General features: G+C 47.5%; 1 protein-coding gene and 1 long non-coding RNA gene across 3 annotated transcripts; both read right to left on the reverse strand.

Annotated features, from left to right (window-relative positions):
• Nucleotides 1–86,208: 86,208 nt before the first annotated feature.
• On the reverse strand, nt 86,209–91,404 carry LOC138275086 (uncharacterized). The gene is made up of 3 exons (XR_011200406.1): nt 91,227–91,404; nt 88,880–88,972; nt 86,209–86,347 (listed from the first exon to the last, which is right to left on the reverse strand). It is a non-coding gene; the product is annotated as an uncharacterized lncRNA (long non-coding RNA).
• Nucleotides 91,405–113,998: 22,594 nt separating this feature from the next.
• LOC138283046 (C-type lectin domain family 2 member L-like) lies at nt 113,999–232,154 on the reverse strand. Of its 2 annotated transcripts, XM_069221182.1 has the most exons (5): nt 231,799–232,151; nt 189,409–189,495; nt 148,987–149,177; nt 128,537–128,640; nt 113,999–117,672 (listed from the first exon to the last, which is right to left on the reverse strand). In XM_069221182.1, the coding sequence occupies exons 1-5, from the start codon at nt 231,956–231,958 to the stop codon at nt 117,561–117,563; spliced, it is 654 nt and encodes a 217-aa protein (XP_069077283.1). In that variant the 5' UTR covers nt 231,959–232,151; the 3' UTR covers nt 113,999–117,560. The 2 variants fall into 2 exon arrangements, with proteins under 2 accessions (XP_069077283.1, XP_069077285.1); XM_069221184.1 differs by lacking the exon at nt 128,537–128,640 and having other exon boundaries at nt 231,799–232,154.
• Nucleotides 232,155–288,358: the final 56,204 nt, after the last annotated feature.

Genomic DNA, 288,358 nt, shown 5'->3' on the forward strand with positions numbered 1-288,358 from the left:
CCTATGTTTGCCTGAGCTACTTTTGTGTGTTGAGGTGTATGCATGCTTGTCTGATGGTGTGCTTGGGATGGGCTGGGGTACAGGGGATTGGGTCTGGGTGGAGGAAGTTGGAGGGGAGAGGCTAGACACAGGGACAATGGCTGCCATCAGTGCTGAGGCCAGAGATTGCAGGGTTCGATGATGGGCAGCCTGACCAGAATGAATGCCCTCCAGGAATGCATTAGTGTGTTGCAACTCCCTTTCTGCACCCTGGATGGCATTCACAATGGTAGACTGCCCAACAGTGAGTGACCTGAGGAGGTCAATGTCCTCCTCACTGAGGGCAGCAGGGGTGACTGGGTCAGGGCCTGAGGTGCCTGGGGCGAAGGTGATGCCCACCCTCCTGGGTGAGCGGGCACAGGGCAAATGTTGAGGGGCTGCTGGGAGGGCGGTGCTGGTAGGGGAGGTGGCGGCTGTACCTGTAGAAGTGGGGGGCACAGATGGTGCCGCCACCACAAGTGATCTCCCATCGGCGGACGAGTCCGTGTCGCTGGTTGGTGATCCGGTGACCGACGTGTAGCTCCCCTCGCCCTCCGTCCCACTGGAGCATTGTGAGTCCGTGGTCTCACCCTCCAGGGCCATGTGGGATTCAGCTCCCTCATGCTCCGGTGCCATTGTACCTCTGCCTGATGATGCTGATGCACAAAAGAACAGGGAGAGGAGAAAAAGGGGGTGGGACGACAGAAGAAAGACAGGTTGAGTGCATGGCTTACCGCTACCGTTGGCGGACAATACAGACACAGCAGCCCCCTGCACTACGGCGAGCTCTTGGCCTCTGCAGATGCAATTCCTGGGATATGGCCTACATGGCTATGGTGGACATCTGCACACATGGATGCCACAGGGGCATGTATACCTGTACTTGGCACTCTACTGCGGTGGGGTGGAGTGGCACATGGCCTGCATTACGGAGGGGCCTAGCCTATTGAAGTCGCCCTGGCCTAGGGAAACCCACAGCCCTCCTCCCACACCCAGACCCCTCAACTGCATGCAAAGTCCCCAGAATGAGGGTGTACTCACCCCCTTGTGTCTGCTGTGATGCCCTCAAGCGCCCATCCAACTCAGGGTAGGCCACGCCAGGATCTGGAACATCAGGGGGGGTCATGGGGAGACGGGCACCCCTCCCACGTTGGGAGGCCATCCCCAGCTGAGCCTCCGCCGTCTTCTTGCTCCAGCGGCGAATGTCCTCCCATCTTTTCCGGCAATGGGTGCCCCGTCTCTGGTGGACCCCCAGGGTCCGTACGTCCTTGGCGATGGCACGCCAAATGTCCTTCTTCTGGTGGGCGCTGACCTACATGACATGCACAGGGGAAGAAGAGAAGTCATTACTGTAGGAGGCTGGACTGGCTTGTAGTGAGTACCAAGGGGTACTTACACCTTGCACAAGGCCCAGGTATCCCTTATTAGTGTATAAGGTGTCTAGCAGCTTATGCTGATAGATAATGGTAGCTTATCAGAGCAGCTTAGGCTGAACTAGGAGACGAGTGAAGCTCCTACAGTACCACTAGTGTCACTTGCACAATATCATAAGAAAACACAATACACAGATATACTAAAAATAAAGGTACTTTATTTTTATGACAATATGCCAAAGTATCTCAGTGAGTACCCTCAGTATGAGGATAGCAAATATACACAAGATATATGTACACAATACCAAAAATATGCAGTATAGTCTTAGAAAACAGTGCAAACAATGTATAGTTACAATATGATGCAATGGGGACACATAGGGATAGGGGCAACACAAACCATATACTGCAAAAGTGGAATGTGAACCACGAATGGACCCCAAACCTATGTGACCTTGTAGAGGGTCGCTGGTACTGTCAGAAAACAGTGAGGGTTATTAAAATAGCCCACCCCAAGACCCTGAAAAGTGAGTGCAAAGTGCACTAAAGTTCCCCAAAGGACATGGAAGTCGTGATAGGGGAATTCAGCAGGAAAGACACAAACCAGCAATGCAACAACAATGGATTTCCAGTCGAGGGTACCTGTGGAAAAAGGGGACCAAGTCCAAAAGTCACAAGCAAGTCGGAGATGGGCAGATGCCCAGGAAATGCCAGCTGTGGGTGCAAAGAAGCTGCTACTACGCAGTAGAAGCTGAGGATTCTGCAAGAAGGACAAGGGCTAGAAACTTCCCCTTTGGAGGATGGATCCCGCACGCCGTGGAGAGTTGTGTAGAAGTATTTTCCTGAAGAAAGACCGCCAACAAGCCTTGCTAGCTGCAAATCGTGTGGTTAGGGTTTTTGGATGCTGCTGTGGCCCAGGAGGGACCAGGATGTCGCCAATTGCGTCTGGGGACAGAGGGACATCGAGCAAGACAAAGAGCCCTCTCAGAAGCAGGCAGCTCCCACAGAAGTGCCAGAACAGGCACTACGAAGAGGAGTGAAACAGTGCTCACCCGAAGTTGCACAAAGGAGTCCCACGTCGTCGGAGGACAACTTAGAAAGTCGTGCAAAGCAGGTTAGAGTGCCGTGGAACCAGGCTTGGCTGTGCACAAAGGATTTCCGCCAGAAGTGCACAGAGGCCGGAGTAGCTGCAAAAGTCGTGGTTCCCAGAAATGCAGTCTGGCGTGGGGAGGCAAGGACTTACCTCCACCAAACTTGGACTGAAGAGTCACTGGACTGTGGGAGTCACTTGGACACAGTTGCTGGATTCAAGGGACCTCGCTTGTCATGCTGAGAGGAGACCCAGGGGACCGGTGATGCAGTTCTTTGGTGCCTGCGGTAGCAGGGGGAAGATTCCGTCGACCCACTGGAGATTTCTTCGGAGCTTCTAGTGCAGAGAGGAGGCAGACTATCCCCACAGCATGCACCACCAGGAAAACAGTCGAGAAGGCGGCAGGATCAGCGTTACAGAGTTGCAGTAGTCGTCTTCGCTACTTTGTTGCAGTTTTTCAGGCTTCCAGCGCGGTCAGCAGTCGATTCCTTGGCAGAAGGTGAAGAGAGAGATGCAGAGGAACTCTGATGAGCTCTTGCATTCGTTATCTAAAGGAAATCCCCAAAGCAGAGACCCTAAATAGCCATAAAAGAGGGTTTGCTACTTAGGAGAGAGGATAGGCTAGCAACACCTGAAGGAGCCTATCAGAAGGAGTCTCTGACATCACCTGCTGGCCCTGGCCACTCAGAGCAGTCCAGTGTGCCAGCAGCACCTTTGTTTCCATGATGGCAGAGGTCTGGAGCACACTGGAGGAGCTCTGGGCACTTCCCAGGGGAGGTGCAGGTCAGGGGAGTGGTCACTCCCCTTTCCTTTGTCCAGTTTCGCGCCAGAGCAGGGCTGAGGGGTCCCTGAACCGGTGTAGACTGGCTTATGCAGAAATGGGCACCATCTGTGCCCATGAAAGCATTTCCAGAGGCTGGGGGAGGCTACTCCTCCCCTGCCTTAACACATTTTTCCAAAGGGAGAGGGTGTAACACCCTCTCTCTGAGGAAGTCCTTTGTTCTGCCATCCTGGGCCAAGCCTGGCTGGACCCCAGGAGGGCAGAAACCTGTCTGAGGGGTTGGCAGCAGCAGCAGCTGCAGTGAAACCCCTGAAAAGGCAGTTTGGCAGTACCAGGGTCTGTGCTACAGACCCGTGGGATCATGGGATTGTGCCAACTATGCCAGGATGGCATAGAGGGGGCAATTCGATGATCATAGACATGTTACATGGCCATATTCGGAGTTACCATTGTGAAGCTACACATAGGTAGTGACCTATGTGTAGTGCACGCGTGTAATGGTGTCCCCGCACTCACAAAGTCTGGGGAATTTGCCCTGAACAATGTGGGGGCACCTTGGCTAGTGCCAGAGTGCCCACACACTAAGTAACTTTGCACCTAACCTTTACCAGGTAAAGGTTAGACATATAGGTGACTTATAAGTTACTTAAGTGCAGTGGTAAATGGCTGTGAAATAACGTGGACGTTATTTCACTCAGGCTGCAGTGGCAGGCCTGTGTAAGAATTGTCAGAGCTCCCTATGGGTGGCAAAAGAAATGCTGCAGCCCATAGGGATCTCCTGGAACCCCAATACCCTGGGTACCTCAGTACCATATACTAGGGAATTATAAGGGTGTTCCAGTATGCCAATGTGAATTGGTGAAATTGGTCACTAGCCTGTTAGTGACAATTTGGAAAGAAATGAGAGAGCATAACCACTGAGGTTCTGGACAGCAGAGCCTCAGTGAGACAGTTAGTCATAACACAGGTAACACTTTCAGGCACACTTATGAGCACTGGGGCCCTGGCTGGCAGGGTCCCAGTGACACATACAACTAAAACAACATATATACAGTGAAAAATGGGGGTAACATGCCAGGCAAGATGGTACTTTCCTACAATTACCAACTGCACCGTCGAAGTGAGTGGGTCACATCCCTGCCCTTGCCATGTGGCACATGCATTCACAGTCCTTCATGTTCACTGAACTCTGCCCCATTCCCTCTTACAACCAGACCTCTCCACACAGGCATAGCCCATACAACGTGCTCCCTGTGTACTTACCTGTTGGTCTGGAGGACCGTAGAGTAGCGTGTACTGGGGGAGGACCCCGTCCACGAGCTTCTCCAACTGCTGAGCAGTGAAGGCAGGGGCCCTTTCCCCAGACGCAGCAGCCATTGTCTCTTCCAGACAGAGGTCACAGCAGCACTTGCAGTGTAGGTCCTCTCCTGTCGAAGATCAGGTATCGAGTGATTGAACAAATAGAAAATGGTGGTCACGTTCGCGACGGTCACGTCCACGGCAGTGAGTAGCATCACCGCCGGCATACATCGTCATTGGCTCCTGGGACCCATATGGTCCCATGTTAACCAATGCAGCATTGCACCGCAGTCTACGACTGCCTACCGCGACGGTGTACAACGCCAGCACAGTTACCTCACATCCCATTGTCCCAGTTTAGAGGTCAGGCAGCCGCCATTTCAGGGGCCCACATGGCTTCATTTACTACTGCGTCACACATACCTAGGCCTACACTTGACACACATACAGGAAGATTTTGTCTTTGGTGTCGTGTTCTGTATATCTGTGGGTACATACCTGGGATTTTGTTGACTCTGTGGTCGCTGTTGTCCTTCCGAGGCACCGTCAGCTGGGACATTTGAGAAGATGGCGGAATCCTCCGGTGTACTGACCGCTGGTGGACCTGTTGACAATGGAGGAGCAACATTTACTCATCACCTACAGGTTTGACCGTGCCACTATCCAGGAACTATGTACCCAGTTGGAGCCAGACCTGATGTCACCAATCCGCCATCCCACAGGAATCCCCCCTGACGTGCAGGTGCTGTCAGTGCTCCATTTCCTTGCAAGTGGATCTTTTCAGACAACAGTGGCCATGGCATCAGGGATGTCCCAGCCTATGTTTTCAAACGTGTTGTCCAGAGTGTATTCTGCCCTGCTGAAACATGTAAGGAGCAACATCGTTTTCCCTCAGGTGGAGGATTTGGCTACAGTGAAAGGTGACTTCTATGCCCTTGGACATATCCCCAACGTCATAGGTGCTATTAATGGGACCCATGTAGCTCTGGTCCCCCCCCCACAGGAGTGAACAGGTGTACAGGAACAGGAAGAGTTATCATTCCATGAATGTACAGATGGTATGTTTGGCAGACCAGTACATCTCGCAGGTAAATGCTATGTTCCCTGGCTCTGTGCATGACGCCTACATCCTGTGCAATAGCAGCATCCCTTATGTGATGGGTCAACTCCAGAGGCACCGTGTGTGGCTATTAGGGGACTCTGGTTACCCCAACCTGTCATGGCTATTGACCCCAGTGAGGAATCCCAGGACCAGGGCAGAGGAAAGCTACAATGAGGGCCATGGGCGGACTAGGAGGGTGATCGAACGCACCTTCGGCCTCCTGAAGGCCAGGTTCAGGTGCCTTCATATGACAGGTGGTTCCCTATTCTACTCACCGAAGAAGGTGTGCCAGATCATCATCGCCTGCTCGATGCTTCACAATCTTGCTTTGCGACGCCAGGTGCCTTTTCTGCAGGAGGATGGTCCAGATGGCGGTGTTGTGGCAGCTGTGGAGCCTGTGGAGCCAGTGGACAGTGAATAGGAGGACGCTGAGGAACAAGACATAGACAACAGGGAGTCAGTCATACAGCAATATTTCCAGTGACACACAGGTGAGAACAGTTTCCTTTTTACCATTACATTCACTTTCACACTTCTACCTCTATCCTGTCTGTCATTTCATAGCAGTATTTGGTCACTGAGTTGTACCTTTCCATTACGGTTTCACAGGTGTGGTTAGCAACGTGTGTCATCTGCTTGCATCCTTGAAGGACTTGTGATGTGTGACATAGGTATGTTGGCTTTACAATTGGAAACGCATGTTGACACTGTCATTGATAATACATATTTACCAAATCACAGACTGACTCCAGATTGTTTTGTGGTTCAAGGGTGTTTATTTAAGTGCTAAAAAATGGAAGGGGGTAGTAATATGGTGATGGGGGACGGTGGAGGAATGTCCATGGCAGAGTCCAGTCCATTAGTCACACAGGTGCAATGCCCATATGGGCATAGGAATTGGAGCTGGGGCAGTTTCAGTATGGACAGGGTAACAAAGTGGGACAGTGGGAGGACAATCAGGGTGGTCTCATTTCCTGGCGGGGGTCTTGCCATCTTGCTCTATCCTGTTCCTGGATCTCAGGGACCGCTTGCGTGGTGGTTGTCCGTCTGCAGGGGGTGGGGAGCTGGTGTGGTGGTCCTGTGGCGGGGCGTCCTGTCCACTAGCGCCGGCGGAGGTGGTGGGCAGTTCATCGTCCATGCTAGTGTCAGGGGCCCCTTGGAGTGCCACGGTGTCCCTCATGGGCTTTTGTATGTCCTTCAGCACCCCTACGATGGTGCCCAGGGCGGAGCTGATGGTTCTGAGCTCTTCCCTGGACCCCAAATACTGCTCCTCCTGCAGGTGCTGGGTCTCCTGAATCTTGGCCAGGACCGTCACCATCGTCTCCTGGGAGTGGTGGTATGCTCCCATGATGGAGGAGAGGGCCTCGTGGAGAGTGGGTTCCCTTGGCCTGTCCGCCCCCTGTCGCACAGCAGCCCTGCTAGTTCCCCTGTGTTCCTGTGCCTCCGTCCCCTGGACCGTGTGCCCACTACCACTGCCCCCAGGTCCCTGTTGTTGTTGGGGTGGTGGGTTATCCTGGGTTCTCTGTAGTGGTGGACACACCGCTGATTGACGTGTCCTGGTTACGGAGGTACGGGCCCGCTGGGTGGGTGCTTTTCTGGTGTTACCAGAGGGTGGAAGGTCAGTGTTGGGCTGTGCCTGTGCAAGGGGAACCGACTGTCCCAAGGCCCACGATGGTCCGGGCTGGTCATCAGGATCCAGTAGGGCAGAGCTGCTGTCGTCACTGTGGGCCGCTTCTGTGGGTGAAGTGGAGTTGTCTGGACCCTCCGGTGTGGTGACGTTCCATAGTGGTCCTGCAGGGATATAAGAGCATGATTATTGCATGTGTGTGTGTAATGGTGTGCAATGGGTGGGTGCTTGTGTACCTCAGTGAAAGCATTCCTGTGTGTGGGTTTGTGTGATGTTGGTTAGGGGGTTGTTATGGGTATGTGCAGTGAGCATGCTTTGGTGAGGGGTGACCATGCTTTGTTTTTGCATGCAGGGCTTGATGTTGGGATGGGTGGTTTGTGTTATAAGTACATTAGTGAGGAGTTGGAGTGATAGGGGAGGGGGTGAGGGTGGGGGTGTGTGATAGCATACAGGTAGGGTGGGGGATCTGATAGTTAAGATTAGACTTACCAGTGTCCATTCCTCCACCGACTCCTTCGTGGCCCTCAGGATGCATGATGGTCAAGACTTGCTCCTCCCATGTTGTTAGTTGTGGGGGTCCGCCACCAGTCCGCTGTACCGCGATGTTGTACCTGGAGACCACTGAACGCACCTTCCCTCGTAGGTCATTCCACCTCTTCCTGATGTCCTCCCGATTTCTTGGATGCTGTCCCACGGCGTTGACCCTGTCCACGATTCTTTGCCATAGCTCCATCTTCCTGGCTATGGATGTGTGCTGCACCTGTGAGCCAAATAGCTGTGGCTCTACCCATAGGATTTCCTCCACCATGACCCTGAGCTCCTCCTCGGAAAACCGGGGGTGTCTTTGGCGTGACATGGGGTGGTGTGGGTGATGTGTGGGGTGGTGTAAGTGTTGATGTGTGTGGTGATGTGTAGTGGTGTGTGGTGTTTTGTGCGTGTAATGTTGTATGGGTGATGGTGTTGTGTGCCTCTATGTGGTGGGGTTCTCAGTTGCTGTGCTCTCTGTCTATCTGGCCTTCATCCGTGAATTGTGGTAGTAGGTGTTTGTGGGTGATATGGGTGTGTGTTTTATATTGTGTTTGGTGTGTGTGAGTGGTGTTTGTATGTGTCTCAGGTGTGTGTATTTTGAATTGTCCAATGTGGCTGTGTTTTGGAGCTGTGTGTGTATTTTGAGCGCGGCGGTGTGTACCACCAATGGAATACCGCGGTTGAAAGACCACCGCGTGGATTCGTGTGTCGTGATAGCATGGGCGTGTTTATGTTGGCGTGACGGTGGAGGTTTTGTTTTCGCCAGTTTATCACTGACCTTTGGTGTGGCGGTGTTGTGTGGGTGTCTGAATTTCGGCGGATTCCGAGATGTGGGTCATAATAGCTGTGGCGGAATTCCACGGCTGCGGCGGTGTTTTGGCGGTCTTCTGTGCGGCGGTAAGCGCCTTTTACCGCCAATGTTGTAATGACCCCCTATAAGTCTAAATGGGTCACTGCTTGTTGTGTAAGTGCCATTACCACTAAGGTGGTGATAGAGTTCTTAACTGATGTTTTTGCATGTGAAGGCATTCTGAAAGTGATAATCACTGATAATGGAGTGCAATTTACTTCACTGGAAATTAAGAATTTCCTCAACAATTTGGCCATCTCTCATCTTCCTACGGCTTTATATTCACCTCAAGCCAATGGGTTGGTTGAGAAAATGAACCAATTGGTAGTGGCCAGTGCTCAAACTGCCATAGATAATAACGTTCCTTTAAAAACTGTTCTCTGGGAGAAATTACGAGCTCACAGGAATACCCCCAATGCTGTTACTGGTATGTCCCCTTTTAGGCTATTGAAGGGTAGATTGTCGGGTTCTAAACTTAATCCCTTGTGGTTATTAGCTGATAAGGGTTTTGGGAGTCACCTGCAGACAAGGGTTCTGTCCAATGCAAAATTATTGATAATCGGGCGAAGTATAAGGAGGCATTTGATAAGAGACATGGTGCCCATCAAAGGTTATGGCATGAAGGTGACATGGTGTACATTAAAAAACCTTTTTGGTCAAAAAAAGGAACATCTACGTTTATGGGTCCGAAGAAAATTGTACAAGTAAAAAGAAATGTTGTTTTTCTTGAAGGAGGTGATGTATGGAGCATGTCGCGTCTAGCTAAGTGTATGAATGATAAACCAGTAACGGATGAACCACTTAAAGATGGAAATCTTCATGGATCTAATTTAGATTCTAATCAGAAGTTTAAAAAGAGTGTAAGGAATAGAACAACTCCAAAATACCTAGAAGACTTTGGGGGTGATTCTGACCCCGGCGGTCATGGACCGCCGGGGCCAGGGTCGGCGGGAGCACCGCCAACAGGCTGGCGGTGCTCCGCAGGACATTCTGACCGCGGCGATATGGCCGCGGTCAGAACAGGAAAACCGGCGGTCTCCCGCCGGTTTTCCGCTGTCCTGCAGAATCCTCCATGGCGGCGCAGCTTGCTGCGCCGCCATGGGGATTCTGACACCCCATACCGCCATCCTGTTCCTGGCGGTTTGCCCGCCAGGAACAGGATGGCGGTATGGGGTGTTGTGGGGCCCCTGGGGGCCCCTGCAGTGCCCATGCTAATGGCATGGGCACTGCAGGAGCCCCCGTAAGAGGGCCCCACAAAGAATTTCAGTGTCTGCTGAGCAGACACTGAAATTCGCGATGGGTGCAACTGCACCCGTCGCACATCCTCCACTCCGCCGGCTCCATTCGGAGCCGGCATCCTCATGGAGGGGTGTTTCCCACTGGGCTGGCGGGCGGCCTTTTGGCGGTCGCCCGCCAGCCCAGTGGGAAACCCAGAATCACCGCGGCGGTCTCCTGACCGCGGAGCGGTGTTCTGGAGGGGGGAACTCTGGCGGGCGGCCTCCGCCGCCCGTCAGAGTTAGAATGACCCCCTTTATACGTTAAGGATGTTATCACATGATTACACATTACATGGTTATATGTTCATTGCATATTAATTACTCATTCTTTTGTCATTTCATTGTTTTTGCTTGCATTCTTATGAACTGTAGCTGCAATTTTGTTGATGTACCTTTTATTTTTATGTTTTTGGGTTTACAATGTTATCAAGTAATGTTTAAGTTAAATTTGTTATTATTTCTATAGGAGGGAGATGTGTTGTGGACTCTGCTGGTCTCTGACATCATTGGAGCCAGTGATGTCAGAGAACGGAATCAGAGGACTCTGGGTTCTGAAGGAGTTGGGAGGAAGGTGGCAGGAAACAGTGACGAAGAGTTGGCACTGTCGTGGATGCTGAATAATAAAGGATCTTATCATACAATACTTGACTTCATGGATAATGGATTTCTAACATTCTCCTTTGGTCAGAAGATGTCGCACAGCGTGCTGGAGGAAGCAGAGTTGTTTCCACACAGAAAGACCGCAACCAAGCCTTGCTAGCTGCAAGAGTCACGGTTGAGGATTTTGGGTGCTGCTAGGGCCCAGGACGGGCCAGGAGGTCGCCCCATGGAGGAGGAGACAGAGGGGGCGCTCAGCAACTCAGAGAGCCCACGCAGAAGCAGGCAGCACCTGCAGAAGTACCTGAACAGGCACTTAGAAGATCTGAGGACAGCGGTCGACTCAGAGTCACAAAGGAGGGTCCCATGACGTCGGGGTCCAACTCAGTGAGTTGGGCAATGCAGGACAGAGTGCTGGGGACCTGGGCTAGGCTGTGCATGAAGGATGTCTTGCAAAAGTGCACAGAAGCCTGAGCAGCTGCAGTTCGCACAGTACACAGGATTACTATCTGGCGTGGGGAGGCAAGGACTTACCTCCACCAAATTTGGACAGAAGGGCTACTGGACTGTCAAAGACACTTGGACGCAGCTCCTGTGTTCCAGGGACCACGCTCCTCAGGATGATAGGGGACCCAGAGGACCGGTGATGCAGAAGTTTGGTGCCTGCGTTAGCAGGGGGAAGATTCCGTTGACCCACAGGAGATTTCTTTTTGGCTTCCAGTGCAGGGTGAAGGAAGACAGCCCTCAGAGCATGCACCACCAGGAAACAGTCGAGAAAGCCGGCAGGATGAGGCGCTACAATGTTGCTGGGAGTCTTCTTGCTACTTTGTTGCAGTTTTGCAGGTGTCCTGGAGCAGTCAAAGGTGGATCCTTGGCAGAAGTCGAAGAGGAAAGTGCAGAGGAACTCTGGTGAGCTCTTGCATTTGTTATCTGGTGAGGTGCCCACAGGAGAAATCCTAAATAGCCCACAGAGGAGGACTGGCTACTGAAAAAGGTAAGCACCTATCAGGAGGGGTCTCTGATGTCACCTGCTGGCACTGGCCACTCAGAGCTGTCCATTATGCCCCAACACCTCTGAATCCAAGATGGCAGAGGTCTGGGAAACACTGGAGGAGCTCTGGGCACCTCCCCTGGGAGGTGCAGGTCAGGGGAGTGGTAACTCACCTTTCCTTTGTCCAGTTTCGCGCCAGAGCAGGGCTGGGGGATCCCTGAACCAGTGTAGACTGGCTTATGCAGAGATGGGCACCATCTGTGCCCATCAAAGCATTTCCAGAGGCTGGGGGAGGCTACTCCTCCCCAGCCCTTCACACCAATTTCCAAAGGGAGAGGGTGTAACACCCACTCTCAGAGGAAATCCTTTGTTCTGCCTCCCTGGGACCAGGCTGCCCAGGCCCCAGGGGGGCAGAAACATGTCTGAGGGGCTGGCAGCAGCGGTAGCTGCAGTGGAGACCCCGGAAAGTTAGTTTGGCAGTACCAAGGCTATGTGCTGGAGTCCCGGGGATGCATGGAATTGTCACCCCAATACCAGAATGGTATTGGGGTGACAATTCCATGATACTAGACATGTTACATGGCCATGTTCGGAGGTACCATTGTGAGGCTACATATAGGTATTGACATATATGTAATGCACGTGTGTAATGGTGTCCCCGCACTCACAAAGTCCAGGTAGTTTGCCCTGAACAATGTGCGGGCACCTTGGCTAGTGCCAGGGTGCCCACACACTAAGTAACTTTGCACCTAACCTTCACCAAGTGAGGGTTAGAAGTATAGGTGACTTATAAGTTACTTATGTGCAGTGTAAAATGACTGTGAAATAAAGTGGACGTTATTTCACTCAGGAGGCAGTGGCAGTCCTGTGTAAGAATTGTCTGAGCTCCCTATGGGTGGCAAAATAAATGCTGCAGCCCATAGGGATCTCCTGGAACCCCAATACCCTGGGTACCTAGGTACCTTATACAAGGGAATTATAAGGGTGTTCCAGTGTGCCAATGAGAATTGGTAAAATTAGTCACTAGCCTGCAGTGACAATTTTAAAAGCAGAGAGAGCATAAACACTGAGGTTCTGGTTAGCAGAGCCTCAGTGATACACACAGGGAACACATATAGGCACCACACAGGGAACACATATAGGCCACAAACTTATGAGCACTGGGGTCCTGGCTAGCAGGATTCCAGTGACACAAATCAAACACACTGACAACATAGGGTTTTCACTATGAGCACTGGGCCCTGGCTAGCAGGATCCCAGTGAGACAGTAAAAACATCCTGACATATACTCACAAACAGGCCAAAAGTGGGGGTAACATGGCTAGAAAGAGGCTACCTTCCTACACTGGTGTGGCTAAAAATCCTATACACATCCCTCTCCTGCCCTCTCCTAATCTAATCAAGGGGGCACTTAATTGTCTGGGTTTGCAGGATGTGAGGATGTTGCTGGGTTGCTCCAAATGTCCTTCCTTGCCTTTGAAGACCAGTTTGGCAGCCTTCCCCCTTCCTGCTTCTCCATCTGCTGAGGGGACATCTCTTCCCCAGGCACATCTGTTTGTGTTGAGCCAGGCCACTTCACACCTCATCAAGGCAGCCTGGCCAGGCTGCCAGAGATTGGCCAATCACAGCAAAGCAGCAAGCAGCAAAAACGCTGCAGGGCTAAAGTTGGCAACTTTTCAGGTAAAGTCTGGGATTTATTATAACAATTAATTTGATACCAAACTTCAGGTATCCGTTACTTAAGGGGATTTTAAAAATTAAAATAAAGTCTCCCCATTCTAGCTTATGGAGGCCATTCACTACAATGAGGGAAAAAAAAATTTGGCTGTTGTACCTCACCAGGGCCTATAAAACTATTTTCATTAGGTCCCTTCTTATAGTTACATGGCATCCAGCCCTAGGGGCACATAGGGCACACCTTAGGGGTGACCTATATGTAAAAATAAGATAGTTTAAGACTTTGGAACTACTTTTAATTCCAAAGTCGAATTTGCATGTAACTTTACTTTAAAAGCAGCCAGCATGGCAGGCCTGCCTTTAAAATGACACTGGGCACCTCAGCAGTGCACCTATGGGGGCACTACCTATGCTGGGGTCCCTAAACCTCCATGCCCTATCATATACTAGGGACTTGTAGGTAGATTAATTTTGCCTGTTGTATTTGGACTAATTTGCATATCTACTTTACTCAGAGCACTGGCCCTGGGACTGGTAAGCACTACCCAGGGCACAGCCAAGAGTCAGTAACCACCAGTACCTGTCTACAAAGTTTGGGGGTGACCAAGGCAAAAAGGAGGACTTTCCTACATGATGGAGGCGTAAACTTCCCTGCTTGTATACAAAGAAATGTGTCCAGTTTGTCAGTGTGTCTGTGCACATTCACAGGCAGCCATCATGGAATGGTGTAAAATTTGTATGAAGATGGCCGCACATTGATGGTGTAGAAGGCACCTGAGAGGGGTGAGTTCTGTAGGGGGTAGCAACCTCTAGGTGAGGGGTATGAAAGAGGTAATTAAGAGAGGGAAGTGGGAGAGGCAGTGGAACAGAGAGAAGGGAAGAAGGGCACGAACAGTCCCTCGTAAGCACTGCAGAGGTCTGCCTTTGTCAATGCTCGTTGGGTTCAGTATTGACTTTGTCAATGCTTGCAGAATAGAGGCACAAACATTGGTAAAACCAGGGACAGTGCCTCTACACAGCTGTTCCCCTTCCAAATGTTTCCTAGGGTAGGAGTAGGTCTCTGTAAAGTGTTCCACTGATTGTCAGAGCTGTGTCTGTAATAAATCAACAGCACTAAAACTTGGTGAACCTGAAATCTCCCTTTAGCCTTGGCTCGAATCTGTGTACATACCTGAGTGACCTCGAAAGAGAATAAAGTATGTGACAAAACCAGTAAGTACTTACATTTACCAACAGTCCACACTCACCTGAGCCCTGCCAATTGAATACTTTATCTTAGATGCAGGTCCTGTTGCAGAAGAGACACCTGGGTGCAAGTTACAGGTCCATTCATCAGGAGAGTAGCCTTAAGGCCATTAACTGATGTTGTGTTGCGCTAGTGGTCATGTGGATTACACAAGGCTCATGGTATGTGTAGAATCGGAAAATCTCCTTCAGTTTGATTTCTTGTTTGAATACATTCTTGGGCTGATTCTCCTCTGCACGTGCTGCTGGAACAGTCAATACTGAGAGCTTGCCTCTAGGGGGAGGGGGGGTATGGCCTCCCGTTATACTAAGATCCTCCCAAAATAATGAGCGTATGCCTCTGAGTGGGGTGTGGCCTACTGTTATACTGGGATCCACCCAAGATACTGAGAACGTGGCTTCGAATGGGGTATGGCCTTCTTTATACTTGGATCCTCCCAAGATACTCAGCATGTGCCTCTGAGTGGGTAGTGGCCTCCTGTTATACTGGGATCCAACCAAGATATCTAGAGCATGGCTCTGAGTGCGGTGTGGCCTACTGTTATACTGGGATCAACCCAATATACTGAGTACATACATCTGGGATGTGACCTCGTTTTATACTGGGTTTCACCCAAGATACTGAGCACGTGCCTCTGAGTGGTATGCATGTTTCTTTGATACGAGCCCTCGCTCGGCAATAGGAAACACAACAAAAACAGCAGAACATTTGACTCTCCTCCACACACACTTCTGGAACAATCAATACTGAGCACGTGCACCTGAGTGGGGTGTGGCCTCCTTTTATACTGGGATCCACCCACGATACTCAGCGAGTGCCTCTGAGTGAGATATGGCTTTCTTTTATACTGAGATGTGTCCAAGATACTGAGAGCATACCTCTGAACGGGGTGTGGCCTTTTATACTGGGATCCACCCAATGTGGCCACTTCTCATGGAACTCTGGGATTTGAAGGTCCATTTTTATATGGTGGTAAGTAAACCAGCTACTTGAGATGCTAGCTTTATTAGGATACCTTACGCAAACTAGCATCTGGGGAATCTCCGGTAGCTTAAGCAGAGTTCTTTTCATGCTGTCTGTGAAATGATTTACAATGTACTTCAGTGGGCATTGATTTATGGTAATTCTCCTGTGGATATTATTTCTAGACCATTTTCCTGACAGATTTGTGGATCCTCAGACCCTGCGGGGCCTCCTAATCACGGCTTAAAATTGTGCCTCCCACCTTAGTTACAGCCTCCTGCTGCCCTGCCCAGGACACCCAGCCACCCCCAGACCTACTACTATTGTTTGCTGACATACAAATCAAATGCATTTTTCTGTAAGGGGAAGATAATTGTGATCACATTACACAAAACTCTCTTCCACATGCAATGGAAGAAAATAAGGTCTATAAACCTGTGACATAATTACAGTGAATACTAGTGTTTTGAAAGTCCTCTTCAGGAAAGTGGACTGTGATGGGACCCTGGTTCACGCAGCTGGTGTGGTTATCCCAGCCACAACAAGGTCACATGAGCACCACTTCTACTGCCCAGGTTCTTTCTCAGGCTTGTACCCACATAAAAGGCAGGAATCTGACAAATATTTACAATCTGCCTGTTCCTTTGGTTTTCCTTCATGCCAATTTTTGGCGTTTTTGTTGCTCAATTTAGCCTCATATGCAAATTAAAAAGGCAGATTTCCCAATTTGCAAGATTCTTTTACACAGCAATTTCCGGTAGATATGTAAAAGATACCAGCTGCCCGTAGTGCCATCCTCACCTACCTTCATCAGGATTCATCCCTCCTTTCCATGAAATCAGGTGTTCCCTCCCCCTCTGACATTTCTTGGCTATGTGCTACCCCTACTCTTCCCTTATATTTAAAGATGTAGTTTATCCTGCCCTCCCACCCCACCTCTGAGTGTCACCAGTGTTGGGGACATTGACTCATCCGTCGCAGCAGGCACCAGCCAGGGTACGTCATATACGTTTATGTTCCATCTAGGCCATGTTAGGCGAACCACATCACATACATCAGTGCATGAAATACTCCATTGAGGTGTCTGGCCCAGCCAGCTAATGCATCATGGGAGTTGTAGTACACTCCATCAGCATGCTGTACTGATTGCTGATGGTCATATCGAACAACTACGCACATCTTCTACAAGTGATACACACTTGTATCAACGTCACAACATTGTAGTGCCCAAAGAAATTATAATTTGAAATACTTTATATTTATATAGTGTTCTGTACATATATGTCCCACAGATCACAGCCCAGATGTCTCTGCACCTGCTGCTGCTGGGAGTGACGTCCTTTAGGAGGCATCAACACCCCAAAAGGAAGGAAAGTCAGAATCTCACCACTGCCCACATTTGCAGACAGCGGTGGTCACCATTCCATCACAAGTGAGCCCACCATAGCCGAGTCCAGGCCTATGAGCAAGAGCAGTGAGCCTATGCCATGAATGGCAGAAACACCAAGCTTCTATGGTGTGCTTGAGCGAAGCACACTCAGGGCACAGTGCCTACAAAACTAAAAAATAGGTGGGGTCATTAGTGGGCTTAACGCCTGACCAAGGCTGTGGAGAATGGGCAGGAATGCTGGCAAAGCCTGAACACAGTGTGAGAAAAGGCCTATTTTTGACATGGTTAGCCCCAACATTTTGCCTGATGTTTGATGTAGCATAGAAGTTGTAGTGCCCAGGAACCCTTATAACCAGGTTCCCTGGGCCAGAGCTCTTTCCCTGAAACTGTTGTGATGCATTGGCACAATTGGATGCACCCTTAATTAACACAATAAGTCCCTAGAATGTGCGCACCCATGTACTCAGGGCCTGGGGTATTATGGGTAGGCCCATGAGGGCAGTAGCACTGATTGTGCCACCCTCTAGGGCCATGCATCCAGATGCAACAAGCACTGCCATTGCAGGCTGTGTGCCCTGATGCAAACCTAAAACACAAACTCAACATGACACTGCCTGTGTGCCCTGTCCACCGTACATTGCATTTACTATGGGTAAGACACCCCTGAGGCAGGCCTTACAGCCCTAAGGCAGGGTCCTCCATACTATATGTGAGAGCATAGTTGCATGAGCAATATGCCCCGACTGTTTCCTTGCCAATCCTGGGACATAGTGAGTGAACAGAGCAGTCATTTTAATACATGTGCTGGACACTGGTCAACACAAGTTTCCCAGCTACATGATCACCACCCTGAACCCCAGGTTGTTTGGTATCAAACAACCCAGAATGTTAAATCCAAACTGGTACCAATACCGGATTTATCCCTAAATTTACCCAGGGGTCACCCTGCAAAAGCTAACTCCCCTGGCCCAGTTGCTGACTGGTTCTATCCAGCCTGCCACCTCTAGACAGCCAATATATAAAGCTTGGGGGAGGCCCCTGTCTCTCTGGTTTGTAGAACAATGCCCTTCCTGGGTGGAGGAGCTAACACCCCCTCCCTCAGGAATGTGCACTGCCTGGCGGTGAGCTTCAAAGGGCTTACTACCCTTGAAACTCATCCCCTAGGCCTGCTGCTAGCAGCAGATGGCCTCCCCTATTGCAAAACCCCACTTTTGGTGGGACAAAGGTGGGAAACCACACAAAGGATAGGAGGAGTGGCCCCACCTGGTATGCACTACCCCTAATGTGTTGCCTGCAAGATGGACACTCCATTTAATTTTCCTTCATCTTAGATGGAAGGAAAATAGCCAATTAGGTTTAGAGAAGTGACCCTTCCCATAGGAAGTGGTCATTATAATGAGTGGAGCAACCCAACCGTAAGGGTCTCACTGGACACTACCAGGTTCCCCCTATAATGCCCACTACATTCAGTATTATCCCTAGACCAAGAAATCAGATTCAAAGGACACAAAAAAGACCAGCAGAAAAAAAAACAAGGCATGAAAACTATGGACCTGCTGCATCAAGAAAAGGCGCCAAACCCAGCCTGCTGAAATCACCCTTGTGGAGAAGCTCGACACTGGACTGGCCTCAAGAAACCCAGAGGACCTCCAGGCTTCACCAATCACCCAAGAACTCTCTCCAGAGTGGAGATACCACTCTACAACAATCTAATGACCAACAACCCAGTATGGGTCACTTCACTGACCAGCCGATATCTCCCAAACTGAAAGTTGCAGCCAGACTTGACGACACATCAACAACCAGGAGGACACACCTCACAAGTGGGCTAAGTTTGGTGGCATTGCACTCTCTAGTGTCTTAATTAATTAATCATCTTAATACCCTGGATACTGGTCAGCTGATGTCGGACACCAGGAAAACCAGCTTACCCAGAGCTGAAAAAGGACCAAGAGAAAGCCCTAGTTTGCGGATTTTTGGAACACCCTAGACCTCCGACCAGAGTGCTCCTGTTGTCCTGTAAGCAACCTTCAAAAAGACATACCTCCTGATCCAAAGGGCATCTTTGTGCACAGCCTCTGGCTCGCTGATTTGCTCTGCACCAGGCTGCCCTGCACCCTGCAACAAAGAACCAGCTGCTCCCCAAGGGTCCCTGACCCCTTGCGACCTCAACACTTCAAGGGGATCTCAAGGAACCATCTTTAAATTGACCAAAGGAGACCTTTTCCAAATGGTCCCGCTCAGTGGCCCTGCAACAGCTCCAAGAGAAATTCCACTGTTGCTCCCGCCAGAACTGGGAACCACCAGAACATCTCCAGCTGGCACAGCATGGCCTCCAACGACCTTGACCAGCCTGCAAAAGTGGAACTTGGTAAAGTAACTGTGTGATTTTAAATGCATTTTTAAAGGTGACTTCTTATTGATTCCTATGGTGAGTAATTACACACAGAAAGACTGCGTTTATTGAAACTTCAAAAATCCAAATCTTCAAAATTACTTAACCAATTTTGATAATCGTGGTCTTAAAAAGTATATAAAAATCTGAAGTATTTTTGTAAATTGGTCTTGAGGTATTCCTTAGAGAGTGTGAGTTGAATGATTGATACTTTGAGTACCTCAAGTGCTTTGCTCTTCTCCAAGATTGGTCTAACTGTTCGACCAAGCTACCTCGAAAATTAAAGCATTAGGTGTTCTAGTTTTTACCTCTGAAAACCAATGTGTGGGCGCAGCTTATGCACCATAGGAAGAACATTGTTAGAATCAATGCATTCACCACGCCTATCAACACCTGGCAAATGCTACATCAAGCGTAGCAAGACATACAGTGAACATCCAGATATCTCCCACTGCTGAAGGGATGTGGTACAGGTCACAATTGCACTAGAAAGCATTTGGGCCTACAAGCTGTGTCTGCCTGTAGGAGTCTGGCTCTCTATGTAGTGTACAAAGCTAGGCACACTGTGCAGAGGGTCCAGTCAACCACACGTTGGTTTCCTGAGGTAAAAATTAGACCGCCTAATGCTCAAATGTTTAAGGTAGCTGGTCAAGCAGTTAGGCTAATGCAGGAGATTCCCAGTGGTACGCAAGGTAAGGGTAGTAAAGGGGTTACCATGGCTGTAGTATGGATTGTCCTACCCTATATGACCCAAGTAAAAGAGATACTGAACTGCTGCATGAGTAGCCTTCTGCTTGAGTGAGGCTCTGCCCTCACCAAGTGCAAACAGAGTCCCCGTTACAGCCTATAGACACCCCTAAGTCAGGCCTACTGTAGCCCAGGAGGCAGGGTGCACTGTTCTATGAGTAAGGACATATGTAAAGGAGCACATATGGCCACTGTAGGAGGCTGGACTGGCTTGTAGTGGGTACCAAGAGGTACTTACACCTTGCACCAGGCCCAGGTATCCCTTATTAGTGTAGAGGGGTGTCTAGCAGCTTAGGCTGATAGAAAAGGTAGCTTAGCAGAGCAGCTTAGGCTGAACTAGGAGAGAGTGAAGCTCCTACAGTACCACTAGTGTCACTTGCACAATATCATAAGAAAACACAATACACAGATATACTAAAAATAAAGGTACTTTATTTTTATGACAATATGCCAAAGTATCTCAGTGAGTAGCCTCAGTATGAGGATAGCAAATATACACAAGATATATGTACACAATACCAAAATATGCAGTAATAGCAATAGAAAACAGTGCAAACAATGTATAGTCACAATAGAATGCAATGGGGGCACATAGGGATAGGGGCAACACAAACCATATACTATAGAAGTGGAATGCGAACCACGAATGGACCCCAAACCTATGTGACCTTGTAGAGGGTCGCTGGGACTGTAAGGAAACAGTGAGGGTTGGAAAAATAGCCCACTCCAAGACCCTGAAAAGTGGGTGCAAAGTGCACCTAGGTTCCCCAAAGAGCACGGAAGTAGTGATAGGGGAATTCTGCAAGGAAGACCAACAACAGCAATGCAACAACAATGGATTTCCTGATGAGAGTACCTGTGGAACAAGGGGACCAAGTCCAAGAGTCACGATCAAGTCGGGAGTGGGCAGATGCCCAGGAAATGCCAGCTGTGGGTGCAAAGAAGCTGCCACCAGATAGTAGAAGCTGTGGATTTTGCAAGAACGACAAGGGCTAGAAACTTCCCCTTTGGAGGATGGATGTCCCACGTCATGAAGAGTCGCGCAGAGGTGTTTCCATGCAGAAAGACCGCAAACAAGCCTTGCTAGCTGCAGGGGCCCCGGTTTGGGTTTTTGGATGCTGCTGAGGCCCAGGAGAGATCAGGATATCGCCAATTGCGTGAGGAGACAGAGGGGGCATCCAGCAAGACAAATAGCCCACTCAGAAGCATGCAGCACCCGCAGAAGTGCCAGAACAGGCACTACGAAGTGGAGTGAACCGGAGCTCACCCGAAGTCACAAATGAGGGTCCCACGATGCCGGAGGACAACTCAGGAGGTCGTGCACTGCAGGTTAGAGTGCCGGGGACCCAGGCTTGGCTGTGCACAAAGAAAATCCTGGAAGAGTGCACAGGAGCCGGAGTAGCTGCAAAACACGTGGTTCCCAGCAATGCAGTCTAGCATGGGCAAGCAAGAACTTACCTCCACTAAACTTGGACTGAAGAGTCACTGGACTGTGGGAGTCACTTGGACAGAGTTGCTGAGTTCAAGGGACCTCACTCATCGTGCTTAGAGGAGACTCAGAGGACCTGTGATGCAGTTCTTTGGTGCCTGCGGTTGCAGGGGGAAGATTCCGTCGACCCACGGAAAATTTCTTCAGAACTTCTAGTGCAGAGAGGAGGCAGACAACCCCCACAGCATGCACCACCAGGAAAACAGTCGAGAAGGCGGCAGGATCAGCGTTACAAGGTCGCAGTAGTCGTCTTTGCTACTTTGTTGCAGTTTTGCAGCCTTCCAGCGCGGTCAGCAGTCGATTCCTTGGCAGAAGGTGAAGAGAGAGATGCAGATGAACTCTGATGAGCTCTTGCATTCGTTATCTAAGGAATTCCCCAAAACAGAGACCCTAAATAGCCAGAAAAGGAGGTTTGGCTACTTAGGAGAGAGGATAGGCTAGCAACACCTGAACGAGCCTATCAGAAGGAGTCTCTGACGTCACCTGCTGGCACTGGTCACTCAGAGCAGTCCAGTGTGCCAGCAGCACCTCTGTTTCCAAGATGGCAGAGGTCTGGAGCACACTGGAGGAGCTCTGGGCACCTCCCAGGGGAGGTGCAGGTCAGGGGAGTGGTCACTCCCCTTTCCTTTGTCCAGTTTCGCGCCAGAGCAGGGCTGGGGGATCCCTGAACCAGTGTAGACTGGCTTATGCAGAGATGGGCACCATCTGTGCCCATCAAAGCATTTCCAGAGGCTGGGGGAGGCTACTCCTCCCCAGCACTAACACCTTTTTCCAAAGGGAGAGGGTGTAACACCCTCTCTCTGAGGAAGTCCTTTGTTCTGCCTTCCTGGGCCAAGCCTGGCTGGACCCCAGGAGGGCAGAAACCTGTCTGAGGGGTTGGCAGCAGCTACAGTGAAACCCCGGAAAAGGTTGTTTGGCAGTACCCGGGTCTGAGCTAGAGACTCGGGGATCAAGGAATTGTCTCCCCAATGCCAGAAAGGCATTGGGGTGATCTGGCATTGGGGTGACAATTCCATGATCTTAGACATGCTACATGGCCATGTTCGGAGTTACCATTGTGACGCCATACATATGTTGTGACATATGTATAGTGCACACGTATAATGGTGTCCCCGCACTCACAAAGTCCGGGGAATTTGCCCTGAGCAATGTGGGAGCACCTTGGCTAGTGCCAGGGTGCCCACACACTAAGTAACTTAGCACCCAACCTTTACCAAGTAAAGGTTAGAAATATAGGTGACTTATAAGTTACTTAAGTGCAGTGGTAAATGGCTGTGAAATAACGTGGACGTTATTTCACTCAGGCTGCACTGGCAGGCCTGTGTAAGAATTGTCAGATCTCCCTATGGGTGGCACAAGAAATGCTGCAGCCCATAGGGATCTCCTGGTACCCCAATACCCTGGATACCTCAGTACCATATACTAGGGAATTATAAGGGCGTTCCAGTATGCCAATGTAAATTGGTGAAATTGGTCACTAGCCTGTTAGTGACAATTTGGAAAGAAAATGAGAGAGCCTAACCACTGAGGTTCTGGATAGCAGAGCCTCAGTGAGACAGTTAGTCATAACACAGGTAACACATACAGGGCACACTTATGAGCACTGGGGCCCTGTCTGGCAGGGTCCCAGTGACACATACAACTAAAACAACATATATACAGTGAAATATGGGGGTAACATGCCAGGCAAGATGGTACTTTCCTACACAACCCCCCCCCCCCAAACGAAGGACAATAAGACTAGCCATGCCCTGATGAGTCTTCATTGTCTAAGTGGAAATATTTGGACAGTCCATCTGCATTGGAGAGGGTACTCCCAGGTCTTTCTTCCACTGTATAGTCCATTCCCTGTAGGGATATGGACCACCTCAACAATTTAGGGTTTTCACCTTTCATTTGTTTTAGCCAAAGTAGAGGTTTGTGGTCTGTCTGAACAATGAAGTGAGTGCCAAACAGGTATGGCCTCAACTTCTTCAGTGCCCAGACCACAGCAAAGGCCTCCCTCTCTATGGCAGACCAACGCTTTTCTCTAGGGGTCAACCTCCTGCTGATAAAAGCAACAGGTTGATCCTGGCCCTCAGAATTAAGTTGTGATAAGACTGCCCCTACCCCTAATTCAGATGCATCTGTTTGGACAATGAATTTTTTGGAGTAACAGGGGCTTTTCAGGACAGGTGCAGAGCACATGGCCTGCTTCAGCTCCTCAAAAGCTTTCTGACAGTTTGCTGTCCATAATACATTCTTAGGCATTTTCTTAGATGTGAGGTCATTAAGAGGGGCTGCTATGGAGCCATAGTACTTTATGAACCTCCTGTAGTACCCAGTTAGGCCTAAAAAGGCTCTCACCTGAGTCTGAGTTGTAGGGGGAATCCAATCTATAATAGTTTGGATTTTCCCCTGAAGTGGTGCAATCTGTTCTCCACCTACCAGATGTCCCAGATAAACCACTTTCCCCTGCCCTATCTGGCACTTTGAAGCCTTGATAGTGAGGCCTGCCTTTTGCAGGGCCTCCAAAACTTTCCATAGGTGGACCAGGGGATCATCCCAGCTGGAGCTAAAGACAGCTATATCATCTAGATATGCTGCACTAAAAGCTTCCAGCCCTTGCAGGACTGTATTCACCAACCTTTAAAAAGTGGCAGGTGCATTTTTCAATCCAAAAGGCATTACAGTGAATTGGTAGTGCCATCCAATGGTTGAAAATGCAGTTTTTGCTTTTGCATCCTCTGATAACTTGATCTGCCAATACCCTGCAGTCAAATCAAAAGTGCTTAGATACTTGACAGATGCCAGTGTATCTATTAGCTCATCTGCCCTGGGTATAAGGTGAACATCAGTTTTGGTTACCTGGTTGTGAACTCTGTAGTCAACACAAAATCTCATTTCCCTTTTACTATCTTTGAAATGAGGTTTTGGTACAAGTACCACAGGAGAGGCCCATGGACTTTCAGAGTGCTCAGCCACTCCCAGTTCAAGCATTTTCTGCACCTCTTGTTTTATGCAGTCTCTGACATGGTCAGGCTGCCCATAGATCTTACTTTTGACAGGCAAGCTGTCTCCAGTATCTATAGTGTGCTCACACCAAGAAGTGGTGCCTGGCACAGTAGAGAAGAGTTCAGAAAACTGACCCAGGAGATTTATGCAGTGGTCTTTCTGCTCAGCAGTAAGATAATCTGCCAAAACTACACCTTCCACTAGAGCATCTTGTTCTGTGGAAGAGAAGAGATCAGGGAGAGGGTCACTCTCTTCTTCCTGTCCTTCATCTGTTGCTATGAGCAGGGTGAGATCAGCCCTGTCATAGTAGGGTTTCAGGCGATTGACATGGAGCACCCTAAGGGGACTCCTGGCAGTGCCTAAGTCAACCAAGTAGGTGACTTTTCCCTTTTTCTCAACAATAATGTGGGGTCCACTCCATTTGTCTTGGAGTGCTCTTGGGGCCACAGGCTCCAAGACCCACACTTTCTGCCCTGGTTGGTACTGAATCAGGACAGCCTTCTGGTCATGCCATTGCTTTTGGAGCTCTTGGATGGCCTGAAGGTTTTTACTGGCCTTTTTCATGTACTCAGCCATCCTAGATCTTAGGCCAAGTACATAGTCCACTATGTCTTGCTTTGGAGCTTTTAAAGGTTGTTCCCAACCCTCCTTCACAAGTGTTAGAGGACCTCTCACAGGGTGTCCAAATAGGAGTTCAAAGGGGCTGAAGCCCACTCCTTTTTGGGGTACCTCCCTGTAAGCAAAAAGGAGGCAAGGTAACAGGACATCCCATCTCCTGCGGAGTTTTTCAGGGAGCCCCATTATCATTCCTTTGAGAGTTTTATTAAACCTCTCAACCAGTCCATTTGTTTGTGGATGATAGGGTGTGGTGAACTTGTATGTAACACCACATTCCTTCCACATGACCTTTAAGTAAGCAGACATTAAATTGCTTCCCCTGTCTGATACCACCTCTATTGGGACGCCCACCCTGGAAAAGATTCCCAGGAGGGCCTTTGCCACTGCAGGAGCTGTAGTGGTCCTTAGAGGAATTGCTTCAGGATATCTGGTGGCATGGTCCACTACCACCAAGATAAACCTATAGCCTGAAGCAGTAGGAGGGTCAAGGGGGCCAACTACGTCAACCCCTACCATTTCAAAGGGAACCCCAACCACAGGTAGTGGAATAAGGGGTGCCTTTGGAGTGCCACCTGTCTTGCCACTGGCTTGACAGGTTTCACAGGACTTACAAAATTTCTTTGTGTCCTCTGACATTCTAGGCCAATGAAACAAGGGGACAAGCCTGTCCCAAGCTTTCATTTGCCCCAAATGTCCAGCTAAGGGAATGTCGTGGGCTAGAGTTAGGAGGAACTTTCTGTATTGCTGATGAATCACCAATCTCCTGGCAGCTCCAGGTTTTGGATCCCTTGCCTCAGTGTACAAGAGGTTGTCCTCCCAGTAAACTCTGTGAGAGTCATTAACATCCCCATTTGCTTGTTTGACAGCTTGCTGCCTTAGACCCTCTAGTGTGGGACAGGTATGCTGTGCCACACTCAGCTCCTCCCTGGCAGCCCCCCCTTCACCCAAAAGCTCAGCAGTGTCTGCTTCCAGCTCCTCTGGTGTAGGTTCTGCACAGGGTAGAAATTCTTCTTCCTCAGAAGTTGAATCCACTGTAGAGGGAGGGATAGTAGATAGTGTTTTACCTTTACTAACCCTAGCTTTAGGGAGCACTTGGTCCATTCTTCCAGGATCCAAGTCACCCTGTCCTTTTTGCTTTTTGACCTGAGCCCTGGTCAAAGCAAAAATATGCCCTGGAATGCCCAGCATTGCTGCATGAGCCTCCAACTCCACTTCTGCCCAAGCTGATGTCTCTAAATCGTTCCCTAGTAGACAGTCTACAGGTAAATCTGAGGCAACCACAACTTTCTTTGGACCAGTAACCCCCCCCCCAGTTGAGATTCACAACAGCCATGGGGTGGCTAAGAGTGTTGTTATGAGCATCAGTCACTTGGTACTGGTGACTAAGTAGGTGTTGTTCAGGGTGGACCAGTTTCTCTATTACCATTGTAACACTGGCACCTGTGTCCCTGTAGGCCTGAACCTCAACACCATTTATTAGGGGTAGTTGCTTGTACTTATCCATATTTAGGGGACAAGCAACCAAGGTGGCCAAATCAATGGCCCCCTCAGAGACTAACACAGCCTCTGTGGTCTCCCTAACAAGACCAACCCCACCTAAATTACCAAAAGTGAGCCCAGATACTCCCTTGGATTGGCTATTAGTAGTTTTGCTCCCACCATCACTGCTATTACTAGGGGAACTAGGTGTAGCAGCAGGGGTTGTAGTGGTAGGAGGCTTGGTGCTTTTCTTTGGGCAACTGGGATCAGTTGTCCAATGGCCTTTTTTTTTTACATAAATAGCACCATGGTTTCTTTTCCTTGTTTTGATTTGAAGAGGATTTGGGCCCACCACCCCCCCAGAGTGTTTTTGTGGGCCTGATGAATACTCATTTTTAGATTTGTCCCCAACCTTGTCAGAAGACTTACCATCCTTCTTCTTGCCACCCTTGTCACCCCCTGTATGAACTTTTCTGTTCACCCTTGTTCTGACCCATTTGTCTGCCTTCTTTCCCAAGTCTTGGGGAGAGGTCAGATCAGAGTCTACCAGGTACTGGTGTAACAAATCAGACACACAATTATTAAGAATATGCTCTCTCAGGATTAAGTTATACAGGCTTTCATAGTCAGAAACTTTACTGCCATGTAACCACCCCTCCAAGGCCTTCACTGAATGGTCAACAAAGTCTACCCAGTCTTGTGAAGACTCCTTTTTGGTTTCTCTGAACTTGATCCTGTACTGTTCAGTGGTTAAGCCATACCCATCAAAGAGTGCATTCTTAAGAACTGTAAAATTATTGGCATCACTTTCCTTAACAGTAAGGAGCCTATCCCTTCCCTTTCCACTGAAAGATAGCCATAGGTTAGCAGCCCACTGTCTTTGAGGGACCTCCTGTACAACACAGGCCCTCTCAAGTGCAGCAAACCACTTGTCAATGTCATCCCCCTCCTTGTGAGGGGGAACTATCTTGTGCAGATTCCTAGAATCATGCTCTTTTGCAGGATGACTATTTGGAATACTGCTGCTGCCACCATGGGGTCCTAACCCCAACCTCTGTCTTTCTTTTTCTAAATCAAAGGCTTGCCTATCTAAATCCAGATGTTGCTTCTTGAGCTTCAGCCTGGATTCTTCCACTCTCAATCTATTGAGTTCCCTTTCTAACACTCTGTCATCAGGGTGGGTGGGTTGGGCATGCCTTGACACAGAAGAATGGTGAGAATGAACAGAGGGAGACCTGTCCCTAACAGATGCACTCTAACAACCTGGCTAACAGAAGTAACACTCCTACTGTGATGAGAACTCACATTAGTACCAGCATTGCTAGGTGGCCTGCTAATGGGAAGGTTGGGAAGGTTCCCTTCTAAATCCTTTGCTAGGGGTGCCCCAGGATCAGATTGGAAACCATCAGCTAATCTCTCAACAGAAGTGCCAACTAAGGTCTTATCTTGTTCAATGAGCATATTAACCAACAGTTCTCTAGAGGGATTCTTCCCTACCCCTAAACCTCTTTCAACACAGAGACTCCTTGTTGCCTTCCAGCTAAGGTGGTCATATGCAGTCTTGGACAGATCCAGAGTTTGACCTGTACCAGACATTATAGAAAGTGTTTAAGGGACAGAAAAAGAAAGAAAACGTTTTTAGAACTTTTTAAAGAACAGAAAAAAAAACTTTTAAAACTTTTAAAGAACTTTTTGAAAGTTTAGAAGTACTTTTCAGCACTTAGCAAAGAAGTGAGAGAAGAAAAGCAAAATTTTTTGGTTAGGTGTACATACACTGAACTTGTTTTGTATATTTTTCTCTTATGAAAAGTACAAAATGACAAAGTGGTAAGTAGTTGCAAAGTACTTATCCCACCGCTGCAAAACCAATGTAGGAGGCTGGACTGGCTTGTAGAGGGTACTAAGAGGTACTTACACCTTGCACCAGGCCCAGGTATCCCTTATTAGTGTAGAGGGGTGTCTAGCAGCTTAGGCTGATAGAAAAGGTAGCTTAGCAGAGCAGCTTAGGCTGAACTAGGAGACGAGTGAAGCTCCTACAGTACCACTTAGTGTCATATGCACAATATCATAAGAAAACACCATACACAGTTATACTAAAAATAAAGGTACTTTATTTTTATGACAATATGCCAAAGTATCTCAGAGTGTACCCTCAGTGAGAGGATAGGAAATATACACAAGATATATATACACAATAGCAAAAATATGCAGTATAGTCTCAGAAAACAGTGCAACAATGTATTGTATAGTTACAATAGGATGCAATGGGGAAAAATAGGGATAGGGGCAACACAAACCATATACTCCAAAAGTGGAATGCGAACCACAAATGGACCCCAAACCTATGTGACCTTGTAGAGGGTCGCTGGGACTATTAGAAAATAGTGAGAGTTAGAAAAATAACCCTCCCCAAGACCCTGAAAAGTGGGTGCAAAGTGCACCTAAGTTCCCCAAAGAGCACAGAAGTAGTGATAGGGGAATTCTGCAAGGAAGACCAACACCAGTAATGCAACAACGATGGATTTCCTGACGAGAGTACCTGTGGAACAAGCGGACCAAGTCCAAGAGTCACGATCAAGTCGGTAGTGGGCAGATGCCCAGGAAATGCCAGCTGTGGGTGCAAAGAAGCTGCCACCAGATAGTAGAAGCTATGGATTCTGCAAGAACGACAAGGGCTAGAAACTTCCCCTTTGGAGGATGGATGTTGCACGTTGTGAGGAGTCGTGCAGAGGTGTTTCCGTGCAGAAAGACCACAAACAAGCCTTGCTAGCTGCAAGGGTCGCGGTTAGGGTTTTTGGATGCTGCTGAAGCCCAGGAGGGACCAAGATGTTGCCAATTGCGTGAGGAGACAGAGGGGTCGTCCAGCAAGAAAAAGAGCCCACTCAGAAGCAAGCAGCACCCGCAGAAGTGCTAGAACAGGCACTACGAAGTGGAGTGAACCGGAGCTCACCGGAAGTCACAAAGGAGGGTCCCACGACGTCGGAGGACAACTTAGGAGGTCGTGCACTGCAGGTTAGAGTGCCGGGGACCCAGGCTTGGCTGTGTACAAAGGAAATCCTGGAAGAGTGCACAGGAGCTGGAGAAGCTGCAAAACACACGGTTCCCAACAATGCAGTCTAGCGTGGGGAGGCAAGGACTTACCTCCACCAAACTTGGACTGAAGAGTCACTGGACTGTGGGAGTCACTTGGACAGAGTTGCTGAGTTCAAGGGACCTCGCTCGTTGTGCTGAGAGGAGACCCAGAGGACCGGTGATGCAGTTCTTTGGTGCCTGCGGTTGCAGGGGGAAGATTCCGTCGACCCACGGGAGATTTCTTCGGAGCTTCTAGTGCAGAGAGGAGGCAGACTACCCCCACATCATGCACCACCAGGAAAACAGTCAAAAAGGTGGCAGGATCAGCGTTACAAGGTCGCAGTAGTCATCTTTGCTACTTTGTTGCAGTTTTGCAGGCTTCCAGCGCGGTCAGCAGTCGATTCCTTGGCAGAAGGTGAAGAGAGAGATGCAGAGGAACTCTGATGAGCTCTTGCCTTCGTTATCTAAAGAATTCCCCAAAGCAGAGACCCTAAATAGCCAGAAAAGGAGGTTTGGCTACTTAGGAGAGAGGATAGGCTAGCAACACCTGAAGGAGCCTATCAGAAGGAGTCTCTGACGTCACCTGCTGGCACTGGCCACTCAGAGCAGTCCAGTGTGCCAGCAGCACCTCTGTTTCCAAGATGGCAGAGGTCTGGAGCACACTGGCTGAGCTCTGGGCACCTCCCAGGGGAGGTGCAGGTCAGGGGAGTGGTCACTCCCCTTTCCTTTGTCCAGTTTTGCGCCAGAGCAGGGCTGGGGGATCCCTGAACCAGTGTAGACTGGCTTATGCAGAGATGCGCACCATCTGTGCCCATCAAAGCATTTCCAGAGGCTGGGGGAGGCTACTCCTCCCCAGCCCTAACACCTTTTTCCAAAGGGAGAGGATGTAACACCCTCTCTCTGAGGAAGTACTTTGTTCTGCCTTCCTGGGCCAAGCCTGGCTGGACCCCAGGAGGGCAGAAACCTGTCTGAGGTGTTGGCAGCAGCAGCAGGTGCAGTGAAACCCAGGGAAAGGTTGTTTGGCAATACCCGGGTCTGAGCTAGAGACTCGGGGGATCATGGAATTGTCTCCCCAATGCCAGAATGGCATTGGGGTGACAATTCCATGATCTTAGACATGTTACATGGCCATTTTCGGAGTTACCATTGTGACGCTACACATAGGTAGTGACTTATGTATAGTGCACGCGTGTAATGGTGTCCCCGCACTCACAAAGTCAGGGGAATTTGCCCTGAACAATGTGGGAGCACCTTGGCTAGTGCCAGGGTGCCCACACACTAAGTAACTTAGCTCCCAACCTTTACCAGGTAAAGGTTAGACATAAAGGTGACTTATAAGTTACTTAAGTGCAGTGGTAAATGGCTGTGAAATAACGTGGACGTTATTTCACTCAGGCTGCACTGGCAGGCCTGTGTAAGAATTGTCAGATCTCCCTATGGGTGGCACAAGAAATGCTGCAGCCCATAGGGATCTCATGGAACCCCAATACCCTGGGTACCTTAGTACCATATACTAGGGAATTATAAGGTTGTTCCAGTATGCCAATGTAAATTGGTGAAATTGGTCACTAGCCTGTTAGTGACAATTTGGAAAGAAAATGAGAGAGCATAACCATTGAGGTTCTGGATAGCAGAGCCTCAGTGAGACAGTTATTCAAAACACAGGTAACACATACAGGGCACAGTTATGAGCACTGGGGCCCTGGCTGGCAGGGTCCCAGTGACACATACAACTAAAACAACATATATACAGTGAAATATGGGGGTAACATGCCAGGCAAAATGCAGTGCTGACACAAGTAACCGGCGGTTCGTAGGATAACATGGGCTGGCATCTGACCTCTGCTCAGATGTCCAGCTCCATGATGGCCTGGCCGATTCCCCTCATATTTGGTATTAAGCACCCGGATTTTTAGCCCTGATTATGATGCCCATATTCAGGCTTAGCTATCATGTGCCCAGGTGGCACCCTTAGAGGGTGCCCAGCTAGTTCTGAGCCTCTTCCAACACAGAACAGAGAGTCTGACCTCCTGCTGGTAGTCCTAGCACCTCCGCAGGATAAAAGACCAAGTGCCTGTGTAGGAAGATCACACCACCTCCCTCCCAGGATGGCTAGTGAGATTACTATCAAGGCAGTGAGCCTCAAAGGCTTCACCTGCCATTGATGTGTAAATACCTGTCCCCTAGCAGAGGACAACGCTGTTCCTGCCTTGTCCTGCAAGGCAAGTGGGAAAATTTGCTCTGCAGAGGGTGTACACTTCCCAAAGGCTAGCCACACACTTAGGATGGGCTTGAGGTCTGCACAGTCGAGGGAAGTTTCTGCCATATTGGCAAACCTTAGGAATAGTGGGTTCTGGGTAGAAACGTGACATATTCCCACAGGAAGTTGTCTTTTCAGGTTTGGACTAGCCACAGGGACCATTGGCCACTGTCCCTCACACCCTTAAGGCCCCTTAATTCTAGGATTTAAGGGGCATCCCTGACACCAACACCAACAACAGGACCTGGGCTCCGACCCCAGCATGAAGAGAGGACACAGAGATGACCTGAGAAGACCAGTCCTGGAATAGAGTGCCCGACGTGTGCCATGGTGAAGATTTGTTGGTCCCAGAGAGAGGGATCCCAGTGGACACCGAGAAGCCAAGAAAGACTCCCCTGACTGGTGGTACCAGTCCTCTGTAACCTGCAAGAGTAAATCAACGTGCAGAGGTCTTCTCACAAACAGGAAGGGGTCCCAAGGGGACACCCAACATTTTCTGAAAGCAGGCACGGACCATTACCTACTATTAAAAAATGAAAATAAAACTTTTCATTTTTGTTTTTGTAATGCATCCCATTTTCTTTTAAGGAAAATGTGCTGTGTTTAAAAGAAAATGCTTTACTTAAAAAGCAGTCACAGTCATGGTCTGATCCCAGCAGGCCACCAACCTGTGAGTGCAGACCATTTTCAATGAGTCATAAATTGTGACCGGCCTCATGAATATCAGTGAGGCAGGTCCCTTGCGACCCATTTTGGTAACTGCAAATAGTGTCTGAGACACTGTTGTACATCACATTTTTCAACTTCCTAATTGCAAGACGCAATTACATTCAAATAGGAACTTGCAAATTCCAGGGATAGTACATGTGGCCTCACTGGAAAAAGACTCTAAGCTGCTACACACAATCTTTTTGATGCCCCGGGTAGGCATAATGGCAGCTAATCTCCTCAACTTGGTTGTAAGAGACAAATGATGAGAAGATTACTGTAAGCACTTTTATCCTGACAAAGCACTTTAAGGTAATGTTTGTATTGGCCCCATTGTTTTCTTTAGCCCCATCAGATTTGAATCCTGCCCTTTAATACTTGTATAAGTGAGGCAGCTATTATTGTATTTATTTTTGTTCTAATGAGCTTGGGGTCCTACCAATTTTATGCATCAGTGTTTTATTATTTGCATCATTGCAACATTTTATATTGTAAAGATTTTTAATAATCATACAAAAAAGGTATTCCATTACAATTATACCATCTGATCTATTTGTGAAAACATGGGGTGATAGGAGTTGTTTCCTCCTGATAGAGCTCTAGTGTCATATGAAGATCAAAAAATTTAATTGGAGCATTGCATTGAAGATATCCTAGAATTGAATTGATGCAAAATCCAAGGCACAATTTAGGTTGCTGTAAGTAAGTTCAGTATCTTGGGTTGATTTCACCAGGGTCTCGTCAGGTTAGCTTGGGACAAGTGAGCAGGTTCTTGTCATCAAAGACCTAGCAAGCTCTGACCCCACTAAGCTTGAGTTGTTTTGATAAAATTGAAGGGTTCAAATATAGAGTAAATTTAAACAAGGAGCAATTCCAATCAAGCACAAATTATAACTATGCCTTTCAGTCTAACGGAGGGTATAAAATGGTAGCTCACTAATATACACAAGAGGTGTAAGTGAGCACATTGAATCTAGCCTGTGGTTGTCACCCTTAGTCATGGCCTGCACAAGTAATGGTGATATGCAGCCTTGCGTTGATTTGAGGAGTCTCATTAAGGAAAACTGGGTTGTTCTCACTCTTTACTCAGAATTAGTGATCTGTTAGAGGAACTAGAATGTGCCGAATGGTTCTCAAAGATTGATTTGGCATCCGCTTGCCATCAGGTGGTGTTGGAAGAATCCTTCAGGTATTAAACTGCATCCAATTTCCCTTTTGTTATATTCCAATTCTGCCAAATGATGTTTGGATTGGCATCTGCTTCCTCAGTTATTTCAGCGTATTATGCACCAGTTGTTAGGGAATGTTCAAGGAGTTCTTGTTTTTCGGAACAAGATGTTGATCTTTGCCAAACGTTTAGAAGAACATGATAAGGTGCTCAAGTCTGAAAAGGGAGTGGTTGTAAAAAAAGAGAAGTGTGTGTTTGGGGAAAAAAAACATTGAGTTTCTAGGGCACAGTATCTATGGGAAAGGCATTTTTCTAAGGCCTGGTTTGATTAGCTGTAGTGGAATGTGGTAGGCGCAAGAATAAAGAGGAATAGTGTTCATTTATTGGGTGCATAATTTTACTCCAGGTTCATTCCTGAATACGCTATAAAAATGTATAGGTGGGTAACTGGCAGGAAACATTTGATGTGGTCAAGTCAAAATGACCAATGCAAGGGCGTTGTGTGCTTACTACCTGGGCATACCATGTACCATTACAGTAAATGTTAGTAAATATAGGTTCGGTGATATATTGACTCAAACCACTGCATGTGTGTAAGCTACTGTAAGCTTTGTATCTAGATTGCCTTGTGACCCTCAGTTAAAAAAAAAATATTATAGGGAAAGAGCTGCTGGCCTGCTACTTGGCAAGTGAAAAGTTCAGATCTTATGATAGGAAGTTTATTCTTCAGACTGATCACAAACCACTTATTTACATTTTGACTGGTGTCAATGTTAGGTACACTACCCCTTGCATTGTCTTGTGCAATACTAAGTTATTACAGTATGATTTGGAAGTAAAACACATTCCAGGAAAAGAAAATTTCACTGCAGACCTACTGTCCAGATTACCTGTATGTGACCAGGTAGAAATAGAAAACTGTTTTGTGGCACTGGTGAATGCTTCAGATATTAAAGTGTGTTCTACGGTTGATTGTAGAAAGGCATGTGAGGTGAGGATACGCAGTTGGTCAAGTCAAGGAGTTCATTGTGAGCAGAAGGCCCAAGGAAAATAGTGCATCTTTTGGAGTTCAGCCTTTCTGCAAGATTGCAGAGGAGCTTGTTACTGGGCAAGTGAAAAGTTCAGATCTTATGTATGGGATAGGAAGTTTATTCTTCATACTGATCACTAATCACTTATTTGCATTCTGACTGGTGTCAAGGTTAGGTACACTACCCCTTGCATTGTCTGGTGCAATACTCAGTTATTACAGTATGATTTGAAGTGAAAAAAAATCCAGGGAAAGAAAAAGTCACTGCAGACCTACTGTCCAGATTACCTGTATGTGATCCGGTAGAAGTAGATCCCAAAGGTGATAATGAAAACTGTTTTGTGGCACTGGTGAATGTTTCAGATATTAAAGTGTGTTCTGAGGTTGATTGTGGAAAGGCATCTGACATGAGGATACGGTGTTGGGGCAGGTCAAGTGAACAGAAGGCCCAAGGAAAATAGTGCGTCTTCTGGAGTTCAGCCTTTCTGCAAGATTGCAGAGGAGCTTTCAATAAAAGATAACGTTGGGAACAGGGATGACAAAGGCATTCCTCCTAACACTATTCTTTCACTGTTGGTAAATTGCATGCATGAGTGACATCTAGGGTCAACCATTTTGAAAAGGAGAGGTAGAGCCATTACTGGTGGCCTACTATGGCAAAAGATTTAGAAATTATGGTGAAGGAGTGCGCTGTGTGCAGTAAAGCGGAGAAAGAGCTCCAACGGGAGGCACCACCTTTGCACCCTATAAGGCTCCCTGACAGGCCACGGGTGAAAGTAGGGATAGACATTGTGTGGACCTTTCATTTTCTTCTTCTTCCCCAGCATTATACATATGTGCAGATGGATTATCACAGCAAATGGCATGAGGTACATTTTTTTTCCAAAACCCACTGCAGGCAATGAGGTGATATATCTGAGAGACATGTTTATGAAAGGAGGTGTTCAGAGCAAATTATCTCCAACAATGGGGTTCAGTTTGTAAACTCTGATATGGAAAATTCCTAAAGGATTCTGGTGGAAAGGATGAACAGGGTAGTTTCTGCCACAACCACATCTCCCCCACCTCAGAAACCTGCACTGGCCACCCGTCTCAGAGGATCACCTTCAAGCTCCTCACCCACGCACACAAGGCCCACCACAACACAGGCCCAGCCTACCTCAACGACAGACCCGCCTTCCATGCCCACACCCGCCATCTTTGTTCTGCCAGACTCGCCCTCGCCTTCCTCCCCCGCATCCGCCGCACCACCGCCGGAGGAAGATCCTTCTCTCATCTTGCCGCCAAAACCTGGAACTCCCTACCGCTCCATCTTCACTAGACCCAGGACCTCCTGACATTCAGGAAATGCCTCAAAACATGGCTCTTCAACCAGTAGCTTTCCCCTTCCCCCAGCGCCTTGAGACCTTAACGGGTGAGTAGTGATCTTTATAAATCCACTGATTGATTGATTGATTTTTGAGTGCATCAAATGGGCAAAGAACAATTGTTATAACACTGAGGAAGCCATGATGTTGATGCTGTAGTTCTATCATACTACACTCCATTCCCTCACCAAGGTTCTCTCTTTGAGTTAATAAGGGGACGTCAACTCACGTTGGTACTTGTTTCTGACTGGTTATCTAGAACTGTGTGTATCAAAGTTGTTAGGAATGTGGATCATGGAGCTATGCTTAGGAGGGTGGAAAGTGCACAGAAGAAACTAAGGGAAAGATCTGATCTGGGAAAATGTACAAGTAAAAAAGTCCAATTTTGTAAAGGAAGGGATGCCAGTTACGGAAAACTTTGTAAAAAGTGTGCAGTGATGCTGTGCGGGCTGAGGGTGGACATTGGTGGAATGTAGGGAAGTTCTGAAGGTGAGAACCTGAAGGTACTCAGTGAGAATCCAGTCCAGTCATCAAGCCCTGTTCCAGAGAATTTGAATCCCTCATCAGTTTTAAATTTGGGCAACATAGATTCAGCTAACAAGATGCTACGTAGGTCAGCTAGTCAAACGTTTGTACCATGGAAATTGAAATAATGTGAAGTCCTCTGAGTGATACTAAAGATGACATGTATTTTTAACTTTGTGACATGATGGGTTATTTTCTCATTTTGTAATTTTATTTTTTATATATATAGTTTTGTTTTCTTTTATTATTATTATTTCATATCATTCTAGATGCAGTGTAGTTCATTGTGTTTGTAGATAAAAAATGAGATGTAATGTTATGCTCTGTGTATTCAATATCCTGCGCTAGTAGAATGTTGATGAGGGAATTCCTGTGCTGAATCCCATGTAGGGAACTTTCCACTGACTGTTACAGCCGGATCCGTTCAGGAGGAGCAAAAGCGGTGGCCTTGTGTGTTGTAACGCGCCGCTAATGAACACACATTAAGCCCATACTTACCCGTGTTCCTCTTCACCTTGCCATGGCACAGTGTTTGCTGATTATCATGAAGTAGAAAGATCTGTCCATCAAATATCAATAAAATAGACTTGAAAGATTTTGCAGCATCTATTGTCTTGTAGCTGGGTTCTCTCTATATGTGTCCATTAACACATACATACAAAGTGACTGTGGTACTTGAACTAGTAAAGGCTCACAGAACATGAAAGTGGTCTCGGTGATGTGTGCCGGGCAGTTGTGAGAGGAAGGTCGGGACTGTCATCCACTCCAGAAACCTGTGGTTGACAATATGGCTATAGGTTTGACTCCTGGAAGGACCACTCAGTCTTTCATCCTTGCGAAGTCAACACAATGACTAGCATTGGGATAGGTAACCATAAACACCTGTTCATTGGTGCCTACATACCTCAAGAGGTGAACGTACACTTCACAAAACATGTGTTATGTTGATAATGATTATTTGACATTTTCTGCCTTTAGGACACTGTTTCTCACAGGACACTCCAGGGCCTTCTCGCACAGAGTCCTGCCCCATGGACCGGATCTACAGTAGAAACAAGTGTTATTTCTTCTAGATGAAGTATGAAAAGGAAGGGGGCTGGAAGAACAGCCAGAGCTTTTGCTCCTTGTTCAAGGGGTCCCTCACTCTCTTTAACACCCGGGGGGACCTGGTAAGGGCATGAAACAAACAAGTAAAACATTTAGGACCAGCAGTCAGCTGTGCATGGGTTTCTTGGCAGTTTATGCAGAGCTGTTTTGTTAATCGCCTCCTCATCTCTGCTCCCCACCCTCTCCCTACCCTGTTAATGGGGGTCACAGCCAATTTGAAGAAGGTAAAATCACTCAAGCTGGCACAATTAAGAACTGAGAATGATGAAAAGACCTCTGCAAACACCGAGAACAAAGGTAGAATAGTGCGAGCCAGGAAGAGTCGGACAAGGATGTCATAGGAAACTGGGTTATTGGTTGAGAGACGTGAGAATCCCTCTCAAGCAACAACCACAATCTTTGTTGGGGTGAACCACAGAAGTCAGCAATTAGCCCATGCCTAACCTTCTGGTAGCTTGTGGCAACCTTCTGGTAGCTTGGCACATATGTTTACTATTTATGAAGGAAACAAACAGTAACACAGTGAAAATATAACATACGAAAAATAGCACACCAATGTAGAAAAATAGAGTACATTTTAATAAATAAAATAACACCAACATGAATTAAATCCTCTCAGTAAAAGTGGAGTTATGAATTTTTAAAGTTTGAGGTGAAAAACAGTACCAAAAAGAACAAAGCATCAAGCAAAGTTGGTGGTCATGCAAAGTCCAAAGTTACGGCAGATCACAATGGAGCACAGTACAGCTATACAGAGTGGATTGGGCCTGGTCAAAGCATACTTTTGGACTAAGATGAATTTTCAAAGAAAGGTTCCAGAGAGGGTAAAGTTCAGCTGGGAAAAGGCAGTTGTTAGTGTGCGAGGAAGAGGGGTCCTAGTCCGGGAATTACTGGATGAACTTGTGGTGAAGATTTCTAAGTTCCAACTTTGTCACTGTTTTGGAAGTCGAAAATCTCCAGTGGAACAAAGCTGCAGGATGTAGTCAAGGTGGCCTCCATGAGGCTGGATACCTTCTCTGGGAGGACCCAGTGAACAGGATGTTCTGCTGCGGACAAGAGCTTAGCAGGAACTACCAAGAAGTCAGGCAGACTGGTGATGCACCTCAAGCAGCTCTGTGAGCAGGTACAGTGGCATAACAAAACAGGAGCCCCCCCCTGCAAAGACCATGGAAGGGGCCCTTTTCTGGACTCACTTAGGCCAGGTGCTGTGCTGAGGGGGGCCTCTAGAGCTCGAGTCACCCGCACTGTGTGGGCTAGGGGGACCTTTGTTACACCACTGAGCCAGTAGCTCCCAATCTCCTGTTAGTTCTCAGGCCACTATTGAGGTTTTAGGATTAGGTTGGTTTAGCACCCTTAGCATCACTTCCAAAGGTCCAGGACAGGTTGGAGACCACTTGGGGGGGGTCAGCATTCCATGTGGAAGTTCGAGGTTGTTAGAGCTTTTCGCCTCCCAGTAGCTCTGAACAGGAGGCCAGTCAACTAGCTCTTGGAGTCACTCTGGTAAACCTCGGTTCAAGCAGCAAAGCAAGTCTAACATTTTAAATACCCTACTGCTGTATGTATTGTTGATGCTGCAATAACACCAAAAGGAAATGACCACCACTATAAGAGCAGGAGGCCCTTTACTCATGAGACTTGCATCATTGATTTAGGAGGATTCCTCCTACTTTATCACCACCGGACAGAAATAGTGAATCACCAGAAGGTAGAACAGTCTAGATTGACTGTGAGAAGGTAGCCTCTTTCAAGCATTGTCACCCCCACTTTTGGCCTGTTTGTGAGTATATGTCAGGGTGTTTTTACTGTCTCACTGGTATCCTGCTAACCAGGGCCCCAGCGCTCATAGTGAAAACCCTATTTGTCAGTGTGCTTTCCCTGTCTCACTGGGACCCTGCTAGCCAGGACCCCAGTGCTCATATTTGGGGCCTGAATACCCGTGAAGTGCCTAACTGTGTCACTGAGGCTCTGCTAACCAGAACCTCAGTGCTTATGTTCTCTCTGCTTTTAAAATTGTAACTATAGGCTAGTGACCATTTTTACCAATTCTAATTGGCACACTGGAACACCCTCATAATTCCCTAGTATATGGTACCTAGGTAGCATTTCTTTTGCCACCCACAGGGAGCTCAGACAAACCTTTACACAGGACTGCCACTGCAGCGTGAGTGAAATAACGCACACGTTATTTCACCGCCATTTTCACTGCACTTAAGTAACTTATAAGTCACCTATATTGCTAACCTTCACTTGCTGAAGGTTAGGTGCAAAGTTACTGAGTGTGAGGGAACCCTTGCAGTAGCAAATGTGCCCCCACATAGTTCAGGGCCATTTCCCCGGACTTTGTGAGTGCGGGGACACCATTACACACGTCCACTACAAGTAGGTCAATACCTATGTGTGGCTTCACAATGGTAACTCCGAATATGGCCATGTAACATGTCTAAGATCATGGAATTGTCCCCCCATGCCAAATATGGTATTGGGGTGCCAATCCCATGCATCCCCGGGGCTCCACTATGGACCCTGGGTACTGCCAAACCAGCTCTCTGGGGATTTCTCTGCAGCTTCCGCTGCAGCCAACCCACAGACAGTGTTCTGCCCTCCCTGGGTCTGGGTAGCCCAGTCCCAGGAAGGCAGATCAAAGAATTTCCTCTGAGAGAGGGCATTACAGCCTCTCCCTTTGAAAATAGGTGTTAAGGGATGGGGAGGAGTAGCCTCCCCCAGCCTCTGGAAATGCTTTGAAGGGCACAGATGGTGTCCTCCTTGCACAAGCCAGTCTACACCGGTTCTGGGAACCCCCAGTCCCTGCTCTGGCATGAAACTGGACAAAGGAAAAAGGAGTGACCACTCCCCTGTCCACCACCACCCCAGGGGTGATGCCCAGAGCTCCTCCAGTGTGTCCCAGACCTCTGCCATCTTGAATCTAGAGGTGTGAAGGCACTCTGGAGGCCTCTGAGTGGCCAATGCCAGCAGGTGATGTTGGAGACCCCTCCTGATAGGTTCTTACCTGACTAGGTGGCCAGTCCTCCTCTGAGGGCTATTTAGGGCCTCTCCTGTGGGCTTTTCCTCAGATAACGACTTGCAAGAATTCACCAGAGTTCCTCTGCACCTCTCTCTTCGACTTCTGCAAAGGATCAACCGCTGACTGCTGCAGGACGCCTGCAAAACTGCAACAAAGTAGCAAGAAGACCGTAGGAAAGTACCATCTTGCCTGGCATGTTACCCCCATTTTTACTTATATGTATGTTTGTTTTTGCCTGTGTAACTGGGATCCTGCTAGCCAGGACCCCAGTGCTCATAGTTTGTGGCCTGAATGTGTATACCTGTGTAGTGCATAACCATGTCAATGAGGCTCTGCTAACCAGAACCTCAGTTCTCATGCTCTCTCTGCCTTTAAAATTGTCACTATAGGTTAGTAGGCATTTTTACAAATTCTAATTGGCACACTGGAACACCCTTGTAATTCCCTAGTATATTTTACCTAGGTACCCAGGGTATTCGGGTTCCAGGAGATCCCTATGGGCAGCAGCATTTCTTTTGCCACCCATAGGGAGCTCTGACAATTCTTACACAGGACTGCCACTGCAACCTGAGTGAAATAACATCCATGTTATTTCACAGCCATTTTACACTGCACTTAAGTAACTTATAAGTCACCTATATGTCTAACCCTCACCTAGTGAAGGTTAGGTGCAAAGTTACTAAGTGTGAGGGCACTCTGGCACTAGCCAAGGTGCCCTCACCTAGTTCAGGGCAATTTCCCCAGACTTTGTGAGTGCAGGGACACCATTACATGGGTGCACTACATATAGGTCAATACCTATATGTAGCTTCACAATGGTAACTCCGAATATGGCCATGTAACATGTCTAGGATCATGGAATTGTCCCCCCATGCCAAATATGGTATTGGGGTGCCAATCCCATGCATCCCCGGGGCTCCAGCATGGACCCCGGGTACTGCCAAACTAGCTGTCTGGGGTTTTCACTGCAGCTACCGCTGCTGCCAACCCACAGACAGGCTTCTGCCCTCCTAGGGTCTGGGCAGCCCAGTCCCAGGAAGTCAGAACAAAGGATTTGCTCTGGGAGAGGGTGTTACACCCTCTCCCTTTGGAAATAGGTGTTAAGGGCCTGAGAGGAGTAGCCTCTCCTGGCCTCTGGGAATGATTTGAAGTGCACAGATGGTGCCCTCCCTGCCTAAACCAGTCTACACCGGTTCAGGGATCCCCCAGCCCCTGTTCTGCCGTGAAAGTGGACAAAGGAAAGGGGAGTGAGCAGTCCCCTGTCCATCACCACCCAAGGGGTGGTGCCCAGAGCTCCACTAGTGTGTCCCAGACCTCTGCCATCTTGAATGCAGTGGTGTGAGGGCACAATGGATAGCTCTGAGTGGCCAGTGCCAGCAGGTGACGTCAGAGACCCATCTTGATTGGTGCTTACCTGGCTAGGTGGCCAATCCTCCTCTGAGGGCTATTTAGGGTCTCTCCTGTGGGTTTCTCGTCAGAAAATGATTGTAAGAGCTCACCAGAGTTCCTCTGCATCTCCCTCTTCGACTTCTGCCAAGGATCGACCGCTGACTGCACCAGGACACCTGCAAAACCGCAACAAAGTAGCAAGAAGACTACCAGCAACATTGTAGCGACTAATCCTGATGGCTTTCTCGACTGTTTCCTGGTGGTGCATGCTCTGAAGGCTGTCTGCCTTCACCTTGCACTGGAAGCCAAGAAGAAATCTCCTGTGGGTCGACGGAATCTTCTCCCTGCTAACGCAGGCACCAAATGTCTGCATCACTGGTCCTCTGGTTCCCCTCTCATCTTGACAAGCGTCGTCCCTGGAGCACAGGAGCTGGATCCAAGTGACCCCGACAGTCCAGTGGTCCATCTGTCCAAATTTGGTGGAGGTAAGTCCTTGCCGTCTCACGCCAGACAGTAATCCTGTGTACTGCGTGAACTGCAGCTGCTAGGGCTTCTGTGCACTTTTGCAAGGAATCCTTCATGCACAGCACAGCCCAGGTCCCCAGCACTCCTTCCTGCATTGCTCAACTCACTGAGTTGACCACCAGCGTCGTGGGACCCTCCTTTGTAGTGTTGAGATGACCACCATGCTCAGTTTTTTTGAACCCCTATTCAAGTGCTTGTGCAGGTGCTGCCTGCTTCTGCATTGGCTCCATGTGCTGTTGAGCACTCCCTCTGTCTCCTCCTCCAAGCGGCGACCACCTGGTCCTCCCTGGGCCCAGGCAGCACCCATTTTCTTGAACCACAAACTTTGCAGCTAGCAAGGCTTGTTTGTGGTCTTTCTGCATGGAAAAAACTCTGCATCCTTCAGCATGCCGTTGGACATCTTCTGTGCAAAGGAAAAGTTCTTGGCATCTTTCGTTCTTGCAAAATCTTTGGTTTCTTCTACCCAGAGGCAGCCATTTTGCACCTTCATCCGGGGTTTAGTGGGCTCCTGCCCCCTCGGACACTTTCACAACTCCTGGACTTGGTCCCCTTCCTTTGCTGGTCCTCAGGTCCAGGAACCCGTCTTCAGTGCTTTGCAGTCTGTTGTGGTCTTTGCAAAATCCTCTAGCACAAGTTTAGTGTGTTTCTGGGGAAACAGTAGTGCTTTACTCCTACTTTCCAGGGTCTTGGGGTGGGGTATCTTGGACACCCTTAGTGTTTTCTTACACTCCCAGTGACCCTCTACACACTACACTAGCCTAGGGGTCCATTTGTGGTTCACATTCCACTTTCTTAGTATATGGTTTGTGTTGCCCCTAGGCCTATTGCAACATGTTGAATTCTAGTGTTTGCACTACTTTATAACTGTTTTACTTACCTGATTTTGGTTTGTGTGTATATTTTGTGTATTTTACTTACCTCCTGATGGAGTATAGCCACTGAGATATTTTTGGAACATTGTCACAGAAATAAAGTACCTTTATTTTTAGTAACTCTGAGTATTGTGTTTCTTATGATATAGTGCTACATGATATAATTGGTATAGTAGGAGCTTTGCATATCTCTTAGTTCAGCCTAAACTGCTCTGCTATAGCTACCAACATCAGCCTAAGCTGCTAGAACACTACTAATCTACTAAGAAGGGATAACTGGACCTGGCAGAAGGTGTATTGTATTGTATTGTAATCGTATTTCTTTAGCGCTTACTACCCCTGATGAGGCGTCAAAGTGATTTTCGGTGAGTAGCACGCTACTCTGGAACCCAACAAGAATTAGTGATGGATTAGTATCAGGAAATAATTAGTACAGTTTTAGTATTATTATGAGTTAATTTGAGCCTCGGATATGAGAGTTTGTTAGTCAGATTGACCGGAGTAATGGAGGGGTGGAGGAGGAAAGAAATCCAGAAGTGTTAATTGGCAGTATATCCTTAATTTACTCAACACAAAGGCTTGGCATGGATAAAGGGGGATGGAGGAGGGAAGAGTATGTGGAAGGGTTAGGGAGAGCATAGTAAAAGGGTGAGATAAATGCGGGAGAATTTAGTAGGGTTGTGTGGGAGGTCACAGTAGTAGAGTGGGGTTTGGTGAGTTAGATGTGGAAGCGGAGGGAAGAGCTTAGGCAGAGTTATTTAGGAGATGAAAGTAGTAGAAAGGATTTGGGATGAGTCAGAGTGAGAATGGAGGATAGTTTGATAGAGACATGACATATGATGATGGGTAGATAAGTGTGATAAGATGAGAGCAGGAATTCATAGATATCTAGTATAACAACCCACCCAGGAGCCATGCAATGACCCACGAACATGCCAAGCACAGAAACAACATATACACATACATAAATATATATATATACATACACACACATGAATACACACACATATGCTCATACAATACATAATTAGAACCATGGGTAAAATATACTTAGTCAAACAGGTTTAAAGAGTGTGTGTGTATTTTATTGTTATGACATAGTAGTGATACATATTTTCAAAAGAAACTATACATAACTAGAAATATACACATAATCTGAAAAAAATATTTATCAACATAGGCATATGCAGTTCATAGTTGTTTGAATATGGTGGTTATGAAGGAAAGAGCCAACTCTTGAGTTGTTTTCTGAAGACAAGAAAGTTATCTGTGGCTCTCATAGTTTGGGGTAATGAATTCCATAGTTTGGCTGCTTGAACGGAGAAGGAAGTACCACCTATAGTCTTTTTCTTGTATGGTGGTATTCTAAGGCGGGGTGCCAATCTTGAGCGGAGGTTTCTTTGTTGGATGTATTTGGTAATTTTGTTTCTGATAAAAAGCAGTCCTGTTCCATGTATAGCTTTGTGGGTGATACAAAGCAGCTTGAAAGTGCATCTTCTGGCAACGGGTAAGCAGTGTAGTGCTCTCAAGACAGGGGAGATGTGGGCTTGCAGCTTTACATGTAATAGTAGCCTGGCTGCGGAGTTCTGGATACCAGGAGGTACCCACAATAAGCCATGCCAGCCTCCTACACTGAGATTGTCTAGACCTGGGCAGGCCACGAAAGAGAGAAGAATAAAGCTTTAAAGGGGAGATGCACTGGCCCTAATGGAAGGAGTTCCAAAAACATGTAAATATGAACATAAATGTACAATAAAGAAAAGGGAGGTCATGTAGAGAGCAAGGGATGCAGTGAGAAAAGCATCCCAAAATTAAGGATAACCATTAGGAGATGGATGAGGAATATTATATTGCAGGCAATGAAGCCTCTTGGACCAGCCAAACAAAGGCACCTCTTCATGTGTTGCCCCAGAAAGTATTATGGTAGAGATGTTAACTTCAGATGAAAAACAGAAAGAAGCTCCTGAGCCTGACAAGGGCTCTGTGGACCTCTCCTGTGCTATAGGAGGAGCCGAGGCACCAATGCTGTGCACCCACTTTAATGTGGTACTGAAAAATAATGATGTACTGAGGTCCTTGAGATGTACTGAGGTTTTTGAGATCAGGGATCATCCTTCCCATTTATGATCAAGAAGACCTTGGCAGATTGCTGCCCAGTCTCATTTCCGGGTGGTGCAGGAAAGGTCTAAGGCAAAGTCTTGCTTAATCACATTCATGACTGGGCCGATGATAGTGAACTAAGGAACATTCAAGCTGGATCCAGGAAGGGCCTGAGCACAGCAGAACAAGCAATGAGGCTACATTTAGTCTGCTTTAAGTATGTTAAAATAAAGGAGTCACCAGTCGGTTGCTATAACATTTATTGACCTGAAAACAACATTTGTCTCAAAGTACAGGAGCTGGGATGGAAGCCCATGCGGGTGATGGAGATGTAGGAATGGACTTCAGAGATTCTGTGATTCCTCCATGTAATCTCAACTACTGGAACCAGGCTTGCAAAATGAGCCAAAGGTACCACGAGGTCTCAAGCAGCACCAGAGGACCCCGGGGATGTGTGATAGCCAGTGCTTAGTTTGTAAATAAAAATGTGCCATTGCCCAAAGCTCTCCTTTGAAACATGCAGCTGCTGCATTTAAATGTGCGAGCACTAAATGCTGAGGCAGCGTAATCATAAATCAATCTCAGGGCTCTTTAATTCATTTACAGCCGCTCCCTGCCCCTTCAGCTCACTCTGGCAGCTTTCTGCTTTCTCCCTTTGTGACGCTTTTTCGCTTTTCTCTTTGATCGCCTTTCCCGTATGTGTCTTTTGCTCGCAGTAAATGCCTGATGCAGAAAACTAAGTGTTGGCCATCAAAAATAAGTGCTGGTGCCCCACACCAGCAACCACTGGCTCAAATTAAGCATGGGTGATTGCACCTTACTGTTCAGTCTCTTTATAAATGGAAGTATTGAAAGTGCCTGATTTACTATTCCCATGCCAGCCCAGGATACATTGGGGAAAGTGCTGGAAATTGAAGGGGTTAGATTTAGTACAACCACTCTAATCTAGGCTTGGAAAGTGAGGTGAAGGTACCACTGAGGACTCACTCATCACCGGAGGATGCCAGGGATGTGTGATAGCGCCCTTACTGTTCAGCCCATACATACACTACCTGGGACCACAAAGTCACCAACCCTAAACATACACACACCAAAAACAGGAGCTGATGAGAGACCACTTCTTCTGTTTGCAGACAATGGTGTGCTTCGGACAGCCACAGAAGTCGCCATGCATCACTTCCTGGGGGGCTTTTAAAGTTGCCAGAATATTAACAACTTACTTTAATGTCTTGAAATCTAAACTCATGGCTATGTATCCTCGGAGCCACCTGGAAAGATCTTTTACAGTACAAGGAAGCAGGATACACTGACCTGATTATCAGAGGGTTGTCAGCGAAATCCTATAGTGCTGCAGAAACAGACTGAACAGACAGTGGTGTAACAAAGGACCCCACAGCCCCTGCGGAGTGTGGGTGGTCTTGAGCTCCAGGTGGCCCCCTCAGCCCAGTACTCTGGTCTGAGAGCTCCTGAGAGAATCCAGAGGAAGGAGCCGTTCCATGTACTGTGCATGCCCCCCCCTCAAGTTTCCTTACACTACCCCTGAATGTGGGAGCTGTCCTAGGATGCAAGCTTGAGTCCTAGGGCTCATTGTGTGATAGGATCCAAGCTCCACCCTCCGGAGCAGGTCCAGAGAGGCTGAAGCCGGTCTGTGTTGTCTCTGGTCCACCCTGGAGGAGGCCTCACCTGGCAGAAACAGAAGAGCACTTCCCATGAGGAGCAGGGTGAGGACTGATCTGCATAAGACGGATTTTGTCTAGAGTGGCATGATGAAGAAAATACGATTGAATGGAATGCAGCCTGTCCGATCTCATCACTAGTGACCAAGATTAATTCAAGTTTCATCCATCACCTTGTGTTGTTTCGGGGGTAGGGGAGGAGCCTCAGTACACCCCACAAGTCTATATTATGAAGGAGGTGGGGGCAGCTGAATGGGAGCAGAACTGGGGGTCTTAACATCAATTCAACCCAAAAAAATATTATTGGGAGAAAATTGGTGTAAAAAGCCAGCAGGGAAGGCCTTTGTGCCTGAGCTCTCAGAGCCACTGAGAATAAATATGGAGTTTTGTACAAAAACGTGAAATATAAGGAATACAAATCTGTTTCCGTTGTTTAGAACAAACTCCCCCACGGCCTGTGAGGCTACCACAGGACTGATCCACCCATGATATATCGTGTAGTGACATCTTACACCTGGGAAAACTGGAGGATCACAAGCGACACAGCACAGTAACTCAAAATCTGGATTTTGTTTTTATTTGAATGTAGACTGCCCACTTTTAATCTGTCTCTATTTTATTTATTGTGTGACCTTTTATTGATTCAATGCAGTAATGTTAGATAAGAAACAAGGCAGATAATTCACATGTGGCAGGAGGTGACTGGTCCATGGCTCACACACCAGGTAACTTCCAAACATTCAATGCAGCCCTTGTGCCCTTCTCCATCTCACCTTCTCCCTTCCCTCACAGCACCCCCTGCTGACCTGGGTCAGTACTTTCTGCTCCAGCATATCCCTGGCTGCCTCCTCAGGAGGGAGGGGACCCCACAGCATCTCCCTGGCTGCCCCCTCTGGGGGGAGGTGACCCTACAGCATCCCCTGGCTGCCCCCTCAGAAGGGAGGGGACCCTACAGCATCTCCGTGGCTGCCCCCTCTGGAGAGAGGTGACCCTACAGAATCCCCTGGCTGCCCCCTCTGGAGGGAGGGGACCCTACAGCATCTCCCTGGCTGCCCCCTCTGGGGGGAGGTGACCCTACAGCATCCCCTGGCTGCCCCCTCTGGAGGGATGTGACCCTACAGCATCTCCCTGGCTGCCACATCTGGAGGGAGGGGGCCCTACAGCATCCACCTGGCTGCCCCCTCTGGAGGGAGGGGGCCCTACAGCATCCCCCTGGCTGCCCATTATGGAGGGAGGGGGCCCTACAGCATCTCCCTGGCTGCCCCCTCTGGAGGGAGGTGACCCTACAGCATCCCTCTGGCTGCCCCCTCTGGAAGGAGGGGGCCCTACAGCATCTCCCTGGCTGCTCCCTCTGGAGGGAGGGGACCCTACAGCATCTCTGGCTGCCCCCTCAGGAGGGAGGGGACCCTACAGAATCCCCCTGGCTGCACATTATGGAGGGAGGGGGCCCACAGCATCTCCCTGGCTGCCCCCTCTGGAGGGAGGTGACCCTACAGCATCCCCCTGGCTGCCCCCTCTGGAGGGAGGGGGCCCTACAGCATCTCCCTGGCTGCCCACTCTGGAGGGAGGGGCCCTACAGCATCCCCCTGGCTGCCCATTATGGAGGGAGGGGGCCCCAGAGCATCTCCCTGGCTGCCCCCTCTGGAGGGAGGTGACCCTACAGCATCCCCCTGGCTGCCCCCTACCCTACAGCATCCCCCTGGCTGCCCCCTCTGGAGGGAGGGGGCCCTACAGCATCTCCCTGGCTGCCCGCTCTGGAGGGAGGGGGCCCTCTGATGAAACTGCTCCTTAAAATCAGCAAATGGTTTTCATTCCAGTTCCACAGGAGGAAGTTCTGAAGCCCCTGAGTCACCACAACAGCTGAATAAATACAAACAAAACCTGCGGTAATAACATGTAGCACGAGCACCAACACCGCCTACATGAAACCAAACCGCTTAGGGTGAAACTGGCGCTCAAGTAAGTGTTGTCTTAAAATGTGTTTAATCAGATACGTTTTCAAGATATTCCCAGTATGTGACTGTGCAAGCGAGGAGGTGTTTCCCACAAACACTGTTTCATTAATTGCATCTGATATTGTTTGATTACTGTAGAAATACAAGCTGAATTGTTGCTCCTTTCTGATGCAGAATTTCTTGATGGACGTTTCCTCTGGGCACCAGACGTGGGTCGGTCTGGGGAAGAGGGAGGATGGAGCCCAATGGGTGGACGGGGCCCCTGCACAGCAGCCTGTGAGGTTTAATAGTTATTAAGAGTAATATTGTGTTTGGCTCCAGCCTGCTAGAAGCGATGATGCGGATATATGTGAGTGTGTAGTGAACACCAGCACAGGCTCCCTAAACACAAGTTATAACTTTCTTGGAGGTGCCAGAGCCCTCCTTGTTTAGAAACACTTCCATCCAGCCTGTGGGTCTGGTGACTCAGTGCACTGATGCATCCCCTCCGGATCTGTCTATAACCTCAAAGTCACCGGACTGCTTGCCAGCAGGTCGACTCAGCATTTTATCATTCAGAGGCTGATAAAGTGTCTCACTGTGTTGTGCAGCAATATACATCACTTATAAAAAGCCAAGATGCCACCGGGGTAAAGGTGACTTTAAAAGGAAGGTGATGTTATCTCTTGTCTTGCCAAGATTTGTCGTCACAGCTCTTAGGTTAGAAATGAGTCTCTCTCTTGCACTTGGTATACATTGCTTAGTGTCACATTCTCACTAGAGCTCATTCCCAGCTGTGAGTCCAGTGCCAGGACATGAGCTCTGATGGACTCACTTCCTCTGGGCCAGACCTCAGTCCTAGCACTGCTACTTGTATGTTATGAGTTCCCTACGAGTGATTCCACTCCCTATGGAAAACTCCCTCTGCATGGCCTCACTGCCTGTGCATGGCCCCACTCCCTATATATAAGACCTTCTGCATGGCTCCAATCCCTGTACATAACTCCATATGCATGGTTCCACTCCCTATGCAAAACTCCCTCTGCATGGCCTCACATTACTGCCCATGCATGGCTTCACCTCCTATACATAGCTGCCTATGCATGGCCTCACTTCCGATACATAACTGCCCATGCATGGCCTGACTTCCTATACATGACTGCCCATTCATGGCCTGACTTCCTATACATAGCTGCCTATGCACGGCCTCACTTCCGATACAAAACTGCCCATGCATGGCCTCACTTCCTATACATAAATACCCTCTGCATGACTCCACTCCCTGTACATAACTCCATGTGCATGATTCCATTCCACTCCCTATGCAAAACTCCCTCTGCATGGCCTCACATTACTGCCAATGCATGGCTTCACCTCCTATTCATAGCTGCCTATGCATGGCCTCACTTCCGATACATAACTGCCCATGCATGGCCTCCCTTCCTATACATAGCTGCTTATGCATGGCTTCACTTCCTATACATAACTGCCAATGCATGGCCTCACTTCCTATACATAATACCCTCTGCATGACTCCACTCCCTGTATATAACGCCTTATGCATGATTCCACTCCCTATGCATAAGTCACTGTCCACAGCCTCACTCTCTATGCATAACTCACTGTCCATAGGCTCACTCCCTATGCACAAGTCACTGTCCATAGGCTCACTTCCAATGCATAACTCATTGTCCATAGCCTTACTCTTTTTACATAATTCACTGTCCACGGCCTCACTCACTATGCATAACTTCATGTGCAGGACTTCATTCGCTATACAGATCACCCTGTGCATGGCCTCAGTTCCTCCACGTAACTCCCTGTATATAACCCATTCAATATTTCAATATACATAACTCTCTGTGTATAGCCCCACCACATATATAGGTCTCTATGCATGGCCTCACTTCCTATGCATTACTCACTGTCCATTGGCCTCACTCCCCATGCATAACTCATTGTCCATGCCCTCACTCCCTATACATGAGTCCTTGTGCATGGCCTCACTCTCTATACATAACTTCCTGTGCAGGACCTCCCTCGCTATACATAACTCACCGTGCATAAACCCCTCTGTATGGCCGCCCTTCTTATACATAAGTTCCTGTGCATGCCCCCACTTCCTAGGCATAAGCCACTGTCCATTGGCTCACCATTTATGCATAACTCATTGTCCATTGCCTCCATACCTATGCATAACTCACTGTCCATAGCCTCACTCCCTACGTATAACTTCCTGTGCAGGCCCTCACTCCCTATGCATAACTCCCTCTACATATCCTCCCTCGCTATACAGATCACCCTGTGCATGGCCTCATTTCCTCCACATAACTCCCTGAGTATAGCACATGCAATATACATAATTCTTTCTGTATAGCCCTCTACGTATATATATCTCTATGCATGATCTCAGTCCCAATCTATTTCCTCACTCCCTATACATAACTCTTTCTGTTTAGCCCCTCTACATTTATATTTCTCTATGCATGATCTCAGTCCCAATCTATTGCCTCACTCTCTATGCATAACTTCCTGTGCAGGACCTCCCTCATTATACATAACTCACCGTGCATAAACCCCTCTGTATGGCCGCACGTCTTATACATAACTTCCTGTGCATGCCCCCACTTCCTAGGCATAAGTCACTGTCCATTGGCTCACAATCAATGCATAGCTCATTGTCCATTGTCTCACTACCTATGCATAACTCAATGTCCATAGCCTCACTCCCTACGTATAACTCCCTGTGCAGGTTCTAACTCCCTATGCATAACTCCCTCTGCATATTCCCCCTCGCTGTACAGATCACCCTGTGCATGGCCTCATTTCCTCCACATAACTCCCTGTGTATAGCACATTCAATATACATAACTCTTTCTGTATAGCCCTCTAAGTATATATATCTATATGCATGACCTCAGTCCCAATCTATTGCCTCACTCCCTATACATAACTCCCTGTGCACGACCTCAGTCCCCGTACATAACTGCCCATGCATGGCCTGACTCCGTATACATAACACCCTGTGCATGGCCTCTTTCCTTATACATCACTACCCATGTATGGCCTCAGTCCCCATACATAACTGCTGATGCATGGCTTCTGTCCCTATACATAACTGCTCATGCATGGTTTAACTTTCTACACGTAACTGCCTATGCATGGTCTCAGTCCCTATACATAACTACTCATTGTAGGAGGCTGACCTTGCTTATAGTGGGTACCTAGTGATTCTTACACCTTGTGCCAGGTCCAGTTATCCCTTATTAGTAGATTAGTAGTGTTCTAGCAGCTTAGGCTGATAGAGATAGCTATAGCAGAGCAGCTTAGGCTGAACTAAGAGACATGAAAAGCTCCTACTATACCACTTATATCACTTAGCACTATATCACAAGAAAACACAATACTCAGAGTTGCTAAAAATAAAGGTACTTTATTTTAGTGACAATATACCAAAAGTATCTCAGAGGATATACTCCCTTAGGAGGTAAGTAATATACACAAAATATACACACAAACCAAAATTAGGTAATTAAACAGTTAGAAAAGTAGTGCAAACACTGTAGATCACAATAGAATGCAACAGGAGACAAAAGGCCTAGGGGCAACACAAACCATATACTCCAAATATGGAATGCGAACCACAAATGGACCCCAAACATAGTGTAGTGTGTAGAGGATCGCTGGGAGTGTAAGAAAACACTAACGGTGTCCAAGATACCCCATCCCAAGACCCTGAAAAGTAGGAGTAAAGTTACCCTACTACCCCAGAAAGACAGTAAAGTCGAGATAGGGGATTCTGCAAAGACAACAACTGACTGCAAATCACTGAAGACGGATTCCTGGACCTGAGGACCTGTAAAGAAAGGAGTCCAAGCCCAAGAGTCACGCAAGTGTCCAGGGTGGACAGGAGCCCACTAAGCCCAGGATGAAGGTGCAAAAGGGCTGCCTCTGGGTGGAAGAAGCTGAAGATTCTGCAACAACGGAAGGTGGCAGGAACTTCTCCTTTGGTCAGAAGATGTCCCACGGCGTGCTGGAAGATGCAGAGTTATTTCCATGCAGAAAGACAGCAAACAAGCCTTGCTAGCTGCATGAGTTGTGGCTGAGGATTTTGGGTGCAGCCTGGACCCAGGAAGGACCAGAAGGTCGCCCCTTGGAGGAGGACACAGAGGGGGCACTCAGCAACACAGAGAGTCCATGCAGACACAGGCTGCACCTGCAGAAGCACCTGAACAGGCATTCAGAAGATCTGAGCACAGCGGTCATCTCAGCAATACAAAAGGGAGTCCCACGAAGTCGGAGTCCAACTCAGAACGCTGGGCAATGCAGGACGGAGTGCTGGGGACCTGGGCTAGGCTTTGCACAAATGAAGTCTTGCAAAAGTGCACAGAAGCCCTACCAGCTGCAGTTCATGCAGTACACAGGACTACTGTCTGGGGTGGGGAGGTACAAGGACTTACCTCCACCAAATTTGGACAGAAGGGCCACTGGACTGTCAGGGACACTTGGATTCAGCTCCTGTGTTCCAGGGACCATGCTCGTCAAGATGAGAGGGGACCCAGAAGACTGGTGATGCAGAGGTTTGGTGCCTGGGTTGGCAGGGGGAAGGTTCCATCAACCCACTGGAGATTTCTTCTTGGCTTCCAGTGCAGGGTGAAGGCAGACAGCCCCCAGAGCATACACCACCAAGAAACAGTCGAGAGAGTCGGCAGGATGAGGTGCTACAATGTTGCTGGTAGTCTTCTTGTTACTTTGTTTTGGTTTTGCAGGCGACCTGGAGCAGTCAGCGGTCGATCCTTGGCAAAAGTCGAAGAGGGTAGTTCAGAGGAACTCTGGTGAGCTCTTGCATTCGTTATCTGACGAGTTAACCCACAGGAGAGACCCTAAATAGCCATTAGAGGAGGATTGGCTACCAAGAAAAGTAAGCACCTATCAGGAGGGGTCTCTGACGTCACCTGCTGGCACTGGCCACTCAGAGGTCTCCATTGTGCCCTCACACCTCTGCATCCAAGATGGCAGAGGTCTGGGACACACTGGAGGAGCTCTGGGCACCTCCCCTTGGGAGGTGCTGGTCAGGGGAGTGGTCACTCCCCTTTCCTTTACCCAGTTTCGTGCAAAAGCAGGGCTGGGGGATCCCTGAACCGGTGTAGACTAGCTTATGCAAGGAGGGCACCATCTGTTCAAAGCATTTCCAGAGGCCAGGAGAGGCTACTCCTCTCAGGCCCTTATCACCTATTTCCAAAGGGAGAGGGTGTAACACCCTCTCTCAGAGGAAATCCTTTGTTCTGCCTTCCTGGGACTGGGCTGCCCAGGCCCCAGGGGGGCAGAAACCTGTCTGAGGTTTGGCAGCAGCCGTAGCTGCCGAGATAACCCCAGAGAGTTAGTTTGGCAGTACTCGGCCTCTATGCTGGAGCCCCGGGGATGCATGGAATTGTTCCCCCAATACTATAATGGTATTGGGGTGACAATTCCATGATCCTAGACATGTTACATGGCCATGTTCGAAGTTACCATTGTGACGCTACATATAGGGATTGACCTATATGTAGTGCACGCGTGTAATGATGTCCCCGCACTCAAAAAGTCCGGGGAATTTGCCCTGAACAGTGTGGGGGCACCTTGACTAGTGCCAGGGTGCCCTCACACTAAGTAACTTTGCACCTAACCTTCACTAAGTGATGGTTAGATATATAGGTGACTTATAAGTTACTTAAGTGCAGTGTAAAATGGCTGTGAAATAATGTGGACGTTATTTCACTCAGGCTGCAGTGGCAGTCCTGTGCAAGAATTGTCTGAGCTCCCTATGGGTGGCAAAATAAATGCTGAAGCCCATAGGGATATCCTGGAAACCCAATACCCTGCATATCTAGGAACCATATACTAGGGAATTATAAGGGTGTTCCAGTGTGCCAATTAGAATTGGTAAAATTAGTCACTAGCCTGCAGTGACAATTTTAAAAGCAGATAGAGCATAAACACTGAAGTTCTGGTTAGCAGAGCCTCAGCGATACAGTTAGGCACCACAAAGGGAACACATAAAGGCCACAAACGTATGAGCACTGGGGTCCTGGCTAGCAGGATCCCAGTGACACATATCAAAACACACTGACAACATAGGGTTTCCACTATTAGCATCGCAGCCCTGGCTAGCAGGATCCTAGTGAGACAGTAAAAACACCCTGACATATACTCACAAACAGGCCAAAAGTGGGGCTAATAAGGCTAGAAAGAGGCTAACTACCTACACTCATGCATGGCTTCACTTCCTACACAGAACTGCTCATGCATGGCCTCAGTCCCTATACATAACTGTGTTTGCAGTGCCTCACTTGCTATACATAACTGCCCATGCATGGCCTCACTTCCTATACATAACTGTGTATGCATGGCTTCACTTCCTATACATAACTGCCCATGCATGGCCTCTCTCCCTATACATACCTCCCTGTGGATGGCCTAAGTCCCTATAAATAACTGTGTATGCCGTACATCACTTACTATACATAACCACCTGTGCATGTCCTCACTTCCTATGCATAACTGCCTGTGTACGGTCTCAGTCCCTTTCTTTTGCCTCACTTCCTATACATAACTGTAGGAGGCTGGCCTGGTTTGTAGTGGGTACCTTGGGTACTTACACCTTAAACCAGGTCCAGTTATCCCTTATTAATGAAGTAGTAGTGTTCTAGCAGCTTAGGCTGATAGAGGTAGCAATAGCAGAGCAGCTTAGGCTGAACTAGGAGACATGCAAAGCTCATGCAATACTGTTGAAAATGGTTGGCAGTCAGGTTACCTCCTGTCCAAGCAAGGACCCTCACTCTAGTCAGGGTAAAAGAGAATCACCCTCAGCTAACCTCTGCTCACCCTCTTGGTAGCTTGGCATGAGCAGTAGGCTTAACTTCAGGGTGTAAAATATTTGTACCAACACACACAGTAACTTAATGAAAACACTACAAAATGACACAACACAGGTTTAGAAAAATAGAAAATATTTACCTAAATAAAACAATACCCAAACAACAAAAATCCACAACACACAAGTCAAGTTATCAATTAAAAAGGGAAAAGAGTGTTCATGCAGTATTAAACACACACTAACGCTGTTAGCGTGAAAATGTACCTTGGGTGCGTAAAAAATAACCCCACACGGGCGAGTGTGCATCAAAAAGGGCTTGCGATGCATCAGTTTCACTCATGAGCGAGACCTTACGTCGTTTCTCCTTTCGTTCGGTCGGGGCTCGCCGATTCTTCTCTCTGCAGGACAGCGATTTGTCGATCCGGTCAGCACTCTTGGGTCGAGGAAGGACTTGCATTGTTTTTACACACCCAGCAGTGTTTGAGTCGGAAATCCAGCCGCACGATGATCCGAAAACCACACAGCGCGGGTTGCAATCTCACCAGCCTCTGTCAGCGAGGCTGTGTTCGTTTCTCCAGCCCCGGGATTCGATCTTCGGATCGCTTTGCAGGCAAGCATCGATTTTCAGCTGCGAAGCTGGCGGCGTGTCGATTTTCCAGCTGCAGATTGGAGTCGCGACGATGGATTTCTTCCTCTTAGGCTGCCAGCTTCTCAGGGTCCCAGGAACTGGATGGGCACCACTTGGCAGAGTAGGAGTCTTTCCAGAGACTCCAGGTGCTGGCAGAGAGAAGTCTTTGCTCTCCCTGAAACTTCAAACAACAGGAGGCAAGCTCTAAATCAAGCCCTTGGAGATCTTCACAAGAAGGAAGGCAACACAAAGTCTTTGTCCTCTTACTCTGGCAGAAGCAGCAACTGCAGGATAGCCCTACAAAGCACATTCACAGGCAGGGCAGCTCTTCTTCCTCAGCTCTCCAGCTCTCCTCCAGGCAGAGGTTCCTCTTGGTTTCCAGAAGTGTTTTAAAGTCTGTGGTTTTGGGTGCCCTTCTTATACCCAATTTCTTCTTTGAAGTAGGCCTACTTCAAAGCAAAGTCTCTCTTGAATGTGAAATCCTGCCTCGCCCAGGCCAGGCCCCAGACACTTACCAGGGGGTTGGAGACTGTATTGTGTGAGGGCAGGCACAGCACTTTCAGGTGTGATTGACCACTCCTTCCCTCCCTCCTAGCACAGATGGCTCATCAGGAATTGCAGACTACACCTCAACTTCCTTTGAGTCACTGTCTAGTGTGAGGTGCAACCAGCCCAACTGTCAAACTGACCCAGACAAGGAATCTACAAACAGGCAGAGTCACAGAAATGGTATAAGCAAGAAAATGCTCACTTTCTAAAAGTGGCATTTTCAAACACACAATCTTAAAATCAACTTTACTAAAAGATGTATTTTTAAATTGTGAGCTCAGAGACTCCAAACTCCACATGTCCATCCACTCCCAAAGGAAATCTACACTTTAATCAGATTTAAAGGTAGTCCCCATGTTAACCTATGAGAGGGACAGGCCTTGCAACAGTGAAAAACGAATTTAGCAATATTTCACTGTCAGGACATAAAAGACATTACTATATGTCCTACCTTAACCATACACCGCACCCTGCTCTTGGGGCTACCTAGGGCCTACCTTAGAGGTGCCGTACATGTAAGAAAAGGGAATGTTTAGGCCTGGCAAGTGGGTACACTTGCCAAGTCGAATTTACAGTTAAAACTGCACTCAGACACTGCAGTGGCAGGTCAGAGACATGATTACAGAGCTACTTATGAGGGTGGTACAACCAGTGCTGCAGGCCCACTAGTAGCATTTGGTTTACAGGCCCTGGCACCTCTAGTGCACTGTACAAGGGACTTACTAATAAATAAAATATGCCAAACCATATAAACCAATTACATACTCATTTTGTATAGGAGCACTTGCACTCTAGCAGTGGTTAGCAGTGATAAAGTGCCCAGAGTAACAAAAACAGCAAAATCAGAGTCCAGCACACATCAACAACGTGGGAAACAGAGGCAAAAAGTTAAGGGGGACCACACCAAGGATCAAAAGTCTAACAAATACCACTTATAGTTACACAGTACTAAACCACAAGTGAAGACAAAATTCAGTGTTACCAAAAATAAAGCTATTTATTTGGATGACACAGTACCAAAAATATCTTCAAGACAATACTCCTTCTGAAGGTAAGTATTATATACAATATATAGACTAGGTACCAACATTACACAAGTAATTAGTCATAGGACAGTGCAAACAGTAGGAAATGCTATAGAATACAATGGGAGAAATTAGGTCTAGGGGAAACACAAACCATATACTAAGAAAGTGGAATGCGAATCACATATTCCCCCCTAGAAAAGTGTAGTGTGTGCAGAATCGCTGGGAGAGTAAGAATACAGTAAAGGTAAGTAAATTACCCCACCCCACAGCCCAGAAAAGCAGGAGTAAAGTACTGCAAGTTTCCTTAGGACATATTGCATCTTGTGATTGGGATATTGCTGTAACCAACCAAGTCTGCAAACAACAACTGCTGGATTCCTGGACCTGAAGACCTGCAAAGGAAGGGGACCAAGTCCAGAAGTCGAAGAAGTTCCAGGAAGGGCAGGAGCCCCTGCCAACCCAGAACAAGGTGCAAAAGAAGAGTCCCCAGTTGGACAAAGACTGCAGGAATGCACCCTAGGAAGATGCCAGCTGGTTGCTGCATGATGCAGAAGATGTCCCACAACGTGAAGATGGATGAATACTTCGCCAACAAGCCTTGGTTACGACAAAAGTGCATTTTGCGTCAAAATGGTGCTGGCTTGACCCAGGAAGGACCTGGGGGCCTCAACTCTGTGTGAGGAGGAAGTGGGAGCTCTCAGCACTTTAGAGAGCCCTCAGGATACCCAACGGTACCCACGGGCGTCCTAGTAAACAGGGACAAAGGAGGTGCAAAACGCGGTTGGTGCAGCACAACAAAGGAAGGTCCCACACCGCCAGAGAACAATTCAGCAAGTTGAGCGTCGCAGAACGGAGTGCTGGGGACCTGGGTAGTGCACAGAGGCCTCAGGAGGTGAAGAAGCCGCAGAACACAGGGGTACTGTCGCTCTCGGGGAAGGCAAGGTCTTACCTCCTCCAAATTGTTTCAGAAGGACCTCAGGAAAGTCTATGTCAATGGGGTCCACCGTCTGTGTCCTTAGGAGCAGGCTCATCGCTGTGAGAGGAGTCCAAGGGTACCAGTCGTCATCTTGGAAGGTGCCTGCATGAGCAGGGCAGTGGCTCCGTCACCCCATGGGAGAGTTCTTCAGTCCTTCTGGTGCAGGATGAAGACAGGGAGTCCTCGGAGTGTGCACACCATGAAAACTGTTGCAGTTGGTGGCTGGAGCTGAAGTTGCAGTGGAAAAGTATCCCTTGTGGAAACTTTGTTGCTGTTACAGCGGTTCCTGGAGCAGGCTGTGGTGATCTGTGGTCAGAGGATGAAGTAGTAGTTGCAGAGGATTTCTGATGGAAACTTGCAAGCAGAATCTGAAGAGAACCCACAGGAGAGACTACCTTATCATGGAAAGGACCTATTAGGAGAGGTCTCTGGCATCACCTGCTTGCACTGGCCACTAAGAGCCCTCCAGAGTGCCCCCAAACCTTGCAAAGCAGGATGGCTGAAGTCTGGAACACACTGGAGGGGCTCTGGGCACCACCCCTAGGTTGGTGATGGACAGAGGAGTGGTCACTCCCCTTTCCTTTATCCAGTTTCGCGCCAGAGCAGGGGACAACGGGTCCCTGAACCGGTGTAGATTGGCTTATGCAAGGAGGGCACCATCTGTGCCCTTCAAAGCATTTCCAGAGGTTGGGAGAGGCTACTCCTCATCAGCCTGTAACACCTATTTCCAAAGGGAGAGGGTGTAACACCCTGCTCCCAAAGGAATGGTTTGTTCTGCCTTCCTGGGACTGAGCTGCTCAGACCCCAGGAGGGCAGAACCCTTTCTGTGAGGTGAGGTGGCAGCAGCTGTAGCTGCTGTGCAAGCCTCAGAGAGCTGGTTTGGCAGTACTGGGGGTCCATAGAGGAGCCCCCAGGATGCGTGGAATTGGCTCCCCAATATCAGATTTGGAATGGGGGGACAATTCCATGGTCTTAGACATGTAACATGGCCATATTTGGAGTTACCTTGTGAAGCTACATATAGGTATTGACCTATATGTAGTGCACACGTGTAATGGCGTCCCCGCACTCACAAAGTCCCGGGAAATGGCCCTGAACTATGTGGGGTCACCTTTGCTAGTGCAAGGGTGCCCTCACACTTAGTAACTTTGCACCTAACCTTCAGCAAGTGAAGGTTAGACATATAGGTGACTTATAAGTTATTTAAGTGCAGTGAAAATGGCTGTGACGTAACGTGTGTTATTTCACTCATGCTGCAATGGCAGGCCTGTGCAAGGGTTTGTCTCAGCTCCCTATGGGTGGCAAAATAAATGCTGCAGCCCATATGGATCTCCTGGAACCCCAATGCCCTGGGTACCATAAAGTAGGGACTTCTAAGGGGGGGGGGGTCCAGTGTGCCAATTTAAATTGTTAAATAAAGTCACTAGCCTACGGTGACAAATTTAAAAGCAGAGAGAGCATGATCACCTGGGTTCTGGTTAGCGGAGCCTCAGTGACACAGACAAGCACTATACAGACACACACATCAGGCCATAAACTATGAGCACTGGGGTCCTGACCAGCAGGATCCCAGTGAGACAGGCAAAAACATACTGACATACAGGTAAAAATGGGGGTAACATGCCAAGGAAGATGGTACTTTCCTACAATAACTCCCTTTGCATAGCCTCAGTCCCCATACATAACTACCTATGCATGGCCTCAGTCCCCACACATTACTGCCTATGTATGGCCTTAGTCCCTATCTTTTGCCTCACTTTCTATACATAACTCCCTTTGCATGGCCTCAGTCCCCATACATAACTGCCTATGCATGGCCTCAGTCCCCACACATTACTGCCTATGTATGGCCTCAGTCCCTATCTATGGCCTGACTCCGTATACATAACACCCTGTGCATGGCCTCATTCCCTATACTTAACCCTATTGTGCCTCATCTCACTCTCCCTATGCATGTCCTCAGTCCCTATACATCACTCCTCTTGCACTCTCAGCACAGACTCCTCCCCCAGTGTCTCTCCTTTGTTTACCGTCTCCATCTCTCATGTCTGCAGCTGCAGTGAGCTCTGTTTCTGCCTCTCAGTGTCTAACCCTGGACCTGTCTCTCTCTCTTCCCAGATGTACAATGACAGACGAGGGTGGACAGTGCGCCTACGTCGGATATGAAACCCTGCGGGTATCTGGATGTCATCTCTCCAGACCCCACATTTGTACCAAGAGACCTTATATCTGAACTCCCTGTAAGGCACCGAGGAGGCTGCAGAGGATCTGTCTGTACACTGGGTGGCGCTGCTGCATCTGTACTAAGAGGTCATAATCTGAACATCTTGTGCTGCACCGAGGAGGCTGCAGAGGATCTGTCTGTACACTGGGTGGCGCTGCTGCATCTGTACTAAGAGGTCATAATCTGAACATCTTGTGCTGCACCGAGGAGGCTGCGGAGGACCTGTCTCAGCCGCTGGGTGGCGCTGCTAAATCTGTACTTCGAAAATATGACACTAATCCATGGAGACTGCACTGGACCTGTCTCAGCCGCTGGGTGGCGCTGCTGCATCTGTACTAAGAGGCCATAGTCTGAACATCTTGTTACTCCAGGGAGACTGCAGAGGACCTGTCTCAGCCGCTGGGTGGCGCTGCTGCATCTGTACTAAGAGGTCATAATCTGAACATCTTGTGCTGCACCGAGGAGGCTGCGGAGGACCTGTCTCAGCCGCTGGGTGGCTCTGCTGCATCTGTACTAAGAGGTCATAATCTGAACATCTTGTGCTGCACCGAGGAGGCTGCGGAGGACCTGTCTCAGCCGCTGGGTGGCGCTGCTGCATCTGTACTAAGAGGTCATAATCTGAACATCTTGTGCTGCACCGAGGAGGCTGCGGAGGACCTGTCTCAGCCGCTGGGTGGCGCTGCTGCATCTGTACTAAGAGGTCATAATCTGAACATCTTGTGCTGCACCGAGGAGGCTGCGGAGTACCTGTCTCAGCCGCTGGGTGGCTCTGCTGCATCTGTACTAAGAGGTCATAATCTGAACATCTTGTGCTGCACCGAGGAGGCTGCGGAGGACCTGTCTCAGCCGCTGGGTGGCGCTGCTGCATCTGTACTAAGAGGTCATAATCTGAACATCTTGTGCTGCACCGAGGAGGCTGCGGAGGACCTGTTTCAGCCGCTGGGTGGCGCTGCTGCATCTGTTCCAAGAGGTCATAATCTTGTAAAGATGAAGCGGAGAGCCATGCGGGCTCTCCGTGCTTAACAGCGTGCTCTGCGTGTCCGGGAGGGGCACGGAGCACGAGCCTATAAATAAAGAACAAACTGCGGTGACGCAGTTCCGAGTGTGGCAGCAACCAACAAGGTCTGTGTGTGGTTCTTCTTAGTGCTGCGCCACGTGTCTACAATGGCGACGAGCGGGATCCGTAACATCGCGTTAGCAGTCGTTACAAAATAAACAGGAAGGCATAGCGGTGATGAAAACGTACCTGAAACGTGGTGCAGCGTCAGCCAATTAAAAAAAAAACCCAAGTGGTGCGGTGTCGGCCGCGGTGAAGAGGCGAAGGCCGTCGGTGGAGCCCGATCGCTTTGTGCTGCCCATCGCGCCGGAAGAAGGAAAAGGCAGCTCGGCTCCCCGGTCGGGAAGCCTAATACGGTGAGCCCCGCCCCGCCCCCAGACGAGGATTGAGCCGTGGAGCGGATCGCTCCATCCAGCGCCCCGCCTCCAGGCGTGTGCTGGCTGCGGAGCAAACAGCTGATCGCTTGGCACGGCGCCCTGCCTTCGGGCGTGTGTTGTTGCCAAGGGATCAGCTGAAACTGACGCGCTGTAACTAACACGCGTGTCCTCTCTGCAGAGCGCTCTGTTTATGAGCGTCTCTGTGTGGAGAGGACGAAGAAATTCGACTCGCGTCTTCCCCGAGGCTAAGGAAGCCTTCCTTAAGGAAGGGGAAGGCGCTTAAAAAAAAAAATGGAAAAAAAATCGGAACATAAAAGACACAGACCAAAGGACTACAAAGGACGGGGTGTGGCTGCCTGATGGGCCCCTAGAAAAAAAATAACAGTGAAAAGAACAGTTTAAAATAAATTTAAAAAAAAAGAAGTAAGAACAACGGTAAAAAAAAGAAAAAAAAAAAAAAAAAAAAAGAAAAGAGAGAGGATAAACACCTAAGGAGACATTGTTAACGCTGGCAAAACAAGGTGTTGATAGAGTGCAAATATGAGTGCCCCACAGCAAGACAATGCTAATAATGCCAATCCTCCTCAACCACCAGGGAATCTGCAACTCCCAGTACAGCTGAATAATAGTATTCACTCTTCAATTGCTTCATTACCACCGTTTAGCCAACTGATTGACCCAGCCACAGCTGCGCCAAGGTGGCCTTTGTGGATAAATCGCCTAGAAAACTATTTTTGCGCCACCAGAGAGATAGATGGAGCAGTACGCATGTCTGTAATGCTGCTGATGGGTGGAGAAGAGCTACAGGAGCTTTTTGATTCTCTCCCTAATACAGGGGATAAAGACGATTTTGACGCAGCAGTGACCGCTTTGAATAGGCATTTTGATCCTCAACTTAACTCCGACTTCGAACGTTTTAAGCTGAGACAGGCGCAACAGACCGAGGTCGAGTCAATGGACATGTTTTACGCCAGGTTAAGAAAACTGGTGAGTTCGTGTACAGGACTCAACCAACAAGAAGAAATACGAGCACAGATAATTCAAGGATGTCGGTCTAATGCTTTGAGGAAGCTCATTCTTCGGCAACAGGGCATGTCCCTTGATGATATTCTGATTCTGGCGAGGTCACATGAGTTGTCAGCTGTCCGAGCAGATGCCATGGCGGCAGTGAGAGGTCAGTCATTAGCGGCTGCGTCTTCGATTCGTCCAGTCCAAGTCAAAGAGGAACAGGTAGATGCCGTCCAGACACGCCAGGCAACATCTCGTAAGCTGAACCCTGCTAAACCGGGTGAGAGAGCCTGTGGAAGCTGTGGCTATGAACATCGGCCAAACGCAGGGTGCCCGGCAAAAGGGCAATCGTGCAACCGCTGTGGTAAGCCAAATCATTTTGCGAAGATGTGTAGGTCCAGGAAGAACAAACCAACAGAACAGAAAGGAAGAGACATGAATGTTAGAGCTGTATCCAAAAGTGCGGATGAAGCAAGGGATCATGCGACAGCGAGTGGTTCGGTCTTGGAGGAAGATGAAGAAGAGGACATTTTTGTAATATCCTTTACAGGTGGTAAACCAGGAAAAAAGAGACCACCACCCATGAGTAATGTTCACGTCAACGGCACACTGGTCTCTGTGCTCATTGACACAGGAGCGTCTGTCAATGTTATGGACGAAACCCTTTTCAAGAAGTTAGTACCTGCCCCGCCGATCACCTCGACAGCTACTAAAATATATAATTATGGGGGGAGAGACCCCCTTCCCCTCAAAGGAACCGTGGAAGTGGCTGTAAGCAGTGGAAGTAGATCAACAGAGGCAAAGTTTGATGTTGTGGCTGGGGATCGCGGCACATTGCTGGGATGTCACACGGCTGAAGAGTTGGAGCTGGTGTTCTTTGCGCATCAGGTATATGACACTCAAGTGGAACGTCTTCTCCATGAATTCCCACAACTCTTTGAGGGGCTTGGACGTTTGAAGGGAAAACGCATCAAACTACACGTAGACCACAACGTGGTCCCTGTGGCTTTGCGGCATCGTCGGGTGCCATTTCATCTACGGCCGGTCGTTGAGAAGGAGTTACAGTTGTTGGAAGAACAAGGAGTCATCGAAAAAGTGGATGGGCCTACGCCCTGGGTATCACCGTTGGTGATAGCACCAAAACCGAAACAGCCAGGAGCAATTCGTCTCTGTGTTGACATGCGCTTACCAAATAAAGCTATCCGGAGAGAGAGACACATAACACCAACTATGGACGACATTATTGCGGATCTGACTGGGGCCCAGTGGTTTTCAAAGTTGGATCTCAATGCGGGGTATCATCAGTTAGAACTGGATCCGGAGAGCCGGAATATTACTACCTTCTCGACACATGTGGGATTAAGAAGGTACAAGAGACTAAGTTTTGGAGTGTCGTCAGCCGCAGAAGTGTTTCAGAATGCAATTCGAGAAACGTTGTCAGGGTTACAGGGTGTAATCAATTTAAGTGATGACATCTTGATATACTCCAAGACCAGAGAAGAGCATCATCGTCATCTGAGGGCAACATTGAAACGGTTGGCTGACTCCGGGCTAACTCTTCACAAGAAGAAGTGTGCCTTCTATCAAAACTCGGTGGAGTTTTTCGGATATGTATTTTCTAAAGATGGTCTGCAAGTGGACCCACGAAAGGCGGAAGCAATCCGTCAGGCGCCTGTTCCGCAGAATCCAACGGAAGTTCGCAGTTTTCTAGGAATGGCCACATATTGCGGAAGGTTCATACCACAGCTTGCCACTATGTCTGAACCTCTTCGGCGACTCACGAAAGGGCAACACAGTTGGGACTGGACTCAGGATGCGCAACAAGCATTTATGGATATTAAAAATGCATTGCTCGATAAAGCGACTATGGCCTATTTTAATCCCAGTAAGAGAACTGAAGTGGTGGTGGATGCGAGCCCTGTAGGGCTTGGAGCTGTGCTTTTACAAGAACAGCGGCATCAAGAGTGGATCCCTGTTGCATACGCCAGTCGGGCATTGTCAGCAGTAGAAACACGATATGCACAGATCGAGCGTGAAGCTTTAGGCATTCGATGGGCGTGCCGCCATTTCCACCTGTATTTATATGGACATGAATTTCAAGTGGTGACTGACCACAAACCCTTGGTCCCATTGTTTACAGGTGGCACACGTCTTGCACCTCCGAGAATTGAGAGATGGACTGTTCTACTTCAACCTTATAGATTCTCGGTTGAATATCGCCCTGGTGCTAATAATCCGGCGGATTATCTGTCTCGACACCCGTCTCCGCAGGTGTTTGATGTTCATCAAGAACAGGACGAAGAAAATACTGAAGTTTTTGTTAGCATGATTGTGCAGTCGGCATGTCCTAATGCTCTTCTCGTAACTGACATTGTAAACGCAACCCAAGAAGATGCTATGTTGAGTCATGTCAAAGAAGCGTTAAGTCACAAAAGGTGGAAATATTTTCTAGAAAAGACCCACATGGCCTGCCCTGATCAAAAGGCAGCTATGCAGTGTATATGGAAAGTGCGAGATGAGCTGTCTACCGACAACGATGGGTTGGTTCTGAGGGGAAGGCGAATCGTGCTTCCCCAGTGCCTCTGGTCGAGGGTGATTGAGCTGGCTCATCAAGGGCACCAAGGGGCGGCTAAAACCAAAGCAAGGTTACGTGCTAAAGTCTGGTTCCCGGGTATGGATACTCAGGTTGATGAGATGGTTGGGAGATGTCATTCCTGCATCATTACGTCAATAGAGCCTCCAAGTTGTCCAGTGGTAACTGAACCGGCCACTCTGAAACCCTGGGCTAAAGTGAGCATGGACTTTGGAAGTTTCCCGGATGGGAGATTGACTGCTGTTCTGATTGATTCATGTACCAAATTCCCAGTGGTGGAAGTTGTATCATCAACAGCGTTTGAAAATGTACGTCCAGTTTTGCAAAAAACGTTTGCTTTGTTTGGTCTGCCTGATGAGATTCGAACTGATAATGGTCCTCCGTTCCAAGGACAAGAGTTCAGGTCATACCTGGATGGTCTAGCAATCCGTCATCGGAAGATAATGCCTTATTGGCCTCAGGCAAATGGGGACGTGGAAAGGTTTATGCGAACTCTAAACAGGGCTCTAAGAATTGGATTAGAACGAAAGGAAGACAGTGAACAATGTCTGTACCAATTTTTGAGTGCTTACAGTCAAACGCCTCATAGCACCACGGGGTGTGCTCCCTCCTCTTTGATGTTCAAAGTGTCTCCACGTGATTGTATTCCCTCAGGTCCTAAATGGAAACCTCCAGTCTTAGACGCCAAAGCCACTCAGAACCGGCGAGAAGCTACTAATTTGCGGGCGAGTGCCCAACGGAGAGCTAAATATCGAGGGTTTCAAGAAGGAGATCGAGTGGTAGTGAGATGTCGGCGAGGAGGAGGAAAGTTCAGAACGCCATTTGAACCTGATGTGTGGGAAATAATTGGCATAAAGGGATCCATGATAACGGCCGCCAGAGGGAGACAAAGAGTGACACGAAATGTATCACATTTCAAGAGGGCTGGTCTAAGAGAGTCTAGTAGTGAAGAAGGAGAAATCGAAGATATGACATCTAATTCACCGCCATTGACCGAAGAAGGGAGTGGTGTGGCTGAGCCAATGGTGATCGAGCAAACCCGGCCTAGTTCTGTTTTTGAACATGGGAGTGGTAGAACTAGAAGTACGAGATATGACCTGCGCCCGAATCCTGTGCCGAACAGTCAGCTGAAAGACTTTGTTTGTTGAATATGACTGTTTGGAAATCAAGTGTCGGGGTCATCTGTTATTGCAAGCACACTGTGGGAAGAACGACGTAGACTGTGTAAACTGACCTCCAGCTGTTTAAAGCTGACTCTGTGAGTGACACCAGGACTTTGGAAGTTAAGAGACAAAAGTTAGTGTGCTTTCAGTTATTCGTTGTTTGGGACATTTCATTCAATTTTTTTTGTTTTTGTTTTAACTTTTTGTACGATCATATTTTCATTGATGGCTTAAGTGTATCTTGTTAATCCCTGTCCATGTGGAGTAAAACATGGGGGAGATGTAAAGAGGAAGCGGAGAGCCATGCGGGCTCTCTTTGCTTAACAGCGTGCTCTGCGTGTCCGGGAGGGGCACGGAGCACGAGCCTATAAATAAAGAACGAACTGCGGTGACGCAGTTCCGAGTGTGGCAGCAACCAACAAGGTCTGTGTGTGGTTCTTCTTAGTGCTGCGCCACGTGTCTACAAATCTGAACATCTTGTGCTGCACCGAGGAGGCTGCGGAGGACCTGTCTCTGCCGCTGGGTGGCGCTGCTAAATCTGTGCTTCGAACATATGATGCTACTCCATGGAGACTGCACTGGATCTGTCTCTGCCGCTGGGTGGCGCTTCTGCATCTGTAATAAGAGGCCATAGTCTGAACATCTTGTTACTCCAGGGAGACTGCAGAGGACCTTTCTCAGCCGCTGGGTGGCGCTGCTGCATCAGATGAAAAGATCCACAATCACCGCTTCCTTTATCCCCCCATCAGTTTACGCTGCTCTAGAGGGGAAGTGAGTCTATAGGGATGGAGGGCATCTCTGCCCCTTCCTCTCTCAGTCACTGTGAGGTTCATGTCTCCTTAAGGCTCAGGGCATCAAGAATTCTGAACACAGGGCACCAGGTGAACAAGGAAACGTGAGAAGGGGAGGGGCTGAGACACGTTAGGAGACATTATCAGCACAGAATGCAAGGACCCTGACCTTCCTCTTGCACAGGTAACAGGGAGAATGGGGGATGGGCACTTCCGGTGGTGCCAGTACACGATGTACCTTAAAACATTGAACCCAGCCTAGAATGACAGGTGCCTGACCTCAATACATAACTCAGGATAAAAGATTGTGAAACGCAAAGTGGAATAAACACAGAATATGAGCTGGACAAGGACACCTTTACCCACTCCCCTGAAATCAGCTTCTGTCCTGCACAGTTATAGACCGAGGGGAATTATGTCAAGTTTGAGAGGTTTTTGGTTATATATGTTGTGTGACTGTAAGAGGAACACTCACTGCCCTCCTGAGTGAATAGTCGGTAATTAGCACCCTTTGTGCTACTGTGAGTGATGCTCTAAACGTGCATAATGGGGGAAACTACTGATATATCGCAGAGCCTCTTGGTACCAAGGTGCCTTGTCCTGGTGTGATGCCTGTACTGGTATAATATTGGCCATTCTTGGACTGATCTATCTGGAATCCTTAAAATGCAAGGTGGCGGTTTCAACCCCAAATAGTTGCCATGGAGTTTCAGCTCTCTGAAACAAAAGGGGTCCCCTGACTAAAATAGATTCTTTTCTCTACCACAACCAAATTCTCATTCCTGCCACCACCTCATGATACAGCAAATAGCTACATCCTTCTTGACCATGAGGACACAGCTGGTGACAGGCTTTCTATGAGTCAATGACATTCTATCCACTCTCAGGTCCCATGGTTTGAAACCTATATGACCTTCCAAGCTTATGTATGGATTTCTATACACATTCTGGTGGCCTTCAGAAAGCCACAGTGGTCCTCACCTTGTTGCAACAGGTACTTGGGAATTTAATCACTGGAACTGTTTGGCAGCATTCAGTGTCAGCTCCACCTGACAAGGTGCATCTCATCTTGAGAACTTTCAAGAACTTTAACTGTTTAAAATCAGGTGAAAATCGGTGAAAATCAGACCACCTAATGCTCTAGTTTTTAAGGTATCTGGTCGAGCAGTTAGGCTACTCCAGGAAATGGGCTAAGTATTTGCTGTACTCACAAATCCAATCATGCACCACACACACTCAATGAATAACTTGAGACCAGAATTTATAAAAATACTTCAGACTTTTATATAATTTTTAAGACCAAAAATCTTTAGAGTAAGTACTCTTCTGGTGCAGCAGGTCCTCAGTTCTTGTTGTGGCGGTTTCTCTGGTGCTGGTCTTCTTGTCTTCTTTTCAAATCTAAAATCTTGGTATGGGGAGCCCACTAAATAATGAATTTAGTAGGCGTTTTAGGGGGAACCTGGTAGTGCCCAATGGGGCACTTACCCTTGGGTGGCTACACCCACTATCGTGACCTCTTCCTGTGGGAACGGTCACTTCCCTAACCCTCATTGGCTGTTTTTCTCCATTCCAAGATGGAGAAAACTGGTCTAGGGGAGCCCACTAAATAATTAATTTAGTAGGCGTTTTAGGGGGAACCTGGTAGTGTCGAATGGGGCACTTACCCTTGGGTGGCTACACCCACTATCGTGACCTCTTCCTGTGGGAACGGTCACTTCCCTAAACTTCACTGGCTGTTTTTCTCTATTCCAAGATGGAGAAAACTGAATCAGAGGGTCCACTTTGCATGCAAGCCCTTAGGGGTGGTGCATGCTCAGTGAGGCCACTCCTCGTACACTTTGTCTGGTTTCCCGCCTTTGCTCCTACCAAAAGTGGGGGTTTGCAAAGGGGGAAGCCCTCTGCTGCTAGCAGCAGGCCTGGAGGCTCGAGTTTCAGGGGCTGTAGCCCTTTGAAGTTCACCACCAGGGTGTTGCACATGCCTGAGAGCGGGTGTTAGCCAGTAAGGGCATTGTTTCACAAACCAGAGAGCCAGGGCTCTTCCCCAGGTTTGTATACTGGCTGTCTGGAGTGGCAGCTGGATGGAATCAGCCAGCAACTCTGCCAGTAAGGGTTAGCTTTTGCAGGGGGCACTTCGAAGGTGGCCCCTGGATAAATTTAAGGTTAAATCCAATACTGGTATCAGTTTGGATTTGTCATTTTGAGTTGTTTGATACCAAACAAACCAGGGTTCAGAGTGGCCATAATGTAGCTGGGAAACTTGTGTTGACTAGTGTCAACCACATATACGCAAATGGCCGCTATGTTTACTCACTATGTCCCAGATTTGACAGGGACACTGTGGGGGCATATTGCTAATGCAGATATGCCCTCACATATGTTATGGTGCACCCTGCCTTAGGGCTGGAGGCCTGCCAGAGGGGTGTAGTATATGTAGTGTATGGTGGACAGATGCCCCAACCTCCCCCATAACACCTCCCTCCATCCGCAACCCCCTTCCAATCCCCCACCCCCCATAAACGCACACTTGCAGACATGCACCACGCATGCACACCTTCACTCACACTGCCATACACGCATTCATTCACGCATGTATCCATTCCTTCTCGCATACATCTGTACACACATTCACACTGACAGGCAGACACGCAATCACATTTCCATCCATACACGCATTCGCACATATTCATACACCCATGCAAACAATACTACACACATATTCGCAATAACGCACACACTCACACATACAGCTGGCGGCTGTCTACTGGTGTGGTGCTGCTGGTGGCAGCAACACCACTTTAACACCATCTGCCAGTATGACCACAGCCGGATTTCCGCCCTTCTTGTGGCGGAAATCCAGCTGTGGTCATAATTTGGCAGAACAGACGTTAGCTTTGGCGACAGTATTTTGGCAGCCGTCGCAGCGGCGGAATGCGCCATTTAACGCCAATCTTTAAAGAGCCTATATCTGTTGATTACAAGATTATGAAAATAAGTGCTATTATTAATTGAAATTATTATTTCTTATTATTATACATATTAATTAAATGTAACATGTGTTACTATGCATACTTACATTTTCTTTAGTGTTTTTGAGCTGTTGGTTCTTCTGTTTGTTGAAGATTTCATGTATTGCTTCCTTCCAATGTTTACCTTTTTCAGAGTTTTTGTTTATAGGTATTGTTATACTTTAGAGATATTTATGGTTATTTGTTATGGTTCATTTTCTAATTTAAAAAAATAAGTTTGTTTTTTTGGGGGTTTTATACTGTAGATTTATATATTCCACTTACAAGATGGTAATGTCTGCGTTGTACTTGTTCGTTCTTTATTCCAGCGTTTTCTTCTTTGTTCGTTGCTATTGGTCTTTTGCAGTTTTGGAGTCCGAAGTGTAAATGAATAAATAATTTTTGATGGATTTTTCTGGTACTTAATAAATGTTATATATTTTGTTAGATCTGTTGTGAGTTATAATATCTTTTAGTCGGGCATATTTCTGAGAGGTTTGCGCTTCCATTGCATCACTTTTAGTGACGCAGTGGTGGCGCACGCCTCTCAACCACATCTTTGAGGCCTGACAAAACCACTTTGCGTGACTTTGAATGGCCTCATAGATATGGAGTAATGCAAGGCAGCACAAGCCACTGCACTGGCTTACTCTGCGCCAGGGAGGCATTGCATGGGCATTGTGGTGGGTTCTCCTCCACAACACCCCTTGATTTTGATGCATTCCCAGATGTACGAGAGCCTGTCAACTTGGATGTGCCAAAACCTTACGCCTCCCCAGGGGAAGCACTATCAGGAGAAATATCTTAATTTGTGAACAATATTTTTGCATCTCAATGTTTCTTTAGTTAATATTCTGTCTTAGAAGTCCCTCCCTTTAGATCACCCAGTTGTGGGCAATACTGCATCATTAGAACAGTACCATCATCATCAATACTGATCCAAGGAAACTAATCATTTGTCTTTCTCTGGATAGAGTATTTATTAGCTCTGGGAAACTTCTAAAGCTTTACCTGGCCAAACCAATCAATATACATAGGGTATGTTTGCACTGATAGTTAGTAGAAGGCGATCACTTTCTGGAAAGCAGCATTTTAACTCATTCAAACTCTGCTACTAATGCGGCTTCTGGGAATGGAGAGGAGGAAGAGCCATCAGCTATTAACGAAAGGTCATTCCAAGTATAGAAAGAATGTTTCATATTTAAAATCTAGTAAAGGTTGTGGACTTCAATATAACATGAGTTTGAAATATTTTTACAGTGTTACTGATGGAATATCTTACACTATGAGTACAAAAGGCTGGACCATTTATCTATTAGAGATGCTGGTGCATTCACACTATGGGTGCCTCCACCTGATCCCAGCCAACCTATAGCCACAAAGGCAGTATGCAACCTTTCCTCTGATCTCTACTCAGACTGTGATTGATCCCGGTGACTGACTTAGTTAAAATGTATCTTTGGTTAATTTGACCCTCAGTGTCCTGTGCCATGAAGATTTGTGATTATGGAAAGGACCACACAAAGAATTCTTTAGATGCAAAATGCTTATTTTGACCCATCTTCTAGAGCAATGACTCATCACTTCCAACTGCCTTTGTTACCACTCCAGCTTGAAAGGGTAATTTAGTATATAAATGCATGTTTGTATACCAGGCTAAAAGATGCTTGTTGAAAATATATTCTCAGTAGAATTCAGGATGTCAACAGCTCATCTAATGTATGTCATGATCTCTCATTAAACACATATATGTATGGACACGGGATTTACATAGTACAACCAATGGAATACGCGCTGTCCCCGACACTCGGACCATCCTTCTGGGATACAAAAAGAAATGTCTGAGTAAAATATATTGGTCAGTTTTAATAGATTGTAAAATCATAAATGCTGATACTAAAAATGGACTCCATTTTTATTTCTCAAGCTATCTGGAACTGCACTAATCTATCAACGTCCACTTCTCTGGATGAGGTCTGGATCACCTTTTTTTCACAGCTCCACCTGTTCTTGGCGATGCAGTCATCCGGTTGGATCTCTTTGCTTCTGAAGGCTCCACATCTGCCTCCACGTCCTTGGTCTTTCAGTGTAAGGCTAGTAAAAAATATAATATTTAAGAGTAGTATTAAACAAGCGATATTAAGTATGTACAGTTCAGAAACCAATGGAACAATGAAGATGTGGGTGCAACTGGACTGTAGGAACCATCAACATGTTTCTCTGTTGTGATGCCTGTGACTAGGCTGTGGATTCTGTGCACAATCCCATGTCTGAAGCTAATCCATGGCGCAGTCTGGAGCACGGCATTTCTAAAATCAATGAGCTAGAAGGGAACCACCCTTGTGTGTCAATGTAAGAGGGACCCACCCTTGTATGTCAGTGTAAAAGGGATCAACCCTTGAGTGTCAATGTAAGAGGGATCAACCCCTGTGTGTCAATGTAAGAGGGATCAGCACTTGTATATCAATTGAAGAGGGATCAACTCTTGTGTGTCAATGTAAGATGGATCAACCCTAGTATGTCATTGTAAGATGGACTAAGCATCCTGGCATAGGAGACAAAAACACTTCCAAGTGAAAGGACAGTTTCCACTGAGGAGTTTATTCCAAAGTGCCAAAAATACTCTTTGGTCTCACCTACTTTGGGACATAGAATATGTGCTACCAAAGTTTTGAATTTCAGGCCGGGTTGGGGGTTACACTCCTTTCCTCAATACTAGTGGCAGCCCATCAGCTAGACATTGACCTGTTTACTTTCTCTCTGAATCAACCCTATAAATACACTCTTTATTGAGCTTCAAGAGCAGAGTCACTGCTTCAGTTTGTGAAATGTGGCATCCATATTTAGTTATTTTGCATTTAAATGTCATTGCACTGGAGTGTGCAGGGAAAAGGAAGGGAGCCTCGGTCTCTAATGTAAGTACTGAAACTGGCTCCCCTGCTGCCCTGGGTGGGTAGTAAAAACAACCATAATTCAGAGGCAAAGGGCTCCTCACCCTCCAGTGCCACTGCACTTGTTGCACTAATGATATTGAGGACCATACTTGTATGTAAGTCTTCATCTTCCCCATCCCTGCATTCTTCTTGACCTCCTTCAACCCCTTCTTCTCTTGCTTTACCTCCATCACAGTTGCTGGCATCCACCGATCACTCTTTTCCACTCTACTCCTATTTCTCCACTTCACTTCCCATCTCCATTCTCCTTTGGTCTTTCTTTTTCCCACCGTATCTCCTCCTACTTTACTTCCTGTTTCTCCCCTTGCCTTTGTTCACATTCCCTCCTCTGTCCTTTAAATATTCACTTTCCCATACTCTTCCCATTCTTCCAGTTTATCGTTGTCTTTCCTTGTATATATCCATAGTCCCGTCTGCTGGTTTCCTTTGTGTCTCTCCACTATTCGCCTTTCATTATCCCACAACTCACCCCTTATCCCCTCTACTCTCCACTGATGTTCACATGCACTGGAACTACCCCAGCCCCTCTCTCACCTATCTTCATCACTCTTCTACTTTCCCCTTACTCACCTGCTTGTCAAGCTCTGCCCCAAACAGTAGGCCCTTATTCCTCTCTTATCAGTCTCTATGTGTCTCTTCTTCCTTGACGGGATATTTCCATACTCCTCACCTTTCACTTCCTATGTATATCACTACTTTTAACCTTTCATGCTCCTTCCAGTCTTCTAAGTATTCTCTCCTCTATGGTTCTGTTGTATTGTTTTTCACCACTCTTACCTGTACCGACTATCCTGCATTCCTCCACTCCACCCCCACTTACTCTTCCCTTTCCATCCCTCTACCACCAATAGCTTTCAACATCAGGGTCATGAAGGCCTTATCTAGTTCCGGGTTGGACTTTACATTCTGGTACTTGTAGTCTTCTTTATCCCATAATAAAATCAGAACGTAAAGTCCCAGAAAACAAAGAAAACCCTGGGCTTGATGAGCTAGTCAAGCAGGTACACTTGAGAGCTCCGTAATTTCATGTTTCTGTCAATATCCATTCCTTGCCATCTAAACACACTGAAGCCAGGGTGGAGGTTCCCGTATAACTATAGCGACCTTCCTATGACCTCACAGTGATACCATTGTTCAAATTTCCATCCACACCAACATCATAACCAAGCTTCTCATCCCCTAAAAGTAACATCATCCCTTTCAATCTCAACACCACCAGTGCCAAGATCCGCATCCCCTGACAGTGACACGGTAATGATGTCATTTGAGAGGTCATATGATGTGATATGTGAGGTCACAAGCAGTGCATGGTGGGGGTGCACGTTATAGTTAGCTCAGGTAACTATAACTGCTAAATTTCTGTGTTGTTTTTTTCAGTCAAAATTTCATTGCTGTTACTGAAAAATTATCCTAACTATAATGTTACTTAAACCTTTGGTACTTTCAGTCAATATCTATGTATAAAGACAGTATCATTTCAGGCTTGGTGTGTCACACAAATTAAGGAAAACATGAAGCAAGCAACTCTGGGTAGTTCCCATAGGCGGAGAGCAGCTCCTTTATGTGGAGCACTCCACAACACCATTCACACTCTAACACTGCTCACCGCAAATGTCTGTTTTTATAGCAGAGTGTTTAAGCATAGGTTTAGCACAGTGCCATGCATGCCAAACTAGATTTTTACAGCAAAGTCTTTAAGCATAGCTATCCATGCCAAGTTTAAAAATTACAAAAGCTTTTACCACTCCAGGTGATGACCTTGAGTGCAGTGACCTGACTGTCCTCGGACCGCCACACTCGTAATGAGGCCCGGTCGTGATTTGTTCAGAATTACAAGATGTTCAGCTTACGCCGAGACTCAAACCTGCCTCCCCAGCTCCAAGGACACCAGCTCTAGCTGTTATGCCACTACCTCTCTCTGATTTATCTAATTGTTTACTGGAGGTTCAATATCAGTCATCACTTCAAGGAGCTGATGCTTTCTTATAGAGCTAATGTGTAGAGTGCATGTCATCCTGGTCTCTCTATGTGGTCTTCCACTGTGTATGTACATGTGCAAGGTCTCTCCAGCAATGCCAGAGCTGAACCCTCTTTTATCGCTCTTGGTTGTTGTTTACCTAGAAAGATCAGCCCCCCCCCATGGCTGTAGTTATTCAATAAGAAACTGGAGTCAAGAGAGTGTTCACTAGCACATCCAAGGGTTAGTGAATGGAAGAGATACAGCCACAACCCTACCTCCCAGTCTGCAGTCTGGATCCATTCATCACCTCCAATCTATTGTGATGTCACTGTACCTCAAGCCGATCCATGTGTACAATGAGTTCTACGCCACCGTCTCAACTAAATCCTAAATGTAAAGAAGCATTAGAGGTAACTCTTCAGTGGCCCCTGTTTTCCTTCTTTTGCACGTCTGTAATGTAAACATACATTGCTCCAGTATATATTTATAGTTGCATAGTTCATAGACTGCCTCTCAGAGGTGTTTATGAGACCACCATTATAAGTCTTATTTTATTTAAGTACACACCTACTACCAGTCTCATTCTCATTTACATGTGCACAGAATCTACTCAGTATCTTTTGCGCTTTTGATATGTTCCTGTATTTGTCCCCTGGACCTGCTTTGCTTGCTTTTTACATGTTTATAATCGTGCAGACAGTGATATTGGAGATAGGTTTGAAGTTACTAAACACAAATCTCATTAGGGATCTGACATTAAAGTGAGACTGATACAACAGATCAGTAATGCTCTGACATCACACAACTCTCATTTTTAACAAATCCCTCTGACACCACACTGCTATGTTAGATGTTAGGCACTTATTTCTCAGTGTGTCCATTGTTGATGACAATTGTCAGCTATCATCTTACAACACAAGGTCTACAGCCCCAAATGGAACAGTCTTCCCGCTCTTATGGAATGCCTCAGCCCAATGAGCTATATGAAGCCAGAAGAACCCACCACCGACAACATACTCTACCATTTAATTCTGGTCATCAATGGTTATGAGGTCTGAGAATCGGGAGGCACAGTATTCCTGACTTGAATTCCAGGATTTGAATTTCTCAGAGAAGAAATAGCACCTGAAACAATCCAGCTGTAGGGGCAGATCTCACACAGGGAGCCTGAGAGGAGGAAAATAAGGACTTTAATGAATTAAAGTTGGAGGGATTTGGTTTGCAAAACATGATGATATATGTAGAAGTTATGTTTGGAGCAGAGTTTTCTTGGCAAAGGCATTTTTTTGCTTTGCCTATAACCTTCAACTCTGTCAATTGATTTGGATGAAAATTGGCAATCAGTCAACTAAGTGTCGGCATGCCATGTTTTTCAAAATCCATCCATAGGAAAGAGAGTGGAGAGGTCAAAAGTTTATCACTTCCAATTTCCAATCCCCAAGAAAATTATGATAATAAATAGAGCAAACACCACACCACTTAACAGATTCACAGCAAACATGACACGAAAGGAGAACTTTACTCAAATAGTGTGCTTTTTTGATTTGCTGTAAATCTATTCAGTAGATTTTGAGATATTTGCATTTAAAAAAGATTCCTGATGGGTATTAAAAGTTTTGTATATCTGAGCCATATAAACTTGTGAGCCAATTCTGGCTATCACATTTTCAAAGTTTAAGGCAATGTGATTGGCTGGACTATGGCTGAAAAAATGTTTTTAGCAGCCATCTTGAATCACAGGATTTGGAACTGACCTGCAAGTTTCATGCTGTGTAAAAATTATGTAAAGTCTCTTTCAAAGTTTAAATTGTCCAGGTCGGCTCAAGAACTTGTCTACTAGGCATGGGCAGAATACAAAAACTCAGCTAGATTCCATGGAGTACTGCAAGCAAGTGGAATCGGGCATGTCAAACTGCTTGTGCTGATATTCAGCACCAGCATTTTCTTCTGTGCTGTAAAATCAGCTTGAACAACACAACACGTCATGCCAGAGGGCACTGCTTATTTCTGCCGCTTGAGTAGATTTTCTACTTGAACTGAAGCTTTCGCAACACAAACTGTTGAGACCACCCACATTGAGAAATCTGTCCAGGAAGAGTTCTAGTGCCCAGTGCTAGAGAATGCAAATTCTTGCTCGCCAACTTAATGAGCCACATGCAAGAGAAAACTCCACCATGTGTCAGTTGGCGGAGTTTTGCGGGAACTCCATGATTCAAGTGGAATGCAGAGTGGGCAAAACTCTGCCATCAGAAAGGAATTTTTGACCCAACCCAACAGGAACACACCAGAAAGTGGGCACTACTGCACTCCTTCAAACATTATGCCCGGAGTCCACCCTGCCATTGTAACTAAAGCCAGCATGAAAATTCTGTACATTCATAGAACTCCCAGGGAGGGGCAGAGTCCTGGGATCACTGTGGAGCTCACTTCCTTGCCTGTGTTTGGGGGAGCGAGTGGTGCACCATTGTAGTGGCCTGTCTATGCTAACTGCATGCAGGATGTAACACAGCTGCTGGCTCCAGGCCGGTCCACTGATCAGTGCTGGGTGTAAGGGGACCATTGGGGCAGCAGAGGTTGTGAGGCTTCCCTGTGTTCCAAGTGAAGAGTGACTGCAGGCGCCTGCTTGAGACTGGGCACCAATTGGTAAAAAGATGAAACAGTCAGGTGTGCATTTACAAAAAATAGAAGATTACAGCCCCCTGGACAAACCAAGGGAAATGCAGGCATGATCTGCTATGCAAAAAGGTGTGCCCTATAAAGTTCTGTGGTGGCCATATCAAAATTTGCATATTTAGCTTGTGCTAGAGATTTCAATACAAATAAACTCCATTTAATTAACAACCCTTATGGGTGAATTTTTGAACTAACCAAAGGCTGCATTTTAAACTTGTATTTTCCTTTCTAAACTTTGTATGGCCAGCACTTGCTTAACTTGCTTGATTTGCTAGTGTTAAATTCCAAACTGCTTTAGCTCAGCTGACGTGTTTCAGTTGTGACTTTTGCAAGGCCTACTCATGATGCAAACTTCCTATATTAACAAAGAATGTTATATTTTCTATCAATTATGAACTGCCTGTCCCCCATTGGAAACTCAAAACTTCCTAAACCATTCTTAAACTTGCTTCTCTATGAATAGGCTTCTAGTGTAAAGACATGTGTGAAAGGAGATGACTTCATGTGATCACGCCTAAATCTTACACAAATGTTCTTTATATCAGAGACCTACGCAGCTGAAAAAATATTGTGATGTATCATTGTAGTTAAAACTTCTATTGAATTTTGTATTTAAAATTCTCTTTGTTTAAACTTGTCATCTTGACGGAAACTGTTCCTGTCTCACAATGTTCTCATTTTCTGATTAGCAGATATCATACTTTAGCTAAATAAATTGTTAGATTTGTGTATCATTGTATGCCATATAAGTGTGTCCCAGGGATTTCTTGGATACAAAATGATTTCAAATGTAAATTTAAGCACAAAGAAATCTAATAATGACACTTATCCTCTTGAGAAAGTATGGCAATGTAAACAAGTGTTAAATAGTTTGATTAGCTTTCAGTTCATTAAGAAAGATCTTAATTGAATTAAGCTACTGGAATGGGCTCTCAAGAGAATACAAATAGAAACTACAAGGAATGGGCCTCAAGGGTTTCACACTCTCTGATCTCTACTGCTCATTCTAGGACTGTCACATATATTCAGTGTATTGCTGTGAAAAATACTACCTCTAAACAATATAAAAGATCAACTCCAATGTCATAAAATGAAAAGAAAAGCTATGTGAGGTTACTGTAGTCATTGAAAGGGAAGCTTTCTGGCACCACTATTCAAGGCATGTTAAAATCTTGATAAGGTTCCTGGTCCTGGGCAAGAGAGCATAACCATCCCTATTAACAAGAAGTGATTAACAAATAGGGGTGGGTGGTGAACTTCATGTAGTGGAGCACAGCAGAGTTTTTACCTCACTGGCGCTGGTCAACAGTGAGTTGGCGAGTGCGAGCAAGGAAAATCTTACTCAAGACCACCTCCTGGCAAGGTTTCTCAAAGCGGGCAGTCGCAGATGTTTGCGATCGCTCGCGTTAAGAAACGTTCTGTTCACGTTGAGGTAGCTGCCACTCGAGTAGAAAATCAACTCAAGTGGCAATAAAAAAGCAGCGCCCTCTTGAGCAATTCGCCCTGATTTTTCAGCGTGGGACAAACACCTGGACCTAAAAATCAGATCGAACAACTCAACCTAACGCACTCTGCTACTTGCGGAACTCCTCATACCGCAGCTGAGTTTTTTGGGCACTTTGCGGAGCTTCGTGAAGTGCAACTCCGTGAACTCTGTCCAGAACTATTCAAAAACCCAATTTGAAATCATTTTGTTAGACACAATAAATAGAACAGCCAAGATATCGTTGAACATTAGAAAATACTTCAGCTGGAAAGAATAAGCTTCAGAAGAAACTCTTTGCCTTTGCCAGTGTTGCTCGAATGTTAATTTACCTTTAAAAAACAAAAGACAATGGGCATCTGACAAACTAGGAACAGTTTGTTTAATTAAACATTATGGCCAGGAGAACAGTTACAGAACCAGGGTCTGAGGACTGTCTCAAAATACATTGGTTCTGAGCGACGTTCTATACAATCCTCTGGGTACCATAAAACAATTACAACATTCCTTTTTGGGGTGAAAAATGTGTACAGTTGCCTTGGAGTCATAATTAAGGTCCTGATAACAAATGCAGGTGGGTCTCAACCTTGCATGGACAAAAAGTGGGCCAGCGAGTACGTGTCCAGAGGTCTGGCCTGAAAGGCCGTGTGGTTGCTGTGTGAGCTGTGCTCTGATTGGCTAAGTGTTGCTAACTTCATGTGGGATCTGACTTTCTGGTGTGTTGGGGAATGTATGCACCACTCTGGCCATGATTTATTAAGGCCAATTTCCCAGACAATTGTGGTGTTGCTGCACCTATCTGGTGGAATGATCAAAGATTCCTGTTCGGGCAGTTGTCTGCGGCTACACATTACTCCACCTGTGACCTGTCAATCTGTAATCTCCGGCCTGGGATTCAGAGCCTGCCTGACCACATACGTTTGCGCCGGGGGCGATGGAGAGCTCATGACGGGGGAATTTAATAGTGGTGATGTGATTTTGTTCTTATGTGTGAATATATTCTTCTGAGCATGGGCATCAATTATTCCAAGATTAACATTAGCATCATGACAGTTCAATTTATATATGAGGATTACATTGGAAGTAAAGGTTAGCCAATTTATGTTACCTTTATCGATTTCACTACAGCCTTTGATAAAGTCAACAGAAACATCTTGTGGCATAAGGTGCCCTCTCTACAAATCTCCAAGTACCTCTTGAGTGCACTCAATTCTCTCAGTACTGATTTTTTGTTCCAGTTGGTCCTGGATGTGACCACAACTTCATGCATAGAATTTCTACACTCGAGGTATTAAAACAAGATTGTAGACACTTCTTCTGCTAGCAGTACATTTATGATTTCCCCAATATACTAAGTACAGTGTGAAAATTATCTCCTGCCATTGGTAATGAATATACACATATTGATTTTTATGCTGAGGATGTCATGTTAATGAATTAACTCGGTTAACAATCAAAGCGGATTTTCTTTTTTTTTCCACTAATTTACTAAGATTCATTATTCAATGATAAGTGTGAAGAAATCTGAGAAATGATTTCCAGTTTGAAATTTCCTTCTTCTACCTTCAATTGGAATCTGCCCCCTAACAAATTAGGGAAAGTTTGTTATTTTCCCACAAATTGAATTTTAATCTTCATATTTACTAATCAGTGACTAAGAAGGCCCTCTTATTCATTAGCGATAGGAGCAGTTTGTAAATAATTAGGCAAATAACATCTGGGACAAGCCCTTAAATGTATGATGCCAAGATATCAGCTGATTTACTCTAGTCTGGAATGCATTGATTTTCTATGCTTAATTTTCCTAATAGAGTAAAACGCAAAATTTTAAAATCTCTACTAAGTATCTGATGAAGCATTCCATCCCACATAATTCATCTAGAACTCAGCCTCGTAGTGCTTTAACCTAAGATTGTGCCGCTATCTTAAGATGGGGGCCATAGAACAAGTACAGTGGCCCAACACTCACCAAGAGCACTCAGTAAGAGTGGCGTTTTGTTGCATGAGTTGAAAGTGTACACATTTCTTAAAAATGTAGAATTTGCTTTTACAAAGTTTTGCTTGAAGCCTGGGCCTATCGTGCACAGCATATTTAAAAAAATAATATTCAGTTTTCATTTAAAAACTGCCAGTTAACAATAGTTTTACTTCAGGTATTGACTAATGTACAATCACATCTGCGGCATGTATGCCACACTAGTATAAGAATATCCCATGTAGCCCCGGCGGTGCAGGGAGCCTTGAGCTCCGGGAGCCCCCTCAGCACAGTACACCATGCATGGGCGACGGGCCCCTAGCCTGAGAGCTCCTGACTGGGTCAGTGTGGCCCTCATTGTACTTGCAGGGGGGGCTCCCTTAAGTTTGGTTACACCACTGGTATGCCCTGCCAGCCAACAGATGAAAGCAAGGAAATCAAAAACGCAGACCTAGAACCTGTAACACACAGAAACCAATCCAATCCCGAAGAAATCCAGAGTACAATGATCAACCATGCCCATCACGCCAAAATGCAGCCTGCAACGAACACCAACTCGCAAATAGTGGCACCCATGACTAACATCAAGCAAGTACAGAAAATCTTTAAAAAACTGGGTGAGTTACCTAGTACCCCTTTTCAATCAAATTTTGTGCACCTACATCGTCCCAGATTCTTGGAAAGGACACATTTTTCAAATAATTTTTAAGAATGGAAGCCAATCCTTGCCAAGCACTTATAGGTTAACTGTGCTTATTGACATTGAAATAAACTGTACGTCTCATGGCTACTTCAAGACTTGCAAGCATCGGTCAATGAAAAAAAATCTGATACAAAAAAAAACAAACTGGGCTAAGACCAGGCATGTGGATGCTCACATTAACAGCACTTACCATCTTAGCCGAAAAGGCAAAACAGCGCAAAACCCGGCTGCTTGCGTGCGTCATGTACCTCAAATCGGCCTCTGACCACGTCCCGCATGGCCATCTCTGGACAGAATTGGCAGCATGGGGCAACCATGAAACCTCCTAATGACAATTATACCACTGTACAATGGAACTGGGCTCAGGTTAAAATAGGGGACAGCAGCAATGTCACAAACAAAATCAGCACAATGAATGAATTTGTTTAATTTATACCTTGCTGACCTAGAAAATCATCTTCCAGAAGAGAAAAGCCATCTCCTCAGCCTGGCAACAGAGAAGATAGTGTGCCTACAATACGCCGATGATATTGTCCTCCTCAGCCAAATACCAATTGGCTTGCAATGTTTTATCAATGCAGTAAAATCCCATATGGACCAGCAGGACTTTGAGCTGAACCTAAAGAAAACCAAAGTGGCCTGTCTGGTTGATACCAAATATAAGTCATTCACTTGGTTCACCAGGGACAAAAGATTAAGGTAGCCGCCACGTATAAGTACTTGGGCATCAATTTGGGGCACCATTTGTCCTTCAAACGCCATCAAGCTGCCTTACAGGCAAAAGCACATTCATTAGTCTTTGCTCTTAAACAGTTGAACAAGAAACTCAGTTGTCCCTCATTCAGTCACCTACTAACTGTGATGGCAACTGATTCCTTCCAACAATGGCATTTGGTATAGGAATTATGCATGGTGGGGAAACGGAAATGCTCAAAAAGCAACAAACAAGAGCCTATAAATCAGTTTTCTCCTTACTAAAATCATCATCTCCCGCCAAACTTTGTTTCAAATCTGGTTTAAAAAATCCTAAATTACAAAGAATGAGCACCTTTGTTAAGTAATGCTGGAGACTGCGTGCCTCTTAGAAGGGCTCCCTAAATAATCTATGATGGATGGAAATGGAGGAACAGATGAAGAACAAACAAAAACAACTTGGAGAGAATATTTAGAACAGGCAATAGAGTAATTAGACATTTGAGACGCATGAGCCATCAACATTGAAAGAGCCAAAGGAAAAAGCAACTAATGCCAATGTTCTTGAAACTTCTTATTCGCTCCTGTGGGCAAGCTGTGAATCACTGGGTGAGTGGAGCCTCCAACCCGCTAACTTGCCAGGGAACAACATTTTAAAAACTGGCATTGAAGAAGCTGAATGGCACCAGGAATAAGAACAGTTACGACTAGTGTGCACTTTAAGATTTCTAGACACGCAGTTTATAATTAAATTTAGTATGCACTTTAAGAGTTCAACACATGCATTTTATAATGAAATTTAGTATGCACTTTAAGAGTTCCGCACATGCACTTTATAATTAAATTTAGTATGCACTTTAAGAGTTCCGCATATGCACTTTACAATTAAATTTAGTACGCACTTTAAGATTTCTGCACATGCACTTTATAATTAAATTTCATATGCACTTTAAGAGTTCTGCAAATACACTTTATAATTAAATTTAGTATGCACATTAAGGCCCATATTTATAGTTTTATAGCACCACATTTGCGTCATTTTTTTACGTAAAAGCGACGCAAACTTACAAAATATAACTGTATTTTGTAAGTGTGTGCCGCTTTTGCTTCACAAAATGACGCAAATGCGGTGCTAAAAAAATATAAATATGGTCCTAAGAGTTCCAGACACGCACTTTACAATTACATTTAGTATGCACTTTAAGAGTTCCAGACACGTACTTTATAGTTACATTTAGTATGCACTTTAAGAGTTCCAGACTCGCACTTTATAATTACATTTAGTATGCGCTTTAAGAGCTCCAGACACGCACTTTATGATTACATTTAGTATGCGCTTTAAGAGTTCCAGACACACACTTTATAATTAAATTTAGTATGTACTTTAAGAGTTCCAGACATACACTTTATAATTACATTTAGTATGCACTTTAAAGCCACCAGCCTCAGGATACAGACTGGAGGTGGTTAGGGTGTATTTTAACGAGCTCCACACACACACTTTAGATTAAAAATAAGTACGCACTTTAAGGGCTCTGTACATGTACTGTACATCTGCAAACAAAGGTTTTACGGTGAATAAGGCCATTTACAGTCTCACATGCAGGAAGTTCATCTGTCCGCAAAGTGGCATTTGAACTAGAAACGTACCCATGAGGTTTTACGTGCTTTAAGTTGAGCATCATTTCTTATTATTCTAAGCACTATCATTACCCTCGGTCTCACGCATCTTGTTTGAGAGCTGTCAGTTACCATTGTATAGATATTCAATTTTTACCAGCTGCATGCAATGATTTTATTAGCTCTGCAAATAAACTTTTACTTACTTAATGTACATTAACTGAGCACAACGAATTTCTTCAAAACATCTGTCAACTGAAAATTATAAACATGAATTACATAGATTTATTTTTACTCTTTGAATTACCTTTTTATGGTGTTTGCAAGCTTGGGACTCAAGATTTACAGTATGTTCTACTCATCTTCTCACCTTTTCATAACTTGAGATGTTGTTACTTAACAAGAATGTTTGTGATTCACAAAGTATTTCGCTAAACAAGCTACATCAATAAATTCACATTGCTTTTCAAATTTGTGATTTGGTTTTATATGATTTTGATGTTATTGTAAATTGTGTTGCCTTGTTCCTTATCCTCGTTACAGGGACTCTACCAAATTAATCCATTATTTGAATTGACGTGACTTGAGTGAGTGTCTCTACCTTTGGAATCTTCACACACGTGGTCCTTTAACTCCTCTGAGGTCAGCTGGATATCCTCAAAGACAAAGCCAGAATTCATAAAAGTCTGTGGACTGAGGCAAGTGGCTGAAGAGCTCAGTGGAGTCCAGAAGTAACCTTTGAACACTGAATAACAGAGTGAATAAAATACCTGCAGGTGGGTTGGTATGAGAAAACCAATGTTATTTCAATTGCTAACAATTAGATATAAACAGGTGATGAGCAGGATGTGGATAGGAAATAATACAGAATAACTCCTACTCACAAACTACTTCCAGGGCACTTGTAGGGTCAAACAATAATTATTCTGTGCATTGTTCCCTTTACTCATAAAACACAAAAAATATGGCTTAGGAAGTTTCTTTCTTATGTATTGATTCATAGTAACTTGAAATGCATTTTTATTTTCATGAATTATTGAACATTCCTATTGATTAAAGAGGGACTTCATTTACATTTAAAAAGGAACCTTCGACTATGTGCACAATAATTGGTTAAGGAGTATAATACAATGGAGGAAAGGTACTGAGGCTTAAAAACTCCAGCATCAGTCCCATTTAGACTGCTAGAGACCTCCCCACACTCACTGATACAACAGACATCAGTGGGAATCAGGAGGACTGGTTAGGGTTCCTTATTGTCAACTGAGACCTCCCTGAACTTCACAGGAGGGAACACGAGGTGATGCTCTCACACCCCACAAACCTGTTATACCTTCTAATTATCTGCTTATTTCTTGGTTCAGAGAACAAGGGGAAAGATGGGTTGTTACAAAAAGAGGAGGATTGATGGATTGGAGCTGAATATCAGAAGCACCAAGTATAGGGACAGAGAAAAAGGCACAGAGGAGAGATACAGAGAGAGACAGAAGAGAGAAATATAAGTGAGTCACAGCACTCGGAAGTGGCATCCATGCATGCTGTACATATAGTTTTGTTATTTCAGTATGGATTTTTCTATTGTTTAGCCTCATCTCTAAGGCGAGACTGACCCTAAGATGGCTGCCTAATATCTTTTACATCAGCACGGCCTCCAAGATGGGGATCTGAAGTTTCGATCTTGTGAGAGGTCCGGCTGCAATCTAGATTTCATCATTCATCGAAGCTCTCGCTCATCCTGCCATAGGGCTCATGCTGTTTTTGAACATGAACCTTGGTTGCTTTTCATTCTGTTCCAGGCTTCGGCTTCACAGTCTCACTGCAGGATGACTGTCCAGAACTCTTGGCCTCACAAGACATTCAGGCCGCTATCCATCTTGTATCTGACCCGGTGTTCCCGTCATCCTGCTCCCAGACCACTGCTGGATTCAGCACAGCCATTGGCTTTTTACATTCCTGTAGCCAGTGCATTGATAACAAGCATTGGCAAAGCCAATGGGTCTACCTTGTAAATCAAAGTGCAAGCCAGACCTCTTGGCGTTGCTAATACATGCTACATGAGCAGTTGCTATCCCCGTGACCAGGCGATACCAGCACTCACGCATGATGAAAGTGGATTACGCATGCTCGCATGAACCCCAATGGGGACACTGTGAGGTAAATCTGTGTATGTGTCATTAATAGTGCCCTCCGTTCACCCTGGCTGTACACACATTGTGGGTTACACTGCTGAGTTCATATGATGTGGGGTACCCATATGTTAGGGTGCTCAAGGGGGTTTACATTCCCTCTTAGCTTTAGAATCCTTTGTAAAGAAAAGTGCACATTTAAGCTTGAATATTCACCCGAGAGAAACGCCTGTCTGATGCTCAGCGGGCCTGAGCCGGTCTGTAACTGGACAGAACAGCTGCATAAGTACATTTAGAAACATGATAGCCAAGGTTGCACAACTCAGTCCCACCTGTGCCTGTCCCGCCGCACATCCTGTGTTTTGTCCTGTCATGAAAACAGTGTACGGAGGAGAGTTCCAATGGAGCTTTGCTGTACAGAGAAGAAAAAGCAAGGGTTTGACTCAGGATGGGCAGTTGATTATGAGCCCAAGGCTGGATACAAACTGATGCCCACAGCACATTCAGTGCCCCTGTGGCTTCTAGAGGCTGAAGTGTTTGCAGTGACTATATCCCAGGATTGAGACGAGACCCTGCTGGTGATGAAGGATGCAGGAGGTGACCTGCCCTGTATCTAAAGGACCTGCCATGTTCCTCCAAGATCAGCATTCAGAGTCTTGCAGTCACAATATCCCAGGACTGAGACAAGACTCTGCTGGTAATGAAGGATGCAGGAGATGACCTGTCCTGTATCTAAAGGACCTGCCATGTTCATCCAAGATCAGCATTCAGAGTCTTGCAGTCAGGAAGCTGGAGATGCCGAGACTTCCAGAACCAGTGGGGCGTCCCTTTTGTAACCACATCCCCTAGATGATGGATCCAAAGAAGGCTCTCCTTACAACAGATCCCAAAGAGCCTTCACTGATGGGGAACCCCTGTCCCCGTCCTTTACATAAGGGTGGGAGATGCAAGAGGAGGGTGGACAGGGCAGACACAGCATCACTTGACTGGTTACCATCCACCTCTGAATGAGGGGGGTAGTACCACAAACTCCAACATCGGGGATTTAAGAATCTGAGCCCTGCATATTCCTTTTTCTCTGAGTTTATTTACTTGAAAGAGACAGAATAGTTATTTTATCAGTCAGTATACTCAAGGTTGAAGATACTTACTGACACTTGTCAGACCTATGACAATCCCCAGCTGAAACACGGCCACGCCCCCAAGAGCCACGGCCACAGATTTCCAATCCGTGAGAGAAGGATCTGCAGAGACACAGAAGTCATTGGATGAACGAAAATATAAATTTTTCTCACATTTGAAACTTGCTGAGGATCACTTTGTGGATCCCGAGTAAAAATATCTACATTGCAGTATTGTACAGTGTCAATGTAAGCCCTAAATATGCATCTCTCACCAATGAAATGTCTTGAGAGCAATGAAGGCCAAGTTGTATCAAACCCCAAAAGGCTTCACTTTTTATAACTCAGGTTCAGGGCCTTTAACAACTGGTACAGCCCTGGGCAGAGGGCTATAAAGCCACATAACAGACCACTTGGGCGGTAATGGACTTTAGTCAGTCCTGGGTGCACCAGTGGTAGAGAGTAGACCTCAGTGTTCTCAATGGTTAATTAGTCATGTCTGAAACAGGGGTCATGACCCGGGCCTCTGGAATTATACAGCAATGAGGATTAACTGTGTCAGGGCTCACTACATTATATAGCACCAAAAGCAACATTACATAGCGAGTTATGCTTTTAATGATCATTTTATATGATTAGAGACAAATTATGAATAACATTCAGTAATATTATCTCACTATTCTAATATTTCAACATACATAACATACATAGACTGGTTTCAAATTCAATAGATTTTATTCACAATGTTAGTCAACATTTATTGATAGTATCTTCCTCGAACAATAGCAGTGGCCTTTTATTTACACTGTCCTTTCTACCTCTGAGAGTAGAACATGTGTAAAACACATACAGTGCTGCATTAAACAGAAACAAATGCCATAAGTAAAACATTTTTTTATTAAAAGGTGCACCACATTTATTCAGCTCATACCTGCTGTGTTCTAAACCTACCTCCAGCTTTGGGTTTACCTGGCTTCACACTACAGGTCCCTTGGAAGTAGTTCATCCGCGGAATCATACTCAGTGCATGTCATTAATACTGAGCCAGTGTTTAACCAAGAAACACTGTAGAATCCAAGACATTGGACATTCAACAGAGATGTAATTGACCCCATAAATTAGGAATGTCAGTACTCTCTGCCCACAGCTGTCTCTTTTTAAATGCCTGAATACCTCTTTCACAATCACCTGCTAAAAGGTGAGCAGCTGGGTTTGTAAAGCATCAGGTGTGGGATTTCACCCCATGTGCAGTGACGCAGGATGTTGTGCTCCTGGTGGCTCTAATCATGGTCCCATATGGGTGACTTTATTTACATACTACAGTATTTAATACTCTGCTAGTATCTCACAACTACTACTCTTGAGCCCTGGATACGTATGTCCACTCGATGAACTCTAGACAAGGCCCCTTGTTACACTGAGTTTGAACGCAGCCAAGTGCCAAACTGTCAAACTCTTAAACTTTAAGAACTTGTATGTGGCTCAGAGTAGTAGCCCTGGGGAGCACCATATTTAGTAAGATATTGCGTGTCTACTCTTCCCAGTGCCGGAGCACTTTCAGGCTCCGCATCATCAACCATGCATCGTTGCACCATGGTGCTATGGTGTGTGTGTGATCCCTAACATAGGTTTTGTACTGAAAGGGCACACGTGGACCTTAATTTGTGAAAGAACACATTCTTGGCCCCAAAGATGTTCTCAGAACCCAGCATACCGCTGCCGACCATGCAGGATGAGAATACCAAATCTTTCTAGTCTTGATTCCACCTCATGCCTCTTTCCTCCACCACCACACTCTCCCTGCCCCTTCATCTCACTTTTGTATGTTCTGTTTTATTCCTGATTTCTCTCTTACTTACTTTCCCCTTCTTTTTTTCACCGTCTTTCTCCACTTCTACCTTTTCCTCTCGTCTTCTGGGTCAAAGTCTGTTGGTGAAAAATAAATTCTGGTGCTCAAAATAATCCCAGTGTACCCTACCTGCAACCACCAGCTCCATTTAAGCACAGGTGGAAAGTTTGAAAAATTTGGAGACGTAAAACATTTCTCTAAGTTAGCGCCTGCCTCGAGGAGGTGTAATTTTTTGGTGCAAAGCACTATCAATACATGTTAGTAGATTGGGGTTTGCATTAAAAACCATAGGTGTAAGCTTGGGAATGCTCCTATAACCATGAGATGCCCCTTGACGTTTAGTAAACTTTCTACCAGACAACAAATAAACACTTTGAGCTGTAAAATTAGGTGACGTTAGACTGTCGCAAAGTGTTGATAACTATGTCCCTGAATTCCCTCTTGGAGCCACATGCTAACAAACAGCCATTTAATTAATCCAGGACCCTTAGTTTTCCAGGACTCCCAGAATCTCTCTGGGATGCTCACCTTTCTTCCTAGGTTTCCCAGGGCTCCCTGGATCTCTCTGGGATGCTCACCTTTCTTCCTAGGTTTCCCAGGGCTCCCTGGACCTCTCTGGGATGCTCATCTTTCTTCCTAGGATTCTTCCGTAGCTTCAAGTGCAGCGCTGTGTATCTATCCTTGTCTTCCATTAGTAAATCCTGGTTGAATCCACAGCGGAGGAGCCTCTCGGACAACAAGGCACTTGTGCTGCTTTTGCAGTGTTCAGTGTTTGCAGAGTGCTGCGAGTCCACAGGAAGAGGAAGCCACACACGCCTGACCCTAGGTGGGCACAGACATCTACTGCTTTCATGTTCTCTCAGTGACCATAGGCAGGAGGTGGGGAGCGGCTCAGAATTGAAATATCCTCTCTGGGCATCTGAGACTCAGAAACACAAGGAGCTTAGTTCATGGCAAGCAGACTCTATTTGCGCCTTGAGACCCTCACGGGTGAGTAGTGCGCTTTACAAATCGCTGATTGATTGATTCATTGATTGACTCTATAATCAGCAGCTCAGTGGTACAATGTCCGGCCTGGGCATCTGACGCTCAGAAACACAAGCAGCTTAGATCATGGCACGCAGCCTCTATAATCAGCAGCTCTATGGTAAAATGTCCTCTGTGGGCATCTGACGCTCAGAAACAAACAGCTTAGATCATGTCATGTCTCACCTCACCCTTCTCTGTCTCCTCCTCACCATCCTTTCTTCACCTCACTCTTCTCTTTCTCCCTCACCTGCTTGCAGTCTCTACCTCTCCCTCCTCTGTATTTCTACATCCTCCTCCTTCTCTCCACCTCACTGTCCCTCCTCTCTCTTCTCACTTTGCTCTCTTTCTTTGCCCCACCCTGGTCCATTTTTCCTCTCTCTGCTTTGCCTCTTACTCTCAACGTCACTGTCCTCTCTCTCTGTTTTACATTCCCTTTCCTCAAACGTACCCGTCTCTCTCTCTGCCTCACCCTCCCCTCTCTGTTTTACATTTTCCTCTCTCCATCTCACTCTCTTCTCTCTCTGTTTTACATTTTCCTCTCTCCATCTCACTCTCTTCTCTCTCTGTTTTACATTTTCCTCTCTCCATCTCACTCTCTTCTCTCTCTGTGTTACATTTTCCTCTCTTCATCTCACTCTCTTCTCTCTCTGTTTTATATTTTCCTCCCTCCTCCTCATCCTCCTCTTTCTCTCTCTTATACATTTTCCTCTCTCTCTTTCTCACCGTCCTCTCACTCTGTTTTACATTTTCCTTCCTTCTTCTCATCCTCCTCTCTCTGTTTTACATTTTCCTCTTTGCCTCACCCTTCTCCCTCTGTTTTACATGTTCCTCTCTTTGCCTCACACTCCTCTCTCTCTGTTTTACATTTTTTATCTTTCCATCCCTCCCTCTTCTCTCCTCCTCTCCCCTCTTCTGTCAGTGTCTGCGTCACTGCTGATGCCTTTGTGGTACGTTTTGTGGTTTGTAGAGGAAGCTTGAAGTGTTACCTTACAAGCGCCTGAGCATGTGCCTGTGTCTGTGTGTGCTGGTGTGTGTGTGTGTGTGCCTGTGTCTGAGTGTGCTTGTGTGTGTGTGTGTGTGCACCTGTGCATGTGCCTGTTTCTGTGTGTGCTTGTGGATGTGGGTGTGTGTGTGTGTGTGTGTGTGCATGTGCCTGTGTCTGTGTGTGCTTGTGGATGTGTGCATGTGCCTGTGTCTGTGTGTGCGTGTGTGTGTGTGTGTGTGTGCATGTGTGTGTGTGTGTACTTTTTGCACTCCTGCTGCCCTGTACCTCTTGCGTTAGTGAAACATGTTGATGTATTTTCTTTTCAAAAAGTCAAAATGCTTGACATTGCCTGTGTTTTTGTCACACTTGAGTACTTTGTGTTGGGAGCTTGCGGTCTCTTTTAATATAGTGGGAGTGTCACAGGTACCTGTGCGGTCCACATCTAAAGTCTGTGAACACATGTAGCAAGAGTGCGGGAACTTCAAACGCCAAGGGGCCTGGGGACTAGGGACCCCCCTGCAGACCCTTCCCCAGGCGGGCCTGGCTCTTAGTTTGCAATGTGTGACATTAACATGACAATTGTCATTACTTATGTCTGACACCTTGCTCAACACTTTATCACAAGCTGACCACAGTGTACAGACCTTCAGAAAGCAAAGCCTGCGGACTAGGTACCCCTCTGCAGACCCTTCCGCAGGAGGGCCTGGCTCTCAGTTTGCCAATGTGTGACATTAACATGACAATTGTCATTACTTATGTCTGACACTTTCAGCAACACTTTATCACAAGCTGAGCACAGAGTATAGAGCTTCAGAAAGCAGGGCCTGAGGACTAGGGACCCCCTGCAGACCCTTCTGCAGGTGAGCCTGGCTCTCAGTTTGCCAATGTGTGACAATAAAATGACAATTGTCATAACTTATATGTGACACCGTGAGTGACACTTTATCACAAGCCGAGCACAGAGTACTGACCTTCAGAAAGCAAGGCCTGAGGAACAGGGACCCCCTGCAGACCCTTCCGCAGGAGGGCCCGGTTCTCAGTTTGCCAATGTGTGACATTAGCATGACAATTGTCATTACTTATGTGTGACACCGTGAGCAACACTTTATCACAAGCTGAGCACAGAGTACAGAGCTTCAGAAAGCAAGGCCTGAGGACTAGGGACCCCCTGCAAACCCTTCCGCAGGAGGGCCCGGCTCTCAGTTTGCCAATGTGTGACATTAACATGTTTGCAGTGCGCTGAAGTGTGACAGTTTCATGACTCATAAATCACAATGTTCTTGACTTATGTGTGACATAATCACAAACTGAGTGAAGGAATTGGTTCTAAGTTTCATTATTGCAGAAACTACATCGTTTTTATCCAGCCTCGAGGGTTGGTTCGGAGTCACCTGCAGACATCTTACTGTGGAGGAGGGGGGTGTCTCTTATCTCCATCTGTCGGGGGGGAGGGTCTGAAGTCTGCTCTAACACAGCTGGAAGTCTCTCCTGGTGCAGGACACACAGTGCCCAAGTGCTGCCTCGTGATGCTGACACCTTCACACAGTCCTTCATGTTTAACAAGCGGCGCGAGATTAGCATCTTAAAACGGAAACTACTACAAATCCCAGAATGCAATGTGTTGTAGTCTAAGGAGCAGGAACTGGTAGAGGTTTCTGACCTGGGACAGGCCACGTGGGAGCTGTGAGCAGCGGAATCCAGTTGGTGGTAGAAGCTGGACAATGAACAAATGCTCCTCAGGCTTTATTTCTAATGTACCTTATTAGATCAGTACATGAATTTCTATAATTAATTATCGAGTCTGCCCCCATAATAAACATAAGAAACGTGACAAAACAAAACCCCAAAACTCTGTCTGACAAGATACTAAAGTCAGCTCTCACCTGTTACTGTGATATGCGCCTTGATGCCTCTCCGTGGCCGCTACAGCCCTATGACTGTCACTGCATTGCTTGAGAGCTCACTCTGTCTTTACTGGACCCGCCCCACAGACGGACATCAAACATCTCTCTTTAGAACCGGATGCACAATCCAACAAGCATTGGCAATGCCAATAGGTCCAGCTTATGGATGCACTGTCAAGCCAGACCTAAAAATCCATGTATTTAATGACTGTCCTCCTCCCATCTTTGCTGCTGTGAAGAAACTTCATAAATGATCTACTTATCTCAGACACTTTAGTAGCATTGCAGTGAGATGTGTGCGCCCCCAAGGGTCAAAGTCAGGCAGCTGAATAAATGAACAGAATGATCACAGATGTGTAGAGTGCAAGCACTTTTTTGTGGAAGCACACAACTTCTGCTCGATATCATCAAGAACTCCTTGCTCCCAAAATGTGGGCGGAGCCAAGGTCCCTTCTCTGGTGATGCTCACATAATTGTCTGACCGCAGCTGTGCTGACGGGACAGATCATGAAAAGGGAGGCAGTGTCTCCTGGGCTGTAATCCTGAGGGCTGGAATCTCCATTTGTGCAAACACTTCAGTATTGGTACTGCCAAGACAGGACTGGAAGAGAATGTGGAGGCTGGATGACTCTGATTCTCTGAACCACTGACCCCAGGAGATGCACATTCCCTGGTGGAATTATAGGAGGTTTGTCCTTGTGACTGGAGGAGTTTGCATAAACACCACCATTAGGAAATCATGGAACCATATGCTTAATATCACATTTTAGAATTCCTATAAGGAGAGGTTAGCTGTGTAAATAATCAGATTTATAACATTGGAATGCTGGAGATCCACGATTCAGGCCTATAACTCGGATTCAGGGCCTTTAACAACCGGCGTAGCCCGCGGCAGCAGGCTGTAAGGCCATATAACAGACCGGTCTGACTGCAAGGAATTGTAGTCAGTCCTGTGTATACTTATGGTAGAGTGCAGAAATCAGTGTTCTCAAAGATCAACTAGTCCTGTCTAACACAGGGGTCATGACCCGCGGCTCTGGAATTATGCAGCAATGGAAGATTAACCGTGTCAGGGGTGACTAAGAAATGCAGCACTGAATGCAATTTATGCAGCAAATTATGCAGCAAGGGAAAGCAAACTATGGGTCATTTTATAGATTAAAAGCAAATTATGAATACATTCAGGAATACTATCTCACTATTTTAATATTTCAACAAAAATCAGTTCAACAGAAGGAACCCTGTGTTTCTCCAAAAAAAAAGATTTGTTTTGTAAAACTTCAGTAGATTTTATTCAAAAAGTTAGTCAATAATTATTGATATTGTCTAGCACAGAAGCAAAGCAGTGACCTTTTATTAATACTGCCCTTTCTACTTCCCAGAGTTAAAGAAATTGAGTATAACATATACAATATGGCATTAAACACATAAAATGCCAACAAGTTCAATATTTTTTTAATAAAAGGTGCACCACATTTATTCAGCTCATACCTGCTGGGTTCTAAACCTACCTCCAGCTTTGGGTTTACCTGGCTTCACCCAACAGGTCCCTTGTAAGTAGTCCATCCGCGGACTCATACTCAGTGCATGTCATTAATACTGAGTCAGTGTTTAACCAAGAAACACTGTAGAACACAAGGCTTTGGACATTCAACAGAGATGCCAATGTCTCAGTCCATTAATTGTTCGAACTGTTTACACAAACGCCTCAATACATCTTTGCTAATTACTAAAAGGTGAGCAGTTAACTTTTACAAAGTATCAGGTGTGGGATTTCATCCCATGTGCAGTGACACTAACAAGCTTTATGCTAATTTAACTTTCTTCCTTTAAGTCTGCAGGTTTTGTAAGAGTTTGTAGATTCTGTGTGAAGTGTGACAAGCTATGATTCCATTGAAGAAGATGAGGGAGCAGAGTTTGGGTCTCTTGGAGGCCCTGGTCATGGCCACTATGGATGACTTTACCTTCATGCTTCAGCCTCCACCACAGCTGTGTGGTGTGGTGTTCTGCTGGGATCTCACACCTACAGCTCCTAAACACTGGTCACGTATCTCCCTCTGTGAACTCCAGACAAAGACCCTCTATGATGCTGACTATCAACACAGGCAATTACCAAATTGTGAAACCCTTAAACTTTGAGAACTTCCGATGTCTAAAAGAACAGCACATGGTTCATTTAGGAAGAGGGTTTCTGTGCTGTGCTCTGCTAGGAGGGGAGAGCTGGACTGCACTATGTTACCTAAAGTATTGTGCTGCTCTGGTCCCAGCGTTGGTGCTCTTCCAGGCTGCCTACCACCACGTACACACATGTGCACCATGGTGAAAGGTCTGTGCGATGTCTAGCATAGGTAGGGCAGTGAATGGTTACCCTTCCAGTACCAAATACTCAGCCCAGACATACTGTAAAACTTTTCAAACTTTGCATGTGAGTTGTGCAACGAGCAGGCACCATTTGTAACTTGCAGAAGATGCTCTGGAACCCAGAGTGTGTCTCAGAAGCCAGCTGTACCTTGGGGAACATAAGGCTTGAAACCACCAAAGCTGTCTGGTTTTAGCTCCACTCCGTGCCTCTTTCTTCCACCACCATACCCTTTCTGCCCCTTTATTTCTCTTCTGCAGTTTTCCATCCCTGCTGGTTTTCCTTTGATAAGGATTGTTATTATTTCTTGTCCGCTCTCTTTCTCTCTGTTTTTACCCTTTCCTGTAATATTCTGCGTCAAATTCTACTGACGAAAAATGATCCTGGTCCCCAAAACAGAGTGATTTTGGCCTCATCTGCAACCACCAGCTCCTTTTATGCACATACCACACATGGGACCTTTTAAAACTTTGCAGAAGTAAAACATTCATCTAACTTTGCGCCTGCCTCGAGGAGCTGTACGTTTTTGAAGTAAACCTCTGTCTACAAATATTAGTCAATAGGACTTGTCATCCACAACCATAGGGATGAGCTTGGAAACACCCTTGTACAGTCTGAATACTCCCTTGACGTTCAGGAACATTTCCAACACACTGGAAATTAAATAACTGGTCCTGGATCTTTTCTTGAAGCTGCATGATGACAAACATCCTTTTCATGAATCCAGTAACCTGCAGCGTCTCAGCTCCTCCAGCTCTCGGAGGATGTTCACCTTTGTCCACAGGTGTCTTCCTTCGCCTGAAGTGCAGCGCTGTGTATCTATCCTCGTCTTCCATTGGTGAATCCTGGCGGCATCCGCAGCTGGGAGCCAATCATAAGGCCAGGCACTTGTACTGCTGAAGGAGGGTCAGTGTCTGCAGAGTGTTGCACGTGCACAGGAAGAGGAAGCCACACACCGGACCTTAGGTGGCCACAGACTCCTACTAGTTCCAAGTGCTGTCAGTGACCACAAGCAGGTGGCAGGGAGCGGCTCAGAGGTGAAATGTCCACTGTGGGCATCTGACGCTGAGAAACACAAGCAGTTTAGATCATGTAATGCAGACTTTATAAACAGCTGAGGGATGAACATTTACAATGTATAGAAGAAAACACCATTGAACTGGAGAATGTACATCTGATGCCCCCCCCCCCATCCCACTCATCTTTAAACTCCCCCCTTTTTAACACAAATCATTTGATTTATGAGATCATCAAAGCCTCAGAAGGTTAAAGGTGACCCTCATCAGGAATACTCTCTCCCTCTCTCCCTCTCACCCTCCTCTCTCCCTCTCTCCCTCTCAGCCTCCTCTCTCCCTCCTCTCACCCTCTCTCTCTCTCTCATCCTCTGTCCCTCTCACCCTCCTCTCTCCCTCTGGAGGACCAGATTCAGGACTCCCCTCTCTCTCCTCTCTCTCACCCTCCTCTCTCCCTCGAACCCACCTCTTTCCATCTCTCCCTCTCACCCTCCTCTCTCCCTCTCACCCTCCTCTTTCCCTCTGAGCCTCCTCTCTCCCTCTCAGCCTCCTCTCCCTCTCCCTCTCTCTCTCTCATCCTCCTCTCCCCCTCTCACCCTCTCACCCTCCTCTCTCACTCTCACCCTCCTCTCTTTCTCTCTCTCTCATCCTCCTCTCTACCTCTCACCCTCCTCTCTCCCTCCTCTCTCTCACCCTCCTCTCTCCCTCGCACCCTCCTCTCTCCATCGCTCCCTCTCTCCCTCTCACTCTCCTTTCTCCCTCTGAGCCTCCTCTCTCCATCTCAGCCTCCTATCTCCCTCTCACCCTCCTCTTTCCCTCTGAGCCGTCTCTCTCCATCTCAGCCTTCTCTCTCCCTCTCATCCTCCTCTCTCCCTCTCTCTCATCCTCCCCTCTCCCTCTCACCCTCCTCTCTCCCTCTCTCTCTCTCATCCTCCTCTCTCCCTCTCACCCTCTCACCCTCTTCTCTCACTCTCACCCTCCTCTCTCCCTCTCTCTCATCCTCCTCTCTCCCTCTCATCCTCCTCTCGCCCTCCTCTCTCACCCTCCTCTCTCCCTCGCACCTTCCTCTCTCTATCTCTCCCTCTCTCCCTCACACCCTCCTCTCTCCCTCTGAGCCTCCTCTCTCCATCTCAGCCTCCTCTCTCCCTCTCACCCTCCTCTTTACCTCTGAGCCTCCTCTCTCCCTCTAAGCCTCCTCTCTCCCTCCCACCCTCCTCTCTCCCTCTCTCTCACCCTCCTCTCTCCCTCTCACCCTCCTCTCTCCCTCTGCAGGACCAGATCCAGGACTCCTCTCTCCCTCCTCTCTCTCACCCTCCTCTCTCCCTCTCACCCTCCTCTCTCCCTCTCACCCTTCTCTCTCCATCTCTCTCTCATCCTCCTCTCTCCCTCTCACCCTCCTTTCTCCCTCTCACCCTCCTCTCTCCCTCTCACCCTTCTCTCTCTATCTCTCCCTCCTCGCTCCCTCTCTCCTTCCTCTCACCCCCTCTCTCTCTCATCCTCCTCTGTCCCTCTCACCCTCCTCTCTCCCTCTCACCCTCCTCTCTCCCTCTGCAGGACCAGATCCAGGACTCCTCTCTCCCTCCTCTCCCTCACCTTTCTCTCTCCACCTCCCCCTCTCCTCTCTCTATTTTATTTTTTCCTCTCTCCATCTCCCCCTCCTCTCTCCCCCTCCCCTCTTCTCTCATCATCTCGTTCCCTGCTGCTGCCTTTGTGGTAGGTTCTGTGCTGTGTAAAGGAGCCTTGAACTGGAATGTGCCAAGTCTTTCCTTTTTAGAAGTCACAATGTTTGTCATTGTCATTGCTTTTGTCACCTGGCGCCACAAGTTAGGAAGAAACCAAGCCACTGCTAACATAAATATGGTATAATTACTAAAGGCAATCGAGGAGTACACGCGGGTTCATTAATACACCATCAGCTCTTCGGTCCAGGCACTGGTCAGAGCGGACTGTCAGCAGCACTCACAGCAGACACAGCAGCAAGGAAGGTTCCATTGTGGCAGAAGAAGCTGGGGAGGCAGGAGAGCAGAGGAATGCAGCCGGGAATGAGAGGTTATGCATTGGTATGATCCAAACCTATGGTAGGTAAATACAACCCATGGTAGGGAAATACAACCTGTGGTAGGTAAATACAATCTATGGTAGGTAAACACAACCTATGGTAGGTAAATACAACCTATGGTAGGTAAATACATCCCATGGTAGGGAAATACAACCTGTGGTAGGTAAATACAACCTGTGGTAGGTAAACACAACCTGTGGTAGGTAAATACAACCTGTGGTAGGTAAACACAACCTGTGGTAGGTAAATACAACCTGTGGTAGGTAAATACAACCTATGGTAGGTAAATACAACCTGTGGTAGGTAAATACAACCTGTGGTAGGTAAATCCTAATCATATGCACATTTTGAATTACTTTTCTTTGGATGAAAAAATGCTTTCCGGCTGTTACTAAGCTATGACTGTTGATGTCTCGTAAGTGCTTTGTGATGGGACTTTGCAGTCTCTTGATTTAGTGGGACTGTCATAAATACCAAGGTGTCCACTTGTGCATGATAACGGCCGCTATCACCACTGTCTTCGGTCCTGTCCCCGGCACTTCAAGAAGCCCAAAGCATTGAGGTTACTCGTGAAAGTTAAACAATTAGGCTGTGTGGGTGAGGCTGAAGGCACATGTGAATCATGAAGGAAGAGAACAAAAGATTGTCTTCTATTTGTGAATGGGTCTTAGGTGGGTGATGGCTACCTTGGGGAGTCTAGATGACCTGACCCTTCCTACCAGGACCGGGCCTGACCCTCTGCATCATGAGCTGCCTCCTAGCCCTTGAACACTTCAAGACTCTCTCTGATCTGGAGCTGAGAGTGAGGATCATGCTCTGATGTCACCATAAAGGTCTTGGTCTCCAAACATTTTTGGCCAGGTCTCTTGACCCCACAGTAGAGGCTGCCCTGATGCACCGGCTGAACATCATATTTTCTCCTCAAGTATCTTTTACTTAAGAGCACAGTGTGGGTGTGAGTCTCAAGTCCAACTATCAACCAACTTCTTTCCCACTTTCATCCTTAAAATTGGTGAAAATGACCCTCCAGGTTGCTTCTCAAATTATTCAGAAAAGCTGAACATCTTGAATTTGCTGCAGATGCTTCTGTCCAGTGGTGGAGGTGGGGCTTCCATGGGTAAATGTTCTGGATGAGCTGAGGATCAGCCTGTTTATTACTTGAGAGAGAATAATTTGAAATTTTCTGAGTTTCACTTTGAGAGTTCCAAGTAAAATCGAAGAATAATATAAATATCTGAATATTGTACAGTGTCAATTTTCAGTATCTATCTTTCATCAGAGAGATGTCTTGAGAGCAATGAAGGCCGAGTTGTAACTAACCCAAAAAGCTTCACTTTTATTCTGAACGAAAGAAAAGGTAAATAAGTGTTGTGAAGATGTTACCGCGATAAAAAAGAGAAGTGAATGGTTCAATGACTGATCCTCTGAATGACTGTCCCCAAGGGATGCCCATTCCCTGGTGCTATTGTAGGAAGCCTGTCTTGTGAGTGAAGTTTTCATGAATAACAGCTTTAGGAATCATGTGACCACACACGTAGTGTTCCTTCAAGAGGAGGTAAAAGTAGGCCTTTCGGCGTAAGTCGAAAAATAACTATGTTGTGGGCATACAACAGGAAGACGGCGTGTTTTCCCGCGACCAAAGGAGAAATACCCTTGTTCAGGACAAAAAATCCAGAAGGTCATAAATATACAGGGAGAAGAGGAGGGGAGCAAGCAAACACCCTTGTTTCAACCCATTAGGGGTCAGTATTATTTGGGATAAACCCTTGTCCCCACCCAAGAGGATTCTGCACCAAGTATCAGTCTGGAGGTCACAAACTAACTTAAATGGGGGGCTGGCATACCTCACCTAGCAGGCTTATTCTACACAGTGAAACTTGGAGGGCAGTCATATTGTCCATCCTTCTGTGCTTTCTACTGAAACCCATTTGCTCCAATGGGACAGAATTATGCTCTTCTGTCCAATGGTTGATATGAGTAAGCAGACATTTCGCAAAGACTTTACCCACTGGGTTCAGGAGAGTGATTTGATGATACTCTTATGGTAGATTCTGATCACCTTTGTTGAACAGTCGAAGTATAAAGCCCCCATTCCAGGAGGGAGGAACTTTTTGGGGCTCAAAGTACCTTCTAAAAACAGGGCAAAGAATTTTACTTCAGAGGGGACCATTTGATTTTATAACAGTAGCTGGAATTTCATTAGGGCCCATAGCAGCGGGATGGCTCATTCCCTTAATTACTAGCTCTATCTCTTTTTGAGTTGTCTGGCCCCACAGAGAAATGTCCTCCACTACGCTACAATTCTTAGAGACTCCCGCATTTGCCACGTAGAGCCCCTGAATGAAGGTGACCCACTTTAGTCCATCAATGGCAACCGGGACGGATCTAGCCCTTGTACCGCATCACTCCATGACAAGTGCCCAAAAGGACCTCGTCTGGCCTTTAAAAACTGCCTCTCTAGTTTTTATCCAAAATCTATTCTCCTCCACTCTCTTTAGATGTACCTTCAACCGGCTCATCCTCCTTTTTAAAAACTTTGGCACACCCCTCTAGGATATGAACCAAATATTGCTCCCTCACTAAGTAATATATTTCCTGATTTAAACGGAGGAGGAGTCTGGGGATCCCCTTTGGTCTCACAACTGAGGACATTTGCTTTGCAGCTTTAGCTAACAACTGCATAAGAGTAGTAAAACATTTTATTTCTTTCCCCACCCAATCAGGGAGTTTGTCAAGGGAAGCCTCTAAGATGTCCCCCAGGTCTGCAATTGCCTTGAGGTCCCAAAACGTCCTTCCTGTTTTCCTACTGAACCTCACGGCCTCCCCGCCAAGCCACCAAGAACCAACAGGCAACATTCACACAAAGAATAAGGGGATTGTGGTCACTGAGAGAGGGTTCGACAACCTTTAGGTCACTCAATAAAGAGGAGGCACAGCCCACCACTGCGTAATACAAAATTGATGCCCCCCTGGGCGCTTTATGGATCTATGGGGGGGGGAATCAGAGGGGAGCCTCCTATTCACTATCAAACACTCCACCTCTTCCAACAAGCTCACCAGAATTATTCTTCGCTTATCGGTTTTTATTTTTGGAAGGAAAATAACTGGTGGTGTCTGCAAAGCATCTTCTTTTTCAGGGTCCCGCAACTGGTCGAACACAAAATTAGGTTCCTTACAATTCAAATCCCCGTCATAATTATATATGGGGGAAGTACCGTATCTGTCTCTTTCTTTATATAAGAGAAAACCTTACCTAAAAGGACATAATAAGGGGTCTCCGGTGTTATGTAAGCATTTATCAACAGTAATGGACGGATTTTCAGATTACCATCACATCTAAGCAAAGTTACTGCCAAGAAAATATTACTATGGTCTCAAAGTTCCACTTGATGTCTGTACTGCCTACACAGGTCAATGTTCAAATCTGGGAGGGTAAAATCATCTTGTAAAGAGCGAGGAGAAAAAGGGGAATTTTCAGGTGCCTCCTTCCGGTTAGGGGAAGATTCAGTGCAGGAGAAGAAGAAGGTACCCCAGTGTGGGGGGTGGGGGGGGGGTTTGTGACACCATTGACGCTATACACAGGTTCCTTCTGCGTTACAGACAGCTTCTCCCTGTTACAGCCGGACTCAGCAAACACAACAGGGGACACATTCACATTCACACTAGACTCCCACTTAGACCCATCATCATATTTGCCTCCTCTTGCAGCAATGTATCTTTTTCCCACAAGCTGAGGAACTGATTCTTCCCTTTCAGGTTCATCAAAGAGGCGTCTTTATTTCGTAGTGGATTCATCGCTTGCACAAACCCTCCCCCGCAACAAACTACCCGATCTCAGCTCTCACAGTCACCCCCAAGTCTTATGTCTTTGGAATTCCACAATCGGGGGCTCCGCCTCTTCAGGGGTCCCGCACCCTACATTTCAGAAGCTGGACCCTCAGACCCGACGCAGCAGAGGCCCCCTGCGGCCGGGTAGAGGGGAGTACTCTCATGTCCCCAGCAGTGCGCGGAGGTGCGACTTTCTCCAACGAGCTAAATCCGCAGAGGAGGCCCCAGGGATGGAAACACGTTGTCCCAGCTCCGACTTACTGGCGCAGCTTGTGGGGGCTGAATAGAGATCACACGGAGAAGGCAACTGAGATCATAAAAACACGTTACAATGAACCAGCTCAAGAGAGCGGAGGCAGATCCCGCGGGTCCCACAAGGGCCGGGACAGAGCGGGGCAGCCCTGTCCCAGCAAGCGGCCCTGTCCCACTGCGGCCACCTCTGCGCACAGCAGCACCTGGGCCCCGACGCGCACCGCAGCGCACTGCACTCTGCCGCTGGGGGGCGCTGTTGGACCACACCTGTCCAAGCAGAGGTAACACCAGCTGCCCAAGGGGAGGAGGATGGGGAGAGTGAGGCTGATGCAGCTCCGTGGTCCTCAAAAGCACTTCCTCAAAATGCCCCACATGCCACAAAGGGAGAAGCAGGAACAGGCTCAGTCACCTCAGTCGCCTGTGAGCGGGCTGTGGCGACAGCGCTGACCTATTCTCAGAGCTCCTCACTCTTCCCTCTTCATCCCGCTCTTTGATGAGTGTTTTGTCGCCTCGTCACTCCGCCTCTCCGCCTCCTCACTTACTCCTCGGCCCCCCTCGTTTGCCTCACCACCTCAGTGCCCCACTCCTCCTCCACAGCACAGCAGTGTAGCATAGCGTGCGTCCCCTCAAGCTCAGATCCAGTGACAACCTTTAAATCTCCCTCACTTATTTTTTTATTTTTTTTCCATCTTTCTCCCATTTCTACCGTTCTCTCTCGTCTTCTGTGTCAAAGTCTGCTGGTGAAAAATAAACCCTGGTGCTCAAATGCATCCCAATGTGTCCCAACTACAACCACCAGCTCCATTTAAGCACATGTGAAAAGTTTAGAAAGGTTTGGAGATGTAAAACATTTCTCTAACTTTGCGCCTGCCTCGAGGTGGAGTAATTTTTTGGTGCAAAGAGCTATCAATAAATGTTAGTAGATAGGGGTTTTCATTAAAAACCAGAGGTGTTAGCTTGGGAATGCCCCTGTAACCATGAGCTTTACCCACCTGGACTTTTAGGCAACTTTCCAACAAATAAACACTTTGAGCTGGTTTGTGTCACTGTAGGTGGCTTCACACTGGTGCAAAGGGTTGATTAATAAGCCCTGAATTCTTCTTTCGGAGCTGCATGGTGATAAACATCCTTTTAATTAATCCAGTAACCCATAGTTTCCCAGGGCTCCCTGGATCTCTCTGGGATGCTCACCTTTCTTCCTAGGATTGCCAGGGCTCCCTGGATCTCTCTGTGATGCTCACCTTTCTTCCTAGTTCCCCAGGGCTCCCTGGATCTCTCTGGGATGCTCACCTTTCTTCCTAGGTTTCCCAGGGCTCCCTGTATGTCTCTGGGATGCTCACCTTTCTTCCTAGTTTCCCAGGGCTCCCTGGATCTCTCTGGGATGCTCACCTTTCTTCCTAGGTTTCCCAGGGCTCCCTGTATGTCTCTGGGATGCTCACCTTTCTTCCTATGTTTCCCAGGGCTCACTGGATCTCTCTGGGATGCTCACCTTTCTTCCTATGTTTCCCAGGGCTCACTGGATCTCTCTGGGATGCTCACCTTTCTTCCTAGGTTTCCCAGGGCTCCCTGTATGTCTCTGGGATGCTCACCTTTCTTCCTATGTTTCCCAGGGCTCACTGGATCTCTCTGAGATGCTCACCTTTCTTCCTAGGTTTCCAAGGGCTCCCTGTATGTCTCTGGGATGCTCACCTTTCTTCCTAGGTTTCCAAGGGCTCCCTGTATGTCTCTGGGATGCTCACCTTTCTTCCTATGTTTCCCAGGGCTCACTGGATCTCTCTGGGATGCTCACCTTTCTTCCTAGGATTGCCAGGGCTCCCTGGATCTCTCTGGAATGCTCACCTTTCTTCCTGGGTTTCCCAGGGCTCACTGGATCTCTCTGGGATGCTCACCTTTCTTCCTGGGTTTCCCAGGGCTTCCCTGGATTTCTCTGTGATGCTCACCTTTCTTCCTAGGTTTCCCAGGGCTCACTGGATCTCTCTGGGATGCTCACCTTTCTTCCTAGTTTCCCAGGACTCCCTGGATCTCTCTGGGATGCTCATCTTTCTTCCTAGGTTTCCCAGGGCTCCCTGTATGTCTCTGGGATGCTCACCTTTCTTTCTAGGTTTCCCAGGGCTCCCCGAATCCCTCTGGGATGCTCACCTTTCTTCCTAGTTTCCCAGGGCTCCCTGGATCTCTCTGGGATGCTCACCTTTCTTCCTAGGTTTCCCAGGGCTCCCTGGATCTCTCTGGAATGCTCACCTTTCTTCCTAGGTTTCCCAGGGCTCCCTGGATCTCTCTGGGATGCTCACCTTTCTTCCTATGTTTCCCAGGGCTCACTGGATCTGTCTGGGATGCTCACCTTTCTTCCTAGGATTGCCAGGGCTCCCTGGATCTCTCTGGAATGCTCACCTTTCTTCCTGGGTTTTCCAGGGCTCACTGGATCTCTCTGGGATGCTCACCTTTCTTCCTGGGTTTCCCAGGGCTTCCCTGGATTTCTCTGTGATGCTCACCTTTCTTCCTAGGTTTCCCAGGGCTCACTGGATCTCTCTGGGATGCTCACCTTTCTTCCTAGTTTCCCAGGACTCCCTGGATCTCTCTGGGATGCTCATCTTTCTTCCTAGGTTTCCCAGGGCTCCCCGAATCCCTCTGGGATGCTCACCTTTCTTCCTAGTTTCCCAGGGCTCCCTGGATCTCTCTGGGATGCTCCCCTTTCTTCCTAGGTTTCCTCTGTTACTGTGTCTCTATCCTTGTATTCCACATCCACGTGTGCAGCTTTTGCAGCAGCCAGTGTTTGCAGAGCACTGCGATTAGCTTGAATAGAAAGTCACACATACACCCGACTTAGGTGGCCACATAAATCTACTACTTTCATGGACTGTCAGTGACCATAAGCAAAGGGTGGGAGTTACTTAGTGGTGACGTCCTATGTGGGCACCTGAGACTCAGAAACAAGCAGCTTAGATCATGTCCTGCCCACTTTCCAAACAGCAGACTGATCACACACATAGAAAGAGAGAAAGGCCTCTAAGGACTGACTGTAGCACCAGGCTGCAAGGGTGCTTGCGTTGGCGCTAGGCGTCACTAAGTGTGCCATCACAGGGAGAGAGCACTAGATACGGCACATTCCTACCCTCACCCTGTCATGCAACTCAAAGTTGGCTTTTTTTAGAAATCTGCCCCCTGAGCATCAAAGGAAGATGGAGAGAGAAAGGTATAAACCTAGAGAGTGAGACCCTGTGATTCTTCAAGGGCCAGTTTTATGAAAAGTGGAGCATCATGTTGGAATGCGCCACATTTTTTGCACCGCTTTGTGCCCCTTTAATGCCACCATGTGTGCGCCGTATTTATGATATGGTGCGCCATGGCACCTGTTAGGGAACTAGAGTCAAAAATGTTGACGCTAGTTTAGTACTTTGCAGGATTAGCCCCAAAAATGTTGACGCTAATCCTGTGAAAGTGAAAGGAGGCCCTTTGAAAACAATGATGCTAAAAGTGGCACAGTGGAATCTCATAGATTCCACTGCTCCATTTTTCTGGGCCTCCCAGTGCCGGCACGCCCCCTTGCATATATTATGCCTGGCACAGGCATAATGTGGCACAAGGCTTTTTCAAAGAGGCACAATTTGCGTATTGCGCCACTTTGTAAATATGTTGCAGCGTTATTGCCAACCAAAAACCACAGTAGAGTAACCAAAAATTACACTAATGTGGCGCAAGGTGGGGCAAGGGGCTCATAAATATGCCCCAAAGAGAGAGGGCGAGAGAGAACTCTCAAGTAGAAAGAAAAGACTCCAAAGCATTAAAGATTCAGAGCAAGCTCATAAAAATGTTAAATTAAAATGTACACCACAGCAGCGTCCAGTGGAAATAAACCCTCAAGAACGAACTTCTGAAATGCTTCCTTCTGAGACAGCACAATAAAAATACAGAAAGTTCCATACACATCACAAGTGTCTGACATGAAGCTGTCAGTCTGTCCTTAACCACAGCACAACCACAAAGGAAGAGGAAACCAACTGCAGATGCCTCACATCGAGTTACAGCAGCAGTCCATCCCACAGTGTGTATTACCAGTAACAGGCCCTGAGAACTGACTACCAGAGTGCGCATTACTAAGTAACAGGACCTGAGGACTGACTACCGGAGTGCACATTACTAAGTAACAGATCCAGAGGACTGAATACCAGAGTGTACATCACTAAGTAACAGGCCCTGAGAAGTGAAAACCAGAGTGTACACTACCAAGTAACATTCCCTGAGGTGTGAATATCAGAGTACATCACTAAGTAATAGGCCCTTAGGACTGAAGACCAGAATGTGCATTACTAAATAAAAGGCCCAGAGAACTGAATACCAGAGTGTACATTTCCAAATACAGGCTCTGGGGAGCGAATACCATAATGCACATTACTAAGCAACAGGCCGTGAGGACTGAATACCATACTACACATTAGGCCCAGAGGACTGAATACTAGAATGTACATTACTAAGCAGCAGGTCCTGTGAACTGAATACCAGAGTGTACATTACCAAGTAACAGGCCCTGAGGACTGACTACCTGAGTTTGCATCACTAAGTAACAGGCCCTGAAGACTGAATACAGAGTATACCTCACCAAGTCACAGACCCCGAGAACTAAATACCGGAATGTGCATCACTCACTAATAGGCCCTGAGGATTGAATAACTGAGTTTACATTACCAAGTAACAGGCCCTGAGGCCTGAACACCAGAGTGTGTATTCAAACTAAAAGGTCCTAAAGACTGAGTACCAGTGTACATCACTAAGTGACAGGTCCTGAGGACTGAATACCAGCACTTCCTGCTGTACCTAGACTTCATGGACCTGTCAACTGCTTTTGACATTGTGACCCGTATTAAAGTATGGTGAATGCCGATATGTTTGGGCCTGGGTGTGGCCCTAGTACACTTTATTGAGCAGCACTGAGGATGTCCCAAGATAGCCAATGTGGCTTTTGCGGCACTATTGTACGCAGAAGATGCGGTTTTGGTTCTCCATAGGTTGGTGGACTCATTTTCTGATTTACTGGGTCAGTCGGAGCTGAATATTAATGTTATTAAGCTACATATTGTTCCTTGTGGCCTCAACAGTTGTAGGGTCTCATCTGTAGTATGTGGGAAGTGCATAGGCAGCGTCCCATACCTGGGTGTAAGGTTTGACGGGTCGGGGACCTGGGGCTCCCATGTCTCATGTGTTGTTAACATTCCTTGGCTCCTGAGTTGCACTTGGCCAACAGACCACAAGGCCCTGTCATCACTTACTTCCATCTACAGGTCTCAATGCGACCATTGTTGCCCAGGAATATTGGGGTACATGAACCTTCACTCCTTACAGATAGAGGAGAACCTCATTTACACGCGAGTGCTAAATTTGCCTCCATCCAGTGCTCACTACATCTGCCATGGTGAGTTAGGCCTACCTTACCTTGAGGACAGTATCATGTTACCACCATTCTATTATGGATCTGGATATGGACAACCCAGAGGCGTCAATAAACAGAGATATCATGAAAGATTGCTGCAGATAGACAAAGGTCTGTGCATCCCCTGGCAGCCCATGGCCAGTCCTCTTTAATACACCTCGGCCGTCCAGAAGTATTTAATTCACCATCTTCCAACACCAAGGGAGACAAAGGGGCTGTGAAGTCTCCATCTGTATCCAAGCCTGAAGCTGCAAGAGAAACCATAGAAAGCTGCACATCTTCAGCATTTCATTATATCACTGTAAGAGCACATTCCGGCCTGGAGCCCTGTCTTACATGGAGAATGGAAAGATGGGGACAGTCACTCCTTTCTGCTTCAGGGCAGGCACAGTTCAGCATCTGCTCTCTTTCCCACTGGGCTCTAATAATGCTGAAACCTTGGGACCTGCCCCTGTGACACTTCTTAGAAACAAATCCTGCTCACTTTCAGTTTGTTCTGTAAATTGTATTTGGGTTTTGTGAAGATCACATAAAGAATCCTAAAGAGGTAGCTGTGGGTTTCTTTTTTTGTTACAAATATCCTAGTGTTACCTACAGGGCACTTTTCCAACACGAGTAAATAGTTCATTATCCTAACTGACTACAACTCGCTTCTGTATTTACCCATCAGGCATACATGTGATTCTTCAGAGGCCTAATGTTAGAAAGGATAAAGAACTGTTTGAGTGGGTTTCCTTCCATTTTCACACTTGTTGCACCACAGAAAAGCTCCAGTTTCATCTTTTGTAAACATCTACGATAAACATTGAGCCTTGTGCACAGGAATCTGAAGGGTGCTCATACAGTATGTCCACCACTGATGGCACATTCTGTGAGCCAGGTTAGCGCTTTAGTTCTTTATTACAAGTCTGTGATCTTCACACACAGACATTATGGAAACAAGTCATAGTAGCTGTTGATTCTCCTCCCAGGATAAGAGCCAGCTCTTGCCCTGCACAGGAAGCGGCAGCTCTTTCTGTGCACACAGGGTGCACACTCTGCCCAGAGGGTGCCAGCTTTTGCTGTGCACAGGCTCATGCCATGCACACTCCACCCAGAGAGGGTTAGTTCATGCCGTGCACAGAGGGTGCACACACCACCCAGTATAACGGCCAGCTCTTGCATTGCACAGGGTCATGCCATGCATACAGAGTGCATACTCCACTCAGCAAAGGGTCAGATCTTCCCATGCACAGGATGAGGCCAGCTCTTACTGTATCACACTCAGCTCTTGCCATGCATGGGATGCTCACACTCAACTCTAGCCGTGCACACTCAGCTCCTGGCATGCACAGGATGCTCACACTCAGCTCCTGCCATGCTCTGGATGATCACACTCAGCTATTGCCCTGCACAGGATGCTCACACTCAGCACCTCCTGTGCATGTGATGCTCACACTCAGCTCTTGCCATGCACAGGATGCACACACTTAACTCTAGCCGTACACAGGATGCTCACACTCAGCTCTAGCAGTACACAGGATGCTCACACTCATCTCTAGCCGTACACAGGATGCTCACACTTAGCTCTTGATGTGCATGCGATGCTCACACTCAGCTCTTGCCGTGCACGGAATGCTCACACTCAGCTCTACCTATGCACAGGATGCTCACACTCAGCTCCTGCCGTGCCTGAGATGCTCACACTCAGCTCTTGGTGTGCACAGGTTGCTCACACTCAGCTCTTGCTGTGCACAGGATGCTCACACTCAGCTCTTGCCCTGCACAGTATGCTCACACTTAGCTCTTGTCATGCACAGGATGCTCACACTCACAACATCCCTGGCACCTTCTCCTGTTTGTGTATCTTATAATTGTGAATGAAGCATCATAAACATAGAGGGGCTTCAGGGAAATATCTGAAGTTTAGAGATGTATCCAACAGTACAACAATGTTAATTTCACTGAATCTCTTGAAACTGGATGTGATTAGAAGAATATTGTAGTGAATAATGATCAAAAAATATTCTACAAAAATCAGGAGAAAAAAACGAATTCACTGACTTGAAATGTAATAGTCATGAGTTGTTCACATCATATTTCAGTCTGTAAATGTCCTTGTGAGAGGAGGCCTCTTTTGCATGATTAGCCCACCACGTTTTGCCTGATGTTGATGTGTCCGGCAATCTGTTGTGATGCTTGGCACAATTGGATTCACTCTTAAATATCACTGTAAGTCCATAGAGGCCAGACTCCCTTAGTAAGTATTATACACAATATGTACACTAGTAACCAACATCAGGTAAGTAAACAGTCGTAAAATAGTGCAAAAACACAATAGGTTGCAACGGGCCTAGGGGGAACGCAAACCATATACTAAAATAGTGGAATGCCAATGTCCGTTTCCCACCTAGGCAAGTGCAGTGTGTAGCGGGGCACTGGGAGTGTAAGAAAACACCAAAGGTTAGTAAAATACCCCACCACAGAGCCCAGGAAAGCAGGAGTAAAGTACAGCAAGTTTCCTCAGAACAAACTAAAAGTTGTGGTAAAGGATAATGCAAAAACCAAGCAGGACTGCAAGACACCAACGATGTATTCCTGGACCTGAAGACTTGTGGAGAGAGGAGACCAAGTCCGAGTGTCGATGAAGAGTCCAGGAAGAAGAGGAGCCCCTGCTAACCCGGATGATGGTGCAAAATTGAAACCTCCAGTTGGAAGAAAAAGTCAGAAATGCACCAAAGAAGACAGCTGCGGATTCCTGCTTGGTGCAGGAGATGTCCCACGTCAAGTAGAAGAATGCAGGTCGGTTTTCGTCGTTGGATTCTGGCAACAAGCCTTGGCTCATGCAAGAAATGCATTTGGTGGGAAAAGGTGCTACATGGGAGTGTCAACTCGGACTGAGGAGACAGAGGGGGCTCTTGCCACTTCAAAGAGCTCTCAGAAGACCAGGAAGCACCCACAGGAATCCCAGAACACGGGGACAAAGGAGTTGCAAATGGCAGTTGTCGTAGCATTACACAAAGGGATTTCACGCCACCGGAGAACAACTCAGGGAGCTGAGCGTCACAGGATAGAGTGCTGAGGACATCGGCTAAGCTGTGCATGAAGGATTTCTGGAAGAAGTGCACAGATGCCCAAGGAGCTGTAAAACATGCAATGCACAGGGGTACTCTCTGGCATGAGGAGGCAAGCTCTTACTTCCACCAAATTTGGACAGCTTTACCTTTGGACAGTCAGGCTCACTTCGGTCTACTGCCTGTGTTCCAGAGTAATCAGGACCCGAGTGATTATGCTCTTGCTCCTCTAAATTTGGTTGTGGCATACTAGTAACCCAGTATTTCACCCACAATCAGCATACTGGTGCTCCCTTATAAGTCCCTAGTATATGGTGCTTAGGTACCCAGGGCATTGGGGTTCCAGGGGATCCCTATGGGCTGCAGCATATCATTTGCCACCCACAGGGAGCCCATGTAAAGGCTTCTGTAGGACCTCCATTGCAGCCTGCGTGAAAGGGTGCATGCATCCTTTCACTACCATTTACACTGCACCACATCACTTAGGGTCAAAAGGGAGATGAGGTGGATCACGGCAGAGTGTAAGGGGGAAGGAAGGAGAGCAGGGTAAGGGGCATGAGTGTAATAGGTGGAGCAGTGCAGGGTGTAAGGAGAGATGTAAGCAAGGGAAGTAGGGTAAGGGGGATGAGTGTTAGAAGGGGGTCAGCTCAGTGTGTAATGTCAGGGTAGGGGAGTAAGCAAGGAGAGCAGGGTAAGGGGCATGAGTGTAAGAGGTGGATCAGTGTAGAGTGTAAGATGGAAGCAGGGAAGGAAGCAAGGAGAGCAGGGTAAGGAGCATGAGTGTAAGAGGTGGATCAGTGCAGAGTGTAAGGTGGCAGCAGGGAAGGAAGCAAGGAGAGCAGGGTAAGGGACATGAGTGTAAGAGGTAGATCCGTGGAGAGTTTAAGGTGGAAGGGAAGGGGGCATCTATGGAAGAGGCACACATGTAAGATGCAGATCTGTGTAGAGTGTAAGGTGGAAGCAGGGAAGGAAGCAAGGAGAGCCTGGATCTCTGGAGAGACTTGCAATATCCTTACACTCTACGGCTGAGGATATTTTATTCTCTGTTCCACAGGATCAACCATCTCCCTTCCTTCAAACTGCTTAAATCCTTGGTGCCTTGTCCTCTCACATGAAAGAGGCAGCATTGTGCAGTCATTTCATTGATGAATTAAACATATATGCAATAATATGTTTAATGTCAGATTTATAAACTGATGGAACTCGTAATGTATATATAAATGCAGAGATTGTCTATTTTTCACTAGAGGGCGCTAGTGATAAGCAAATTGATCTAAACAGACTCCTGATTTACAAACTCAATTGATGGATCATTCTTTGTGAAGTGATTAACTTTCCAGTAGCAGTCACGATTGAAGAAAATAAAATGGCCATTGTTTTGTTTGCTTTTTTATTTCAAATGTAAAAAATAAACATGCGCAAAGAACAAATAACATTCATTGATAACAAATAACACATCGTTCCGCCTGCTGAGGATCTTCTTTAAGGCAGATGTGCACATTGTGTAAAAGTGTCACACTGTCACTCACTCTGAAGGGAGCCAATGGCTGGACTGGGCAGATCTACTGCCCTGTGCTGTATGCTGAGGTGGGAGGAAACAGAATGGTAATGACAGTTGAACAGACCTATGGATGAAAGGACTCACAGTCCCTGTTTACATCTCTGTATTGTTTTAAAGATTTTTTCCTAAAAACAAAATCCGTTGGCTAGTTCCAGACCTAAAATGAAACAAGTAAAGGTAATACCAATCAGTCTGGCTTGTGAATGAAAGTGCCTTTGTGGCACTGATGGGTGTAGGCACTCAATACATCATCATACATGCACTCTGTCTCTCTTCTTAGCAGGAGAAACAGAGGGAAAGTAAACAAACAGGAGAAAAGAAAGAGGAGGGAGTGAAAGAAAAGGGAAATGGAGAAACAGAGTGGGGAGTGAAAGAACAAAGAAGATCTGCATATATTTTTAGGGTCGAGCCTGCGTCGCATGCGCTTGCGCATGTGTATCGCTAGCGAGACGCTTCTGGAGTTAGAAAAGGGCTCGAAGCCCCGTCAATGTCACGTCAGTGTCTTTGATTGGTTTGTGGACTCGCCTGTTAAAATCGGCTTGCTTTGATTAGTGGAAGGCATGCACACGTCATGCCTTTTCTGGTGGTTAGCCCTCCTTGAGCGCAGCGACCAAGTACTGTAAGCATGCGTAGCTCACTGTTTCCCGTCAAGTATGTGGACTACTTTTTATCTATTTTCACAGCGCGATCTCGCTTGGCAGAAGTCAAGTGCTTTGCATAATATCAACCCTGCTACAGTTAATTGCACTTTTTCCGGTTATGTACATAATTGCACTTTTGCAGATAAGTTTAATTACGAGTGAGCTGTAGCAGCGCGATCACACTGTTTTTTTCTTTCAACTTAGCAAGAAAAATCTGGTTGGGAGTTTACAACTGGTAATAGCTGTAACTCGTTTTAAACTGGAGGTATTTCATAGGCATGTTATTTCAATATTTCAATAATAATGTTCAATAAACTGTTAATGGGACAATACATTGGAATTTAGCAAATTAACTAGAGACGTCAATCCCGTTTTCATGCCCCCACAAGACCCCCATTTCCCGTAACAATCGGCCTTCTTCCTACACTTGCAGGAGTGCACATTCCCTACTCTAATGAAAGACATTTTAAGCCTGTTTCAGTTCAGTCCAAAAAGGCTTCAGCAAATCAAAAACAAAGACGATGGACACAGCGGGTTCGGGATCACTGATTTGGTTCCCCGCCCCCGTGTGACGTGCTACAGCATGCTTTGCACTGCTGAGGAACTCTCACAGCCTGAGCCCCAAATATTTGCCACATGAAGGTTTCTCACTAGCGTCACATTTTACAAATTGTTTGTGGTCAAACATCGACCTCTTACGTGCATTTCATTAACAGCTGTAATTGCACATACAATGCACAGCACGAACCGCCTGCTGCAGTGTTTGCCAACAGCCAATTAAGGAGAGATCTGTGGTTCTGCCACGAGGTTGCATCTGTCGATTACTGCCCCTGCACAGTGATGCATGATGCTGATGCAATTACACTTAAGGTGTCAGCGACTCACCAAACACAGGCCCTGACTGAGGCAGTTTCACTGCAGGAATAACAACATCAGAAACCACATAAAAACTGCAAATACACGAACAGTAACAATGACAAGGCCAATAGCTTTGGCGTCGTTCTACTATTTATGTGCACTGTTTGTACCGTAAATCTAGGAGAGCCAAGTCAGGGAGCACTTTGTACACCGTGCTGGATGCGGGCGGACACGACAGTCTGAAAATAGCTAACAATATGCGTGACTGAGGTGCGCAGGTCAGCAACCTCACAGAGAAAGGGAAATCACTGCTCGTGTATACACAGAACAGATACTCTATAATTCATAACAAGCTTTTGAAGTTTTCCTCGTCTTTCACCTTATTGCAATGTGTTTTGGAAGTAATTTCTACAGAAGAACTTCAAAACATCAAGGGTTTCCTGCACGCCCTGCCGATGTTGCCTAGAGTGAAGCTTTGGAAGTCTCTCTGTCATGTGCATTTTTATTTATGGCCAATATTGTTGTTATATGTGGCTCAGCATTATAGTCCACATTAAAACAAGAAATGCAAGAGTGAATTTTATGTACTGTAGAGTCTGAGCTCAATTACTTCAAGGTGCTCTCAGTTTCCATACTCAGTCAGAGGAGGCAAAGTGAAATAGACTGACTTGCCCAATAGCACACAATGTGGTCACGCTGGGGAAGCAAGTTTTACGCCCAGATTTCTTGGTTGCATGTGCTGTAATTTAGCTACCAGACAAATAGGTCGACTTCTTCCCGTTTCACAACATAGTACAACGCATTGTGTTTAATTGTCTTTTTACAATGGCTTCAATAAAGCTGGCTTGACAATGGATGCATTGTGTGCTACAGAAACCGCACAGTACACAAGCAGTTTGTAAGAAAGGTTGTTTAACTTAGTATTAAAAGGTGCAGAATCACAAACGAGAATGGGTATTCGGAACACATAATGCAATCCAGCAAATTTCTGTGTCTCTTTCATGCTAATGGCGGCCATCGGCTCGTAATGTGAAACTGTTTTACTTTTCAATATCAGTTTATTTGTCAAGGAACGTCCCATTAGAAGTTTACAGCGCTAATAGCTCTAACGCGAGACCCATTGCATTGCAAATGCTTGCTCTACCTTGGCCTGTGGTTTGGCCTTAAGAGGATCTTCAGGATTGCTTTTATTAACTGTGGCCACGAGTTTTGTGTTTGACGTCATTTCCCGAGGCAAATGCAGAGACAGAAACTTCATAAATTGGTCTAATCCACTTGCACTTTTTATCACACTTCATTCTTCGCTTCTGCTGTTTCTGAATGAATCACAGATTTCTCTGTTACCTGACATAATGGCACTGATTTACCGAACTCAGAAGGATGGACCCCCCGCGAGCCCTTCCAGGGTTTGGACTTCTGATTTGCAGACTGGCAGGATAGAGCTGTGAGCCTCACCCCACAGGCCGAGCAGCCATCCGCCTATAGGTTCACATGAAAGCAGCTGACACCTAGGGGTGCTGTACTGTGAGGCGGTGCAATGACAACGCTCTGCAGAGGGCGGCTGCTGAGTTTTGTGTCATTAGCCCTGGAACATCAGGAGGGCCAACAGCAGCTGTCACTCTCATTCTCACTGAGCTGGACTCTGCCACCGCCGGGTCCAGAAGGAGATCTGTTCCCGCCCTCGTCACTATCAGATAAGGAGTGTAAACTGGAGGGAGGTTAAATGAAGATATTGTTGTCATTGAATATGATGCAGCAGCGCCACCCAGTCTCAGACACAGGTTCTGCGCAGTGTCCACGGTGCCTCACAGGGTGTTCACTCAGACTTCTTAGTACAAAAGCAGCAGCGCCACCTGGTGTCAAACACAGGCCTTCTGCAGCCCCCTCGGTTCCTGTGTTCACACATATGGCTCCTTAGAACATATGTAAGGTCTGGGGAGGTGACATGCAGACAGCCACAGAGCTCGGAATCCAATGAACATGCACTCCCCGAAGTCTGTTATCGAACACCTGGAAAGACAGACATTTTCCACAGTTAGACAGTGAGAGGCGGAGGCGGGGATGCAATGCAGCTGGGGTGAGACATGGAGACTCTATAGAACGTGGACACAATGGAACAGCAACCAGTGCTGGTCATGACGAGGGCACAATCAATATTGTGGGAAGAACTCAGCATTAAGTTTTGAAAATAAAATATATATATATATATATATATATATATATACATATATATATATATATATATATTTCTTCGCTACCAACGATCAGCTACACCACCATGGACACACTGTACGGCATGGATCCAAAAATCATTTAGAAAAGAAATCTTTTATTGAGGTTTAAACTTGAACCTAGTCACAGCCAACACGTTTCGGCATAACACCTTCTACAGGCCCATACCCTTAAAAAACCCATGTTTATACTTTTTGACACAAACCTGTGCAAACGCAGTTTTGTATCGAAAAGTATAGCGCTGGCTTGCCTCATTCCGGAGTGCCAGCCAGGTGCCAAATTTATGGAACCCCGCAAGCTAGCACAATGAGTAGGCTAAAGTCTGGGAAATTGACGTTAGATGGGTGGGGATGGGCAAAGGTGATTTTGCACCCAAAAATGACGTTAGGCTGGTTAGAGCCAAAAAATACAATGCCTCTAACCAGCCTAGCATCATTTCCTGACGCAAAACCATCCATACCACATGACTCCTATCTTATAAAAGAAAAAAAAAAGTCATGCCCACAACCCCACGGCCAGCACAGGGGACAAGGGTCTCCCGGGCATGGCCATTGCACCCAGTGCCATGTATGGGGGCCCATTTTAGGGATCCCTATGGCATGTTAAATAAATATTTAAAATACTTACTTCTCCTTACCCAAATTACCTGGGATGGGGTCTCCCCCATCCTCTGGTGTCCCTCTGGTGTGGGTGAGGGTGTTCCTGGGGCTTGGGGTGGGCACCTGTGGGCTCTTTCCATGGTGTTTGACCATGGAAATGGGTCCACAGGTCCCCTAACGCCTGCCCAGACCCAGGCATTAAATAATGGCACTAAGCAGGCTTAGCACCATTATTTAGGCCTGCCTCCCACATGCACAGTTTTTGCACAGGAGAATAAACAAGACACTAGGGCCTTAGAGTAATTTTTTGGATGGAAATGCCTACCTTGCATCTCATTAATGCAAGGTGGTTTCACGCATCCAAAAAATGACTTTACCTCCAATATTTTGGCGCTAGACAGGTCTAGCATCAAAATAGAAAAATGGAGCTAAGTTTGCGCTGAATTGACGTAAAGAAATGACGCTAATTCAGCGCAAAGGAAGTATAAATATGGGGGTTATAGTTAGGCTCACATTTTAAACGTACAAAACCACAGAAATTCACCAGTTATAGTTAGAGCTACCTCAAGTAACTATAACTCTTGACTTAAGATAACTATTACTCACACCCCTGCCATGCACAGTTATTTCACCAAAAACGTTACTGCAAATATTACATTGATATTATCAATTATGTTATCAAAGATGTCCTGAGTGCCGTAATTTGTGGGTTAACTAGCAGTGCATAGCGAGGGCGAGAATTATAGCTAACTTAGGGTGTGCGAGTGCATACATCAGTGTTTTAGTGGATGCGACAGTGTGGGCGTGAGTGTGTGAGTGTGTGCGTGAGTGGGTGAGTGAGTTTCTGAGTGGGTCTGTGAGTGGGTGCATGAGTGTCTGAGTGAGTCTGTGAGTGGGTGTGTAAGTGTCTAAGTGGGTGTGTGAGAGGGAGAATTTGAAAGAGACAGAAAGAGTTTTTTAGGCTTTAATATCTCATATAATTAGAAAAAGATATTTTTGCTGGATTTAACAGAAAATGTATTTAATATTTGTTTTAAAGTATATTTTTTTTATAAAAAAAAAGGAGGAAAAAAAAAGGAAATAAGTCCAGCTGGACTCGAACCCCCATAGCTCTTTTTTTAGCCCTTTGTGGGCTATGTGGGACAGAGAGGGAGCCCTCACGGGCTCCTCCCCCACGGTCCCTATTTAAAAAAAAAATATATATATCTTTTTTAATTAAAATGCTCTTAGGGGCTACCTGCCACTGCGGGGAAGCCTTAAGGCTTCCCGCTCAGTGCCAGTGCTTTGACAGCAGCTCTGTGCTTGCTGAATCATTTCATCTCTGTCCCCTGCACATGTGACAGGAATTAAACTTTGGATTTTGACAGCGGGATCTGCCTTAAAGGTCCCGCTGTCAAAACCCAGAGTGTTTGCTGTGGCTTGGCTGCCACAGTAATCAGCTATGTCCCCAGGGTGAGCACCCCTGGGACATAACAGGAGCCACCCCTGAGTGGTGGTGGTCCCCAGGTCCATCTGTGGCTCCACGAGGGGGCCCTTCAACGAGAACTTAGCTTTGGTGGGTGGCGTTCCGGGGGGGGGGGAGTTAGTGATCCCCAGGGCAGCGGGGGGGGCCCAGAACCCCACACCTTAATTATGAGATTGCCCCGGTGAGGGGAACCTGGCCCCCCAATCCAAATACAGTGTTGCCCCAGGGGGTGGTGGTCTCCAGGACAGCGGGTGCCATAGAAGTGCCATAGGAGTTGGGTGAGAGTAACATAATGGCCAAAATGCCACCAGCAAGTACTGTTGCTGCCCCTCTTCCATTGGGCGATTCTGGACAGCGCATAATACCAATAGTATGCGATTTTAAGCAACATTTGCTTGAAAGCGGTACTGCGAGCAGAGGCTCGGTGTAAAATGTCTTGCCATTCGTTTGTTGTGAAAGTGCGTTCAAATTCCACCGTGGCAAGTCCCAGTAATGTAATGAAACCTGATTGGGTTTCCCTGCAAACTACAGCCAGGAGATTTTAGGTTAGGGTACTGTGCTGAGGGGGACCGTACGAGCTTGGGGACCCCGGTACCCCGGGAGCTGCAGGGGCCTATGTTATGCCACTGGCAAGATCTCTTTGATGCTCCAGAAGTATGTGGTCCATAGATATCTGTGGTGGTTAACTGGTTGGTACAGAAAACTCTGAAGTGTTAACATCATTTGGATGGTTGCGCTTGTGTGGCTTGTGATTCTAAGCTCTGTGGACAATCTCTTCAGTTCTCTCGTTAGGGAGTCAAGTTTAGACAAGATGTTAAGAAGGGAAACGTGCAGGTCTAGGGAATCCAGAGATGTGGATGCTCGATCCTTATACCAAGGGCCAGAAGTTATTGATTGGTGAATGTAACTTTGTGATGAGAGATGGGGAACGGAGGGTGGTTCTGGGCTGGGCAGAACAGGTTTGGTACATGGTGTGGTGGTCACCTGTGGGTGGTAGCAAAAGTGGTGGGAGTAAAGAGGGTTCATATTATTGTGTTGTGTTCTGTTCTCCTCTGTAATTACAATTCAATGTCAAATGCTGCTACATTTCCATATTTTTAAAGTTTCATTCTAAAGTCCACTCCTCTAACTCAGACCATCTTAGCTGTAGGTCGGCTGCAGATTGCTTTTTTTAAAGTGTGATCATACTGTATTTGAGTTTTAATTCATGTGCCTACTCCTGGGATAAGCCTTGATTGCTCACTGCGGCAACTTATGAAACACAAGTTCAGAAAATGATCAACTGCGGTATTCAAATGGAATGAAATACTTCTAAATTTTGAAATACCAATGGTAAATATCAGTATTACTGTGAATAAGGCCATGCATCCACATAATGTTTTATACATGCAACTAGGAGACTTGACATCTGATCTCAGCTTTATCGTTACACCTAGGCACACCGGAAATAAATACTTTATTTTAAAGGTGGGCAAGGCCGCCCACAGAACTGCGACATTTCCCTAGGAAGGGCAGTCCCTTGGCTTTGCCATCAGAATCCCTGTCACCCAAGTTGTGGTCTAGTGGACTAGTTTGAAGCCTGAAACTAGGTGACAGTTTTTAATCCGGGCATCCCATTTGGCCACTTTTGGACTTATTGCCCTGTTTGCATTTTTGCCAGACTGGGAGTATTTTGAAGCAACATAAAACTTCCTAGTAAGTGTGTGGTTCAAAAAATATATGCTGGTGATTACTTGGGGGAGTGGAGAACAGCCCAGTCTCATGGTATATTCACTTTAATGCAATACGGTGACGAATGCAGCAAGTAGCAGTGTGCTACAGTCTCTGGTTTACTAGTTTACCAAACTGTTTGATCCTGGGCAGATCATATTCTTGTGCTCTGTCCACTCACCTGACTGAATATGTGAGCACTTTGAAACATGCTTAGTGTAATGAATAAACACTACGGGCATGGCATGCTCATATAGATATCTGAACCAGACTCCATCTTAAAGTGTGCTTAGTGTCACCTTGACTTTAGTTATTACCCTTCGTCAGCTTTAAAGAAGATATTTACATGTTTTCCTGTTAGTTTATCAGCAGCATCGAGTCAGGAGTCTGGCCAAGATGCCCTAGAGTATCTATGTCCCAGGGTCATCTGGTACATATATACGAGATATGATGTTGATATGTGCACCGAGATGCCACATATAAGTACTGGTTCTGGCTGACTTCTTTCATTACATTTCCGTACTGCTTGACATCCACAATCAACATCAGTGCAAATGGTCCGCGAGGGAGACACTTCCCCCTTGGGGACCATTTGTGTCTGATATTGTTTATACCCCGGTCCCTAGGTTATGTGGTATTTCCCCGTATTTTAAATGACATCCACAAGCAGTTTGATCAGTTAGATTTTAATGTGGTTATTTTTTTATATAAATTCTGAGATTTGACCATTCAGATTAAAGAGGTCTTAGTCCTCGAGCTTTGAAGAGCGGACTCAGATTTCAGATCACTGGCTGGTTCCTACTAGGCCTACGTTGGACGTGTGGAGCTGTAAGTGAGTTCGACTGAGCTCCAGTAACAGAAGGCTCCCTCCTCCTTGCTCTGCTCGCTCAAGGCCTGACAACACAGAGGCCCTCTGTGTGGCAGGTACGCAGAGCTGCAATTGTAACACTTCTGGAAAATACATTATTAACGTATCTTTCAACCTCTCAAAATAATGAGTGATAAGAGTGGGTGTAGGAAATAAGGAACTGAGGGCCTAATTTAGAGTTTGGCAGATGGATTTCTCCATCACATTTGGGGCGGTTCTGCCGTCTGCCTAAGTACAAGTGCATTATATTTAATGGCACTTCTAGTGCAGCGGGGTATATCCGTTACATTTGTAACGGAGTATCCCATCCACCAAACTCTAAATCAGACCCTGGGTTCTGAGTACCACAATATAAACATGTGTTGTGTTCACCCTTATAACAGTGACCTGCTTCATATGTTCCGTGGCCATAGCTCATGGACTAATTCATAGAATACTGCAATAAGTGCTTTTAAAAATACACTGTGGTATTATTAGTACAGATGCTTGAGTGTGGCATTCTAAGCATGAAAGGTGTGCTTGCTGAATACCACTGCGTCCCTGGGAGATGGACTGTTTCATTTACCAGCGTGAACTTCTCCCCTCATGAAACGGGGCAGAGTGCAGGTCTGCAGTAAACCAGATCCACCTTTCTCATACATAGCGCATTCCATGTGATAGGGGGTCTAAACCTGTAGACTTAGGGAACAGCCCCAAGGCATGTAACAATGCAAGCAGGGCAGGTCCCCAGCAGGGTTGTCACTTACATATTCAGGGATGTTTATCAGCAGGTGGGCTGGTTTCCAGCTCTAAAGCTAAACCTCCCCCTGACCCTGCACGGTGCAGGACCCCACCTGTGCCGCACCTCCTCCCTCAAGCCACCTATAACTACCTCCTCTACAGCTCACACAGGGCTCAAAGAGTGAGAGCTGCTTGACATTTGAGAGTTAAATGTGATGGGGAACCAAAATGTGGGACGATTGATGTCTTAGACTTCCTCTGTGTGGGCAGGGCGATGTGTAGATTAATATATATGTTAAATAATTTTTAATCTTTGTAAATACATTTTTTCATGTTAAAAGCCTTGAAAAAGTCCTATAACAGGAAGAAACACATGTAGGCTGAATCCTGTCAACTTTAATAATTGGCTGAATCCTGTTAACATCTGTGAAGATTGCTTTTAGCTGAACCTCTTATATTCTTTGTTCACAATTTGTGACTATTTATTTGAATTTGGTCAAAATATTTGTACATTTTTTAATATTACTTTTGGATTGTTAAGATAATTACTGTATTTTGTTATGGATTTATTTGTGTGTTTAATAAATTATGTATTTGATTCAAGTTTCCACATACCCATTTCTATTTTTGTATAAAAAATTCTATAAATGGATAACGTGTCTATATAGATAGTCAATTGAAAATTTATTATACGAGTGCTCCATTAACTGTCTTTTTCAGTATATGAAAAACTGGTTTGAATGTGTTTTATCCCAGTGTATGTACTTTGGCAATAGGTACGCCTTTAGTGTTTGAGCACCTTAATCTTCAGTGCGATGTGAGCCATGTGACTGGCCACCCTGCATAGAACCCTGACTTACCCAAGGCCAGCCACCACACCCAGAAGGACAACATATCAGGACAGTGAAGGACCTTGTTAGAAGTGACCACAGGCTGCAGCACTTAAAAGGACTGGCACTGCAGATACTGGGCTCTCCCAGAGCCGTGTGAGGAGCAGTCGCTGCCTGCTGCTCTGCCCCACAGGTGCCCCAGTGCTGTGGTCAAGCCTTGCCACCAGTGCTCTGCACCCTTCAGCCCATTCACAGGCCAAGACTAGACCATACGGGAAGCATGTAAACTGCACTCCAGAGAGTCACATCATAATAAGGGCCCTAGTGCACACACTGTGAGGTGCCTGTCAGAGCTATCAGGCCTAGGGGTGTTTGAGACCCAGGGGACAGAATGCCTTAAGCATGGTCCGATAACACTGAAGTGTCAGCGTGAGGCATGAACCAGCCCCCAGGAAACAAACCTGGCTCACTCCCCACAACTTATGTTCACACAGCTCTGTGCCCACTCCACCAGTGCCAGCATGTCAGACATCCCAGCCAGAGGCAAATTAAAACACAAACGCTGTGGGATAGCGTAACTGGATGGACGGAATGTGGAACCAATCAAACATTCACCCCCGGTCACAGATCTGGGTTTAATCCATCCATTATTTTGCTCACCATGCCACCCCAGTTTGAACCCAGCCATATGCAAATCAGTCTTGACCCTGTTCCTCATGGGAACAGTCCAGCCCGAACTGCCAGGCCAGGTTCTCTCTGGACCAGAAACAAGCATCCTGGCACCAGTTTCGGGGTTTCACCCCTCATCAGCCAGGCTAGCTTGAATCCAGTGGCACAGTGAACCCGGGACCCACGTCTGGGCATACCCGATAGCGTAACTGGATGGACGGAATGCGGAACCAATCAAACATTGACCCCCAGTCACAGATCTGGGTTTAATCCATCCATTATTTTGCTCACCATGCCACCCCAGTTTAAACCCAGCCATATGCAAATCAGTCTTGACCCTGTTCCTCATGGGAACAGTCCAGCCCGAACTGCCAGGCCAGGTTCTCCCTTGACCGGAAACAAGCATCCTGGGACCGGTTTCGGGGTTTCACCCCTCATCAGCCATGCTAGCTTGAATCCAGTGGCACAGTGAGCCCGGGACCCACGTCTGGGCATACCCGGCACACTTAGGGCGGCAAAAACAAAGCAAAACACAAACGCTGTGGGATAGCGTAACTAGATGGACGGAATGCGGAACCAATCAAACATTCACCCCCAGTCACAGATCTGGGTTTAATCCATCCATTATTTTGCTCACCATGCCACCCCAGTTTTAACCCAGCCATATGCAAATCAGTCTTGACCCTGTTCCTCATGGGAACAGTCCAGCCCGAACTGCCAGGCCAGGTTCTCCCTGGACCAGAAACAAGCATCCTGGGACCGGTTTCGGGGTTTCACCCCTCATCAGCCAGGCTAGCTTGAATCCAGTGGCACAGTGAGCCCGGGACCCACGTCTGGGCATACCCGGCACACTTAGAGCGGCAAAAACAAAGCAAAACACAAACGCTGGGATAGCGTAACTGGATGGACGGAATGTGGAACCAATCAAACATTCACCCCCAGTCACAGATCTGGGTTTAATCCATCCATTATTTTGCTCACCATGCCACCCCAGTTTGAACCCAGCCATATGCAAATCAATCTTGACCCTGTTCCTCATGGGAACAGTCCAGCCCGAACTGCCAGGCCAGGTTCTCCCTGGACCGGAAACAAGCATCGTGGGACCGGTTTCAGGGTTTCACCCCTCATCAGCCAGGCTAGCTTGAATCCAGTGGCACAGTGAGCCCGGGACCCACGTCTGGGCATACCCGGCACACTTAGGGCGGCAAAAACAAAGCAAAACACAAATGCTGTGGGATAGCGTAACTGGATGGACGGAATGCGGAACCAATCAAACATTCACCCCCAGTCACAGATCTGGGTTTAATCCATCCATTAGTTTGCTCACCATGCCACCCCAGTTTGAACCCAGCCATATGCAAATCAGTCTTGACCCTGTTCCTCATGGGAACAGTCCAGCCCGAACTGCCAGGCCAGGTTCTCCCTGGACCGGAAACAAGCATCCTGGGACCGGTTTCCAGGTTTCACCCCTCATCAGCCAGGCTAGCTTGAATCCAGTGGCACAGTGAGCCCGGGACCCACGTCTGGGCATACCCGGCACACTTAGGGCGGCAAAAACAAAGCAAAACACAAACGCTGTGGGATAGCGTAACTGGATGGACGGAATGTGGAACCAATCAAACATTCACCCCCAGTCACAGATCTGGGTTTAATCCATCCATTATTTTTCTCACCATGCCACCCCAGTTTGAACCCAGCCATATGCAAATCAGTCTTGACCCTGTTCCTCATAGGAACAGTCCAGCCCGAACTGCCAGGCCAGGTTCTCCCTGGACCGGAAACAAGTATCCTGGGACCGGTTTCGGGGTTTCACCCCTCATCAGCCAGGCTAGCTTGAATCCAGTGGCACAGTGAGCCCGGGACCCACGTCTGGGCATACCCGGCACACTTAGGACGGCAAAAACAAAGCAAAACACAAACGCTGTGGGATAGCGTAACTAGATGGACGGAATGCGGAACCAATCAAACATTCACCGCCAGTCACAGATCTGGGTTTAATCCATCCATTATTTTGCTCACCATGCCACCCCAGTTTGAACCCAGCCATATGCAAATCAGTCTTGACCCTGTTCCTCATGGGAACAGTCCAGCCTGAACTGCCAGGCCAGGGTCTCCCTGGACCGGAAACAAGCATCTTGGGACCGGTTTCGGGGTTTCACCCCTCATCAGCCAGGCTAGCTTGAATCCAGTGGCACAGTGAGCCCGGGACCCACGTCTGGGCATACCCAGAGGGGCAGAGGTGCCAAGCCTGACCATACCACACATCGTGAGCCTGCAGATCGGATCCAGTCTTGGCAGACCACAAGAGCATCATAGCTTACTAACGCAAGACATTATTCATCCAGCAGGTATGAACTGCATTTATAGAGGACAGGGCTTGTTATTACACTAACTATGCACTACACAACTTGTCATCAGTGCATGTTTGTTTCTTAAGCACACTTATTCATTATACAATGTAATGAAAAATAGTGCACTACACAGACAAAACAATGCTCTTTAAACCTAAAAAGTACGTTTTGTCGAGAGCGCTGGCACAAAAAACAAACTGCACAGTCTTCTCTGGGGGTGTATTGTAATAGTATTTATATGATGCTTTCCCTTGTGAGCCATAAAGTACTTTATAAGTGGTATATTGCTTCATGTCCCTTGTAGAAGAACTTGTTTTCCATTCTACGAGGTCGGTATTTTGTTAGGTCACATACAGCACTTCAGGAGTGCTCATCTTCTGAAACAGTACACTGTACTTTAATATAGTGACTTTGGCATAGAAGGCTTCCAGGAGCTATCCTTTTGTTTTGTTTTCTCTTTCCATGGTGACATGCATTGGTGATGATGACCACTGGGTTATGAGAAAGAGGCGGCTGCTGATGTGAGGACCATTTGTCTGTATGATTCTAGGTCCATGGACTGACTATCTGTCAATGAGGTACTAGGGATACCTCTCAGCTGACTCTTTTCTTTCCATGTGAGAAGAGCAAGATTTTCACTGATCATCTAATGAGAAGAGGTCTGTGGTGGCACATTGTTTTGGTGTGACATAGTAAACTACATCAAGTGTGCATCCCCTCACTGAGTACTTGTCACCACTATTAATTATGATCTAAAACTCCTCTAGGCAGAAATGGGAGCCACTTCTCGTGGCCTTAATTGACCGATGCAGTAAGGGTAGAAATGTGTAGGGGGTAAGAAACTCTTTGGGTGCTTATTTTTTGGGTTTGTTCAGTGTGTGTGCGCTTGGTTTGTGTGCTGTATGGCATTTTGCAAACAGACCTTGCAGGGATAATGCCTGTGATATTTTTTGGCTTGCTTTTAATTTGTTCCTGATATCTGTGCTGTAAAATATCCGATTTACACAGTTTTATGAAAATTGTAGTAAATGTATGTTGTTTAAAAAAAGCACCACTGGAATCAATATTTTTCAAACAGTTCTTGCAGGGAGAAGCTCTTCCCTACCACAGCACCCATCTCTTTCAGGTCAGGCTCGCTCGTGTATTATAGGCAGGTCTAGAACTTCCACTACCACTTTAAAATCCACCAGCCCCCACTGACACCTGACAGCCCAAACGTGTGCTGGAGAATGTATTAAAACAACACTTGCAGGGCTCACTTAGTGTGACACGGACCAGTGTGTCTTGTCCACAGTCGGTGCTCACTGTTTACAAAGGGAGCTGGCTGAGCCTGTCCTGGTGTGCATTACACACTCATATCTCTAAATCATGGATTTCAGCCATCCTGGGTACAAACACACGGTCCCTATAAAAAGGTGACAGACTCTTACAGGCTGCTGCTGCAGGCGGTCCCGTTCACCCAGTGGATTCCATCCTCTCTCTTCCGTAGACCGACCCACACATGGTGCTCACCGGAAAAGTCCATCAAGAAATTCTGCACAAAGGAAAAATGATTCAGTCATGTATTTTTTTCCTTTTACAGATTTCAACAAGTTTACATGGAAGGAACGAAACAATCAATATTTATATCAACCATATGTTCTCGCTTATATAGTGGGAACGGCTTCAAACATATGTGATTAAACGCATCTTAAAACAATACTTGATTCCTAGTTTTGTTGTCAGTGGGTTGGGTATAATTTAGTTTGTAATGTAGTTTTATTATTTTTGTGCCACAAATTGTTTCAAATGTGAGAACTATTGGCTTCACTAATGCTTGTTTAAACTACTGGATGATACAAACAACCGGGCAGTCGCAGAGTCTGTAATCTACTGTGCCATTGCAGCAGCAGGGGGCGCTGTGCAGGAAGAGACACGATGGGAATGTGCAATGGAGAAACACACAAGGGAATGGTCGTGAATAGTGGGGGAAGTCATCTAGGGCCAGATGTAGGAAATTCAAATTTTGCGAGTTGCAAATTGCGAGTCAGACCGACTCGCAATTTGCAACTCGCAAAAGTTTATGCAGAAAGGTGTCTCAGACACCTTCTGCGACTCGCTATGGGGTCGCAAAGACCCACCTCATGAATATTAATGAGGTGGGTCGCATTTTGCGACCCCATAGCGAGTCCCTGCACTCACAGGGATGGTGGCCTGCTGGAGACAGCAGACCTCCATGTCTGTGACTGATTTTGTAATAAAGCATTTTTTTTTTATTTTTATTGCAGCCCGTTTTCCTTAAAGGAAAACGAGTTGCAATCCAAAAAAATTAATGAAACCATTTTGTTTCATTTTTTCAGAGTAGGCAGTGGTCCATTGGACCACTGCCTGCTCTGAAAAAATATTTTTAGCGACATTCACAATTTGCTTTTGCGAATGAGTTCCCACCCACTTCAAGTGGGTGTTAACTGCGAATTGCTTTTCAACCGCTTTCGCGGTCACAAAGCAATTCTGCATTGCGGTGCGAGTCGCAAATAGGAAGGGAACACCCCTTCCTATTTGCGAGTCGGATTCACAGTTTGCGAGTCGGTACCGACTCGCAAAATGTGAATCAGCATCGCGATGGCCGTTCTGCACGGCGCGAACTGCGTTTTTCGCAGTTTGCGACATGCAAAACGGTTCCTACATCTGGCCCCTAGTGTTGTACTCACGGATCATACACATTCTGTCAGGGATAAGTGAGGCCTCTGTGATAGGTCACCTCAAAATGTGTTACTTTAGGTAGATATTTGTTTATTTGAAATAGCTTACATTTATTTAAAGAATGGTCATACCACTACCAAACAAAAGATTGACATAGTAAAACTATACATTATCATGTACTCTTAAAATCACATTTACAACGGAATTATTAAAAGACAATGCTGACAGAACTTTCCATCAGTTAGACACATCTAGTTCTCCTGCCTTCCTCTTTGTTTAATCAGGACCATGGCTACAACGTGGTGGGGGAAGAGAGGGTGCCACACCCCTGAACCACTCGTGTATGTCAGAAGACTGGGAGCTATGGAGTGGGGGTAGTGTGTTACACCCCTTAATAAATGCACGTTCAGTTAGGTACTTGGGTCCAGGTAACCTCAGTCGGGTAGGCTAGAGTCAGTGTCAGATTAAAAGCACTGGAGACAGACTCTGAAGTATTTATCTGAACTGACCTATCCTCTTTCTAGAACTACACACATATGAAACACACCACACACACACACACACCCACACACACACACACACACGAAACACACACACACACACCTTTAAACCGAAAGGGCATTTTGAGCTTTGGTGGGGTTGTCATGTCTCAACACCCTCTACTTCCCCATTGTATATCTTTTATTGCGACCAATTGTGCCCTAACGCAACCATGCGTGCGCCATATTTAATATATGGCGCCCATGCCCCAAGTTAGGGACAATAGCGTCATCATTTTTTCTGCTACTGTTGTACTCTGCATAACTAGTGCCAAACATATTGGCGCTAATCGTGCAAGGTAGATAGAGGCGCATTATAAACCATGCTGTGCCTCAATTTAATGCCTGTTCTGTGCAGACAATAAAATTGCAGCTAAAACTGGTGCAGTGGAATCTGCTAGATTCAACTACACCATTTTTGTGGGTGCCCTAATGGGGGAAAGCCCCCATTGCACACATTATGCCTGGCACAGGCATAATTTGGTGCAAGGGTTTACAAAGTGGTGCAATGCAAACATTGCACAACTTTGTGAATATGGCGTGGCGTTTTTGCCGATCTTTGGCCAAATTAGCGTCATAGAAATGATGCTAATGTGGCGCTAGGCCCTTCTTAAATTTAGGCCTTAGTTTTTGTGTAGTGTGGTTTCAGCTTTCCCCAAGCACAGAATATGGCTGCAAAGGCAGCGCTTTCCCATCACATTCTAGTTTTATTTATCATGTACTTGTAGGGAAGATTCTCCTTGGGACTTAAATCCTCCCAAGCATGGATGGCTCCTCAGGGATTCCCTCACCCCGCTTCACACATGTGGAGGGCCCGTAGAGATGTCCAAACCCACCGGGCACCTGTGAACTACAAAGTCCTACAATCATTCTTTGCCAAATGAAGTAAAAAGTCAGGTAGTTAATTCCACCACCCAATTCTAACATCATATGGGTTTGGCAGACCACTGGTGGCAGAAGAGGCGCCGGTGCCATCATCTGATTGGTGCTCCCCCTCCTCTGCCCTGTAAGTGGTAGCCGGGTGAAGGGTTGTGGTAGTTTGTGGAGGATGGAGGTATCTTAATAACACAGACTCACAGAGGAAGGTAAAGCAAGTTTATTTAATCTGAGGATCTCAAGGCCCCCACCCCTTCAGCATCTCCATCCTCCTGGCAACTGCTTGGATGGAAGTCCACTAGAGGCTTATGGAATCCATTCTACATTCTCATAAGAACCACAAAACATCCCCTTTATCCCACAAAAAATATAATCCTCTGGAAGGATCATTCTGCCCCCCACATGAAAACTGATCCATTTTCCACCATTAATTCAGACTCACCTCCCAAAAAGGTTTAACACAAGCCCCCAAAACCTCTTTCTCAGGCCAACCATTCAAAGTATACAACTTAATGTCTTGCAGTACTTTATAATTCGTATATTCCTTCTTCCATTTCTCTTTGTCGATTGCAGAAAAAACACAACCATGCAGCAATACCACCTAGAGTCCATATCATACTTGGAGTTTACAAAACCCATGCATTTGTTGCAGTAACTGCATTCCTATGCAGCTGGTAAATCATTCTTTGTTGCACATCACTACACACTCAGGTTATCGCTCCTCAGTCGTCACTCCTTGTTGTTACTTGTTACATTAATAATGCAGACTCACAGAATACCGTGAAGCAAGTTAATTCACTCTGAGGAGCTCAAGGTTGCTGCTCCTTCACCGTCTCCATCCACCTGGCAACTGCCTGGATGGAATATTCCACTAGATGCTTAAGAAATCTGTGAGATATGGCAGCCTTAGGGTGGTCACCCCCCTCCACTTTTTGGGCACAGTTTTTGCTGGCTTTAGGACTCTGAGCACTTTACCACTGCTAAAGTGCATATGCTCTCTCCCTTAAAGCATGGTGACATTGGTTCATACCCAATTAGCTTATTTAATCTACTTGTCTCCAGGAACGTGCACTATATGTGCCAGGGCCTGTAGATTAAATGCTACTAGTGGGCCTGCAGCACTAGTTGTGACACCCACATAAGTAGCCCCTTAACCATGTCTCAGGCCTGCCATGGTAGGGCCTGTGTGTGCAGTTTCACTGCCACTTTGACTTGGCATTTAAAAGTAATTGCCAAGCCTTAAACACCCCTTTTCCTACATATGTCACCCCTAAGGTAGGCCCTATGTAGCCCATAGGGCAGGGTGCTATGTAGGTAAAAGGAAGGACATGTAAACCACACATGTACATGTCCTGGTAGTGGAAAACTCCACTTAGTGGATTTGTTTTCCACTACTGTGAGCCCTGCCCCTTTCATGAGCTAACATTAGGGATACCCTCCCATACAGTTTGAGTGGTAGATTCTAATCAGAAAGGGGTAAGCAGGTCATGTTTAGTATGGCCAGAATGGTGATACAAAATCATGCTTTCTGGTGAAGTTGGATTTTATATTACTATTTTACCCATGCTACTTTTAGAAAGTGAACATTTCACTACATTCAAATCCTTCTGTGCCTTATAATCCACTTCTGGCTAGGTTTAGTTGACAGCTCCCTTGTGCATTCACTCAGACAACCCCAAACACAGGATGCTCAGTCACACTTGCACACATCTGCATACTGAATGGGTCTTCCTGGGCTGGGAGGGTGGAGGACCTGACACTTACACGACAGTAGCAAAACAAAAGGATTATGGACAGAGTGCTGAACAATACAAACACTCACCCCCAGTCACAGATCTGGGTTTAATCCATCGTTCCAGCCCGAACTGCTAAGCCAGGTCCTCCCTGTACCGGAAACAAGCATCCTGGGATCGGTTTCAGGGTTTCACCCTTCATCAGCCAGGCTAGCTTGAATCCAGTGGCACAGTGAGCAAGGGACCCCCGTCTGGGCATACCCTTCCCACTTATGGCAACTTTAGCAAAACAAAAGGATGATGGACTGAGTGCTGAACAATGCAAACACTCACCCCCAGTCACAGATCTGGGTTTAATCCATCGTTCTTTTGCTCACCATGCCACCCCAGTTTGGACCCAGCCATATGCAAATCACTCTTGACCCTGTTCCTCATGGGAACAGTCCAGCCCGAACTGCCAAGCCAGGTCCTCCCTGGACCGGAAACAAGCATCCTGGGACCGGTTTCAGGGTTTCACCCTTCATCAGCCAGGCTAGCTTGAATCCAGTGGCACAGTGAGCAAGGGACCCACGTCAGTGCTTTGCAGTCAGTTGATGTTCCTGCAGAATCCCCTATCCCGACTTTACTGTCTTTCTGAGGTAGCAGGGTAACTTTACTCCTACTTTTCAGGGTCTTGGGATAGGGTATCTTGGACACCCTTAGTGTTTTCTTACACTCCCAGCGACCCTTTACACACTACACTAGGCCTGGGGTCCTTTCGTGGTTCGCATTCCACTTTTGGAGTATATGGTTTGTGTTGCCCCCAGGCCTAGTTTCCCCTATTGTATTCTACAGTGTTTGCATTACTTTTCTAACTGTTTACTTACCTGATTTGGTTTGTGTGTCTATATTTTGTGTATATTACTTACCTTCTAAGGGAGTATATCCTCTGAGTTACTTTTGGCATATTGTCACTAAAATAAAGTACATTTTTAGTAACTATGAGTATTGTGTTTTCTTATGATATAGTGCTAAGTGATATAAGTGGTATAGCAGGAGCTTTGCATATCTCCTAGTTCAGCCTAAGCTGCTCTGCTCCTGCAGTGCTCAACCCTCTGAGTTGGCCTCTGGCATCGTGGGACCCTCCTTTGTGACTCAGAGCCAGCTCCGGTTCACAAATCTTCTATGTGCCTGTTCGGGTACTTCTGCGGGTGCAGCCTGCTTCTGTGGGGGCTCTCTGAGTTGCTGAGCGCCACCCCCCCTGTCTCCTCCTCCAAAGGGCATCATCCTGGCCCTTCCTGGTCCCCAGCAGCACCCAAAAACCTCTACTGCGACCATTGCAGCTAGCAAGGCTTGTTTGCGGTATTTCTGCATGGGTACACTTCTGCAACCTTCATCTCGACGTGGGACATCTTACATCCAAAGGAGAAGTTCCTAGTCCTCTTCGTTGTTGCAGAACTCCAAGCTTCTTCCATCCAGATGCAGCTTCCTTGCACCTTCATCCGGGGTTTTCTGGGCTCCTGCCTCCCCTGGACACTAGCGCGACTCTTGGACTTGGTCCCCTTGCCTTGCAGGTCCTCAGGTCCAGGAATCCGTCTTCAGTGCTTTGCTGGTGTTTGTGTTTCTTGCAGAATCCACCTATCATGACTATTGTGTCCTTTTGGGGTAGTAGGTGTACTTTACTCCTACTTTTCAGGGTCTTGGGGTGGGGTATCTTAGACACCCTGACTATTTTCTTACAGTCCCAGCGACCCTCTACAAGCTTCCATAGGTCTGGGGTCCATTCGTGATTCGCATTCCACTTTTGGAGTATATGGTTTGTGTTGCCCCTAGACCTATGTTCACCTCTTGCAACCTATTGTAATTCTACACTGTTTGCATTACTTTTCGGACTCTTACTTACCTGTTTTGGGTTTGTGTACATATAACTTGTGTATATTACTTACCTTCTTACTGAGGGTACTCACTGAGATACTTGTGGCTTATTGCCATAAAAATAAAACACCTTTATTTTTAGTAACTCTGAGTATTGTATTTTCTTATGATATTGTGCATATGATATAAGTGGTATAGTAGAAGCTTTGCATGTCTCCTAGTTCAGCCTAAGCTGCTTTGCCATAGCTAACTTCTATCAGCCTAAGCTGCTAGAAACACCTCTATTCTACTAATAAGGGGTAACTGGACCTGGCACAGGGTGTCAGTACCACAGGGTACCCAATATAAGCCAGGCCAGCCTTCTACATACACCCTCTCCCTTTGGAAATAGGTGTTAAGGGCCTGAGAGGAGTAACCTCTCCTGGCCTCTGGGAATGCTTTGAAGGGCACAGATGGTGCCCTCCTTGCATAAACCAGTTTACACTGGTTCAGGGTTCCCCCAGCCCCTGCTCTGGCGCAAAACTGGAGAAAGGAAAGGGGAGTGACCACTCCCCTGTCCATCACCACCACAGGGGTGGCACCCAGAGCCCCTCCAGTGTGTCCCAGACCTCGGCCATCTTGAATGCAGAGGTGTGAGGGCACAATGGAGGCCTCTGAGTGGCCAGTGCCACCAGGTGATGTCAGAGACCCCTCCTGATAGGTGCTTACCTGACTAGGTGGCCAATCCTCCTCTGAGGGCTATTTAGGGTCGCTCCTGTGGGCTTCTTTTCAGATATCGAATGCAAGAGCTCACCAGAGTTCCTCTGCATCTCCCTCTTCGACTTCTGCCAAGGATCGACCGCTGACTGCTCCAGGACGCCTGCAAAACTGCAACAATGTAGCAAAAAGACTACCAGCGATATTGTAGGGCCTAATCCTGCCGGCATTCTCGACTGGTTCCTGGTGGTGCATGCTCTGAGGGCTGTCTGCCTTCACCCTGCACTGGAAGCCAAGAATAAATCTCCTGTGGGTAAACGGAATCTTCCCCCTGCTAATGCAGGCACCAAACTTCTGCTTCACCGGTCCTCTGGGTCCACTCTCATCGTGACAAGCGTGGTCCCCGGAACACAGGAGCTGGATCCAAGTGACCCCAACAGTCCAGAGGTCAATTTGTTCAAATTTGGTTGAGGTAAGTCCTTGCCTCGCCACGCCAGACAGTAATCTTATGTACTGCGTGAACTGCAGCTTCTAGGGCTTCTGTGCACTTTTGCAAGGAATCCTTTGTGCACAGCACAGCCCAGGTCCCCAGCACTCCGTCCTGCATTGCTCAACTTGCTGAGTTGACCACCGGCTTTGTGGGACTCTCCTTTGTAGTGTTGAGACGACCGCTGTGCTCAGGTTTCTTGAACCCATGTTCAAGTACTTCTGCGGGTGGTGCCTCCTTCTGCGTGGGCTCATTGTGTTGCTGAGCGCCCCCTCTGTCTCCTCATCCAAGGGGCAACCTCCTGGTCCTTCCTGGGCCCGGGCAGCACCCATTTTCTTCAACCGCGACCTTTGCAGCTAGCAAGGCTGGTTTGTGGTCTTTCTGTGTGGAAACAACTCTGCATCCTTCAGAGCGCCATGGGACATCTTCTGTGCAAAGGTTCCTGGCATCTTCCGTTGTTGCAGAATCTTCAGCTTCTTCCACCTGGATGCAGTCATTTTTCACCTTCATCCGGTGTGAGAAAACAGGGCTGATTGCAGAGGCCCCCTAACTTTTTGCCCCCATTTTCCACTTTTTGCTGGTGTTTTCCTGACTCTGATGGTGCACCGGGTACTGCTAACCAGTCCCAGGGCCTGTGTTCTGTGTAAAATGGATATGCAAATTAGGCTAATTATAATTGGCTAAGTTAACCTACCTATAAGTCCCTAGTATATGGTAGGGCATGTAGGTTTAGGGACCACAGCATAGGTGGTGCACACATAGGTGCACTGCTGAGGTGCCCAGTGTCATTTTAAAGGCAGGCCTGCCTTGCTGGCTGCTTTTAAATTAAAGTTATATGCAAATTCGACTTTGGAATTAAAAGTAGTTCCAAAGTCTTAAACTACCTTATTTTTACATATAAGTCACCCCTAAGGTGTGCACTATGTGCCCCTAGGGCTGGGTGCCATGTAACTAAGCCCTGGTGAGGTAAAAACAGCCAAATTTGTTTTTCCCTCATTGTAGTAAATGGCCTTCATAGGCTAGAATGGGGAGACTTTGTTTTAAATTTTAAAGTCTCCTTAAATGATGCATACCAAGAATTTGGTATCAAATTAATTGTTGTAATAAATCCCACAACTTCCAGTTGTTGGATTTAATATAACTTGTTCAGGTAAAGAGTTTTAGACTTTACCTAAAAAGTTGCCAATTTCAGCCCTGCATTGTTTTTGCTGCTGTGCTCTAATTGGCCAGCCTGTAGCAGCTTAGCCAAGCTGCCTTGATGAGGTGTGAAGTGGCCTGGCTTCACACAAAGGAATGTGCCTGTGGGAGGGAATCTCCCCTCAGCAGATGGTGAGGCAGGAAGGGGGAGGGCTGCCAAACTGGTCTTCAAAGACAGAGAAGGACATTTGGAGCAACCAGCAACACCCCCACATCCTGCAACCCCAGACAACTAGGTGTCCCCTTGATTAGATTAGGAGAGGGCAGGAGAGGGGTGTGTTTATGATTTTTAGCCACACCAGTGGGTGGGCTCAGCCAGATGTAACCTCCAAAAATCAGATTCAGCCATGATGGATTTTTAGAGAATGTTGCCTCCTGAGATTGATTTTTGCCACACTTCCCAGGAAGTGGTCATCACAGGGGGAATGACCCTGTACCTGATTGGAGAACCAGGACCCCGCTGCTTTTCACCCAGGAGCAAGGATAAAACTGGCAGACCTGCACCCACACCTCAGTTCCCTACCACATCCAACAACAGAAGAAGAAGGACTGCCCTGCTGGACCCCTGGCCTGCACCTGGAACCTGCACTCAGAAGGACTGCACCAGCTGCACACTTGGGCTTCACCACAAGAAGGACTTTGCCTGGCTTCAACTGGTTCAAGGAGGGACTCCCTGTTTGCTACAGGTGAAAAATTGCTAACCAGAGTCCCCTGCACCAACTCCTGAAGAAAGCGACCAGCTGACCACTGTCCAGTGGCCAAAAAGGAGTTTGCGCCATGTGCATTCTGGGAGTTGTAGTCCGCACCCCCCAAGGACCATCTCAGAACTTCTGGACCCTTGGGGTGAGCTGTGGACCCCAAAAGAACCTTAAAAGGACATCTGGGAGAAGCCCCAGAAGTTTGGAGAAGTTTGGAGAATTTTTGTAAAAAAGCTTCATAGAGGGACCGACCCGCCGCGGCAACTCTAGCTGGCTTGCCTCAACCGCGACCCGGCCTGATTTGCTGGTTCGTCCCGGTAAAGAAAAATCTCTGAAAAAGAGACTAAGGCCCCCATTCCGACTTCGGCGTGCGGCAGGCGCTGCCCGCCTGTCGGAAACCGCCCCAATACCGCCCGCGGTCAGAAGACCACGGGGGGCATTTCAACTTTCCCGCTGGGCTGGCGGGCGATCTTCAAAAGATCGCCCGCTGGCCCAGCGGGAAAGCACCTTCCATGAGGATGCCGGCTCCGAATGGAGCCGGCGGAGTGGAAGGCGTGCGACGGATGCAGTGGCACCCGTCGCGCTTTTCAGTGTCTACAATGCAGACACTGAAAAGCTTAGTGGGGCCCTGTTAGGGGGCCCCTGCAGTGCCCATGCCATGGGCATGGGCACTGCAGGGGCCCCCAGGGGCCCGACGACACCCGTTCCCGCCAGCCAGGTTCTGGCGGTTTAAACCGCCAGAGCCAGGCTGGCGGGAAGGGGGTCGGAATCCCCATGGCGCGCAGCATGCTGCGCCGCCATGGAGGATTCCCCAGGGCAGCGGGAAACTGGCGGGAGATCGCCAGTTTCCCGTGTCTGACCGCGGCTGTACAGCCGCGGTCAGAATGCCCAGGGAGCCACCGCCGGCCTGTCGGCGGTGCTCCCACGCCCCTCCACCCTGGCGGATTGAATCCGCCAGGGTTGGAATGAGGGCCTAAGCCCGAAGGTAAAAAGTTGACCGGGACCTCCCAGCCATCGTATCCGAGAAGGGCTCCATGGACGTCGGATCAAGATCCAGGTTTACCCCGGACGAAGGATTTTCACCTCGAAAAAACGACTAAGTCCGAAGGTAAAAATCTCCACCGAGGATTCCAGCATCGCGTATCCGGAGAAGGGCTCCAGGAGGTCGGATTGGACTGGCAGGTTCGTCACGCTGAAGAAAATCTTCGAAATAAAGACTAAGGGCCTCATTCCGACCCGGACGGGCGGCGGACACCGCCCGCCGGGCGGAAACCACCCAAACACCGCCTCGCGGTCAGAAGGCCCCGGGGGGCATTTCAACTTTCCCGCTGGGCCGGCGGGCGATCTGCAAAAGATCGCCCGCCGGCCCAGCGGGAAAGCGCCTTCCACGAGGATGCCGGCTCCGAATGGAGCCGGCGGAGTGGAAGGTGTGCGACGGGTGCAGTGGCACCCGTCGCGCTTTTCAGTGTCTGCTAAGCAGACACTGAAAAGCAATGTGGGGCCCTGTTAGGGGGCCCCTGCAGTGCCCATGCCAGTGGCATGGGCACTGCAGGGGCCCCCAGGGGCCCCATGACACCAGTTCCCGGCAGCCAGGTTCTGGCAGTGTAAACCGCCAGAACCAGGCTGGCGGGAAGGAGGATTCCCAGGGGCAGCGGGAAACCGGCGGGAGACCGCTGGTTTCCCGTTTCTGACCGCGGCGGTCAGAATGCCCCTGAATGCCCCGCCAGCCTGTTGGCGGTGCATTCGCAGCCCTCTGCCCTGGCGGATTCAATCCGCCAGGTTCAGAATGAGGGCCTAAGTGTGAAGGTAACATTTTAACCGAGGCTTCCGGCGACCTGTAGCCGAGCAGGGCTCCATCGCGGTCGGCCTGAAACTTTGACTTTGCCCCAGTCGAGGTGCAACCAGATGACCCGATTGGCGCTTTTTGTTTCTAAGCGCTAGAAAAATAATAATACTTAAAAAATTCATATCTCCGGTTCCCCTTATCTGATTTTATTCGTTTTGGTGTCATTTTAAAGATAAAAATATAATCTATTTTTATAAATTGGTTTTAGATTTTTAAACTGTTTCCTGTGTTTTATTTAATTACTGTTTTGTGATATTTGAATGCTTTACACTCTGTCTCCTAAGTTAAGCCTTGACGCTCGTTGCCAAGCTACCAAGGGTTGAGCTGGGGTTAATTTACTGAGACCTAACTGGACCTTAGTGGGGGTTAGTGGCTTGTTGCTAGGTGTAGGTACCTACCTGCCCTTACCAATAACCCATTTTTCAACATCCGGGGTTTAGTGGGCTTCTGCCCCCCCCCCCGGACACTTTCGTGACTCTTGGACTTGGTCCCCTTAATTTGCAGGTCCTCAGGTCCAGGAATCCGTCTTCAGTACTTTACAGTCAGTTGTGGTATTTGCAGAATCTCCTATCACGACTTTAGTGTGTTTCTGGGGAAGTAGGGTACCTTTACTCCTACTTTTCAGGGTCTTGGGGAGGGGTATCTTGGACAACCTTCGTGTTTTCTTACACTCCCAGTGACCCTCTACACACTACACTAGGCCAGGAGTCCCTAGGTGGTTCGCATTTCACTTTCTTAGTATATGGTTTGTGTTGCCCCTAGGCCTATTGCATCCTATTGTATTCTACAGTGTTTGCACTACTTTTCTAACTGTTTACTTATCTGATTTTGGTTTGTGTGTATATTTTGTGTATTTTACTTACCTCCTAAGGGAGTATATCCTCTGAGATATTTTTGGCACATTATCACTAAAATAAAGTACCTTTATTTTTAGTAACTCTGAGTATAGTGATTCTTATGATATAGTGCTATATGATATAAGTGGTATAGTAGGAGCTTTGCATGTCTCCTAGTTCAGCCTAAGCTGCTCTGCTATAGCTACCTCTATCAGCCTAAGCTGCTAGAACAGTACTAATCTACTAAAAAGGGATAACTGGACCTGGCACAAGTTGTAAGTACCATCAGGTACCCACTATAAGCCAGGCCAGCCTCCTACACCATGCAACAGAAATGTCACCGCATCGCCTACCAGATCAAGCAGCTCCTGTGACTTTGTCCTGCATGCCCAGGATTTCTTCACATCATCCCCGGGTCATCCAAATACCCCGCAACCCGAAGAGTCAGAAATCGACGCAAAGCTTTCCCTGTGTGCAAAATATTGACGCAGCGTCTGTGTGCGCCTGGAGAAACCGACGCACACCTCCCCGTTTTCCACACATCCCCTTCTCTGTGGTCCCTTGCGTAGAATTTGAACACAAACCAGGTACTTTGAACTTGCAAGAGACACTTGTTACTTTTTAAAGACTAAAGACTCTTTTTATCACTTTCTAAGTGATAATTCAATGTGTACTTATTGAATCTTGATCGTTTTGACCTGCATTTAAACAGATAAATATTCTATATTTTTCTAAACACTGCATGGTGTATTTTTGTGGTGTTATACTTTGTTATTGCATGATTTCTTGCACAAATATTTTACACATTGCCATCTAAGTTAAGCCTGAATGCTCAGTGCCAAGCTACCAGAGGGTTGGCACAGGATAATTTGGATTGTGTGTGACTTACCCTGACTAGAGAGAGGGTCCTTGCTTGGACAGGGGGGTAACCTGTGAAATCCATTCCACATTCTACATTCTAATAATAACCACAACAGAAGGCTCCCACCACTCTATGCCAACGTTGAAAGTTTCAGATTTTGACTGGCAGATTTTCTAATTTGTCAAGCACCTAGATACCTGAGAGGTGGGATAGATTTGAATGTTTAAAAACAAATGTCTTTTTGTCTTCAAAATTACATTTTTCTTGTCACAGATATCCTAACAATCCCTCAACCACAGCACTTCACAGCGCTGTTACTTACGAACACTTCTCTCGTTCATCAATTGCTTTACGAAGAGGGGAAGCATTGTGGGAAACTGTTGGCACGGCACACCAAGGCTAGAGCTGCTGCTTGTTATATTCCTAGGCTCTGTGATCCTGAGACCTTATAAGTCACTCAGGATCCTCAGGGAATATAACTTCTGAAGATATTGATACAGATGTGTCGGAGTCAGCTGCCTCCGTCCTTGAGAGGTGGTCCTCCTCTAGTTTACCAGTAGGGGAAGCGATGGAATTGGCCCGTCCTGTTTCTCTGAGGAAGGTGGCAGAGGTGATTAAAAATCTGCCCAGGAGAAGGCAGCCACGGAAGAAGGGGTACCCATCTGAGTGGTATCAGATCTTTGTAGAGCAGCTCAATGAGTTGATGGTGCAACATTTTAATCATATATTAGCAGGGGGTTGTATACCCCTCCTTCCAAAGAGGAATCTTCTGACTTTTGAACAAAGATAAGCGCCCACTAAACTTATATTAATTTCACCCCATACCAATTACAAATTCTTGGCCAAATTATTAGCAGTATTACAAGTGACACAACTCCACAAATTATCCATTAAAACGAAGATGGCTTTATGCCAGGACTACATCTTGTAGCAATACCCATTTTGTGGTTGATTACGTTACAGTTTATGGAACTCCAGCCGTTGATGCGGAATTAGCATTTGATGTGGTTCGCTGGTCTTTTTTGTTCTGGGTGCTGGAAAGGGTGGGCTTCCATGATAAGCTAATAAATGTCTAGAGGAATCTTTTTACTGGGGCAAATGTCTTAATGATAATTAATAGGAAACGTTCCAAAAGATTCCAGGTCACCAGGGGTACCAGGCAGAGATGCCTTTGTCACCCCTCGTTTGCTCGCTATATCGAGCCATTGGCAAGAGCTTTTAGATCTACGGTAGAGATGAAGGTGATCACTCCTGTCGCATCTAAATTTAAACTTTTGTGGATGATGAGGTGGTATTTTCCCCCTCCAAACCCCAATATATTGTGGCATTTTTCAAAGTTATCAATAATTTTGCTGTGGAGGGTTATAAGATTATCGACCTGAACAAGTGCAGTGAGACGGTGTGGTACATTTTTCTCTTACACACCTTCATAAATGCACTTCTAGATAAATGCTAAGTGAGAACGAAACTTCGCATCTGAAGTCTGTCGTTCAATCAAAATCGCCACAACTGAAGCTACAGACCCTTGAATGCTGCTGGGCGCCGAACCCCCACTGAAAGGAGGGGTGCCTGCATTCTGGTGACGCTAGCCTCCACTCCTGAGGTCTCCTTGAGCATTAAAAACTACACCCCTTACAGGCTGCGCCGACTGGGAAGCAGCTGGACGTTCACGTATAAAGCAGGATTCTTTGTGAGAGGAACCCGGAGGGGAAGTGGCGCTTTCTCACAGTGTCGATCGATCTCCAGGCACGAGACGACTGAGGGGCATATTTATACTCTGTTTGCGCCGAATGTGCGTCAAAATTTTTGACGCACAATCGGCGCAAACCCTGCCCCATATTTATACTTTGACGTCCGACCCCGCGGGCGTCAAAATTCCACCATGTGCGTCATTTTTTGGAAGGGGGAACCAGCCTTGCGTTAATTATATGCAAGGTAGGCGTTCCCTTCCAAAAAATGACTTTAAGGCCTGTGCCCCATATTTATACTCTGACGTCATTTTGACGCACAGGAGGGGGCAGGCCTTAAAAAATGGCGCACAGCCTGATGGGCGCCGTTTTTTAACGCCTGGGTCAGGGTAGGCGTTAAGGGACCTGTGGGCTCAGAAGGAGCCCAGAGGTGCCCTCCCATGCCCCCAGGGACACCCCCTGCCACCCTTGCCCACCCCAGGAGGACACCAAAGGATGGAGGGACCCATCCCAGGGAAGTTGAGGTAAGTTGGGGTAAGTATTTTTTTCGTTTTTTTTTTGTGGCATAGAGGGGCCTGATTTGGGCCCCCCTACATGCCACTATGCCCAATGACCATGTCCAGGGGACATAAGTCCCCTGGGCATGGCCATTGGGCAAGGGGGCATGACTCCTGTCTTTGCTAAGACAGAAGTCATGTCAATGGAGGTTGGGCGTAAAAAAAAATGGCGCAAATCCGGTTTGAGGCCTGAATTTTGCCTCAGACCTGACTTGCCCCATTTTTTGACGCACAACCCCCATTTTCCCATATGCCGGCGCAGCCTGGTGTGAGTCATTTTTTTTTACGCACACCAGTCCGCAGCGCCGGCTAACATCATTCCATAAATAAGGCGCCCGCATGGCGCGTTGGAATGGCGTTAGCCGGTGGTAAAATTTTTGACGCACAACTGCGTTGGCAGCATTTCCTACCAATGCAGATACATTTGAACGGGGTAAGCGAGCACATGCATCTGTGCTTTCTCGTGCAAGACTGTTTTAAATGGTTCTTTCGAACTTCTGTTTTTCCTCCCGTCCATCCCATGGAAAGGGTCCAGATACGGTGATTCCGTGGACCTTCTGCCACGTGCCGTGCTGCTGGCCTTAGGCTAGTAATGGTCCAGGGTATAGTGGACATATGGTGCAACGCAACAGCCTTGTGTTTCAGAGGAGAGCTTTGGCTACCAGCACTTTATTTGCAAACTGAGCACTGCTTAGGAATGCAGAAACATATCTTAAAAGTGGAAGTAGATGCACACCTCTCTCACTGCTGTACATTGTAGTTCTAAAAACATAAAGAAAATGATTTTTAGAATATTCAAATGAATTATTTCAAGACAATGTCAGGGAGTGTTAACTTGGCAAAAACAGGCACAACATGCTTTGCTGAAACTTGGCAAAGAAAGAGAACAAGCTAAAAGATTTTTTAGGTAAAATCCCACAGTATGACGTTTTACTCCATATTCCACTTAAGGCCATTACATATTTTTGGAGATTTTTGAAAACGTGATCATACTGGACCACATTTTAGGGTTGAGCGAGCAAATACTCTGGCCTGTTGTAATGTATCAGTGGGATTTTAACCACGCCCACTCTTGCTATTCATTCTTTGTTCTGCTTGTCTTAAGTGCTTCATTTTTATTGGTGCATTTTGTGAAACGTCCCTCCTGTGTGTGCTGAGTTCCCTCCCAGGTGATTTCACTAAGAGAACATTTTTGTTGGCCATCACACTACGTCATTCTTCCTCCTCTCACAGCATGTGATGGTTACTCCTGTGGTTTTGATTTGTCTTTCATCCCAGCTGCGATCCTTTGTAGACATTCACACAGGGAGCCAATACCTCTCGCGATCAAGCTCATGGCGTCTGTGGTGCTTTGAATTAACTTGCTTATGTCAACTGTTTTACGCTTCATATTCAATTTATGTGGCAAGAAAAGTCCAGATAGGAATTTACAATGCTAATTTCTCTAACTCGAGCAAATGCGAGACCCATTGCATTGCAAATGCTTGTTCCGGTGGTGTTTCCCTTCCAAACCCAGAGGTGTTTCAAGAGACACTCTCAAGACCTATCTTGTGCCTCGAGCTGGCTTCCTCCTATACCTTGCAGCCATGGTTCAGGGTAGGTGCGCTTCCCAAGGGTCCCTCAAACGTCAGTGGTTGTGGTGAGCTGCCTGGACACCACAGTGTATGGGTGAATTATGACACATGGGGTCCTGAAGGGGGTTGAAACCACCTTCCATGGACAGGACATGAGGTATGGGAAAGGACATCTTAATTTTACACACTCTAAAATAGTGCCCGTGGTTCGATTTCCTATAGGTAATAATCGAAGCGTTTCCAATCCAAGGGTGGCTCCATTGTTTCTTTTTCGGGTCAACATGACCTGGGACAGTACATAAATAAAATTAACTTGTAGAGACATGTCTGCCAAAACTGCAAGCTGTTGAGTTCTTCTCTCAACATTTGTATTTGTAAAGCAATAAATATATCACAAAGTCACTGACAGTGCAAGCAAAAAGCAAGCAATTGTGTTTATTTGTGGGTGGGGTGGGGACAGCGTTGCTGAAGGGATGTTTATTTATTCCACAAACCTGCTTAAAACCCTGACTAGAAACACCAAATTGTTCACAGAAGAGTGTGTTACCCAAATTCCGGTAGTGGGAGAGAATGGGTGAGCAATGTGTGAGTAGGTAGGTGTAGGAGGCTGGCCTGGCTTATAGTGGGTACTTTGTGGTACTTACACCTTGTGTCAGGTCCAGTTATCCCTTATTAGCAGAATAGAGGTGTTTCTAGCAGCTTAGGCTGATAGAGGTAGCTATAGCAGAGCAGCTTATTCTGAACTAGGAGACATGCAAAGCTCCTACTATACCACTTACATCATATAGCACAATATCATAAGAAAACACAATACTCAGAATTACCAAAAATAAAGGTATTTTATTTTAGTGACAATATGCCAAAAGTATCTCAGAGGATACCCTCACTTAGGAGGTACGTAATATACACAAATTACATGTACACAAACCCAAAACAGGTAAGTAACATTAAGAAAAGTAGTGCAAACAATGTAGAATCACAATAGGATGCAATAGGTAGAAATTGGCCTAGGGGCAACACAAACCATATACTCCAAAAAAAGAATGCGAATCACGAATGGACCCCAGGCCTATGGTAGGTTGTAGAGGGTCGCTGGGACTGTAAGAAAACAGTAAGGGTATCCAAAATACCCCACCCCAAGACCCTGAAAAGTAGGAGTAAAGTTACCCTTCTACCCCAGAAAGACAGCATAGTCGAGATAGGGGATTCTGCAGGAACCACAAACGCCAGCAAAACACTGAAGACGGATTCCTGGACCTGAGGACCTGAAAAGGAAGGGAACCAAGTCCAAGAGTCACGCAAGTGTCCAGGGGGGTAAGGAGCCCACTAAACCCTGGATGAAGGTGCAAAAGGGCTGCCCCTGGGTGGAAGAAGCCAAAGATTCTGCAACAACAAAAGGAGCCAGGAGCTTCCCCTTTGGTGAGAAGATGACCCACGGCGTGCTGAAGGTTGCAGAAGTATTTCCACGCAGAAATACTGCATACAAGCCTTGCTAGCTGCAAGAGTTGCAGTTGAGGATTGCGGGTGCTGCTGGGGCCCAGGAAAGACCAGGATGTCGCCATTTGGAGGAGGAGACAGAGTGGGCACTCAGCAACTCAGAGAGCCCCCGCAGAAGCAGGCAGCTCCCGCAGAAGTACCAGAGCAGGCACTTAGAAGATCTGAGGACAGCGGTCAACTCAGAGTCACAAAGGAGGGTCCCCAGACGTCGGAGTCCAACTCAGCGAGTTGGGCAACGCAGGACGGAGTGCTGGGGACCCAGGCTATGCTGTGCACAAAGGAATCCTTGGAAAAGTGCACAGGAGCCGGAGCAGCTGCAGATCACGAAGTACACAGGATTACTGTCTGGCGTGGGGAGGCAAGGACTTACCTCCACCAAATTTGGACAGAAAGGCCACTGGACTGTGGGAGACACTTGGACCCAGCTCCTGTGTTCCAGTGACCACACTTGTCAGGATGAGAGGGGACCCAGAGGACCGGTGATGCAGACGTTTGGTGCCTGCGTTAGCAGAGGGAAGATTCCGTCGACCCACGGGAGATTTCTTCTTCGCTTCCAGTGCAGGGTGAAGGCAGACAGCCCTCAGAGCATGCACCACCAGGAAACAGTCGAGAAAGCTGGCAGGATGAGGTGCTACAAGGTAGCTGGTAGTCGTCTTACTACTTTGTTGCAGTTTTGCAGGCGTCTTGGAGCAGTCAGCGGTCGATCCTTGGCAGAAGTCGAAGAGGGAAGTGCAGAGGAACTCTGGTGAGCTCTTGCATTCGTTATCTAAGGAATAGCCCAGGGGAGGGACCCTAAATAGCCAAAAAAGGAGGTTTGGCTACTAAGAAAGGAGGCTTGGCTACTGAAAGAGGTAAGCACCTATCAGGAGGGGTCTCTGACGTCACCTGCTGGCACTGGCCACATAGAGCTGTCATTGTGCCTCAACACCTGTGAATCCAAGATGGCAGGGGTCTGCGACACAATGGAGGAGCTCTGGGCACCTCCCCTGGGAGGTGCAGGTCAGGGGAGAGGTCCATCCCCTTTTCTTTGTCGAGTTTCGTGCCAGAGCAGGGCTGGGGGATCCCTGAACTGGTGTAGACTGGCTTATGCAGAGATGGGCACCATCTGTGCCCATCAAAGCATTTCCAGAGGCTGGGGGAGGCTACTCCTCCCCAGCCCTCACACCTATTTCCAAAGGGAGAGGGTGTAACACCCTCTCTCAGAGGAAATCCTTTGTTCTGCCTTCCTGGGACTTGGCTGCCCAGGCTCCAGGGGGGCAGAATCCTGTCTGAGGAGTTGGCAGCAGCAGCAGCTGCAGTGGAGACCCCGGAAAGGTAGTTTGGCAGTACCCGGGTTCTGTGCTAGAGACCCGGGGATGCATGGAATTGTCCCCCCAATACCAGAATGGTATTGCAGTGACAATTCCATGATCCTAGACATGTTACAGGGCCATGTTCGGAGTTGCCATTTTAACGCTACATATAGGTAGCGACCTATATGTAGTGCACGCGTGTAATGGTATCCCTGCACTCACAAAGTCTGGGGAACTTGCCCTGAGCAATGTGGTGGCACCTTGGCTAGTGCCAAGGTGCCCACACACTAAGTAACTTGGCACCCAACCTTCACTAAGTGAGGGTTAGACATATAGGTGACTTATAAGTTACTTAAGTGCAGTGTAAAATGGCTGTGAAATAACATGGGCGTTATTTCACTGAGGCTGCAGTGGCAGTCCTGTGTAAGAATTGTGTGAGCTCCCTATGGGTGGCAAAAGAAATGCTGCAGCCCATAGGGATCTCCTGGAACCCCAATACCCTGGGTAGCAAGGTACCATATACTAGGGAATTATAAGGGTGTTCCAGTGTGCCAATCAGAATTGGTAAAATTAGTCACTAGCCTGCAGTGACAATTTTAAAAGTAGAGAGAGCATAAACACTGAGGTTCTGGTTAGCAGAGCCTCCGTGATACAGTTAGGCACCACTTTGGGAACATATATAGGCCACAAACTTATGAGCACTGGGGTCCTGGCTAGTAGGATCCCAGTGACACATATCAAACATACTGACAACATAGGGTTTTCTCTATGAGCACTGGGCCCTGGCTAGCAGGATCCCAGTGAGACAGTAAAAACACCCTGACGTACTCACAAACAGGCCACAAGAGGGGGTAACAAGGCTAGAAAGAGGCTACCTTCCTACAGTAGGTCAACAGATTGTTACTGCCTAGGGGGCCAAAAATCCTACACAGCTTTGAATGAAAGGTAAGTGTTTCATGTCCTTACCAGGTCCTCCTGGGTGTCAAAGAGAGCGAGGGACCCATTGTGTGAAGAGCAGAACCTCTGGCTCTCGTCCCAGTCCCCTTCCTTTCGATACATCACTGAGAAGTAATAACATTTGTTTCTACTGTAGAGCCAGTCCATGGGGCAGGACTCTATGCGAGAAGGCCCTGGGGTGTCCCGTGATAAACAGTGTCCTAAAAGCAGAAAGTGTGATATAATCAGCAGCAGTAAGACACAAACCCATGAAACAAAAGTGATGGCCAAGTAGTTGCAGTGCAAATCAATACGTGCAGTGTGCAAGCAAACCACAACACGCAGCACTTGTTTGTAGTGCACAGCTTTTACATGAAATCATTTGTATGAACAGATAAATATGTACCAGTCATTCACTGCAGTGACGTCAGAGTCCTGCGAAGCCCTACAGCGCCCACTCTCCCTGCCTCCTCCTGCCTCCCAGGACTGGAGACAGCAGATGATGGAGGAATCGCAGACGGTAATCCACCACCTGCCATGGGCTGACACTTACCAGAGGGAACTGTGAATGGTCAGTCTATCCCCACAGTCCCTGCCTCCTGCATCCTAGGGGTCTCCACAAAAAAGAGGAAAGCCATGAATTGACCCAGGGGAAGCAGAGAACTCCTGGATCAAGAAATGACACATATGATCTCTGCTATGATCCTAAGGTTCTGCGGTGACAGAGCTGATGCCAAGAACTGTCCGCAGCATGTTTGGTGATGGACAGGGAATGAACATAGGATGGTGGGATACTAGATATTTTTAAATACGTGAGAATTGTAGGGGAAGTGAATAGTCTAGAGACACCTGAGGGGAGAGATCATCTGATTTCCAGGAGAGGACTGGGTAAGGGTGTGAGAATTCCTGCTGAAATAGGTGAGAAAGGAAGGACATTTGGGACATTAGGGACTGCTCAGGAGCTTCCTTTTTTACTTACTGTTGCTTGTAAGATCCTCTCCCTAATACAGATTGTACCTGTGCACGTGCAGCGCTGCTTTAAACTTAAATCGGCAGGTCCTCGTTTGCATTGTGCGCCTCTGCTGCGTTATAGACACCGGTGCACAGGCAAAGAGGCCATTGGAAGGGACACTGACTGTTACAGGGAGTCTGTGCATACCCCAGGACCCACAGACATCCATCTACAGGGGGATGAAGTCACTTATTGCACCGCCTTGCAGGGGATCCATGCCCCCCTTCAAATGCAAGCCAGTTGCTACCTGCAGGGAGAAAGGATGTCCGGGGCTTGAGACAGCCATTCTGTTTCATATTTCTTTATTAAAGAGCAGTAACCATGACAGCTGGCATGGTATTCACATTACAGAGGAAAATAAGAAGCCTTCTCCAACAGCACAGTACATTACAGCCATAATAGTGGTAGGCGCCAGGAACCCAGATATGTGATAACACTCCGTATGCTATATCACTAAGCGATTTACGTATAGCATCATGTGTCAGCGATTCTGGTTCTTACGTGTTACCGGCCATGAAAGAAAAATTTTACTCTGCAGGTGTATCATTACCGGCCTCACTCTGCAGTGAGGGTACAACGCTAAATGCCAGGCCTTTTATCTATGGCAGTCGCCAAGGTACTATTCTGCCTCTCCATGTGGAGGGAGCAGAAAGGGAAGATCCATGAACGCTGCGGGTGCGTGAGGAGCGTATCGTCGATGTCATGAATGGCTGGGATGGCTAAAGCTGCCTCCTGCTGGCGCAGATGGGCTGCCAACAATCGTCCTGCCTTTTCACCCTGCTCATAATGTCTGCCTTTCATCCTTTGTAGTGCATATTCTGCCTGGGAGGTACAAAAGGCATTAAGTCCCATTTTCACCTTTTTGATGAGAGTGCGTGGTTGGGGTGGGGTTTGTTGTGTATTTGTGAGTATGCGTTACTATCATACCCTCTAGTTCCTGCCTACAGGAATATCTCTGGGCATTAGCAAGGGCAGCATCTCTCATAAGTTGTCCTCTGATCATTGCTTTCGCCACAGCCCATAAAACCTGAGGGGAGGAGACCGAGCCTATGTTGTCAGTTAGATAGGTAGAAATGTGGGCACGGAGTTGGTTCTTGCCCTGTGGTGTATGATTTCGTGATACATTCAGGCACCATGGTTATGGCCTGGAGAAGCCAGACCTAATTCCAGTGCTATGAGCACAGGGGCATGGTCTGATAGAGCTGCCTCCAGAATCCGGGAGTCCCGAACCATGGGAATCAATTTATGGGAGGTTATGAAATAGTGCAGCCGAGACTGCGTTCCATGGACTGGTGAAATAAAGGTGGATTAGGGGTCAAGTGGATGAGAAAGGTGCCAGTGGTCCACCAGCCCATGGCCTGCCATTACATTCCTCCATAGGGCTCTGTCTGCATTGTTACCAATATATAATCTGCTCGTTTGGTCTAGATTCACGTCTCAAGCAAAGTTCCAATCCCCACCCAGAAGGTAGTGAGAGGCCCCAATCTCAGTCAGGAGACAATTGTTATGTAAAAATAATGAGTGCTTAGAACCGGTGGGGGCGTAAACGGATCCTATGCAAAGCGTGTGATCCCCAAGCCTGAGTTTGTTGAGGCTGTATCTACCCTCAAGATCGGTCCATGATTTAAGCACCTTGAATTGCAAAGAGCGAAGAAAGAGGATCGCCACCCCACATCTGCACGCTGAACAGGAGCCTCCCAAAGTGGACTGCTGCCATATAGTATGCGGCCCACCCAGTCCTGATGCAGTTTTTCAGATTCTGAGGAGGGCAAGTGTGTTTCCTGCAATAGGGCAACAACTGCATGTTTGGATTGCAAGAATGATAGGGCTTTCTTCCTTTTGATATAGTGTGTAAGGCCATGAACGTTCCATGATACTATGAATAGTGGGAGGGCAGTTCCCATATCCGGAACTGTCACACTGCCTTACAGGGATAGAACTGGCACTTTCAGATGTATGAGGTGGGATGGATCAATTCGGGCTATCTATGTGAAGGTGGTGTGCAATGTTGGGAGAGCGGGAAGGGGGGGTGTAGGAGTTAGGGCCAGGAGAGGGGGCCCACGGTTGTGCACAGAGAGAGTAGGACCTAACAGTGGAGAATGATAAGGGAGGAGGGGGAAAGAGGAGAGAGGAAGGGAAGAGGCACCAAAACAAAAATAAGAGAGAATAAGAGAAGAGAGAGACGGACACAGCTCAAGAGGGATGAAGAGAGGACAGTCCAGACCTGTGTCCGGATTAAAGGTATAACATACGTGAGCCTAACTTCTGTAAACCGTGGGTCTAACCCTATTAAATCCGTGGCTGGGCATGCTCGAGGGATGAGAGGGCAAACAGCCAGCGGGGAGAAAAATAGAGCAGAGAAATCCCAGAGTGGGGAGATGGAGGGATACTGGGGAGGATCCTAACTCACGCCCGGACGTACCATCAGGACTCAGTATTAAGAACATAGGAAATCTCTCATCTGGGCATTATTGAAAAGAAAGGGATCTCTAGGTGTGCTCAAAGTAGCAGATGCATATTTGGAAGCCCACTAAAATTGTAGATGGTAATCGGAGAGGGGGGAGTAACGGGATATAGAGGTGGATAACCAGGTACATATGGGGGAAGAGATAGAGAGAGAGCGCTCAGGGTGTCAGCTGATAATGACTATGGGAGGCATGGCCCAACCAAGGCGAGCTGTGTGAGGGGCACTTCTTCATGTTGTTCCAACCCGGTCGATTCTCTGCTTTGGTTTTCACGTGCAATTGTGCTTTGGTTATTGGTGGCCTGCAATTTACTGCTGATATGTGTTGTTCCCTCCACCCTAGCAAAGAAGAATAGGTCCTCGATCACTGAGATGTTTAACATGGTTATGGGGCGGAACCGTACTACGATATTGATATTGATTAGCGGGGGCGCAACATAGTGGAGGATGGGAGGATGGACCCATTATGATTGCTAAGTGTTGGATCCTAGAACTGGAGGAATGGGGTCATGGGGGGGGGGACGTCTCCAGTCTAGTAGGTGTTTTGCTTAGAACAACAATAACAACAGCAGCAATGGAAATAAAAGTAACAATGACATGGCATTCTATGGTAATAGCAGAGACAAACATGCGTGGGTACCTATTGCTCTGCCAATGAACAGTTTGGGTATCCAGTGGGGGCACTAGAAATACCCACTGGCAGCCCCCATAAGAGGACAGATATGCTGTCAGTCAGATGGGGGAAAAGGTTTCAGAGGGGACCGGGACTTGTCTCTGTCCCTGAGCAGCCCCTGGGTGATGTCCGCCACTGCCTGAAGGGCCACATCCCTCATGTGTTGAGATCTTGGTGGTCAGTCCAGGAATCTGCCTCTTTTATGCATCCTAGGATGTATGCGGAAGTCACTAGGGTCAGACTCTATGTGTAGGGGAGAGTAACATGGCAAGAAGTGGTTTGTGGAAGAGGCCACAGGCTCCTGATCCATAGGTTGGGCAGAAAAGCCATCCAGAGAAGAGCAAAAGTCTATAGAATCCAAGACGTCTCTAGATTTACCATCCATCGTAATCCACAGTCTCGCCAGCTCAAATAGTCCAAATGTAATATTCATATGGTGCAGTTGGGGTCTATGTGCTAGGAACGCCTTTCTTTTTTCATCCGTCTCTCGGGAGAAGTATGCAGCAATACGGATCTCCTGACCATCATGTCCGTATGGGCCATGGGTCCTCGCAGACATCAACAGTTGGCAAACCTTTTCATGATGTAGAAAGCATGCTATTATGGGACGGGGTCTCTCCGCAGTATTGTTGCGTAAGGGACCAATCCTATGGGTTTGTTGAAACTCCAGAGTGGGAGAAAAAGTGAGGCCTGTGAGGTCGGGAATGAAGTTGCAGAGGAAGGCCCTCATGTCTGCCCCCTCTGTCTTTTCTCATAGACCAAAGATGCGGACATTGTCTCTACAGCTGCGATCCTCCAAGACAGTGAGTTAATTGCCGAGGAATTGTAGTTCTGGTTCGTGATCCGGGAGGTCCGTCCTCTTATTTTCAACATTCTGTAGATGATTATATCAGTCCGTGACCTTATCCTGGAAGCCAGCAATGTCTGCTCGGATTGATTTGGAGTCAGCTGAGAGGTCCATGACTTTAGTGTCCATCGCCTCCAGGCAGCGGACTGTGGAGATTTCCTGTAGAATGCACTTCATGGCCGTGTCTGTGCGGGGGTTTCCTGGGGTTTCTGTGGAACTGAGGTCTGTGGTGGGGGCGGAGGAAGACACTGGCCGTGGCTGTGAGACGGCTTCTGAGAGAAGCAGTTGACACGTAGATTTGTCTGCCCATTTGCCCGTTAAGTTGCCGGGGGGCGTTTCCTTGGGAATGCGCAGGTAATGAAATCCACTGCAGTCGGTGGAGCTCAGAATCCAATGGCCAATGTCTCAGGGGCAGCAGTTCCAATATCAGGCAAGTCCAGGCACTGGTCTGCCGCTGCTGCCGTGCCCTGCTGTGCCACCTTGTTGGCGCATCCCGCTACTTACTGGCTGGATGAGGTGTCCCACCGGGAACGACACAGGGCCAGCAATATTTCATTCTGGGGTTTGTGTTGTCCTGAGAAGGGCGATCTTCTCAACAGGCTCTCAGGTCAGTCATGAGGATGTTACACTTGCCCCTGACAGACTCAGGACCGTATTATTCAGACTCCATGTGCTCGTCCTGATGAACCCTGGCCTCCCTCGGTTCACAGTGGTGGAAGTGAGAAAACAGAGATAAGGCTCAGGGGGATCCCTGCTAGCCTTAGGCGCAGTAACCTCTGGTGGAGGCAGAGGGCGCTACCTGGCTTGGAAGATCTGCAATGCTCCGAAGGCGCTGAGGGTGTTGCCCATGCTGGCATGCCTGGCAGAGGTGGGCGGGAGGGGCCAGGTTTGTGGCCTCATCTCACAAGGCAACTCGCGGGCCCTGCCAATAACCCAGGGCCCTGAGAGTACAACAGATGTACCTCTGTCCCCTGCGCCGTGATTCTAGTAATGTGTGCCGCCAAATGGGCCTCAAATGACGGGCGTAGGTTTGTCTCTGACCGAGGGCAGTGCCAGGATCTAGTCCTAACAGGAAATTGGAACTGACTGAGCCCACGTCTGCACTCTGTTGCCGGCCGCTCTCCCCCTCTGTCAATATACTTGAAAGAGTATACAGAAGTTGTCATAGCTAGGTGAGGAAATCTTTAAGTTAAAAAAACAGGAAGAATGAATCTGAATGTATTTAGTGATCCTTTTAATATTCCCAATAAGGGGGGCAACAATTAAAACTGTTAATAGGGTATGGACTGTACTGGAAATGTATATTTTCAATTTTCACCAGTATGGACTGAATTTTTTTCTTTGTGATATGTATTTATTATTTGGGCAATATAGGTGTTGAACTTTGTTATGTATCGCTTAAATTGGATTGTAGTTTTTTCACTTGTTTATTTAGTTTCCAATGGATAGTGTACGACTCAGATTTAATGTAACTTCAAGTCGCATAAGAATTCCTTCTGCTTATAAAAGCTTTCTTGTGTAATTTTTGTTATCATTACATCCCTGATGAAGGACTAGGCTTTGTGAAATGTGTCAGCTAGCATTATTTCTGTTTTATGGTTCTGGTGACTCAGAGTTTAAGTCTCTGCTACTGGTTATTTTCCCGTTTGAATTGTACCTAATGAGGAACCAGGTGCGGGTGTTTCTATATGTTGATGGAATAATTCTGATGCAATATTTATTTATATTTGATGTTTGTGTATTGGATTAGGCTATGAATGAATGTTGCTCTAATTAAACTGAATGTCCTATGGTCTGATGAAAACATGATGACAGTAGTATGTTATCCATACTATTATGAATGTGAATAATACATCTGGGATTTGGTACTCAAAGAACCTGCTTTTGAAGAATTGTTTTGGGGTGCCTCTTCTATTATGAAATCACATGCTACTATTGATCGAAAGTGCTTGCGACATAATCTCAGCCCTCCTGATATAAATCCTGGAAGATTCAATGGTTCTAAGATTGACCTAGAAGGTTTTCTCGAAACTATGATTGAGTTAAAAGACAGGGCTGTGTATGGGAAAGTGTATATGTCAATAAAAGGACCTGACATTCTTGGTTGGCATTACCAAGGGTGTTTGGGTATCATTCTGAAACCATGATGTTCATGACAAGTTTTGTGGTTGGAGGGTGTTCAGAATGTTAAATTTGAGAAAAGCTGTCTAATTTATTAGGCTCCTTTTCTGAAGTTTTCCAAGAGGAGTTAGGAGAGTAAAAAGTTTGATCATGTCATCATAGTAAAAGATGGATGTGAACCAGTTAAACTCAAACTGAGATCTGTTCCTTTGAAGATGCAGGGTGAATTGTCAGGACTTTTGCAGAAGTTATGCAAGGAGGGTGTAATAGAGCCAATTGAATCCTCTTTGTGGCTTTTGCCTATGGTAGTGGTGCGGAAAAAGAATAAAGAATTGAGAAAGTGTGTTGATTCATACAATCTCAATAAAGCTATTTGGGTGGATGGGCGTACTTTGCCCAAAATCAATGACATGGTTACCAATTTGGGTGAAGCAAAAGGTTTTAAAAAGCTGGATTTGCGCTCTGCTTATCACTCGCAGAACACTCTCGCCACTTGACTGCTTTCTTTACCTCGGAAGGTGTATTTCAATTTTGCAGAATGCCATTTGGTGTTGCTTCAGCTGCAGCAGTTTTTCAGTGATTGATGGGGACATTTTTAAATGGGATACGTGGGGTGTTATAATTTCAAGATGATATTTTCATTTATGGGAAGAATGACCAAGTGTGTTTGAAGAGATAAAGTGAAGGTCTGAATCATTTAAAAGTTAAAAGCATTAGACCCAGGAAGGATAAGTGCGTTTTTGGAGTCAATGCTGTTGAGTCTTTTGGTCATGTGATTCGTGGGGAAAGGGATCAAACCCGGATCCGGTCTTTTAAAAGCAATTGAGAAGGTGACATTTCCAACTGATCATGATCGATTCATGGGAATGTGCGAATTTAGCTCTAGGTTTAATGAGAATTTTGCAACTGTTGCTGAGCCCACGTACAGGTTATATAAAAAATATCCACTTTGTGTGGAACAAGAAGCAGCAACTTGCCTTGGCTTTCATCAAACTTATTTTGCTGCATGCCCCATTTTTGAGCTTCTACGTTCCTGGGAAATAATACTCTTTGTCACTGTTGATGCCAGTAATGTGGGGTTGTTGACTGTTCTGTCACTGGGTAGAGACAGCATGCCCACACCATTGCATTTGCATCTAGCACACTGAAACCCCATGAAGATCAGTATTCTGTATTTGAAAAAGAAATGCTTGCCTGTATATGGACTGCTGAAAGGTTTAGACCATATGTTTGGGGAACAGAATTCCCTCTGCAGGTGTACCATACGCCTTTAGTGCCAATTCTCAACAGTAGCAATGTTAGTTCACCAAAGGTTACTGCAAGATTGATGCAGTTAAGTTAGAAACATCTGGAACATAATTTTCAAGTAGAAAAGTTACCTGGAGGTAGGAACAAGAAAGTAGACAGTTTTTCTCTCTTTCCTAGTAATGAATAGTATTTGATGACTTAGATGATGAATGTCTTTTTGCGAGTGTGTCCTAGTTGTAAAATAGGCACGTAAGTGAGTATAAGTTGAAATGAGTTGTTCAAAGATTGTGACGTTACCAAGGTCCAGTAGGTTTTGAAAAGTTGGCCATGCGAGAATTTGTTGCCCATTCACTTTCAAACTTACAGGAAAGTTTAGAGTAAGCTTTCTTTGGAAAAGGGTTTGTTTTTTTGGGTTACGTCCAGAGCACACATGAGCATTCCAAAATTCTTATTGTTTGTGGTATGTGAAGTTCTGGAATAGTCAGGTACAGGAGAACAGTTGGAAAGACAATGTTTGGGTCGGATGTTGTTTACTGACTCTGCCATTGCCCCGTTGTTATTTTGAAAAAAACTTCTCACCTGATGACTCCAGTTGCCAGCATTTTTATTCTTTGCTGTAAATTACCACACAAACTGTCCAGCCAGACATTTTGCTGTTCATAGGTCTTTTCTAGTAGAATAGTTTGTGGAGTTTCATTGGAACTCACATCTGCATATAGCACAGTAACATAAATACATATTTCGTTCATCAATAGTACAGGGTGTGAGGAGGGCTGCGGCCGGATAAGGTAAGACATATAACTTGTGATAGACGAATACTTGCAAATTGTCTAGAATGGCCCAGTGGGTGAGAAACAATGGGTTGGGATGATACCCAGAACAACTGCCAGTGGTTCAGACTGAGGAACACTCTGTAGTGACCCTGCCCCTCACGGCAAAAGCCTATCCTGAAATACAAGGCGAGGTCCCCTTCAGAGGGACACAAGCAACCCAGACTGGTTACAGCCTTGTTGGGGCTGGTTGGTAAGGTACAGCTTACATCCTGTGGCACAGAGAGCAAGGGAGCCATGTCCGGACATTTTCTCTTACCCTTTTAGTTTGTCATATCAAACACACAAAAGGTGATGGGAGGATCGATTGAAAATAGTCCAATCCACTGGCAATCACTCCGAGAAGCATTCCAACTCTTCATTTTTCATCAAACACTTATGATGTAAGATTGTTAGTGATTGATAGAAGACGGGTTTTGTCTAGAGTGGCACAATGGGTGAAAAATGAATTGTTGGCATGCCCCCAAGACGGTGCGCATAAAGTCGTCCCCTCAATGTCTGAGAATCTACATACACACCTTCAGCACAATGAGTCATGGGAGCCCTCTGGTCCTGCAATCCAAGTATCCACTGCAGACTCTTCTCAATGCTTCCTGCACTCTAAGGTTACACATTCTTTAGGTGTCTTCATGCATACTCTTGCGTGGCAGAGAGCTGGCAATTTGGGCACAGGTGCTTGTCACACAAGCTGCACCCGTGGGGATCAGAAAAGAACCTTAGCACATTCAATAAAGAGTCCAACTGCCAGGACCCTTTTTGAGATAATGGCCCTCATTACATTGGCGGTAAATCGCGCTTACCGCCGTGCAGAAGACCGCCAACACACCACCGCGGCCGCGGAATACCACCACAGCTATTACGACCCACAGGCTGGAATCCGCCAAAATCTAGACACCCACACAAGTCCACCACACCAAAGGTCAGTGATAAATTGGTGATAGCAAAACCTCCAGCGTCACGGCAACAGGAATACGCCCACACTATCACGACCCACGAATCCACGCGGCGGTCTTTCAACCGCGGTTTTCCATTGTCGGTACACACCGCCGCGCTCAAAATACACACACATTTACAAAACACAACCACATTGGACAATTCCAAATACACACACCAGATACACATACACACACCACTCCTATACACCCAATACAATATAAAACACACACCCACATCACCCACAAACCCCTATGACTAAAATTGAGAACGAAGCACAGAGAGAGACACCACCATCAACAAACTAGCATCCACAGGCACACAACACCATCACTAACACAACATCCACGCACTTCACACAACACAAACAAACACATCCCCTCACACATCACAACACACACCACTTCACACATCACCCACACCACAGCATGGCACCCCAAAGACACCCAAGGTTCTCGGAGGAAGAGCTCAGGGTCATGATGGAGGAAATTGTCCGGGTAGAGCCACAGTTGTTTGGATCACAGGTGCAGCACACCTCATTAGCAAGGAAGATGGAGCTATGGCACAGAATCGTGGACAGGGTCGACGCAGTGGGACAGCATCCAAGCACACAGGATGACATCAGGAAGAGGTGGAACGACCTATGTGGGGAGGTACGTTCCGTGGTCTCAAGACACCAGATTGCAGTTCGGAGGACTGGCGGCGGACCTTCACCTCCTCCCCCACATCTAACAACATGGGAGGAGCAGGTCTTGGCTATACTGCATCCGGAGGGCCTCGCAGGAGTAGCAGGAGGAATGGACTCTGGTAAGGCAACTATTAACTATTACATCCCCCACCCTACATGCATGCTAGTAGATACCCCACCCTCACAACTCCAACACCTCACATACGACACCCATCCCAACACCAAGCCCTGCATGCAACACCAAAGCATGTCCACTACAGATACCCACACAGATCCTCAAACCAAATATCACACAAGCTCCTAGACAAGAATGTAAGCACTGGGGTACATGGTCACCCACCCATTGCACATGATGGCACACACAGATGCAATAATCATGCCTTTACACCCCTGCAGGACCCCTACCCAACGTCACCGGACAGGAGGTTCCAGACATGTCCACCCCCCCCCCAGAAGAGCCCCACAGTGATGACAGCAGCTCTGTCCAACTGGATCTAGATGACCAGCCCGGCCCATCTGGACCCTCGGGACAGTTGGTTCCCCACACACTGGCACATGCCACCACAGAGCCTCCCCCCTCAGGAAACACCAGCACAGCACCCACCTAGCAGGCCCATACCTCTGTCCCCAGGACACGCCAAGCAGCTGTATGTCCACCACTACAGGGAACGCAGGCAAACCCACCACACCAAGAAAATCAGGGACCTGGGGGCAGTGGCAGTGGGCGCACGGTTCAGGGGAAAGAGGAACAGGAAAACAGGGGAACTGGGAGGACTGCTGTGCGACAGGGGGAGGACAGGCCCATGGAACCCACTCTCCATGAGGCCCTCTCCAACATCATGGGAGCGTACCATCATTCCCAGGAGACAATGGCAACGGTACTGGCCAAGTTTCAGGAGACCCAGTGGCTGCAGGAGAAACAGTATTTGGGGATCAGGGAGGACTTGAAGTCTATCCACACCACCATGGTCACCATTGTAGGGGTGCTGAAGGACCTTGTGAACACCAGGAGGGACACTGTGGCACAACAAGGGGCCCCTGACATTAGCCTCGATGATGAACAGCCCACCACCTCCGCCGGTGCTAGTGGACAGGAGGCACCGCCACAGGGCCACAACACCAGCACTCCACCCCCTGCAGATAGAGAAACAGCCCGCAAACGGTCCCTGAGATCCAGGACAAAGACAGAGAACAATGCCAAGACCCCCGCCAAGAAATGAGACCACCCTGAATGTCATCCTTCTGTCCCATTTCATCACCCTGTCCATTCATCAGCTGCCCTAGCTCCACTTCCTATGCCCCTTTGGACAATGCACCTGTGGAACAAATAACTGGACTTTGCCATGGACATTCCTCCACCATCACCCCTGACCATTTTGCAACCCCCTCCACTATTTTCCACTTAAATAAACACCCTTGAATCACAAAATAAATCTGGAGTCAGTCAGTGCTTTCACAAATGTGTATTTGCTATAACTAAGGAAAATAGCAATGTCCATTGTATTGTCAACATACCTATGTCACACAGCTCTAGTCCATGAGGTAATGTAGCAGAGGTCACACAGTGGGACCCACATCTGTGAAATGGAAAGGCAAAGTGACAGGTCAGGGTCCATACACTGGGTGAAAGTGACAGACATATGATAGGTCTGACAATTGCATGAGATGTAGGAGACAGTGATGTCTTCTTACCTGTGTCTCACTGGAAGTATTGCAGGATAACGTTGTTTCTGTTGTCGATATCCTCTTCTTCTGCCTCCTCTTCTTCATTGTCCACAGGCTCCACAGCTGCCACAAGACCTCCAGCTGGATCATCCTCCTGCAGAAAAGGCACCTGTCGTCGCAAAGCCAGGTTGTGCAGCATACAGCAGGCCACGATGATCTGGCACACCTTCTTTGGTGAGTAGTAGAGAGAACCACCTGTCATATGGAGACACCGGAACCTGGCCTTCAGGAGGCCGAAGGTCCTTCCAATCACTCTCCTAGTTCACCCATGTGCCTCATAGTAGTGGTCCTCTGCCCTTGTCCTGGGATTGCTCACTGGGGTCAGTAGCCATGACTGGTTGTGGTAACCAGAGTTACCTGCAACTGTTAGACACACACTAACCTTTAGGGACAACCACAGACCCAGACAATCATTCACACGGTATAGGGTCCTTGTCCTCACCTATTAGCCACACACAATGCCTCTGGAGTTGCCCCATCACATAAGGGATGCTGCTATTCCTCAAAATGTAAGCATCATGCACTGAGCCAGGAAACTTGGCATTCACATTGGAGATGTACCCGTCAGCCAAACACACCATCTGCACATTCATTGAATGGTAGCTCTTCCTATGATGTTGGGGATATGTCCCAGGGCATAGAAGTCACCTTTCACTGTGGGCAAATCCTCCACCTAAGGGAAAACAATGTAGTTGCGCATGTGTTTCAGGAGGGCAGACAACACTCTGGACAACACGTTTGAGAACATAGGCTGGGACATCCCTCATGCAATGGCAACTGTTGTTTGAAAAGACACACTTGCCAGGAAATGGAGTACTGACAGGACCTGCACTAGAGGGGGGATTCCTGTGGGATGGCGGATAGCTTAAATCAGGTCTGGATCCAACTGGGCACACAGTTCCTGGATTGAGGCACGATCAAGTCTCTAGGTGACTATTACATGTCTCTCTTCCATTGTCGACAGGTCCACCAGCAGTCTGTATACCGGAGGATGCTGCCATCTCCGCACCTGCCCCAGCGGACGTGCCCTGTGGACGAGAACAGTGAGCACAGAGTCAGCCAACACTGAGGTATTAAAAGTAAGATTTTATAGGCCTAGATAGGTGTGACACATTTAAAATTAATGCCATGTGGCCATCTGAAATGGCGGCTGCCTGACCTGTAATATGGGACAAGGGAATATGAGATAACTGCGCTGGCGTTGTGCACCGTCGCGGCGCAATCCTACATTGGTTAACATTGTGCCCTATGGGTCCCAGGAGCCAATGACGATGTACGCCAGCGGTGACGGTACGCACCGCCGTGGATGTGACCGTCATTTTCTCTCTGTTCTCTCACTCGATACCTGACCTTCAACAGAAGAGGACCTACACTGCAAGTGCTGCTGTGACCTCAGTCTGGAAGCGACGATGGCTAGTGTGTCTGGGGAAAGGGCCTCTGCCTTCACTTCAGAGGAGTTGGAGAAGGTAGTGGATGGGGTCCTCCCCCAGTACACGCTACTCTACGGTCCTCCAGACAAACAGGTGAGTATGCTGTGAGCATGCTGTATGGGCAATGCCTGTTTGGAGTGGTGTGGATGGAAGATACGGGGGGGTACTGAGGCCTGCATGAGCGGGCGGTGAGTGTATGTGCGTCAGGGTAAGGGTGGGAACGTGGGCCTATGACTGTGACGGTCCGGACGTTAAAGATCATCCTTTTCCCCTGTACTATTACTCTAGGTCAGTGCCCACCAGAAGAAGGATGTTTGGCGTGCCATCACCAAGGACGTCCGGACCCTGGGGGTCCACCACAGACGGAGCACCCACTGCCAGAAAAGATGGGAGGACATTCGCCCCTGGAGCAAGAAGATGGCGGAGGTCCAGCTGGGGATGGCCTACCCAACGTGGGAGGGGTGCCCTTCTTACCATACCCCCCTGATGTTCCGGATCCTGGTGGTGGCGTATCCAGTGTTGGATGGGCACTTGAGGGCATCACAGCAGTCACAAGGGTGTGAGTACAGTCACATCCATCTGACTCTGCGCGCATTACAAGGTGTCTGGGTGGGGGAGGTGGGCTGTGGGTTACCCTAGGCCAGGGCGAGCTTTGTAGGCAAGGACCCTTTGTCAGGCAGGCGATGTGACACCCCAACCCCACCAGTGGTAAGAGCCATCTACACCTAGTCAGGCTCCTGTGACTTCCATGTGTGCAGCAATCGGGCATAGGCCTTGTACCCCATGTCCCTGTCATTAGTTAGGGAACTCTAAGAGCATGGCGTAGTGCAGAGGGCTCCTGTGTCTGTAGTGTCCGCCCACTGTAGCGGTATTGCATGCACTGAACATGTCTTTCTTCTTTCTCACCCCCCCCCCCTTTTGTGGTCTCCCTGTTCTTGTGTGCATTAGCATCATCAGACGGAGGAGCAGTGCCACCGGAGCAGGAGGGAGCTGCATCCCACATGGCCCTGGAGGGCGAGACAACGGAGTCTGAAGTCACCAGTGAGACGGAGGGCGAGGGGAGCTCCACAGCGGTGAAAGAAGCAGAGACCAGATGCACGATACCTCCTCTGATGGGAGCTCCCTAGAGGTGGTGGGCCCCTCTGTGCCTCCCGCGTCTACAGGTACAGCTGCCACCCCCCTACCAGCACCGCCCTCCTAGCAGCCTCTCAGCGTGTGTCCCGTGGCCGCTCACCCAGGAGGGTGGGCATCTCCTTTGCCTCAGGCACCTCAGGCCCTGCCCCAGTCAGCCCTGCTGCCCTCAGTGAGGAGGCTATTGACCTCCTGAGATCCCTCACTGTTGGGCAGTCTACCATTCTGAATGCCATCCAGGGAGATGAGAGGCATTTGCAACAAATGCATACCTGGAGGGCATTCATTCTGGCCAGGTAGCCCAACAGCAAGCATCTGGCCTCTGCACTGATGGCAGCCATTGTCCCTGTGTCCAACCTCCCCCCTCCAACCTCCTCCACCCAGACCCAATCCACAGTACCTCAGCCTATCCCAAGAACACCATCAGACCAGCATGCACACACCTCAATACACAAGGGTGGCTCAGGAAAACATAAGCACCACACATCCCACAGGCACTCACACAAGCATCATACCCATGCAAACATACCAACATCCACTGCCTCCACTGTGTCCCCCTCCTCCCTCCCTGTCTCGTCTCCACTCACACCAGCATGCACTACATCTTCAGCCACTACCTCCATCACCAGCACGCCCATCACCACACACCGCTCACGTGCACTCACCACCCCCACTACCATTCACACATCCCCTGTGTCCTCTACCAGTGTGTCTGTGAACCCACCTCCCAAAGTACACAAACGCAATCACACACCCACCCAACAGCCATCCACCTCACAACAGCCTCCAGCCCATGCACTTTCACCCAAAGTCAGCAAAGAACACCTCCTACAACCACTACCTCTTCCTCCACTCCCAAACCCACTCCATCTACCCATCCCAGTGTGTCTAAAAAACTTTTCCTGGGTAATGTTGACCTCTTTCCTACACCTCCCCCCCCATCCGTCCCCTAGGGCCGCCTTTCCAGGTCCCAACCCAGCACCTCAGCCACCACATCACCGGGCACAGTGGTGCCAGCAATAGTGGGATTTTGGAGTGCGACAAGCCACAGGGCTGCCAGTGTCCCAAGGAGCGAGGGCAAGGACATTCCGCCACCTCCAAAACAGAAAAAGTTGCCCACATCACGGAGGGAGAAGGCGAAAACACCTGCCACCAAGGGCTCAGGCAACACAAAAGTGGAAGGTGGCAAGACAGCTGTGCCACCATCCAAGGTTGGAAATGGCCAGAAAATCAAAGGCAGGTCCACGTCAACGCCAACCTGCATGGCGGACAAGACCGCCATCTGCACCACCGCCACAGACACCGCCGCCAGCACCGCAAACACTGAGCCTGTCACCAGCACTGCAGACACTGAGCCCACCACCAGCACTGCAGACACTGAGCCCGCCACCAGCACCGCTGCCACAAAGACCGCCGCCAGCACCGTTTCCACAGAGCCCGCCGCAAGCACAGATGCCACAGAGTCCACCGCAAGCACCGCCGCTACTGACAACGCCACCAGCACCGCCAGCGGCCCGCGACATCCTGAGTCTGTGGCACCACCTGGCCAGGCCTGGCCAGCTTGCATGTAGCACCACCGTCAGTGGAGTGTCACATCCACTACCTCAGTCCTTGGCAGGATGAAGCACTCTGAGCAAAAAGCCTCCTCCAGAACCAGTGGAGAAAGGTATCCCCTTGAGAGACTGTGGCTTTGCACTCCCCAGGATACAGCAGTGGGCAAACCACCCACTGGAGAGACTTGAGAGACTGTGGCTTTGCACTCCCCAGGATTGAGCAGTGGGCAAACCACCCACTGAAAAGACTTGAGATACTGTGGCTTTGCACTCCCCAGGATAAAGCAGTGGGCAAACAACCCACTGGAGAGACTTGAGAGACTGTGGCTTTGCACTCCCCAGGATAAAGCAGTGGGCAAACCACCCACTGAAAAGACTTGAGAGACTGTGGCTTTGCACTCCCCAGGATAGAGCAGTGGGCAAACCACCCACTGAAAAGACTTGAGAGACTGTGGCTTTGCACTCCCCCGGATAAAGCAGTGGGCAAACCACCCACTGGAGAGACTGGAGAGACTGTGGCTTTGTACTCCCCAGGATAAAGCAGTGGGCAAACAACCCACTGGAGAGACTTGAGAGACTGTGGCTTTGCACTCCCCAGGATACAGCAGTGGGCAAACCACCCACTGAAAAGACTTGAGAGACCGTGGCTTTGCACTCCCTAGGATAAAGCAGTGGGCAAACCACCCACTGAAAAGACTTAAGAGACTGTGGCTTTGCACTCCCCAGGATAGAGCAGTTGGCAAACCACCCACTGAACAGACTTGAGAGACTGTGGCTTTGCACTCCCCAGGATACATCAATGGGCATGGAGCCCCCTCGAGGAGCTAGCGTCGTTCACTTATCCGGCTGAGGTGGCCCTCCCTTCCCTTCCCCCTGAGGTGCCTGTTTCATTTCAATCTGATGCCCCAGCAGTGTTCTCTCTGTTTGGATTCTGGTATCGAGTGTGGGCCTCTCCCATGCATTTTGGGCCCAGTGGTCCACGGACTATGAATGGTGCACTATCCGGACTTGTATAGTTGGTGTACAAAATTGTTTATACTGAATTTCAAGTTTTGACTACTAGATTTTTATTGATTAAAGTCGTTCAACTCATTTCCTTTTGTCCTTGCGTTCTTCCAGGGGGGTTTAGGGGGTGTAAATTTAATGTTGCAGCATGTATTGGTGTGTATGTTTTTGTGGGTCAGGGTGGGGGTGGTGCGTGTTGCGTATGTGTGTCACTCTCTTTCCCTGCCCCCTCCCGTGGTTGTAGGTGCAGTACTCACTGTGGTCGTCTCGGCCATCTTTGTTGCTCCTGGTAGAGGAGCAGGAAGACTATCACAGGGAGTATCTGAAGTTCTGGATCCATGGCGTCCTGGTTCCTCGTGGGGTGTGTAGAGGTGAGTGTTTTCCCTTCCAAGTCCTGTTTCCGCCGTGTTTTTTTTTGCGTTGAATCTGCCCCGGAAAAGGCGGCGGGTTGGCCTCATAATAGTGTGGGCGGTATATTGTCTTCCATCTGTATGTTGGCAGTGACCGCCATGCTGTTTGTACCTCCTTGGCGGTCGGAGTGTTAAAGTGGCTGTCTATGTTGGCAGTTTCCGCCCCGGTCATAATTCCATTTTTTTGCCAGAGTTGTAAGGAGGACCAATGTGCCTCCGTGTACCTAAGAAGCAGGGCTTTAAGTGGGGCAGTTCCTTCCCTGTCTCAGACCCAGCAGTAGTTAAAAAACAACTTATAAAGTCCACTATGGACCTCTTTCAGTCCACAAATTAGTTGATTTTTCAACTTTGACTGCAAAAGCCCTTAAGGAAGTCCATGACAGTGATGCAATCCCCGTTTACATTTCAAATGGTTTACTTCATCTTGCATTCCCTAGGAATATTTGATTCTTTTTTAGGTCAAGCCTAGACATCACACATGTGCTTTCTGCAAAGACCTGCTATATTCAGCTAAAGGACTTTGATCCCACCTGCTGCTTACGATTGGTTGACTGCAGTTTCGCTCTTCCTTGCTACCTCCTAACTGGGTCAGGCTTCCGATACCTCACTTCAGTTCTTGGCTGAGGCGCACCGGCCAAGTGCAGTTTCCTTTTGCTTTCATTGTTTATCTGTTGTTAGGTAGGAACTCTTTTTTAAAATTATTTCCTGCCTCTGGTCAAATGCATTTACCAGACGGGAGTATCCAGGTTGCAATTTCAAAATGTTTTACACTCCTGCTTCAGCTTGTGTTCTGACTTTGGAATATTGTTTTATGTCCTGTATTTTTACCTGATTGGAGAATTTGTAATTATTTTTAAAAAATGTAAGAATGAGAGAGCCGATGCATAAACGCACTACCCCACGCAGACTCAAGCATCTGCCGCCTTTACAATGCCCATAGAATAACTCCTCTTGGATTGGCTCTGAGCATGTACTTAAGTTATGGACATTGGATATGAAAATCTGAACTACTTGGTAGGATCTCAATCTAGCAGCTCTGGTCATGCAGTCTGTGAACGTGCAAATTAAAAGTGCACTCAAAGCAACGGGCACGAGTGTGTGTGTGTGTGTGTGTGTGTGTGCGCAAATTCAAAGTGCACTCAAAGCAACGGACGCAAGTGTGTGTGCGTTTGTGTGATACACAAGAATTTTATCCACTCACACTTACTCAGAAGAGCCAACAATGAATGCGTGTGTGCGGAAACGAATAGAGGTGGGCAAGCCACTGAAAGCTTCAGCCACAGTCTGGCTAAGCTTGCGGCCCTGGTGGAACCTCAAGCTTATAACGAGACAAGCTTTCATATGCCTTACTTCCTCCCTGTACCTAGCTGTTGTGTTAAGGCCAAAGGTTTGGGCTTCGGAACTCGAGAGACAGGTTCAGTCTTGGCGTTGGATCAAACATCATGTGATTGTGAGTAACTCACTTAACTTCCCCATCCCTCTAAACAATAAATGGTGGCCTTGTGTATATGTGTGTGTGTGTGTGTGTGTGTGTATATATTACGTGATCAAGGCTACGACTGAAAAGCGTTGTTCTGGGAGGAAGCATTGGTGAATAAACGTTTTTTGGACCTCCATTTGTTGTCCGGGAACTTTCTGCATGTAACAGGAGGATTGTTGGCAATATATATATATATATATATATATATATATATATATAAATATTTTATCACCAAATAATTGTTGGAAACCCGAGGCTTTCCAAAAACGTTGGCGGTCTGGGCGTGGACCCAGCAGTCCACTTATATACAACACCAACTCCTCCACAATGCAAAGGACGTGCTCGGACACTAGTCGTCAGTGCATATGTTTAATGAAACGATGCCTCCTCACAACACGTTTCAGCCATAGCCTTGATCACGTATGGGACAGCTTTACTATTTGCATATTAAACACCCTCAAAAAGTGAACATAAAAAACAGACTAACACATATATCTAACACTGCAAAAAAGGTAGTGGCCATCTTAAAATGTCACATATATTATACCCTACATTGGAACTAGTTCCATACCATCTTTATCTTAACTGTAATACTATGTATATACATATATAGATACAAAATCATGAAATACAATACATAGTTTTCAATCACTGAGACCAAATACTAATCTTTATCCTACAATTGACATATCAATATTGTAATCAAAGATTTTGTGTACTCACAGATTTTTTGTATTTCACAACCAAATTTACCCGCCATATTAGTAACTCAATTACCATATAAACCCAATCAACATTATCTTACTCCATGTTACATATAACGACAACTCATACCAAGCCCCTCCCCATACCACAAAGAAAGGAAGAATACACATACTTAAAAAATATAACAACCACATCAATCTTCCTTTAGAAGTCCAACTGAGTAAGTCCACCTTACCTTGTTTTGCCCAAATGAACGTTCATTTCTTCACTAGAGGTCAAACCACTAGGACTTAAAGTATCTAATCCAATTATTAATTTGGATTCCAAAATCCGCAGTTTTTTATCTCTACTAACCTCTCGTATATTTAACTGAATCTGGTCAATGACCACAAAGCTCAAAATCCTTTCATCCTCATTATGTGCTGCATGAAAGTGTCTAGCCACAGGGTAATTATGATCACAATTGCAGATAGCTCTTATGTGTTCCAACACTCTCTTCTTGGCCTTATGTATTGTGCTCCCAGCATACAATTTGTTGCAGGGGCACTTTAAGCAGTAAACACAGTAATCTGTGTTGCAATTATAATGACCCCTTATCTCATGAGAATTGAGACCATTATCACTTAGTACCTCCGTACAATTGACACTGTATTTACACGCTTTACAGCGATTGCAACAGAAAACTTCAGCTGGATTTACTGATATTTTACTTAACTCCTGTCCAGACATTACTGCATTTTTACTCATATAATCTCTTAGTGACTTACCCTTATGAAAAGTAATCAAGGGCATATTGGTAATAGAAGTATCTAAGATGGAATCAGTCTGTAAAATATGCCAACTTTTGGTAAGAATCTGTCTAACTGAGTATGCCTGATTCGAGTACGTCGTAATGAATCTCAAGCTTTCATCTGGCTTCTGCTCACCGACCTTTGTATAAAGGAGATCTTCCCTTTTGATGTTATCTACTTTATTTTTAGCTTGATGTATAGTCTTGTTCTTATAGCCTCTCTTGAAATCTCATACACATTATCATACTCTCTCGCTGATAATCATCCCAAGTATTACAAATTCGCCGTGCTCTTAATGCTTCTCCATGCGAGATACTCTCTATGAGCCTCGTGGATGTGCACTCTTCGCATACAATTAGCTATTACCAGCAGTAGCTTTTCTTTGTAATCTAGTACTCAAACTGTCACCTTGAACTGTGACCTCTACATCCAAAAATTGGATATATTTGTTGCCATGCTGCTCACTAAGTTTAAGATTATCCTCCTTCTCATTCAAAACCCCTACTAACCTAGATAGAGAACATTCATTGCCTTTCCAGATAACAAAAATGACATCTATATAACAACACCACATCACTACTTTATCCTCATAATCTGGCACATTGATGGATACTTATTCCTCCCACCATCCCATAAATAAATTAGCATGACTGGGCGAGAAGCAAATACAGGTACTCGCTGTCCCTTGTACCTGTCTGTACACCTGATTGTTGAACAAGAAAAAAATTATTTTTAAGGCAGTAGCAGATCATAACACAGATCATCTCTGTATGTAACAAATAAGATATTGATCTAGCTCATGTAGTGTTGAATGGCCAATAGCCCTAGGTCATTTTGAATGCATGTATACAGACTTGTAACATCCAGAGTTAATAATATGTAATCATCCTCCCATTGTACGCCATCAATACATTTAAAAAATTGGGTCGTATCTTTCACATATGATGGAAGACTTTCCACAAATGGCCTAAGAAAATAGTCTATGGGGGTCATTCCGACTCCCGCCCGCCGCGGTCACCGCGCGGCCGGCGGGAGCCGCCAGAATACCATTCCGCGGTCGAAAGACCGCGGCGGGTATTCTGGGTTTTCCCCTGGACTGGCGGGCGACCGCCAAAAGGCCGCCCGCCAGCCCAGGGGAAAACTACCTTCCCACGAGGACGCCGGCTCGGAATCGAGCCGGCGGAGTGGGAAGGTGCGACGGGTGCAGTGGCACCCGTCGCGAATTTCACTGTCTGCAATGCAGACAGTGAAATTCAAAGTGGGGCCCTCTTACGGGGGCCCCTGCAGTGCCCATGCCATTGGCATGGGCACTGCAGGGGCCCCCAGGGGCCCCACGACACCCCATACCGCCATCCTGTTCCTGGCAGGAGAACCGCCAGGAACAGGATGGCGGTATGGGGTGTCAGAATCCCCAAGGCGTCGCAGCGAGCTGCGCCGCCTTGGCGGATTCAAAAGGGCAGCGCGAAACTGGCGGGAGACCGGCAGTTTTCCCTTTCTGACCGCGGAGTTACCGCCGCGGTCAGAATGCCCTAGGGAGCACCGCCGGCCTGTCGGCGGTGCTCCTGCCCCCATTAGCCCTGGCGGTAGTCTACCGCCAGGGTCATAATGAGGGCCTATATGTCTTGAAGTGTTCTTGAGTAGAGAACCAATAGCAGACACAATAAGTCTACCTGGCGGAGTTTTCTTACTTTTGTGTAACTTGGGTAAAAGATTTAGTATGGGAGTAATCGGATGGTCACATTTTAAAAAACTATGGACCTCATTACAACCCTGGCGGTTGATGTTAAAGCGGCGGTAAAACTGCCAACAGGCCGGCGGTAAAAAAAATGGAATCACGATCGTGGCGGAAACCGCCAAAAAAGACAGCCACTTTAACACTCCGACCGCCACGGCGGTACAAACAAACAGCATGGTGGTCACCACCAACAGACAGGTGGAAGACAATGTACCGCCCACAGTGTCATGAGAGGCCAATCCGCCACCTTTTCCGGGGCGGATTCACCGTGAACAAAAATGCGGCGGAAACAGGACTTGGAAGGGAAAACGCTCACCTCTAACACCCCACAAGGAACCAGGACGGCATGTAGTCTGAACTCCAAATTCTACCTGCCATTGTCTTCCTGCTCCTCTACCAGGAGCACGAACACCAGCGGTGATGACCACGGTGAGTACTGCACCTACGACACAGGGGAGGGCGGAGGGAAAAGAGAGTGACACACACACGCAACACCCCCGCCCTCATCCACTACAACACACACACAAATACATGTTGATACATTACATTTACACCCCCCAACCCCCCCGGAAGAACACAAGGACAAAAGGAAATGAGTTGAGCGATTGTAATCAATAAAAATCCAGTAGTCAAAAATATATATACACTATTAACAAATATATACCCCAAGAATTCAAGTCCATGTACTGCACCTACATAGTCCGTGGACCACTGGGCCCAAAATGCATGGTCGAGGCCCACACAAGATACCCGATCAAAATGGAGAGAACACTGCAGGGGCATCAGATAGAAATGAAACAGGCCCCATCCGGGGGAAGGGAAGGGGGGGCACCACAGCTGGATGAGTGCACGACGCCAGCTCCACGAGGGGGCACCATGCCCATTGATGTATCTTGGGGAGTGCAAAGCCACAGTCTCACAAGTCTCTCCAGTGGGTGGATTGCCCACTGCTTTATCCTGGGGAGTGCAAAGCCACAGTCTCACAAGTCTCTCCAGTGGGTGGATTGCCCACTGCGTTATCATGGGGAGTGCAAAGCCACAGTCTAACAAGTCTCTCCAGTGGGTGGTTTGCCCACTGCTTTATCATGGGGAGTGCAAAGCCACAGTCTCACAAGTGGATGCCTTTCTCCACTGGTTCTGGAGGGGGCTTGGTGCCCAGAGTGCTTCATCCTGCCAAGGACAGAGGTAGTGGATGTGAAACTCCACTGGTTCTGGAGGGGGCTTTGTGCCCAGAGTGCTTCATCCTGCCAAGGACTGAGGTAGTGGATATCTTTCTCCACTGGTTCTGGATGGGGCTTCTTGCCCGGAGTGCTTCATCCTGCCAAGTACTGAGGTAGTGGATGCCTTTCTCCACTGGTGCTGGGGGGAGGCTTTGTGCCCTTCATCCTGCCAAGGACAGAGGTAGTGGATGCCTTTATCCACTGGTTCTGGAGGGGGCTTGTTGCCCAGAGTGCTTCATCCTGCCAAGGACTCAGGTAGTGGATGTGACACTTCACTGACGGTGGGCCTACACGGAAGCTGTCCAGGCCCCTGGAACTGACCACCAGCTTCGTACGACTGACCACTGGGGATGGCAACCATGTCTGCGGTGGTGCCACTGGCACATGATGTGGCGTGGCCGCTGGCGGTGCCTGCCGCAACCTCAGTAGTGGCGGTGCTTGCGGCGCTCAATGGCCAGTGGTGCTGGTGGGTGGCTCAGTGAGCGCCCTGGTGGCGGCGGTGTCCTGGGCAGTGGTGCTGCTGGCGGCGGTGTCCTGGGCAGCAGTGCTGGTGGCGGCAGTGTCCTGGGCAGCGGTGCTGGTGGCGGAAGTGTCCTGGGCAGCGGTGCTGGTGGCGGCAGTGTCCTGGGCAGCGGTGCTGGTGGCGGCAGTGTCCTGGGCAGCGGTGCTGGTGGGTGGCTCAGTGAGTGTGCTGGTGGCGGCGGTGTCCTGGGCAGCGGTGCTGGTGGCGGCGATGTGATGGGCAGCGGTGCTGGTGGCGGCGGTGCATGTGGTTGTGCCGGTGGCGGTCTTGTCCGCCGTGCAGGTTGGAGGTGACTTCCCTTTCTTTCTCTGCCACTTCCCCACCTTGGATGGTGGCGCAGCTGTCTTGCCACTCCCAACTGTAGTCTTGGGAGAGCCCTTGGTGGCAGATGTTTTACCCTTCTCCCTCTGGGCTGTGGCCAACTTCTTATGTTTCTGAGGTGGGGGACTGTCCTTGGCCTGGCTCCTTGGCACACAGGCTGCCCTGCTGCCTGGCACACTCCAGAAGTCGGTTACTGCTGGCACCACTGTTCCCGGTGATGTGGTGGCTGAGGTGCTGGGTTGGGACCTGGAAAGGCGTGCCCTAGGGGATGGAAGGGGTGGGGGAGGTGAAGAGAAGAGGTCAAGATTTGCCAGGAAAAGTTTTTTTAGACACACTGGGACGGGTAGATGGAGGGGGTTAGGGAGTGGAGGAAGAGGTAGTGGTTGTAGGAGGTGTACATCTACTGAGTTTGTGAGAAGGTGCATGGGCTGTAGGCTGTCGTGAGGTGGATGGCTGTTGGGTGGGTGTGTGACTGCATTTGTGTACTTTGGGAGGTGGGCTCACAGACACACTGGTAGAGGACACAGGGGATGTGTGAATGGTAGTGGGGGTGGTGAGTGCACGTGAGCGGTGTGTGGTGATGGTCATGCTGGTGATGGACGTAGTGGCTAAAGATGTAGTGCATGCAGGTGTGAGTGGAGACGTGACAGGGAGGGAGACGAGGAGGAGGGGGACACAGTGGAGGCAGTGGAGGTCGGTATGTCTGCATGGGTATGATACTTGTGTGAGTGCCTGTGGGATGTGTGGTGCTTACGTTTGCCAGAGCTACCCTTGTGTGTTGAGGTGTGTGCATGCTGGTCTGATGGTGTGCTTGGGATAGGCTGAGGTGGTGGGGATTGGGGCTGGGTGGAGGAAGTTGGAGGGGGGAGGCTGGACACAGGGACAATGGCTGCCATCAGTGCTGAGGCCAGAGTCTGAAAAGCTCACTGTTGGGCTGCCTGAGCAGAATGAATGTCCTCCAGGTATGCATTTGTCTGTTGCAACTGCCTCTCTACACCCTGGATGGCATTCAGAATGGTAGACTGCCCAACAGTGACGGGTCTGGGGAGGTCAATGGCCTCCTCACTGAGGGCAGCAGGGCTGACAGGGGCAGGGGCTGAGGTGCCTGGGGCGAAGGAGATGCCCACCCTCCTGGGTGAGCCGCCACAGGGGACATGCTGAGGGGATGCTAGCAGGGCGGTGCTGGAAGGGGGGGTGGTGGCTGTACCTGTGGATGCGGTGGGCACAGAGGGGCCCGCCACCACAAGGGAGCTCCCATCAGAGGAGGGGTCGGTGTCGCTGGTCTCAGCTCCTGTCCCTGCCGTGGAGCTCCCCTCGCCCTCTGTCCCACTGGTGAATTCGGAGTCCGTAGTCTCACCCTCCAGGGCCATGTGGGATGCAGCTCCCTCCTGCTCCGGTGGCACTCCTCCGCTGCCTTATGATGTTAATGCACACAAGAACAGGGAGACCACAAAAAGGGGGGGAAAGAAAGTAGAAAGACATGTTCAGTGCATACAATACCGCTACCGTTGGCGGACACTACAGATACAGCAGCACTCCACAATATGCCATACCCTTAGAGTTCCCTAATTAATCACAGGGCCATGGGGTACAAGTCCTATGCCCGATTGCTGCACACATGGAAGTCAAAGGAGCCTGACTAGGGGTAGATGGCTCTTAACAATGGTGGGCTGGGGTGCCACATGGCCTGCTTTACGAAGGGACCTTGCCTACAAAACTCGCCCAGGCCTAGGGGTACCCACAGCCCACCTCCCCCACCAAGACACCTCCAATTCATGCTGATCAGATGAATGTGACTGTACTCATCCCCTTGTGGCTGCTGCGATGCCCTCAAGCGCCCATCCAACTCCAGATACGCCACTGCCAGGATCCGGAACATCAGGGGGTCACGGTGCGACAGGCACGTTGGGAGGCCATCCCCAGCTGGGCCTCCGCCGTCTTCTTGCTCCAGTGCGAATGTCTTCCCATCTTTTCCGGCAGTGGGTGCTCCGTCTGTGGTGGACCCCCAGGGTCCGGACTTCCTTGGCGATGGCACGCCAAATATCCTTCTTCTGGTGCGCGCTGACCTACAGGAATAGTACAGGGGAAAAGGAGAAGATATAACCGTCCGGACCGTCACAGTCATTGGCCCACGTTCTTACCCTTGCCATGACGCACATACACTTACCGTTGTTTCATGCACGCCTCATCCCCCCCATCCACTAGTTTGTCCAACTCCTCAGATGTGAAGGCAGGTGCCCTTTCCCCAGACACTTGAGCCATTGTCGCTTCCATACTGAGGTCACAGCAGCACTTGCAGTGTAGGTCCTCTCCTGTCGAAGATCAGGTATCAAGTGAGAGAAAAAGGCAGTCACGTCCGCGGCGGTGCGTACCGTCACCACCGGCGTACTTTGTCATTTTCTCCTGGGACCCATAGGGTCCAATGTTAACCAATGCAGGATTGCACCGCGGTCTTCGACAGCCTACTGCGACGGTGTACAACGCCAGCGCAGTTACCTCATATCCCCTTGTCCCACCTTACAGGTCAGGCAGCCGCCATTTCAGGGGGCCACATGGCATTAACTGTTAATGTGTCACACATATGTAGGCCTTGCATACACACTAAGACAGGCACATAGCGGAATGACAAATGTGTGCAATGAATATTCTATTTAATACCTCAGTGTTGGCTGACTCTCTGCTCGCTGTTCTCGTCCATAGGGCACGTCCACTGGGGCAGGTGAGGAGATGGCGGCATCCTCCGGTGTACAGACCGCTGGTGGACCTGTCCACAATGGAAGAGCGACATGTAATTGTCACATACAGACTTGATCGTGCCACAATCCAGGAACTGTGTGCCCAGTTGGAGCCAGACCTGATGTCAGCAATCCGCCATCCCACAGGGATCCCCCCCCTCTAGTGCAGATCCTGTCAGTACTCCATTTCCTGGCAAGTGGGTCTTTTCAAACAACAGTGGCCATAGCACCAGGGGTGTCGCAGCCTATGTTCTCCAACGTGTTGTCCAGAGTGTTGTCTGCCCTGCTGAAACACATGTGCAGCTTCATCGTTTTTCCTCAGGTGGAGGATTTGCCTACAGTGAAAGGTGACTTCTATGCCCTGGGATACATCCCCAACATCATAGGTGCCACTGATGGGACACACGTGGCCTTGGTACCTCCCCCGCAGGAGTGAACAGGTGTACAGAAACTGGAAGAGCTACCATTCGATGAATGTGCAGATGGTGTGTTTGGCCGACCAGTACATCTCCCATGCGAACACCAAATTTCCTGGCTCAGTGCATGACGCTTACATTCTAAGGAAAAGCAGCATCCCTTATGTGATGGGCCAGCTCCAGAGGCACTGTGTGTGGCTATTAGGTGAGGACAAGGACCCTATACAGTGTGACTAGGTGTCTGATTCTGGGGTTGTCCCTAAAGGTTTGTGTGTGTCTAACAGTTATCCCTCGACATTTGCAGGTGACTCTGGCTACCCCAACCTGTCATGGCTACTGACCCCAGTGAGGAATCCCAGGACAAGGGCAGAGGAACGCTACAATGAGGCACATGGGCGAACTAGTAGGGTTATAGAGAGGACCTTCGGCCTCCTGAAGGCCAGGTTCCAGTGCCTCCATATGACAGGTGGTTCCCTCTACTACTCACCAAAGAAGGTGTGCAAGATCATCGTGGCCTGCTGTATGCTGCACAACCTGGCTTAGCGACGACAGGTGCCTTTTCTGCAGGAAGATGCTCTAGATGGAGGTGTTGTGGCAGCTGTGGAGCCTGTGGACAGTGAAGAAGAGGAGGCAGAAGAAGAGGACATAGACAACAGAAACACTATGATCCATCAATACTTCCAGTGAGTCACAGGTAAGAAGACATCACTGCCTCCTACATCTGATACAATTGTTCTACCTTTCATTTGTCTGTCACTTTCATCCAGTGTATGGACCCTGATTTGTCACTTCCCCTTTCAATTTCACAGATGTGAGTCCCACTGTGTGACCTCTGCTATGTTACCTCATGGACTAGAGCTGTGTGACATAGGTATATTGACAATACAATGGACATTGGTATTTTCCGTAGTTATAGCTAATACACATTTGTGAAATCACAGACTGGCTCCAGATTGTTTTGTGATTCAAAGGTGTTTATTGAAGTGCAAATTAGTGGATAAAATGGTCAGGAGTGATTATGTAGGAGGAATGTCCATGGCAGAGTCCAGTCTATTAGTCTCACAGGTGCATTGTCGAAAGGGGTATAGGACGAGGAGCTAGGGCAGTTCAAGGATGGACAGGGTGACAAAGTGGGACAGAAGGATGACAATCAGGGTGGTCTCATTTCTTGGCGGGGGTCTTGGCATTGTTCTCTGTATTTTTCCTGGATCTCAGGGACTGCTTGCGGGTGGTTTTCCATCTGCAGGGGGTGGGGTGCTGGTGTTGTGGTCCTGTAGCGGTGCCTCCTGTCCTCTACCACCGGCGGAGGTGGTGGGCAGTTCATCATCCAGGCTAGTGTCAGGGGCCCCTTGTTGTGCCACAGTGTCCCTCCTGGTGTTCACAAGGTCCTTCAGCACCCCTACAATGGTGCCCAGGGTGGTATTGATGGATTTGAGTTCCTCCATGAACCCCAAATTCTGTTCCTCCTGCAGCCGTTGGGTTTCCTGAAACTTGGCCAGTACCGTTGCCATTGTCTCCTGGGAATGATGGTAGGCTCCCATGATGTTGGAGAGTGCCTCGTGGAGAGTGGGTTCCCTGGGTCTGTCCTCCCCCTGTCGCACAGCAGCCCTCCCAGTTCCCCTGTGTTCCTGTTCCTCTGTCCCCTGAACCCTGTGCCCACTACCACTGTCCCCAGGTCCCTGCTGTTCTTGGCGTGGTGGGTTAGCCTGGGTTCCCTGTAGTGGTGGACACACTGCTGCTTGACGTGTCCTGGGGACAGAGGTATGGGCCCGCTGGGTGGGTGCTGTGCTGGTGTTTCCAGAGGGGGGAGGCTCTGAGGTGGCCTGTGCCAGTGTGTGGGGAACCGACTGTCCCGTGGTCCCAGATGGGCCGGGCTTGTCATCTAGATCCAGTTGAACAGAGCTGCTGTCATCACTGTGGGCCTCTTCTGGTGGGGGAGTGGACATGTCTGGAACCTCCTGTCCGGTGACGCTGGGTAGGGGTCAGGCAGGGGTGTAAAGGCATGATTATTGCATCTGTGTGTGCCATGGTGTGCAATGGGTGGGTGACCCTGTACCCCAGTGTTTCCATTCCTGTGTAGGAGCTTGTGTGATAATTGTTTAGGGGTCTGTGTGGGTATGTGCAGTGGCCATGCATTGGTGATGGATGTCCATGCTTTGTTGTTGCATGCAGGGCTTGGTGTTGGGATGTGTGGTTTGTGCTAGTGGGACATATGTGAGGAGCTGGAGTGATGGGGGTGAGGGTGAGGGTGGGGGTATGTGATAGCATGCAGGTAGGGTGGGGGATGAAGTAGTTAAAGCTTTGACTTACCAGAGTCCATTCCTCCAGCTACTCCTGGGAGGCCCTCAGGATGCAGTATAGCCAAGACCTGCTCCTCCCATGTTGTTAGCTGTGGGGGAGGAGGTGGGGGTCCACCGCCAGTCCTCTGAACCGCAATGTGGTGTCTTGAGACCATGGAACGCACCTTCCCCTGTAGGTCGTTCCACCTCTTCCTGATGTCATCCCGTGACCTTGGGTGCTGTCCCACTGCGCTGATTGACCCTGTCCACGATTCTGCGCCATAGCTCCATCTTCCTAGCCATGGTGGTGTGCTGCACCGGTGATCCGAATAGCTGTGGCTCTACCCGGATGATTTCCTCCACCATGACCCTGAGCTCCTCTTCAGAAAACCTAGGGTGTCTTTGCGGTGCCATGGGGTGGTGTGGTTGATGTGTGAGGTGGTGTGTGTTGTGATGTGCGGGGTGATGTCTAGGGGTGTGTGGTGTTTTGTGCGTGGATGTGTATGTGTGATGGGGTTGTGTGCCTCTGTATGCTGGTGTTTGCTTTGCTGTCTCTCTGGCCTTCGTCAAAATTTTGGGTTGTAAGGATTTGTGGGTAATGTGGGTGTGTGTTTTATATTATATTGGGTGTGTGAGAGTGGTGTGTGTATGTGTATCAGGTGTGTGTATTTCAAATTGTCCAATGTGGTATTGTTTTGTAAGTGTGTGTGTATTTTGAGCGCAGTGGTGTGCACCGCCAATGGTTTACCGCGGTTGAAAGACCGCCGAATGGATTCATGGGTTGTGATAGTGTGGGCGTATTCTTGTTGGCGTGACGGGGTCGGTTTTGTTATCACCAGTTTATCACTGAACTTTGGTGTGGCGGACTTGTGTGGGTGTCTAGATTTTGGCGGTTTCTGAGAAGTTGGTCGTAATAGCTGTAGCAGATTTCCGCGGCGGTGTGTTGGCGGTCTTCTGCACGGCGGTAAGTGGGATTTATCACCAATGTTGTAATGAGGGCCAAAATTCCTTCCAATTCAATAAATCTTTTTTTCTCCAATCAGACAGTAACTCATAGTAAATAACATTGGCTGCCTTCAGCTCTGACATCTTTACTTTTATGTAACATTTGACATCTCTCAGCTGTCTCTCGCCCTCCATGATATATTGACTTTTGTCCAAAATCACTACATTCCCACCCTTACAGATTGACGTATTACAATGCTCAGATCTTTTTTCAACTCTTGAAGAGCCATTTTCTGAGTATTGAAGGGGTTGTCATATTGCCTATTTCTTGGCTTATATCTGATTATTTTCAATTGTTTGATGACATCCCTCTCAAATAGCTCTATGGCCTCACATTGTACCGCAGGTGAAAATGCTGATTTTAACCTAAAATGGGTGGGACATGCTGCATCTGTCTCAATTTCTAAATTGTCCAAATTCATAATCGGATCCCCATGAGCATCTATATCATCATGAAAGATAGACAGTGTATTTAACAATTCTGTATCAGAGATACATAAACTGCTAACTGCACATTTATCTGGCGCACGAGATTCCTCGGTCACTTGCATCTTATACCATTTTATTAATTTCAATTTCCTAAGAAAATGAAAAAGGTCAATCCTAGTTTGCACATAGTCTAAATCCTTAGTTGGAAAGAATGATAAGCCTAATGCCAATAGGGTTCCCTCTTAATCCGTTAGTACCTTACTGGGTAGGTTTACCACAGTCATTATATTCCTTTCCGGGCTCTTGTTATTACACCCGGTGACCTGGGATCTTCTTTTCTTTCCTCAAATCTTCGCTGCCCGGTTCCTCTTCCTCTGCCTCTCATTTCTCAACCCCTGCCCCTTTAGGGGAATGTATCTTTTCTTTGGTCTGTCCGTCTGTGATTCAGGAGGCCAAATTGTTTAAAAAAATTAGACCTGTTGCCATTCTTATCAGCCCTCCGACTGATTACTAGCAGAGACATCACTTTCTTCCAATTCTCTTGTATATTCACCAATATTAGCCTTGGCCATTGTGTCTATCGATTAGTTCCCACTCTCTGCATACATATAATCATATTTCCGATGGAATGTTAGGATTCTTTCTGATTTGAAATCCTTAAAATCTCGAATACATTTCCGTTGTTTTTTTAGATGTAATATCCTCCTCAAATTTAATCAAACTCTTCTCTAGATTACTTCTAAATTTATCCACTACATCCTCTGTCACTAATGTCAAAATCTCTGCAGTTAGCTTGTCTATTTCTTCCAAGGTTTTTGTTCTCTTTTGTCTTTTTAAATGCATACTTAATTAATATTCTCATCATATTAAGCAAATTTTCCTTGGAATGTTTGGCCCATTCCTCCAACATATCAGGGTAAGGGTCTTCGTACGTTGGAATGGTATAGATCCGTAAACCTCTAGGTACTCTTTCAACCTCAACATACTGCTGGAAAGATTAAATCTCCCACCATTTAGAGAGTTCCTTCTTTGATAGTTTTTCCAATTTCTCATACAATAATTGTAACTTAAGTTCGGCTCCCCTTGGTTATCCCCCGTAGTGTCTACTGACTGCACAAAAAAGAGTTTACAGGACTTCTCCTTCCGTCGGACATCTGATGCAGGAGCCATTGTCAAACTTGTATCAATGATAACACTGCAACAACGACAAATGGGCACTTACACTATCTAGCCCACTTCATCACCACAAATATTCCTCATGGACAGAAAGTAATAGCTCACCAGAAAGAAAACAAACAGTATTATCATTATCCAAATCAAAGTCTGAGTAGTGACGGAAACTCAGATCCATACTTGATTCTGTTAAATCTCATGTAAAGGGGCCCAGAAGAAATTCAAGCCCCATGCATTATAGTCTTACCTCGGTGTTCAACTCCTTATTCCAAACCCAATTATCCTGTTGAGAAGTGTAATGCCACTCACTAACGATATTAATTCTCCTTTATTTTATTTTCTTACAGCTGGCTGCAGTACTCCGTGATACCAGCAAGTTTCATGGAGCTCAACACAGTTGCACAGATTAATCATTTATGGCTGTAACACCATGATTGATACGTCATTTGTGTACAGAAAATCTGTGATTACAAAAAAATCTTTGATTACAATATGGATATGTCCATTGTAGGATAAAGATTAGGATTTGGTCTCAGTGATTGAAAAATATGTATTGTATTTCATGATTTTATATATATATATATATATATATATATATATATATATATATATATATATATATATACATATATATATACATATATATATATATATATATATGTTTACAGTTAAGATAAAGATGGTATGGAACTAGTTCCAATGTAGTAATATATGTGACATTTTAAGATGGCCGCCACCTTTTTTGCTGTGGTGTCAGATATATGAGTTAGTCTGTTTTTTATGTTCAGTTTTTGAGGGTAATTAATATACAAATAGTAAAGCCGTCCCATACCTGATCAAGGCTACGGCTGAAAAGTGTTGTGAGGATGCATTGTTTCATTAAACATATGCACTGACAACTAGTGTCTGAGCACGTCCTTTGTATTGTGGAGGAGTTGGTGTTGTGTGTAAATATATATATATACATATATAAATAAAACCTTTATTTCGGCTCGGCATCCAGTGCCATAGAAGTCGCATAACACACAATAAATAAATAAATAAATATTAGATTAAGAATCATAAAATAGCATTTTTTGTTCAAATAAATAAGAAAAAGGTGCAAAGAACGTGATACAATTAGAAATAAGACAGTCCCAAAATATAAGGTGGGTGCTGAAAAGGGCAAGTGAGACTACAGGGGCTAGAAAATCCTGAACAGTTCCGTTCTAATGCGCCACATTCCTCCGAGGAATTTGTCAACTGCAATGGCGAGACTAGAAGCTGATTTTAAAATCCTCATGGCTTCAACATGGTCTCGAGTCCCAAGCCATTTGCAGATGTAACTAGCCATTTCCTATGTATATGGGTGTAGGATGGGCATACAAGGAAAACACGGGCGATTGAATCCTGAGACTGGTTACAGCTGGGACATAACTTGTTGATAGGGACCCTTTTCTGCCATCTATTGGTAAAAGTTTTAAGAGGGAGGGATCCAAATCTAACTTGCATGTAGAGATTCCTGTCAGTTGGATCTAGGATGCCATTCAAGTAAGGTTCTAGCAACCAGGTGGACCTAAAGTCCAGAAACTCACTGGACAGTCATCCTAATGTGTGCAAGCGGAATACAGATTGGATTACCCACTCCCGATCACAGGCCTTGTGTATGATGCATTTCATGAGTCACCCATCCCAATGACAGTCAGTGATGACTTGGCTAGATTGATCCACTGGATCTTGTTGGAGTAGTCCAAAGAACAAACTTACCTGAACGCAGAAGCATAAGAGGAAAGTTCAGGAGTTGTTATGATTCTCCTCCAAAACAACAATGGTCTTAGACCAACTATGACAGCTAAGGGTTTGCAGGCCAGATCACATGCAAGGGGAGAAGCGGGGTACTCAGGGAGGTGAGCTTTCTCATAAACATGTTTTCTATACGGTTGAGCTCCTTTGCATCCTCAAAGCCCCAGAGTTCAACCCCATAGAGTGCTGCGCTGAAAGACTTCATATTGTAGACCTGTAGAGAAGCAGCTATTTGTCGTGTGGTGGATGCAAGGTGCTCTCTTATAAGGACGCCCACCAGCTGGCTAAATTTGAGTGAGGTAGAATTAATGTGGGTTTACCAGGACATTGAGTCTGATAGTTTGATCCCCAGATAATCAAAGGTGTTAACCTGTTCTACTTTGGGGCCACCCAGGGAGAGGTTCCCCCGTACAGTCTGTGTGGGATAATAACCATGAACTCGGTTTTGGAGGTGTTTATTTCTGGGCCTCTCTTGGAGCAGAAATCGTTGAATCTGTCCAGCAAAGATTGGAGGCCCATCAAGTTTTGGATACTATCAGAGTGCCATCTGCAAACAGGAGTCTCACAATCTTTTCATTGCCTAAAGCTGGTGCATCAGAGGTCTGCAATGTATGGTGTTGGATGACCTTGTTCAGATATAGGGAGAAAAGGGTTAGAGCTAATACACAACCATGCTGAATGCCCCTGACTACGTTTATCGGATTAGTGAGGTCACCCTGGTTCCCCCAACAAACCTTTGCAAAGTTGGCTTTGTAGCTGAATAATTATGGTCAAAAGCCCTAGAGGAATTCCCATCTCATTCAGGACCTCCCAGAGTTTACCCCTAGGGACCAGGTCAAAGGCAGATTTGAGGTCTATTAAGGATACATAGAGACACCTCTTCCCTAGCACCACAACCTTCCAATAGAGGTGCATGTTTTGGACCTAAAGCCAGCCTGGTATGGTGATAAAATGTTATTCTCAATAAGCCAGTCTTGAATTTTTGATAGTAGGGCACGACAGAATACCTTTTGCATTGTATCAATGAGGCTTATGGGCCTGTAGTTAGCGGGTAGAGTCCTATCGCCTTTCTTATAGATCGTTATTACATCTGCAACCCTCCATGACTCGGGAATGGAGGCTCCCCTAGTGATTGCATTGGATAGAAAGAGGATGTACTCAGCCCATTAGCCAATGTTATAAAGAAAGAGGGCGCCAGGAATGCTGTTGGGGCCAGCAGCTTTCAGATGTATTATGTTATTTATTGCATCTTGGATGTCTCCCAGGTTGAACAGCCAGTTCCAATAGGTAGTATTCGACTGGGGAGGAAGTGAAGGGACAGAGATGGTTGCGAGATGACTTTCGACATTATAGAGGGAGTTGAAGTGTTGTAACCAGTCTGATGGCTGAATGTTATTGCCAATTGCAGGAGCCCCCCTTAGGTTTCTTTTGTTTACCATAAGCCAAAATGATTTGGAGTCCCTGTGTTCACAAGCAGCCTTCATGAGTCTCCATCTTTCCTCCTCCTAGTTCTTCCTAGCCTTATTCTGCGAATGGTTATACACATTCTGCAGAGTCCTAACTCTGGCAATGTCTTTTTGCTTGATTGCACGGATTAGATTTGCTCGGGCCAGCCGAAAGTCTTGATTAAACTAGTTGTCTCCCTCGTAGTGTGGAGTGCTACGAGTATTATGGGCAACTGGCAGGGTTAGTAGCAGTTCTAATCTTTTGAAGAACCCAGTATGTACATCTAGTAGGGAGGAGCAGTTTCCCTCTTCCATCGTGGATATCAGGGCTACGCAGTGTGTCAGATCTTGGTTGATGGTAGAGAGAATGACATCTCACAGGACGACCTTGCTCCATCTTAGATTCCATCTGCTGTGCTCAGCCTGAACAACCTTAGTTACCTTGGCGGTGGTTGTCGCAATAGTCCCCCTTCCCCAAGGGGACTCTAAGCTAAGACAGAATGGATTGTGGTTGCTATCCATTTGGGACCGGACTACCATATCATCTACCAAATGCCAGTGTCTAAGATTCATCAGAATATAGTCAATGCAACTCTTTCCCTGTGTGCTAATAAATATATGCGCGGCATGCCTATCAGATTTGGTTCTTCCATTGACTGCCCTCAGGCCATGGCCAAGGGTCAGGACGTTTAGTTGCAGGGCAGCCTGGTGCCACTTCTTAATGGGGGGGGGGGGGTACTCGAGCCTAGGTATATGCCATAGGTTATCTTCTTCCGGGAAATCACCCATATTACCCAGATCAAGGGGTTCAAAAGTGGTATTAAAGTCCCCGGCTACAATAAGGGCATGTTTAGGTGGTCTATCTCCCAGTTGGTTCTCAAGGGAATAAATATGTCTGTGGCTATTGTCCTGGAACCCTTGAGACTAATACCAAGAATATAGGGAGCAATTTCACTACACACTAGTGCTATTCTCACACATATTAGGAGGCCCCTCAATGGACGATCCACCTTACTAGGGATAGCGGATATATAGTAGGTTGCATAACCAAGTTTGTAGGCAGGTTCAGTTAGCCAGGTTTCCTGGAAAATACATGTCATATTGGTCAATAAAGGTATTCAAGTGAGGCAATAAAAGTTTGGATTTAAAACCTGGCACATTCCAAGAAACAATGTTTACTATCCCCCCAGTGATCTTGGTATTAGGTAATGGGTAAATATTTGCCTGGAAATCTAGGGAGCCTATGAGGGGTCGACAGGCTACCTTGGTATCTGGTGCAACACCATTGGGTGGTACAACAGGGGCCTTCCTATCTCTCTGGTCGAGCATGTCCGCTGGGTGACTAATAGTGCAGAGGCGGTTGTCGAGATTTACCCGGCTGTTAAGTCTATTGTAGGAGGCTTGTGCATCTGCCTATAGGGGTCAATCTAGCTTGGAACAAACAGTACTTTGCCTAAAGTGGGGTGCAGGAGTGGCACACGAGGAGAAAAGGGTGGATCGAATTTGAACTGTACAGAAGACCCGTCCGAAGGGCCACTAGATCATAAGCTGCTCGTTTTCTAAAAGAAGCTCAATACAGTCTGGCGGTGAGCCCAAAGATCTTGTGTAATGTAATGTAAGTGATGCTAATGTGCTAATGGAAAGCCATCCAATGCCTGCAGGTCGAGTTCTCGCTAAAGAGAAACTACACAAAAAAGCACAACGGTGAAAATAAACCCTTAGTGCAAGGCAAGACAAAGAGATAACCACTTACTGGCTGTTTGGTATAAAATGAAACCAAAGAATATGATAAATCACGACTTCCCCTCTTAAATTGTGTAATCTTAGGCAACTATTTTATTTCTCCAAGAGTCTTTTTCCTTCTTTATCGCGTATGAAAGCACTTTCAATTCTGTGCGATCAGAAAGGGAAAAAAAAAAAAAGCTAATGTTTTTAATCTGGGCTACATTCAGTCCAGTGTTGTAATGTGACGCATTAATGATGAAGCTTCTACATGTTAACTAAATGCGTTTTTTTGCATTTTGAAGGGACGGTATAATATTTTCAATGTATTTGTTGCATGAATTACATCGCAAACATCTGCAGGGCTCCTCTCAAGTGCATGGGTGTGAAGATCTGAGCAAGTCCCTTGGCTCAGCTCTGGCTGGACTGTCCCTGTTCATTTGTTTGGCTCGCCTTCCTCCTCTAACACGTAATGTCATACGTCTGTTTAATTTTGAAGACCGAATGATGTGTGTCTGTGCATGGTGTATTAGGTTGTATGCATATGTGATGATATGCACATGTGTTTGTCAGTGCATCCTACTGTGGGCTTTGCATACCACATTAACTCTGTGTTGGGTGTATGTTAGGCGATATGATAAGTTTTACATGTCAATGCATGTTGTTAAATTTGTTGTGTACCCCCTCATGTCTGTATGTCAGTGTGTAGCAAGGAATATGATCTGTAGAAGAGTATTTGCCTCAGTGTTAGATCCGACTGCCTTAGGGTGGTCATCCCCCCAGCTTTTGTCTGCCTTACTCCATTTTTTTACCCTGTTTTTGCTGGGATTGGGACTCTGCGCTCTGTACCACTGCTGAACAGTGCTAAGGTGCACATGCTCTCTCCCCTAAACCTGGTTACATTCGTTCCTACACCAACTGGCATATTTAATTTTCCTGTAAGTCCCTAGTAAAGTGCACTACATGTGCCCAGGGCCTGTAAATTAAATGCTACTAGTGGGCCTGCAGCACTGATTGTGCCACCCATATAACTAGCCCCTTAACCATGTCTCAGGCCTGCCATTGCTAGGCCTCTATGTGCAGTTTCACTGCCACTTCGACTTAACATTTAAAACTACTTGCCAAGCCTTAAACGTCCCTTTCTCCACATATAAATCACCCCTAAAGTAGGCCCTAGGTACCCCATAGGACAGGGTGCCATGTAGGTAAAGGGCAGGACATGTTCTTATGTGTTTTACATGTCCTCACCAATTTGTTTTCCACTACTGTGAGGCCTGCTCTTCTCAGACTAGCATTAGAGCTGCCCTCACATACTTTTGAGTGGTAGATTCTGTTCTGGAGGGACTGACCCTGTCATTTTAGTATGGCCAGAATGGTAATAGAAAATCCTGTTTACTAGTGAATTTGGATTTGAAATTACAATTTTAGAAATGGCACTTTTAGAAAGTGGGTATTCCTCTGCACTTACTGCCATCTGTGCCTTACACCCTGTCTCCAATCCACGTGTGGTCTGTGCTGGTTGACAGATCCTCTTGTGCATTCCAGCTAGACAGCCATAATCACAGGACACTCAGTCACATCTTCTTTCATCTGCATACTGAATGGTCTCCCTGGGCAGGAAGGGTGGAGGGTTTCTCTCTTACATTTTAAAGGCCAGTGGTCTGTCCTCACACAAAGGACTGATAACCCCGTACAGGGATTCTGGCAGACAGGAATGGGCTGAAAGGGGAACTTGTGCACTTCAAAAACACTCTTTGAAGTTTCCCCCACTTAAAATGCATTTTGGGGTATATATGGTGGGTCTCTGACCCCACCAAATCAGACACTTCTGGATCCACACCTGCACTCTGCCTAAGGAACTGCCTGGCTGCCCAAAGGTATCAGTTTGGGTTTTTCATTCTGAATTGTTGAATACCAAACAACCCAGGGTTCAGAGTAGCCATTATGTAGCTGGGAAACTCGTTTTGACCAGTGTCCAGCACATGTAATAAAATGGCTGCTCTGTTCACTCACTATGTCCCGGGTTTGGTAAGGACACAGTGGGGGCACTTTGCTCATGTATCTATGCCCTCACATATAATATGGTGCGCCCTGCCTTAGGGGTGGAAGGCCTGCCAGAGGGGTGTCTTATCCATAGTGTATGCAGTGTATGGTGGACAGGGCACACATGTAGAATGCCAAGTCAAGTTTGTGTTTTAGGTTTGCACCAGGGCACCAAGGCTGCTTTAGCAGTGCTAGGTGCATCTAGAAGCATGGCCCTAGAGGGTGGCACAATCAGTGCTGCTGCCCTCAGGTGCCTACCCTTAGTACACCATGCCCTGGGTACCTAAGTACCTTGTACTAAGGACTTATAGTGGTAGCTAGCGGTGTATCCAATTGGTCCAATACATCACAACACTTTTAGGAAAAAAGCTCTGTCTCAGGGAACCTGATTAGCATGTGCCCTTGGCACTACAATTTCTAGACTATATCATACATCAGACAAAAAGTGGGGGGTCTAACCGTGTCAAAAAGAGGCCTTTGTCACGCTAGGTGTTTGTATGTGTCATATCAGCCTCCTCTGGCAATTACTTTGAGAGCAATCTCTGACCTCATGCACTTTATCAGAGCAGGAGACTTACCAGTCAGTGCAGCCAAGGCCACCACCAGCAGGAGTAAAAGTGCACAGAGAACACAAAGCACAAGCAGCACTCGGGAGGACAACGTCACTGTAAGAGATGAGACAGAACAAGGGGTTAGAGAAGAGTCTGCTTACAAGATACAGGGAGAAGTACTGTACAGGATGGGGAGAGGGATGGATCTGTACAGGCGGGGGACATTAAAGGGGTCAGCTGGGTATCTCTTACTAGCAGAGCTTGGGAGGAATCCATCCTAGGAATTGGACCTATATAGTGTCTGACGTCATATGTGAACTCAGAAACCTGTAGACTTCTAGGCGCTCAAAAGATGGGCTTTCAGTAGCACAAGGCATACGGAATAGGGCTTTACAGGTTAGGGCAGGGTCTGGATTTAGACATTCTATCCCTTATTCAGAGAGCCTTGACAGGAATCAGCTTGGAACCTCTAATATCTGACATCACAGTTGGACTCAGCTCCCTGGGTTCTTGGCTCTAGAGAGAAGGACACTGACACAGGGTTTTCAGCCTGAAGCAAAGTTGTGGGCTTTACCATTGTAGGAATCACTAAATATCTTAAGGAAATAAAACCACCTTTTTTGCTGAAGAGGCCATAAAAATGAACTCTTTTTAAAGCATGTTTTTACTGAATTTAAAAGCCAGGTTCAAAGTGAGATGTATTGTAAACTCATGAAATTACCCCTCAGCAGTAGCACACATGCTGGTATGACATTAATGCAGACATGATAACAGGAGCTCTCTCCCTCTCCTCAGTTTGATAGTCAGATAAATGTCAGTAAATTCATTATTTTTTCTTACTGGTTTTGTCACACACTTTATTCTCTTTTAAGGTCACTCAGATAAGTCACAGTTTCGAGCCCGAGGGTAAAGGTAGATTCGAAGTCCACCAAGTTTTAGTGCTGTTGATTTACTACAGACACAGCTCAGACAGTCAGTGGAACACTTTACAGAGACCTACTCCTACCTTAGGAGACATTCAGAAGGGGAACAGCCGTGTGGATGCACTGTCATTAGTTTTTACAATGCTTGTGACTATTGTACAGGATTTGACAAAGTCAATAGAGCAGCCAACAAGCATTGAGAAAGTCAATTCTGGCAGCAAAAAGCAGTGACTAAGGGGGTCCTTTGGGGTGCTCATGAGGGACTGTTTGTGCCCTTCTTCACTCTCTTTCTTCTCTCCTGCCTCTCCCACCTTTCTCTATTAATTACCACTTCATACCCCCCACCTAGAGGCCTCTAGTGGGGGAATGTTCTAATAGCCTTATATCCCTTCGCTATACTGGCAATTCAAGTCCAGCTCCCTTGTTTAGGGCCCTGCCTTCAGTCTTTAATGGCCAGAATAACCCACTACGGCGGGCTCCCAGGCTATATTACATTATGGAAAAACAACATTTTCGTAGCGACATTCATAAACCTCAAAATATAACTGGATTCATCAGAAGCCATTCTTTCTGCAGTTATACTAAAATAAAGAACTTATGTTTGAAAAGCCAAATATTTTCTCGTGCCATTCAGTGTGGAGGACACATTATTCCATCATCTCTTTATACATGTTGCATATGGCACTATCCAGTCTTTTCTGTGACATAATTGCCCTTATTAACAAAGTTTCCCATCAGTGGAGTCAATGAAGTTTCTCTCAGCCTCAAAGAAGATAGTGGAATAACTAAGATGACCTGTTGTACGCCCTCAACCTATGTTTAAAAAGCTCTTTCTTGGAAGCATTTTTTCAAAGTATACCTACAATAAGCCCTCATTCTTTTGAAAGACAAAGCTGTAATCACTCATTGAATTTCAAAGTATATGATTAATGTATCATGCTGTAAAACAGTCACCATCCCTCTATTACCTCAACTAAACCTTGACTCCCACAGTTGCTACTGTTTAAGAGTGATCTGTATAAGGGCTTAGTGAATTGGAATTTAGGAGCATCTTAGGCAATGGGACACCAATAAGTATTGGTTGTACTTGGCACTCAATGCAGGGTCACTTAAAAACTTTTTGTCTTTGCTCGTCCTGTTTTCCGAACCTGTTTTTGTTGGCCATTGGGACTGTGTGCACTTTACAACTGATAATCATTGGTAAAGTGCTTGTGCTTTCTTTCTTCTTTGCAAATTGTAAAACTGGATTACATGCAATTGGTACATTTTATTTATCTATAGCTCCCTACATGTCCCTAGGGCTTGTAAATTAAACACCACTATTTGGTGCCACCCACAGAAGTATCCCTTTTCATCATGTGTAGTTTTAAACTGATATTTCAACCTGTCAAAATAAAACTTTTGCCAGCCCTAAACCTTCATTTTTAATTCATCACCCCTAGGGTAGGCCTAAAACAGCCCATAGGGTGGGGTGCAATGTATTTAAAATGTTGGCCATGTGGTTTTAAATTTTACATGTCCTGGCAGTGAAAAACTCTTAAATTCATTGTTCACTACTGAAAGGCTTGCATCTCCAAAAGGGTAACATTGGGTTACCTTATTACTTTTAATAAGTGATAACTTCAATTGGGAACAGGTAGGAAGTTCAAGTTTGGTATCTAAAGAATTGTAATTTAAACCCATTTTTAATGTTCAAGTTGGATATTAAGCCTCAATTCCTTTAGAAAGTTGGCATTTTCTTGTCCTAATCATTTGGTGCCTGCAGCCTGTGTCCTCTGTCCTGGATCACATAACTGAATGTAGTTGACAGTTGGCTTTTGTGTATTCCCCCAGACATTAAGACAAAGGGGGGTTAGGTGTTAGCAGGATGGGAGGGACAGAGCTGTTCCCTGGCCTAATTACATTTCTAAGCAGCTGCCTCAGCACACCTACAAATAACTTGACACTAGTCTATTGTCACCCCAGATCCCTTGGAGTCTGGCAGGAAGGAAAAAAATTCCAGAACCAGATGTGGGGGAAACCTAGAAGGTTCTCCCAGTTCAAAGTCTGGCACCAGCTAAAGATACTGGACCCTCTTCAATTTACTCCTGGTACTGTGGAAAACTACAGAAGGACTGCCTTGTACTCCAGGGTACTGCCCTGCGGCCTCAGGCAAGCCTTGTTTCACTGAAGACTGTCCTCCTGCAGATGACTGCCCTGCTGATTGAAGCCTGCCTTGTTCTCCGCAGGACTGCCCTGTTGCTTCAGTCCTGCCTTGTTCTTGAGAAGACGGCCCTACTTCTTGAGGCCTGCCTTGTTGCTTGAACGAGTAAGGATCTTCTCTTTGAACCCAGGACTACGAGAGTGAGACTAATGGTCAGGTGGCTGACCTTCTTTTATGGGTTACAGGGATACAACAAGCTCCGGGGGCCTCACTGTACCTGTTATTAGTGTAAATATGTACATTTAAGTGTATAAAGTTCCACTGTAGTGTCATTTGTTTATAGATAGGAAGTCTGCCTCTGACCCTGATATGTGTGTGTACATTTACAAATATAATAAATAAGGGAAAATAGTTTTATCCCTCCGAACCAAGAGTTAATATTGGTTTCGTGTAATAATTACTTAATTTGTCCCTCTCCTGCTAAACTCCTGTTTGAGCATTGTTTAATTAGTATCCTAAGCCGGTGAGGGTGATAGGATACTCCCCTCGTTTTGTGACTCTGAGATAAGCATGACTGCTTTTGTGCCAAGCTACCATAGGGTTAAGCACAGGTTAATTTCATGACTTCTGTGGTTCACCCGGACCAAGATTGTGGTTGTTGCTTGAGAAGGGATTTCAGCCCACTCAATCAAAAATCCAATTCCTTACAGTATCCAACATTCAATAGCCATGTTCTACCCCAGGCCTCTGTAAGAGGCATGTCAGAGAACTAAAGCACTTAGGGCCAGATGTAGGTAGACAGCAAATTGCGACACGCAAATTGCAACTCACAATTTGCTATGCAGAAAGGTGTCTCAATATTAATGAGGTGGGTCGCAGTTTGCGACCCCATAGCGAGTCTGGGCACTCACGGGGATGGTGGCCTCCTGGAGACAGCAGACCACCATGTCCATGACTGCTTTTAAATAAAGCAGTGTTTTTTTTTTATCTATCTGCAGCCCGTTTTCCTTAAAGGAAAACGAGCTGCACATAGAAAAAAATACCGAAACCTTTTGTTTTGGGTTTTTTCAGAGTAGGCAGTGGTCCATAGGCCCACTGCCTGCTCTGAAAAAATAATTTTGTGATCATTCACAAAGGGGAAGGGGTCCTTCCCGTTTGCGAATGAGTTACCATCCACTTCAAGTGGATGGTAACTGCGAGTTGATTTGTGACCGCTTTCGCGGTCGCAAATCAACTTACATCGCGGTGCGAGTCGCAAATAGGAAGGGAACACCCCTTCCTATTTGCGAGTCGGAAACGCATTTTGCGATTCGGTTCCGACTCGAAAAATGCGTTTCTGCATCGCGTGCGGGCATTAGCGCCTCGCAAACGGCGTTTTTCACAGTTTGCGAGGCGCTAATGCCTTGCGACATCTGGCCCTTAGAAACAATGCTATTAAAATATCCTTGACCAGACCATCAGTTGGCAATTCACTAGCATTAGCAGACAGCACCACTCCATTAAATGTGGTCCTGTGTGTATGTTTTAGCAAAGGAACTATAAGATTTCTAATCCCAACTTCTCCCTTTTTAATAAAAAGTATTATGTAATGAGGACTACATTAAATCTGCATAAGACTCCCAACAGTGGCATTTGTCCACAAGGGCAATCTCTGGGACTTTTCTTCAGGACCTACCTCACCATAACTGCAGTGCTGTGGGGAATGTGGAGCCATGAACATTGATTATTATTCCCAGCCTCCCCACTAAGCAATGGTGTGTTCATGGTCAATCATATTTTCAACATATAACTTTGCTGACATTTGCTTTACCATTGCACAGGAGGCTGAGTGAGGATACAACCACAGACAGCTGAAGTGTATTGCTTGCTCTCCCGTGGCCGCAAGGTGGAAATCGAGGCACTGTATGCACTCAATGCAGCACAAAAGATAAAACACAACAAAAAAAACTTTTAACTTTTGCTGTAAAATCTGCTGGAAGATTTAGTGCAGATAGATGCCATGAGTGTAGAGTGGTCACAAACTGAAAATTCGAAGATGCAGATAAACATGACATGAAATATGCCTTATGTGTGAGATGCTTGCAAAATAAGATGCTCAGTGTGTGTGTTTTGGAGATAGATGCTTTACAAATGTGAAAAGCCTGATGTGAAAGAAAGAGATACATAAAGCCTGGCATGTGAGATGTATTCATAAAACAAATGCAGAGTGTGTGTGTGTGTGTGTGTGAGTGTGTGTGTGTGTGTGTGTGTGTGTGTGTAAGTAATATGTGTGTAAGTAATATGTTCGCAAAAACGAGATGCAGTGTGTGTGAGAGATGGGTCATACAAATACATAATGCTTGCCCTATGTCGTGACGTGCTTGAAACAATGGGAAACGTGGCACTGGCTTGTGAGATGCTCACAGAAATTCACTATAGTAAAATATACCATAACAGATGGGTGTGGCTGATGCTTGGCTAATAAGCAAATCTAAGGGCTTCTTTGGAGCCACAATAGGCTTTAAGTCATGGAATCATTTGAAGCTTCATGTTGTCAGAGAGTTATGACGCTGGTTTTATCTCTCCCTGCGCCGGCGCACATGTATCTGCCTTGCACCAGTGCACACAGCCATGCACTTTAGTGTACCGGAGTGTATGTTTGATGTCAAGCATAGGTTTTTGTAGTGTAAGCGTACCCTTCTGTACAAATCCTATGCTTTAACCTAGTTTATTATTTTGACCGCTCTATGTATTCTGTAAAGTGCTATACACATATGAAGTTTCAAAAGTTTAGGGAAAATAAAACTTTACTCATTCTTTATGCCTGCCTCGAGGAGGTGTAAATGTTTGGCACAATGTCCTATCTACATTTTTAACGTGAATAAGGTTTTGCACCAAAAACCATGGATTGTATGGAAATTAGAGGTGGGCGAGCCACTGAAAGCTCAAGCCAGCCTTGAGCTGGAACCTGGCTCGGGCTCAGCTTGATGTCCTGTTGGGACCTCACCCCCATAACGAGCTGAGCATTGGCTTCTGCCTGCCCCCCTCCCTCTATCCAGAATGTGGCTTTGCAGTCAGAGCTGCAGAATGTGGATCTGGGGAATTAGGTTCAAGTCTTGCATTGGCTCAACATCCTGTGATTCTGGTCCGATCACTTAAACTCACCATGCCAGTCAACAATGCATGTGATCTTCTATGAAGTAAATGGTGCTCATATAAAGCACTCCAATACCTTTGGGTTAAGCTTGCACCATATTTCAAAAACTGCAGAAAAATGAACTAAAAGATCAAAATAAAGCTTTAACATAAGGATGAACAAATAAATACCCATTTGTACAAACTGAAATCAGAAAAGTTGAATTAATCACAGCATGCCCAGTTGAATTGTGTGATCTTAGGCAAATATTTTATTTCACTAGAACAATTTCTCCTTCGTTATCGCCAATGAGAGCATACTCAAATATGTGAGTTCAGACTACCAGTGGTGGAAAACTATCACTTTTAACAAGTACTTCCCGGTGGAGTGTTAAAATGCTCTCTGTTATTGTCAAGGCTTCGTCTTAAAGAAATAAACAATTTTGAAGAGACTTTACCTTATTTTATGATTTACATACCAAATATTTCCAGGGCTTGACTCATGTACGGCCTCTAAGATGTGAGCCAGACCCGTGGCTCCGCACTGACTCGGCTCTCCCTGTTAATTTGTTGGCTCGCCACCTCCGTATTAACTAGCTGAGGCTTACTCTCAGAACAATGGATTTCCCACAGATCATGGAGGACCAAGTTGTGTGACCCCACTGACCAAATTATTCAGCAATAAAAAGTGAATTGTTCTGCATATTGTGACACTTTTTGCGATTGTATTACTTCATTATATTGCCATTTTTACAATCCTAATACTGTACGGGCAAAGGTTTCCCCTCATCAGTACAGGCTTATTGCCCAAAAGTTGCACAAATGTTATATACGGTGATCAGAGTTGTGGCCCCACAATGCTGTTTCTCTATTTTTTTGCATGATTTTGTGGTGAAAAGGATAGGTTGCTCTTGACTGATTCTAATATATAGATGGAAGTGCGTGAGTGCCTTGTGGCCTATTTTTGGACTATTTGGGTGTGAGATGAAGGGTACCAACATTCAGAGGTGCAAAACCAGTGTTTCATGCAGTTAAAAGGCACATAAGTGCATCCAATCCCTCTCAATGCATCTTTCATAGAAGTAAAATAAGACATGCACTTTACAGTGCAACAGGGCCTGTAGAATTCATAATATACTTTGCTAAATGCAACAATTACCTGGAAGGAGAAGAGTGCATGGACATGGAGGGCTGGGCCATTAAATGAAATCAACATGAACCTGATGACAGAGTATAAGTTTTTTCAGTAAAGATTCTGATTAAACAGTGTCTTACGCTATTAATGGTTTCAAGGCGCTAAGGATATTAAAAAAAAGACATTGACATTTATATTCTGTTGAATATTAATGTTACAGAACCTTTGGACTCACAAGGAATAGGACAGTGGTATAGAATTGCCAGTATAATAGTACAATGTAACTGTGTTGCTCATTTATATTTTAAAGGGAACTTGCAAAACATTTCCTTTGTAGTAGTTTAGAGTGTGACAAGGTACTACAGCAGTGTATTTGTGAATTGGGAGAGCTATGCTAATGGAGCCATTCACCCCTGTTGATCCCTCCCCACCAAGTCCTTAAATGACACCTCGCGAGGGGGCTGAAGAGAGGGAGACACTGCAGGGGGCAGAAGAAGAAATGTAAAAAACAAAGTCTCATCCACATCTGAAAGGCCATTGAATGACTTGTGAAATCCTGGAGTCCAGCTCACAGATCAGATAAGAATCGTTAGTGTCAGGGAAGCTGCAGCTACCTCAGCAACAGGGATTACGAGTTTAGATTCAGAAACAAAATCAGCAGTCTGGTTTAAACTTCATCCTTTTCAGTTCTCAGGCACTGACAAATGAATGGAGTTTAAACAGAGGAGGCATCACTGTCTCGAAATGTCAAGGTTGTTTGTTCCCGTGTTCCCCCACCTTTTGTCCCCTGTATCTCCTCACCTCCATGTAGGAGGCTGGCCTGGCTTGTAGTGGGTACCAGAGGTACTTACACCTTGTGCCAGGTCCAGTTATCCCTTATTAGTGTAGAAGAGGTGTTTCTATCAGCTTAGGCTGATCGAAGGTAGCTATGGCAAAGCAGCTTAGGCTGAACTAGGAGACATGCAAAGCTCCCACTATACCACTGGTGTCATATGCACAATATCATAAGAAAACACAATACTCAGAGTTACTAAAAATAAAGGTACTCAGGAATTCAGGGTTATGGGGTCACATGTTTTGGAGTGTTTTTCCATTTTGATCTGTAAACATGCAAGTTATCTAATATTGATCATGTGTAATAAAGAGTTTCACTGATGTGTATAAAAAGGCCTGTCTGTGAGCAGGCATTTGAGAAAAACCATAGAGGCAGGATATGTAGGGCTGACGTGCAGTCTGCAGTGTTTTTCTCCCCGCTGTGAAGGTTAGGATTGTCAAGTGTGGTATTTGATTCCTGAGAGCATTTTTGCTCACCCCGTAACAGTTGCCGAGCCAGCCAGGAGATTCCTGTGTGCCCCCACCTGATGGCTGACACCGGAAAACCGCTCCCAGCTACAGAGAGACCTATGAACCCAAACTTGATGAAGTGAGCAGTCCCTGGGTTATGCTGATGCCTGTGTACTGGGGCGTTGGGAAGGCTCTGGGGATCACCGTCTACTTAAAGGTGAGGGCAAAGCAAATAGCGATCTTAGTTTTACATGAGTGTGCTCCTCTTGGCAGTAACAAATATACACACAATCATAAATGTAACACCATGTGATTTTGTTTTTTGTTGCTGTTGAGGGATTGCGTACGTTGGTTGCACAATCAACAGAAATATATGTATTTGTGAAGTAAGGCCAGAAGGTTACCACATGTGATTTTTGTTTTTATTGTTTCTGAACCATTCTGTTCATGAGTTGGACAATCAACAGAAATGTATGTATTTGTGAAGTAAGGCCAGAAGGGCATTCCATGCAATTTTGTTTCTTATTTCCGAAGGATTGTGCTTGTGTGTTGCACCATAACAAAGTCGCCTCCAGAACTACTATAATTTTTTATTTGTTTTGTGTGAATGAAGGTGAGCACATGCGGTTCACTGAAGTGTGGCCACAGTGTGATGTTGTTCTGAGATATTGTATAAATATACAAATTGTTATTTTGAATGTACACTGTAATGTGTCCTGTAGACTTGGTAAACAAATTAAAAGCTGAAAGTATATTGTAAAATGTTGAAGGTGAAAGAGTAGACAAAATTATTTCCCCCTAGACAATTTGTGTGATTCGACTTTAATTTTTTTTTTAATATGGTGGCAGAAAAGGTAAAAAATGAAGTATTAGGAACTCCTAATCATGTAGACTCCCTTAGAACATATGCAGAAGGTATTCCCCATTGATAAAATGAAATTACAGGAATCGTGTAAAGCCACCCAAGAGCATATGTATCCTTGGCCAAAAGAATGAACGTTCAATAATAGAACGATTGAGCATGTTGTGACATACCTCTGAAATAAATATGCATGAGCCATATTAAGGAAAAGAGAAGCCACCACAGCTTTATGGAAAATATTTTGTGAAGATTCAAAAGATTCCTCGCAGGGGGATTTCTCTAGTACTCCATCAGTTTCCCCAACCCCCATATGAGCCTAGAGCTCTGTACCCACAGTGCCTAGCATCTACCCGCTGGTGCAGTAAGATTTGAAAACCCTGAAATTGAATAACCGTTAACACTCCCCTACAGCGACTCCCCAGGTAACCCCATGAATACCAAAACCAAAGAGGATCCACAATTTTCAGGGCAACCTTTTCCCAACAAGAGAAGAGCAAGGGACAGAGTTTAGGAGATAGAAATCACAGATTTCATCTGCAATGTTGCTTCAGAAAAAGGACACTTCTGGTAGAATAATTAGAAAACACGAGTCCATCTCACAACAAAGTGTTGTAGGGAATGCAGGGTGGAGGGACTATGTGCACAGAACCATGCAAAAGACAGGACAACCTGTATCTCAGGGAAGGGAACAGGAACAAAGAAGGACTGAAGGTAGTACGCTTTCTTGGCAGAGGGAGAAGGGGGTCATAGTAGTGTCACCAGAAAGTGTGCAGGATTGGCTCTCATGCAGTGAGGGTGGGAAAGAGAAGTGAAATAAGGAGAGAAGGGCATGATGATAACTGTTCGGGACAGACTGAGGGAAGTTTTGAGAAATTAGCGGACAGAATAGAATCCATAAACCAGCATGTGGAGAGCATGGGTAAATGTCTTCAAACCCAAGAAGTAAGTCACCTATTTATGGTATCCAGGATAGACTACTCATCGACTTAGGCTGCATGAGGGGTGTGTGGAGACTGTCTAACCCAACTGATGCAAGGGGAAGAGAGCAAGATGTGCTCCCTAGAAGCAGGAAGCACTGAGCTACGGAGCTTGAGTGGTTCAAATTCCAAAGCACCAGTGGCCACCCAGACCCCGGGATGGGATCAAGCAAGTTTAGGGGACGGGAGGCTCTCTACAACAGACCCACCCAGCAAATTAGTGCCCAAGAAAATCCCCTAGTCTAATCGTCGTTGAAGGAGAGGATAGCTGGCATTTTCTTGTGCCATTTGTAGAAGACTTAGCAGACTGGACTGAGAGGTTAGCTCATCATATGAGCCCCCGGCCACAAGAGGGTCCTTTGACCCTTACAACAATGCAAATGTTGAAGACTGCATTCTGTATAGTGAGGGTGATCCTTATTGGCACTACCCTTAAATGTCAGCAATTATGGCAGACTCACGCCAGTCAGGACCATCCCCAGAGTGCTGCCACCCCTTTATATCAGATGTCCTTCATAAGTAAGGGTCCTGGGGCACCATATTATGTTACGTGGTCACAGATGGACAAGGAAAACCTCAGGAAACACTTGCCACTGCTTACAGAGGGAGCAGGGAAACTGATTAATCAATCAATCAGGAATTTGTAAAGCGCACTACTCACCCGTGAGGGTCTCAAGGCGCTGAGGAGGGGAGAGGGGAAGAAGTGATGGGAGGTGCTGCTCGAACAGCTAGGTCTTAAGAAGTTCTTTGGTCTGGCGCAGGTGGGTGGGAACAGTGTTCCACATTTTGGCATCGAGATGCGAGAATGATCTACCGCCGGTTGTAGTTCTGCGGACGCTTGGGAGGGTTGCAAGGCTGAGGTCAGCGGAGCCGGGTCAGGTCTAGAAAGAGAGTCATCTGTTGAGGTATTCTGGTCCGGTGTTGTGCAGTGCTTTGTGAGCGTGGGTGAGGTGTTTGAAGGTGATTCTCTTGTTGAATGGCAGCCAGTGCAGGTTTTCAGGTGGTCTGTGACGTGGCAGTGGCCGGGATGTCTAGGATATGGTGTTCTGGATTTGTTGCAGCCTCTTCTGGAGTTTGGCCGTGGTTCCTACGTAGAGGGCATTGCCGTAGTCCAGCTTGCTGCTTCCGAGGGGTTCGGTGAGTGTTAGAGCATTTGAAGAAGAAACTGAAAGTACCACTGTGGCAGTAGGGGATGTAAAACGTCTGCTTAGTTTCCTCCTAGGGGACGAAACAGACCCAGTATTTAAAAAAGCTAGAGTTAGAAATGTGTTCTCCACTGAGAGCAGGTGTGATGGATCTCCATTTAATCTGGGCAGATGTGTGGTGTGGGATCAGCTGAGGAAAATGTACACCGATAGACCAGACATCAGATCTCTCATGACTCCGTCTATGCAACCGAATGAGAATCCAGTACAATACATCAATAAAATGAAACAAAATGGACCAAGGAAGTGGTCAGGACTGGGAAGTGACAGGAGGTAATGCTGTAATGTTTTATATTGTAGTTAAGAAAGGGTTGCCTCCTGATGTACAGGACAGCATAGACAACATAGTGGCACTGAAAGCCAAGCCCTGGACTGAAATTCAAGCACACATCATGCAGTTTGCAAGAAGAGGCAGGAAAAGGAGAAAAATAAACAGAAATTAGTGGAATAAGCTTCTGCCAAGTTGGTGCAGCAGATGTCAGTGAAGAAAGGGGCAATGGAAGGTGCTGTGGTAGCAGGGGACACTCAGATGACTGCAGTATCTTTGAGGACAGTCCCAGGGGTCACCTGACGACAGTACCCGCAGCAGCCGGACGATATAAGGACACAAGGAAATAGTAGAGGGGGGCGAGGAGGAGTACAAAGAGGTAGTATGGGTCCTCCAAGAAGGAACCATGGCATGTTATTATTGTAAGAGGTTTGGGCATCTTATTAGAGACTGCAATATGAAGAGATGGAATGAGCAAAATGGAAGAATTAGATTTTATGGTCCATCTGGAAAGATGGCAGCTTAGCAACAGCAAAGTCCAAAGATAACATATGTGCCCCAGACAGCATCGCAAAATGTGCAGTCATCAGGAATGCCCAAAGCACAAGGACTGCCTCAGCAGAACTATCAACTACCCTCCACGGAGATCCCACCACAAGGCAGACATGGAAGGATAGCTGTGAGAGGGAGAAATCCTTTTTTAGGTGTACCCTGCAAAAGGATACATGCAATGAGGGTGCCCACAGAGTACTTCTATGTCTTGTCAGTGACTCACAGCCCGGATGAGGAACCCACTATGATGGTTTACACCAGTGACAAGAGATATGCATTCCACATAGGTACAGGAGCAACAAAATCCCCTATTAAAGAGGGAGGCCTTCTGATTTCCAACAGATCCATGGACATGCAGGGATTCTCTGGGAAGTTATAAGGGTACTTTTTACCAAACCACTAGAGATGGAGGTAGAAGGAAAAACATTGATGGCTGCCTACTGTTCTCACCAGCTGCCCCAGCAAATTTGTTAGGAAGAGACCTGATGGCAAAATTAAATATGACCATTTATTTTGAGCCAGACAATAGCATGATTTCCACACCTGAAGTTCCACCTTCCAGAATCATGCTATTAACGGTGGACTCCTCCAGCAGAGGCCAGACTAGAGCATGACCTGCTGACATAGATACATTCACTGCAGCGGTATGCACCATTATAGCAGACACCAAAACTATTGGGAAGGGAGGTTCAATTGCCCAAAGCATTCCTTTTTAGGCAGGACTCTGTGCTATCAGAAGCAGAGGTAATATTTCAGATAGAGGCTTTGGAACTATCACCTACCTATGGCACCTTGAAAGCCAGTGACCATAATGGTGCTTTGTGGGCATGTGTCATTTTTCTCGAGCCAGGAAAAACGATTAGGAAGATACTGGATCAAGAACTATTTGAAAATACACCAAGAAAAAGATTATTCTCTTTCAGGATGGTATACCAGTAAGGACTGTGCTAGAAGTAAAAAAAAACACACCAACCAGAGCTTTAGATTCAGTGAAGGAAGCTGATTTTACATAGGGTCCTCACATTGTCAGCATCATCTGCACTATTGTTGATTACATTGAAGGAAGGTGCCATCTTACCCAGAGTAAAACAATACCCCTGGTCCAAGGAGGCAGATGAGGGCATCGCCCCTACTATACCGGCATTCTTGGAACAGGGACTAATTTATCCTGGAGTGTCACCTTGTAACACTTCTATTCACCAGGTTAAGAAAGCTAAGGGCAATACCTGGTGCATGGTTCAAGATCTGTCCCTTTGAAAAATACTGTGTTGCCAGAATTTCCAGTTGTCCCAGACCCCTCTATCATCGTGACAAATATCCTGAAAGACGCAAGGTATTTGATCTCAAGAATGCCTTCTTCAGCATTCCTCTCCATCCAGATAGTTACTACATGACAGCGTTCTCAGATTGCGGGACTCAGTATTTGTAAGTCCCTTAGCGTGTTTAACAGAACAATAAAAAATTAGCACTCAGAATGTAAATGTGACAGCACTCTGTTGCAATATGTCAATGACATTGGTTTGTAGACCTTCTGAGCAAAAGTGCAGAGGAGACACCACAAGCCTAATTTACGAGAAACTGACGCATCAAAATTGATGCACCAGTTTTCTTACAGTTCCCTGTACCCCCATAGCAAACAGTGTCCACAGATGCGTCTTCTGACGCATCTATGGCGCTAAACTGACGCGTTGCTGGACTTGCATAAAAAAAGATTACATTACTCCATCAGTGCCATAGGGGTCCTATATTAAAAAGCCTAGTGTCACTTTAATGCCTGCTCTGACAAGGCATTAAAAAATTGATGCTGTGAAGGAGCGAATGACAAAGTGAAATCTTGTAGATTTCACTGCGCCAGTTCTGCGTGGCTTTTTATAGGGGAATGTCTACCTTGAATACATTATACCTGGTGCAGGTATAATGGGCGCAAGGCTTTACAAACTGGTGCAGTGGTCCTTAGTCCTTTAGGTCCCAATCCACTGCAAGTGTACACTTCTAAAGCCCCCATCACCTCAGAGGAGACACTTGGAGACTCATAGGATGTCAGGCAGAGGCCAACTGCTGTACCCACTTCAGGTCTAGCTGCCACTGGTCAGCTGGGCAGTTGCAGAAAAGCCCTCATGTAGCTTGTTGTATCCATGTAGCTTGAACAGAACACCAGCCTTGTGACCCTTGGAGTACATGTCTTGGTCCTGGGCACAAGAGGGAGCAGGTCCAGCCCTTGAGGGCTCCTCTCAGATCACGGACAGCAGATGCAGTCCTCTTCCATTCTTTCTCAGGTCCAGCCGTGTTCTGAAGTGAGTGCCTGGAGGTGTCACATTTACTCATGGCAGTAACTAGTGGGAGTGACTGAATCCTGCAGTGGTGGCTCCTTATCAAGGGCTTTAGGCACAGTCCTTCATCCTGCGAGGCCCCTTCCCACAACTGCAAATTATTTAACTGAACAGTATTCATAAGAACACAACTTTTGGGTTTACATGAACATATCTGGTGTGCAGGTCAGCCCTCCTGGCCTCGTCTCCAGTCTAATGATGACAGGAGAAGGAGCTGAGCGATGATCCAGCTACCGAATGTTGTTTTTAGTCACAGCACTTTGTAGGATTGTGCCTGTGAAGGGCAAGGTTCAACTACGATCCCCTCACACAGGCACAATCCATTTTATTTAACAGGCATACTGTGCATGCCTCAGGCAGCACAGAATATTTGCAAAAATTGAGCAGTCAGGGAACACAAAGTGCATGCCTGAGGCTGACGAGGAGCCACGCAGATCTGCAGGATCTCTGCACTGTACCAGCTTCTTATAAAGCTGTGCTTACAATCGAATCAGGAAGCTTAGAGAGAGAGATAGTAACCTATTCAAATCTGGGACTGTTGCTTGGTCTCGTTTTATGTTGAAAGGATGGCTTGTTTCCGATGTCCAGTGCCAGAGTTGCCAGAAAAGGAAGCGAGGTAAGTAATAAAATGCATGTGTGAGTAGGTGGTTCACAGTGTGTGTGTGTCAGAGATTGAGAATTGGGATAACAAAAAGCAAACTTTTCAAAAGTGACATTTTCAGAATTGTTACTTAAAATCCAGCTTTACCATTAAAGAGGGTTTTAAATTACAATTCCTTAGACATAAAATTCAACCTCCTTACTTGCTCCCAGTTTGAAAATTATCACCTAATACTTTAACCCTACGGGTGACTTATAGTTAGTAAAAAGGACGGTTTAGACCCGGTAAAAGGTTTCCTTTGCCAGGTCAACATGGCAGTATAACACTGCACACAGGCTTCAATGACAGGCCCGGGACATATTTGGAGGGCTACTTAAGTAGGTGGCACAATAAGTGCTGCAAGCCCACGAGAAGCATCATAGGAAGTACCACTTTACTGGGAACTTACAAGAAAAATAAGTGTGGCAATTGGGTGGGAGCAAATGTTACCATGATTTAGAGGAGAGAGAGCACAAGCACTTGAGCACTGGTTAACATCTCTGAATCCCTCATTCCTTTCTCTCTCCACGCCCAAGCATCTCTCCATCCACCCATTCTCTCTTCATTCTATCCTCCATCTTTTAAGGTCGAGCATTGACAGCGCGCATGCGCTGTCTGGAAGACCTGTTGTTAGGGATATAAGCATTTTTTGTCCCACCTGCCACTTCCAATAGTTTGAAGGCAGTGTTGTTCTTGTTGTGCTGCCTTCTAAGTGGCTTGGTAGCCAATACATCACTTTCTGTATTTGGCCAAGGAACACTGGCCAAGTACAGTTTACTTATGCCTCACATGTTTTTCTGTTATTTGGACGGACTATTTTTATTTGTTTCCTGCCTCTCGCGTTTGACAGCACTCACGTTCACGCATGCAATTCTTTTTCTGTGTTCGTCTCTCACTAGGTCCTTACTTTAAATAGTCAGTCATAACAAGTAGTGATGTACCTGTGTTTTATACTTTTTTCTCGCTATATAAAACATGAAATTGACCTAGGAATGAATCCTCAGGCTCTCCCCACACAGCGGGAGAGCCAATACTACAATATTCACTGCACTAGGGAAACCTCGACCCATAATGGTTTGCAAGCATTAGTTTTACAACACAATTGTGCCCATAATTCAGCCTGTTTTTGGATCTAGGGCAATGGGACCACCCCCAAAACATTTATACAGATGTGCTCTTTCTTTACAAGCAATCATGTGGGTCACACTAGGAGAGAGGGGACCCAAATATCACCCAATAGTGTCATGGGGTGGGGGTGCGGCGGGGAGGCTGACTGACAGACACTGCCTTTGGAGGTGATGTCATGGGGATGCAGTGCTTGACAGACACTGCCATAAGAAGTGGTGTCATGGTGGGGGGGGCTGACTGACAGACACTGACATAGGAGGAGGTGTGATGACTGACAGGCACTGACATAGGAGGTGGTGTCATAGGGGATGTGATGACTGACAGAAACTACCATAGGATGGGTGCCATCAGGATGCGATAACTGACAGTCACTGCCATAGGACGGGTGTGTCATTGGTTATGTGCTGACTGACATCCACTGGCAGAGATGCAGCGAGACACCACAGTGAGCTGAATGTAAACCTCCAGAGTGACACGATTCTTTTGTGCTCCTTCCTTCTGTGCAGAAGGCTACCTGGAACTGTGGTACACGTCCCTATACTCAATGGCGTAACAAAACTTGAGGGGGGCACCCTACAAAGTACATGGAGGGCCCCCTTTCGTACTCACTCAGGAGCTCTCAGGCCAGGGTATTGTGCTGCGGGCCCGTGGAGCTCAGGGGATGGGGCACACACAGGGGCATCAGGGACCTTTGTTATGCCACTGCCTATACTTCCATTTCTGCTCCTGCACCTTCATCACTGTGGATCACTAAGGCTCTCATTATGACCTTGGCGACCAGGTGACCGTCACACTGCCGATGGCGGTAGTTCCGTCACCAGGCTAGCAGTAATGACCGTCAAATAATGACCATAGCGGTGATCCCTCCTATAGACAGAAAATGTAATACACCAACCGCCAGCACAGTACGACTACTGAACACGGCGGTAGCCACCTACAGGCAGGCAGAAGACAAGGATCCGCCCACCATAATATGGCATAGCACACCGCCAGGATTTCCTGGGTGGTAGCAGGGCCACCAAAAGCCTGGGGGAAACACATCATATAAAAGGAGATATTCACCTCCAGGGACACAGAGGAGTCCGCGGCCGCCATGGAACCAGAACTGCAAGTCAACCTGATGCTATACCACTCCATGGCCGTCCTGGAGCACCAGTGCCGACGGCGGTGGGTGGGGGTTGGCTACTGATTGGGAGGGGGCTCCTTGGCCACTGGTTCTGGAGGGGGTTCCTTGCCCTCTGGTTCTGGAGGGGGCTCCTTGCCCTCTGGTTTGGGAGGGGGCTCCTTGGCCTCTGGTTTGGGAGGGGGCTCCTTGGCCTTTGGTTTGGGGGGGGGGCTCCATGGTTTTGGTTGTTTGTTTGTGAGGGGGCGGCACTTTAGCCCTTCGTTTTGGGGTGGAGGAGTGTCCTTGGGGCGGGGGGACGGTGTCGCACTCATTTGCCCCTTAGTGTCAGCTGGAGACATTGGAGGTGAAACAGGGTCAGACTGATGTGCTGGTGGTACTGGGCTGAGGAGGTAGGACCTTCCTTTTACTGGCAGGACGGGGGGAGGGAAGAGGTCAAGGCGGGAAAGTAAGAGCTTCTTAGGGCCAATGGGCTAGATGTGGGAGGAGGGATGGAGTGGAGGTAGAGGGAGTGGTTGTAGGAGGAGGAGGTGTGCTGGACTTGGATGCAGGTGCATGGACAGTGTGCATGTGTGAGGTGGATGGCTATTGAGGGTCTGAGTGCGAGCGTTTGTGTGTCTTTAGAGGGGGCAGAGAGGGTGGGGGAGGTCAAACAGGACGTGTGGATGGATGGTGTGGTGGTGTCTCCAAGTGAGGTGGATGTGCTGCATGAGGTGGTGATAGTGGTGACTGTGCATGTGGTGTGTGGGGTGTATGGCTGCAGGTCTGCTGTTGTGGTGACTGCAGGCAAGGCAGTGCAGGTGGCAGGTTCAGGGACTGTTGATGCAGTGCATGCAGGTGTAAGCGTGACTGTGAGGGAGGAGGAGGAAGAGGACGGGGAGACAGGTGAGGCAGTGGATGATATTGTGTGTGCCTCTGTGTGTTGGCTGTGTGAGTGTTTGTGGACTGAAGTGTGCTGCCTGTGTTTGTCTGTGCGAGTCTTGTGTGGTGTTTTGTGTGCATGCTTGTCAGAATGTGAGTGTGGGATGGGTTTGGGGTGAGGAGACTGGGAAGTGGTAGTTGGAGTGGGGGACAGAAGAAACAGGGACACTTTCTGCCATCAGTGAAGGGGCCAGAGCCTGAAAAGATCTCTTTAGGGCCTCCAAGCTACCATGATTGCCCTCCAGTAAGGCACTGCATTGCTGCATCTGGGATGCCAGCCCCTTGATGGTATTCACTATGGTTGACTGCCCTACAGAGATGGATCTCAGAAGGTCAATAGCCTTCTCACTGTGGGCAGCAGGACTGACTGGGGCAGGGCCTGAAGTGCCTGGGGCGAAGGAGCTGCCCACCCTTCTGGGTGAGCGGGCAAGGGCAACTCAGTGGGGGGCTACTGGGAGGGCAGTGCTGGTACGGGGTTGTGGTAGAACCTGTAGTTGGGGTGGTCCCAGAGGGCTTCACCACCACCATGGAGTTCCCATCAGAGGAGGAATCAGAGTCAGTGGTATCAGCTCCTGTCCCCGCCGTGGTGCTCCCCTCACCCCTCACCCCATCCCACTGGTCCCCTCTGCGTCGGTGGACTCTGCCTCCTGGGTCCCGTGGACTGCAGCTCCCTCACTCAACGGTGCCCCGGCTCCTTTGCCAGATGATGCTAATGCACACATGGACAGGATGACAAAAGGAGAGAGAGGAGGTAGGAAGAAAGGAAGCACAGGGTCAATCACAGCACCAACAGCACAGATGTCATGCACATCAGTGTCACACACTGAGACTGAGAATGGGCAGTATGGACCACACTGGAATACCATTGGCGAAGTACCACAGCAGGTAGGAGCCAAACACTGCCATATGCACATCAACTGGGACCAACTAAGCCTGGTCTGCCATGGAAAGACAGCTACCTAGCTATCAAAAACATGCATTTCACCCAATTAACCTAAGCTGCACCACGCAGCAATGTCTAAACTGGCATATTGGGGCATCTACTGACTAGTACCTTTCACCCAAATCCCATGCCAGGCAACAGAGATGGTTGCCAAACACACCGTACTCACCCCCTTGTGGCTGCTGTGATGCCCTCAAACGACCATCCAGCTCTGGGTAGGCCACTGCCAGTATGCATGCCATCAGGGGGGGTCAGGTTCCGACGGGCACCCACCCTTGTTGGGAGGCTGTCCCAGCTGGACCTCTGCAGTCTTCCAGGCCCAGCATCTCAGGTCCTCCCACTGTTTCCTGAAGTGGGTGCTCTGCATGCTATAGACCTCCAGGGTCTGCACGTCCTTGGCGATGACACGCCACAACCCCTTCTTCTGATGGGTGCTGACCTGCAGAGGAAACACAAACAGAGGGACACCATGGATCAGACAATCCTGCATTTGCCCCTCATCAGGTACACACATGACCCGTACCTCTGCATTAACACTGCCACCAGTCACACCCCCTCAAATGACACACTGCCAGCACACACACTCATCTCCAAGCAGCCATGTCACATGCAACGTACCCATGGTGTACTCACTGTCAGTTTTGTATGTAGTGTCATAATCTGGCAGATGGATGTCTGCCTCTGCGGCGGTATGCTGGCGGCAGTCAGTGCGGCAGTATTTGATATTTACCGCCAAGGTCATAATGAGGGCCTAAGTGACTGACCTCAAACAAATGATGTAGACCTTTTAGTTGTTCTATTCTTTATCAAACTATTTCAGAAAAAATCATGAACTATGAATCAGACATCCTGGATCTCTTTTAAGTCACGTAATAATTAATTCAACTCCATGTTTCATCCACAACTATTTGTATACGAAACAGGCCCTGGCAAAGAAAACAGGTCTCACATTCCATTGTAAGTGCCTCTTCACTGACTGGCGAGTTTGCATGTGTCTGTTGTTGGAGATGAGTGAGTGGGTAAATGTGTGATTAACTTAATGGGCATGAATGCAAGCATAAGTGAGTGAGTGCAGAGGCAAGGAGTCACTGAGTGCAAACTTGGATACTTGAATGCAGTGAATAGGCACTTTCATTTATAACCCAGACCTACTGACTTTGGCTCTGCAGTCTTAGTATGTAATGAGTGGACACTTAAGAGGTGGTATTTAGATCTGCACACTTTACCTGGCTCCTAAAACCCTTCTGTGTGCAGAAGGCCCTGTAGACGCTGTCGAGGCACTATAAAGGCCCAAATGACTGCTCCATGTGGTCAGTTCACTAAGGTGCCAACAACAGCAGAACTGGTGCATTCAGGCCATTGAGTACAGAGCATGGGCCCTTTGATGGTAGTGCTTAGAAACCAGTGGCAGGGCCTCATGGGTGTAGCCTGGGGGGGGGCTGCGTGAGAGCTTACAATTGATCCATAGACTTGTAAAAGTGAATATTATGTTGATGTATAAACCCCACATTAGTTGAGAAGCTGAAAACAAAAGCACAGTCCAGAATTACCCATTGTTTTCTTCCACTTTGTATAAAAGTAGACATTCAAAGGCACCTTCCCTGTTCATACATGTCTGGTATCTTGTGACTGAGGATGGGCAGTGGGGGACACGTCAGACCTCTAATGAGTGTCTTAGATACTGCAGCAAACATCAGGAAAAAGCAAAGGGCAGCTTTAAAAAAAAAACAGCATTGTCAAAGTCAATAGGTCTTGCCTATGTGAGAGTCACAGGCTTTGTCAGTGTCTTTTAGCCGTGCTGTACAGCAGTGTGGCTGCTGTAAAACATGACCAAAAGATAGTGGTATGGTGAAGAGGAGAGTGGAATAGAGAGGCATAGGGTGGAGTGGTGTAGAGTAAAATAGAGAACAGTACAGTGGCGGACATTAGTGTAGAGAGGTATAGAGTGGAGTGGAGAACAGTACAGTGGAGGACATTAGAAGAGAGTGGTGTAGAGTAGAGTGGCGTACATTAGAGTACAGTGGTGCAGAGTGGCATAGATTAGAGTGGCATGGAGTAGAGTGCCATAGACTAGAGTGGCCTAGAGTTGAGTGGTGTAGAGTGCCACAGGCTAGAGTGGCATAGAGTAGAGTGGCGTGGAATAGAGTGGCAAAGAGTGCAGTGGTGTAGCGTGGTGAGAGCACAGAGACAGAGTGGAGACTTAGAGAGTCCGTAAAAGGGCATGGTGTAGAGTAGAGTGGTGTAGAGTGCCACAGACTAGAGTAGCATAGAATAGAGTGATGAAGAGGAGAGTAGAATAGAGAGGCATAGAGTGGAGTGGTGTAGAGTAAAGTGGAGAACAGTCGAGTGGTGTACATTAGAGTACAGTGGTGTAGAGTGCCAAAGACTAGAAGGGCATAGAGTAGAGTGTCGTAGAGTAAAGTGGTGTAAAGTGTCATAAAGTAAAGTGGCGAACAGTAGAGTGGTGTACATTAGAGCAGAGTGGTGTAGAGTGCCAAAGACTAGAATGACAGAGTAGAGTGGGGTAGAGTGGAGTGGTGTAGAGTGTCAGAGTAAAGTGTAGAACAGTAGAGTGGCGTACATTAAAGTAGCGTGGTGTAGAGTACATAGGCATAGAGTTAGACATATAGAGTGCCATAGAGGATCATGATGTGGAGTAGAGTACAGTGGGATAGAGTAGAATGGCGTAGAGTAAAGTGGAGAACAGCATAGTGGTGTACAGTAGTGTGGTGTACAGCACAGTTGTGTACATTATAGTAGAGTAGTGTAGAGTGGCAAAGAGTTGAGTGCCATCGAGTGGCATAGAATGAAGTGATGTAGAGTACATAGGCATAGAGTGGAGACTTACAGAGTGCCATAGAGGGGCATGGTGTAGAGTAAAGTAGAGTAGAGTGGCAGAGACTAGACTTGCATAGAATAGAGTAGAATAGAGCAGAGTGGTGTGGAGTATCATGGGGTAAAGTGGAGAACAGTAGAGTGGCAAACATTAGAGAAGAGTGGTGCAAGTGCCAAGGACTAGAGTGGCATAGAGCAGAGTGGCGTAGAGTGGAGTAGATTGGAGTGGTGTAGAGTAAACTTGAGAACAGCAAAGTGGCGTACATTTGAGTAGCATAGTGTAGAGTACAGAGGCATAGAGTTAAGACACAGAGTACCATAGATGGGCATGGTGTACAGTGGAGTGAAGTGGCATATAGTGGGGTAGACTAAAGTGGTGTAGAGTGGAGTAGAGTTGCGTAGAGTGGTGTAGAGAACCATTGTATGGAACAGAGTGGCAGAGTAGTGTGGAGTGCAGCAGAGTTGAGTGGAGTGACAAAGTGGTGTGTAGAGTGAAGTGAGGTGGAGTAGCATACAGTGGAGTGGTGTAGACTAGTGCGGAGTGGAGTGCCATTGCGTGGTGTAGAGTACATAGGCATAGAGTGGAGACTTACAGAGTGGTGTAGAGGGGCATGGTGTAGAGTAGAGTGGAGTAGCATAGAGTAGAATAGTGCAGAGTAGAGTGGCATAGAGTGAAGTGGCATACAGTACAGAGGAATAGAGAGGAGACTTACAGAGTGCCAAAGAGGGGCAGGGTGTAGAGTAGAGTGGCAAAGACTAGAGTCACAGAGTTGAGTGGCATAGAGTAGAGTGGTGTAGAGTAGAGTGGCGTAGAGTACAGAGGTGTAGAGTGGAGACTTACGAGTGCCATAGGGGGCCATGGTGTAGAGTAAAGTGGTGTAGAGTGGCAAAGACTAGGGTCGCAGAGTAGAGTGGCATAGACTAGAGTGGTGTAGAGTAGAGTGTCGTAGTGTGGATTGATGAAGAGTACCTTTGAATGGAGTGGAGAGGCAGAGTAGTGTGGAGTGGTGTAGAGTGGAGTGAAGTGGCTTATAGTAGAGTGGTGTAGACTAGTGTGGAGTGAAGTGACAGAGTGGTGTGGAGTGGAGTGAAGTAGTGCATAGTAGAGTGGTGTAGAGTCGAGTGGAGTGGCGTATAGTAGAGTAGTGTAGACTAGAGTGGAGTGAAGTGGTGTAGAATAGTGTGGGAGTGCAGGGACACAAAGGTGGTCATTCTGACCTCGGCGGTAAAAGGCGCTTACCGCCGGTCAGAAGACCGCCATAATCCCACCGCGGTCGCTGTTAACCGCCACGGTCATTCTGACCCGCAGCAGCCAAACCGCCAAAAATCCAACATCCACAACAGACCGCCAGGCCAGTGGTCGCGGAAAAGTGGAGATGACCAAACCTCCACCGTCACGCCAACAGAAATACGCCCATGCCATTCTGACCCACGAATCCACGCGGCGGTCTTTCAACCGCGGTATTCCATTGGCGGTACACACTGCCGCGGTCAGAATACCCACAAACGAACAAAACCCAGCGACATTGGCCCATTCGAATTTCACACACCAGATACACATACACACACCACTCCCACACACACAACACAATATAAAAAACGCACCCACATCTCCCACAAACCCCTACGACCAAAATTTGGACACCGAGACATACACAGACACCACTGCATAGCCTATAGTACACCATCACACAGAGGCACATCACAACATCACCCACACCATCTCCAAACACTAAACAACACACACCCCACCCAACATACACACCCCTCCATGGCACCCCAAAGACACCCCCGCTTCTCTGACGAAGAACTCAGGGTCATGGTGGAGGAAATCGTTTGTGTGGAGCCACAGCTCTTCGGCACACAGGTCCAGCACACCAGCATTGCCCGGAAGATGGAGCTATGGCAAAGGATAGTCGACAGGGTCAACGTTGTGGGACAGCACCCCAGAAATCGGGAAGACATCAGGAAGCGATGGAACGACCTACGGGGGAAGGTGCGTTCCATGGTATCCAGGCATAACATCGCTGTGAACAAGACTGGCGGCGGACCCCCACCCCAACCCCCAGAATTTACAGCATGGGAGGAACAAGTCTTGCACATCCTGCATCCTGACGGCCTTGCAGGAGTCGGCGGATGAATTGACTCTGGTAAGTTGAATCTTCAATACTTCTTCCCCCCCACCTGCATGCCAACTCATACCCCCACCCTCACCCCCATCCTCACCCCCACCCTCACCCCCACCCCCATCCTCACCCCCACCCCAAGCACACCTATTCCCTGACAATGTCTCACCATCACAACCCACACATCCCAACACCTAGGCCTGCATGCGTCCACTAAGCATGGACACCCATCACCAAAGCATGCCCAATGCATATACACATCTCCCCACAAGCCACCCTCACCAAAGCCCCCACACACGAATGCCAGCACAGGGGTACACGGGAACCCACACATTCACCCATATGGCACACACTGAAACTATAACCATACCTCTATACCCCTGCAGGACCCGACCGCCACCACATCGCCACGGAGGGTCCAGAAATCTCCACACCCCCCCCCCCCAAGAGGCCATCAGCGATGACAGCAGCTCTGTCGACCTGGAGCCTGATGACCAGCCCGGACCAGCGGGGACCTCGGGACAGTCGGTTCCCCACAGACAGCCACAGGCCACACCAGACCCAACCCCCTCTGGGAACACCAGCACAGCTCCCACCCAGCGGGCCCATGCCTCTGTCTCCAGGACACGTCTATCAGCGGTGTGTCTACCACTACAGGGCACCCAGGATAACCCACCACCCCAACAACCACAGGGATCTGGGGGCAGTGGTAGTGGGCACACCGTCCAGGGGACAGAGGCCCAGGGAAACACGGGAACTGGGAGGGCAGCTGTGCGACAGGGGGGGGAGGGGCCCAGGGAACCCACTCTCCACGAGGCCCTCACCACCATCATGGGAGCATACAACCGCTCCCAGGAGACGATGGCGACGGTACTGGCCAGGTTCCAGGAGATCCAGGTACTGCAGGAGGAACATTATCGGGGGTACAGGGAGGACATCAGAGCCATCAACTCCACCCTGGCCACCATGGTAGGGCTGCTGAAAGATATCCTCGACACCAGGACGGACACTCTCCAACAACAAAGGGCCCCTGCCACTAGCCTCGACCAAGAACTGCCAACCACCTCCGCCGGCGCTAGTGGACAGGAGGCCCCCGCACAACAGCAGCCCACCAGAACCCCACCTCCTGCAGGAGAAGAACCACCCCACAAGAGGGCCCTGAGATCACGCAAGAAGACAGAGTAGGATGTCAAGACCCCCGCCAGCAAAGGATACCACCTGATGTCATCCCACTGTCCCACATTGTCACCCTGTTCATCCTTGAACTGCCCCTGCTCCATCTCTCCACAGGCCTACGGACAATGCACCTGTGTGACTGTAACTCTGGACTCTGCCATGGACATTCGTTCACCATAGCCCCCACCCACTTGAAACCACCCATCCCATTCTGAGCACTTCAATAAACACCAGTTTTGCACAAAACTATCAGGAGTCTGGCTGTGATTTCTCAATTTTGTATTAGACATGACAGTGCCAAAATGTTCATGTACATAGTGAAGTCAACAAACCGCTGCCACACAGCTGTAGTCCATGGGGAAACGAAGCACAGGACACGTAGTGGGGGCCACAGATCTGAAATAGGAAGGGAAAACCCACAACTCAGTCATCATACACTGGGGCAAATAGACAGGCAGCAGAGAGGCCGGAGAGTAGTTGACATTTTTAAAAAAATCTTTGAATTGTTACCTGTGTCCTATTGGAAGTACTGTGCAATCACTCTGTCCCTGTTGTCTGTTTCAGCCCCGTCGTCTTCCTCCTCGTCACTCTCCACAGGTTCCACAGCTGCCACAACACCACCGTCTCGACCATCCTCCTGCAGGAAAGGCACCTGGCGTCGCAAAGCCAGGTTGTGAAGCATGCAGCAGGCTACGATGATATGACACACCTTCTTTGGTGAGTACATTAGGGATCCACCTGTCATATGCAGGCACCTAAACCTGGCCTTTAGGAGGCCAAAGGTGCGTTCGATCACCCTCCTAGTACGCCCATGGGCCTCATTGTACCGTTCCTCTGCCCTGGTCCGGGGATTCCTCACTGGGGTCAGTAGCCACGACAGGTTGGGGTAACCAGAGTCCCCCAATAGCCATACACGGTGTCTCTCTAGCTGTTCCATCACGTAAGGGATGCTGCTATTCCTTAGGATGTAGGCGTCATGCACTGACCAAGGGAACTTGGCATTTACATGCGAGATGTACTGGTCAGCCAAACAGACCACCTGGATGTTCATAGAATGGTAACTTTTTCTGTTCCTGTACACCTGTTCACTTTCTCGGGGGGGAACCAAAGCCACATGGGTCCCATCAATGGCACCAATGATGTTGGGAATATGTCCAAGGGCATAGAAATCACCCTTCACTGTAGCCAATTCGCCCACCTCAGGGAAAACTATGTAGCTCCTCATGTATTTCATCAGGGCAGACAACACTCTGGACAACACCTTGGAAAACATAGGCTGGGACATCCCAGAAGCAATTCCCACTGTTGACTGAAATGACCCGCTTGCCAAGAAATGGAGTACTGACAGGACCTGCACCAGAGGGGGAATCCCTGTGGGTTGGCGGATGGGGGACATCAGGTCTGGCTCCAGCTGGGCACACAGTTCATGTATAGTGGCACGGTCAAGCCGGTAGGTCAGTATAACGTGGCGTTCTTCCATTGTCAACAGGTCCACCAGCGGTCTGTACACGGGAGGATTCCTCCGCCAAACCCAGCGGATGGTGCCTAGGAAGGACAACATGGAGCACACAGTCAAGCAACCCACAGGTACGTACTCACAGCTTGCACAGTACACGATTGTGTATGCAGTGAATGGCGTGTATGAGTGGCTATGCAAGGCCTAGGCCTGAGTGACGCAGTAGAAATTAAGCCATGTGGGCCCTTGAAATGGCGGCTGCCTGACATGTGAAGTGTGACAATGGGATGTGAGGTCAATGCGCTGGCGTGGCACACCGCGGCAGTCGGCGGTCGAAGACAGCGGCGCGAAGCCGCATTGGTTAACATTGAAGCCTATGGGTATCAGGAGCCAATGGCGAAGGGCGCCGGCGGTGGCGGTACGCACCGCCGCGGGCGTGACCGCCATTTTCTATCTACTTAATCACTCGAGACCTGAACTTCCACAGGAGAGGACCTATACTGCAAGTGCTGCTGTGACCTCGGTCTGGAAGGGACAATGGCTGCTGCGACTGGGGAAAGGGCCCCTGCCTTCACTGGAGAAGAGTTGGAGTTACTTGTGGATGGGGTCCTCCCCCAGTATGCGCTACTCTTCTGTCCTCCAGACCAACAAGTGAGTTAATTTCAATATGGATTTGTGGCCACTGGCTGGCTTAGGGGGCTGGGGGGCACATGGCGGGGCTGGGGGGGACATGGCGGGGCTGGGGGGCACATGGCGGGGATGGGGAGCACATGGCGGGGATGGGGGGGACATGGCGGGGGGCACATGGCGGGGCTGGGGGGGACATGGCGGGGCTGGGGGGCACATGGCGGGGATGGGGGGGACATGGCGGGGATGGGGGGACATGGCGGGGATGGCGGGGGGCACATGGCGGGGCTGGGGGGCACATGGCAGGGCTGGGGGGGACATGGCGGGGCTGGGGGGCACATGGCGGGGATGGGGGGGACATGGCGGGGATGGGGGGACATGGCGGGGATGGCGGGGGGCACATGGCGGGGATGGGGGGACATGGCGGGGCTAGGGGGCACATGGCGGGGATGGGGGGGACATGGCGGGGATGGCGGGGGGCACATGGCGGGGATGGGGGGGACATGGCGGGGCTGGGGGGCACATGGCAGGGATGGGGGGGACATGGCGGGGCTGGGGGGCGGGGGGCCACTGCCAACGATAACACAGACAAACTTGAACTTGGTATTTCTCCCTCCCTGTACGTGTCACATAGGTCCGTGCCCAAGAGAAGATCGGGATTTGGCGTGCCATCGCCAAGGACGTCCGGACCCTGGGGGTCCACCATCGACGGGGCACCCACTGCCGCAAGAGGTGGGAGGACATCCGCCGCGGGACGAAGAAGACCGCCGAGTCTCTGCTGGGGATGGCCTCCCAACGTAGGCGGGGTGCCAGCCGTCAATTGACCCCCCTGATGTTCCGCATCCTGGCGGTGGCCTACCCTGAATTGGATGGGTGCGTGAGGGCAGCACAGCAGACACAAGGGGGTGAGTACAAGCACAATCTGCTCTGTTGGCGCGCAGTGGAGGTGTCTGGGTGGGGGAGGAGGGCTGTGGGTCCCCCTAGGCCAGGGCGAAATCTGTAGGCTAGGCCCCTCCGTAAGCCCCTGTGTCCCCACCCACCCCCCTCAGTAGTGTGCCAGTACAGCCATCCCTGGGCCTGTGTCATCTATGTGTGCAGTTGTCATCTCTAGGCGTGTAGGGCATGTTCCACGGATTGCGTAGCGGACCCCAAGTGCGCGACTCAGTGCAGGGGGCATCTGTGTCTGTCATGTCCGCCAACGGTAGCGGTGATCCATGCACTCAAAATTTCTTTATTTCTCTCCCCCCCCCCCTTTTTGTTTGTCTTTCTGTGCATGTGTGCATCAGCATCATCAGGCGGGGGAGAAGTGGCATCGGGGCAGGAGGGAGCTGCATCTCACATGGCCCAGGAGGGCCATGCCACGGAGTCAGACTGGACCAGTGAGACGGAGGGCGATGGGAGCTCCACAACGGGGACGACTGGAGACCACAGCGACACGGACACGTCCTCGGAAGGGAGCTCCCTTGCGGTGGTGGCAACATCCGTGCCCCCCGCACTTACAGGTACAGCCACCACCCAGTGCTCCAGCTCCGCCCACCCAGCAGCCCCTCAGCGTTCGCCCCGTGCCCGCTCGCACACCAAGGCGGGCATCTCCTTCGCCCCAGGCACCTCAGGCCCTGCCCCAGTCACCCCTGCTGCCCTCAGTGAGGAGGTCATTGACTACCCTTTTGAATGCCATCCAGGGGGTGGAGAGGGAGGTACATCGCAGCAATGCATACCTGGAGGGCATTCATTCGGGTCAGGCTGCCCAACACCGATCGTTCAACGCTCTGGCCTCAGCACTGACGGCAACCATTGTCCCTGTCTCCTGCCTCCCTCTACTAACTCCCTCCTCCCTGTTCCTCTGCCTGTCCCACCCACACCATCAGACCAGCCTGCACACACCTCAACACCCAAGAGCAGCTCATCCAAACATAAGCACCACAGATCACGCAAGCATTCACACAAGCAACATCCAGATGCAGACATGCCAACAGTCACTACCACCTCTGTGACCCCCACCTCCTCGTCTCCCTCCTCCCTCCCTGTGACGTCTACACTCACACCTTCATGCACCCCACCATCAGCCAGTGTTTCCATCACCAGCACAGCCTCCAGTACAGTCCGCACACGTGCAATCACCACCCCCACTGCCATATACACGTCCCCTGTGTCCTCTCCCACTGTGTCTGTCACCCCCTCTTCCACACCACACAAACGCAGCCACCCACCCACCCAACAGCCATCCACCTCAAGACAGCCTCCAGCTCCTGCACCTGCACCCAAAGACAGCAAACTTGACTCACCTACAACCACATCCTCTTCCTCCACCCCCATACCCACTGCACCTACCACTCTCCATTGTCCCAAGAAACTTTTCCTCTCTACTATTAACCTCTTTCCTGAACCTGAGCCCCCCCCTCCATCTCGTAGAATTAAAAAGAGCACCTCAGCCACCACCAGCCCTGCAGCACCCTTGACAAAGGTGCAGGGGTTTTGGAGTCCCCCAGCTCACAGGTCCGGATCCTCGCCCAGCAGCAAGGGGACAGGCAGCCCACCCCCTGGGAAGAGGAGCAGAAGGCGGAAGGGCCGGCGCAGGAGCCCTGAGTCACCATCCCCCAAGGACCCTACCCAGCCACCGTCACCAGCCACAGCTCAAAAGGGAGGAAAGGGCCACAGACCCTCAGGCAAGGAGGGCAAGGGCAGCAGGGCGGAGAAGTCAGGCAGCAGGCCCGCTGCCCAGGGAGGACACATTCCCGCTGCCCAGGGAGGACCCATCACAGCTGCCCAGGAGGACCCCACCACCCCCATTTCCGCTGCCCAGGAGGGACCCACCACCACCATTGCCGCTGCCCAGGGAGGACCCAGCCCAGCTGCCCAGGAGGGCCCCACCACTACCATTGCCGCTGCCCAGTTAGGACCCAGCCCAGCTGCCCAGGAGGGCCCCACCACCCACAGCCCAGGTGGGCATTGAAGGAGCCCCATCCCCGCTGCCCAGGAGGGCACCACCAGCCAATGGGCAGATGGCCATAGAACGATCGCCGTCTCAAGAATCGCTGAACTGGGCCCTTCAAGTCAAGCACCGCTGAACTGGGCCCTTCAAGTCAAGCACCACTGAACTGGGCCCTTCAAGTCAAGCACCGCTGAACTGGGCCCCGCCGTCTCAAGAACCGCTGAACTGGGCCCTTCAAGTCAAGAACCGCTGAACTGGGCCCTTCAAGTCAAGCACCGCTGAACTGGGCCCCGCCGTCTCCAGCACCGCTCCGCTGGGCACCGCCGTCTCATGAACCGCTGAACTGGGCCCTTCAAGTCAAGCACCGCTGAACTGGGCCCTTCAAGTCAAGCACCGCAGAACTGGGCCCCGCCGTCTCAAGAACCGCTGAACTGGGCCCTTCAAGTCAAGCACCGCTGAACTGGGCCCCGCCGTCTCAAGAACCGCTGAACTGGGCCCTTCAAGTCAAGCACCGCTGAACTGGGCCCCGCCGTCTCCAGCACCGCTCCGCTGGGGACCGCCGTCTCATGAACCGCTGAACTGGGCCCCGCCGTCTCATGAACCGCTGAACTGGGCCCTTCAAGTCAAGCACCGCTGAACTGGGCCCTTCAAGTCAAGCACCGCTGAACTGGGCCCCGCCGTCTCAAGCACCGCTGAACTGGGCCCTTCAAGTCAAGCACCGCTGAACTGGGCCCTTCAAGTCAAGCACCGCTGAACTGGGCCCCGCCGTCTCAAGAACCGCTGAACTGGGCCCTTCAAGTCAAGCACCACTGAACTGGGCCCCGCCGTCTCCAGCACCGCTCCGCTGGGGACCGCCGTCTCAAGCACCGCTGAACTGGGCAAGCACCGCTGAACTGGGCCCCGCCGTCTCAAGAACCGCTGAACTGGGCAAGCACCGCTGAACTGGGCAAACACCGCTGAACTGGGCAAGCACCGCTGAACTGGGCAAGCACCGCTGAACTGGGCCCCGCCGTCTCAAGAACCGCTGAACTGGGCAAGCACCGCTGAACTGGGCAAGCACCGCTGAACTGGGCCCCGCCATCTCAAGAACCGCTGAACTGGGCAAACACCGCTGAACTGGGCAAGCACCGCTGAACTGGGCAAGCACAGCTGAACTGGGCCAGCCGTCTCAAGAACCGCTGAACTCGGCAAGCACCGCTGAACTGGGCAAGCACCGCTGAACTGGGCAAGCACCGCTGAACTGTGCCCCGCCGTCTCAAGAACCGCTGAACTGGGCAAGCACCGCTGAACTGGGCAAGCACCGCTGAACTGGGCAAACCCCGCTGAACTGGGCAAGCACCGCTGAACTGGGCAAGCACCGCTGAACTGGGCAAACACCGCTGAACTGGGCCCTTCAAGTGAAGCACCGCTGGCCCTTTGGCAGACGTGGCAGGGCAGGACCTGTCTCGGGCAGGGCTGCAGGATGTACTCTGGGCACCATCCCTCCTCCAGTACCAGTGGAGTCTGTTATGGACTGTTGAGACTGTGGCTTTGCACTCCCCAGGATGGCCCAGTGGGCAGGCCACCCACTGTATGGACTGTTGAGACTGTGGCTTTGCACTCCCCAGGATGGGCCAGTGGGCAGGCCACCCACTGTATGGACTGTTGAGAATGTGGCTTTGCACTCCCCAGGATGGCCCAGTGGGCAGGCCACCCATTGTATGGACTGTTGTGACTGTGGCTTTGCACTCCCCAGGATGGGACAGTGGTCATGGAGTCCCCTCGTGGATCTGGCGTTGTGTACTCAAGTGGCTGAGGTGCCCCCCCTTCCCTTCCCCCTGAGGTGCCTGTCCTTTTTACAATCTGATGCCCCTGCAGTGTTCTCTCCGTGGAGTTCTTGTTTTGGGACTGGGCCTTGCCCATTTGCTCAGGACCCCGTGGTCCACGGACAGTCGGTGGACTACTGATAGTAGCTGTAAATATTGTGTACATAGTTTATTTATTTATTTAACATTTTGCTGACCATTTTTCAATATATCCGCCTGTTTGATATCTATTCCTTTGGTCTTTGCATTATTTCGGAGGGGGGGGGTTGGGGGTTGTAACAGTGATCTGTTGGAATGCAATGATGTGTGTGTTGTAGTGGGTGTGGGTGTGTGGGTGTGTGCCCGTAATTTTTTTCCTCCCCTGCGTCGTAGGTGCAGTACTCACCGATGTCTTCCGCGCCGCCGGGCGTGCTCCTGGAACAGGAGCAGGTATAGGAGTGCGGGGAGGACCTGTAACTCTGGTTCCATGCTCTCGGGATTCCGCGTGGAGTGTGTCGAGGTGAGCGTTTTCCCGTTTGTAGTCTGTTTCCGCCGTGTTTTTATCGGCGGGGCTCCCGCCCCGGAAAAGGTGGCGGATTGGTGGGTCGTGATCGGGTAGGCGGTACATTGTCTCCCGCCGGGCTGTTGGCGGTGACCGCCAGGCTGTTTGTTTGTACCGCCGTGGCGGTCGGAGTGTTGAAGCGGCGGGCTCTGTTGGCGGCAACCGCCAGGGTCAGAATTCCATTTTTTGGACCGCCAGCCTGTCGGCTGTATGGCCGCAGCTTTAACACCGACCACCAAGGTTGGAATGAGGGCCAACGTGTTGTAGACTCTTGTGGAGTGGAGTGGAGTGAAGTGAAGTGGCTTATAGTAGAGTGGTGTAGACTAGTGTGGAGTGGTGTACACTGGAGTGGAGTGGAAGGACACAGAGTGGTGTAGACTAGTGTGAAGTGGCATATAGTGGAGTGGTGTAGACTGTGTGGAGTGACAGTAGTGAGTGGAGTGGTGTATAGTAGTGTAGACTAGTGTAGACTAGTGTGGAGTGGAGTGACACAGAGTAGTGTAGACTAGAGTGGAGTGGTGTATAGTAGAGTGGTGTAGACTAGTGTGGAGTGGAGTGACACTGAGTGGTGTAGACTAGTGTGAAGTGGCATATAGTGGAGTGGTGTAGACTAGTGTGCAGTGGCGTACAGTAGAGTGGTGTAGACTAGTGTACAGTGGAGGGACAGAGTGGTGTAGACTCTAGTGGAGTGAAGTGGCGTAGACTAGTGTGGAGTGGAGTGAGAGTGGTGTAGACTAGTGTGGAGTGACAGTGGTGTAGACTGTGTGGAGTGGAGTGACAGAGTAGTGTAGACTAGAGTGGAGTGGTGTATAGTAGTGTAGACTAGTGTGGAGTGGAGTGACATAGAGTAGTGTAGACTAGAGTGTAGTGGTGTATAGTAGAGTGGTGTAGACTAGTGTGGAGTGGAGTGACAGAGTGGTGTAGACTAGTGTGAAGTGGCATATAGTGGAGTGGTGCAGACTAGTGTGGAGTGGCGTACAGTAGAGTGGTGTAGACTAGTGTGCAGTGGAGTGACACAGAGTGGTGTAGACTCTAGTGGAGTGAAGTGGCGTAGACTAGTGTGGAGTGGAGTGACACAGAGTGGTGTAGACTAGAGTGGTGTAGACTAGTGTGGAGTGGCGTATAGTAGAATGGTGTAGACTAGAGTGGAGGGCGTATATTAGAATGGTGTAGACTGGTGTGGAGTGGCGGATAGTAGAATGGTGTAGACTGGTGTGGAGTGGCGTATAGTAGAATGGTGTAGACTGGTGTGGAGTGGCGTATAGTAGAATGGTGTAGACTGGTCTGGAGTGGAGTGACAGAGTGGTGTAGACTTGTGTGGAGTGGTGTATAGTAGAGTGGTGTAGACTAGTGTGGAGTGGCGTATAGTAGAATGGTGTAGACTAGTGTGGAGTGGTGTATAGTAGAATCGTGTAGACTGGTGTGGAGTGGAGTGACAGAGTGGTGTAGACTTGTGTGGAGTGGTGTATAGTAGAGTGGTGTAGACCAGTGTGGAGTGGCGTATAGTAGAATGGTGTAGACTAGTGTGGAGTGGCGTATAGTAGAATCGTGTAAACTAGTGTGCAGTGGTGTATAGTAGAGTGGTGTAGAGTGACACAGAGTGGTGTAGACTCTTGTGGAGTGGGGTGAAGTGAAGTGGCGTTGGGTAGTTTGAAGTGACACAGCGTGGTGTATTATCGAAGGTGTAAAGTAGTGCAGTTGGTGTGTAGACTAATGTGGAGTGACAAGGTGTGGTGTACTATTGAAGGTGTAAAGTAGTGCAGTTGTTGGTGTGTAGACTAGTGTGGAGTGACACGGCGTGGTGTACTATTGAAGGTGTAAAGTAGTGCAGTTTTGGTGTGTAGACTAGTGTGGAGTGACATGGCGTGGTGTACTATTGAAAGTGTAAAGTAGTGCTGATGCTGGTATAAGTAACTAAAGAGCCAGTAGAGATGGCAGATAGGGCAGGGGCGTAAGAGACAATACATTTCTGGGGTGGACAGGGAAAGCCTTGGGGACTTTCAATCAACCCTATACAAATTGTTCGTTGTTTACGAACTGCAGGCTCCGATAAATATACACAATCATATATATTGGAAGTGAAATAGGGAGAAAGGAAGGCATTTTTTCACAGTCTGAAAGTATCTTTTATTGTTATTTACATTCACAAAGTAATTAGCTCAAATGTGGAAATAACATGTTAATTAACCTTGCATCTTCATGCACCAAGCAAATCAAGGTAGGAGGGTAAAAAGGATGAACATACCCTTTTTGCCCCACACCCATCATGCCCTTGCCTCATGCCAATTGGAACCGCACTGGAGAGATCAAAAGCGATTAGGTACAATAATTGTAAACTGTGCTCGGAAACCAGAGTTCTAATAACACTTCTACTCCTGTGTGTGATCTTGGGAAGCTCAGCTCCACATCAGTCATAACTAGAAGCATTTCAACTGAAGAAGCTCTTGGAGTTACAGGCTATATAAACATGGATTCTCTAATCTCTGTATAAACTGCAGTCACTAATTTCTTTAGAAACGGCTGTTTGTGATGCACCAAGTCACAGCGTGTAAAGAAAAGACATTCACTGATTATAAAGAAAAGACATCAGAAAATGACTATGATAGGGTTATTATAGTCGAGTTCTGACATTACAATGCCTTCTGCCAGAGCTAGTAGCCAAGGTAAAAGGCAGATCAGGTCACAGAGCATAATTAATAAAGCAGTTTAAAGCAAAAAATGGAATGTTGCTTTTCTTTCTTCTGCTCTACTTTAAAAGCTTGGAATGACAGAAGCTATGCACTAAGGTTTTAAGTGGTTTGTGGGAAAGTTGGTGTTGTGACCCTACATAAGGATATTGCAAGTCACCTTAAAGTTCATACCTTATAAACAAGCATTGGCAAAGCCAATAGGTCTCACCTATGCAAGTTCTATTGCCTTTGACAATGTGTTTTAGCCATGCTGTACACTAGTGAGACTACTATTCAGCATGGCTCAAAGTTAATGGCATAAAGGATAATGATGTGTCATCGACTGGTGTGGCGTAGTGTCATGGAGTAAGTAGAGTATCCTAGAATGGAGCAGTAAACTTAACTTTAAAGGAACAGGGGTCCCTTGAAAAAAATGCCACACCACTCCCATAAACAATGATATTAAAGTAGTATGCAAATGGAATGTTTTATGCATTTATTAAATCAAAATATAAAAGATCAAATGTAGTGGGAAAACATCAACAGGTGAAATGGAGAAAGACTGGTATTCGGGCATTACACAAGTTATCTGGATGACCCAATGTCGCCAATTACAAGAAAAATGTAAAAAGTAACCTATGTAGTACAGTGGTTTGGAAGAGGCTGGCCTGGTTTGTAGTGGGTACCTATGGTACCTACACCTTATACCACGTCCAGTTATCCCTTATTAGTGAAATGTAAGCAGTGTCTAGACGCCAGGCTCTCTGGGGGTGGATGTAGCCAAGGCTTATCTAAGAGACATGCAAAGCTCGTGTAATACCACTGTAGTCACACAGTACTCACACACATGTTACAAAAACAAAGGTACTTTATTTTAGTGACACAAATGCCAAAAGTACCATAGAGACTATACGCCCTTAGGAGGTAAGTAATACACCAATTATATACACTAGCAAGCAGAAATAGCAATAAAAACAGTTAGAAAACAGTGCAATTAGTGAAAATCAAAATGGTTAGAAATGGGCCTAGGGGAAACACAAACTATGTACTAAGAAAGTGGAATGCGAATGTTGGTTTCCCACCTAGGCAAGTGTGGTGTGTAGAGGGGTGCTGGGAGTATTAGAAAACACGAAAGGTAAGTAATAGAACCCACCTCAGAGCCCAGGAAAGCAGGAGTAAATCACAGTAACTTTCCTAGAACACACAAGAACACGAGAAAGAAGATAATGCAAGAACCAGTAGATACTTCAAGGCACAAAGGGTGGATTCCTGGACCTAAAGACCTGTGGAAGAATGGGACTAAGTCCAAGAAGCACAGAAGAGTCCAGGGAGGACAGGAGCCCCTGCTAACCCGAATCAAGGTGCAAAAGAAGAACCACTGGTGAAGAACAACAGTCAGTACTGCACCCAAGAAGATGGATGCGGGTTCGTGGTTGGTGCAGATGATATCCCACACCGGATGGATGATTGCAGTCTGGTTTGCATCACTGGATTCCACCAACAAGCCTTGGCACAGGCAAAGCTCATGGTTAGCCGAAAATGGCACTGCCCGGGACCAGGAGGGACCTGGTGGACTCTACCCAGTAGGGGAAGTCAGAGGCGGGCTCTCAGCAACTCAGAGAGCCCACAGAATACCAGCCAGTGCACACAGGAGTCCCCCGGCACGGGGACAAAGGAGTTGCAAAAGGAGGACAACGCAGCACAAAAACAAAGGATTCCACTCCGCCCAAGAACCACTCAGGAAGCTGTCCATCTCAGGAAGGAGTGCTGGGGGCCAGAGCTACATTGTGCAAAAAGAACTTCATAGAAGGATGCCACACGCCTTGGCAACTGAAAAACATGTGGTGCACGGGGTACTGTCTTGGGTGAGAAGGCAAGCTCTTACCTCCACCATAGTTGGACAGTAGGACGTTAGGACCATCGGGACCACTTCAGTCTACCACCCGTGATGCAGGATCCATGCAACTCGTCAGGAGAGGGGACCCATGCAGATGGTCATTGTTGCAGAGAGGTACCTGCTGAAGCAGGGGAGTGACTCCTTCACTCCAAGGGAGATTCGTTCATTCTGCTGGTGCAGACTGAAGACAGGCTGTCCTCTGAGGATGCACGACCGGGAAACAGCTGCAGTTGCTGGCAGGAGATGAAGTTACTATGTTGCAGAAGTCGTCTTTGCTTCATTGTTGCAGTTTGTGGAGTTCCTGAAGGGTCCAGATGCAGTTTCTTTGGTGAGAAGGTGAAGTAAAGGATGCAGAGGATTCCTGCTGGAGTCTTGCAATCTGAATCTGAAGAACCTCCCAAAGGAGAGACCCTAAATAGCCCTGAAAGGGGAATTCGTCAGCTAAACAGGTAAGCACCTATCAGGGGACGACTCTGACACCACCTCCTGGCACTGGCCACTCAGATGCTCCCAGAGTTCTCTGCCAACTTGGAATCCAAGATGGCAAAACCCAGGGACACTCTGGAGGAGCTCTGAGCACCACACCTGGGATGGTGATGGACAGGGGAGTGGTCACTCCCCTTTCCTTTGTCCAGTTTCGTGCCAGAGCAGGGACTGGGGGTACCTGAACCGGTGTAGACTGGATTATATAAGGAGGGCACCAAATGTGCCCTTCAAAGCATTTCCAGTGGCCTGGGGAAGGAAGCTACCCCTTCCAAACCTATTTCCAAAGGGAGAGGGTGTAACACCCCTCCCACAAAGGAAATCCTTTGTTCTGCCTTCCTGGGCTTGAGCTTCTCAAGCAACAGGAGGGCAGAAACCTGTCTGAGAGGTGGCAGCAGCTGGGGCTGCCTGGAAAACCTCAGAAGGCTGGAATGGCAATACTGGGGGTCCTCTAAGGAGCCCCCAGAGTGCATGAAATCATACAACCAATGCTTGCAAAAGCCTTGGGGTATGATTCCAACATGTTTGATACCAAACATACCTATGTTCGGAGTTACCATTATGTAGCTGGAAATAGGGAGTGACCTATTTCCAGTACACATGTAAAAAGGCATCCCACACTCCTGAAGTCTGGGAAAATGGTCCTGGAGGTCGTGGGGGCACCTCTGCTAGTGCAGGAGTGCCCTCACACACAGGTACTCTGCACCCTGCCCTCAGGGATGGAGGGCCTGCTATAGGGGTGACTTATAAGTGACCTGGTGCAGTTTAACTGGCAGTGAAAGGGTGCATGCACCTTTTCACGCAGGCTGCAATGGCAGTCCTGCAGAACCCTTTGCATGGGCTCCCTATGGGTGGCAAAAGAAATGCTGCAGCCCACAGGGATCTCCTGGAACCCCAATGCTCTGGGTACCCAAGTACCATATAATAGGGACTTATAAGGGGGCACCAGTATGCCAATCTTGGGTGAAATACTGGGTTACCAGTATGCAACAACCATAATTCAAGGGAGAGAGCATAACTGTTGGGGTCCTGATTAGCAGGATCCCAGTAGACACACTCAAACACACTGGCAAACAGGCCAAATGTGGGGGTAACCAAGCTAGAAAGAGGCTACTTTCCTACAAGGTTAGCATCCACAATAATGATTTACAAGCTTTTATACACCGACTTTTACATGAATGACTCAAATAGTGAATCAAGAAGTCATGAGCTCAAAGTACCTATGCTTGCTTATGCCAACTTATGTACAATATAACAAATTCAAGTCAAGGTACTTTGGCCGACGATATTTCGATCCCCTAGACAAGTATCAGGATCATCCTAAGCTTTCGTTAAGCTTGAGTTAAAAGGGTTACAGAGTGCTTGTGACCAAAACGGCGAAGATAAATCTGACTCACGTCTCATATGATTGAGAATCAATGGAGATCTGAATCTCTAATAAAGCGCCAATGCCATAAAGTAGTAGTAGAGTGGAGTAGTGTCACAGTGTAATAGAGTGTCATAGAGTGGAGTGGCAGAGTGTCGTAGAGTGCAAAGGCATAAATAAGAGTGAACTGGAGTAGAGTGAAGTAAAGTAACGTGAACTAGCATAGAGAAAGTTGGGTAGAGTGTTGTTGAGCATAGTACATTGTTGTATAGTGCAGTGGCATAGAGGGTTGTGCAGTGATGTTGAGTAGAGTATCGTAGATTGAAGTGGCATAGAGTGGTGTGGAGTGGCATAGAGTGGAGTAAAGTGGAATGGAGTGGCGTACAGGGAGTTGTGTAGGGAGTTACAGAGTGGAGAAAGTGTTAGAGTTTAATGGAATAGAGTGTCAGAGTCTAGTATCATGGAGTGTAATGTCAGAGTGAAGTGTCATAGAGTGGAGTTGAGTGGTCTAGAGTGAAGTGGCATAGAGTACAGTGGTGCAAAGTACATTGGTGTAGAGTGTGGTGGTATAGAGTGCGTTGGTTTTGAGTAAAGTGGTGTAGAGTGCATTGAGGAAGACTGCACTGGTTTAGCGTACAGTGCGGTAGCGTAGAGTGGTGAAGAGTAGAGGGGAGCAGAGTGGAATGGCACAGCATAGATTGCAGTGGTTCAGAGTGATGTGTCAGAGTGATGCGGTGCATGGTAGAGTGGAGTGGTGCAAGGTAGAGTAGACTGGTGTAGAGTGCAGTGGTGGAGTGCAGTGATGCAGAGTAGAGTGTCATAAAGGGCAGTGGTGTAGAGTAGAGTGGCATAGAATGCTTTGGTGTAGAGTGATGCAGAGTAGAGAAGAGTGGCTTAGAGTACAGTGGTGCAGAGTAGAATAGAGTGCCGTGGCATAGAGTAGATTGCTGCAGAGTACAGTATAGTGGTGTAGAGTAGAGTGGCATAGAACGCATTGGTGTAGAGTGATACAGAGTAGAGAAGAGTGGCTTAGAGTACAGTGGTGCAGAGTAGAATAGAGTTGCATAGAGTGACGTGGCATAGAGTAGATTGCTGCAGAGTACAGTATAGTGGTGAAGAGTAGATTGTTGCAGAGTGGAGCATAGTGATGTAGAGTGCAGTAGCATAGAGCGGTGCAGAGCAGATTTGCGTGGCGCAGGGTACATTGGAGTGGCGCAGGGTATATTAGACTGGGATAGCATAGAGTGGAATTGCGTAGATTGCAGTGGCATAGAGGAGATTATTTCAAAGTAGAGTGAAGTGCCTACATTGGAGTGGTGTAGAGTAGAGTAGATTAGAGTGCTGTGGTGCAGAAAAGAGTGGAGTGGGACAGAGTAAAGTGGCATTGAATGCAGTGGTGCAGAGTGGCGTGGAGTTCAGTGGCAGAGTGCAATGTTGCAGGTTAGAGGGTCGCAGAGTACAGTGGTGTATTGTAGAGTGGCATAGAGTGCAGTCGCCTAGAGTGCTGTGGCGCAGAGTACAGTGGCATTGAAAGCAGTGGAATAGAGTGCTGTGGTGCAGAGTAGATTGGCATAGAGTGCTGTGGTGCAGAGTGCATTGGTTTTGAGTTAAGTGGTGAAGAGTGCACTGGCAGAGTGCAGGGGTGTAGTGTACAATGGTTAGAGTAGAATAGCATAGATTGCAGTGGCGTAGTGTAGAGTGCTGCAGAGTAGAGTGATGTAGAGTGGAGTGCTGCAGCATAGATTGCAGTGGCGTAGAGTAGCACAGAGTGGAGAAAACTGCTGTAGGGTGCAGTGGCATAGGGTAGATTGTTTCAGAGTACAGTGAAGAAAAGATAGAGAAAAGATAATATACTTCAATATGCTTAAGTATGTAACGATAACAACAACATAAATAATAATGCTAGGCATAACGGCCCAAAATAAAATATGGCTTCTCCCTGTTAGCCATGCCCTTCATTACCTAGATAACAAAACATTAAACATAAATCTTAGAAAAATATACCCTTCTAATAGCTAAATTGTTGTGTGAAAAGGTAAAATCTCTGCCCATTCTCGACTTCACTGTTTCACCAACTGGTGTGATCTTAGTCATATACAAATATTGCGTTTACAGAGTCTCCTTTCTAGCCTGCAGGCACCAGGCTGAGTGGGACTCTGTTTCCTCTTCAGATCTTCCTCATTGTCTTGCAGTTCCTCTTAAAGGCGGCAGGTGATGCAGACAGTAATCATCCAAAACTCTTCTCCTCCTCGTGCCCTTTGTTCTTATGAGCACCCTTAATGCCCACAGCTGTGAACAGGACAAACAAATGAACAGAGGGCGCAGGGGGCCTTCTGACTCCCCTTCATTCTGTTCCCATCAGATTGGAGGATGGTCCCTACAGGGCTATTATAAGTAGAGCTTTTGTGCGCTAATGGCCCTCTGAATAATATATGTAAAAGGGGAAATTATTTTGTCCCCCCCACCTTCGTTCCCCGTGTCCCCCACCCTCCAAAATCTGGGGGGGGGGGGATACGTCCCCTGCGTCCCCCACACTTCCTACGCCCATGGGATAGGTTGAAAGCATCGGTGAATAAGAAGCTGTTGTACCTGTGTTATTAGTAGGGAAGAGCATAGCACGTCCTGGAATAATATTGAAACACATAAAATAAAGAACAATAATGCGTTACAAAAGGCAAGTCAGAGCAAAGACGAGGAGGAGTGTACAATGTGTGCTAGCATTGCCTGAACTGAGAGGTCCGACACACGTTTTCAATTACAAGTCCGATCTCTTGGCGTTGTCAATGCTTATTAAAACAAGCAAGAACTATTGGCTTTGCCACTGTTTATTTTCACTTGACTTTGCGCCCCACCTTTGCGACCTGAAACTCCTGCCACCAGCTTTCAGCATTAAAAGTTTCAAACTCCTGCTCCGCCTTTCATCACCGCTCTCCCAGGTGCCTTGCCTCCTTCTTACCTGTAGGGGGCAGGCGCGTCCTCCTCCGGCTCTTCTTCTCTCCGGGTGATGTCTGTGTGGACCCCTCGGATCCTGCCCTCGGCATCAGGCTCTGCTGCTCTGTCCCAGACCCCTCCTTCAGCGCCTCTCTCCTGCCAGGGCTCGCCAACCCCTCCAGCATCTCCCCACCTCTCTCTGTGTCTTGGTGAAGCTCCCCTGAGTCCCTCCTCTCCACCCTGTCTCTCTCCCACCTCTGACCCTGTGTCCCAGACCCCTCCTTCAGCGCCTCTCTCCTGCCAGGGCTCCCCCTCCCCTCCAGCAGCTCATCTCCTGACTCCCCATCTTCTCCTCTCTCTGGGTCCTGGTGAAGCCCCCCTGAGTCCCTCCTCTCCCCCCTGTCTCTCTCCCACCTCTGACTCTCTGTCCAAGACCCCTCCTTCAGCGCCTCTCTCCTGCCAGGGCTCTCCCTCCCCTCCAGCATCTCACCTCCTGACTCCGCATCTTCTCCTCTCTCTGTGTCTTGGTGAAGCCCCCCTGAGGCCCTCCTCTCCCTCCTGTCTCCCTCCCCCCTCTGACCCTCTGTCCCACTCCCATCTGCAGCTCCTAGAGTCGGTCCGGGGACGTTCCCTGTTCTGGGGCACATCTCGGAGAATCTGTCCTCTCCGTAGAGGGGGGTCCCTGTCTCCCGGTCAGTATCACACACGGGATGGATGAACCCACCCCCCTGACCCTGCGGCTTCTCTCCGGCAGTGCTGGGGTCTGGGGGGCCCCTCTCCAGGTCTGGCTCTCTCACACCCCCCATCACAGCGCCCTCCGGACACCCCGGACCCTCCATCCTCAGCCCAGTGTCCCTGGTACAAGAGCAGCTGCTGATCTCTGAACCGCTATAAATATACGTCCCGGTCAGCGGAGGTGAGAGCACGAGAACCAGCAAACTACACCCCCCCCCCCCCCTCAGGTAGGAGGAGGCGCTCACCTGCCCCCGTCATCACCTGACTTGTGCCTCTCGGTGCGAGACACTCAGTAACTGAAGACACCCCAGAGACCTTGGATAATCATTCAGCTGCTCTAGAAGTCATTCCCACGTCATCAGAGGTCCTCAGGCTCTTAAAGCCACCACCTGTGATTACAGACCTGAACCTGATGACCTCAGGATGACCCCGAGATGACTGATCACTTTACAGACTGGGGGGGTTTCTGAAGACACGAGGACAGGGAATGAGAATGTTTCTGGGCATCTGAGGATGATTTCGGGGTGATTGTCTGATTACCTCAGCACCGCCGCCATTTTTAACCAAATGAAACTGTTAACCCGTCCCTTTATGTCAATTTTATACACATTAGGACTCGTTTTAGGCCGATGAATCTTGTGACCCAGTGGTCAGACACCGTAGAACGAGATAACTGATCAATATGTCAAGCAACATGTCAATAACGTTATCAACATATATCACCACGATATACTTTAGATGAAGACATTTATTAAACTGGCGACGCAACCATGACCTTTCAGCCATGAATAACCACACCTTTATTGAAGTTTTGTGAATTTTATTCCCTATTGATTACAATCTAATAATAAAATTGTCAATCTCAAAACCAAGAAGCATATGAGCAAGGTCATAACACGACAGCTATGCTAGGACTTCAATAATGCAAGGATTACAAACATAAAGGTGCCAACATAAGATTTGCATAGGTCAGAGTGCATAGAATATCATATACATCTGAGTTCAGCATAGCACAATGTCAGTCACATCCATTTGCGTCAGTCAAAGTGATTACCTAGCCTAACCACTAATTAGCAGCAGCATGTTGGGTTCATGCAAAATAATTTTGAACACAAATTTGGAAAACATCTGACTAAGGTCTCTATTCAAAAATACAGCAGTTGGTACCTAGAAAGGAAAAGCAAACAGACAAATTACAATAGCATTGTCATAATTACCCTCCTCGGAATAAGTCAGCATACAGGATCAGTCTTCGTCTTCAGGACATCAGTTAGACCGCCAACAGTTCATTTCATCTAAGGGACAGGGGACACTTCCCTCATAAGGAGGAGAAGTGCAAAGGTCAGTCTATGGATGAATATGGTTTTGTCTAAGACTCAAATCATCAAACAGAGTGACAGAGTTTCTGGATGCAATCAATATCATTCCCTACCTAATGGCAATGACTGTTCTGTGTCATGAGTTTTTATCCCTTTTCCCAAATACATTCCCCCACAATTCTATTGGATAATCGCTATACCCCACTATCTTTAGCCTATCAAATTATGCATTAGGTAATCCAAATTGTCACCCCATGATAATTTATAACGTTTTGATTGGTCTTCATAATTGATGTCTTCGTAGGTGGCACATCCGGGGTTACTTCATCCTTTGGCACGTTCTTCAGGTCAAAAGTTCTCTTTTCCAGGGTAAGACGTCCTTGAATGTTTCTATATTTGTTGCAAAGATTATAAAACTTATACTAAGGCAGCTAGCATGCCGATGGGAATAAGGCATAACTTGCAACATAAAACAAAAGAAAAGAACACATGCTGGGTCATGGCCTTTTGCGAATCAGTACACTGGAAATCAGAAAAATGTGCTTTAATATGAGAGCTACACGGCTAAAACTTCAACTCACGCTAATTTAAGGCCTATGGGTTCTAATGCAATCTTCGTAGGTGCTAACATATTCAATTAATTATAATGCAAGCAATTATTTCTTACAGCCGACATTAGTCTATGTGCACAATAGTAACTTCACACTTATAATCATGTTAAGAATAAATTTAAGCAAATAATATTTTATGACCGTTTTTATATGCAGCATTGTTAGGTATAAGTATTTCACATCTAATATATGTAATATTTAAACTACGCTCTCTCAAAACTATTCCCAATGCTAAGAAGATGGAGTCAGATTACTTCTAACGCGCGTCACTGCTCAGTTATCGTTTATGTCACAAACCCCGAACCTTCTGGGTGATGCCAGAGCTGGTATCTTCTCACTGCAGAGAACACGAGTTTGTATTATATGCAAATAAGCAGGGGATGGACCCCGAGGACTGTGTGTAGGTGAAATCAGTGCTCAGTGTTGTTACTTTTTATTAATAATGAGAGCACAGACGCACAGTGCTGAGTACACGGTATTAACACTGATGCAGGCCCAGGAATGGACCCCGAGGACTGTGCGTAGGTGAAATCAGTGCTCAGTGTTCTTACTTTTTATTAATAATGAGAGCACAGACGCACAGTGCTGAGTACACAGTATTAACACTGATGCAGGCCCAGGGATGTACCCCGAGGACTGTGTGTAGGTGAAATCAGTGCTCAGTGTTATTACTTTTTATTAATAATGAGAGCACAGACGCACAGTGCTGAGTACACAGAATTAACACTGATGCAGGCCAGGAATGCAGCAGCAATGGTGACCCCTGAGACCTGCCAGAGCAGCTGCGGGGGGGCTCAAGTGGGGGGAACTCAAGGCTCAGACTGATCAGCATTCACACTCACACACCTAACAGAGCCTGTGCGCTTAGAAACGCTGCTCCCAGAGCTGCTCTTGGGAATGTGTGCGCTGCGAAGCAGAGGCTCCCCTCCCCCCGTGGAGTGACTGCCTTGAATGGCGCCTCCTTCACAGGGGGTTCATTCCCACTGCAGACAAAAAGATGTGTCTGTGTCCATGAGAATAATGTACTTATATAGTTAAATGTATGTACTGAGGGTGTGTGATCAGGGCCGGCTTTAGGGCAGTGCAACTGGTGCAGCCACACCTGGTACTGTGGGGCAGGGACGCTGTGTTTAAAAATACCATGTGGATTTAAAAGCACCTGCTGCAGAGTTCCTTGTGTGTCCAGCAGCTTTCAGGCAATAACAAAAATGTCAAGATAACTCTGGTGACTAATATTCCTGCTGGGGAGACATTGTAGTTTTGTTTAGTGGCAGTTTTGAATCCTCATAAAGTAGAAAATTGTTGCACCTGGCCCCACAGGTGCTAAAGCCAGCCCTGAATGGGACTGACAGCCACTTACTTATGGGTATAGGGTTTACATTGTTTACTCCAGCATGCGCAGAGGTCTGGAAAGGTGCCATTGTTACACCTTGTGAGTAGTGCAATTGGAACATCAGTTTTTTTCTATGCACCAATGTAGTTTAGCCGATAGAGGTACTGACCAGTGAGGTAAGAGAATCAAATCACCCTTGACTACAACACAGGACACACGCTGGGAATGTGAAATTTACAACTTAACACAACAAAGATGTGCAGAGCAGAAGGAAATGATTCCTGCTGCCACAAAGGGGATGTTCATGGGAAAGGGTCATGGTAACAGCTGCTGCCCCTGCTCCCCAGCTCTGAGCCCCCCTTCTGATCACAGATTTACAGCCAGTCCGGGGCTGCCTCCCACCTTCATCATTGCCAGGCCTGGCCCGGCCACACCATGGATGATGCTCTGCTTGGGCACCCCAGGCACTGCCACTGCTGCAGCACTGTCCAGACCTACCGGTGCCAGGGGGCAAAGCCACCGACCCGTCCTCTGTTTACTCCTAGAAGGAAGGCAGTAGTTGTTCACTAGCCTCACATAGTTTGGTGAAATTTGAAAACCTTTACATAGTTTGACATTTCCTGAATTAGTCCAAATGCACAGGATGAGTAAAACCTGTACCTTCCACTAAAGACGCATCCCAATCCGTGAAAGACAGAGGATTCCGAGAGTGCCTAGGGGGACTCAGTGTTTAAACAGTAAGTGGTGCTTTCAGTTGTTGTAAGTTTGCTTTGTATTTTTCTGTGTGAATGGAGGAAGAAAGGGCTCCAGGCAGCTGTGATGACAGTATCTTTATATCAGCTTTTCCAGGCAGGTATTCTGCTTCTTGCCAACTGCTGGACTCTTTCATTCTCTTGCTTCAGGTAAACCTGGTAACTTTGCAAGTGGCTTTTGTCTACAAATGTAATCCCAGGGATGGTGCTCATCGCCCCCTCTTGATCCTCGCCCCCTCTTGATCCTTGTACCTTTTTTGAGTAAATTGTGTGCTCCTGCCTGGGGTTGAATGACCTAATATGAATCAAGGAATGGCAAAGCCAATAGGTCTGACAATGACCTCCAGCCTTTTGGCTCTTTCAGTGCTTTCATTTTGTCATGTTTGCTGGAACATGTTATAGTTAGGGAACCTGCCAGGCATACACTAATTTAAAAAAAAGATTGACTGAAGCAAAACTATTTTTGGTCTCACAAGGCACACATTGCCCTCGTATCCCCTAACTCTTAAGGGAATTATTTTGTGTGTGGGTGTGCTTCTTGTCAGTGCTTAATTTGTGCTTATTGTTTCTGGTGCTGAGCACTGGCACTTATTTTTGAGGGCCGGGGCTTATTCTTCTGCCTCAAGCATTTGCTGCAAGCAAAAGACACATAAGGGACAGACGGAGGAAGGGAAAAACGAAAAAGCATCACAAATTGAGAAAGCAGAAAGCTGCAAGAGTGAGCTGAAGGGGCAGGAATTGGCTTTATATGTATTGAAGAGGCCCGAGATGGCTTCAGGATTATGGCTGAAGGGGCAGGGATTGGCTTTATATGTATTGAAGCGGCCCGAGATGGCTTCAGGATTACGCCACCTCAGTATTCCGTGTTCAAACATTTAATTGCTGCAGCTGCGAGTTTAAGAGGAGGGCTTTGGGCACCGGTCCTTTTTATTTACAAATTAAGCACTGCTTCTTGTGAAAGGGAAGGATGCCTTGACTAACAGTGAAGTTAGTCAATGGCTGAAGTGGGCTGACCCACTGCTCCGTTCTGTATTCATAATGGATGGATAAAAAATATGAATGGCACAAAAACAGACCAATAGTTGAAGAGGGCTGGCTGATTGCCTCAGTAAGTATATATATATATATATATATGATCCATAGAATTTTAGTAAAACACACAAGGTCTAAACTAACACCAGACTTAAAAATAGAGGTATGAGTCAGGGAGGCTCCCTGCATTGTACTCAGATTATGTTGTGATAGCAGGGAATCCTATTAGAGCCAAGGGCACTGTCATGAATACAAACTATCCTAGATTAAAGTTAGGGGGCTTTGTGGTTGAGTTTCTTAATTTAAAGTTCATGTGCAGGTCTTCAGGATAGGTGGCTATCTAATAAGCTTTTCCAACCATCCTCCCTAAGTATGTCATCAGTTTGCTGAGGGATTGTCAGGTTTCAAAACCACTTAATAGAATTCTGTTGACATAATTTGAATGATAGTTTTGTCCCAAAAATAAAGCATAGGAAATCACATAGAATGGGATTGAGATAAAAAGAAAGCTATAATGTGGCTTCTGATCCACGAGTCTGATTTACAAATTTTCCATTTGAAAATGTGGTCGCCATTTGCACACCATCTTTTAACAATGAAATGAATTTTGCAAAATCAGTCTAGGTCGGTTCACTAAATTACTATTAATCATGGGCCACAATTTGACCCACCTCATTAATATGCATGAGCAGGTCTCACGTGAGACCCACTACAATTGGCTAGAGTCAAAGACATGGGGGGCTGCACACTACCATATCTGTGATTACTTTTAAAGGAAGCTATTTGTTTGCATATTGCAACCCATTTTCCTGTGTGGGAATACTGGGCTGATTGCAGAAGCTCCTCACTTTTTGCACCCATTTTTCACTAAATACTGGTGTTTTGTGACTCTGGCTGTGCCCTGGACACTGCTGTCCAATCCCAGGGCCATTTATAATTGACTGTACCAACCTACCGATAGGTCCCTAGTATATGGAGGGCATGTAGGTTAAGGGACCCCAGCATAGGTAGTGCACCCATATGTGCACTGCTGTGGTGTCCAGTGTCATTTTAAAGGCAGGCCTGCCATGCTGCCTGCTTTTAAATTAAAGTTAATCCCAAATTCGACTTTGGAATTAAAAGTACTTTCAAAGCCCTAACCTACCTCATTTCTACATATGTCTACCCTAAGGTCTGCCCTAAGTTCCCCAAGGGTTGCGTGCAGTGTAAATATAAGCAGGTACCTTTAAAAGATGGTTTATATGCCCTGGTGAGGGAAAAATAGCAAAATGTGTTTATCCCCATTGTGGTAAATGGGCTCCGTAGGCTAATATGGAGAGACTTTATTTTAAATGAATAACGTTTCATTTTCCCTAGGAAGGAAATGAGACTATCAAGTTTAGTATCACATTGAATATTATAATAAATCCAACTACTTTCCAATGTTTAAAATATAAATAGCACAGGGAAAGAGTTTTATAACTCTTTCTGAAAGTTGGCCAATTCAGTCCTGTAGTGCCCTTTTCTGATTGGTCAGCTTCCGGCAGCCTGAGCCAGGCTGCCTTAATGAGATGTGAAATAGACTGGGCTGAGACAAAGGAAGCATTTGGTGGGAGGAGAACTGCTACAGTAGATGGTAGAGCAGAAAGGGGATAGAATAGCCAAACTGGTTTTCAAAGTAGGGAAAGTCACCTAGAACAGAAACTAGATCCCCCCATTTCCTGCTCCCCCAGACAAACGGGAGCCCTCTGATGAGAATAGGAGAGGGACTGGCAACAGGTGTGTGTGAGAAACGTAGTCACACCAGTGAGTGGACTCAGCCAGATCTGAAGACCAAGGAGAATTTTTAGCCATCTTGGATTTTTAGAGAATCTTGCTGTCTGAGATTGATTTTTGCCACACTTCACAGGAAGTGCTCCCCCCGAGGGTGGCACCCTGCATCCCATTGGACAGGAGCTCCTCCCTCATTATCAACCTAGGAGCAAGGATACATATGACAGAGCTGCCCCACAATCAGATCCCTGCTGTAAGAAGATACTGGAGAAGAAATACTGCCCTCCTGGAACCCGGGCCTGCACCTGAACACTGCACCAGCTGCACACTTTGAGCTTCAAAATAAAAGGACTTTCCCTGTTTCTGTAACTCCAGGAGTGGCTCCCTGTCTGCTACAGGTACAAAGGAGCTGATCAGAGTCCCCTGCATCAAGTCCTGCAAGAAGAGCCCAGCTGACCAGCGTCCAGGGGCCATTTGAGGATTCTGAGCGGGTGCATTCTGGGAACTGTAGTCCCAACTTCCAAGGAGCAACTCAGAGCTTCTGGAACATTAAACCAGGCGTGGACACCCCAAGACCCCAAAAAGGACTTCTGGAAATAGATCCAAAAGTTTGGAGAAGTTTGGAGCAACTTCTGAAAAAAGCTTCGTAAGTGGACCAACTTGATGTTGTGAGGCAAGCGGCCTACCTTCAACAGCGATCCAGCCTGAATTTCAGGTTTGTCTAGCTGAATGCTCTGGAGCTCCAGGATTTGAACAGGATCTCGCTAAAAAGCAATCTGATGTATCAATCTGACATTGTATGAAAAATAGCTTGCTGTGGAGGACCGCTCACCATTGAGGAAGAAAAGCTCCAGAAAAAATTCTACGTATAAAGTTAACATTTTGAACGAGGCCTCCCGAAATCCAGCGCAATTGGCCTCAACTTTTGACTTTGCCCTGGTCAACCGTGACCAGATGTCCCTGGTTGGCTCTTTTGGTTTTTAGGTGCCGGAAACCTCATTTTCTTATTCAAACTTTAAAAATTCATATCTCTAGTTCTCTATTTTGGAGGTTTGTCATTTTGGGGTCATTTTAAAGATACAAATATTCTTTATTTTTCTAATTTGGTGTGGGATTTTTTATTGTGTGTTGTGTTTTACTTATTTACTGTTTTGTTTGTATGTATTAAATGCTTTACACATTTGTCTCCTAAGTTAAGCCTAACTGCTTGTGGGCCAAGCTACCAAGGGTTGAGCAAGGATTAATTTATTGATACCTTGATTGGACTTAGTGGAGGTTTGTGGCCTATTGCTAAGTGTAGGTACCTATCTGCCCTTGCCAATAATCCACTTTTGAACATCCTGAAAGTAAAATGGGGCACACTTCACACTTTAAAAAAAATCAATGTAAAGGGTAGGGGTCCCCTGGAACCCTTTTCCCATTTGCAAATGACTGAACACCAAATTGGATTTGGTGGAAAAATATTATATTTTTGGAACTGGACATCGTTTGCAAAACATTAGTACATCTCTTAAAGAGTCTGAATTTGGAAGAAATGCCCTTATAAAGTCCCTTCCAAAGCGATTCCTTAATGGTTACATAACCCATTTAATGATTCCGGCAAACCTTTATTTGATTATTACTTGGTTTTCGTACAATACAAAAAGTGTTTTAGTGATCACAAACCCTCAGATTCCGGAGTCTTATGGTTTTTGACTGGTAAACCATTTTGAAAATGCGGTGCCAGAAAGCATTATGTGATTACTGTGGGTGATGAGGGGGGACAGAGCTAGTTGGGTGAAAGTGATTGAAGACTTTAAGTGGTGATGGGAAGCCAGGCAATGACTTTTTTTCATACAATACTTTTTATGCTTTAAAAGTTGTAAATGACAGCTGTTACTGTTCCACTTTTTCATAATACTTCCTTTAGCAATCTCAGAATGATGAAACACATAGTTTGTCTAGGAGGGATTTGAATTAGTGACCTGCAAGTTACTAGAAATCTATGTGAGTATTTACCTCACGCCTAATGAGTGTGACAACGTGACAGAACAGACAGTGAGAGGGGATTATGACAAAAGAAGAGGATTGAAAGACTGGTGGCAGAATGTATTAATCTGATTGACAGAAGCAGGCAGGGAATGAGTGACACTGGATAGATGTTGAGAGAACTGTTAATAGAATGGAGCTGGGACAGGTCTCAGTCATAGCCAATTATAGATGAGAGAATGAACGAGTTGATGTTGCTTGGTGGGAGAAGATGCCATCAAATGGGAGAAAGCTGTGAATTCATGGAATGACCACAAGGAGGCTGCCAAGGGATGGGCCACAGATGGGCACAGGGAGTAGGTACAAAGGGTGTAACACAGTAGATGGTTGGCACAGGGTGAAAGGAGACATGTGACAGAAGGGAGGTAAAGTGTACAGATGAGAGGAAAGGATGTGGGATGCATGATAGGGATTGCTGAGACTAGGGATAGATGGGAGGAGTGCACAGTTGGGTGACAGGAGAGGCTACAAGAAGGGATGACATACAGAACAGGACAAATATGTTGAAAAGGGAAGTGACTTTTTTGCCAAGGCAGGGTCACATAATAGATGTATTCTGAAGTCCTCAGAGGTAAGGCTGGGTACAGTTTCCTTCAGGAAACTTCTCAAGACCTGGCTGTTTGAGCAGTAGCAGTACCCCTCCCCCCATCCTCAGCGCATTGAGATCCTCACGGGTGAGTAGTGTGCTTTACAAATTCCTGATTGATTGATTGTTTTAGGTAAGCTGAATTCAATTCCGAGCCAAGTTTGCCCTTTCCTATTTACTCTTCTGTTTTTCCAGACACACATACATTCTGTACAGCTAAAAGTACCCCATGGTAATCCACAAACTGCTAAGGAAATTCCTACCCATCCCTCTAATCACAATGTGTGACTGGTTGAGCAAGGACAGTGTGGATGATCTCAAGAAACCATTTCATTGACACTGTTTAATGGAAATTATCAGAATGAATGGTATTTACAATATCATAGAAAGCAATTCATAGAATATCATTTTTTTCTAAATTGGCTTTGGCATGCTTACCTTTTAAGTAATAAATGCAGTGGTTGCAGGTAATACTTTTAGAAACAGATTTGACAGGTAGGAAGAGGGTCTGGTTCGTAGTGGGTACCTTGGGTACTTACACCTTACATCAGGTCCAGTTATCCCTTATAAGTGAAATGTAGTAGTGTTCTAGCAGCTTAGGCTGATAGAGTTAGCTATAGCAGAGGAGCTTGGGCTGAACTAGGAGACATGCAACGCTCCTGCAATACCACTTATAGTTACACAGTACTTACACACAAGTAAAGACAATACTCAGTGTTACCAAAAATAAAGGTAATTTAGTTGGGTGACACAATGCCAAAACTATCATAGAGACAATACTACTTCTAGAGGTAAGTATTATACACAATATATACAGCAGACATCAAAATGAGGTAAGTAATTAGACATAGGATAGTGCAAACAATAGGAAATGCTATAGAATGCAATGGGAGAAAATAGGTCCAGGGGCAACACAAACCATATACTAAGAAAATGGAATGCGAATCACAAATTCCTCCCTAGACAATTGTAGTGTGTAGAGAATCGCTGGCAGAGTAAGAAAACCACAAAGGTGAGTAAAATATCCCACCCCAGGACACAGGAAAGTAGGAGTAAAGTACTGCAAGTTTCCTTAGGACACACTACAAGTCGTGATTAGAGTTATTGCAAGAATCAAGCAAGACTGCAAACAACAAATGGTGGATCCTGGACCTGAAGATCTGCAATGAGAGGAGACCAAGTCCAGAAGTCAGAAGAAGTTCCAGAAAGGACAGGAGCCCCTGCCAACCTAGAAGAGGGTGCAAAACAAGAGTCCCTGGTTGGACGAAGACTGCAGAAATGCACCAAAGGACGATGGCTGCAGATTCCTGCATGATGCAATGGATGTCTCACGTGGAGATGTTGGAAGCAGGTGAGTTTCGGCACTGGATTTGTCCAACAAGCCTTGGTTCAACTAAAGTCGCAGATTGCATCAAAGTGGCGCTGCCTGGACCCAGGAGGAACCTGGGGGCCTCAACTCGGACTGAGGAGGCAGAGGGGACTCCCAACACTGGAGGGAACCCCCAGATGACCAGGCAGTACCCACGGAGGTCCCAGGACATGGGGACAAAGAAGGTGAAAATTGTGGTTGTTGCAGCACTACAACAGAAGGTGCCACGCCACCGAAGGACAACTCAGCAGTTGAGCATCGCAGGATAGAGTGCTGGGTACCTGGGCCAGGCTGTGCAAGAAGGATTCTTGAAAATAGTGCACAGGCCTCAGGAGGTGAAGATGAAGTCGTGCACAGGTGTACTGTCGCAAACGGGGAAGGCAAGCTCTTACCTCCTCCAAATTTGGACAGCAGAACCTTAGGACAGTCTGTGTCGAAGGGGTCCACCACCTGTGTTCCAAGGAGCACGCTCGTCACCAGGAGAGGAGTCCAAGAGAACCGGTCGTCGACTTAGAAGGTGCCTGCAGGAACAGGGTAGTGACTCCGTCACTCCACAGGACATTTCATCAGTCCTTTTGGTGCAGGGTGAAGACAGGGAGTCCCCAGAGCGTGTACACCATGGAAACTGTTGCAGTTGGTGGCTGTAGGAAACTACCATCTTGCCTGGCATGTTACCCCCATATTTCACTGTATATATGTTGTTTTAGTCTATGTGTCACTGGGACCCTGCCAGGCAGGGCCCCAGTGCTCATAAGTATGTGCCCTGTATGTGTTCCCTGTGTGATGCCTAACTGTCTCACTGAGGCTCTGCTAACCATAACCTCAGTGGTTATGCTCTCTCTGCTTTCCAAATTTGTCACTAACTGGCTAGTGACTAAATTTACCAATTCACATTGGCATACTGGTACACCCATATAATTCCCTAGTATATGGTACTAAGGTACCCAGGGTATTGGGGTTCCAGGAGATCCCTATGGGCTGCAGCATTTCTTTTGCCACCCATAGGGAGCTCTGACAATTCTTACACAGGCCTGCCATTGCAGCCTGCGTGAAATAACGTCCACGTTACCACTGCACTTAAGTAACTTATAAGTCTATGGCGGTCATTCCAACCCTGGCGGTCAATGACCGCCAGGGTGGAGGGCCGCGGGAGCACCGCCGACAGGCCGGCGGTGCTCCCAAGGGCATTCCGACCGCGGCGGTAAAGCCGCGGTCGGACCGGGAACACTGGCGGTCTCCCGCCAGTTTCCCGCTGCCCTTGTGAATCGGCCAAGGCGGCGCAGCTCGCTGCGCCGCCTTGGGGATTCTGACACCCCCTACAGCCATCCTGTTCCTGGCGGTTCTGCCGCCAGGAACAGGATGGAGGTAGGGGGTGTCATGGGGCCCCTGCAGTGCCCATGCCAATGGCATGGGCACTGCAGGGGCCCCCGTAAGAGGGCCCCAAATAGTATTTCACTGTCTGCTTCGCAGACAGTGAAATACGCGACGGGTGCAACTGCACCCGTCGCACAGCCTCCACTCCGCCGGCTCTATTCCGAGCCGGCTTCATTGTGGAAGCCTGTTTCCCGCTGGGCTGGCGGGCGGCCTGAAGGCGGCCGCCCGCCAGCCCAGCGGGAAAGTCAGAATTACCGCTGCGGTCTTTCGACCACGGAACGGTAATCTGGCGGCGGGACTTTGGCGGGCGGCCTCCGCCGCCCGCCAGGGTCCGAATGAGGACCTATATGTCTAACCTTCACCTGGTGAAGGTTGGGTGCAAAGTTACTTAGTGTGTGGGCACCCTGGCACTAGCCAAGGTGCCCCTACATCGTTCAGGGCAAATTCCCCGGACTTTGTGAATGCGGGGACACCATTACACGCATGCACTATACATAGGTCACTACTTATGTATAGCGTCACAATGGTAACTCCGTACATGGCCATGTAACATGTTTAAGATCATGGAATGGAACCCCTCAGACAGGTTTCTGCCCTCCTGGGGTCCAGGCAGCCCTGGCCCAGGAAGGCAGAACAAAGGATTTAATCTGAGAGAGGGTGTGACACCCTCTCCCTTTGGAAATAGGTGTGATGGCTGGGGAGGAGTAGCCTCCCCCAGCCTCTGGAAATGCTTTGATGGGCACAGATGCTGCCCATTTCTGCATAAGCCAGTCAACATCGGTTCAGGGATCCCCCAGCCCTGCTCTGGTGCGAAACTGGACAAAGGAAAGGGGAGTGACCACTTCCCTGACCTGCACCTCCCAGGGGAGGTGCCCAGAGCTCCTCCAGTGTGTCCCAGACCTCTGCCATCTTGGAAACAAGAGGTGTTGGAGGCACACTGGACTGCTCTGAGTGGCCAGTGCCAGCAGGTGATGTCAGAGGCTCCTTCTGATAGGCTCTTACCTCTCTTGGTAGCCAATCCTCCTTCCGAGGTGGCCAAACCTCCTTTTCTGGCTATTTAGGGTCTTTGCTTTGGGGAATTCTTTAGATAACGAATGCAAGAGCTCATCAGAGTTCCTCTGTATCTCCCTCTTCACCTTCTACCAAAGGATCGACCGCTGACTGCTCAGGATGCCTGCAAAACTGCAACAAAGTAGCAAGATGACTACTAGCAACCTTGTATCGCCTCATCCTGCCGGCTTTCTCGTCTGTTTCCAGGTGGTGCATTCTCTGGGGGAAGCCTGCCTTCACCCTGCACCAGAAGCTCCGAAGAAATCTCCTGTGGGTCGACGGAATCTGCCCCCTGCTAACGCAGGCACCAAAAGACTGCAACACTGGTCCTCTGGGTCCCCTCTCATCCTGACGAGCGTGGTCCCTGGAACTCAGCAACTCTGTCCAAGTGACTCCCACAGTCCAGTGACTCTTCAGTCCAAGTTTGGTGAAGGTAAGTCCTTGCCTCCCCACGCTAGACTGCATTGCTGGGTACCGCATAATTTGCAGCTGCTCTGGCTCCTGTGAACTCTTCCAGGATTTCCTTCGTGCACAGCCAAGCCTGGGTCCCCGACACTCTAACCTGCAGTGTATAACCTTCTGAGTTGTCCTCCGGCGTCGCGGGACTCCCTTTTGTGACTTCGCGTGGACTACTTCTGTGGGTGCTGCCTGCTTCTCTGAGAGCTCCCTGAGTTGCTGGGCCCCCCCTCTGTCTCCTCTTCCAAGTGGCGACATCCTGGTCTCTCCTGGGCCACAGCAGCACCCAAAAACCTCTACCACAACCCTTGCAGCTAGCAAGGCTTGTTTGCGGTCTTTCTGCGTGGGTACACCTCTGCAAGCTTTATCGCGATGTGGGACATCTGTCTTCCAAAGGAGAAGTCCCTAGCTCTTTTCTTTCTTGCAGAACTCCAAGCTTCTTCCATACCGTGGCAGCTTCCTTGCACCCTCAGCTGGCATTACCTGGGCTCCTGCCCACTCTCGACACTGTCACGACTATTGGACTTGGTCCCCTTGTCTAACAGGTAGTCAGGTCTGGAAATCCACTGTTGTTGCATTGCTGGTGTTTGTTCTTCCTGCAGAATCCCCCTATCACGACTTCTGTGCTCCCTGGGGGTAGTAGGTGCACTTTACTCCTACCTTTCAGGGTCTTGGAGTGGGCTATTTTTCTAACCCTCACTGTTTTCTTACAGTCCCAGTGACCCTCTACAAGCTCACATAGGTTTGGGGTCCATTCGTGGTTCGCATTTCACTTTTGGAGTATACGGTTTGTGTTGCCCCTATACCTATGTGTTCCTATTGCAATCTATGGTAACTCTACACTGTTTGCATTACTTTTCTTGCTATTACTTACCTAATTTTGGTTTGTGTGCATATATCTTGTGTATATAACTTATCCTCATACTGAGGGTACTCACTGAGATACTTTTGGCATATTGTCATAAAAATAAAGTACCTTTATTTTTAGTAGCTCTGTGTATTGTGTTTTCTTGTGATATTGTGCATATGACACCAGTGGTATAGTAGGAGCTTTACATGTCTCTTAGTTCAGCCTAAGCTGCTTTGCCATAGCTACCTTCTATCAGTCTAAGCTGCTAGAAACACCTCTTCTACACTAATAAGGGATAACTGGACCTGGCACAAGGTGTAAGTACCTCTGGTACCCACTACAAGCCAGGCCAGCCTCCTACAGTGGCTGGAGCTGAAGTTGCGGAGGGAAAGTAGCCCTTCTGGATACTTTGTTGCTGGTACAGCGGTTCCTGGAGCAGTCTTCTGTTGTTCCAAGGTCAGAGGATGAAGTAGTAGTTGCAGAGGATTCCTGCTGGAAACTTGCAGGTAGAATCTGAAGAGAAACCCACTGGAGAGACCCTAAATTGCCCTGAGAAGGGGATTGGCTACCTTATCAGGTATGGAGCTATCAGGAGGGGTCTCTGATGTCACCTGCTGGCACTGGCCACTTGGAGGCCTCCAGAGTGTCCCCACACCTTGGAAAATAAGATGGCTGAAGTGTGGGACACACTGGAGGAGCTTTGGGCACCACCCCTGGGGTGGTGATGGACAGGGAGTGGTCACTCACCTTTCCTTTGTCCACTTTTGTGCCAGAGCAGGGACTGGAGGTCCTGAACCGGTGTAGACTGGCTTATGCATTAAGAATTTCCAGAGGCTGGGGGAGGCTACCCTTTCCCAGCATGTATCACCTATTTCTAAAGGCAGAGGGTGTAACACCCTCCTCCCAAAGGAAATGTTTTGTCCTGCCTTCCTGGGACTGAGCTGCCCAGACCCCAGGAGGACAGAACCCTATCTGTGAGGTGGCAGCAGCTGTAGCTACTGTGCAAGCCTGGTTTGGCAGTACTGGGGGTCCATGGAGGAGCAGAGCCTCAGTGACACAGTTAAGCACTGCTGGCAACACACACATTAGGCCACAAACTATGAGCATGGGGTCCTGACCAGCAGGATCCCAGTGAGACAGGCAAAGACATACTGACATACAGGTAAAAATGGGGGTAACATGCCAAGAAAGATGGTACTTTCCTACAGGATACATTAATGTAGATTCACATTTTTTACATAGGGAAACAATTGGTTTGGGTGCTTTTAATTTGCTGACACCTCACCCTGTCCATTCCTGTCCCCCTCACAATCCTAATCCTGAGCCCTCACAATCCTAAACACCACTCATCCGTGTACCCTGAAAACCCCTTACTATGCTTAACACCTATCCCTGAACCCTAAATGACATCCATTCCTGAACCCTAAAAGCCTTTGTACCCCTACGTCGGCCCAACCCTGAACCCTAAACTCCACATGCACCTGAAACCTGAAAACCACTTTTCATGTCTAAACCTCCATCCCTGATCCCTTAAAACACTGGCTGCCCCCAAACTCCACGCAAACGTGAACCCTAAAAAAACTCCTTACCACCACTAAACTCTGCCCATCATTGAACCTTAAAACTCCTTTCTACATCTAAACTCCACTCATCCCTGAACCCTTAAAATCCCTTGCCACCCTAAACTCCACACAATCCTGTACACAAACAACTCTTCACCACCCCTAATCTCTACCCATCACTGACCTTTAAAAGTCCTCAGCCCTCCTAAACGTCACCCATTCCTGAACCCTAAATCCCCTTTTTATGCCTCAACTCCACACATTCCTTACCACATACTAACCCCCTGGACCCATGAACATTACCCATCCTTAAACCGAAAAAACCTGTCACTAGTCCTAAAGTCCACACACGTGTAATATAATTTTGGATTTATCCTTAAAATTATCCATTGTTCCCTTGAAAAATTATCCTTAATTTTTGATTTATTTGTATTTCCTCAAAATTTTATTTTATTTTGATAGAAATGGGGTCTCTAGTTGGCAGAGGTTTACACCCTGGTCCAATTAGGGACCGTAGTACTAGTCAGGGTAAGTCACAACACAATCCAAATTATCCTGTGCCCACCCTCCGGTAGCTTGGCACTGAGCAGTCAGCCTCAAGTTAGAAGGCAATGTGTAAGGTATTTGTGCAGAACTTTATACAATAACACACTGTGAGCACCACAAAAAGATGCCACACAGGTTTAGTAAAATATATGATATCTATCTGGTTAATTTATAGATAAAATGATGTAAAATTAATCAAGTTGAGCTTTTTGAGGTTTAAATCCAACTGCAGTACTGAGAAGACACAATAGCTCCAACTGGGGCTATCATGGCGTCGCTAACGGAGTCGTTCCCAACAATCTGACACCACTGGTGCCAGTCACGGAGTCACATGGACCCCCAGGTACAGTACCTTGTGAAATTGAAGCAAAGGAAGAACTAGTTGGCTGTACCGAGTCAGTGAAAGACATTGCTGGAGTCGGTGCGGCATCAGTCTTTACAGCTTCCGGGGAAAGAGGTGTCAGTTCCCCGCTGCAAAGAAGGTGGAAGTGAATCGTGGATCCCGTCCGGATGCAGAGAGAGATGATGCAGCATCCTCCAAGATGCTTTGATCCTTCTTGTGTCCGGTGGAGTCGCTGGTTCCGGTCCGTTGGGACATGATGTGTCGACTTCGCAGTGTCATGATGACCCTGGTTGACATCAGCAGAGTCGTGGCAATGTCGGACTTGCGTTGCAGGCTGCGGTTGTTGCATGCAGCGAGGTCGAGGGAGCGGAAGCAGGCTGCGGCGCCACGGCCATCGCTGTAGCCAGTCTGGAGTCGCTGAAGTTGGTGTACTAGCAAGAAGCTAGCAGTGGAGGTCTTTGTAGTCCCTGAGACCCCAAAACAGGAGGTAAGCTCAATCCAAACCCTTGGAGAGCAATTGTAGGGGGAAGGTAGAGTCCTTTCAGCACAGTCAAAGGCCAGCAGGGCAGCAGGGCATCCGCAGGGCAGCAGCCCTTTGCAGCGAAGCAGTCCACTGAGTCCTTTGGGCTGCCAGGCAGATCTTCTGACAGAGTTCAGCTTCAGGTCCAGAAAGTGTCAGAGTTGGTGGGGTCAGAGACCCAGTTTATGTACCTAAAAATGTCTTTGAAGTGGGGTAGACTTCAAAGAGTGTTTTTGAAGAGCACAAGCTCCCCTTTCAGCCAGTCCTGTCTGCCATGGTCTCTGTGGGGGGTTATCAGTCCTTTCTGTGAGGAGAGGCCACTGGGCTTTGAAATGTAAGTGTCAAGCCCTCCACCCTTCCAGCCCAGGAAGACCCATTCAGTATGCAGATGCATGTAGATGTGACTGAGTGTCCTGTGTTTGGGGTTGTATGGGTGGAATGCACAAGCTGTCAACTAGCACAGACCAGACGTGGATTGGAAACAGGCTGTAAAACACAGATGGATTTAAGTGCAGAGAAATGCTCACTTTCTAAAAGTGGCATTTCTACAATAGCAATATAAAATCTAACCTCGGCAGTAAGCAGGATGGATTTTCTATTAGCAGTTTCAGAAAAGTGGAGGGAGGGAGGCAAAAAGTTGGGGGAGTACCACATTAAGGCTGTCAGGTCTAACACCTTAAAATTGTTTTTCACAGATTTTGTTTTCTGTATGTTTCACATTGAAGGTTTGTTTTTTTCCATTAATGCACTTACATCACTCAAGATCATCTTAGAGCAGGGGTTCCCAAACTTTTTAGAACCACAATCCACTTTTTAGAACAACAAATGCTTGTGTCTCACCTACCTTTAACGGCATGTGATAGGGCCATTTTTGAATCTAGCTAAAGCATTGTGTGGAAGCTTATTGTCATTTACAAACAGCACATTTTCGATTGAAATGGCCACTAAGTTTGCACAGACACACAGATTTACTGATCAAACTATGTAGCACACAGGGGCTGGGAGCGGCGGATATCCGATTACATCATTCGGTGTCCCAGATTTATGTGATCAACGACTGGCGGCTGGAGTGACCCAGCATATCAACTTGAACTGGCCCACCTCAGGCTCAATAATGTAATGCACATCCTGTGTGGCCGTTCCGTTCCATCTCGCACTGCAGCAGTCACTAAGATGATATTTTTCATATGGAGGGTGGCTAATAGGTCCATGGGCTGGGACAAGAAGTTAACCCAACAAACACCTCTCTGGAGGGACCGATGGCTCAGTCACACAGTGCAATTGGAGTGCTTCTGGGGATGAGACATGATTGGGGTTGCAACACTGGGAGATGTATGGAGTGGGACACACATACCCTCATTTAAAGACCTCCAGACAGCCTTTACATTCTCACATATGTAATTTCATAAATATTAACAGCTATTACATTTGCTCACTGTATACCTTGTTGAGATAATGAACAGCCTGAGTTCAGTCTGCTAGAGGCTAAACTGTTCATGGGATGTCTGGGCTCTGGTGGCATCTCTCAGGTCTACCGCTCCCTGATGTGCTCTGACACCAGTGGGGAGCAATGGTTGGTGTAGATGGAGGATGCTGAGTGGTGTCCAGCCTGCATGGCCCCCATGAGATTGCTAAACGAATGCACCTGTGACTGATACAGCTGTACTACCTGTATATGACCTACTATATACCACAACATTCCTCGCAATCTGGAATTGACACACATTCTCACTGCACCCGCTCCTCATTTCCCAAAGCTGATTTTTGCACATGGTAAGTCAATGTCCACCTGTGGTGCCCTATTGGAAACTCATAGCTTAGTCCTTATCTCCTGTGTTGGATAGGTCGATTGTGTTGACGCCAAAACTGGCACTGTTGCACCTTCTGGATGAGGTTGTGGGAGCCTGAGGGGATCAAATGCTTGTGGACCTAGCAACTGTGATTGCAGAACAGGACATTGTGCAGAAATTGAAATGTTAACACTGTCGGAATGGAGGGCTGGTATGGACTGGTGGCCAAACAAGTAGAACTGATTTATGTTGGCAGGGGCTGCCTCTAGAAATATTCTAAGTTTTGGGGCAAGTGGGGGGACAACTCTGGACTTTCAAATCTATCTGGAGGCGCCACGTCTGTTGAAGGAGACTCGATTCAAATGCATAAAGGCTTAGGTGAGGGCGGTGTGCGGAGCAGTAAATGTATGTTTTCTTCTTGTTGTATCTATGCTGCAAAAATCAATTAACTATGTTTATAAAAAACTATATAGCACACAAATCATAATGTGTCAAAATCTGTTTTTTTGTGATTATTTATCATTTATGCATCAAGTAAGTGTCTTTATTTGCTTTGATCCAATTAAAATCTCATTCCAGTACAGTTCAGAATTACAAATAAGTGTTTCATTTATTGTAGGAGGCTGGACTGGCTTGTAGTGAGTACCAAGGGGTACTTGCACCTTGCACCAGGCCCAGTTATCCCTTATTAGTGTATAGGGTGTCTAGCAGCTTAGGCTGATAGATAATGGTAGCTTAGCAGAGCAGCTTAGGCTGAACTAGGAGACGTGTGAAGCTACTACAGTACCACTTAGGCCCTCATTCTGACCTTGGCGGGCGGCGGAGGCCGCCCGCCAAAGTCCCGCCGTCAGGTTACCGTTCCGCGGTCGAAAGACCGCGGCGGTAATTCTGACTTTCCCGCTGGGCTGGCGGGCGGTCGCCTTCAGGCCGCCCGCCAGCCCAGCGGGAAAGAGGCTTCCACGATGAAGCCGGCTCGGAATCGAGCCGGCGGAGTGGAAGCTGTGCGACGGGTGCAGTTTCACCCGTCGCGTATTTCACTGTCTGCGCAGCAGACAGTGAAATACATTTAGGGGCCCTCTTACGGGGGCCCCTGCAATGCCCATGCCAGTGGCATGGGCACTGCAGGGGCCCCCAGGGGCCCCGTGACCCCCCCTACCGCCATCCGGATCCCGGCGGTCGGACCGCCGGGATCTGGATGGCGGTAGGGGGGGTCGGAATCCCCTCGGCGGCGCAGCAAGCTGCGCCGCCTTGGAAGATTCAATGGGGCGGCGGTACACTGGCGGGAGCCCGCCAGTGTTGCCGGTCCGACCGCGGCTTTACCGCCGCGGTCGGAATCCCCATTGGAGCACCGCCGGCCTGTCGGCGGTGCTCCCGCGGTCCTCCGCCCTGGCGGTCTTTGACCGCCAGGGTCAGAATGACCGCCTTAGTGTCATATGCACAATATCATAAGAAAACACAATACACAGTTATACTAAAAATAAAGGAACTTTATTTTTATGACAATATGCCAAAGTATCTTAGAGTGTACCCTCAGTGAGAGGATAGGAAATATACACAAGATATATATACACAATAGCAAAAATATGCAGTATAGTCTTAGAAAACAGTGCAAACAATGTATAGTTACAATAGGATGCAATGGGGAAACATAGGGATAGGGGCAACACAAACCATATACTCCAAAAGTGGAATGCGTACCACGAATGGACCCCAAACCTATGTGACCTTGTAGAGGGTCGCTGGGACTATTAGAAAATAGTGAGAGTTAGAAAAATAACCCTCCCCAAGACCCTGAAAAGTGAGTGCAAAGTGCATTAAAGTTCCCCTAAGGACAAAGTAGTCGTGTTAGAGGAATAATGCAGGAAAGACACAAACCAGCAATGCAACAACTGTGGATTTCCAATCTAGGGTACCTGTGGAACAAGGGGACCAAGTCCAAAAGTCACAAGCAAGTCGGAGATGGGCAGATGCCCAGGAAATGCCAGCTGCGGGTGCAAAGAAGCTTCGATTGGACAGAAGAAGCTGAGGTTTCTGCAGGAACGAAAAGGGCTAGAGACTTCCCCTTTGGTGGACGGATCCCTCTCGCCTTGGAGAGTCGCACAGAAGTGTTTTCCCGCCGGAAGGACGCCAACAAGCCTTGCTACACGCAAATCGTGCGTTTGGTGTTTTTGGACGCTGCTGGGGCCCAGGAGGGACCAGGAGGTCGCAAATTGGAACTGAAGAGAGAAGGGACGTCGAGCAAGACAAAGAGTCCTCACTGAAGCAGGTAGCACCCGGAGAAGTGCCAGAAACAGGCACTACGAGGATGCGTGAAACGGTGCTCGCCGAAGTTGCACAAAGGAGTCCCACGTCGCCGGAGACCAACTTAGAAAGTCGTGCAATGCAGGTTAGAGTGCCGTGGACCCAGGCTTGGCTGTGCACAAAGGATTTCCGCCGGAAGTGCACAGGGGCCGGAGTAGCTTGCAAAGTCACGGTTCCCAGCAATGCAGCCCAGCGAGGTGAGGCAAGGACTTACCTCCACCAAACTTGGGCTGAAGAGTCACTGGACTGTGGGGGTCACTGGGACAGAGTCGCTGGATTCGAGGGACCTCGCTCGTCGTGCTGAGAGGAGACCCAAGGGACCGGTGATGCAGCTTTTTGGTGCCTGCGGTTGCAGGGGGAAGATTCCGTCGACCCACGGGAGATTTCTTCAGAGCTTCTGGTGCAGAGAGGAGGCAGGCTACCCCCACAGCATGCACAAGCAGGAAAACAGTCGAGAAGGCGGCAGGATCAGCGTTACAGAGTTGCAATAGTCGTCTTTGCTACTATGTTGCAGGTTTGCAGGCTTCCAGCGCGGTCAGCGGTCGTTTCCTTATCAGAAGGTGAAGAGAGAGATGCAGAGGAACTCGGCTGAGCTCATGCATTCGTTATCTAAAGTTTCCCCAGAGACAGAGACCCTAAATAGCCAGAAAAGAGGGTTTGGCTACCTAGGAGAGAGGAAAGGCTACTAACACCTGAAGGAGCCTATCAGCAGGAGTCTCTGACGTCACCTGGTGGCACTGGCCACTCAGAGCAGTCCAGTGTGCCAGCAGCACCTCTGTTTCCAAGATGGCAGAGGTCTGGAGCACACTGGAGGAGCTCTGGACACCTCCCAGGGGAGGTGCAGGTCAGGGGAGTGGTCACTCCACTTTCCTTTGTCCAGTTTCGCGCCAGAGCAGGGGCTAAGGGGTCCCTGAACCGGTGTAGACTGGCTTATGCAGAATTGGGCACCTCTGTGCCCAACAAAGCATTTCCAGAGGCTGGGGGAGGCTACTCCTCCCCTGCCTTCACACCATTTTCCAAAGGGAGAGGGTGTCACACCCTCTCTCAGAGGAAGTTCTTTGTTCTGCCATCCTGGGCCAGGCCTGGCTGGACCCCAGGAGGGCAGCTGCCTGTCTGAGGGGTTGGCAGCAGCAGCAGCTGCAGTGAAACCCCAGGAAGGGCAGTTTGGCAGTACCTGGGTCTGTGCTACAGACTACTGGGATCATGGGATTGTGCCAACTATGCCAGGATGGTATAGAGGGGGCAATTCCATGATCATAGACATGTTACATGGCCATATTCGGAGTTACCATGGTGAAGCTACATATAGGTAGTGACCTATATGTAGTGCACGCGTGTAATGGTGTCCCCGCACTCACAAAGTTCAGGGAATTGGCTCTGAACAATGTGGGGGCACCTTGGCTAGTGCCAGGGTGCCCTCACACTAAGTAACTTTGCACCTAACCTTTACCAGGTAAAGGTTAGACATATAGGTGACTTATAAGTTACTTAAGTGCAGTGTAAAATGGCTGTGAAATAACGTGGACGTTATTTCACTCAGGCTGCAGTGGCAGGCCTGTGTAAGAATTGTCAGAGTTCCCTATGGGTGGCAAAAGAAATGCTGCAGCCCATAGGGATCTCCTGGAACCCCAATACCCTGGGTACCTCAGTACCATATACTAGGGAATTATAAGGGTGTTCCAGTAAGCCAATGTAAATTGGTAAAAATTGGTCACTAGCCTGTTAGTGACAATTTGAAAGTAATGAGAGAGCATAACCACTGAGGTTCTGGTTAGCAGAGCCTCAGTGAGACAGTTAGGCACCACACAGGGAACATATACATGCACACCTATGAGCACTGGGGCCCTGTGTGACAGGGTCCCAGTGACACATACATATAGGCCACAAACCTATGAGCACTGGGGTCCTGACCAGCAGGATCCCAGTGACACATAACAAACATACTGAAAACATAGTGTTTTCACTATGAGCACTGAGGCCTGGCTATCAGGATCCCAGTGAGACAGTGAAAACAGTGACAAACACCCTGACATACACTCACAAACAGGCCAAAAGTGGGGGTAACAAGGCTAGAAAGAGGCTACCTTCTCACACAACCCCCCCCCAAACGAAGGACAATAAGGCTAACCTTGGCCAGTTGAGACTTTATTGTCTAAGTGGTGATAAGTAGAGAGTAGCTCTGCAATAGACTGGTTACTCCCTTTATCATCCACTATATGGTTACTTCCCTGTGGGGATGTAAACCACCCTGTTTGAAGTTTTTTAGCTAAGCAACAATGTGAAGATGTATTTTCAGAGTTTCTATCAGGAAGTTTTAGTTTAGAGCAGTGGGAATTGTCCACTGAACCTATTTGTAGTGATGGAAATGCCAGACAGGGATGCTGTCTCAGAAAAGCCATAGCTGGGCAAAAACTTTGTCCATATGGCTGGAAGAGAGAACAGGGATGCTGTTTCTCTTGGGTTGGAGCAGGGCAGGGATGCTGTCCTATCAGCTCCACACTAGGGCAGGGATGCTGTCCTAAGTGTTGTGAGGCAGTGCAGAGTTTCTGCACTAAAGTTTCTCTGGGAGGGTTGGAGGGATGCTCCATGTTAACTAAAATGGTGCTCTTTTTCTCACCAATGTTAGTTATCCCACAGAGAGGTACTTCCACCTCAGGGAGTACAGTTTTGCCAACTGATGATTCCCTTGGAACAGGTGCCACCCCAGGAGAGGTTTCTCCCACCACAGGAATGGTATCCTGAATGGTAGGGTGGTTAGGGGATACTGTGATACCCTTTTTACCTGTTGATGGAGAGGGTTCCTGAGTTTTCAGGCCTTCTCTCCTTTGCTTTTTCATTTCAGTAGAAATGAGAGGGAACAATTCCTCAAGGATGCCCAGCATGGCTGCATTGGCATAAAACTCTACATCAGCCCAACCTGAGGCCTCTAGGTCATTACCTAAGAGACAGTCTACAGGTAAGCTAGGTGATACCACCACCTGCTTAGGGCCAGTAACTCCACCCCAACTAAACTGAATTATAGCTAAGGGAAGAAACTTAGTGGAGTTATGGACATCAATAATCTTATACTGTTGTCCAATGATGTGTTGTTCAGGATGCACTAGGTTTTCAGTCACCAAAGTGATACTGGCACCTGTGTCCCTGTAGGCCAAGGCCTCAACACCATTTATTGTAACTGTCTGCTTGTACTTATCCATTGTAAGGGGACAAGCAGCCAGTGTGGCAAGGCCAGTGCCACTAGGTGTGACAGAAACTGTCTTGGGACTGATGACATCAGTTTCCACTATGGACCCATAAGTGAACCCAACTACACCCTTTGCTTGACTGTTGCCAGCAGTCCCACCACTAGTACCACTACTGCTAGGGGCACTAGAGCTTGATGTATTAGTGGTGGTAGGCTCAGGGGGTTTACCTGGACAGGACTTATCCCCTGGCCTATGGCCTCTATTTTTACACACAAAGCACCAAGGCTTTTTAATGTGTGCAGGTTGGGAAGAAGAGGAAGAATTTGTTTTATCCCCACCCTCTGAAGAGTGTTTAAGATTTGAAGTGGGATCTTTGGTTTTACCCTTATCCCCATGCTTATCTTGAGATTTTTCACCATCTTTCTTCTTCTTGCCATCTTTGTCACCCCCTGTATGAACTTTTCTGTTCACCCTTGTTCTGACCCATTTGTCTGCCTTCTTTCCCAATTCTTGGGGAGAGGTCAGATCAGAGTCTACCAGGTACTGGTGCAACAAATCAGACACACAATTATTAATTATATGCTCTCTCAGGATTGTGTTATACAGGCTTTCATAATCAGTAACTTTACTGCCATGTAACCACCCCTCCAAGGCCTTCACTGAATGGTCAATGAAATCAACCCAGTCTTGTGAAGACTCCTTTTTGGTCTCTCTGAACTTTATCCTGTACTGTTCAGTGGTTAAGCCATAACCATCCAGGAGTGCATTCTTAAGAACTTTGAAATTATTAGCATCATTTTCTTTCACAGTAAGGAGCCTATCCCTACCTTTTCCACTAAATGATAGCCATAGGATAGCAGCCCACTGCCTTTGAGGGACATCCTGTACAACACAGGCCCTCTCAAGTGCAGCAAACCACTTGTTAATGTCATCCCCCTCCTTATAAGGGGGAACTATCTTGTGCAGATTCCTGGAATCATGCTCTTTTGCAGGATGACTATGGGGAATACTGCTGCTGCCACCATGGGTATCTAAACCCAACTTCTGTCTTTCCTTCTCTAATTCAAAAGACTGTCTATCTAAATCCAGCTGTTGCTTTTTAAGCTTCAGTCTGGTTTGTTCCACCCTCAACTTATTGAGTTCCCTCTCTAACATTCTGTCATCAGGGTTGGTGGGAGGGACATTTCTAGAAACAGAGCTATGATGGGAATGAACAGAAGGAGACCTGTCCCTTACAGAAGCCACCCTAACAGCTTGGTTAACAGAAACATTGCTACCAGTATGGTGAGAATAAATGCTTTTGCTATGATGTGAGACAACACTATTTATATGGTGTGGCTCATCATCATTACCATCTATGCTAGATTGTCTAGTAATGGGCAGGCTAGGAAGTTTCTTTCCTGAATCTTTTCCTGGGGGAGTCCCTGAATCAGATTGGGAACTATTAGGTACTTTTTCAACAGATGGGGCACCTATGGCCTTATCCTGTTCTCTAAGCATGTTAAGTAACAGTTCCAAGGAAGGATTTTTCCCTACACTCAAACCTCTCTCTATACAGAGACTCCTTGCTCTTTTCCAGCTAAGGTTGTCATATGCAAGTTTGGACAGATCAACAGTTTGGCCTGTGCCAGACATTTTTTAGAGAGAGTTAAAGTTATAGAAAAAGAGAAAAAAGTTTTCAGAACTTTTTGGAAAGACAGAAAAAACTTTTTAAACTTTTAAGAACTTTTTGAAAGTTTTAGAAGTACTTTTCAGCACTTAGAAAAGAGTGAAAAGAGGAAATGCAAAACTTTTTGGCTATGTGTATATACACTGACCTTGTTTTGTATATTTTTCTCTTATGAAAAGTACAATGACAAGAGTGGTAAGTAGTCTCAAGCACTTATCCCACCACTGCACAACCAATGTAGGAGGCTGGACTGGCTTGTAGTGAGTACCAAGGGGTACTTGCACCTTGCACCAGGCCCAGTTATCCCTTATTAGTGTATAGGGTGTCTAGCAGCTTAGGCTGATAGATAATGGTAGCTTAGCAGAGCAGCTTAGGCTGAACTAGGAGACGTGTGAAGCTACTACAGTACCACTTAGTGTCATATGCACAATATCATAAGAAAACACAATACACAGTTATACTAAAAATAAAGGTACTTTATTTTTATGACAATATGCCAAAGTATCTTAGAGTGTACCCTCAGTGAGAGGATAGGAAATATACACAAGATATATATACACAATAGCAAAAATATGCAGTATAGTCTTAGAAAACAGTGCAAACAATGTATAGTTACAATAGGATGCAATGGGGAAACATAGGGATAGGGGCAACACAAACCATATACTCCAAAAGTGGAATGCGTACCACGAATGGACCCCAAACCTATGTGACCTTGTAGAGGGTCGCTGGGACTATTAGAAAATAGTGAGAGTTAGAAAAATAACCCTCCCCAAGACCCTGAAAAGTGAGTGCAAAGTGCACTAAAGTTCCCCTAAGGACAAATTAGTCGTGTTAGAGGAATAATGCAGGAAAGACACAAACCAGCAATGCAACAACTGTGGATTTCCAATCTAGGGTACCTGTGGAACAAGGGGACCAAGTCCAAAAGTCACAAGCAAGTCGGAGATGGGCAGATGCCCAGGAAATGCCAGCTGCGGGTGCAAAGAAGCTTCGACTGGACAGAAGAAGCTGAGGTTTCAGCAGGAACGAAAAAAGCTAGAGACTTCCCCTTTGGTGGACGGATCCCACTCGCCTTGGAGAGTTGTGCAGAAGTGTTTTCCCGCCGGAAAGACGCCAACAAGCCTTGCTACACGCAAATCGTGTCTTTGGCGTTTTTGGACGCTGCTGGGGCCCAGGAGGGACCAGGAGGTCGGAAATTGGACCTGAAGAGAGAGGGGACGTCGAGCAAGACAAGGAGCCCTCACTGAAGCAGGTAGCCCCCGGAGAAGTGCCAGAAACAGGCACTACGAGGATGCGTGAAACAGTGCTCGCCGAAGTTGCACAAAGGAGTCCCACGTCGCCGGAGACCAACTTAGAAAGTCGTGCAATGCAGGTTAGAGTGCCGTGGACCCAGGCTTGGCTGTGCACAAAGGATTTCCGCCGGAAATGCACAGGGGCCGGAGTAGCTTGCAAAGTCGCGGTTCCCAGCAATGCAGCCCAGCGAGGTGAGGCAAGGACTTACCTCCACCAAACTTGGGCTGAAGAGTCACTTGACTGTGGGGGTCACTTGGACAGAGTCGCTGGATTCGAGGGACCTCGCTCGTCGTGCTGAGAGGAGACCCAAGGGACCGGTGATGCAGCTTTTTGGTGCCTGCGGTTGCAGGGGGAAGATTCCGTCGACCCACTGGAGATTTCTTCGGAGGTTCTGGTGCAGAGAGGAGGCAGGCTACCCCCACAGCATGCACAAGCAGGAAAACAGTTGAGAAGGCGGCAGGATCAGCGTTACAGAGTTGCAGTAGTCGTCTTTGCTACTATGTTGCAGGTTTGCAGGCTTCCAGCGCGGTCAGCGGTCGTTTCCTTATCAGAAGGTGAAGAGAGAGATGCAGAGGAACTCGGCTGAGCTCATGCATTCGTTATCTAAAGTTTCCCCAGAGACAGAGACCCTAAATAGCCAGAAAAGAGGGTTTGGCTACCTAGGAGAGAGGAAAGGCTACTAACACCTGAAGGAGCCTATCAGCAGGAGTCTCTGACGTCACCTGGTGGCACTGGCCACTCAGAGCAGTCCAGTGTGCCAGCAGCACCTCTGTTTCCAAGATGGCAGAGGTCTGGAGCACACTGGAGGAGCTCTGGACACCTCCCAGGGGAGGTGCAGGTCAGGGGAGTGGTCACTCCCCTTTCCTTTGTCCAGTTTCGCGCCAGAGCAGGGGCTAAGGGGTCCCTGAACCGGTGTAGACTGGCTTATGCAGAATTGGGCACCTCTGTGCCCAACAAAGCATTTCCAGAGGCTGGGGGAGGCTACTCCTCCCCTGCCTTCACACCATTTTCCAAAGGGAGAGGGTGTCACACCCTCTCTCAGAGGAAGTTCTTTGTTCTGCCATCCTGGGCCAGGCCTGGCTGGACCCCAGGAGGGCAGCTGCCTGTCTGAGGGGTTGGCAGCAGCAGCAGCTGCAGTGAAACCCCAGGAAGGGCAGTTTGGCAGTACCAGGGTCTGTGCTACAGACCACTGGGATCATGGGATTGTGCCAACTATGCCAGGATGGTATAGAGGGGGCAATTCCATGATCATAGACATGTTACATGGCCATATTCGGAGTTACCATGGTGAAGCTACATATAGGTAGTGACCTATATGTAGTGCACGCGTGTAATGGTGTCCCCGCACTCACAAAGTTCAGGGAATTGACTCTGAACAATGTGGGGGCACCTTGGCTAGTGCCAGGGTGCCCTCACACTAAGTAACTTTGCACCTAACCTTTACCAGGTAAAGGTTAGACATATAGGTGACTTATAAGTTACTTAAGTGCAGTGTAAAATGGCTGTGAAATAACGTGGACGTTATTTCACTCAGGCTGCAGTGGCAGGCCTGTGTAAGAATTGTCAGAGTTCCCTATGGGTGGCAAAAGAAATGCTGCAGCCCATAGGGATCTCCTGGAACCCCAATACCCTGGGTACCTCAGTACCATATACTAGGGAATTATAAGGGTGTTCCAGTAAGCCAATGTAAATTGGTAAAAATTGGTCACTAGCCTGTTAGTGACAATTTGAAAGTAATGAGAGAGCATAACCACTGAGGTTCTGGTTAGCAGAGCCTCAGTGAGACAGTTAGGCACCACACAGGGAACATATACATGCACACCTATGAGCACTGGGGCCCTGTGTGACAGGGTCCCAGTGACACAAACATATAGGCCACAAACCTATGAGCACTGGGGTCCTGACCAGCAGGATCCCAGTGACACATAACAAACATACTGAAAACATAGTGTTTTCACTATGAGCACTGAGGCCTGGCTATCAGGATCCCAGTGAGACAGTGAAAACAGTGACAAACACCCTGACATACACTCACAAACAGGCCAAAAGTGGGGGTAACAAGGCTAGAAAGAGGCTACCTTCTCACATTTATGCTTTCCTAACTGCTGGATTCATATCGATTATTTATAGTTATTTACATTTTGTTGTGTAGTGCAAACAATAACATTGTACATTTTCATATAATATCCATGTTAAAAGAATATGGCCCTCATTCTGACTTTGACGGGCGGCGGAGGCCGCCCGCCAAAGTCCCGCCTCCAGAATACCGCACCGCGGTCGGAAGACCGCGGCGGGTATTCTAAGTTTTCCCCTGGGCTGGCGGGTGGCCGCCAAAAGGCCGCCCGCCAGCCCAGGGGAAAACTACCTTCCCACGAGGACGCCGGCTCGTAATCGAGCCGGCGGAGTGGGAAGGTGCGACGGGTGCAGTGGCACCCGTCGCGTATTTCACTGTCTGCAATGCAGACAGTGAAATACAAAGCGGGGCCCTTTTACGGGGGCCCCTGCAGTGCCCATGCCATTGGCATGGGCACTGAAGGGGCCCCCAAGGGCCCCGCGACACCCCCTTCCGCCATCCTGTTCCTGGCGGGCGAACCGCCAGGAACAGGATGGCGGTAGGGGGTGTCAGAATCCCCTCGGCGGCGCAGCGAGCTGCACCGCCTTGGAGGATTCTTGTGGGCAGCGGGAAACTGGCGGGAGACCGCCAGTTTCCCCCTTCTACCCGCGGCCAAACCGCCACGGTCAGAATGCCCTGCGGGGCACCGCCGGCCTGTCGGCGGTGCTCCCGCGTCCAGCGGCCCTGGCGGTTCGATACCGCCAGGGTCGTAATGAGGGCCTATATCTTTATTTATTCTTCTAACTTTCGTGACCCACCAAAAATCAGCTGCTGACTCACAGTTTGGGAAATGCCTCCCATCACGAAGACATCATGGACTGATAAAGCCCCATTCTTAAATTAATTTGGGATCATCCTTGAGTACTACAGCCTCATTCTGAAGTCATCACAAGAATATTCTGTAATAATCCAGCCTCATCCTGAAATACTCCTCTGGTCATCCTGGGGTAATCATGCCTACTCCTGAAATCATCCTGGGATCATCCTGTAGTAGTAGAAGATCACCAAGTGCTTTCCCCTGATGTAATCTGCTACCATCCTGGAGTAATCACGCCTAATCCTGAAATCACCCTGGGATCATCCTGCAGTAGTACAAGATCATCAGGTGCTTTCCACTGACATAATCTGGTAGCATCCTCCAGTAATCCAACGTAATCCTGAAATCATCCTGGGATCATGCTGCAGTAGTAGAAGATCACCAAGTGCTTTCCACTGACGTAATCTGGTACCTCCCTGGAGTAATCCAGCCTAATTCTGAAATCATAATGGGATCATCCTGCAGTAGTACAAGATCATCCAGTGCTTTCTATTGATGTAATCTGGTAGCACCCTGGAGTAATCCAGCCTAATCCTGAAATAATCCTGATATCATCCTCCAGTAATACAAGATTACCAAGTGACATAATCCGGTACCATCCTGCAATAATACAGCCTAATCCTGAAATCATCATGGGATCATCCTGCAGTAGTGCAAAATCACCCAGTGCTTTCCACTGACGTAATCTGGTACCATTCTGCAGTAATCCAACCTAATCCTGAAATCGACCTAAAGTAGTTTCTGTGATGACTCTAGAGCCTTCTCATTTAAGTATTTCATCCTACACACATACTTCAGAATGGCTTGCGATGACTTCCGCAGATTATTACAGGAATAGAGCAGTTCAAATCATGGATGACTTCAGAATGACTCCAGGAAGATCTTCCTTGGGAGGTGAGGGAGGTGGCTGAGGTGTGAGGGGGTGTCTAACACACAGGACAGAAGAACAGGCAAGTCTGTCACATCTTGCTGACGGGGAGTTTTTAATGTGCTGAAGCGACATATGTTACACAAGTGAGACCAGTGCTTAATTTGAGCCAATGGTTTCCGAAATGGGGCACCAGCACTTATTTTTGAGGCCAGCACATATTTTCCTGCATCAGGCATTTACTGCGAGCAAAAGACACACATGGGAAAGACGGAGGAAGAGAAGGACGGAAAAGTGTCACAAAGGGAGAAAACAGAAAGCTGTAAGAGTGATCTGAAAGTGCAAGGAGGGTCTGTAAATGGATTAAAGAGGCCCGAGATGGCTTCATGATTACACCGCCTCAGCTCCACCCTCTGCACATCGAGGCACACAGTCTGTACAGCCCGGTCCAGCACCCCCGTGACAAGTCACCAGTCAATGGAAATTTAATTTACTCAATCCAGTGCTGGGGAGGTGTTTTACATGTAGAACAGATTATGTGACACTCCGTGGCTGAGTGAAATGTAAGAACATGCCCTTAGCTGATTAGCATGACACATAACCGGCCGTGCAGTGATTTGTTCTAAAGTGCATTCGAGTTACGCCAGATGCGTGACACTTGGCAGGCTGTGAAGATTCACTTGCTGCAGAGTAAAGGAGCTGCAGCTCTCCCCCTGGGGACTGTTGTCCTGCGCCATGTGACTGGGACACAAAGGTGCCAGTGTATCCCTCTGCTGAGGAGTGATATCTGCATGTCACGCATGTGGGACATTTGTTCAATTTTTGTGTCACTTTATCACAGTTAACCCTTTTGTAATGAGATAAATGACTCCAGTTGTGCAACATAATGGTCTCGAAAGGGTCTTCAATATTCTGAAATGCACTTAAAAGGTTTCTGAGACCTTACTTGTCAACCTTACTGATGTGGTCGGTGGGATGCCTCTTTGTCAGCAGTGCCTGCTTGCTGACTTTACCCTGTGAGTTCACAGAGTTTCACTGTTGATCCTGTAGTGAAAAACACAAAACAGAGTTCAGGGGAAGGTGCCAAGTTAAATGAAGACGAAGCATGCAGCGCTTTAAAAGCGGTGAGATGCGAGGGCAGAAGTGGAGGGGGCAGGCACCTTGTCAGGGCCCAACCTCCCCCTGCTCCCACAGAATATTTGCAGGAAAGAAGGTTTTAAAATGGGTCAATAGGAACCCAGGAGAGGGTCCCTGCTTGTAAGGATCCTTTACCCTGCACAGTGTTGGATGCTGCAAGTCAGGATTGAGGCTCATTGGGATTTAATTTCCTGTGATGACATCACAAAGTCAAGCGTTATATGATATGATTTCTAGCCATCTTTATTAAGCAATTCTTGAAATCTTTCTTTGGTCAAAGAGTGTTGGTAAGTGTGTGACACCCACGAAGTAACCCTGACTGATTGCAATGGTTTCACTGTTTCCAACCATCCCCCTACTACTTCTTGTGTGTGTGATGTAACACCCCAGGTGGCCAATGGTAAGCCTAGACACGGGTCCCGTGCTCACTGTGCACTGCAACCAAGCTGCACCTGACTGAGGAAGCCCAACTAGGGTGAAACCATCCTTGGGGTGCTTGTGTTCCAGTCCATAGAGGAAGTAGCCTAGCAGTTTGGTCTGGACTGGTCGTACTGGAGCAGGACCGAGGCTGATTTGCATATGGCTGGGTCCAATCTGAAGTGGCACAGTGAGCAAAAGAACGATACCTTGGAATGGTACCCCGAGCAAGTGCTACCAGTTAGACTATTTCAAGCACTCCTCTGTCACTTGTGAGTCTGACTCCCTGAGGGTAAGCATGCACTCCTCAGGAGACCCTACCTGAAGTCTCTGCTTTGCATTACTGCAGTACCTTCTACTTATGTGCACACTTGGTGCATGCCTCATGGTGGCCTGCTTCAGCTCCTCTCACAGCCTATCAAGGAGCATGAACTGGTCTGACTGGTTCACTCACTATCTGTCGTCAGATTGTCAGGGCTCGTCTTTCAGCCCCTCCTACACAAGAATGTTCTGTTGGTTTTAGACTTAAACCTGCTTGTTGTGGTTTGGAGTATTCATGTCTGGTGTGTGTTCTCTGTGTGCTTGCATGTGTGTGCCTGCTTCGTACTCATGGAAAAAACACCTGGGCTGCGCTTTTATCCGCTGGGATAAAAATTGTGTTCTCAACGTGTTATTTCAAATGAATGGAAAGTATTAATGTATAATAACAACACCAGGTGTCCATGTCTATGGTACTTGGGCAGGACTATGAACTTCAGCAAAATACGTTTTTTTTAACATCCAGTCATCCAACAAATTATGTGACATTGGCATAGTGCATCAATTCATTATACTTTAAAATACATTATGATTTCAAAGGTTGGTGTAACGTAGTAGACCGTGCTGATGGTGCAATGCACACTGGTTTGTGATCAGTGTGTGTATATATATATATATATATATATATATATATATATATATATATATATATACACATAGTGCTACCCGAAAACATACGTTTCATGCAGAATAAAATGTAAAGTCACAGATAAATCTTTGTTCTATTGGAACAATAGTGTTCAATATCCAACTCTATACTAGATGTTGACGTTTTGACCCCACATAGGCAAAAAGTCATAGAGCTTCATCAGGACAATGGAAACCTCAGTCAGTCATACATGTCCAGAAAAAGAAATGTTCAACAAGGATGATTGTTTGCTATATTAGACAAGGCCCTCAAGGGGTAAATGTCCCTATAACAAGATTCAGTTCTGCGGCAGAAAGTGAGCGAAAGATGGAGTCTTTGGAGTTCTTCAAGGGATGGCATTGAGGGGTTCAGAATTCCAGATTCTGCTTCAGACACAAGAAATACGCAGAGGCCATAAACCACATTCATCCATACAACCACTGATGGACACTCAGTGTGGATTAAATTTCCAGTGTTCATGGAGCAGTGGTGCTGGAGATACATCGAGGTGGCACATATGGGCATAAGTGGTGGTGCTCCACTAGTCGTAGAGGAGGAGACGAGAAGTGTGTGTAAATATAAGCAGCTCAGGAAGGCTCAGGATAGATTGTGCTCACCCAGGCCTGCAGGGGTCTCCTTATTGTGGCTGCCGGGCCCTCAAGTGTGCTCTGCTCCACTCCAAAGGCTTCTCCCAGGCCTTCAGTTCTCCTGTCTCCTCACTGCTGCCCAGAATGGGATCGGTGCCGGGCCACGATGCTCCCCAGCTCCTGCACTCTGTATAATGGCCCCTGGTCCTAGGCCTCACCACCCCCTCTTGGCTTTTGTTGGGTTATAGGGCTTCAGCACTGCCAAGAGGTCTTCTGCACCACTGTCACCAGCCTGGGGACAGTTCTTACCTCCTTTAGCAAATTTATTGGGGCATTGGCAGGCAGGATATCGCAGGGTCACATACGGGGCTGCAGGAGTGATTGGACCTCGGATCTACTCTGCCATCTTGCAAGGCCATGCCCCTCCCCCCTAAATCTGGGATGTCTTTGGGAACATTGGTGGATTGAAATGTGCACATACATTTGTTTGCTACATTCCCACACAGTTTGACACCTGCAGATTTGGGAGGTGACATAGTCCCTTGCACAGTGTAGAATTGTATTTGCAAAATCAAAATGAAAATTCTCAAACAGACGAAGGGTAGCTTTGAATCAATGTTGTTGACACTTGAAGAAAGGAAGTGATGTCTGTGAGCATGGGTGGTACTTATATAGGTTCATGCCTATGTTCTGGCCCGGGACAACTTGGAGCCATCAATGCCATCTGCCTGTCCATGAGGTAGTGCTAAAGATTGTCCAGATCCAGTCTGACACCTGGGGAGACATTCTAAAAGTAAGGAATCTGCAATTGGAAGCCTCTATCAAAAAACAAAAAATAAAAGGCATCAACAACAAACCTGAGACTTTTAGGAACATTGGTGGATCAGATGTGGAGGTACACGTCTAGGATGGAACATAAAAAAATCTCCCTGCATGATGAGTGGCATGATAATGTGTAGTAAAACCATTTTTAAGGTTTGACGTGGAATTAATCTATTTACTCCCTAAGGAGGTGGTTGACTCAAAAAGGCCAGAGGTAACCTATTAATACAATCCCATATGCCCAGGCGCCTGTCACTGAGTACTGCCAAATGCCCTTGAACAACACTAGTCTTCCCCCAATTGGAGACATTGTGGCATAGTCACACTTATGGAAGTAGATTAGGATTTTAACATATTGAAGTTAGCTGGAACTGAGATATGTCCATAACAGAGGTTGCCACAGCTGCAACCCCTGCCGTGAAATGACTAGTTACCTCCTCCAGATGTTCCTGGACCAAAAGCCATCCTATAGTCAAAGTCCCTGCCTCTGCAAGGAGATTGTGTCAGCCATCAGCATTTTATCCATTGATTTCTGGATAAGGTCCTTGAGCACTTGTCCAAAGACTTTTAATCCAGTAAAGGGAAGCTTTATAAGGACAGACCTTAGAGATGCATCAGTCTTCTACCACCACATCCAGATATGACTACAGCCACAATTGCTGGTTCAGAAGCTGCAGCTGATGGGCAAAGGTCATCAAAAGAAATGTTTGAAAGAAAACAGACGTGTTGCTCCATTCCTGATAAAACTGAGGAGCAAACCAACCCCTCATTTATTTGTTCCACCATTGTTTTAAAATCTCTAAGCGGGGGCTGCATGGAATAAACAGTATAGGCATTAACCTGTACGGCAATATTAGAAGCTGAACATGCCTTTTGACTGCAGCCTCAATCTTCCTGTCAACTGAACCTATTGGAAGGGCATCTTCCAAGAAAACCGCCTGAGTTGAGGGGACAGCCATTAAAATGTCCACTTTTACAGTAGACGGAAACTCATCCATACATTTTTCTAGAGGATAGCACTTTGTCAGGAATCTCATGAGAGACTGTTTCTCCAAGTTCTTGCACTCATTAGAAAGGAAACACTGAATAGCGCTATGTAGTGGAAGTGACTAAGGCGCAAGGTGCTGATCCTGGAAGAAGAATGTAGGGAAGTGCCCCTTTTGGCATTTTCACCCCCTACCTTTTTCCTGATATCCGATGCTGACTTGATTGAGTATGTGCTGGGATCCTGCTAACCAGGCTCCAGTGCCTGTGTTCTTTTCTTAAACTGTACCATTGCTTTCATAATTGGCACACTTCTGGCACACAGCTAAGTACCTTGTAAAGCTACCAGTGGCACCAAGGGCCCTGTGGCCAGAGAGGATCCCTAAGGGCTTCAGCAGGTATTATCAGTAGGTATTATGCCACCCTAAGAGACCCCTCACCAAACACATGCGCACTGTCATTGCAGCTTGTGTGTGTTTGTGCAAAGAAAAAGGTAACATCGACAGGGCATCCCTTCCTGGGAGCCATGCCTACAAAATGCTGGCAGTGGCATGGGTAGGTCGCCCCTCTAGCAGGCCTTACAGCCCTAAGGCAAGGTGCACTATACCACAGGTTAGGGCATAGATGCATGAGCAATATGCCCCTAAAGTGTATACGTCCATTCTTAGACATTGTAAGTGCAGTATATGGGCTGGGAGTTGTCACTACAATCTCCACAGCTCCATGAAAGTTTCATTGAATGCTGGGAAGTTTTGTATCAAACTTCCCACTCCAATAAACTCACACTTATGCCAGTGTTAGATTTATTGTAAGATGCACACAGAGGGCATTTTAGAGATGCCCCTGAAATTCCACCAACTCTCTCGTGTGTGGCTGACTGGTCTATGCTAGCCTGCCATCACCAGACAAGTTTCTGCCCCCATCGGGTGAGAAACTTTGTGCTCTCAGGAGTCAGGGACTGTTAGAAATGGGGTCTCTAGTTGGCAGAGGTATGCACCCTTGTCCAAGTAGGGACCACAATCCCAGTCAGGTTTAGTCACACACAATCCAAATTATCCTGTGTCCACCCTCTGGTAGCGTGGCACTGAGCAGCCAGGATTAACTTAGAAGGCAATGTGTAAAGTATTTGTGCAATAAATCACAGAGTAGCACAGTGAAAGCACCACAAAAATACACCACACAGGTTTAGAACAATAGATATGATTTATCGGAATTAAATAAGGTCAAAACGACGAAGATCAAATAGGCTCAAGTTGACATATCACTTTTAGAATGTTTAAAAGAGTCTTAATACTTGGAAATAAACATTTGTCTCTTTGTTGCACACATTACCTTGTATGCGTCACAAATAACAATGCACAGATGCCGCAGAGGAGGAGATGCGTGGAAAAATAATGTGGCACGTCAATTTCTCTTGTGCGGCACAGACAATGCGTTGTTTCTCTCCACGCTGCAAGGGGTTTTTGTTGTTTTTCCGCATGCAGTCTTGGTTCCTCACTGCGATGCAGGGTATTGTGATGCCCAGGGACGATGTAGGAAAAATCCTTGATGAGCTGGAAGAAAGAACAGGTGCTGCATCGATTCGGTAGGCATTGTGTCACATTTTCCGTTGCAAGGCAGGCACTGCTTTGAATTTCCACTCGAGAAGTGCATCGTTCTGGTCGGCTGTACAGCGATTCCTCTGTCGTAATGCAGCCTCATGTCAATTTCGGCAGGCGGTGCATCCATTTTCAATGCACAAGGAGTTTCCTGAAGAAATTTAGTTTTTTGGCCCTGAGACTTCAGAAAACAGGAGGCAAGCTCAATCCAAGCACTTGAAGAGCACTTTTAGGGAAGGCAACGTGTTCTCAGCAAAGTCATAGGCCAGCACGGCAGCAGGAAAACAGCAGGGCAGCAGGGCAGCAGTCCTTCTCAGCAAAGAGGTCTGGATGAGGTACAGTATAGATGGAGCCAGCTCCCTACAAAGAAATCCTCTCGATTTGATATGGGCAAAGGCAGAGAAGAACCTCAATTGTCTCTGAGGTGCTTAAGTACCTCAGATCAATCAGTGTCCTGAACGAAACGTCCTCTGACATCCTCTTCCTCAGGGTCCATTCTGCTCTCATCTATATCCCATCTGGCCTGGTTTAGAACTCAGCGGTCGGGTTACTCCGCCACAGCGGTGTCAAACATCCCGTCAGCCGAAACTCAAATCCCATAGAATATAATGGCGTTTGGATTCTGGCGGACAGGATATCCATCACCGCTGTGACCGAGTAACCCGACCACCAAGTTCTAAATCAGGGCCTATGACTTTAATGTTTACTGACCTTTGGAAGGTCCGGCAGTGCGGTGCACGCCAAGCCACACAACACACATGAAAAGCAAACAACGTCACACCTCTTGCACACACACACAAGATACTCCTAAGCACACTTACACACATAAATAAGTCTGGAAGGAGACAGTTTAGTCTGCGGGATGTTAACCAGACATGTCAGGATGGAGTCTAGGCCATGAAGGAGGATGCCAATAGGCTCGGACTCTGATGGCGCTGATGGAGCAGAGCAATAACTGGAGCTTTGGTATACAAAGAAGAAAGTAGAGAGACCAAGGCAGAAGAGGGAGCGTGGGTATAAAACTGGCATACACATTTAGATTTACAGCTGCAGAAACCCAGGAATCGAAGCTACAACCACCATTTGTCAAATAAAAAATTGAAAGAAAAAGAAGTCCACAATAAAGAAAGATAACACTAACACCTTGTTGTAGTAATCTTAAAATACACAACAACTCAAAGGAGGCTGTTTAGCGCTTTATTCAAAATAGCCCACATTAACCTCATGTGGTGGCAATGGCCATGTATGAGTTTAAGGAATGTGTGAAGTACAGACGCACACCATGAGCATCCCACAAATGCACACACACACTTTCTGGCGAATGCACACACACACACACGCACACACACATAAAACACACACATTTAAAGAGACAAGGATGCATACAGAAACCGGTATGTGGTGCGACTTCTTGGGTAACAAAGGGTTCCCATGAACATCATAATGCAACCACAAGGGTGTGGGGGATGGGGGGGCATCTTCCAAATGGAAAAAGACTACAACCTGCGTTTATAACCTCGTAAATTCGTGAAAAATATGCACCAAATATCATTACTGATGACTAGGACTTACTGTTATTTATTTTAATTACTTTGAACGTAATTTCAGAATATTTCAATAACTTCAAACATAGCGAGGATGATGGTTTGCAGACGGACTCATCCCATAGGCGGTTTTTACTCTTTCAAAATGGCTGCGTACGTTTCACTTACAAAGGGAACGTGCGGTTCGATGTCATGTTGGCCTCCTTTCTCTTCCATTGCTGTGAAACATAAGCTGGTGTGATGTTAATTTCTCATGATAGGTGCCACAAAGCAATGTTACGAGGTAAACCAAGGGGCGGCCAAAAACAGCACGGTCTCTGTGCAGAAAATGGGTTGGTAGCGATTTGCAAACTTAATTTATGTTAAGAGGTTTGCATATACCTGAGCGTGTACCCAAAACATTTAAAATCATGGGTCATAGCTGCCAAGTTTTGAGCTTGCTTATGTGAAACAGTTCCATATTTTTATGGTACTTAGGTGTAACATTTCAATTCCTGTTCAGTACTCTAGCGTCCATAAGTGTTTCCTGATTCAAACATGTATTCCTGGATCAAACTGCGTAACACAGTGTGTAGTAATTGGGTGTGGCGCTGCATGGCCACCACTTTTCAGGTCGAGCGTTAGCGTTCGGCCTGCTGTATACTAAAGTATACAATAGAGTTCCAGCGTTCTGATTTGTTAGTTGCAATGTCCTTCAAAAATCCTTGCTTGCTAGTGGTCAGTTCTGCCTCTTTGTCCTGCCTTTTTTCACTTTGGGAGCAGCACAAAGTACTGTGTAATTAAGCTATGTCCTGTTTATCTCTTCTGTAAGAGACTTTTTCTTGGCATTTGCCTGTTTCACCTCAACAGTGTGGGTGCTTGTTCAGTCCCTCCTCCCCACCAGCTCCCTCTGTAAACATAAACCAGCAGCAGAGGGGGGCTTTTCCAGGGCCAGCTCCTCTCGCTCTCTTCCTCTTGTTATTTTCAATCTGTCTGGCAATAAAAGTCCAGTCAGTAATTTACAACGCTAAGAGCTCCAACTCAGCAAACACGACACCAATGCATTCCAAATGCTTGTTATTTTGTGCCCTCACAGCCAAACAGTTTTTTCAACAGGAACTGTAGACACTGCTCCTCCTTCCCGCCCCCCCACACACCACGTTCCCACTACCAGCCTTGTTTTACATATGTGGGACCTGACGGACACAGGAGATGGTGTAATTTGCCTAAGATCACACAACGCTATAAATCTTGGATCCACAAGGCCTCCTCTCACCCATCTTTGGATGTCTCTGTTTCAAAAACAATCTCCTTTCACCCTGGTTCACCCTCCCTTGGCGCACATGTGCTTTGCTGCTGTGGAGAGGTAGCACCCTTCATGTTTCCCCAGATACTAAAGCGCAGGAGTAGTTCATAGTTCCGATTCAGGCATATCTGACTCTTAAACCCCCACGCCCTCCTAAAGGTAGCGCCCAGCATGAACTGGAGTTAATGATTTTCAAAAGCTGTGTTTAGCTCTCAGCCCTGCCTAACCACCACCTGTTTCCTTCCTCCAGATCCCCAGGTATTCACTAAGTAAGCGCTGTTTCTGTTAATAAAAAGCGCCATTCATTCTTGAAAATGAAGCGCCTAGTCCACGAAAGGAGTCTTCCCAGACCTTGCTGGAGAGTATAGAAACCGCATCGAATGCTCCTGTGGCGCTTTATTTTGCCCCTGTAATTACCGGCATAATTATAGCCGTGCGAGCCTGTGTGGCGGCCGTTGGTGCAGGTTTGGGCTTTTCCAGAGCGAAAAAACAGCAGTGGATGCTCTGAGAATCTGGACACAGACAGTAGGAGGAGCGCCACGAGAAACAGGCTTTAATGCGCTCTAGCACCTTTGTGCCGGTTCTCAGTGGGATTGACAGGTTTGAACTGTATAGCCATCTATGCTCGACCTGTGCTCTTTGGGGAAATGGGACTTCAAGGAGCTGCAGCGAGCGCCTTGTGTCCTGTAGGCAGGCGCACAGGTTTCAATGTGCTGCCGCAGCCTGCATTCAGAGGCCGCTTAGAAATTTACAATGCTAATAGCTCTAACTCGTTTTGTTTTGTTTTTGCTAGTGGGCGCTGCTGTCAAAACATGACAATTAACTTGTTAAAGTTGTGAGAGCCAGAGAGATGGCAGCACCCTGCAACAGGTCACTCACAGGCCTCAGTTTCCAGCCTCGAGCCCCGATATTAGTCTACATCTGTTTCAGGCACGCTGTGAAAACTGTAGCTGAGGAGGGCGAGAAAAATAAAGCTGAAACGCTGCCTCAGAAAGTGTGAGCAGCAGGATGTGAAGTATGGGCGTAGTTAACAAAGGATGTGTAATACCGCCCTGAGGCTGCAGCACGGCAGCTTGACTGTACAAGAACTCAGTCTTTTTCTCTATAGGACAGCCCGCTGAGCCCTGCATTCACACGTTCACTAATCCATCCATTCATCCTTCCATTTCTTCACCCAGTCATTCTTTCACCCGTACATCCTTCCTTTCGCCTGTTAATCTATCATCCATCCTTTGCCGTTCACTAATCCATCCATTCATCCTTCCATTTGTTCACCCAGTCATTCTTTCACCCGTTCATCCTTCCTTTCGCCTGTTAATCTATCATCCGTCCTTTGACTTTCACTAATCCATCCATTCATCCTTCCATTTGTTCACCCAGTCATTCTTTCACCCGTTTGTCCCTCCTTTCGGCTGTTAATCTATCATCCATCCTTAGACTCCTCCATCCAGCCAACCAGCCATTCACCCATATGCAGAACAACTAGTCCATCCAATCATCCATCCATCCATTCTTTCACCCTTCCTTCCTTCCATCCATTCAGTTAGTCAGCCTTGCATCTTTCAGCCATCCTCCCATTCAAACTTTCATCCATCCATCCTTACATCTTCCCGTCCATCCGTCCTTTCCCCATCAATTTTTCCATCTTCCTATCCATTCTATCACCTTTTTTCACTTTCTCTTTTTCACCCTTCTATCATTTTGACCATCTGTCCTTTTCACTTTTTCCTTTTTGTTCTCTTTTTCTTTCTTTTTTACTGCCTAGCCCTTTCTCACTATTCACCTGTTGCTCTCTCTAGTGCCTTTTTATACATTTTCATCATTTCTCTTTATCTACTTCACTGTACTTGGCTCACTGGCATCTCTGACCCCTATGCGCCCATTGTGCTCAACACTGTAGCTGCTAGAGGAGGGATCGCATCACCAATGCGCTACAAGAACATGTTATTCTCAATGCATTAACACTGGAAGAATGAATACCCCGTGAGATTTGAACCTCTGTCTCTCAGGCACACACACACACACAGACACACACACACACACCTCTTGCACAAAAAAGAGTTATTCTGGTACCAAACTGAACAAAGTGACCACATTTTCTTGAAAAATGCTCCAAGCCAGATTTGGGCTCCTACCATCACTCATAGCCCTTCCACAATGGCACCAACTTATAAACAACAATGAGTGCAGGCTTTGCCAACATCTGCAGGAAGACTTCCTGCATACATTATGCATCTCTCCAGTTTTATTACATTGGCGCAAAATCTATCTTCGAAATACCTTTAATTCAAACAGCATCAGGTCTTGTCACCAAGCAATCCTGATCTGCATGAACGGGCTGACACCACAAACCATGGCATGTTTTTCCATAGTTCTTTCAAAAGCAGATTCTCTTATGAAACCGACCACAAATCAATCTTCAGGAATCATGATGGAGTCCTTACAAAACCTGCTTCCATGATTGGTTTCCCACCTCCATCATTTAAAACTTGACAAACGAGAACACTGCACTTTAGCATCTTATCGTGTAATTAATGAACGACAAAGAAATGCACGTTGGCCCTTGCGACAAAATAAAAGGGCGTTTCAGAATGCATGCCGCTGGGATCTGCGTGGGCCAGGTGGCACACACCCCTCTGTTGCATATCTCCTTAAGAGGAAGCATTGCACTGCATTTCTTTTTGCTTCTTTTGGATATGGACTGGGACAATTACAGGTAAACTGCAGTTTTAGATTGAGCTCATTTCTGTTGTAATCTATGTGTGGGCTTTTAACCACGCCCACCTTATGCCCATCACTATCACTCGTTCATGGGCTTTCCTTTTCAAAAATCCTTTGTTATCATTGGTACATGCTTTACGGTTGTGCCTTCTTGGGGCGGTTTGGTTACCGCCTTGGACATCGCCCCTTTACATGGATAATCAGATAAGCTTGACTGTGAGCAAATTTCATTTCCTTTTGTGTCTCTCCTTTGCGCTCATGCTCATGGCAGCCCTGGCGTTTTGAGTCGACTTGCTTATGTCAACTGTTCTACTTTCATTTTCAAATTAAGTGCCAAGAAAAGTCCAGTTAGGAATTTACTACGTTAACAGCGCTAACTCGAGCAAATGTGAGACCCATTGCATTGCAAATGCTTTTTAATTTTTGACATAGAAGTGTTAATTCACTGTGGCACGACTATGAACTTCACGAGTTTAGTTGTGTGCCACTGGCGGGTGCATTAGGTGTTTTGCACCAATAGGTGTTGATGTACATAATTCATTTTTCTTATATTCTGTATCCCCTTCCAGGATCCTGTACCATTCCATTTATATAAATTATCATAAATGTGAGGATTAGGTATGGACTTATGACTTTTTTGAGGTCCTGCAAATCACACCGACCGCCAGGGCTGTTTTGGAGGAAGCACATGCAACATGCTGGCGGTGCTTCCTGGGGGGATTAAGACCGTGGCAGCACCGCTGGGACCGGAGGTTTCCAGCCACTTTTGTCCCGGTGGGAGTAATCCTCCAGGGCAGCGCTGCTTGCACTGCCCAGGAGATTACGAGTCCCCCTCCCGCCAGCCTTTTCATGGCGGTAAGAACCGCCATGAAAAGGCTGGCGGAAAGGGGAGTGGCGGGGCCCCTGGGGGCCCCTGCACTGCCCCGTGCAGCTTTTCACTGTCTGCTATGCACCCATTGCACAGCCGCAAAACCACCGGCTCCTGTGTTGCGGCCGAGATCCCCGCCGGCCCAGCGGGGATCTCATAATGGCCGTGGCGCGAGTGCGGCTGCCAAGGTCGTAATGACCCCCTATATGTTAATTAGTGAATAGAGTAAGATAGACAATACTCTTTTTTCCTCTAACTATTTCTAATTTGTAATCTTGACAGAGGTCCATACTCTTAATAAAAGATTGCATTGTAGGGTCCTACTAGTCAATTTTATATTTTTTTTTCACCAATCCCACCCATCTTCATTCACGGCAATGTTCTTTAAAAGATCTCCGGCAAAGAGCCCTCATGAGGGGCCCATCAGACATTGCAGCGCCGGTCTGACGAGGAGCAAAGCCTGATGATGAAGCATGCCACCAACTTGGATGATAGGTGAGGGGTCTTTTTAATTTAACCTATGTGTGTTTCTTTTCACAATTTTAGTGTTTGGAACATCACTGAAGGATGTGGACACATCAAAATGATCTGTTACTGGGGGGGGATCCACGCAAGCCAAACCTCCCTGGACTCCTGCGGGTGTCTAGTTTTCAAAAATGTCTGGGTTTGGTAGCGCGCTCGGAAGATGCAGGGAACTGTCCCAAATATTACCTTGGTAAAATATGGGGCACAATACTGATCCTTTAACCAAGTATTATAAAATTGAGAAAAAATATTATATAATCAAGGGATGAGAGAATGAGTTATTCAACAATTGGAAATTACACAAAGGTTATTCATTCATTTTGTTGTAGGAAAAACAACCAGAGGCGTTTTTAACTGCCATTAAGAGACAGTTTTGGAGATTATTGTTAAAAATATTTAAACCAATAGGTGAGTGGTAATTTACTTTTGGTTCCAATTAAACAAGACAAAATCTAAAATGAGGATTAGATTTCTCATGCAAAGATTTTAAAAGAAATCTTTATTTTATCTACTTTTAGGCACTACTGGCATAGAGAAACTTTCAGTCCTGATAATGACCTGTTATTGATGCATGCTTTTATATAGGGTCGAAACGTTGACATACTTTGATGTGGATTAATGTTGAAAAATACAAGGTGACTTCAAGACACCGGGAATTAAGGGGTCTCGTTGAAGGTCACTGTTTTCCCTTTTTTAACCACATTTTGTATATATTGTATATAACACTTTAGAACTTTATGTATCACAGTATTCACTTTCACTGCGCTGTTATCATAGGAGTACCTAAAATTTAAAATGTATTCTAATTGATGAATTTGTTCTAAATCTTAAGGAGATAAAATTGTTAAAAAATAAAAAATATGAATTAATCTAAGGATACTACGTTGAGATAAAAGGGTTCTTTTTTCTGAAGAATAGTCTAGCTTTGCCGTGGAAGTAAAGGCATACACTTCCCCCTTGGGGCCAAGTTTCTGTTTGTTACGTCATCCTTAAACCAGCAGTCTTGCCTAGAGCAAGAATCCAACTAAGACATGGCACCACCAACGATGGTGTTTAGGCATTACTTTACGGAATCCCTGAGTATCTCTGTCTCATACACAACAGGTGCCCTAATTACTATTATGCGGAGATGTCCGTAGTCTTTGGGATTATCTTCTTCAACTGAACAAGGCACCGAACTAGGCTGTAGGTTGTTCGAGCTCGAACCATTAAAAGGACTTTTTCCCCGTTTGGTGTTCCTACTCCCTACCCATTTTTGAATTTTAATTTGGCGAACTCCATAGACATTCCAGAGAATATCAGATTTGAATTTACTCTACACTTAATAACGCATGGCTCAACAGATGAGGGAGGGGATGTTACATTCATAGAAGGAGCTAATGAAGGCTACCAAACAGAAACATTCTACTCCTGGGCCACCTTTCTTGAGGAAGAGTCTACAACATTTACATTCTACACATACAAAGTTGCAAACGTACCTATACTGTACCAAGAATACCAGTATCTTCAAATACCGATTACTTACCAAGAAAATAATAACTGGTTTAATGGCGCCCTACTACACGTAATACAATCTGTGAGATCAGGTCCCTTACATATTGACAGACCAATATGGCCTATGTTTTGCCACATACACACCACATCCCAGTGGCCATAAGATGAAGGTAGCTGACATGCGCAATCTTTACAATGAGCTAGTAACACTATATAGATGACTTGTTCAATTCACAATGCAAACTCTGAACACTACACCAGTGCATCCAGCACTATCAGCACCTGCTGGATACCAATTGGCTACTACTGGCCCTAACCCACAAACAGTACATTCTATCATGGGCAAAGTGCCCACGGAACAAGAGAAAATCCCATTCTGGATAGCCCAAAAAACAAATCAGCTGGAAGCATACGGGACCACATACGGGACCACAGGAGAAACATAGAATTCTTCAGTGGACGACTGCACCACATTGGGTACTATCTTTGCTGCAATATACACCATCACGCATGGTACCCTGACACAAATTTAAAAATTATTGGAAGTGTTAAAACAAATTCAAAATGAGCACGGGCTGCTCCAGCCCTGGACATGGGGATGAAACTAATGCATAACTTTGACGCAGTCTCCTCAATAATACTCAGTAATATTAAAGGGGGAGCGGTAGCGTTGGCTATACACCAGTGGCTCCAAGAAGTTCTACAGTCAGAACAGGAGAAACAACTACCGAAAATGACCTCTAATACTGTAGGAAAGTACCCTCTTTTTGCCATGGTTACCCCCATGTTCTGCCTGATGTCAATGTGCTTGACTGTGCTCACTGAAATCCTGCTAACCAGGACCCCGGTGATTATGCTCTCCCTCCTCTAAATTTTCTCACTGCATACTGGTAATCCAGTTATTTCACCCAAAATTGGCATAATGGTGCCCCCTTAAAAGTCCCTAGTATATGGAACCTCGGTACCCAGGGCATTGTGGTCCCAGGGGATCGCTATGGGCTGCAGCACTTCTTTTGCCAGCCATAGGGAGCCCAAGCAAAGGCTTCTGCAGGACTGCCATTGCAACCTGCGTGAAAAGGGGCATGACCCATTCACTGCCATTTACACTGCACCAGGACACTCATAAATCACCCCTATAGCAGGCCCTCCTCCCCTGAGGGAAGGGTGCAGAGTACCTGTGTATGAAGGCACCCCTGCACTAGCAGAGGTGCCCCCATGACCTCCAGGACCATTTTCCCAGATTTCGTGAGTGCAGGGACGCCATTTTACATGTGTACTGGACATAGGTCACTACCTATGTCCAGTTACATAATGGTAACTCTGAACATTGGCATGTTTGGTATCACACATGTTGGAATCATGCAAGCATTGGTTGTATGACTCCATGCACTCTGAGGGGCCTCCAGTATTGCAATTCCAGCCTTCTGAGGTTTTCCAGGAAGCCCCAGCTGCTGCCACCTCTCAGACAGGTTTATGCCCTCCTGTTGCTCAAGCAGCTCGAGCCCAGGAAGGCAGAACAAAGAATTTCCTTTGGGAGAGGGGTGTTACACCCTTTCCCTTTGGAAATAGGTGCTGTAGGCATGAAAGTGGTAGCCTCCCACAGCCTCTGGAAATGCTTTGAAGGGCACAGAGGGTGCGCTCCTTGCATAATCCAGTCTACACTGGTTCAGGAACACCCAGTCCTTGCTCTGGCGTGAAACTGGACAAAGGAAAGGGGAGTGACCATTCCCTTGTTTCTCACCATCCCAGGGGTGGTGCTCAGAGCTCCTCCAGAATGTCCCTTGGTTTTACCATCTTGGATTCCAAGTTGGCAGGGCACTCTGGAAGCATCTGAGTGGCCTGTGCCAGCAGATAACATCAGAGCCCTCCCCTAATTGGTGCTTACCTGTGTAGCAGACCATTCCCCCTTTCAGGGCTATTTAGGGTCTCTCCGATGGGTGTTTCCTCAGATTCAGATTGCAAGACTCCAGCAGGAATCCTCTGCATCATTTACTTCACCTTCTACCGATGAAACTGCACCTGGAACCTCCAGGAACTCGACAAACTGCAACAAAGAGGCAAAGATGACTTCTGCAACATTGTGTCTTCAGCTCCTGCCAGCAACTGCAACTGTTTCCAGGTTGTGCATCCTCTGAGGACTGTCTGGCTTCAGCCTGCACCAGAAGAATGTAGTAATCTCCCTTGAAGTGAAGGAGTCACTTTCCTGCTTCAGCAGGCACCCCTCTGCAGCGATGACCAGTGGCTTGGGTCCCCTCTCCTGAAGGAGTGCATAGATCCTGCAACAAGGGTGGTGGACTGAAGTGGTTCAGACAGTCCTGAAGTCCAGCTGTCCAACTTTGGTGAGGGTAAGAGCTTGCCTCCCTAACAAAGACAGTACCCCTGTGCACTGGAAGTTTGACAGTTGCCAAGGCTTGTTCGCATCTTTCCACAAAGTTCTTCGTGCACTGTGCAGCTCCGGCCCCCAGCACTCCTTCCTGCAATGCACAGCCTCCTGCATGGTTATCCGGCGGCGTGGTGTCTCTTTGTGTAGTGCTGCGTGGGCTACTTCTACACCTTCTTTATCCCTGTGCTGTGGGACTCCTGTGCATGCTGCCTGGTCATCTGAGGGCTCTCTGAGTTTCTGAGAGCCCCCTCTACCTCCCACTCCTGGGTAGAGGCCACCAGGTCCCCCCTGGTCCCCGGCAGCGCCATTTTCCGCTAACTGCGTGCTTTGTGTGCGCCAAGGCTTGTTTGCAGAATCCAGCAACGCAAACCAGACTGCAATCATCCATCCGGTGTGGGACATCATCCGCACCAAACAGCAACTGCAACTGTTTCCAGGTTGTGCATCCTCTGAGGACTGTCTGGCTTCAGCCTGCACCAGAAGAATGTAGTAATCTCCCTTGAAGTGAAGGAGTCACTTTCCTGCTTCAGCAGGCACCCCTCTGCAGCGATGACCAGTGGCTTGGGTCCCCTCTCCTGAAGGAGTGCATAGATCCTGCAACAAGGGTGGTGGACTGAAGTGGTTCAGACAGTCCTGAAGTCCAGCTGTCCAACTTTGGTGAGGGTAAGAGCTTGCCTCCCTAACAAAGACAGTACCCCTGTGCACTGGAAGTTTGACAGTTGCCAAGGCTTGTTCGCATCTTTCCACAAAGTTCTTCGTGCACTGTGCAGCTCCGGCCCCCAGCACTCCTTCCTGCAATGCACAGCCTCCTGCATGGTTATCCGGCGGCGTGGTGTCTCTTTGTGTAGTGCTGCGTGGGCTACTTCTACACCTTCTTTATCCCTGTGCTGTGGGACTCCTGTGCATGCTGCCTGGTCATCTGAGGGCTCTCTGAGTTTCTGAGAGCCCCCTCTACCTCCCACTCCTGGGTAGAGGCCACCAGGTCCCCCCTGGTCCCCGGCAGCGCCATTTTCCGCTAACTGCGTGCTTTGTGTGCGCCAAGGCTTGTTTGCAGAATCCAGCAACGCAAACCAGACTGCAATCATCCATCCGGTGTGGGACATCATCCGCACCAAACAGGAACCCACATCCATCTCCTTGGGTGAATCACTGACTGTTCTTCTTCACCAGTGGTTCTTCTTTTGCACCGTTGTCCGGGTTAGCAGGGGCTCTTGTTCTCCCTTGACTCTTCAGTGCTTCTTGGACTTGGTCCCCTTCTTCCACACGTCTTCAGGTCCAGGAATCCATCATTGGTGTCTTGCAGTCTCTTCTGGTTCTTGCAAAATCTTCTATCACGTGTTCCTGTGTGTTCTAGGAAAGTTACTGTGATTTACTCCTGCTTTCCTGGGCTCTGGGTTGGGATCTCTTTCTTACCTTTGGTGTTTTTTTTACACTCCCAGCACCCTCTACACACTACACTTGCCTAGGTATGAAACCAACTTTCGCATTCCACTTTCTTAGTATATATATATTTTACAGCTATTTCTTCATACTAGTGTATGTAATTTGTGTATTACTTACCTCCTAAGGGAGTACATTCTCTATGGTATTGTAGGAGGCTGGCCTGACTTGTAGTGGGTACCAAAGGTACTTACACCTTGTGCCAGGTCTAGTTTCCCTTATTAGAAGAATAGAGGTGTTTCTAGCAGCTTAGGCTGATAAAAGTAGCTATGGCAAAGCAGCTTAGGCCGAACTAACAGACATGCAAAGCTACTACTATGCCACTTATATAATATGCACAATGCCATAAGAAAACACGATACACAGAGTTACTAAAAATAAAGGTACTTTATTTTTATAACAATATGCCACAAGTATCTCAGTGAGTACCCTCAGTAAGAAGGTAGGTAATATACACAAGTTATATGTACACAAACCCAAAACAGGTAAGTAAGAGTCAGAAAAGTAATGCAAACAGTGTAGAATTACAATAGGTTGCAATAGGTGAACATAGGTCTACGGTCAACACAAACCATATACTCCAAAAGTGGAATGCGAATCACAAATGGACCCCAGACCTATGGGAGCTTGTAGAGGGTCGCTGGGACTGTAAGGAAACAGTCAGAGTGTCCAATATACCCCACCCCAAGACCCTGAAAAGTAGGAGTAAAGTACACCTACTACCCCAGAAGGACACAATAGTTGTGATAGGGGGATTCTGCAAGAACAACAAACACCAGCAAGGCACTGAAGGTGGATTCCTGGACCTGAGGACCTGCAAGGTAAGGGGACCAGTCCAAGAGTCGCAATAGTGTCCAGGGGGGGCAGGAGCCCAGGAAACCCCAGATGAAGGTGCAAGAAAGCTGCCTCCGGATGGAAGAAGATTGGAGTTCTGCAACAACGAAGAGGACTAGGAACTTCTCCTTTGGATGGAAGATATCCGACATCGCGATGAAGGTTGCAGAAGTGTTCCCACGCAGAAGTACCGCAAACAAGCCTTGCTCGCTGCAAGGGTTGCAGTAGAGGTTTTTGGGTGCTGCTGGGGACCAGGACGGACCAGGATGTCGCCCCTGGGACGAGGAGGCAGAGGGGGCACTCAGCAACTCAGAGAGCTCCCAGAGAAGCAGGCAGCACACGCAGAAGTACCCAAACAGGCACTTGGAATATTTGTGAACCGGAGCTGGCTCAAGTCACAAAGGAGGGTCCCACAACACCGGAGGCCAACTCAGAGGGTTGAGCACGGCAGGACGGAGTGCTGGGAACCCAGGCTAGGCTGTGCACAAAGGAAATCCTGGAAGAGTGCACAGGAGCCGAAGCAGCTGCAAATCACGCAGTACACAGATTTGGAGTTTAGCATGGGGAGGCCAGGACTTACCTCCACCAAACTTGGACTGAAGGATCACTGGACTGTGTGACTCACTTGGATAGAGTCCCTGTGTTCCAGGGACCACGCTCGTCAGGATGAGAGGGGACCCAGAGGACCGGTGATGCAGTCTTTTGGTGCCTGCGTTAGCAGGGGGAAGATTCTGTCGACCCACAGGAGATTTCTTCTTGGCTTCCAGTGCAGGGTGAAGGTAGATGACCCCAAGAGCATGCACCACCAGGAAACAGTTGAGAAAGCCGGCATGATTAGGCGCTACAATGTTGCTGGTAGTCGTCTTGCTACTTTGTTGCAGCTTTGCAGGCGTCCTGGAGCAGTCAGCAGTCGATCCTTGGCAGAAGTCGAAGAGGGAGATGCAGAGGAACTCTGCTGAGCTCTTACATTCTTTATCTGTAGAATACCCCAGAGGAGAGACCCTAAATAGCCAGAAAAGGAGGTTTGGGTACCAAGAAAGGAGGATTGGCTACCAAGAGAGGTAAGAGCCTATGAGAGGGGGTCTCCGACGTCACCTGCTGGCACTGCCCACTCAGAGCAGTCCAGTGTGCCCCCAACACCTCTGTTTCCAAGATGGCAGAGGTCTGGGACAAAACTGGAGGAGCTCTGAGCACCTCCCCTGGGAGGTACTAGTCAGGGGAGTGGTCACTCCCCTTTCCTTTGTCCAGTTTCGTTCCCGAGCAGGGCTGAGGGATCCCTGAACTGGTGTAGTCTGGCTTATGCAGAGATGGGCACCATCTGTGCCAATCAAAGCATTTCCAAAGGCTGGGGGAGGCTACTCCTCCCCAGCCCTTCACACCTATTTCCAAAGGGAGAGGGTGTAACACCCTCTCTCAAAGGAAATCCTTTGTTCTGCCTTCCTGGGCCAGGGCTGCCTGGAACCCAGGAGGGGAGAATCCTGTCTGAGGGGTTGGCAGCAGCAGGAGCTGCAGTGGAAACCCCGGAAAGGTAGTTTGGCAGTACCCGGGTTCTGTGCTAGAGACCTGGGGGGTCATGTTACATGGCCATGTTCGGAGTTACCATTGTGATGCTATACATAGGTAGTGACCTATGTGTAGTGCACACATGTAATGGTGTCTCCAGCACTCACAAAGTCCGGGGAATTTGCCCTGAATGATGTGGGGGCACCTTGGCTAGTGCCAGGGTGCCCACACACTAAGTAACTTGGCACCCAATCTTCACTAAGTGAAGGTTAGGCATATAGGTGACTTATAAGTTACTTAAGTGCAGTGGTAAATGGCTGTGAAATAACATGGACGTTATTTCACTTAGGCTGCAGTGGCAGGCCTGTGTAAGAATTGTCTGAGCTCCCTATGGGTGGCAAAAGAAATGCTGCAGCCCATAGGGATCTCCTGGAACCCCAATACCCTGGGTACCTCAGTACCATATACAAGGGAATTATATGGGTGTACCAGTGTGCCAATGAAAATTGGTAAATTTATTCATTAGCCTGCAGTGACAAATTTAGAAAGCAGAGAGATCATAAACACTGAGGTTCTGGTTAGCAGAGCCTCAGTGATACAGTTAGGCACCACACAGGGAACACATACAGGGCACATACTATGAGTACTGGGGTCCTGCCTGGCAGGATCCCAGTGACGCAAAGGCTAAAACAACATCCATACAGTGAAATATGGGGGTAACATGCCAGGCAAGATGGTACTTTCCTACAGGTATTTTTGGCATTTGTATCACCAAAATAATGTACCTTTATTTTTGTAACACTGAGCATTTTCTTTCATGTGTGTGAGTTCTCGGTGACTACAGTGGCATTGCATGAGATTTGCGTGTCTCCTAGTTAGGCCTTGGCTGCTCATCCACCCTCCCCCTGGAGAGCCTGGCTTCTAGATACTGACTCCATTTCACTAATAATAAATGGACCTGGTATAAGGTGTAAGTACCTTTTGGTACCCACTACAAACCAGGCCAGCCTCCTGGCTAGGGGCACTAGGAGAAGGGGTGGAATTAGTAGTGGTTAAAGGTTTGGTGTGTTACAAACAAAGCAGCAAGGCTTTTTGAAGTTGGAGGAAGAGGAAGAGGATTTGCCCCCTCCCCCAGAGGAGTTTTGAGGGCCTGATGAAGACTCTTTGTATTTTTCTTTGTCCCATTCCTTACCTTGAAGCTTACCTGCTTCCTTCTTTTTGTGGTCACCCCCTGTGTGAGTCTTCCTACTCACCCTGGTGTGGACCCACTTGTCTGCCTTCTTTCTCAATTCTTGGGGAGATGTCAGATCAGAGTCCACTCGGTTTTGGTGCAACAAATCAGACACACAGTTATTCAGAATGTTCTCACTCAGAATTAGGTTGTATGAGCCCTGATAAACAATGACATGCAACCAACTTTACAGAACAGTCCACAAAATCTACCCAATCTTGGGAGGAGTCTTTCCTGGTCTCTGAACTTGATTCGATATTGTTCAGTAGTCAGACCGAACCCATCTAAAAGTGCTGTCTTGAGAACTTTGTAGTTGTCTTCATCCTCTTCTCTGACAGTAAGGAGCCTGTCCCTACCCTTGTTAGAGAAGGAGAACGACACAATTGCTGCCCACCACCTTTGGGGGACCCACTATACTTTACAGGCCCTCTCTAAAGTAGTGAACCTCTTCCTTGAGGGTACCACTGACATTATCCTGTTCTTCCGGTCCAGCTTGCTGCCTCAGCCCTTCAAGAGTGGGACATGTTCTCTGTCCCTGGCACAGATCCTCCCTACAGGTACCACTGGGCCCAAGAGCTCTGGGAAGTAAGGTCCAAGCACTGCAGGCTCAGTTACTTCTGGGGATTGGAAGTCCTCTTCTTGGGAAGAGGGGTCCTGGTTGGTGATGTGTTGGGAAGCTGGTCCCCCACACTTCCTGCCCTTTCTCTTGGTAAGGTGGTCCACTATTTCAGGATCCAACTCCACTTTTGTTTTCAAAGTTGACTCTGTGCCCTAGTCTTGACACAGACCCATTCTGTGATCCCAAGCATTGCCGCATTAGTCTTCACTTCTACTTCAGCCCAGAAGGAATGCTTCAGGTCATTTCCAAGCAGGCAATCTACTTGGATGGGTGAAGACACAACCACTTCTTTTTGCCCTACTACCTCCTCCCAATGAAAGGTTATCAAAGCTATAGGATGAAACTTTGTCTCTTTGTCAGCATTTGTGACAAGATAAAACTTCCGTACCATGAACTGATTTGAGTGGAACAAGTACTGAGGTACCATGGTAACTCTAGCTCCTGTGTCCCTCAGTGCTTCCACTTTGTCCCCATTAATCAAAACGTGCTCTCTGTATTTTTGCATTTTACTTAGCCGACAGCACGGGATAGTTCTACCTCTCCCTCAGTGACTAATGTTGCCTCTGTGGAGTTACTGACATGGTCAGGCCACACCTCTGATCCCAAATGGAAATTTGCAACTGCATTTACTGCAGGTCGACTTAAGGCATTCTTTTTATTCTTACAGCTAGTCTCCTGTTTGGTGCTTGTTAGGTTTGCAATCATGGCACCAAGCCTTGTTGGGATCGATGTGCCTTCCTTTGTACCCACCCCAAGGCTGTGAGGAATCTCGGGCCCACCCTCCGGTTCAGGTTTTTGGGACCCTTGTGAAGACTCTTTGTTTTTGTTTTGACTCCCATCTTTCTCTTGGGTGGGCTTTTTGGCCTCGTTCTTTTGGTCTTCCCCGTCAGTGGCAGTTTTGGTCACCCTTGTTTTGATCTAGTGGTCCACCGTCCTCCCCAATTCTTGAGGGGAAAGTGTGCCTGGGTCTACCAGGTATTGATGTAGCTTCTCATTATACCAATTACTTAGCAGATTCTCTTTTATGAATAGATTATACAGCTCATCATAATCTTGTACCTCGTTACCAGCTAACCAAACACCCACCATATTTACTGAATAGTCCACAAACTCTACCCAAGTTGGGCTCTGGGATTTTCGAGCCTCCCTGAACCTTATGCAGTACTCTTCAGTTGAAAATCCAAATCCCTCAATCAGGGTACCCTTTATGAGATCATAGGATTTAGAATCTGCCTCATTCATGTCAGGAGCCAATCCCTGCACTTTCCTGAGAATAACTCCCATAACAATGTGCCCTAGTGTTTTTTTCAATTTCCCACCCAATATAGGCTCATTCAAAGGTAGAAACCCTTTGACTATATCAACCCCTTCAGAGAAGGGAGGGACAACT

This window comes from Pleurodeles waltl, chromosome 2_2 (assembly GCF_031143425.1).
Source record: "Pleurodeles waltl isolate 20211129_DDA chromosome 2_2, aPleWal1.hap1.20221129, whole genome shotgun sequence".
Lineage (NCBI taxonomy): Eukaryota > Metazoa > Chordata > Amphibia > Caudata > Salamandridae > Pleurodeles > Pleurodeles waltl.

Bases quoted from the DNA above. Each gene is read 5' to 3' on its own strand.
- LOC138283046 (XM_069221182.1), bottom strand. From the start codon at position 231,958: ATGCTGGAGGGGTTGGCGAGCCCTGGCAGGAGAGAGGCGCTGAAGGAG. The intron at 128,641-148,986 runs GTAAGGACATGA...TCCTTTGTGCAG, and splicing joins TTGACACCCAGGAGGACCTG to AATTTCTTGATGGACTTTTC. The intron at 117,673-128,536 runs GTAAGAGTCTGT...CTGTCTTTCCAG, and splicing joins ACCGCCTGCAGCAGCAGCCT to GTGTTCGATAACAGACTTCG.